The sequence below is a fragment of the Hypanus sabinus genome, chromosome 3 (genome assembly GCF_030144855.1).
Source record: "Hypanus sabinus isolate sHypSab1 chromosome 3, sHypSab1.hap1, whole genome shotgun sequence".
Lineage (NCBI taxonomy): Eukaryota > Metazoa > Chordata > Chondrichthyes > Myliobatiformes > Dasyatidae > Hypanus > Hypanus sabinus.
This window is the reverse complement of record NC_082708.1, coordinates 2,520,921-2,726,483: the sequence shown is the minus strand read 5'-3', so window position 1 is coordinate 2,726,483 and position 205,563 is coordinate 2,520,921. Positions and strand designations below refer to the sequence as shown.

The 205,563-nt window shown below is 50.1% G+C and overlaps 2 protein-coding genes across 8 annotated transcripts; one reads left to right on the top strand and one right to left on the bottom strand.

Annotated features, from left to right (window-relative positions):
- The first annotated feature begins 7,097 nt into the window (after positions 1 to 7,097).
- On the top strand, positions 7,098 to 121,748 carry apbb1 (amyloid beta (A4) precursor protein-binding, family B, member 1 (Fe65)). 6 transcript variants are annotated; one of them, XM_059963531.1, is made up of 16 exons: positions 7,194 to 7,240; positions 8,523 to 8,702; positions 11,394 to 12,108; positions 19,491 to 19,696; positions 34,866 to 34,922; positions 42,522 to 42,607; positions 43,780 to 43,837; positions 45,807 to 45,953; positions 90,244 to 90,371; positions 101,575 to 101,689; positions 102,025 to 102,109; positions 105,091 to 105,174; positions 111,147 to 111,209; positions 117,067 to 117,182; positions 120,726 to 120,902; positions 121,391 to 121,748. In XM_059963531.1, exons 3-16 carry the CDS (start codon positions 11,421 to 11,423, stop codon positions 121,556 to 121,558), a joined length of 2,178 nt encoding a protein of 725 aa, XP_059819514.1. In that variant the 5' UTR covers positions 7,194 to 7,240; positions 8,523 to 8,702; positions 11,394 to 11,420; the 3' UTR covers positions 121,559 to 121,748. The 6 variants fall into 6 exon arrangements, with proteins under 6 accessions (XP_059819513.1, XP_059819514.1, XP_059819515.1 ...); XM_059963530.1 differs by lacking the exon at positions 8,523 to 8,702 and having other exon boundaries at positions 7,098 to 7,240; XM_059963532.1 differs by lacking the exons at positions 7,194 to 7,240; positions 8,523 to 8,702 and adding an exon at positions 7,392 to 8,239.
- A 137-nt stretch (positions 121,749 to 121,885) lies between these two features.
- Positions 121,886 to 194,419, bottom strand: smpd1 (sphingomyelin phosphodiesterase 1). Of its 2 annotated transcripts, none has more exons than XM_059963534.1 (6): positions 194,255 to 194,419; positions 176,090 to 176,859; positions 171,190 to 171,361; positions 167,464 to 167,540; positions 167,211 to 167,356; positions 121,886 to 123,027 (listed from the first exon to the last, which is right to left on the bottom strand). In XM_059963534.1, exons 1-6 carry the CDS (start codon positions 194,399 to 194,401, stop codon positions 122,951 to 122,953), a joined length of 1,389 nt encoding a protein of 462 aa, XP_059819517.1. In that variant the 5' UTR covers positions 194,402 to 194,419; the 3' UTR covers positions 121,886 to 122,950. The 2 variants fall into 2 exon arrangements, with proteins under 2 accessions (XP_059819517.1, XP_059819516.1); XM_059963533.1 differs by lacking the exon at positions 121,886 to 123,027 and adding an exon at positions 156,107 to 159,222.
- Between the last annotated feature and the right edge of the window lie 11,144 nt (positions 194,420 to 205,563).

Here is a 205,563-nt window from a genome sequence, read left to right as displayed (position 1 = left end):
AGAATCTTGACAGGCCCCGTCTCATCCTCAGGCTGCACTCTGAAGACCGTTAAGTTGGGCAACTGACTCTCCACCACATAGGGCGTGCCTGACCAGCAATCAACCAGATTGTGCTTCCCAGGCAATCCCAAATTCCTTATGAGGACTCAGTCTCCCGGCAGGAGTTGGGAGAACTTCACTTTCTGGTCATACTTCTTCTTCTTTCCCCAATTCGGCTTGGCGGGCACCTCCCTAGCCAACTCATAAGCCCTTTGCAGCTCCTTCTTCATATCAGCCACATACTTCAAGTAGGGCTTCGGCGATACTTCACCCACGGTCGTCCCGAAACAGAGGTCAATGGGCAACCTTGCCTCGTGCCCAAATATCAAATAACAGGGCAAGTACCCAGCAGCATCATTGCGTGTACAGTTGTAACAGTGAACCAGATGTCCAATATGTTGACTCCATTGACTCTTTTTGCTGATCTCCAGCATCCCGAGCATGTCTAGCAAGGTCCAATTAAACCTCCCCAGCTGGGGGTCGCACTGCGGGTGATAGGGCGCGGTCCTCGATTTCTCAATTCCCAGCATATCCAGTAACTCATGGATGAGCTTACTGTCGAAGTCTCATCCCTGGTCACTATGTATCTGCCGGGGAAGGCCATAATGCACAAAATACTTCTCCAATAGCACTCGTGCCACTGTGTCTCCCTCTGATCCTTGGCGGGGAACACTTGAGCATACCTGGTGTAATGGTCTGTGATGTCTCAGGCATTCGCTGTGTTGCTGCTATCGGGTTCTATGGCCGGGAAATCCATACACAGCAGATCCAAAGGCCCCGCACTCTGCGAGTGCAACAACAGAGTGGTCTACACAGGCAGCATCTTCCAGCGTATGTAATGTATGCAGGACTTGTAGTACTCATCGACCTTCAACCTCATGCAGGGCCAATAAAACCGGTCCTTGAGCAACCCATAGGTCTTCCCCACCCCCAGGTGCCCAGAGTCATCGTGCAGTGACTTCATCACAACCCTCCGAATCTTCTCAGGCTGAGAATGCTGAGGTCGGTCCAGGGGTGACGTTACCAGGTATAACATTTGGTTCTTCAACCTCAACCGAGGCCACTCTCTCAGTAACAGAGACACTGAGCCGTGTTGTGTCTTCTCCACCCGAGCCACGTCCCCCTTCTCAACCGCAGCCCAAATAGTGCCAATGCCAGGGTCATCTCGCCGAGCAGCTGCAATTTCCCCAGGACTCAACTCTGGCAGCTGCAGGGTCTTCAGAGCCATCAGGTCACAGTAAACTAGGGGTAGGACGTCATCAGACACCCCCAATGGGTCCACCGCGTGATCCGGCCTCTCCTTTCCTTCAGCCTTCAAAAACAATAGGACCCGCTCTCAAAAATCTCCACCCCCAGCTGCTGGCAACTCCTCTGGTGTCCCATCAAACCCTATCTCTGTGACAATGTGCACGCCCCATGGCCCCACATCACTGAGGTCACCGAGAGACGGTGGCAGTCCCACCACCGAGACGTCAGCACCAATCCGCACTAACACAAAGTCTAAATCCCCCATTTTACCGATCTTTCTGCCGACGATTTTGACCTTACCGATAGCTCTGACCGTACTCAAACATCGAATTAACACTCGTCCAAGGTACGCATGTCCACCCCACTTAATATGCAGGCCTGCGTAACGGGTACATCCTCGATCTCACAGCAGAATTCAATCTTATCTGAATCCATCTCCCCTCATTTAAACTGGGGTGAATTACCCTGTATGTGACAAATTCAAACCCGGATGAGAAACCCCACAAATGTAGCCTCTGTGCCCCTAGTTGGCCCCCATTCGCCTAGGGTGAACCGCCCCCCCCCCCCGCCAATAGTGCAATTCTTTGATGTAAATACGGAGTAATGCCCCCCTCCCCCAATACACGCTCACAATGACTCCAGCAGCACTTACATCCACACTGACCAAGTGTTTTGATAGGTTGGTGATGAAACATATCAACTCCTGGCTTAGAAGCAATTTAGATCCACTCCAATTTGCCTACTTGAGCAACAGATCCACAGCAGATGACATCTCATTGGCTCTTCACTCAACCCTGGTACATTTGGACAGCAAAGATACATACATAAGGTCGAGTACAGTTCAGCATTCAATACCATCATCCCCTCAAAACTTATCAATAGTGAAATTTAAGAGACTACTAGACAGGTATATGGAGGAATTTAAGGTGGGGGGTTATATGGGAGGCAGGGTTTAAGAGTCGGCACAACATTGTGGGCTGGAGGGCCTGTACTATGCTGTACTGTACTATGCTATGTTCTATAAGCTCCAAGACCTTGGCCTCAATACCTCCTTGTGCAATTGAATCCTTGATTTCCTCACCTGCAGATCCCAGTCAGCATCAATATCTCCTCCACAATCTCCATCAGCACAGGTGCACCACAAGGCTGTGTGCTTCGCCCCCTGCTCTACTCACTTATGACTGAGGCTAAGCATAGCCCAGATGCCAGTTTCAAGTTTGCTGATGAGAGCACTGACATAGGGCAAATCAAAGGTGGTGATGGATCAGCATATAGGAGGTCTGGCTGAATGGTGTCATAACAACAACCTCTTACTCAATGTCAGCAAGTCCAAAGACCTGATTATTGACTTCAGGTGAGGAAACCGAAGGTCCATGAGCCAATCCTCATCAGGGGATCAGAGGTGGAGAGGGTCAGCAACTTTAAATTCCTCAGTTTTGTGATTTCAGCATGTAAGTGCGATTATGAAGAAAGCACAGCAGCTTCTCTGCTTCCTTAAGAATTTGCAGAGATTCGGCCTGACATCTAAGACTTTGACAAACTTCTATAGATGTACAGTGGAGAGTAGTGGACAGGTTACATCATGGCCTGCTATGGAAACACCAATGCCCTTGAATGGAAAACTAGAGAAAGTAGAGGAGCCCAGTCCATCACAGGTAAAACCATCCAACCATTGAGCACATTCGCATGAAATGATGTTGCAGGAAAACATCATCCACCAGCAAGGATCCCATCACCAGAACATGCTCTGTTCTCACTGCTGCCATCAGGAGGAAGCTACAGGAAGCTCAGGACACTCACCTCCAGGTTCTGAGACTCAACCATCAGGCTCTTAAACCAAAGGGAATAACTTCACTTGCCCCATCACTGAACTGTTCCCACAACCTATGGAGTCACTTACAAGGACTCTTCACCTCATCTTTTAGATATATTTTTAAATTTTATTTATTATTATCATTTCTTCTTTTTGTATTTGCACAGTTTGTTATCTTCTGCACTCTGGCTGAACTCCCTAGTTGGACAGCCTTTCATTGATTTGGTTATGGTTATCACTCTATAATTTATTGAGTATGCTTGCAAGAAAATGAATCTCAGGTTGGACATGATGACATAAATTTGCTTTGAACTTTAAACAGACTATGCTTCTCCAAATGCCTACTTACTTACTTAAGGCCATCACCCCAGAGTCCTCAGTCCTGGGCCAGTCTTTCAAATTGTCACCACCAGGGATGGGGTCTTTGGAGCTTTGGTTGGCTTTTCTGTAGCTCTGGGTTTTTACAAGATGGGATTACTAGCCTCATGCAAAACCCTCCTCCTTTCACAGCTGGGCTTGGAACCATCCATGGCGAAATTTTCAAATGCCTAAAGGAAATGAAAAGATGGAAATGGAATTTAATGCGTGGAAGTGTGAGCTAATGCAGGAGAAATGCAGAAAGGGAGGGAAACATGGCGTATGTGACAGGATATAAAACATAGACCAGTACAGCACAGGAACAAGCCATTCAGCCCAGTGTTGTGCTAAACCAATTAAATTAGTCATCAAATGGACAACTAAATTAATCTCTTCTGTCTATACAATATCCATATCCTTCAATTTTCCTCACATTCACGTGCCTATCTGATTGTCTCTGGAAAGTCTCTAATGTATCTGTCTCTACCACCACCCCAAGCAGCACATTCCAGGCACCCACCACTCTGTGTAAAAATCTTTGAAATCTCCTTTGAAATTACCCCCTCTGATCTTAAATGCACACCCTCTGGTATTACACATTTCAACCTGGGGAATAAGACACTATCTGTCTGTGCCTCTCATAATCTTATAAACCTCTGTCAGACCTCCCCTCAGCCTCCGCCGCTTCAGAGAAAACAACCCAGATTTGTCCAACCTCTCATGATAGCACATACCCTCTAATGTAAGCAGCATCCTCTTCTGCACCCCCTCCAAAATGAGGAGAATGAGAGAGGGGCTCCAGGGACTGCGTGAACGAGACACAGGGAGGATGTTCCTGACAACAGAACTGGGAATCACTCCCTCAGGATATTGAGAATGCTGTTTAGAGCCAGGAACAGGGGAAAGTACTTCACCCAGAGAGGAGAACCTGTGGAATTCTCCCCCACACAAGGTGGAGGAGGCCAACTCTCTGAATGTTGAGGAAGAAGTTACTTACGTTGCCAAGGGGATTAAGGGAGATGGTGAAGTGGAAGTCAGCCTGACTGTGAGAAATGTCATCTTCCTGTGTCTGTGAAATGAGTATTTAGCTGTAGTCAGCCTTTATCCCATCCCAATTATTTCTTACTGGAGACACCTCTCTAAAATATTTCACATCTTGACAACAGGGTTCAAATTCAAATTTAATTGTTATTCAACTATATCCATGAATACAGCCAAAAGACATAGGAGTAGAATTAGGCTATTCACGTCTACTCCACCATTCCGTTGTGGCTGATTCCAGATCCCATACACCTGCCTTCTCTCCATATCCTTTGACACCTGACCAAACAGGAAATGGTCAGCTTCCACCTTAAATATACCCACAGACTTGGCCTCCACCACAGTCCAGAGCATTCCACAGATTTAATGCTCTCTGGCTAAAATAAAATTCCTCCTTACTTCTGTTCTAAAGGATCGCCCCTCAAATTTGAGGCTATGCTCTCTAGATCTGGATACCCCCACCACAGAGAACATTCTCTCCACCCGACCTAGTCCTTTCAACATTCGATAGGTTTCAATGAGATCCCCACACATTCTTCTAAATTCCAGTGAGTACAGGCCCAAAGCTGCCAAATGCTCCTCATATGTTAACCCCTTCATTCCTGGAATCATCCTTGTGAACCTCCTCTGGACCCTTTCAAATGACAATACATCCTTTCTGAGATAGGGGCCCAAAACTGTTGACAATGTTTCAAGTGTGGCTGACTAGTGCCTCATAAAGCCTCAGCCTTACCTCCTTGCTTTTATATTTGATTCCCCTTGATTCCTCTAGGGTCAAAGTGCAAATCACAGTACAGACAGACAGAATAACGAATAACATATAGTTACCTCAGCAGAAAAACAAAGCACAAAAAATAATATGGCCCATTGCCTGGCGATTGATGGTGTATAGGAGGCCCTTATCCAGCTTGTCTTCCAACAAGGGAACACTGGACCCAACTGAGCAAGGACTCAGGCACAGCTGCTGTGCCTCTGCTCTTTTCCACACCACCTCAGCGTCTTCTCTCCTGGGTGGCTGCATCAGGTGACCCGGCACCTGCAGCACGAGGGCCTGGTCCACACAACCCAGGAGATGCAGCAGGGAGAATAAGTAAAGCAAGCCCCTTTCCTCCCTCCAGTCCCCTGTCCCATCTCTGGCCTACACACATACACAGTCCCCTAAGCAGTGATAAAGCAAGCCCCTTTCCTCCCTCCAGTCCCCTGTCCCATCTCTGGCCTACACACATACACAGTCCCCTAAGCAGTGATAAAGCAAGCCCCTTTCCTCCCTCCAGTCCCCTGTCCCATCTCTGGCCTACACACATACACAGTCCCCTAAGCAGTGATAAAGCAAGCCCCTTTCCTCCCTCCAGTCCCCTGTCCCATCTCTGGCCTACACACATACACAGTCCCCTAAGCAGCGATAAAACAAGTCCCTTTCCTCCCTCCAGTCCCCTGTCCCATCTCCGGCCTACACACAATGATAATGAAACAAGTCCCTTTCCTCCCCCATCTTCTCTTCACCTACCATTCTGGTTAGCCTGGCGGAATTAAATCCAGCTCCCCAATTCTGAATTTATTTTGCACTTCACAACTGTCTGCGTTTGAAACACTGATTGTCATGTAGCACCAGGTTCATCCTTTGCTGTCTACACTCGATTTAACTCGCTGCCATTCCTCAGTGCACCTCTCCTTGTCCCATTCCTCCCTTCCCACTTCTAATTTCTCCTCTAAAATTTCCCTCATCTCTCCCTCCCATTACCTCCCTCACTCACCCACTTCCTCTGCATCCTCCCCTTCCCTATCTCCATGGAGGAGCACATAAGCAGCTCCACTGTAGAGGGCTAGGAGCACCGAGTTTCTGGGAGGGCTCATAACGGACAATCTCACCTAATACCACAATACCATCCCTCCACGGGAGATTGAGGTGAGCAAGGCCCCCCCACCCAACCCATTCTAACCATTGTCAAATACAGGAATTGCAAGGCATCTTACCAGGAAACCCAGCTGACTGATCAGGGTCTCTTCCACCCACTAGATATTTATCTAGAGTGCTGGCTACTCTGGGCCCTTAACATCATCAATGATCTCTCCCACCCATCCAACAATCTCTTCACCACCAAGCAGGAGGTACCATAGTGTTAAGACAAGAACTGTTAAGATGGGAAACAGCTTCTTCCCCCAGTGAGGCACTGAACTTCCTGCCTGCCACCGCCCAGGCCTCCTCACGTACCAACTGCATACTGTTTACTTTGTAAGTCGCGCCCCAAATGCACCTCATGCTAAACGTTAACCTTCTGGGATATGTTATTTGCGTGTGTAAGTTATATGCATGGTGATATTGAGTGACTGACTGAGACTCAATGCGGAACAGGCTGGCGCGGCCTAACAACCCGGCCTAATCACCCGACAATTTGCAATGGCCACAGCGTGTCCTTGAACTATGGGAGGACAAGAAGACCCCTACGCATTACATCGGGAAGAGTTGTTTCATTTGGTGGTATACATGTTTGAATGACAATGAACTTGAACTCCCTCCCTCCGACCCCACCCCCACCATTCCCCCCCTCCCCGCCGCCGCGCTCTCCCGCTCCCCTTTCTCTCACTGCGCAGGCGCGCCCTCACCAACATGGTGTCCTGCTGTTCCCGAATTCCCGAAAAACGGAAACACGCTTCCTGTACCCCGGAAACGCTCTGACGTCAGGCGAGTCCGTCCGGAGATGGACCGAAGATAAACACAGAGGAAGAGAGGTGGAGGGAGAGGTAAAGGGGGAGGGAGAGGGGATGGGGAAGAGGAGGAGGCCGGTGGGGAGAGTCGTCTCCCCCTCCACAGACTCCAACCCATCATGTCATTCCCCATCCCCAGACTCACTAACCCCTTTGCTTCATCGCTCCGACACCCTCCCCTCATCTACTTCCCCCTCAACTTCGCCTTGCCCCTCCTCCTGTCACTCTCCCCTTATTTCCTCCCTCTCATCCTCCGATTCTTTTACCCCCTCACCCTGTCCTTCTGTCCTTTCCCCTCCTGTCTCCCCTCACCCCTCCTCTCACCACCTCCCCTCCCGTCCCATCCTCCTCCCCGTCTCCCCTCACCCACTCCGTTATCCTCCCCCTCATACCCCCTTCCCCTCCCCCTTGTATCCCCTTCCCCACCCATCCACCATAACTCCCCACCCTTCAACCCGTCATACCCCACCCTCTCCCTTTCTTCTGTTTCTCCCCCTCCAGTTCTCTCATTGCTTCTCTTCAGGCTATCACCACTCTCACCTCTGCCCTCGCCCCATCCTCAAACCCCTGTCCAATTTTCCCATCTTTCCACTGCAGACCCTTCCCCTACTCCTCTCTCACTCAGGACCCAGTCTCCAGCCTCATCTCATTCCTCTAAATCTCCAGCCCCATCCAACTGTCCATTCTGACCCCACACAACCTTCCCCATCTTCCTCCCCCACATTTCCCATTTTCAACCCAGCACTGACTGTAACCCTGCCCTGCAGTGCAATCCACTCCCCTCCCTCGGACCCCTGGCACCTATCGCTCCCACAGCCTGCCCCAGCACCCACACATCTCTATCCCCCAAACCTCACCTGAATGCGTTCTGAGCAGTTAGGTGTTGATCGATTTGGAGGGGAAGGAATTAACTGCAACACAGGGAGGGGTGGGCTTGGATTTTCCTATTGCTCCAGTCCGGAGCGAATGAGGAGGAGTAAGATCCCGTGAGCAGCATCGCAGCCCTCAGTCCCCGCAAACGCGAGCAGTGAGCAGGTGCAGGCAGCTGACGCCTCTGATCTGGAGGGATGGGGTGTCTGCGAACGTGTTTGTGTGTGAGCAACTGGAGCTTCCTATCCGGAGCGGGGATCCGGGCTGATGTGAGGGGTCGGAGAGGGAGAGATGGAGCGGAGACCCGTCCCTGGAGCCAGGGGGCTGAGGAGCAGGTCTGTTTGCTATTGCTGATGCAGAGCGTGGCAGCTGGTGGGGAGAGGATGGTGTCGCGCCTGTGTTGCCAAATTCAGTGTCTGACTAAAGTCTAATTGTCACATTCTGACAGGCGGCACTTGTGTAAGAACAAACTGTGTATCTGTCGAACAGCAGCACGTTTAGAATAATGTGTCTACCTTCTTCAAAAATGAATTTCAAACCGTGGCTTCTGTCAGGATGTGAACTTTGGGGCAGCCATTTTAACAAATCAAGCATCAGCCAAGATTAAAGCCAACTGGAGATATGGAGGGTAAATCCCAGTAACTGATTTTAATGTTCTGTAACACTTTGAGAAAGTGTTTGTGGGGTTGAATCACTTCGGCTGAGATAGAGATAGAGGATGGCGCCTCCTTTAATGTTTCACCCAGATTGGGTGATCAGTTGAGTAAACCAGGCAGTTTCCAATCTCATTTTTGGTGCTTTATTTTAGAGAAAATAAAGTTTCCCCTACACTCTCCTGTCACACAATCCCAGCACAGGGATAGAATGGGTTAAGCATTGTAACACTTCCCCTAAACTCTCCTGCCACTCCCAGCACAGGGACGGAAGGGGTTAAGCACTGTAACACCTCCCATCATCTCTCCTGTCACTCCCAACACAGGGACGGAAGGGGTTAAGCACTGTAACACCTCCCCTCATCTCTTCGGTCACTCCCAGCACAGGGACCGAAGGGGTTAAGCACTGTAACACCTCCCCTCATCTCTCCTGTCACTCCCAGCACAGGGACGGAAGGGGTTAAGCACTGTAACACCTCCCCTCATCTCTCCTGTCACTCCCAGCACAGGGACGGAAGGGGTTAAGCACTGTAACACCTCCCCTCATCTCTCCTGTCACTCCCAGCACAGGGACGGAAGGGGTTAAGCACTGTAACACCTCCCCTCATCTCTCCTGTCACTCCCAGCACAGGGACGGAAGGGGTTAAGCACTGTAACACCTCCCCTCATCTCTCCTGTCACTCCCAGCACAGGGACTGCACGAGTCAGACACAGAATGCCAATCCACGTACAGGGAATGAGGATTCAAACACTTGTGATCTGGAAATTTGATGTAAAAATTAAACCTGCTGTGAACAGTCAGCAAGTCAGAGAGCATCTGTCCGTTTCAAGCTGGACAACTCAGTACTCCCTCCAAGATGGGGCATTATGGGTTAGTTAGAGAACACATCTCCCGCTACACTATCAGATCAGCTGTTAGTTTTCCAGGTATCCCGATCATTCCAGGTTTTCTCCATCAGACATGATCAGAAGCGAACACCCGCTCCCCCAGGTTAAAAGAAGGTTCGCAAGAATGATTCTGGGAATTAATTTGAGGAGTGTTTGGCTCAGGGCCTGTACTTGCTGGAATTTAGCAGAATGAGGAGAGATCTCATTGAAACCTATCAAACACAGAAAGGTCTAGATGAGTGGGTGTGGAGAGGATGTTTCCTAAATGGAGCAGTCTGGCACCAGAGGGCACAGACTCGGAATAAGAGGGACGTTCATTTAGAACCAAGATGAAGAGGAATTTCTTTAACCAGAGGGTAGTGAATCTGTGGAATTCATTGCCACATACGGCTGTAGAGGTCAAGTCATTGAGTATATTTAAAGCGGAGGTTGATAGTTCTTGATTAATCGGCATCAAAAGTTAAGGGGAGAAGGCAGGAAAATGGGGTTGAGAGGGATAATAAATCAGCCATGAAGGAATGATGCAACAGACTTGATGGGCCAAATGGCCTCATTCTGCTCCTATGTCTTGTGGTCAGTTCCCATACCAAGCTGATGAGATTGTGGGTCGGTGCTCACGCTGACAGAGGGTGTTCCCACGGTTGAGGCTGTAGTATTGACAATGATGGCAGAGTCTTGTGGACACCATAGGAAGTCCACACTGCCATCGAATACCCGCTCATCTTAATCCTTACCTAATTCCACTTTCTGTTCGCAAACAGTAGGTAGAAACTTTATCACATAGCAGAGGCAGAGGGTGAAGCCGGAATATTTAAATGTTGGTTGAAACCTTGTTGTGTACAAAGGCCGTGGTTGCCGCCACTGTTCCGGTTGATTTCCCAGCCGTTTTCCGATCTGGAGATCAGTGAACGCTGTTGATAGTCATTGTATTCAGCTGTGGGCTGGTGGGGCCTGAATGGCCTGTTCCTGCGATGTTTGGTCTCGTGTTCCACTACAGGACATCGTTTTAGGGTAAGGAGGGAAGTTTTATGAGGCAAAGTTTTTACTGCACGGAGAGTAGTAGGTGTGTGGAATGTGCCTCCAGGGAGGTAGTGGAAGGAGATGCAGTGGTGGTGCTGTTAGATAGACGTGTGAACAGGCAGGCAATGGAATCTGAAATTGGTTTATTATTGTCAGGTTTACAGTGAAGAGCTTGTCTTACATACCGTTCATACAGATCAAATGATTACACAGTGTATTGAGGTAGAGTAAGGTAAAGCAATAGCATAATGCAGAATAAGGTGTTACAGAGGAAGTGCAGTGGAGGCAGACAATACAATATAAGGTCAAAACAAGGTAGATTGTGAGGTTAGAGTCCAATTTATTGTACCAGGGGACGTAAGTAGTTTTATAACAGTGTGATAGAAGCTATCTTTGTGACTGGTAGTATGTGCTTTAAGGTTTTATATCTTGTGCCCAATGGGAGAAGAGAGAAAGTGCAGGGTGGGTGGAGATTTTGATTATGAGGCAGTGAGGAGTGTAGACAGAGTCCATTGATGGGAGGCTGGTTTCTGTGATGCGCTGGGCTGTGTCCACATCTCTCTGCAGTTTCCTGCAAGGGATGGGGATTGTACAGGGAGATGTGTAGCTACGATTGGAGGCATGCTCAGTACAGACATGAGGGTCAAAGGGCTTGTTCCTATTCCATTTTCTTCAGTTTTGGGAAATCGCAGGCCGCGTTATCAGAGGGGTGAGCAGCCTTCTGCAACACCGTCCTAACGTTCTCCTCTGTTCCGCAGAGTGATCCAGGGACCTCGTCAGCCGCTATGGCAAACCAGACTGACGTGGTCAACGTGAATGGCTGCATGGCTCCTTCGCTGACCCTTGACCTGCGGTCCTCCCACAATGAGCTGCTCAACGCGGACCTGAGGCGCTGTGGCCAGCCCAAGGGCCGCAAGGTTTACGCGTCAACGGACCTGCAGGCCGCCATGGGGCTGGCTGCGGACGCCAACTCCAAGTGGGTGAAGGATGGGCGGAACCAGATGCGCAAGGCAGCAGAGCATGAGAGACAGGACCAGAACCGCAACATCACCAACAAGGGAGGAGAAGAGGGGGACGAGATGAGCAAGGAACAGGCACCATCTCCGGCCAAGTTTGCTGAGCCTGTCCCCAGCAGGAGCAACGGTTTCCTCAGTTACTACATGGGGCTGGAGTTGTCCCTGGAGGGCACATCCCAGAACCTGGACACTCAGCAGTCCTCGCACCTCAACCAGCATCGAGGGGATGGTGAGAGCTGCCCAGTGCAGGCGGGAGGACAGCTCACTGCGAATGGGGAGCAAACAGCAGCCGATGCTGGCCACAGTAGGTTGGACCTTCCCCTGGAGGGCCCCTCCGATGACAGGAAGGGGTCCTGCCTCTTCTTCGGGATGAGGAATACCGCCGCCAGTGATGAAGACTCCAGCTGGACCAGCCTGTCCCAGGGCAGTGTGTCCTGGAGTTCACCTGACGACATTGGTAAGGAATAGCTCAGGCAGTAATGGGCACAGTAACCTGGGAGGTTGCGGAAGCTACAACCAGCTGATAATGGACTAGACCCATCTCGTCCATGCCAAACCGTTATTCTGCCTAGTCCCATTGACCCACACCTGGACCATAAGCCGTCTTACCCTCCCCATCCAAATTTCTCCAAATTCCTCTTAAGTATTGAAATCGAACCTGCATCCACCGCTTGCTCTGGTAGCTCATTCTACATTCTCACCACCCTCTGAATGAACTACCCTCAAACATTAAACACACTCTCACCCTAACCTATGACCACTCGTTTTGGTCTCACCCAATCTCAGTGGAAATATTAGCTTTAATTGGCACATGTACATCAAAACATACGGTAAAATGTGTCGTTTGCATCAATAACTAAGACAGTGCTGGGGGCAGTCCGCAAGTGTCACCGTGCTTCCAGCACCAACGTAGCATGTCCTCAACTTACTAACCTTACCCGTATGTCTTTGGAATGCGGGAATGTACAAACTGCTTACAGGCAGCAGTGGGAATTGAACCCCATCTTACAGTTGCCACTGTAAAGTGTCATACTACCATGCTTGATTGCACTTAATCCGTATCTAATCCCTCAGTTTGTGGTCCTGTTACCCTGCAACCCTCCTGGCACCCACCTGCACCAAGTACTCCACTGGGTGGGACAGGACCCAGGGTGGAACCCCAGCCAGCGGCTTGCTGCAGCCTCCTTCTTGCCTGTCCATTTCCACATACTCTGTATAAGAGAGGGTTGAAAAGAGGTCCATGAGAATGATTTATGGAATGAAAAGGTTAATGTATGATGAGCATTGGATGGATCTCGATTTACTGGCTGGGGTTTAGAAGAATAAAGGAGGATCTCATTTAATCTGAAAGGTCTAGACAGAGTGAACGAGGACAGGATGTTTCCAATAGTGGGAGAGTCTAGGAGCAGAGGGCACAGACTCAGAATAGAGAGATGTCTGTTTGGAACGGAGATGAGGAAGAATTACTTTAGCTAGATGGTGGTGAATCTATGGAATTCATTGCTACAGGTGGCCGTGGAGGCCAACTCATTGTGTATATTTAAAGCAGAGATTGATAGGTTCATAATCAGGGTATCAAATGTTATAAGAGAAGCAGAAGAATGGGGTTGAGAGGGATAATCAGTCAGCTATGATGAAATGTGGAACAGACTCGATGGGCTAATTGCTAAATTCTGCTCCTATGTCTTAATATCTTTTAGGCTATATCTGTAATCATGCCGCTGGATGTTGATTTAACAACATCCTTCACCATCACTGTGTGGGGAGGCACCCCATTCCCTGTCGATGTAACGATGTCCTGTCCCATCGCTGTGTGGGGAGGCACCCCATTCCCTGTCGATGTAACGATGTCCTGTCCCATCGCTGTGTGGGGAGACACCCCATTCCCTGTCGATGTAACGATGTCCTGTCCCATCACTGTGTGGGGAGACACCCCATTCCCTGTCGATGTAACGATGTCCTGTCCCATCACTGTGTGGGGAGACACCCCATTCCCTGTCGATGTAACGATGTCCTGTCCCATCGCTGTGTGGGGAGACACCCCATTCCCTGTCGATGTAACGATGTCCTGTCCCATCGCTGTGTGGGGAGACACCCCATTCCCTGTCGATGTAACGATGTCCTGTCCCATCACTGTGTGGGGAGACACCCCATTCCCTGTCGATGTAACGATGTCCTGTCCCATCACTGTGTGGGGAGACACCCCATTCCCTGTCGATGTAACGATGTCCTGTCCCATCGCTGTGTGGGGAGACACCCCATTCCCTGTCGATGTAACGATGTCCTGTCCCATCACTGTGTGGGGAGACACCCCATTCCCTGTCGATGTAACGATGTCCTGTCCCATCACTGTGTGGGGAGACACCCCATTCCCTGTCGATGTAACGATGTCCTGTCCCATCGCTGTGTGGGGAGACACCCCATTCCCTGTCGATGTAACGATGTCCTGTCCCATCACTGTGTGGGGAGACACCCCATTCCCTGTCGATGTAACGATGTCCTGTCCCATCACTGTGTGGGGAGACACCCCATTCCCTGTCGATGTAACGATGTCCTGTCCCATCGCTGTGTGGGGAGACACCCCATTCCCTGTCGATGTAACGATGTCCTGTCCCATCACTGTGTGGGGAGACACCCCATTCCCTGTCGATGTAACGATGTCCTGTCCCATCACTGAGTGGGGAGACACCCCATTCCTGGCTGATCTAACCACATCCTTGACCATCAACTGTGTGGGGTGCTGTTCCATTCCCTGTCGATGTAATGATGTGCTATATTATCACAGTGTGGGGAGACACCCCATTCCCTGTCAATGTAACGATGTCCTGTCCCATCACTGTGTGGGGAGACACCCCATTCCCTGTCGATGTAACGATGTCCTGTCCCATCACTGTGTGGGGAGACACCCCATTCCCTGTCGATGTAACGATGTCCTGTCCCATCGCTGTGTGGGGAGACACCCCATTCCCTGTCGATGTAACGATGTCCTGTCCCATCAGTGTGTGGGGAGACAGCCCATTCCCTGTCGATGTAACGATGTCCTGTCCCATCAGTGTGTGGGGAGACAGCCCATTCCCTGTCGATGTAACGATGTCCTGTCCCATCGCTGTGTGGGGAGACAGCCCATTCCCTGTCGATGTAACGATGTCCTGTCCCATCGCTGTGTGGGGAGACACCCCATTCCCTGTCGATGTAACGATGTCCTGTCCCATCACTGTGTGGGGAGACACCCCATTCCCTGTCGATGTAACGATGTCCTGTCCCATCACTGTGTGGGGAGACACCCCATTCCCTGTCGATGTAACGATGTCCTGTCCCATCACTGTGTGGGGAGACACCCCATTCCCTGTCGATGTAACGATGTCCTGTCCCATCGCTGTGTGGGGAGACACCCCATTCCCTGTCGATGTAACGATGTCCTGTCCCATCACTGTGTGGGGAGACACCCCATTCCCTGTCGATGTAACGATGTCCTGTCCCATCACTGAGTGGGGAGACACCCCATTCCTGGCTGATCTAACCACATCCTTGACCATCAACTGTGTGGGGTGCTGTTCCATTCCCTGTCGATGTAATGATGTGCTATATTATCACAGTGTGGGGTGACACCCCATTCTCTGCTGATCTAACATTGTATTGCGCTGTCATTGTGTTCCAGGTAAACACCAGTGATCATGGAATTGTTTATTGAAACTGGAGTTCTCTGATAACCTTCAATTTCATTTTTTTTAAAAGTCCCGGATCACTGGTGTTTACCCAGGGATTTTCATTATGTTGTATGTGGCATTGGTTTATTATTGTAAGTGAAAAGCTTATTGTTCATACTGTTCATACAGATCAGGTCATTACACAGTTCACTGAGGAGAGCATGTAGCAGAGATAGATAGGTTCTTGATTAGCCAGGGCGTCAAAGGGTTATGTGGAGAAGGCAGGGGAGTGGAGATGACTGGAAGAATTGGATCAGCCCATGACTGAATGGCAGAGCAGACTCGATGGGCCGAATGGCCTATTTCTGCTCCTATATCTTATGGGCTATGGATATCCTGGTAGCAGTTCGTGCAGTGCTATTTCAGCTCGGGCTGTCGGATTTCAGAGTTCAATTCCGGTGTCATCTGTAAGATGTGAGCTTGTGGATTTCTTCTAGGTGCTCCAGTTTCCTATCATAGTCCAAAGACATAGCAGTTCGTTGATGAATTGATATTTGTAAATTTCTTGAAATTAGGCTAGGGTTAAAGCAGGGGGTTGCTGGGTGATGTGGCTCATAGAAACATAGATAACCTACAGCACAATACAGGCCCTTCGGCCCACAAAGCTGTGCTGAACACGTCCCTACCTTAGAAATTACTAGGCTTACCCATAGCCCTTTATTTTTCTAAGCTCCGTGTACCTTTCCAGGAGCCTCTTAAAAGACCCTATCGTATCCACCTTCACCACCTTTGCCGGCAGCCCATTCCATGCACTCACCACTTTCTGAGTAAAAAACTTACCCCTCGTATCTCCTCTGTACCTACTCATTAGACTTATGCGCTGACTTTCTAAATAAATAAATATGGATGCAGGATGGAGTGTAACAGCTCAGAGTAAGTGCAGTGCAGTGAACAATAAGGTGAAAGATCATAACGAGGTAGATTGTGAAGTCAAGATCATCTTCTCATTGAAGAAGTGTGTTCAAGACTGCACAGCACGAAAACTGGCCCACCTGTTCCAGGTGGACTCTTGTCTCATTTGACCCATTTCCCTTGAAAACAGGAGTTCCCAACTTTGTTATGCTACCAATAATTGAGGGGTTCCAGGACCACAGGTTGGGAAGCTGTGCAAACCCTTCCTATTAATATACCTGTCCAAGCAACCAGACCAGGGTGCACCAACAAAACATGTATCATACACAGCTCATAAAACAAGATATTACCACAGATATATTAAGAAAATATCATTCAAAATGCATGTAGTGCACAACATCGGTAATGTAGTGTACAGTGTTGTATCCACCTCTGACAATTCCTCTGGCAGCTTGTTCCGTTAACCCACCTCTCTAAGGGTGATAGCCCACCCCTCAACTCCCTTATAGATCTCTCGCATTTCCCCTCACCTTAAACCTGTGCCTTCTAGTTTTAGACTCTCCTACCCTGGGGTAGAAGACTGACCATCCACCTTATCTGTACCTCTCATGATTGTATAAACCTCTGAGGTCAATTATTCTGACACTTGGCCATTCTGGTCCGTGTTAGCCCCCAGCAGAACAATCCACTGGCCTGAATACCTCTCCCCTTATTTCACTCCACCCCTGTAACGTGCCCTTGCCACGGCGACATAGTGGTTAGTGTAATACTTCTGTGCACCAGCAGTCAGTGCCCAGGGTTCAAATCCCGCTACTGTCTGTAAGGAGTTTGTGCCTTCTGTGTAGATTTCCTCCAGGTGCTCTGGTTTCTTCCCACAGTCCAAAGACATCTGGGTTAGGATTAGTAAATTTTAGGCATGCAATGGTGATATTTGTGAGCTGCCCCCAGCACATCCTCAGACTGTGTTGGTTGTTAACATAAATGATGCATTTCACTCTGTTTCAATGTACATGTGACAAATAAATCTAATCTTCAAATCAACTCCCCATTGATGTATTTTGCCTCTTACCCACACTAAGGATAATTTGCAGAAGCTAATTACATCTGAGATGTGGGAAGAAACCAGAGTACCCAAGGGAAACCCAAACAGTTACAGGGGGAACATACAAACTCCACACGGATGGTATCGATCCAGAGTCTCTGGTGCTGTAAGTTATCAGTACTACCTGCTGTGTCACTGAGATGCCCACACCTCAGACCCCTCCCGCACCCCCCCAACACAACCAGGATTGTTTACTAGAAATCTGGGAAGTTTCCCTCCTGAACTTCTGGAAGCTCAAAGTTAAACATTATTCAGCATGACTTTCCGGTTTGGTGATCTGCAATTGAGTTACATAGAACATGAACCAGTACAGACCCTTCAGCCCACAATGTTCTTCCAGCCCTTTAACCTACTTCATTGTCAATCTAGTCCATCCCTTCTACATAATCCTTCATTTTTCTTTGAGTCTCTTAAAATGTCCCTAATATACCTGCCTCTACCACCACCCTGGCACTGTTTTCATGAGATCCTGTCTGGCACCATTCTCCATCGTAAATGCTGGTCTGCTGCAGTATTTCTAGCTGTTTTACAGTTTGATCCCTGCAATTTCATTTTCATTCCCTTACTTACTTTAAGTAATATCACTTTTTGTACATAATAGAACATTAGCATTTCCAAAGCTAAAGAAAGCTATTGGTAGTTCCAGTGCAAATGCTATCTGGTCTGTTCCACCATTCTAATATGGCTGATTTATTGTCCATCTCAACCCCATTCTCCTGCCTTCTCCCTGTAAACTTTGATGCCCCAACAATCAACAACCTATCAGCATCCACTTTAAATATGCCCAATGACTTGACTTCCACAGCCATCTGTAGCAATGGATTCCATGGGGGCTACATCATTTTCGCAAATTGTCTCTACTGTTGCATTTGAAAACGTCAGCGATAATGGCCAAGGTCCCTGCCTGAAACTGGCCTCCCAGTTGAGCTTAATCCTGCTCTCAGTCCTGATGTCCCTTTGCACACCCACAGTCCACACTGCCAGCTTGTTTTGTGTGCATCGCAAACTTGCATATATTACATTTGATCCTTTTATTATTGTGTATTGGGAACTATTTCAACGGTACCTCACTCATTTCCTTCTACCACTCCATTTTCTTTCTGTTAACCAACCACCGTCTCCTGCTTCATTAGCCGGCGATGCAGGTCATTGCATCCTAGGGATTTCTCATTACTTTCTCCATTTCTAATTTTAAATGGACGGCACAATAGCATAGTGGTTAGCATAAGGCTTTACATCACCAGTGACCTGGGTTCAATTCCAGCCGCTGTCTAAGGTGTTTGTCATTCTCCCCACGACTGTAGGTTTCCTCCAAGTGCACCAGTTTCCTCCCATAGTCCAAAGATGTACAGGTTAAGGTTAGTGAGTTGTGGGCAGGCTATTTTTATTTTATTTTTATTTAGCAATACAGTATGAAACAGGGTCTTCAGGTCCAATGAGCCATGCTGACTAACATCCCACCCTTTTAACCCTAGCTTAATCACAGGACAATTTACAATGACCAATTAACCCACTAATCAGTTAGATTTGTTGGCACCGGTACCTGTGAGCTGCCCCCAGCGCAGCCTCATACTGTGTTGGCCATTGACGAGCTTCACTGTGTGTTTCAATGTGCATGTGATAAGTGAAGTGAATCTTTTTCTACCACTAGCTTCTCAGAACATGTTACATACTATATAGCTGTATTTTCTGGGAGTTCTCCATAGCCAAATAGGTAAAGTAGTTGTTTAACTATCATGCCTAGGATGCCACGGTAGTGTAACACTATCACAGCTCAGGTTATTGGAGTTCAGAGTTCAATTCCAGTATCCTCTTTTACCAAGTTTGTATGTTCCTTTCTGAGGAATGCATGTTTTTCCTCCGGCTGCTCCAGTTTCCTCTCACAGTCCAAAGACGTACCTGTTAGTAGATGAATTGGTCCCTTTAAGTTGTCCTGTGATTAGGCTGGCATTAAACCAGAGGGTTGCTGGGTGGTGCAGCTTGTTGGGCCAGAAGGGCCTGTTCCGTGCTGCATCTCCAAATAAATAATAAAAATACAAAAATAAATTTTACCTACAGCTTTGAACATCAGGCAGACTCCATGGAATCTGTTCTCACCCTGATCATCAACCTGCCATCACTGCCACTCCTCGGTATTTCTGGGAGCCACACTGATGGGCTATTTCCACTGTGTTTCAGATCCCATTTGGAATCGGAACTCATTTGAGACAGATGCGGATTTGCCAGCAGGCTGGATGAGGGTGCGCGACACGTCAGGCACCTACTACTGGCACATTCCCACAGGGACCACACAGTGGGAGCCACCAGCTCTCATCGGCGAACAAGATGGCTCCCGAAAACCGTCTGCCATGTCACAGTGCACCACCCCCTCGGAGGAGCCGCAGGTACGGACCACTGTCTCTGGCACCTACGAAGGATGCGCTGGGATTGCAGAGGGCCCGGAGGAGGTTAATGAAAATTATCCCAGGAATAAGAGGGCACAGCCTCAGTATAGATGGATGTCCAATTTAGAGCAGGCCTGAGGAGGAATTACTTTAGTCAGAGTGTGGCGAATCTGTGGAATTTATTGCCACAGGTGACTGTGGAAGCCAAGTCATTGGGTATATTTAATATAGAGGTTGATAGGTTCTTAATTAGTCGGCATCAAATGTTCCAGGGAGAAGGGTGGAGAATGGGGTCAAAAGGGATAATAAGTCAGCAGGCTCAATGGGCTGAATGGCCTAATTCTGTTCCTATGTCTACTGGTCTTGTAGATGCTCGGCTGCGCCTACTTGGTTCTGCTTGTATGTGACCATACCCTTAGCGATGGGTCAGTAAGGCACCAGTGGTCACTATATTAAAGGTTGGCCCATCATAAGAAGGCCCCATTGTGTGAAGGCTTTGGAGAGGCTGCAGAAGAGGTTCACCGGGATCCTGCCTGGATTAGACGGCATGTGCTACAAAGAAGGGTTGGACAAACTCAGGTTTTTTCTCTGGAGCAGGGGAGGCTGAGGGGAGATCTGATAGAGGTTTATAAGATTATGAGAGGCATAGATAGTGTAGACAGACAGTATCTTTCCCCGGCATTGAAAAGTCTGAAATCAGACAGTATACCTTTAAGATAAGAGAAGGTAATTTCATAGAGAGATGATCATACAGTTTGAAGTGTGACTAAGGAGATGGTGCAGGAGGAACGGCTCCAAATTTTTGGATTATTGGGCTCTCTTTCGGAGAAGGTAAGACCTGTACAGAAGGGACAGTTTGCATCTGAACTGGGGGGAGGGGGGAGGTGTGAAAATCCTAGTGGGAAGGTTTTAAGCTGGAGTTACAGGAGGATGGGGACCAGAGCGCCAGAACAAATAGTGGAGTGGTTGTGGAGAAACATCTTGCTAAGCCTACATATAAAGTCAAGAATCAAAAGGTTGAACATGGTGGGAGTCATGTTCTGAGCTGCGAATATTTCAATGCAAGGAGTATTGTAGGAAAGGTGGATGAGCTTAGGGCACGGATCAATACGTGAAATTATGGCATTGTAGCCATAGGTGAGACTGTTGCAGGTGGTTCAATGTTCTGGGGTTCTGTTGTTTTCAAAGAGATAGAGCGAGAGTGATGAAAGGAGGGGTGGCATAACGAATCAGGGAAAGTATCATGGCACTGCTCAGTCAGGCAGACTGGAGAACTGGTCAAGTGACACTATGGGTGGAACTGAGGAATAAGTTATATAACATAATGGTTTTATATATATATATATATCTATATAAAGTTTTTATTTATTTTTATATATATATATTATAGACCATCCATCATCCTCGGGATTTAGAACAGCAGGTTTGTAGAGAGATTGCAGACTGTTGCAAGAAACATAAGGTTGTAATAGTAGGTGATTTTAACTTTCTGGGGCTATCCCATATTGTAAAAGGACTGGATGGGAAAGTGTTTGTCAAATGTGTTCAGGAAAGTTTCCTTAATTGGTGTCCCAACTAGAGAGAGTGCGATACTAGGGAATGCGACAAGGTGTGTGACAATGATTTGTGTAGGGAAACACTGCATCCAGTGATCTTAATGCCATTAGCTTCAAGGTAATTCTGGAAAAGGATGGGTCTGGTCCTCGGGTAGATAGAGATTCTCAGTTGGAGGAAGGATTCAATTTGCTTTGGAATACTGCTGTTGTTACTCATTTCTGTTCTTTGCATTATTTGTTTTCTCTTTTTGTTCTCTGTTTCTGGGCACTGGATTTGGTCCTATTGGGTTCTTTCAGGCTTCTTGCTTTGCAGCTGCCTGTAAGCAAACAAAACTCAAGGTTGGATACAGGCAGTCCCCGGGTTACGTATGAGTTCCGTTCCTGAGTCCGTCTTTAAGTCGGATTTGTACATAAGTTAGAATAGGTACATCCGGTATTATTTAGTGTCAGTTAGTAAAACGTTTGTCTTGGTATATAGTATATGTTTTACCTTTATATGCATATAAAACACATTAGAAATGTACAGTATGTATTTCAATAATTAAACCACTATGTTGCTTAGTAATAATTGCAGCTTTCATCAGGGCAGGGCCTTTCACATACTCCATTATTCTCAGTTTATCCTTTAAAATTGTTCCGATCGTTGACCGACTGTAGCCTAACGCTTTTCCAATGACCGAATGCATCTCACCTCTTTCCAACCGCTTCATTATTTCCACCTTACAGTATTTTCAACCGTGATCGTTTTCCGTCAATGGAACAGATATAGAACAGTACGTACTGTACACCGCGGGTGACGTGACTTGAGCTGCCCTGGGTCCTAAAATCCACCATACTGCGACAGGTTAAATGGAACAAGTGGGGGCGGTGCTGACCCAAATACGTACAATAAAACATCTTAAACATAATAATACAGTAATAATAAAAGTAACTACATATGGTTGCATCGAAGTCTTGCATACCGGAAGGGGCATTCGTGGGGTCACATTATGATGGACCAGGTGCTGGAGAGGGCAGGTTTACTACTGGAGTCCATTTCTTGAAGTAGGCATCAAGGGAGGCTTGTACAGAGCTTTTCTTTTTGTCGTCATAAATGGCCTTGTAGCAGCTGAGGTTCTTGGTAACTGCACAGTAAACTGTGGCGAACCTCTCTGCATTAGCAACTTGCTCCTCTAACTTTGCCATCCCTGCTTCAATGAGACGAAAGGCTTCAGCTAAGTTTTTCGTCACAAACTTTTTTGGTTCCGGTGTTCCTAGGTCACAGTCTTTTTTCTCAAACGCTCTCATCTGCTGCTGTAGTTCCATAAGGTCTTCACTGGTCAGTTCTTTGGCATGGGAGCTGAGCAACTCTACATTATTTTCACTGATGTTAAACTGCAGTTCATTACCAACATCAACCACAGCTTGTCTGGCTTCAGCAATGTCGTCAGCTGTAAATCCCTGAGAAGCATGTGCAAACTGGGTGCACGATTTAAACCACACTGCTTTCATATTTGACTGCTTCACTTCATCCCAAGAATCAGCAATATTTTTGATGGCATCATAGATGTTATAATCCCTCCAGAACTCGCGAGCTCATCACATCATCTTGGGTAGGCCTGACTGCTTGTGAGAAGGTCCGCTGTAAATAATAGACCTTCAAGGAGGCTATGACTCCCTGATCCATGGGCTGAAGTAGCGATGTAGTGTTGGGGGGTAAAAATATGACTGTTACATTGGGGTGATGGTCATCTAAAATGCTTGGATGTCCAGGTGCGTTGTCAAGCAGCAGAAGAATCTGGAAAGGAATTTTCTTGGCCAAGCAATAACATTCAACAGCAGGAACAAAATGGTTCAAGAACCAATCTTCAAAGATGGCAATTGAATTTGCCTTCCAAATAACGGGAAGAGATGCCTTAATGATATGGCAAAGTGCCCTCGGATTTAGGGAGCGATACAGGAGCAAAGGCTTGAGCTTGAAATCCCCGGATGCGTTACCCCCAAGCAATAACGTTAGCCTATCCTTCGATGCCTTATGCCCTGGTGCACTTTTTTCCTCTTTCGAAATAGGTCCTTTCAGGCATTTTTTCCAAAATAAGCCAGTCTTATTACGTTAAATATTTGGTCTGGCAAATAACCTCCCTCAATAACTTTTTTCAACATTTCAGGAAAATCACTCACAGCACTTTCATCAGCACTTGCTGCTTCACCTTGCATTTTAATATTATGTAAATTTGCCCTCACTTTGAAACGGTTGAACCAACCCCTACTCGCAACAAATTCTTCATCACAGGCACCTTCACTTGCTGAACGTGCAGCTTTTAAATTATTGGAAAAGTTTCGAGCCTTTTCTTGCAGTAAAGTAAGGCTAATAGGAATATTACGCTGATTTTGATCGTCTAACCAAATTAACAATACCTTTCCATTTCAATAATCAAACCACTGCGTTGCTTCGTAATAATTGTAGCTTTCATCGGGGCAGGGCCTTTCATATGCTCCATTATCCTCACTTTATCCTTTACAATTGTTCTGATAGTTGACCGACTGTAACCTAACACTTTTCCAATGGCCGATGGCGTCTCACCTGTTTCTGATCGCTTTATTATTTCCACTTTTTTTTCAACCGTGATTGTTTTCCTTTTCTTTGATGCATCACCAACACTTGCTTTGAAGACATGGTTACAAGAGTAATTATGAGAAAAATTTAAGCCAAATACAAAGTCACACACTCAGCACAGTGTCAACGGTAACGTGATCTGACTTAATATGGCGGGACAGCTTTCTACGAGGCAACGAACTGCTGAAGCCGCGCAGTGTTTTCATAAGCGTCTTAACGTAGTGCATGCGTTCGTTACTGCGAACCATTGTACTGTATTTACAGTCACTCAGATTTTGAATATAATAAGCTTTATGGCAGGCCGTTCATAAGTACAAGATGTCCGTAAGTCGGATGTTCGTAACTCCGGGACTGCCTGTAATTTTTTGCATTCATTGATAATAAATGTACATTGAATCTTTGAGTTTTGATGGTATGAGAAATGATCTGGCAAGCGGTGGATTAGAACAGGTTGTATTCTGGCAAAGGTGTACTTGGCGAGTGGGGGGTTTTCATGTCAAATTTTGAGAGTACAGAGTTTGTATGCTCCTGTCAGAATAAAAGGCAAGGATAAATGTAGGGAACCTTGGTTTTCGAGAGATATTGAGGCGCTGATCAAGAAAAGAAAGGAGGTGAATAGCAGGTGTAGGCAGGGAGGAGCAAATGAGGTACTTGAGTATAAGAAAAAAGGGGAAGAGAGCTTTGAACAGCAGCCAATCCGGACAATGAGACTATGGAGAGGGGGGAACTTCAATCAGGTCCACCTCCCGAGGATGAAAGGCAGCAGTGTTATAGAGCTTTGACCAACAACCGTTCAGCAACTGCAATTGATCAGTAAGAGTAAATTAAAGGAAGGAGGGGCAAGCGCAGTAGCCATAATCTGAGTGGTGATCTTTCGGCTTTAGCTGTTCGAGGCTTCACCCAGAGAAAGCAAAGGAAAGAAATGCTCCAATTTTATTTCGTTCTCTTTGTATCTTCTCAGCTAGGGACAGTGGGGTTGACAGGCAGGATAGTGAAATGCTCCTCTTGTGTGATGTGGGTAGACATGGATGCCTCCAGTGTCCCTGACAACTGCATCTGCGAGAAATGTATCCAGCTGCAGCTTCTAACAAATCACGTTAAGGAGTTGGAGCTGGAACTGGATGAACTCCAGATCATTCAGGAGGCTGAGAGAGGACTTATAGAGAGGTAGTTATGCCCAAGCTGCAGGACACAGGAAATGGGGTGACAATCAGGAAGTGGAAAAGGGTTAAGGAGCCTATGCAGAGCCAGTGTGGCCATCCCCCTCAACAGTAGGTATATCACTTTGAATACTCTCAGGGGAGATAACAACAGAAGAGAGTTATAGTGATCGGGTCTCTGGCACTGAGTCTGCCTCTGAGACTCAGAACGGAAGGGAGAGAAGAGGCATGCCATGGTGAATGAGGATTAGTTAACTAGATAAATGGACAGAAGGTTCTATGGGCAAGAACGAGATTCCCAGATGGTATATTGCCTCCCAGGCGCCCAGGAAGCAAGATATCTCCGATTGAGTCCTCAGCATTCTTAAGTGGGACAGTGAACAGCCAGAAGTCGTGGTTCATGTAGGTACCAATGATATTGGTAGGATGAGTGACGAGGTTCTGCATACTGGGGAAGTCAGATTGGTGCTGGATTCCAGGAAGGGGGATTTCTAGAGTGCTTATGAGATGGCCTTTTAGAGCAGCTCAAGGTGAGCCCACCAGAGGATCAGCTATTCTGGATTGGGTGTTGTGCAATGAACCAGAATTGATTAGAGAGCTTAGGAGAAAGTGATCATAATATCGAACTGACCCTGAAGTTTGAGAAGGAGAAGCTACAGAGGCATGAGAGAGGAGAGGACCAGAATTGGTTGGAAAAGAACACTGACAGAAATGATGGCAGAGCAGCAATGGCTGGAATTCCTGGAAGCAATTCGGAAGGCGCAGGATATATACTTTCCAAAAAGGAAGATGACACAACCATGGCTAACAAGAGGAGTCAACGCCAACATATAAACCAAAGAGAAGGGCATATAATAGAGCAAAAATTAGTGGCAAGTTAGAGGATTGGGAACCTTTTAAATACCAATAGTTGGCAACTAAAAAAGTCATAAAGAAGGTAAAGATGGAATTCGAAAGTAAGCCAGCCAATAATATTAAAGAGGATACCAAAAGTTTCTTCAGATATGTAATGTGTAAAGGAGAAGTGAGAGTGGATATCAGACTGCTGGAGAGGTAGTAATGGGGACAAGGAAATGGCAGATGAACTGAAAAAGTATTTTGCATCAGTATTTACTGTGGAACACACTATTAGTATGGTGGAAGTTCCAGTTATCAGGGGCATGAAGTGTGTGAAGTTACCATAACTAGAGAGAAGGTTCTTGGGAAACTGAAAGGTCTGAAGGTAGATAAAACACCCGGACCAGATGGCATACACCCCAGGCTTCTAAAAAAGGTGGCTGAAGAGATTGGGGAGATAACAGTAATGATCTTTCAAGAACCAGTTGATTCTAGATTAGCTCCAGAGGACTGCAAAATTACAAATGGCACTGCACTCTTCAAGAAGGGAGAGAGGCAGATGAAAGGAAATTATAGGCCAGTTAGTTTGAACACTGGCTGGAAAGATGTGGGAGTCAGTTGTTAAGGCTGTGGTCTCAGGGTATTTGCAGGCACATGATAATATGGGCCAAATAGTATAATATAATATAAATGATAATATAGTGGCCAAAGGCACTAGGGTAAAGGATGAACTAGTGATCAAAGGAACTAGAGTAAAGGATGAACTGAAGGAAATTTATATTAGGCAAGAAACAGTGTTGGATAGACTGTTGAGTCTGAAGGCTGATAAGTCCCCGGGACCTGATGGTCTGCATCCCAGGGTACTTAAAGAGGTGGCTCTAGAAATCGTGGATGCATTGATAATCATTTTGTAATGTCCTATAGATTCAGGAACAGTTCCTGCTGATTGGAGGGTGGCTAATGTTGTCCCACTTTTCAAGAAAGGAAGGAGAGAGAAAACAGGGAATTATAGACTGGTTAGCCTGATGTCAGTGGTGGGAAAGATGCTGGAGTCAATTATAAAAGAGGAAATTACAACACATTTGGATAGCAGTAGAAGGATCAGTCCAAGTCAGCATGGATTTATGAAGGGAAAATCGTGCTTGAATAATCTTCTGGAGTTTTTTGAGGATGTAACTATGAAAATGGACAAGGGAGAGCCAGTGGATGTAGTGTACCTGGACTTCCAGAAAGCTTTTGATAAAGTCCCACATAGGAGATTAGTGGGCAAAATTAGGGCACATGGTATTGGGGGCAGAGTACTGACATGGATTGAAAATTGGCTGGCTGACAGGAAACAAAGAGTAGCGATTAACGGGTCCCTTTCAGAATGGCAGGCTGTGACCAGTGGGGTACAGCAAAATTCGGTGCTGGGACCGCAGCTGTTTACAATATATATTAATGATTTAGATGATTTAGTAACATCAGCAAATTTGCTGATGACACAAAGCTGGGTGGCAGTGGGAAATGTCAGGAGGATGTTATGAGAATGCAGGGTGACTTGGACAGATTGGGTGAGTGGGCAAATGTATGGCAGATGCAGTTTAATGTGGATAAATGTGAGGTTATCCACTTTGGTGGCAAGAACAGGAAGGCAGATTACTATCTAAATGGAGTCAAGTTATGAAAAAGGGAAGTACAACAAGATCTAGGTGTTCTTGTACATCAGTCAATGAAAGCAAGCATGCAGGTACAGCAGGCAGTGAAGAAAGCTAATGGTATGCTGGCTTTTATAACAGGAGGAATTGAGTATAGGAGTAAAAAGGTCTTTCTGCAGCTGTACAGGACCCTGGTGAGACCCCACCTGGAGTATTGTGTGCAGTTTTGGTCTCCAAATTTGAGGAAGGACATTCTTGCTATTGAGGGAGTGCAGCGTAGGTTCACAAAGTTAATTCCCGGAATGGCGGGACTGTCATATGTTGAAAGATTGGAGCAACTGGGCTTGTATACACTGGAATTTAGAAGGATGAGAGGGGATCTTATTGAAACATATAAGATTATTAAGGGATTGGACACACTGGAGGCAGGAAGCATGTTCCCGCTGATGGGTGAGTCCAGAACTAGAGGCCACAGTTTAAGAATAAGGGGTAGGCCATTTAGAACAGAGATGCAGAAAAACTTTTTCACCCAGAGAGTTGTGGATATGTGGAATGCTCTGCCCCAGAAGGCAGTGGAGGCCAAGTCTCTGGATGCATTCAAGAGAGAGTTAGATAGAGCTCTTATAGATAGCGGGGTCAAGGGATATGGGGAGAGGGCAGGAATGGGGTACTGATTGTGTATGATCAGCCATGATCACAGTGAATGGTGGTGCTGGCTAGAAGGGCCGAATGGCCTACTCCTGCACCTACTGTCTATTGTCTATTGCCATAGTCAGCACAGTTTCCTGAAAGGAATATCTTGCCTAAAAAATCTGTTGGAATTCTTTGAAGAAAAGGCAAGCAGGATAGTCAAAGGAGAATCAGTGAATGCTATGTCCTTGGATTTTCAGAAGTCCTTTGACAAGATGCTACACATGAGGTTGCTTAATACATTAACAGCCCATGTTATTACAGGAAAAGTACTAGTAAGGATAAAGCATTGGCTGATTGGCAGGAGACAAATAGTGAGAATAAAGGGAGCTTTTTCTGTTTGGCTACTGTAACACCAGTGACTACTGGTGTTTCACAGGAGTCTGTGTTGGGACCACTGTAGAAGGACCTTGACAGGTTAGGAGAATGGGCAAAGAAGTGGCAGATGGAATACAGTGTCTGAAAGTGTATGAAATAAAAGAGTAGACTATTTTCTGAATAGAGAGAATATTCAAAAATCTGAGGCACGAAGTCCCTGTGCAGGATTCCCTAAGGGTTAACTTGCAGGCTGAGTTGTGATGAGGAAGGCAAATGCATTGTCAGCATTCACTTCGAGAGAACTGGAATATAAAAGCAAGGATGCAATGTCGAGACTATAAAGCACTGGTGAGACCTCACTTGGAGTATTGTGAGCAGTTTTGGGCCCCCGATCTAAGAAAGGATGTGCTGACATTGGAGAAAGTTCAGAGGAGTTTCACGGAATTGATTCCAGATTGAAAGGCTTGTTGTATGAGGAGCGTTTAGTGGCACTGGACCTTGATAAAATGGATATGCAGAGGATGTTTCCTGTAGTGGGCGAGTCTAAGGCCAGAGGACACAGCCTCAGAATAGAGGAAGGTCCTTTTAGAACAGAGATGAGTAGGAATATCTTTAGCCAGAGGGTGGTGTATCTGTGGAATTTGTTCCCACAGTTGGCTGTGGAGGCCAAGTCTTTATGTATATTTAAGCCAGAGGTTTATAGATTCTTGATTAGTCAAGGCGTGAAGCAATACTGAAAGAAGACAGGAGACTGTGGCTGAAAGGGTAATGGATCAGCCATGATGAAATGGCAGCGCTGACTCAGTGGTGCAAGTAGTCTAATTCTGCTCCTATGACATATGGTCATATTCTTTGAAGTGTAGGAGAATGAGGGGAGATTTGATAGAGATATACAAAATTTTGAGGGATATGGATAGGGTAAAAACAAGGAGGCTTTTCCATCGAAGCTGGGTGAGACTACGACTAGAGGTCATGGGTCAAGGGTGAAAGGTGAAATGTTTAAACGGAAGCTGCAGGGGAACTTCACTCAGTGGGAGGTGAGAGTATGGAAAGAGCTGCCAGCAGAAGTGCAGAATGTGTGTTTGATTTCAATGTGTAAGAGAAATTTGGGTAAGTACGTGGAAGAGAGGGCTATGGAGTGCTATGGTCTGGATATAGTTTGATGGGACTAGGCAGGTTAAATGGTTCAGCACAGACTAGATGGGCCAAATATGTTGTAGTACTCTATGACTCTATGAGATGTCAGGGGCAAGTTTTTTTACATGGTCAGTAGCGGGTGCCTGGAATGCATTGCTTGGGATGGTGGTGGAGGCAGATGCAATAGAGGCATTTAAGAGACTGCATACTGACTATTCAAAGTGCAGTAAATGGAGGATATGAGCAGAAGGGAGTACTTTATATGTATACAAGCAGAATTAAGCCATTCAACCCACCAAGTCTTCTCTGCCCTTCAGTCATGGCTGATTTATTATCGCTCTTAACCCCATTCTCCTCCCTTTTCTCCCCACTAAATCAAAGACCTATCAGCTTCTACTTTAAATATCCCAAATGACTTGTCCTCCACAGCCATCCATGGAAATGAATTCCACAGACTCACCACCCTCTGGCAAAAGAAATTCCTCCTCATCTCTGTTCTAAAGCGAGGTTCTTTATTCTGAGGCTGTGCCCTCTGGTCCCAGACTCACCCACAACTGGAGACATCCTCTTCACAACTACTCTAGCTAGACTTTTCAATATTCGATAGGTTTCAATGAGATCCCCTCATTCTTCTAAACTCCAGAGCCATCAAACATGAGGTGTTCAATTTGTCTGGTAAAACATTACTGGCTGAAGGGCATATTCCTCTTCTGAACTGTTCTATGTTCTGAAGCAAAATACGAACGGAACCTTCGGGCTGGCTGTGTGGGTGGTGAGAGAGTTGATGCTGGTTAAACTTCTGCAATCATGGATTCATTTTGAGTGCTGACGTTCAGTCAGAGTGGCTGAGAGATGCAGGCTTCCAACCTGAAGTGTTAGACAATTCCTTTCCTCAGATGCTGCGAGATCCACTGACTTGCTCCATCACTTTGTAACTCAGTCTCCTCTGTAATCGTGGTAGGTGTGAACACAACACAGTCCTTTACAAGGTGATCTCTTCCTCCCACCCACACCCCACACCAAGATCTCCCTTCCTCCTGGGAGATGTTGGTGACCCTTGTCAGAGACTGTGTGCGGTTTGGAGGTATCTCAGTACTTTGGTCTTCGCTGCAAAAGGATTGGAGTTCAAAGAAAGACTGAACTCACGGAGTGGTGAGTGAGGTCTTTGATTATGTTGGCTGCCTTCACCCAGGGCAGCAGAAAGTGTTCAGCAGAGGGGAGGCTAGTTTCCGTGATAGATTGACAGAGACGATGCATTTCACAGAATGTTTCAATAGACATGTGACAAAGCTAATGGAGGCATAGAACAGAGAAACAGATCTTCCAGCCCATCTATTCTGTGCCAAACCATTGATCTGCTTAGTCCCATCACCCGGACCGTAGCCCTCCACTCTTCTCCCATCCATGTACCTATCCAAATTTCTCTTAAGTGTTGAAACTGAACTTTCATCTACCACTTCCACTGGCAGCTCATTCCACGTTTTCACCATCCTCTGATTGAAGAAGTTCCCCCTTGTGTTCCTCTTAAATATTTCATCTTTCACCCTTAACCCATGACTTCCAGTTGTAGTCTCACCCAACTTCAGTGGAAGAAGTTTGCTTACATTTACCCTGTCTATGCCCTTCATAATTTTATATGACATGATCAAATCTCCCCTCATTCCCCCACGTGCCAAGGAATAAACTCCTAGCCTATTAAATCTTTCCCTATAACTCAGGTCCCCAAATCCTGGCAACATCTTTGTAAATTTCTTCTGCACTCTTACAATCTTATTGATAACTTTCCTGTAGGTGGGAGATCAAAATAGTACACGATACTCCAAATTAGGCATCACCAATGTCATATACAACTTCAATATAACATAACATCCCAACTCCTGCACTGCCAAAAGCTTTCTTAATGACCCTATCTATCTGTGACGTCACTTTCAAAGAATGGTGGACCTGCATTCGTAGATCCCTTTGTTCTATTATTCACTGTGCAAGACCTGTCCTGGTTGGTCCTACCAAACTGCAACACCTCACACTTGTGCATCAAATTCTGTCTGCCATTTTTCAGCCCATTTTTCCAGTTGGATCCCAGATCCCACTGCAAGCTCTAATAATCTTCCTCATTGTCCACTACAGCCTCTTTTGTGGCATAATCCACAAATCTGCTAATCTAGTTAACCACATTATCATCCAGACCATTGATATAGACCCAGCACCGATCCCTGTGGTACCCCACTAGTAGCAGGGAACTATCTACTACCACTCGCTGGCTTCTCCTGCGAAGCCAATGTGAGCCCCCTCAGCCCACAACTTTCATGCCACTGTCAAATACCCATCTATACCCTGATGATTGGTGTTCATTAAATGCTGTGAGAGTCTCAGCCTCCACAAGTCCCTATGGCTCTGTGTTCAAGATTCCAGCTGCTCTCGGAGGTACATTTTTTGTTGGATCACTGAGATCATTCCATAAACATCATCAATGAGATCCTCCTGCCATGATGAGCCACTATAGGTAGCCTCCAACCCGATGGCATGAATATCGATTCTCTACTGTCTGGTCATTTTTTTCTCTCTTCCTTCCCACTTCTTCAATTATTCATTCCAGCCTCTTACCACTTTGCTTCATATGCCCATCAACTCCCTCTGGTGCTCCTCCTTCCCTTTCTTCCATGATTCACTCTCCTCTCCTATCAGATTCCTTCTTTTCCAGCCCTTTGCCTTTTCCAGTTGTCATTTCCCAGCTTTTTACATCATCCTCTTTCTCATCATTCCCACAATCCTGATTGATAAGTTACAGAACCTGGCCTCTGTCCCTCCATCTGCAATTGGGTCCTTGACTTCCTAACTGGAAGACCACAGTCTGTGTGGATTAGTGATAACACATCCTCCTCACTAGCAGTCAATACTGGTGCACCTCAGGGGTGTGTGCTTAGCCCACCGCTCTACTCTCTATATACACATGAATGTGTGGCTAGGCATAACTCAAATGCCATCTATAAATTTGCTGATGATATACAACCATTGTTGGTAGAAACTCAGATGGAGACAAGAGGGCGTACAGGAGTGAGATATGCCAACTAGTGGAGTGGTGTCGCAGCAACAACCTGGCACTCAACGTCAATAAGATGAAAGAGCTGATTGTGGACTTCAGGAAGGGTAAGATGAAGGAACACATACCCATCCTCATAGAGGGTTTAGAAGTGGAGAGAGTGAATAGCTTCAAGTTCCTAGGTGTCAAGATCTCTGAGGATCTAACCTGGTCCCAACATATCGATGCAGTTATAAAGAAGGCAAGACAGCAGCTATACTTCATTAGGAGTTTGAAGACATTTGGTATGTCAACAAGTACACTCAAAAACTTCTATAGTTGTACCGTGGAGAGCATTCTGACAGACTACATCACTGTCTGGTATGGAGGGGCTACTGCACAGGACCGAAAGAAGCTGCAGAAGGTTGTAAATCTAGTCAGCTTCATCTTGGGTACTAGCCTACAAAGTATCCAGGATATCTTCAAAGAGTGGTGTCTCAGAAAGGCAACGTCCATTATTAAGGACCTCCAGCACCCAGGGCATGCCCTTTTCTCACTGTTTCATCAGGTAGGAGGTACAGAGGCCTGAAGGCACACACTCAGCGATTCAGGAACAGCTTCTTCCCCTCTGCCATCCGATTCCTAAATGGACATTGAACCCTTGGACGTTACCTCACTTCTTTAATATATTTTTTTTCTGTTTTTAATCTATTCAATATACATATACTGTAATAGATTTATTTATTTATGTACTTCTCTGTTATGTATTGTATTGAACTGTTGCTGTTAACAAATTTCACAACACGAGCTGGTGATATAAATCTGTTTCTCATTATCACCCACCTGGCTTCATCTAAACCTCATCGCTTGTTCTCTTCAACCCCCCCCCCACCCAATCTCTGTTCTGGCCTCATCTAAACCTCATCGCTTGTTCTCTTTACCCCCCCCCCCCACCCAATCTCTGTTCTGGCCTCATCTAAACCTCATCGCTTGTTCTCTTTACACCCCCCCCCCCACCCAATCTCTGTTTTGGCTTCATCTAAACCTCATCGCTTGTTCTCTTTACCCCCCCCCCCCACCCAATCTCTGTTTTGGCTTCATCTAAACCTCATCGCTTGTTCTCTTTACCCCCCCCCCCCACCCAATCTCTGTTCTGGCTTCATCTAAACCTCATCGCTTGTTCTCTTTACCCCCCCCCCCCCCCACCCAATCTCTGTTCTGGCTTCATCTAAACCTCATCGCTTGTTCTCTTCACCCCCCCCCACCCAATCTCTGTTTTGGCTTCATCTAAACCTCATCGCTTGTTCTCTTTACCCCCCCCCCCACCCAATCTCTGTTCTGGCTTCATCTAAACCTCATCGCTTGTTCTCTTTACCCCCCCCCCCACCCAATCTCTGTTCTGGCTTCATCTAAACCTCATCGCTTGTTCTCTTTACCCCCCCCCCCCACCCAATCTCTGTTCTGGCTTCATCTAAACCTCATCGCTTGTTCTCTTTACCCCCCCCCCCCACCCAATCTCTGTTCTGGCTTCATCTAAACCTCATCGCTTGTTCTCTTTACCCCCCCCCCCACCACCCAATCTCTGTTCTGGCTTCATCTAAACCTCATCGCTTGTTCTCTTTACCCCCCCCCCCCCCCACCCAATCTCTGTTCTGGCCTCATCTAAACCTCATCGCTTGTTCTCTTTACCTCCCCCCCCACCCAATCTCTGTTCTGGCTTCATCTAAACCTCATCGCTTGTTCTCTTTACCCCCCCCCCCCCCCAATCTCTGTTTTGGCTTCATCTATACCTCATCGCTTGTTCTCTTTACCTCCCCCCCACCCAATCTCTGTTCTGGCTTCATCTAAACCTCATCGCTTGTTCTCTTCAACCCCCCCCCCCCCCCCACCACCCAGCCCATCTCTGTTCTGGCTTCTTCCCCCTCCCCCTTTCTCTCCAGTCCTGACGAAGTGTTTCGGCCAGTAACATGGACTGTTTATTCATTTCCATAGATCTTCCAGCACTTTATGTGTGTTGGATCTTCTGTGCAAAGTGGGAGAAGGAAAGGTTTTGTAGGTAGCATTGAAGATGAGGAGAATCTGAGTGGTAGAGTGGATGAATAGTTATTATCTGGTTAATCCCCAGTATCAACTCCAAAAATGCTCCCCATCTCACTGTTCGTCCCTCCTTGTTGATGTGATCAGTGTTCACATTCTCTGATCCTTGTCATTTGTTGCAGCTGACGTGGACTGGTTTCTCTGCAGGCGATAAGTGTGATGATGCCAACGTTTGGAAGGCAAGTCAGCAGCCATCAGTAAGCGGCACCTGCTGGTGCACAGGGGGACCATGGGGTGCATTGTTGACGCTCCCTGAAAAGAGTGACTTAGGTGGACAGGGTAGTGAAGGAGATAGTTAGCTTGCCAGCCTTTACAGATCGGTACTGAACATAAGGTTCAACACACAACTGTCCTAAGAAATTTCTGGAAATAGTAAATAACCATCTCTGCAGTTTGGACTTTACCAAAGGGATGTTTACCTTTTTGTAACTATTATATAGTCTCTGAGTTACACAACAGGCCCTTTGGCCCAACTGAGCTGGTCCTAAGGGTAGAAACAGCAAGAGTCTTCTCTTCCCTTAGCCAATTGAGGGAGAGTAAAAGTTCAAAGTAAATTTATTATCAAAGTACATATGCGTCACAATATATAACACAGAGATTCATTTCCTTGTGGGTATTCACAATTAAATGCAAAGAAGCACAATAAAATCGGCACACAACAAATACAGGCAAGCAGCCAATGTACAGAAGTTGGAACATGTAACTGTACAAAGATGGAACAGTACAGCACAGTACAGGTGCCTTGGCACATGTTACGCTAACCTCTTAACCTACTCCAAGATCAATTTAACCCTTCGGTCCCACGCAGCTTCCATTTTGCTACCATCCATGTACCTAAGAGTTTCCTAAATGTCTCTAATGTATCTGAGTCTACTACAACCCCTGGCAGCACCTTCCACGCACTCAGCACTCTGTGTAAAACCCTAGCTCTGACGCCACACTCCCCCCTATATTTTCCTGCAATCTCCTTAAAATTATGCCCCCTTGTATTAACCATTTCCACCCACCCCGAGGAAAAAGTATCTGGCTAACCATGCCTCTTATCATCTTACACACGTCTATCAAGTCACCTCTCATCCTCTCACAAACAAGAGAAAATTTACAGATGCTGGAAATTCGGCCAACATTCACAAAAGTGCTGGAGGAACGCAGCAGGCCAGGCAGCATCTATGGAAAAAAGTACAGTCCTTGTTTCGGGCCAAGACCCTTCAGCAGAACTGGAGAAAAAAAGCTGAGGAGTAGATTTAAAAGGTGGGGGGGGGGGGGGGGGGAGAGAAACACAAGGTGATAGGTGAAACCTGAAGGGAGGCAGATGAAGTAAAGAACTGGGAAGTTGATTGGTGAATGAGATACAGGGCTGGAGAAGGGAGAGTCTGATAGAAGAGGACAAAAGGCCATGGCAGAAAGAAAAGGGGGAGGAGCACGAGAGAGAGGTGATGACCAGACAAGGAGATAGGGTGAGAGAGGGAACAGGGGATGGGAAATGGAAAAGATGGGGTATTACCATAAGTTTGAGAAATTGACATTCATGCCATCAAGCTGGAGGCTACCCAGATGGAATGCAAGGTGTTATTCCTCCAAGCTAGGTGGGACCTCAACACGACAGTGGAGGAGGCAATGGATAGACATATCGGAATGGGAATGGGAAGTGGAATTAAGATGGGTGGCCACTGGGAGATCCCGATTTTTCTGGCAGACGGAGCATTGGTGATCAGCGAAGTGGTCTCCTAATCCACCTCGGATCTCACTGATATGCAAGAGGCCACTCTGGGAGCACTGCACAGAGTATATGACAGGTGAAGTGTCACCTAGAAGGACATTCTGGGTCCCTGAATGGTGGTGAGGGAGGAGGTGTAGGAGCAGGTGAAGCACTTGTTCCGCTTGCAAGGATAAATGCCAGGAGGGAGATCTGGGGGAAGGGACGAATGGGCAAGGGTGTCGCTTAGGGAGCGATCCCTGTGGAAAGCAGAAAGCAGGGGGGGTGAGAAAGCTGTACTTGGTGATGGGATCCCTTTGGAGATAGCGGAGGTTTCAGTGAATTATGTGCTAGAAGTGGGAACTGGTGGGTGGTAGGTGAGGACGAGGAACCCTGTCCCTGGCAGGAGGGTGGGTTGCGAGCAGACGTGTGAAATGGAAGAGATGTGGTTGAGGGGAGTGTTAATGGTGGAGAAAGGGAAGCGCCATTTGCCCCTTCCCACTGATCCGCCTCCAGGCACTTACCCTGGCAAGCAGAACAAGTGCTACTCCCGCCCCTATATGTACCTCCTCCCTCACTACCATTCAGGGCCCCAAATAGTCCTTCCAGGTGAGGCATCACTTCACCTGTGAGTCTGTTGGGGTTATATACTGTGTCCGGTGTGGCCTCCTGTACATCGGTGAGACCAATGTAGATTGCTTCACAGAGCACCTACGCTCTGTCAGCCAGAAAAAGCAGGATCTCCTAGTAGTCACCCATTTTAATTCCACTTCCCATCCCCATTTCGATATGTCCATCCATGGCCTCCTCCACTATCGTGATGAAGCCACACTTAGGTTGGAGGAACAACATCTTGCATTCTGCTTGGGTAGCCTGCAATCTGATGGCATGAACATCAATTTCTTGAACTTGCCCATCCTCTTTTCCCTCTCTCACCTCATCTCCGAGTCCACCCATCCTTCTGGTGCTCCACCTTTCTCACCCCCCCCCCCCCGCCTTTTCTTTCTGCCATGGCCTTCTGTCCTCTGCTATTAGACTTTCCCTTCTCTGGCCCTGTATCTCATTCACCAATCAACTTCCCAGCTCTTTACTTCACCCTCCCCCTTCAGGTTTCACCTACCACCTTGTGTTCCTCTCTCCCCTTCCCCCCACCTTTTATATCTTCTCCTCAGCTTTTTTTCTCCAGTCTTGCTGAAGAGTCTCAACCCGGAACTTTGTACTCTTATCCACAGATGCTGCCTGCCTTGCTGATATCCTCCAGCAATTTGTGTGTGTTGCCTCTCATCCTCGTTTGCTCCAAAGAGAAAACCCCTAGCTCATTGAACTTTTCCTTGTAAGACATGCTTTCTAAACCTGGCAGTATCCTGGCAAAACACCTCTACACCCTCTCTAAAAGTTCAACATACTTCCTATAATGAAGTGACCAGACCAAAAACAATATGCCAGGTGTGTTCTAACCAGAGTTTTATAGAGCTGCAATGTTATCTCACAGTAATCCCCAACCAACACATAATATGCCATCTTAACCACCTTATTAAGGGTTCAGCACGGACTAGGAGGGCCAAGATGGCCTGTTTCCGTGCTGTGATTGTTATATGGTTATCAACTTGCATGATAACTTTGAGGGATCCAGGGACATGATCCCCAAGATCTCTTGTTCTTCCACACTGCCAAGACTCTTGTCATTAACCCTGTATTCTGCCTTCAAATTTCACCTTTCAAAGTTAACCACTTAACATTTTTCCAGATGAAACTCCATCTGCCACTTCTCAGCGCAGTTTTTGCATCCTCTCAATGTCCCATTGTAGCCTAAACATCCATCTACACTATCCACAACTCCACCAACCTTACGAGCATACTAACCCACTTCCTCATCTAAGTCATCTCTAAAAGTCACTAATAGCAAGGGTCCCAGAACAGCTCCCTGCAGATCACTGGTCACCGACCTCCAGGCAGAATACACTCCTCTGCCCTCTGTGGGCAAGCCAATTCTGAATCCACACAGCCAGGTTTCCCTGGATGCCATGTCTCCTGACTTTCTGAATGAACTTATCGTGGGGAACACCTTACTAAAATCCATGTCCCCACATCCACTGCTCTACCTTCATCAATTAGTTTGTCACTTACTCAAAAAAACCGATCAGGCTCTTGTGGCATCACCTACCCCTCACAAAGCCACGTTGACTATTTCTAATCTGACTATGTTTCTTCAAATGCTCGTAGATCCTGTCTCGAAGAATCCACCACAGACCAAAGGCTCACTGGTTTATAATTCCCAGTTATCCCTACTCCCTTTCTTGAACAAAGGAATAACATTTGCCACCCTCCAATCATCCAGTGAGGACATAAAAAATCATCACCAAATATGCAGCAATCTCTTCCCGTAATAATCTGGGGTATATCCAATCTAGCCCCGGGGGCTTATCTATCGCAACTTTTTCAGAAGTTCCAGCACATCATCTTCCTTAACATCGATATGTTTTACCAAATTAGTGTGTTCTCTGCTGTCCTCACAATCGTCAAGGTGCCTCTGACTGGTGAATACTGAAGTAAAGTATTCATTAATGACCTCCCTACCTCCTCCAGGCATGGGTTCCCCTTCTATCCCTGGTCACTCGTACATTCACTCTAGACCTCACCTGGTTCTTCTCAAACCTGTGGAACACTTTTGGGGTTTTCCATAATCCAGTGCACCGAGGCCTTCTCATGCCTGCCACCATCTCCCAACTCTCCTACGTCCATTCTTGAGCTCTGTCCATGTAACCCTCTGGATCCCTGCTTCCTAAACCATAAGTAGGCTTCTTACTTTCTCTTGACTAAATGTTCCACATCTCTTGTCACCCATGGTTCCTTCACCCAACCACCCTTTCCCTGGAACAAACCTATCTAGAACCCCCTGCAAGTATTCCCTAAACAACCTCCACATTTCCGTTTTGCTTTTCCCTGGAAGCATTTGTTCCTAATTTATGCTCCCAAATTCCTGCCTGGTAGCATTATAATTCCCCCCATCTCCCAATGAAATTCTTTCAAAGGTACATTTAATGTCAGAGAAATGTATATGATATACATTCTGAAATTCTTTTTCTTCGCAACTATCCATGAAACCAGAGGAGTGCCCCAAAGAATGAATGATAGTTAAATGCTAGAACCCCAAAGCCCCCCCAGCTCCCCCTTCCCATGTGTAAGCATCAGCAAAGCAATGATCCCCCCCCCACCAGCTAAAAAAGCATCGGCACCCCCTCCCACCGAGCACTCAAGCATGCAACAAAGCATCAATAAAGACACAGACTTGCAGTACCCCAAAGCTACTCATTCACCCAATAATTCAACATGCCACAGTTTCTCTGTCTCTCACCAATAAGGGAAAAAGAGGTATCTCCATTTCACAGAAAAAGGGGAGATATAAACAACTTGCTGATTTATGACGTTAAAAGTCTTGCATTACGTTTTCCAAGCTTTGTGCCCAAAGAACTGGGGTCTCTGGGCACACAGCCAACAGCCAGCTCGCTGCTTTCGATCTTCCCTGTACTCCCATGACACTCCAGGTCGCACCGGCTTCAGGTCCGCCTGCCTCCAGAGCCACGAAGTCCCAAAACGCTGAAGGCATGCCAGTCTTCTAGGCCGGGTCCCATTCCTGCCTGTTCCTATCCCTGTCCAAGACAATGAACCAGAATTAGACCATTTGACCCATTGAGTCTGCTCTGCCATTTCGTCATGGCTGATCCATTTTCCCTCTCAGCCCCATTCTTGAGCCTTCATCCAGTAACCTTTCACATCCTGATTAATCAAGAATCTATCAACATACGCCTTAAATGTGCCTATTGATCTGGCTTCCCCAGCTGCCTGTGCCAATGAATTCCACAGTTTCTCCACCACCTGGCTACAGAAATTCTTCCTCATCTCCTTTCTAAAAGTAAGTCACTCTATTCTGAGGCTGTGGAATTCCCCACCGTAGGAAACATCCACATCCACTCTGTCTAGGCCTTTCAGCATTAATAAGTTTCAATGAGATCGCCCCTGATTCTTCTAAATTCTGGTGAGTACACACCCAGAGCCATCTAAAAACCCCTCGTATGATAAACCTTCCATTCCTGGAATCATTTTTGGGAACTTCCTTTGAACCATCTCCAATGTCAGCATTTCCTTTTTTAGTTAGAGTCACAAAACTGCTCACAATACTCCGAATAGGGCCCCACTGGTGCCCTATAAAGCCTCAGCTTTACATCCTTGTTTTTGTATTCTAGTCCTTTCAAAATGAATACTAACATTGTATTTGCCTTCCTCACCACCATCTCAACCTGCAAGCTAGCTTTTAGGCAATTCTGCATGAGGGCTGTCCTATCGCATTGTCACCTCTGATTTTTGAATTTTTACCCTGTTTAGAAACTAGTCTACACTTTCATTCCTTCTACCAAAGTGCATGACCATGCATTTACCCAAAATGTAGTCCATCTGCCATATTTTTGCCCATTCTCCTTATCTAAGTCTTTCTGTAGTCTCCCTGCTTCCTCAGCTCTTCCTGCCCCCCTCAATACTTTTTGCCCCTCCACCTATCTTCATATCATCCACAAAAGCCATCAATTCCATCATCCAATAATTGACAATAACATAAAAAGAGGTCTCAGCACAGCCCCTGTGGAACACCAGTAGTCACCAGCAGCCAACCAGATAAGGCTTCCACTGTTTATTCCCACTATTTGCTTCCTACCAATCAGCCAATGCTCTATCCATGCTAGTATCTTCCAGGGACTCTTCTTAAGCAACCTCATGTGCGGCACTTTATCAGAGGCCTCTAAATATCCAAGTACTGTACACAACATCTAACGACTCTCCTTTGTCTATCTTGCTTGTACAAAGAATTCCAAAATACTTGTCAGGCAAGATTTTCTTTAAGGAATTTTTTTAACAATTGACTCCCAACATCTTCCCAACCACTGAGGTCAGGCTTACTGGCCTATGATCAATCCTAATAATTCTGCAATTTCTTCAGCCACCTCTTTCAGAACCCTGTGTGTAAACCATCAAGTCCAGGTGACTTATCTACCTTCAGACCTTTCAGTTTCCCAACCACTTCTCCTTAGTAAAAACAACTGCACTCACTTCTGCACCTGGCATTCTTGAACTTCTGGCATACTGCTGGTGTCATCCACAGATAAGACTGACGCAAAATACTTATTCAGTTTATCTACCATTTCCTTGTCCCCTATTACTACCTCTGCAGCATCATTTTCCAGTGATTTGATATCTACTGTCGCCTCACTTTTACCCTTTATGAATTTGATATCCTCTTTGACTATTGGCTAGCCTGCCTTCATGTTTTATCTTTTCCCTCCTTGTGGCTTTTTAGTTGCCTTCTGTTGTTTTTTTAATAGCTTCCCAGTCCTCTAACTAATTTTTGCTCTATTATATGACGTCTCTTAAACTTTTATATTGGCTTGACTTCCCTTGTCAGCCACAGCTATGTCATCCTGACTTTAGAATACTTCCTTTTGAGATGTATCTCTCCTGCATCTTTGGAATTGCTCTCAAAAAGTTCAGCCATTGCTGCTCTGCCATCATCCCTGTTAGTGTCCCCTTTCCAGTTTGGCCAGTTTCTCTCTCATGCCTTTGCAATTCCATTTACTCCACTGTAATACTTCTTCTCAAATTGCAGGGTGAATTCTGTCATTCTATGATCACAGCCTCCTAGGGGTTCCTATACTATAAACTCCCTAATCAAATCTGGTTCATTGCACAACACCCAATCCAGAATAGCTGATCTTCTCATAGGCTCAACCGTAAGCTGCTCCAAGAAGCCATCTCATAGGCATTTTCCAAGTTCTCTCTCTTGGGATCCAGTATCAGCACCAACTTGATTTTCCCAATCTACCTGCATATTTGTAAACCACCCCCCCCCCCCAGGACTATGATAACATTCTCCCTTTGACATGCATTTTCTATCTCCCTATGGTAAAGGTTGGGGAGTTGTGGTCACAAAGGGTGGGCAGTTGAGTAAAGTCCGTGACCGATTTAAGCGTTCCTAATATAGTGTTACTACTCTGCTGTTTAAGATTTTCATATTTGGGAATTCTTTCTCCCTCAGGAGGTGCCAACCCCAGCCGAGACCACAGATACCAGCCTGAAGGACTTTGAGGGGGCAACATTACGATACGCATCATTAAATCTTCGGTACGTGGAAGAACTTCTGATCTTGCTGAGAATGGGTCAGGGGTATGGGAAATCATCACTGAACTTTTGCATTTTAACTCTAACCAAACCCTGAAGAAGATATTTCCATCATCTTCCCTTCATCTCTTGTCCACTCCAATTCTTACCCAACCCTGGAGAAGGTATCTCCATCACCTCCTCTTCATTTCTTCTTCACTGCAACTGTAAACCAACTCTGGAGAAGGTATAAGATCGTAAGAGATAGGAGCTGAGTTAGGCCACTTAGCCCAGCGAGTGCCTGGCCATTTCCTCATGACTTGTTCATTTTCCCTCTCAGCCCCTATTTCCTGCCTTCCCCCGTATCCCTTCATGCTCTGACCAATCAAGAATTTATCAATCTGTGCCTTAAATGTACATAAAGACTTGGTCTCCATAGATTCACCACTCTGGCTAAGGAAATTCTTCCTCATCTCTGTTCTTAAAAGGAAGCCCCTCTATTTTGAGGCTGTGTCCTCGATTCCTTGATTCCCCCTGTACTGATCCTAATCGTATCTCCCTACAACTTCTGTTCCTTCACCTCCCTTTCACCCAAACTCGGACATCACAGTTATGTGTCCCCACCCCAGTATGACCAACATTATTACCAACTTCCTCTTTCTCTTTCTCTTTCTCCTTCCCTCTCACTGTCACTGTCTCGCTCTGTTCATGCCCAGACAAACCAGCACAGTAGTGTAGTGATTAGCGAAGCACATTCCAGCACCAATTGTAAGATTGGGGTTCAGTTCCTGCCGCTGTCTGCAGGGAGTCTGTACATTCTTCCTGTGAGCACGTGAGTTTCCTCCGGCTGCTCTGGTTTCCTTGCACAGTGAGGGTTGGTAAGTTGGTGGTTTGCTATATTGATGCCATTAACGGTCTGCCTCCAGCACATCCTCAGATTTTGTTGGTTCTTGACATCGACAACACAAGTTTTCTTGTACATGTGACAAATAAAGCTAACCTTTAGCTTTAATCGTACCTCTACCACCTGTTCCCTTCCTCTCCCTCTCACTTGTCCCTTTTTCACACCTATTGTCCCCTTCCCTGCTGAGATCATCCTGGTTGCTAGCTCCCAACCCCCCAGCTCCAACTCTTAACAGGCAATATGTTAATTAAATGTTTCAAACTAATTCAGATCTGATCTTTGCTTCTTTCAGAGGCCCAGAAGATGAGGAAAATGCCAAAAGGGTCATCAATATTGAGGATGAGTCAAAGGTGAGTCCGGAGGAGTTTGATAATTCTACCCCAGCCGGGGAAATCCCTGACCAGGTGTATGTGGAATGTTTGGATCCAGTGCCTCACTGTATTTCATAAACGCTAGAGATTCTGCAGTTGCTGGAAATCCAGAGTAAGACACACAAATACTGGACGAATTCAGCATCTATGGAGAGGAATAAACAGTTCTGATGATAAGCCTTGGTTCTAAACATTGACTGTTTATTCCTCTACATAGATGCTGCCTGACCTGCTAAGTTCCTTCAGCATTTTGTGGTGTTGCACTCACTGTATCTGGGGGTGGGGGGGCCTTGCTAGTTTCACTTCATCTGGGACTGGCAGGAGCAAAGAGAGATGGGCTCACACACAGCCATTCAGGAACAGCTTTTTCACCTCTGACATCCAATTTCTAAATAGACATTGAACCCATGAACACTACCTCACCACTTTTTATCTCAGTTTTATTTTTCCACTATTTATTTTAACTTAGCTATTAATAGACATTTATATATAATTTTTTTTTAATCAATATTTATTTATCATGTATTTAATTGTACTGCTGCCATTAAGTTAACAGATTTCACGATGTATGCTGGTTCTGATTATAGTTCTATGTGGTCAGTTCCTGTTCAGGTGTTTGGGGCTTTAACTTTGCCGGCTTCCCACACTCCGGATCTGTGCCAGGAGTTCCGGGAGCGAGAGCGTGCTCTTCCCACTGGCTCACTGCAGGTTTGCAGCACAGCTAGATGGGAGTACCATCTCCAGACCACCCTCTTAAGGCTCCATGCGTCCTCACACTCTCTCCTGACTGCTTGTTCAGCTGCGTCCTCCCTGCCTTGTCCTACCCAGCTCTCTTTCTATCGTTTGTCATGGACATCCAGCGCTGTTATGTACCCGTAACTGGGTTTACAGACCAGCAGAAATAGAAGAATCCGTTGGAGTCTGGTGGTACCAAAAACTAAAGGTGTTTATTAGTAAACTACACAATACAGTATCAAAAATGCAAATATACATATAAAACAGATTAGCAATAATAAACATAGAAGTGTAGGAATAATAATCAATAATAATAAACAAGCTCTATCAATGTCTAGAGGTAAACGAATTGTCATAAGAGAATATAGAGTTCAGTTCGGTTCGTGTGTGCTGAGGTAGTTGTGGTTGTTGTATTGTAATTTGTTGGAGAGAGAGAGAGATTGAGCAGCTGCAGCCAGCAAACCTTCTGTTGTATTCTGATTCCGTTGTACTATTGTGGTCATTCAGTTATGACCCCTCCGTTCTCCAGCGAGACCATTCTTCTGTGGTGGACTCGTCACTCTGGCATGAGTGGACACACACACAAGTCCCTACCGGCCCTGCTGTCACACTGTGAGCTTTGTTGACCAATCTCCTGATTCGGTCCTTGAAGCCCCCACCTTCCAGTGAGTTCACAACACTCAGTCAGTGTCCACTGGTGTGTCTGAGGGGTGTCTCCCCACACCTGTCTTTATCCCCATTGATGGGGTATCAGCCATCCATCAACTCAAAATGACCATGTCCATCAAATCAGGCCACTCCTGCTGTCTTCTTAGGAATGTTAACGAGCAAAGTAACGTCCTTGTAGCGAAAGGTAAACAATCCAGGAAGAAGCCATAATACATAAATCAAATGTCTCTCTTTCTCTTATCTGTAGCAGATGTTCCTGCCTCTGTGCTTCATCTCTCTCTCTCTCTCATTAGCAGCATAGCAATAGTAATAGTTCATAGTTCTCAAAGGGAGGGGAAATGGTTAACTCTGCATCCCATCAGGTCTGTTCAGCACTCATAACAGCGCTGACCCCAGCAATGAACCCCCCATACTTGACATGCACTCTCAATCCTTCCCCACTGACCTCTCTCCAAACTGATGCTGCCCTTGACTCTCTACTGACCTGACCTTTGACTGACACTCCCTCAATCCCCTCGCTGACGGTGGTGGTGTTGCTTGGCAGTGCTTTGCGGTCCAGTCGCTGGGCTGGGTGGAGATGCTGGAGGAGGACCTGGCTCCGGGGAAGAGCAGCGTCGCTGTCAACAACTGCATCCGCCAACTCTCCTACCACAGGAGCAACTTGCACGACGGAGCGGGCACCTGGGGTGAGGTAGGTGGGAACATATTGATAAGCAGAAATCGGGTTCCTGGATGTTGTGCTGACATCTTACTTGTCTGAATTAAACTCCTACTATTTCACTCTCCACGTTTCCACCTGATCTGTATCGGATTACAAACAAGAGAAAATCTGCAGATGCTGGAAATCCAAAGCAACACACGTAGAATGCTGGAGGAACTCAGCAGGCCAGGCAGCATCAATGGAAAAAGCACTGTCGACGTTTCAGGCCGAGACCCTTCACCTGGACTCTTTTCCAAGGATGCTACCTGGCCTGCTGAGTGCCTCTGCCACTTTGTGTGTGTTAGAAAGTAAGATTAGCTTGATATGTCAAAACATACAGTGAAATGCATTTTTGCAGCAAATGGAATCAGGAAGAATTATGCTTGGTCCCAGCCTGGAGGTCAAAGTTATCTCTGGCTCAGCAAGGGCCTGGAGAAGCGTAAGGGAGAATGTGGTGCTGAGGACTGAGAGTTCCTCCACCCGATATCAGGGGTATGAAAAGGAGGAAGCACACACCCTCCGAATCTGTAGATAGGGAACAGCAAGGGGGAAGACTTCTCCCCACAAAAGGCTGCATGCCCAGGGTACGTCTCGGCGAAATGCGGAAAAGGTCAGAGCTGCACTCGCTGAGCTTCTAGTTTGATGAGCAGGAGGTGTCCAGTGGGGATGGTTTGTGCTCAGGTGGAGTCAAGTCCACTAGGGAGGGGATTGACTCTGGTGAACAAGGGTCACTTGTGCCAGAGGGGTTGCAGTGGGGACACTCCTTCATTTGTAGCCTCCATAGAAGCAAAGCTCCCTTCTAGAGGTCAACAGGCCTCAGGGTCTGATGAGATCTGGAGTACGCCTGGGCACCATCCTCACCAAAGGAGAGGAGTGCCAGGGTACCGATAAGTGGGGAAATCATGACTCCTTCACGTAACCCCAGGGGTGGAAGACAGAGGCAACCTGGGTGTGGAGACAGTTGAGGGAATGGTGGCTTGAGCCCTTCTTTCGGACCGAGGAGGCTGCAGGGATGTCCAGCTGGGGACGGAGGCAAGGTGGAGAGCAAGATGAGTAGGTCCAGCACTACCTTGCAACAGGAACAGGCTGTGGGCCCTGTTGCCCAACGGACGGAGCGAAGTCTCCACCGCACGAGTCCTGACACCGGTGTCATGCCTGAAGAAAGGCCACTCAGCGAAGCTCTTTCCAGTAGTGGGTGAGCAAGTGGGAACGGGACGGTGAGGGTGAGGACTGGGGTGAGTGTGGGAACGGGACGGTGAGGTTGAGGACGAGGGTGAGTGTGGGAACGGGACAGTGAGGGTGAGGACTGGGGTGAGTGTGGGAACGGGACGGTGAGGGTGAGGACCGGGGTGAGTGTGGGAACGGGACAGTGAGGGTGAGGACCGGGGTGAGTGTGGGAATGGGACAGTGAGGGTGAGGACTGGGGAGGGTGTGGGAACGGGACGGTGAGGGTGAGGATGAGGGTGAGTGTGGGAACGGGACAGTGAGGGTGAGGACTGGGGAGGGTGTGGGAACGGGACGGGGTGAGTGTGGGAATGGGATAGTGAGGGTGAGGACTGGGGTGAGTGTGGGAATGGGACAGTGAGGGTGAGGACTGGGGTGAGTGTGGGAACGGGACAGTGAGGGTGAGGACTGGGCTGAGTGTGGGAACGGGACAGTGAGGGTGAGGACTGGGGTGAGTGTGGGAACGGGACGGTGAGGGTGAGGACCGGGGTGACTGTGGGAATGGGACGGTGAGGGTGAGGTCGGGGTTGAGTGTGGGAACGGGACAGTGAGGGTGAGGACTGGGGTGAGTGTGGGATTGGGACAGTGAGGGTGAGGACTGGGTTGAGTGTGGGAATTGGATAGTGAGGGTGAGGACGGGGGTGAGTGAGGGAACGGGACGGTGAGTGTGAGGACCGGGGTGAGTGTGGGAATGGGACGGTGAGGGTGAGGACAGGGGTGAGAGTGGGAACGGGACAGTGAGGGTGAGGACCGGGGTGAGTGTGGGAACGGGACAGTGACGTTGAGCACTGGGGAGGGTGTGGGAACGGGACAGTGACCCTGAGGACTGGGGTGAGTGTGGGGGATTGGGACAGTGAAGGTGAGGACCAGGGTGAGTGTGGGAACGGGACGGTGAGGGTGAGGACTGGGCTGAGTGTGGGAACGGGACAGTGAGGGTGAGGACTGGGGTGAGTGTGGGAACGGGACAGTGAGGGTGTGGACTGGGGTGAGTCTGGTAACAGGACAGTGAGTGTGAGGACCGGGGTGAGTGTGGGATTGGGACAGTGAGGGTGAGGACTGGGGTGTGTGTGGGAATGGGACAGTGACGGTGAGAACCGGGGTGAGTGTAGGAATGGGGTGGTGAGGGTGAGGACTGGGGTGAGTGTGGGAATGGGACAGTGACGGTGAGGACTGGGGTGAGCAAGTGGGAACAGGTCAGTGAGAGTGAGGACTGGGGTGAGTGTGGGAACGGGACAGTGAGGGTGAGGACGGGGGAGATTGTGGGAACGGGACAGTGAGGGTGAGGACTGTGGTGAGTGTGGGAACGGGACAGTGAGGGTGAGGACGGGGTTGAGTGTGGGAACGGGACAGTGAGGGTGAGGACTGGGGTGAGTGTGGGAACTGGACATTGAGGGTGAGGATTGGGGAGGGTGTGGGAATGGGACGGTGAGGGTGAGGACTGGGGTGAGTGTGGGAACGGGACGGTGAGGGTGAGGACCGGGGTGACTGTGGGAATGGGACGGTGAGGGTGAGGTCGGGGTTGAGTGTGGGAACTGGACAGTGAGGGTGAGGACTGGGGTGAGTGTGGGATTGGGACAGTGAGGGTGAGGACTGGGTTGAGTGTGGGAACTGGATAGTGAGGGTGAGGACGGGGGTGAGTGAGGGAACGGGACGGTGAGTGTGAGGACCGGGGTGAGTGTGGGAATGGGACGGTGAGGGTGAGGACCGGGATGAGTGTGGGAACGGGACAGTGAGGGTGAGGACAGGGGTGAGAGTGGGAACGGGACAGTGACCCTGAGGACTGGGGTGAGTGTGGGGGATTGGGACAGTGAAGGTGAGGACCAGGGTGAGTGTGGGAACGGGACGGTGAGGGTGAGGACTGGGCTGAGTGTGGGAACGGGACAGTGAGGGTGAGGACTGGGGTGAGTGTGGGAACGGGACAGTGAGGGTGTGGACTGGGGTGAGTCTGGTAACAGGACAGTGAGTGTGAGGACCGGGGTGAGTGTGGGATTGGGACAGTGAGGGTGAGGACTGGGGTGAGTGTGGGAACGGGACAGTGAGTGCGAGGACTGGGGTGAGTGTGGGGATGGGACAGTGAGGGTGAGGACTAGGGTGAGTGTGGGAACGGGGCAGTGAGGGTGAGGTCTGGGGTGAGTGTGTGGGAACGGGACAGTGAGGGTGAGGACCGGGGTGAGTGTGGGAACGGGACAGTGAGGGTGAGCACTGGGGAGGGTGTGGGAACAGGACAGTGAGGGTGAGGACTGGGGAGGGTGTTGGAATGGGACGGTGAGTGTGAGGGCTGGGGTGAGTGTGGGAACGGGACAGTGAGGGTGAGGACCGGGGTGAGTGTGAGATTGGGACAGTGAGGGTGAGGACTGGGGTGAGTGTGGGAACGGGACAGTGAGGGTGAGGACTCTGGAGGGTGTGTGAATGGGACGGTGAGTGTGAGGACTGGGGTGAGTGTGTGGGAACGGGATGGTGAGGGTGAGGACTGGGGTGTGTGTGGGAATGGGACAGTGACGATGAGAACCGGGGTGAGTGTAGGAATGGGGTGGTGAGGGTGAGGACTGGGGTGAGTGTGGGAATGGGACAGTGACGGTGAGGACTGGGGTGAGCAAGTGGGAACAGGTCAGTGAGAGTGAGGACTGGGGTGAGTGTGGGAACGGGACAGTGAGGGTGAGGACGGGGGAGATTGTGGGAACGGACAGTGAGGGTGAGGACTGTGGTGAGTGTGGGAACGGGACAGTGAGGGTGAGGACGGGGGTGAGTGTGGGAACGGGACAGTGAGGGTGAGGACTGGGGTGAGTGTGGGAACTGGACATTGAGGGTGAGGATTGGGGAGGGTGTGGGAATGGGACGGTGAGGGTGAGGACTGGGGTGAGTGTGGGAACGGGACGGTGAGGGTGAGGACCGGGGTGACTGTGGGAATGGGACGGTGAGGGTGAGGTCGGGGTTGAGTGTGGGAACGGGACAGTGAGGGTGAGGACTGGGGTGAGTGTGGGATTGGGACAGTGAGGGTGAGGACTGGGTTGAGTGTGGGAATTGGATAGTGAGGGTGAGGACCGGGGTGAGTGTGGGAATGGGACGGTGAGGGTGAGGACCGGGATGAGTGTGGGAACGGGACAGTGAGGGTGAGGACAGGGGTGAGAGTGGGAACGGGACAGTGAGGGTGAGGACCGGGGTGAGTGTGGGAACGGGACAGTGAGGTTGAGCACTGGGGAGGGTGTGGGAACGGGACAGTGACCCTGAGGACTGGGGTGAGTGTGGGGGATTGGGACAGTGAAGGTGAGGACCAGGGTGAGTGTGGGAACGGGACGGTGAGGGTGAGGACTGGGCTGAGTGTGGGAACGGGACAGTGAGGGTGAGGACTGGGGTGAGTGTGGGAACGGGACAGTGAGGGTGAGGACGGGGGTGATTGTGGGAACGGGACAGTGAGGATGAGGACTGGGGTGAGTGTGGGAACAGGACAGTGAGGGTGAGGACTGGGGTGAGTGTCGGAACGGGACAGTGAGGGTGAGGACTGGGGAGGGTGTGGGAACGGGACAGTGAGGTTGAGGACTGGGATGAGTGTGGGAACGGGACAGTGAGGGTGAGGACTGGGGAGGGTGTGGAAACGGGACAGTGAGGGTGAGGACTGGGGTGAGTGTGGGAACGGGACAGTGAGGGTGAGGATTGGGGTGAGTGTGGGAACGGGACGGTGAGGGTGAGGACTGGGGTGAGTGTGGGAACGGGACGGTGAGGGTGAGGACCGGGGTGAGTGTGGGAACGGGACGGTGAGGGTGAGGACTGGGGTGAGTCTGGTAACAGGACAGTGAGGGTGAGGACCGGGGTGAGTGTGGGATTGGGACAGTGAGGGTGAGGACTGGGGTGAATGTGGGAACGGGACCGTGAGGGTGAGGACTGGACTGAGTGTGGGATTGGGACAGTGAGGGTGAGGACTGGGGTGAGTGTGGGAACGGGACAGTGAGGGTGAGGACTGGGCTGAGTGTGGGATTGGGACAGTGAGGGTGAGGACTGGGGTGAGTGTGGGAACGGGACAGTGAGTGTGAGGACCTGGGTGAGTGTGGGATTGGGACAGTGAGGGTGAGGACTTGGGTGAGTGTGGGAACGGGACAGTGAGTGTGAGGACTGGGGTGAGTGTGGGAATGGGACAGTGAGGGTGAGGACTGGGGTGAGTGTGGGAACGGGACGGTGAGGGTGAGGACAGGGGTGAGTGTGGGAACGGGACGGTGAGGGTGAGGACTGGGGTGAGTGTGGGAACGGGACAGTGAGGGTGTGGACTGGGGTGAGTCTGGTAACAGGACAGTGAGTGTGAGGACCGGGGTGAGTGTGGGATTGGGACAGTGAGGGTGAGGACTGGGGTGAGTGTGGGAACGGGACAGTGAGTGCGAGGACTGGGGTGAGTGTGGGGATGGGACAGTGAGGGTGAGGACTAGGGTGAGTGTGGGAACGGGGCAGTGAGGGTGAGGACCGGGGTGAGTGTGGGAACGGGACAGTGAGGGTGAGGACTGGGGTGAGTGTGGGAATGGGACAGTGATGGTGAGGTCTGGGGTGAGTGTGTGGGAACGGGACAGTGAGGGTGAGGACCGGGGTGAGTGTGGGAACGGGACAGTGAGGGTGAGCACTGGGGAGGGTGTGGGAACAGGACAGTGAGGGTGAGGACTGGGGAGGGTGTTGGAATGGGACGGTGAGTGTGAGGGCTGGGGTGAGTGTGGGAACGGGACAGTGAGGGTGAGGACCGGGGTGAGTGTGAGATTGGGACAGTGAGGGTGAGGACTGGGGTGAGTGTGGGAACGGGACAGTGAGGGTGAGGACTCTGGAGGGTGTGTGAATGGGACGGTGAGTGTGAGGACTGGGGTGAGTGTGTGGGAACGGGATGGTGAGGGTGAGGACTGGGGTGTGTGTGGGAATGGGACAGTGACGATGAGAACCGGGGTGAGTGTAGGAATGGGGTGGTGAGGGTGAGGACTGGGGTGAGTGTGGGAATGGGACAGTGACGGTGAGGACTGGGGTGAGCAAGTGGGAACAGGTCAGTGAGAGTGAGGACTGGGGTGAGTGTGGGAACGGGACAGTGAGGGTGAGGACGGGGGAGATTGTGGGAACGGACAGTGAGGGTGAGGACTGTGGTGAGTGTGGGAACGGGACAGTGAGGGTGAGGACGGGGGTGAGTGTGGGAACGGGACAGTGAGGGTGAGGACTGGGGTGAGTGTGGGAACTGGACATTGAGGGTGAGGATTGGGGAGGGTGTGGGAATGGGACGGTGAGGGTGAGGACTGGGGTGAGTGTGGGAACGGGACGGTGAGGGTGAGGACCGGGGTGACTGTGGGAATGGGACGGTGAGGGTGAGGTCGGGGTTGAGTGTGGGAACGGGACAGTGAGGGTGAGGACTGGGGTGAGTGTGGGATTGGGACAGTGAGGGTGAGGACTGGGTTGAGTGTGGGAATTGGATAGTGAGGGTGAGGACCGGGGTGAGTGTGGGAATGGGACGGTGAGGGTGAGGACCGGGATGAGTGTGGGAACGGGACAGTGAGGGTGAGGACAGGGGTGAGAGTGGGAACGGGACAGTGAGGGTGAGGACCGGGGTGAGTGTGGGAACGGGACAGTGAGGTTGAGCACTGGGGAGGGTGTGGGAACGGGACAGTGACCCTGAGGACTGGGGTGAGTGTGGGGGATTGGGACAGTGAAGGTGAGGACCAGGGTGAGTGTGGGAACGGGACGGTGAGGGTGAGGACTGGGCTGAGTGTGGGAACGGGACAGTGAGGGTGAGGACTGGGGTGAGTGTGGGAACGGGACAGTGAGGGTGAGGACGGGGGTGATTGTGGGAACGGGACAGTGAGGATGAGGACTGGGGTGAGTGTGGGAACAGGACAGTGAGGGTGAGGACTGGGGTGAGTGTCGGAACGGGACAGTGAGGGTGAGGACTGGGGAGGGTGTGGGAACGGGACAGTGAGGTTGAGGACTGGGATGAGTGTGGGAACGGGACAGTGAGGGTGAGGACTGGGGAGGGTGTGGAAACGGGACAGTGAGGGTGAGGACTGGGGTGAGTGTGGGAACGGGACAGTGAGGGTGAGGATTGGGGTGAGTGTGGGAACGGGACGGTGAGGGTGAGGACTGGGGTGAGTGTGGGAACGGGACGGTGAGGGTGAGGACCGGGGTGAGTGTGGGAACGGGACGGTGAGGGTGAGGACTGGGGTGAGTCTGGTAACAGGACAGTGAGGGTGAGGACCGGGGTGAGTGTGGGATTGGGACAGTGAGGGTGAGGACTGGGGTGAATGTGGGAACGGGACCGTGAGGGTGAGGACTGGGCTGAGTGTGGGATTGGGACAGTGAGGGTGAGGACTGGGGTGAGTGTGGGAACGGGACAGTGAGGGTGAGGACTGGGCTGAGTGTGGGATTGGGACAGTGAGGGTGAGGACTGGGGTGAGTGTGGGAACGGGACAGTGAGTGTGAGGACCTGGGTGAGTGTGGGATTGGGACAGTGAGGGTGAGGACTTGGGTGAGTGTGGGAACGGGACAGTGAGTGTGAGGACTGGGGTGAGTGTGGGAATGGGACAGTGAGGGTGAGGACTGGGGTGAGTGAGGGAACGGGACGGTGAGGGTGAGGACAGGGGTGAGTGTGGGAACGGGACGGTGAGGGTGAGGACCGGGGTGAGTGTGGGAACGGGACAGTGAGGGTGAGGACAGGGGTGAGTGTGGGAATGGGACGGTGAGGGAGAGGACGGGGGTGACTGTGGAAACAGGACGGTGAGGGTGAGTGAGGGAACGGGATGGTGAGGGTGAGGACCAGGGTGAGTGTGGGAACGGGACAGTGAGGGTGAGGACTGGGCTGAGTGTGGGATTGGGACAGTGAGGGTGAGGACTGGGGTGAGTGTGGGAACGGGACAGTGAGGGTGAGGACTCGGCTGAGTGTGGGATTGGGACAGTGAGGGTGAGGACTGGGGTGAGTGTGGGAACGGGACAGTGAGTGTGAGGACCTCGGTTAGTGTGGGATTGGGACAGTGAGGGTGAGGACTTGGGTGAGTGTGGGAACGGGACAGTGAGTGTGAGGACTGGGGTGAGTGTGGGAATGGGACAGTGAGGGTGAGGACTGGGGTGAGTGAGGGAACGGGACGGTGAGTGTGAGGACCGGGGTGAGTGTGGGAACGGGACGGTGAGGGTGAGGACCGGGGTGAGTGTGGGAACGGGACAGTGAGTGCGAGGACTGGGGTGAGTGTGGGGATGGGACAGTGAGGGTGAGGACTGGGATGAGTGTGGGAACGGGACAGTGAGGGTGAGGACTGGGGTGAGTGTGGGAATGGGACAGTGAGGGTGAGGACTGGGGTGAGTGTGGGAACAGGACAGTGAGGGTGAGGACCGGGGTGAGTGTGGGAACGGGGCAGTGAGGGTGAGGACCGGGGTGAGTGTGGGATTGGGACAGTGAGGGTGAGGACTGGGGTGAGTGTGGGAACAGGACAGTGAGGGTGAGGACCGGGGTGAGTGTGGGAACGGGACAGTGAGGGTGAGGACTGGGGTGAGTGTGGGAATGGGACAGTGATGGTGAGGACTGGGGTGAGTGTGTGGGAACGGGACAGTGAGGGTGAGGACCGGGGTGAGTGTGGGAACGGGACAGTGAGGGTGAGCACTGGGGAGGGTGTGGGAACAGGACAGTGAGGGTGAGGACTGGGGAGGGTGTTGGAATGGGACGGTGAGTGTGAGGACTGGGGTGAGTGTGTGGGAACGGGACAGTGAGGGTGAGGACCGGGGTGAGTGTGAGATGGGGACAGTGAGGGTGAGGACTCTGGAGGGTGTGTGAATGGGACGGTGAGTGTGAGGACTGGGGTGAGTGTGTGGGAACGGGATGGTGAGGGTGAGGACTGGGGTGTGTGTGGGAATGGGACAGTGACGGTGAGAACCGGGGTGAGTGTAGGAATGGGGTGGTGAGGGTGAGGACTGGGGTGAGTGTGGGAATGGGACAGTGACGGTGAGGACTGGGGTGAGCAAGTGGGAACAGGTCAGTGAGAGTGAGGACTGGGGTGAGTGTGGGAACGGGACAGTGAGGGTGAGGACTGTGGTGAGTGTGGGAACGGGACAGTGAGGGTGAGGACGGGGGTGATTGTGGGAACGGGACAGTGAGGGTGAGGACTGTGGTGAGTGTGGGAACGGGACAGTGAGTGCGAGGACTGGGGTGAGTGTGGGGATGGGACAGTGAGGGTGAGGACTAGGGTGAGTGTGGGAACGGGGCAGTCAGGGTGAGGACCGGGGTGATTGTGGGAACGGGACAGTGAGGATGAGGACTGGGGTGAGTGTGGGAACAGGACAGTGAGGGTGAGGACTGGGGTGAGTGTCGGAACGGGACAGTGAGGGTGAGGACTGGGGAGGGTGTGGGAACGGGACAGTGAGGTTGAGGACTGGGATGAGTGTGGGAACGGGACAGTGAGGGTGAGGACTGGGGAGGGTGTGGAAACGGGACAGTGAGGGTGAGGACTGGGGTGAGTGTGGGAACGGGACAGTGAGGGTGAGGATTGGGGTGAGTGTGGGAACGGGACGGTGAGGGTGAGGACTGGGGTGAGTGTGGGAACGGGACGGTGAGGGTGAGGACCGGGGTGAGTGTGGGAACGGGACGGTGAGGGTGAGGACTGGGGTGAGTCTGGTAACAGGACAGTGAGGGTGAGGACCGGGGTGAGTGTGGGATTGGGACAGTGAGGGTGAGGACTGGGGTGAATGTGGGAACGGGACCGTGAGGGTGAGGACTGGGCTGAGTGTGGGATTGGGACAGTGAGGGTGAGGACTGGGGTGAGTGTGGGAACGGGACAGTGAGGGTGAGGACTGGGCTGAGTGTGGGATTGGGACAGTGAGGGTGAGGACTGGGGTGAGTGTGGGAACGGGACAGTGAGTGTGAGGACCTGGGTGAGTGTGGGATTGGGACAGTGAGGGTGAGGACTTGGGTGAGTGTGGGAACGGGACAGTGAGTGTGAGGACTGGGGTGAGTGTGGGAATGGGACAGTGAGGGTGAGGACTGGGGTGAGTGAGGGAACGGGACGGTGAGGGTGAGGACAGGGGTGAGTGTGGGAACGGGACGGTGAGGGTGAGGACCGGGGTGAGTGTGGGAACGGGACAGTGAGGGTGAGGACAGGGGTGAGTGTGGGAATGGGACGGTGAGGGAGAGGACGGGGGTGAGTGTGGAAACAGGACGGTGAGGGTGAGTGAGGGAACGGGATGGTGAGGGTGAGGACCAGGGTGAGTGTGGGAACGGGACAGTGAGGGTGAGGACTGGGCTGAGTGTGGGATTGGGACAGTGAGGGTGAGGACTGGGGTGAGTGTGGGAACGGGACAGTGAGGGTGAGGACTCGGCTGAGTGTGGGATTGGGACAGTGAGGGTGAGGACTGGGGTGAGTGTGGGAACGGGACAGTGAGTGTGAGGACCTCGGTTAGTGTGGGATTGGGACAGTGAGGGTGAGGACTTGGGTGAGTGTGGGAACGGGACAGTGAGTGTGAGGACTGGGGTGAGTGTGGGAATGGGACAGTGAGGGTGAGGACTGGGGTGAGTGAGGGAACGGGACGGTGAGTGTGAGGACCGGGGTGAGTGTGGGAACGGGACGGTGAGGGTGAGGACCGGGGTGAGTGTGGGAACGGGACAGTGAGTGCGAGGACTGGGGTGAGTGTGGGGATGGGACAGTGAGGGTGAGGACTGGGATGAGTGTGGGAACGGGACAGTGAGGGTGAGGACTGGGGTGAGTGTGGGAATGGGACAGTGAGGGTGAGGACTGGGGTGAGTGTGGGAACAGGACAGTGAGGGGGAGGACCGGGGTGAGTGTGGGAACGGGGCAGTGAGGGTGAGGACCGGGGTGAGTGTGGGATTGGGACAGTGAGGGTGAGGACTGGGGTGAGTGTGGGAACAGGACAGTGAGGGTGAGGACCGGGGTGAGTGTGGGAACGGGACAGTGAGGGTGAGGACTGGGGTGAGTGTGGGAATGGGACAGTGATGGTGAGGACTGGGGTGAGTGTGTGGGAACGGGACAGTGAGGGTGAGGACCGGGGTGAGTGTGGGAACGGGACAGTGAGGGTGAGCACTGGGGAGGGTGTGGGAACAGGACAGTGAGGGTGAGGACTGGGGAGGGTGTTGGAATGGGACGGTGAGTGTGAGGACTGGGGTGAGTATGTGGGAACGGGACAGTGAGGGTGAGGACCGGGGTGAGTGTGAGATGGGGACAGTGAGGGTGAGGACTCTGGAGGGTGTGTGAATGGGACGGTGAGTGTGAGGACTGGGGTGAGTGTGTGGGAACGGGATGGTGAGGGTGAGGACTGGGGTGTGTGTGGGAATGGGACAGTGACGGTGAGAACCGGGGTGAGTGTAGGAATGGGGTGGTGAGGGTGAGGACTGGGGTGAGTGTGGGAATGGGACAGTGACGGTGAGGACTGGGGTGAGCAAGTGGGAACAGGTCAGTGAGAGTGAGGACTGGGGTGAGTGTGGGAACGGGACAGTGAGGGTGAGGACTGTGGTGAGTGTGGGAACGGGACAGTGAGGGTGAGGACGGGGGTGATTGTGGGAACGGGACAGTGAGGGTGAGGACTGTGGTGAGTGTGGGAACGGGACAGTGAGTGCGAGGACTGGGGTGAGTGTGGGGATGGGACAGTGAGGGTGAGGACTAGGGTGAGTGTGGGAACGGGGCAGTCAGGGTGAGGACCGGGGTGAGTGTGGGTACGGGACAGTGAGGGTGAGGACTGGGGTGAGTGTGGGAATGGGACAGTGATGGTGAGGACTGGGGTGAGTGTGTGGGAACGGGACAGTGAGGGTGAGGACCGGGGTGAGTGTGGGAACGGGACAGTGAGGGTGAGCACTGGGGAGGGTGTGGGAACAGGACAGTGAGGGTGAGGACTGGGGAGGGTGTTGGAATGGGACGGTGAGTGTGAGGACTGGGGTGAGTGTGTGGGAACGGGACAGTGAGGGTGAGGACTGGGGTGAGTGTGGGAACGGGACAGTGAGGGTGTGGACTGGGGTGAGTCTGGTAACAGGACAGTGAGTGTGAGGACCGGGGTGAGTGTGGGATTGGGACAGTGAGGGTGAGGACTGGGGTGAGTGTGGGAACGGGACAGTGAGTGCGAGGACTGGGGTGAGTGTGGGGATGGGACAGTGAGGGTGAGGACTAGGGTGAGTGTGGGAACGGGGCAGTGATGGTGAGGACCGGGGTGAGTGTGCGAACGGGACAGTGAGGGTGAGGACTGGGGTGAGTGTGGGAATGGGACAGTGATGGTGAGGACTGGGGTGAGTGTGTGGGAACGGGACAGTGAGGGTGAGGACCGGGGTGAGTGTGGGAACGGGACAGTGAGGGTGAGCACTGGGGAGGGTGTGGGAACAGGACAGTGAGGGTGAGGACTGGGGAGGGTGTTGGAATGGGATGGTGAGTGTGAGGACTGGGGTGAGTGTGTGGGAACGGGACAGTGAGGGTGAGGACCGGGGTGAGTGTGGGAACGGGACAGTGAGGGTGAGGACGGGGGAGATTGTGGGAACGGGACAGTGAGGGTGAAGACTGTGGTGAGTGTGGGAACGGGACAGTGAGGGTGAGGACGGGGGTGAGTGTGGGAACGGGACAGTGAGGGTGAGGACTGGGGTGAGTGTGGGAACTGGACATTGAGGGTGAGGATTGGGGAGGGTGTGGGAATGGGACGGTGAGGGTGAGGACTGGGGTGAGTGTGGGAACGGGACGGTGAGGGTGAGGACCGGGGTGACTGTGGGAATGGGACGGTGAGGGTGAGGTCGGGGTTGAGTGTGGGAACGGGACAGTGAGGGTGAGGACTGGGGTGAGTGTGGGATTGGGACAGTGAGGGTGAGGACTGGGTTGAGTGTGGGAATTGGATAGTGAGGGTGAGGACGGGGGTGAGTGAGGGAACGGGACGGTGAGTGTGAGGACCGGGGTGAGTGTGGGAATGGGACGGTGAGGGTGAGGACCGGGATGAGTGTGGGAACGGGACAGTGAGGGTGAGGACAGGGGTGAGAGTGGGAACGGGACAGTGAGGGTGAGGACCGGGGTGAGTGTGGGAACGGGACAGTGAGGTTGAGCACTGGGGAGGGTGTGGGAACGGGACAGTGACCCTGTGGACTGGGGTGAGTGTGGGGGATTGGGACAGTGAAGGTGAGGACCAGGGTGAGTGTGGGAACGGGACGGTGAGGGTGAGGACTGGGCTGAGTGTGGGAACGGGACAGTGAGGGTGAGGACTGGGGTGAGTGTGGGAACGGGACAGTGAGGGTGAGGACGGGGGTGATTGTGGGAACGGGACAGTGTGGATGAGGACTGGGGTGAGTGTGTGAACAGGACAGTGAGGGTGAGGACTGGGGTGAGTGTCGGAACGGGACAGTGAGGTTGAGGACTGGGATGAGTGTGTGGGAACGGGACAGTGAGGGTGAGGATTGGGGAGGGTGTGGGAACGGGACAGTGAGGGTGAGGACTGGGTTGAGTGTGGGAATTGGATAGTGAGGGTGAGGACAGGGGTGAGTGAGGGAACGGGACGGTGAGTGTGAGGACCGGGGTGAGTGTGGGAATGGGACAGTGAGGGTGAGGACAGGGGTGAGTGTGGGAACGGGACAGTGAGGTTGAGGACTGGGGTGAGGGTGTGAACTGGGGTGACTGTGGGAACGGGGCAGTGAGGGTGAGGACTGGGGTGAGTGTGGGAACGGGACGGTGAGGGAGAGGACGGGGGTGAGTGTGGGAACAGGACGGTGAGGGTGAGGACCGGGGTGAGTGTGTGGAAACGGGACGGTGAGGGTGAGGACCGGGGTGAGTAAGGGAACGGGACGGTGAGGGTGAGGACCGGGGTGAGTGTGGGATTGGGACAGTGAGGGTGATGACGGGAGTGACTGTGGGAACGGAACGTTGAGGGTGAGGACTGGGGAGAGTGTGGAAACGGGACAGTGAGGGTGAGGACTGGGGTGAGTGTGGGAACGGGACAGTAAGGGTGAGGATTGGGGTGAGTGTGGGAACGGGACGGTGAGGGTGAGGACTGGGGTGAGTGTGGGAACGGGACGGTGAGGGTGAGGACCGGGGTGAGTGTGGGAACGGGACGGTGAGGGTGAGGACTGGGGTGTGTGTGGGAATGGGACAGTGACGGTGAGAACCGGGGTGAGTGTAGGAATGGGGTGGTGAGGGTGAGGACTGGGGTGAGTGTGGGAATGGGACAGTGACGGTGAGGACTGGGGTGAGCAAGTGGGAACAGGTCAGTGAGAGTGAGGACTGGGGTGAGTGTGGGAACGGGACAGTGAGGGTGAGGACTGTGGTGAGTGTGGGAACGGGACAGTGAGGGTGAGGACGGGGGTGATTGTGGGAACGGGACAGTGAGGGTGAGGACTGTGGTGAGTGTGGGAACGGGACAGTGAGTGCGAGGACTGGGGTGAGTGTGGGGATGGGACAGTGAGGGTGAGGACTAGGGTGAGTGTGGGAACGGGGCAGTCAGGGTGAGGACCGGGGTGAGTGTGGGTACGGGACAGTGAGGGTGAGGACTGGGGTGAGTGTGGGAATGGGACAGTGATGGTGAGGACTGGGGTGAGTGTGTGGGAACGGGACAGTGAGGGTGAGGACCGGGGTGAGTGTGGGAACGGGACAGTGAGGGTGAGCACTGGGGAGGGTGTGGGAACAGGACAGTGAGGGTGAGGACTGGGGAGGGTGTTGGAATGGGATGGTGAGTGTGAGGACTGGGGTGAGTGTGTGGGAACGGGACAGTGAGGGTGAGGACCGGGGTGAGTGTGGGAACGGGACAGTGAGGGTGAGGTCGGGGGAGATTGTGGGAACGGGACAGTGAGGGTGAGGACTGTGGTGAGTGTGGGAACGGGACAGTGAGGGTGAGGACGGGGGTGAGTGTGGGAACGGGACAGTGAGGGTGAGGACAGGGGTGAGAGTGGGAACGGGACAGTGAGGGTGAGGACCGGGGTGAGTGTGGGAACGGGACAGTGAGGTTGAGCACTGGGGAGGGTGTGGGAACGGGACAGTGACCCTGTGGACTGGGGTGAGTGTGGGGGATTGGGACAGTGAAGGTGAGGACCAGGGTGAGTGTGGGAACGGGACGGTGAGGGTGAGGACTGGGCTGAGTGTGGGAACGGGACAGTGAGGGTGAGGACTGGGGTGAGTGTGGGAACGGGACAGTGAGGGTGAGGACGGGGGTGATTGTGGGAACGGGACAGTGTGGATGAGGACTGGGGTGAGTGTGGGAACAGGACAGTGAGGGTGAGGACTGGGGTGAGTGTCGGAACGGGACAGTGAGGTTGAGGACTGGGATGAGTGTGGGAATGGGACAGTGACGGTGAGGACTGGGGTGAGCAAGTGGGAACAGGTCAGTGAGAGTGAGGACTGGGGTGAGTGTGGGAACGGGACAGTGAGGGTGAGGACTGTGGTGAGTGTGGGAACGGGACAGTGAGGGTGAGGACGGGGGTGATTGTGGGAACGGGACAGTGAGGGTGAGGACTGTGGTGAGTGTGGGAACGGGACAGTGAGTGCGAGGACTGGGGTGAGTGTGGGGATGGGACAGTGAGGGTGAGGACTAGGGTGAGTGTGGGAACGGGGCAGTCAGGGTGAGGACCGGGGTGAGTGTGGGTACGGGACAGTGAGGGTGAGGACTGGGGTGAGTGTGGGAATGGGACAGTGATGGTGAGGACTGGGGTGAGTGTGTGGGAACGGGACAGTGAGGGTGAGGACCGGGGTGAGTGTGGGAACGGGACAGTGAGGGTGAGCACTGGGGAGGGTGTGGGAACAGGACAGTGAGGGTGAGGACTGGGGAGGGTGTTGGAATGGGACGGTGAGTGTGAGGACTGGGGTGAGTGTGTGGGAACGGGACAGTGAGGGTGAGGATTGGGGTGAGTGTGGGAACGGGACAGTGAGGGTGTGGACTGGGGTGAGTCTGGTAACAGGACAGTGAGTGTGAGGACCGGGGTGAGTGTGGGATTGGGACAGTGAGGGTGAGGACTGGGGTGAGTGTGGGAACGGGACAGTGAGTGCGAGGACTGGGGTGAGTGTGGGGATGGGACAGTGAGGGTGAGGACTAGGGTGAGTGTGGGAACGGGGCAGTGATGGTGAGGACCGGGGTGAGTGTGCGAACGGGACAGTGAGGGTGAGGACTGGGGTGAGTGTGGGAATGGGACAGTGATGGTGAGGACTGGGGTGAGTGTGTGGGAACGGGACAGTGAGGGTGAGGACCGGGGTGAGTGTGGGAACGGGACAGTGAGGGTGAGCACTGGGGAGGGTGTGGGAACAGGACAGTGAGGGTGAGGACCGGGGTGAGTGTGGGAACGGGACAGTGAGGGTGAGGACGGGGGAGATTGTGGGAACGGGACAGTGAGGGTGAGGACTGTGGTGAGTGTGGGAACGGGACAGTGAGGGTGAGGACGGGGGTGAGTGTGGGAACGGGACAGTGAGGGTGAGGACTGGGGTGAGTGTGGGAACTGGACATTGAGGGTGAGGATTGGGGAGGGTGTGGGAATGGGACGGTGAGGGTGAGGACTGGGGTGAGTGTGGGAACGGGACGGTGAGGGTGAGGACCGGGGTGACTGTGGGAATGGGACGGTGAGGGTGAGGTCGGGGTTGAGTGTGGGAACGGGACAGTGAGGGTGAGGACTGGGGTGAGTGTGGGATTGGGACAGTGAGGGTGAGGACTGGGTTGAGTGTGGGAATTGGATAGTGAGGGTGAGGACGGGGGTGAGTGAGGGAACGGGACGGTGAGTGTGAGGACCGGGGTGAGTGTGGGAATGGGACGGTGAGGGTGAGGACCGGGATGAGTGTGGGAACGGGACAGTGAGGGTGAGGACAGGGGTGAGAGTGGGAACGGGACAGTGAGGGTGAGGACCGGGGTGAGTGTGGGAACGGGACAGTGAGGTTGAGCACTGGGGAGGGTGTGGGAACGGGACAGTGACCCTGTGGACTGGGGTGAGTGTGGGGGATTGGGACAGTGAAGGTGAGGACCAGGGTGAGTGTGGGAACGGGACGGTGAGGGTGAGGACTGGGCTGAGTGTGGGAACGGGACAGTGAGGGTGAGGACTGGGGTGAGTGTGGGAACGGGACAGTGAGGGTGAGGACGGGGGTGATTGTGGGAACGGGACAGTGTGGATGAGGACTGGGGTGAGTGTGGGAACAGGACAGTGAGGGTGAGGACTGGGGTGAGTGTCGGAACGGGACAGTGAGGTTGAGGACTGGGATGAGTGTGTGGGAACGGGACAGTGAGGGTGAGGATTGGGGAGGGTGTGGGAACGGGACAGTGAGGGTGAGGACTGGGTTGAGTGTGGGAATTGGATAGTGAGGGTGAGGACAGGGGTGAGTGAGGGAACGGGACGGTGAGTGTGAGGACCGGGGTGAGTGTGGGAATGGGACAGTGAGGGTGAGGACAGGGGTGAGTGTGGGAACGGGACAGTGAGGTTGAGGACTGGGGTGAGGGTGTGAACTGGGGTGACTGTGGGAACGGGGCAGTGAGGGTGAGGACTGGGGTGAGTGTGGGAACGGGACGGTGAGGGAGAGGACGGGGGTGAGTGTGGGAACAGGACGGTGAGGGTGAGGACCGGGGTGAGTGTGTGGGAACGGGACGGTGAGGGTGAGGACCGGGGTGAGTAAGGGAACGGGACGGTGAGGGTGAGGACCGGGGTGAGTGTGGGATTGGGACAGTGAGGGTGATGACGGGAGTGACTGTGGGAACGGAACGTTGAGGGTGAGGACTGGGGAGAGTGTGGAAACGGGACACTGAGGGTGAGGACTGGGGTGAGTGTGGGAACGGGACAGTAAGGGTGAGGATTGGGGTGAGTGTGGGAACGGGACGGTGAGGGTGAGGACTGGGGTGAGTGTGGGAACGGGACGGTGAGGGTGAGGACCGGGGTGAGTGTGGGAACGGGACGGTGAGGGTGAGGACTGGGGTGTGTGTGGGAATGGGACAGTGACGGTGAGAACCGGGGTGAGTGTAGGAATGGGGTGGTGAGGGTGAGGACTGGGGTGAGTGTGGGAATGGGACAGTGACGGTGAGGACTGGGGTGAGCAAGTGGGAACAGGTCAGTGAGAGTGAGGACTGGGGTGAGTGTGGGAACGGGACAGTGAGGGTGAGGACTGTGGTGAGTGTGGGAACGGGACAGTGAGGGTGAGGACGGGGGTGATTGTAGGAACGGGACAGTGAGGGTGAGGACTGTGGTGAGTGTGGGAACGGGACAGTGAGTGCGAGGACTGGGGTGAGTGTGGGGATGGGACAGTGAGGGTGAGGACTAGGGTGAGTGTGGGAACGGGGCAGTCAGGGTGAGGACCGGGGTGAGTGTGGGTACGGGACAGTGAGGGTGAGGACTGGGGTGAGTGTGGGAATGGGACAGTGATGGTGAGGACTGGGGTGAGTGTGTGGGAACGGGACAGTGAGGGTGAGGACCGGGGTGAGTGTGGGAACGGGACAGTGAGGGTGAGCACTGGGGAGGGTGTGGGAACAGGACAGTGAGGGTGAGGACTGGGGAGGGTGTTGGAATGGGATGGTGAGTGTGAGGACTGGGGTGAGTGTGTGGGAACGGGACAGTGAGGGTGAGGACCGGGGTGAGTGTGGGAACGGGACAGTGAGGGTGAGGACGGGGGAGATTGTGGGAACGGGACAGTGAGGGTGAGGACTGTGGTGAGTGTGGGAACGGGACAGTGAGGGTGAGGACGGGGGTGAGTGTGGGAACGGGACAGTGAGGGTGAGGACAGGGGTGAGAGTGGGAACGGGACAGTGAGGGTGAGGACCGGGGTGAGTGTGGGAACGGGACAGTGAGGTTGAGCACTGGGGAGGGTGTGGGAACGGGACAGTGACCCTGTGGACTGGGGTGAGTGTGGGGGATTGGGACAGTGAAGGTGAGGACCAGGGTGAGTGTGGGAACGGGACGGTGAGGGTGAGGACTGGGCTGAGTGTGGGAACGGGACAGTGAGGGTGAGGACTGGGGTGAGTGTGGGAACGGGACAGTGAGGGTGAGGACGGGGGTGATTGTGGGAACGGGACAGTGTGGATGAGGACTGGGGTGAGTGTGGGAACAGGACAGTGAGGGTGAGGACTGGGGTGAGTGTCGGAACGGGACAGTGAGGTTGAGGACTGGGATGAGTGTGTGGGAACGGGACAGTGAGGGTGAGGATTGGGGAGGGTGTGGGAACGGGACAGTGAGGGTGAGGACTGGGTTGAGTCTGGTAACAGGACAGTGAGGGTGAGGACCGGGGTGAGTGTGGGATTGGGACAGTGAGGGTGAGGACTGGGGTGAATGTGGGAACGGGACCGTGAGGGTGAGGACTGGGCTGAGTGTGGGATTGGGACAGTGAGGGTGAGGACTGGGGTGAGTGTGGGAACGGGACAGTGAGGGTGAGGACTGGGCTGAGTGTGGGATTGGGACAGTGAGGGTGAGGACTGGGGTGAGTGTGGGAACGGGACAGTGAGTGTGAGGACCTGGGTGAGTGTGGGATTGGGACAGTGAGGGTGAGGACTTGGGTGAGTGTGGGAACGGGACAGTGAGTAAGAGGACTGGGGTGAGTGAGGGAACGGGACGGTGAGGGTGAGGACAGGGGTGAGTGTGGGAACGGGACGGTGAGGGTGAGGACCGGGGTGAGTGTGGAAACAGGACGGTGAGGGTGAGTGAGGGAACGGGATGGTGAGGGTGAGGACCAGGGTGAGTGTGGGAACGGGACAGTGAGGGTGAGGACTGGGCTGAGTGTGGGATTGGGACAGTGAGGGTGAGGACTGGGGTGAGTGTGGGAACGGGACAGTGAGTGTGAGGACTTGGCTGAGTGTGGGATTGGGACAGTGAGGGTGAGGACTGGGGTGAGTGTGGGAATGGGACAGTGAGTGTGAGGACTGGGGTGAGTGTGGGAACAGGACAGTGAGGGTGAGGACCGGGGTGAGTGTGGGAATGGGACAGTGAGGGTGAGGACTGGGGTGAGTGTGGGAATGGGACAGTGATGGTGAGGACTGGGGTGAGTGTGTGGGAACGGGACAGTGAGGGTGAGGACCGGGGTGAGTGTGTGGGAACGGGACGGTGAGGGTGAGGACCGGGGTGAGTGAGGGAACGGGACGGTGAGGGTGAGGACCGGGGTGAGTGTGGGATTGGGACAGTGAGGGTGATGACGGGAGTGACTGTGGGAACGGAACGTTGAGGGTGAGGACTGGGGAGAGTGTGGAAACGGGACAGTGAGGGTGAGGACTGGGGTGAGTGTGGGAACGGGACAGTGAGGGTGAGGATTGGGGTGAGTGTGGGAACGGGACGGTGAGGGTGAGGACTGGGGTGAGTGTGGGAACGGGACGGTGTGGGTGAGGACCGGGGTGACTGTGGGAATGGGACGGTGAGGGTGAGGTCGGGGTTGAGTGTGGGAACGGGACAGTGAGGGTGAGGACTGGGGTGAGTGTGGGATTGGGACAGTGAGGGTGAGGACTGGGTTGAGTGTGGGAATTGGATAGTGAGGGTGAGGACTGGGGTGAGTGTCGGAACGGGACAGTGAGGTTGAGGACTGGGATGAGTGTGGGAATGGGACAGTGACGGTGAGGACTGGGGTGAGCAAGTGGGAACAGGTCAGTGAGAGTGAGGACTGGGGTGAGTGTGGGAACGGGACAGTGAGGGTGAGGACTGTGGTGAGTGTGGGAACGGGACAGTGAGGGTGAGGACGGGGGTGATTGTGGGAACGGGACAGTGAGGGTGAGGACTGTGGTGAGTGTGGGAACGGGACAGTGAGTGCGAGGACTGGGGTGAGTGTGGGGATGGGACAGTGAGGGTGAGGACTAGGGTGAGTGTGGGAACGGGGCAGTCAGGGTGAGGACCGGGGTGAGTGTGGGTACGGGACAGTGAGGGTGAGGACTGGGGTGAGTGTGGGAATGGGACAGTGATGGTGAGGACTGGGGTGAGTGTGTGGGAACGGGACAGTGAGGGTGAGGACCGGGGTGAGTGTGGGAACGGGACAGTGAGGGTGAGCACTGGGGAGGGTGTGGGAACAGGACAGTGAGGGTGAGGACTGGGGAGGGTGTTGGAATGGGACGGTGAGTGTGAGGACTGGGGTGAGTGTGTGGGAACGGGACAGTGAGGGTGAGGACTGGGGTGAGTGTGGGAACGGGACAGTGAGGGTGTGGACTGGGGTGAGTCTGGTAACAGGACAGTGAGTGTGAGGACCGGGGTGAGTGTGGGATTGGGACAGTGAGGGTGAGGACTGGGGTGAGTGTGGGAACGGGACAGTGAGTGCGAGGACTGGGGTGAGTGTGGGGATGGGACAGTGAGGGTGAGGACTAGGGTGAGTGTGGGAACGGGGCAGTGATGGTGAGGACCGGGGTGAGTGTGCGAACGGGACAGTGAGGGTGAGGACTGGGGTGAGTGTGGGAATGGGACAGTGATGGTGAGGACTGGGGTGAGTGTGTGGGAACGGGACAGTGAGGGTGAGGACCGGGGTGAGTGTGGGAACGGGACAGTGAGGGTGAGCACTGGGGAGGGTGTGGGAACAGGACAGTGAGGGTGAGGACCGGGGTGAGTGTGGGAACGGGACAGTGAGGGTGAGGACGGGGGAGATTGTGGGAACGGGACAGTGAGGGTGAGGACTGTGGTGAGTGTGGGAACGGGACAGTGAGGGTGAGGACGGGGGTGAGTGTGGGAACGGGACAGTGAGGGTGAGGACTGGGGTGAGTGTGGGAACTGGACATTGAGGGTGAGGATTGGGGAGGGTGTGGGAATGGGACGGTGAGGGTGAGGACTGGGGTGAGTGTGGGAACGGGACGGTGAGGGTGAGGACCGGGGTGACTGTGGGAATGGGACGGTGAGGGTGAGGTCGGGGTTGAGTGTGGGAACGGGACAGTGAGGGTGAGGACTGGGGTGAGTGTGGGATTGGGACAGTGAGGGTGAGGACTGGGTTGAGTGTGGGAATTGGATAGTGAGGGTGAGGACGGGGGTGAGTGAGGGAACGGGACGGTGAGTGTGAGGACCGGGGTGAGTGTGGGAATGGGACGGTGAGGGTGAGGACCGGGATGAGTGTGGGAACGGGACAGTGAGGGTGAGGACAGGGGTGAGAGTGGGAACGGGACAGTGAGGGTGAGGACCGGGGTGAGTGTGGGAACGGGACAGTGAGGTTGAGCACTGGGGAGGGTGTGGGAACGGGACAGTGACCCTGTGGACTGGGGTGAGTGTGGGGGATTGGGACAGTGAAGGTGAGGACCAGGGTGAGTGTGGGAACGGGACGGTGAGGGTGAGGACTGGGCTGAGTGTGGGAACGGGACAGTGAGGGTGAGGACTGGGGTGAGTGTGGGAACGGGACAGTGAGGGTGAGGACGGGGGTGATTGTGGGAACGGGACAGTGTGGATGAGGACTGGGGTGTGTGGGAACAGGACAGTGAGGGTGAGGACTGGGGTGAGTGTCGGAACGGGACAGTGAGGTTGAGGACTGGGATGAGTGTGTGGGAACGGGACAGTGAGGGTGAGGATTGGGGAGGGTGTGGGAACGGGACAGTGAGGGTGAGGACTGGGTTGAGTGTGGGAATTGGATAGTGAGGGTGAGGACAGGGGTGAGTGAGGGAACGGGACGGTGAGTGTGAGGACCGGGGTGAGTGTGGGAATGGGACAGTGAGGGTGAGGACAGGGGTGAGTGTGGGAACGGGACAGTGAGGTTGAGGACTGGGGTGAGGGTGTGAACTGGGGTGACTGTGGGAACGGGGCAGTGAGGGTGAGGACTGGGGTGAGTGTGGGAACGGGACGGTGAGGGAGAGGACGGGGGTGAGTGTGGGAACAGGACGGTGAGGGTGAGGACCGGGGTGAGTGTGTGGGAACGGGACGGTGAGGGTGAGGACCGGGGTGAGTAAGGGAACGGGACGGTGAGGGTGAGGACCGGGGTGAGTGTGGGATTGGGACAGTGAGGGTGATGACGGGAGTGACTGTGGGAACGGAACGTTGAGGGTGAGGACTGGGGAGAGTGTTGAAACGGGACAGTGAGGGTGAGGACTGGGGTGAGTGTGGGAACGGGACAGTAAGGGTGAGGATTGGGGTGAGTGTGGGAACGGGACGGTGAGGGTGAGGACCGGGGTGAGTGTGGGAACGGGACGGTGAGGGTGAGGACTGGGGTGTGTGTGGGAATGGGACAGTGACGGTGAGAACCGGGGTGAGTGTAGGAATGGGGTGGTGAGGGTGAGGACTGGGGTGAGTGTGGGAATGGGACAGTGACGGTGAGGACTGGGGTGAGCAAGTGGGAACAGGTCAGTGAGAGTGAGGACTGGGGTGAGTGTGGGAACGGGACAGTGAGGGTGAGGACTGTGGTGAGTGTGGGAACGGGACAGTGAGGGTGAGGACGGGGGTGATTGTGGGAACGGGACAGTGAGGGTGAGGACTGTGGTGAGTGTGGGAACGGGACAGTGAGTGCGAGGACTGGGGTGAGTGTGGGGATGGGACAGTGAGGGTGAGGACTAGGGTGAGTGTGGGAACGGGGCAGTCAGGGTGAGGACCGGGGTGAGTGTGGGTACGGGACAGTGAGGGTGAGGACTGGGGTGAGTGTGGGAATGGGACAGTGATGGTGAGGACTGGGGTGAGTGTGTGGGAACGGGACAGTGAGGGTGAGGACCGGGGTGAGTGTGGGAACGGGACAGTGAGGGTGAGCACTGGGGAGGGTGTGGGAACAGGACAGTGAGGGTGAGGACTGGGGAGGGTGTTGGAATGGGATGGTGAGTGTGAGGACTGGGGTGAGTGTGTGGGAACGGGACAGTGAGGGTGAGGACCGGGGTGAGTGTGGGAACGGGACAGTGAGGGTGAGGACGGGGGAGATTGTGGGAACGGGACAGTGAGGGTGAGGACTGTGGTGAGTGTGGGAACGGGACAGTGAGGGTGAGGACGGGGGTGAGTGTGGGAACGGGACAGTGAGGGTGAGGACAGGGGTGAGAGTGGGAACGGGACAGTGAGGGTGAGGACCGGGGTGAGTGTGGGAACGGGACAGTGAGGTTGAGCACTGGGGAGGGTGTGGGAACGGGACAGTGACCCTGTGGACTGGGGTGAGTGTGGGGGATTGGGACAGTGAAGGTGAGGACCAGGGTGAGTGTGGGAACGGGACGGTGAGGGTGAGGACTGGGCTGAGTGTGGGAACGGGACAGTGAGGGTGAGGACTGGGGTGAGTGTGGGAACGGGACAGTGAGGGTGAGGACGGGGGTGATTGTGGGAACGGGACAGTGTGGATGAGGACTGGGGTGAGTGTGGGAACAGGACAGTGAGGGTGAGGACTGGGGTGAGTGTCGGAACGGGACAGTGAGGTTGAGGACTGGGATGAGTGTGTGGGAACGGGACAGTGAGGGTGAGGATTGGGGAGGGTGTGGGAACGGGACAGTGAGGGTGAGGACTGGGTTGAGTCTGGTAACAGGACAGTGAGGGTGAGGACCGGGGTGAGTGTGGGATTGGGACAGTGAGGGTGAGGACTGGGGTGAATGTGGGAACGGGACCGTGAGGGTGAGGACTGGGCTGAGTGTGGGATTGGGACAGTGAGGGTGAGGACTGGGGTGAGTGTGGGAACGGGACAGTGAGGGTGAGGACTGGGCTGAGTGTGGGATTGGGACAGTGAGGGTGAGGACTGGGGTGAGTGTGGGAACGGGACAGTGAGTGTGAGGACCTGGGTGAGTGTGGGATTGGGACAGTGAGGGTGAGGACTTGGGTGAGTGTGGGAACGAGACAGTGAGTAAGAGGACTGGGGTGAGTGAGGGAACGGGACGGTGAGGGTGAGGACAGGGGTGAGTGTGGGAACGGGACGGTGAGGGTGAGGACCGGGGTGAGTGTGGAAACAGGACGGTGAGGGTGAGTGAGGGAACGGGATGGTGAGGGTGAGGACCAGGGTGAGTGTGGGAACGGGACAGTGAGGGTGAGGACTGGGCTGAGTGTGGGATTGGGACAGTGAGGGTGAGGACTGGGGTGAGTGTGGGAACGGGACAGTGAGTGTGAGGACTTGGCTGAGTGTGGGATTGGGACAGTGAGGGTGAGGACTGGGGTGAGTGTGGGAATGGGACAGTGAGTGTGAGGACTGGGGTGAGTGTGGGAACAGGACAGTGAGGGTGAGGACCGGGGTGAGTGTGGGAATGGGACAGTGAGGGTGAGGACTGGGGTGAGTGTGGGAATGGGACAGTGATGGTGAGGACTGGGGTGAGTGTGTGGGAACGGGACAGTGAGGGTGAGGACCGGGGTGAGTGTGTGGGAACGGGACGGTGAGGGTGAGGACCGGGGTGAGTGAGGGAACGGGACGGTGAGGGTGAGGACCGGGGTGAGTGTGGGATTGGGACAGTGAGGGTGATGACGGGAGTGACTGTGGGAACGGAACGTTGAGGGTGAGGACTGGGGAGAGTGTGGAAACGGGACAGTGAGGGTGAGGACTGGGGTGAGTGTGGGAACGGGACAGTGAGGGTGAGGATTGGGGTGAGTGTGGGAACGGGACGGTGAGGGTGAGGACTGGGGTGAGTGTGGGAACGGGACGGTGAGGGTGAGGACCGGGGTGACTGTGGGAATGGGACGGTGAGGGTGAGGTCGGGGTTGAGTGTGGGAACGGGACAGTGAGGGTGAGGACTGGGGTGAGTGTGGGATTGGGACAGTGAGGGTGAGGACTGGGTTGAGTGTGGGAATTGGATAGTGAGGGTGAGGACGGGGGTGAGTGAGGGAACGGGACGGTGAGTGTGAGGACCGGGGTGAGTGTGGGAATGGGACGGTGAGGGTGAGGACCGGGATGAGTGTGGGAACGGGACAGTGAGGGTGAGGACAGGGGTGAGAGTGGGAACGGGACAGTGAGGGTGAGGACCGGGGTGAGTGTGGGAACGGGACAGTGAGGTTGAGCACTGGGGAGGGTGTGGGAACGGGACAGTGACCCTGTGGACTGGGGTGAGTGTGGGGGATTGGGACAGTGAAGGTGAGGACCAGGGTGAGTGTGGGAACGGGACGGTGAGGGTGAGGACTGGGCTGAGTGTGGGAACGGGACAGTGAGGGTGAGGACTGGGGTGAGTGTGGGAACGGGACAGTGAGGGTGAGGACGGGGGTGATTGTGGGAACGGGACAGTGAGGATGAGGACTGGGGTGAGTGTGGGAACAGGACAGTGAGGGTGAGGACTGGGGTGAGTGTCGGAACGGGACAGTGAGGTTGAGGACTGGGATGAGTGTGTGGGAACGGGACAGTGAGGGTGAGGATTGGGGAGGGTGTGGGAACGGGACAGTGAGGGTGAGGACTGGGTTGAGTGTGGGAATTGGATAGTGAGGGTGAGGACAGGGGTGAGTGAGGGAACGGGACGGTGAGTGTGAGCACCGGGGTGAGTGTGGGAATGGGACAGTGAGGGTGAGGACAGGGGTGAGTGTGGGAACGGGACAGTGAGGTTGAGGACTGGGGTGAGGGTGTGAACTGGGGTGACTGTGGGAACGGGGCAGTGAGGGTGAGGACTGGGGTGAGTGTGGGAACGGGACGGTGAGGGAGAGGACGGGGGTGAGTGTGGGAACAGGACGGTGAGGGTGAGGACCGGGGTGAGTGTGTGGGAACGGGACGGTGAGGGTGAGGACCGGGGTGAGTAAGGGAACGGGACGGTGAGGGTGAGGACCGGGGTGAGTGTGGGATTGGGACAGTGAGGGTGATGACGGGAGTGACTGTGGGAACGGAACGTTGAGGGTGAGGACTGGGGAGAGTGTGGAAACGGGACAGTGAGGGTGAGGACTGGGGTGAGTGTGGGAACGGGACAGTGAGGGTGAGGATTGGGGTGAGTGTGGGAACGGGACGGTGAGGGTGAGGACTGGGGTGAGTGTGGGAACGGGACGGTGAGGGTGAGGACTGGGGTGAGTCTGGTAACAGGACAGTGAGGGTGAGGACCGGGGTGAGTGTGGGATTGGGACAGTGAGGGTGAGGACTGGGGTGAATGTGGGAACGGGACCGTGAGGGTGAGGACTGGGCTGAGTGTGGGATTGGGACAGTGAGGGTGAGGACTGGGGTGAGTGTGGGAACGGGACAGTGAGGGTGAGGACTGGGCTGAGTGTGGGATTGGGACAGTGAGGGTGAGGACTGGGGTGAGTGTGGGAACGGGACAGTGAGTGTGAGGACCTGGGTGAGTGTGGGATTGGGACAGTGAGGGTGAGGACTTGGGTGAGTGTGGGAACGGGACAGTGAGTGAGAGGACTTGGGTGAGTGTGGGAATGGGACAGTGAGGGTGAGGACTGGGGTGAGTGAGGGAACGGGACGGTGAGGGTGAGGACAGGGGTGAGTGTGGGAACGGGACGGTGAGGGTGAGGACCGGGGTGAGTGTGGAAACAGGACGGTGAGGGTGAGTGAGGGAACGGGATGGTGAGGGTGAGGACCAGGGTGAGTGTGGGAACGGGACAGTGAGGGTGAGGACTGGGCTGAGTGTGGGATTGGGACAGTGAGGGTGAGGACTGGGGTGAGTGTGGGAACGGGACAGTGAGTGTGAGGACTGGGCTGAGTGTGGGATTGGGACAGTGAGGGTGAGGACTGGGGTGAGTGTGGGAATGGGACAGTGAGTGTGAGGACTGGGGTGAGTGTGGGAACAGGACAGTGAGGGTGAGGACCGGGGTGAGTGTGGGAATGGGACAGTGAGGGTGAGGACTGGGGTGAGTGTGGGAATGGGACAGTGATGGTGAGGACTGGGGTGAGTGTGTGGGAACGGGACAGTGAGGGTGAGGACCGGGGTGAGTGTGTGGGAACGGGACGGTGAGGGTGAGGACCGGGGTGAGTGAGGGAACGGGACGGTGAGGGTGAGGACCGGGGTGAGTGTGGGATTGGGACAGTGAGGGTGATGACGGGAGTGACTGTGGGAACGGAACGTTGAGGGTGAGGACTGGGGAGAGTGTGGAAACGGGACAGTGAGGGTGAGGACTGGGGTGAGTGTGGGAACGGGACAGTGAGGGTGAGGATTGGGGTGAGTGTGGGAACGGGACGGTGAGGGTGAGGACTGGGGTGAGTGTGGGAACGGGACGGTGAGGGTGAGGACCGGGGTGACTGTGGGAATGGGACGGTGAGGGTGAGGTCGGGGTTGAGTGTGGGAACGGGACAGTGAGGGTGAGGACTGGGGTGAGTGTGGGATTGGGACAGTGAGGGTGAGGACTGGGTTGAGTGTGGGAATTGGATAGTGAGGGTGAGGACGGGGGTGAGTGAGGGAACGGGACGGTGAGTGTGAGGACCGGGGTGAGTGTGGGAATGGGACGGTGAGGGTGAGGACCGGGATGAGTGTGGGAACGGGACAGTGAGGGTGAGGACAGGGGTGAGAGTGGGAACGGGACAGTGAGGGTGAGGACCGGGGTGAGTGTGGGAACGGGACAGTGAGGTTGAGCACTGGGGAGGGTGTGGGAACGGGACAGTGATCCTGTGGACTGGGGTGAGTGTGGGGGATTGGGACAGTGAAGGTGAGGACCAGGGTGAGTGTGGGAACGGGACGGTGAGGGTGAGGACTGGGCTGAGTGTGGGAACGGGACAGTGAGGGTGAGGACTGGGGTGAGTGTGGGATTGGGACAGTGAGGGTGAGGACGGGGGTGATTGTGGGAACGGGACAGTGAGGATGAGGACTGGGGTGAGTGTGGGAACAGGACAGTGAGGGTGAGGACTGGGGTGAGTGTCGGAACGGGACAGTGAGGTTGAGGACTGGGATGAGTGTGTGGGAACGGGACAGTGAGGGTGAGGATTGGGGAGGGTGTGGGAACGGGACAGTGAGGGTGAGGACTGGGTTGAGTGTGGGAATTGGATAGTGAGGGTGAGGACAGGGGTGAGTGAGGGAACGGGACGGTGAGTGTGAGGACCGGGGTGAGTGTGGGAATGGGACAGTGAGGGTGAGGACAGGGGTGAGTGTGGGAACGGGACAGTGAGGTTGAGGACTGGGGTGAGGGTGTGAACTGGGGTGACTGTGGGAACGGGGCAGTGAGGGTGAGGACTGGGGTGAGTGTGGGTACGGGACGGTGAGGGAGAGGACGGGGGTGAGTGTGGGAACAGGACGGTGAGGGTGAGGACCGGGGTGAGTGTGGGATTGGGACAGTCAGGGTGATGACGGGAGTGACTGTGGGAACGGAACGTTGAGGGTGAGGACTGGGGAGAGTGTGGAAACGGGACAGTGAGGGTGAGGACTGGGGTGAGTGTGGGAACGGGACAGTGAGGGTGAGGATTGGGGTGAGTGTGGGAACGGGACGGTGAGGGTGAGGACTGGGGTGAGTGTGGGAACGGGACGGTGAGGGTGAGGACCGGGGTGAGTGTGGGAACGGGACGGTGAGGGTGAGGACTGGGGTGAGTCTGGTAACAGGACAGTGAGGGTGAGGACCGGGGTGAGTGTGGGATTGGGACAGTGAGGGTGAGGACTGGGGTGAATGTGGGAACGGGACCGTGAGGGTGAGGACTGGGCTGAGTGTGGGATTGGGACAGTGAGGGTGAGGACTGGGGTGAGTGTGGGAACTGGACAGTGAGGGTGAGGACTGGGCTGAGTGTGGGATTGGGACAGTGAGGGTGAGGACTGGGGTGAGTGTGGGAACGGGACAGTGAGTGTGAGGACCTGGGTGAGTGTGGGATTGGGACAGTGAGGGTGAGGACTTGGGTGAGTGTGGGAACGGGACAGTGAGTGTGAGGACTGGGGTGAGTGTGGGAATGGGACAGTGAGGGTGAGGACTGGGGTGAGTGAGGGAACGGGACGGTGAGGGTGAGGACAGGGGTGAGTGTGGGAACGGGACGGTGAGGGTGAGGACCGGGGTGAGTGTGGGAACGGGACAGTGAGGGTGAGGACAGGCTGAGTGTGGGAACGGGACGGTGAGGGAGAGGACGGGGGTGAGTGTGGAAACAGGACGGTGAGGGTGAGTGAGGGAACGGGATGGTGAGGGTGAGGACCAGGGTGAGTGTGGGAACGGGACGGTGAGGGTGAGGACTGGGCTGAGTGTGGGAACGGGACATTGAGGGTGAGGACTGGGGTGAGTGTGGGAACGGGACAGTGAGGGTGAGGACGGGGGTGATTGTGGGAACGGGACAGTGAGGATGAGGACTGGGGTGAGTGTGGGAACAGGACAGTGAGGGTGAGGACTGGGGTGAGTGTCGGAACGGGACAGTGAGGTTGAGGACTGGGATGAGTGTGTGGGAACGGGACAGTGAGGGTGAGGATTGGGGAGGGTGTGGGAACGGGACAGTGAGGGTGAGGACTGGGTTGAGTGTGGGAATTGGATAGTGAGGGTGAGGACAGGGGTGAGTGAGGGAACGGGACGGTGAGTGTGAGGACCGGGGTGAGTGTGGGAATGGGACAGTGAGGGTGAGGACAGGGGTGAGTGTGGGAACGGGACAGTGAGGTTGAGGACTGGGGTGAGGGTGTGAACTGGGGTGACTGTGGGAACGGGGCAGTGAGGGTGAGGACTGGGGTGAGTGTGGGAATGGGACGGTGAGGGAGAGGACGGGGGTGAGTGTGGGAACAGGACGGTGAGGGTGAGGACCGGGGTGAGTGTGTGGGAACGGGACGGTGAGGGTGAGGACCGGGGTGAGTAAGGGAACGGGACGGTGAGGGTGAGGACCGGGGTGAGTGTGGGATTGGGACAGTGAGGGTGATGACGGGAGTGACTGTGGGAACGGAACGTTGAGGGTGAGGACTGGGGAGAGTGTGGAAACGGGACAGTGAGGGTGAGGATTGGGGAGGGTGTGGGAACGGGACAGTGAGGGTGAGGACTGGGTTGAGTGTGGGAATTGGATAGTGAGGGTGAGGACAGGGGTGAGTGAGGGAACGGGACGGTGAGTGTGAGGACCGGGGTGAGTGTGGGAATGGGACAGTGAGGGTGAGGACAGGGGTGAGTGTGGGAACGGGACAGTGAGGTTGAGGACTGGGGTGAGGGTGTGAACTGGGGTGACTGTGGGAACGGGGCAGTGAGGGTGAGGACTGGGGTGAGTGTGGGAATGGGACGGTGAGGGAGAGGACGGGGGTGAGTGTGGGAACAGGACGGTGAGGGTGAGGACCGGGGTGAGTGTGTGGGAACGGGACGGTGAGGGTGAGGACCGGGGTGAGTAAAGGAACGGGACGGTGAGGGTGAGGACCGGGGTGAGTGTGGGATTGGGACAGTGAGGGTGATGACGGGAGTGACTGTGGGAACGGAACGTTGAGGGTGAGGACTGGGGAGAGTGTGGAAACGGGACAGTGAGGGTGAGGACTGGGGTGAGTGTGGGAATGGGACGGTGAGGGTGAGGACTGGGGTGAGTGTGGGAACGGGACGGTGAGGGTGAGGACCGGGGTGAGTGTGGGAACGGGACGGTGAGGGTGAGGACTGGGGTGAGTCTGGTAACAGGTCAGTGAGAGTGAGGACTGGGGTGAGTGTGGGAACGGGACAGTGAGGGTGAGGACGGGGGAGATTGTGGGAACGGGACAGTGAGGGTGAGGACTGTGGTGAGTGTGGGAACGGGACAGTGAGGGTGAGGACGGGGGTGAGTGTGGGAACGGGACAGTGAGGGTGAGGACTGGGGTGAGTGTGGGATTGGGACAGTGAGGGTGAGGACTGGGTTGAGTGTGGGAATTGGATAGTGAGGGTGAGGACGGGGGTGAGTGAGGGAACGGGACGGTGAGTGTGAGGACCGGGGTGAGTGTGGGAATGGGACGGTGAGGGTGAGGACCGGGATGAGTGTGGGAACAGGACAGTGAGGGTGAGGACAGGGGTGAGAGTGGGAACGGGACAGTGAGGGTGAGGACCGGGGTGAGTGTGGGAACGGGACAGTGAGTGTGAGGACTGGGGTGAGTGTGGGAACAGGACAGTGAGGGTGAGGACCGGGGTGAGTGTGGGAATGGGACAGTGAGGGTGAGGACTGGGGTGAGTGTGGGAATGGGACAGTGATGGTGAGGACTCGGGTGAGTGTGTGGGAACGGGACAGTGAGGGTGAGGACCGGGGTGAGTGTGGGAACGGGACAGTGAGGGTGAGCACTGGGGAGGGTGTGGGAACAGGACAGTGAGGGTGAGGACTGGGGAGGGTGTTGGAATGGGACGGTGAGTGTGAGGACTGGGGTGAGTGTGTGGGAACGGGACAGTGAGGGTGAGGACCGGGGTGAGTGTGAGATTGGGACAGTGAGGGTGAGGACTGGGGTGAGTGTGGGAACGGGACAGTGAGGGTGAGGACTCTGGAGGGTGTGTGAATGGGACGGTGAGTGTGAGGACTGGGGTGAGTGTGTGGGAACGGGATGGTGAGGGTGAGGACTGGGGTGTGTGTGGGAATGGGACAGTGACGGTGAGAACCGGGGTGAGTGTAGGAATGGGGTGGTGAGGGTGAGGACTGGGGTGAGTGTGGGAATGGGACAGTGACGGTGAGGACTGGGGTGAGCAAGTGGGAACAGGTCAGTGAGAGTGAGGACTGGGGTGAGTGTGGGAACGGGACAGTGAGGGTGAGGACGGGGGAGATTGTGGGAACGGGACAGTGAGGGTGAGGACTGTGGTGAGTGTGGGAACGGGACAGTGAGGGTGAGGACGGGGGTGAGTGTGGGAACGGGACAGTGAGGGTGAGGACTGGGGTGAGTGTGGGAACTGGACATTGAGGGTGAGGATTGGGGAGGGTGTGGGAATGGGACGGTGAGGGTGAGGACTGGGGTGAGTGTGGGAACGGGACGGTGAGGGTGAGGACCGGGGTGACTGTGGGAATGTGACGGTGAGGGTGAGGTCGGGGTTGAGTGTGGGAACGGGACAGTGAGGGTGAGGACTGGGGTGAGTGTGGGAACGGGACAGTGAGGGTGAGGATTGGGGTGAGTGTGGGAACGGGACGGTGAGGGTGAGGACTGGGGTGAGTGTGGGAACGGGACGGTGAGGGTGAGGACCGGGGTGACTGTGGGAATGGGACGGTGAGGGTGAGGTCGGGGTTGAGTGTGGGAACGGGCCAGTGAGGGTGAGGACTGGGGTGAGTGTGGGATTGGGACAGTGAGGGTGAGGACTGGGTTGAGTGTGGGAATTGGATAGTGAGGGTGAGGACGGGGGTGAGTGAGGGAACGGGACGGTGAGTGTGAGGACCGGGGTGAGTGTGGGAATGGGACGGTGAGGGTGAGGACCGGGATGAGTGTGGGAACGGGACAGTGAGGGTGAGGACAGGGGTGAGAGTGGGAACGGGACAGTGAGGGTGAGGACCGGGGTGAGTGTGGGAACAGGACAGTGAGGTTGAGCACTGGGGAGGGTGTGGGAACGGGACAGTGACCCTGTGGACTGGGGTGAGTGTGGGGGATTGGGACAGTGAAGTTGAGGACCAGGGTGAGTGTGGGAACGGGACGGTGAGGGTGAGGACTGGGCTGAGTGTGGGAACGGGACAGTGAGGGTGAGGACTGGGGTGAGTGTGGGAACGGGACAGTGAGGGTGAGGACGGGGGTGATTGTGGGAACGGGACAGTGAGGATGAGGACTGGGGTGAGTGTGGGAACAGGACAGTGAGGGTGAGGACTGGGGTGAGTGTCGGAACGGGACAGTGAGGTTGAGGACTGGGATGAGTGTGTGGGAACGGGACAGTGAGGCTGAGGATTGGGGAGGGTGTGGGAACGGGACAGTGAGGGTGAGGACTGGGTTGAGTGTGGGAATTGGATAGTGAGGGTGAGGACAGGGGTGAGTGAGGGAACGGGACGGTGAGTGTGAGGACCGGGGTGAGTGTGGGAATGGGACAGTGAGGGTGAGGACAGGGGTGAGTGTGGGAACGGGACAGTGAGGTTGAGGACTGGGGTGAGGGTGTGAACTGGGGTGACTGTGGGAACGGGGCAGTGAGGGTGAGGACTGGGGTGAGTGTGGGAACGGGACGGTGAGGGAGAGGACGGGGGTGAGTGTGGGAACAGGACGGTGAGGGTGAGGACCGGGGTGAGTGTGGGATTGGGACAGTCAGGGTGATGACGGGAGTGACTGTGGGAACGGAACGTTGAGGGTGAGGACTGGGGAGAGTGTGGAAACGGGACAGTGAGGGTGAGGACTGGGGTGAGTGTGGGAACGGGACAGTGAGGGTGAGGATTGGGGTGAGTGTGGGAACGGGACGGTGAGGGTGAGGACTGGGGTGAGTGTGGGAACGGGACGGTGAGGGTGAGGACCGGGGTGAGTGTGGGAACGGGACGGTGAGGGTGAGGACTGGGGTGAGTCTGGTAACAGGACAGTGAGGGTGAGGACCGGGGTGAGTGTGGGATTGGGACAGTGAGGGTGAGGACTGGGGTGAATGTGGGAACGGGACCGTGAGGGTGAGGACTGGGCTGAGTGTGGGATTGGGACAGTGAGGGTGAGGACTGGGGTGAGTGTGGGAACGGGACAGTGAGGGTGAGGACTGGGCTGAGTGTGGGATTGGGACAGTGAGGGTGAGGACTGGGGTGAGTGTGGGAACGGGACAGTGAGTGTGAGGACCTGGGTGAGTGTGGGATTGGGACAGTGAGGGTGAGGACTTGGGTGAGTGTGGGAACGGGACAGTGAGTGTGAGGACTGGGGTGAGTGTGGGAATGGGACAGTGAGGGTGAGGACTGGGGTGAGTGAGGGAACGGGACGGTGAGGGTGAGGACAGGGGTGAGTGTGGGAACGGGACGGTGAGGGTGAGGACCGGGGTGAGTGTGGGAACGGGACAGTGAGGGTGAGGACAGGGGTGAGTGTGGGAACGGGACGGTGAGGGAGAGGACGGGGGTGAGTGTGGAAACAGGACGGTGAGGGTGAGTGAGGGAACGGGATGGTGAGGGTGAGGACCAGGGTGAGTGTGGGAACGGGACAGTGAGGGTGAGGACTGGGCTGAGTGTGGGATTGGGACAGTGAGGGTGAGGACTGGGTTGAGTGTGGGAATTGGATAGTGAGGGTGAGGACGGGGGTGAGTGAGGGAACGGGACGGTGAGTGTGAGGACCGGGGTGAGTGTGGGAATGGGACGGTGAGGGTGAGGACCGGGATGAGTGTGGGAACGGGACAGTGAGGGTGAGGACAGGGGTGAGAGTGGGAACGGGACAGTGAGGGTGAGGACCGGGGTGAGTGTGAGATTGGGACAGTGAGGGTGAGGACTCTGGAGTGTGTGTGAATGGGACGGTGAGTATGAGGACCGGGGTGAGTGTAGGAATGGGGTGGTGAGGGTGAGGACTGGGGTGAGTGTGGGAATGGGACAGTGACGGTGAGGACAGGGGTGAGCAAGTGGGAACAGGTCAGTGAGAGTGAGGACTGGGGTGAGTGTGGGAACCGGACAGTCAGGGTGAGGACTGGGGTGAGTGTGGGAACGGGACGGTGAGGGTGAGGACCGGGGTGAGTGTGGGAACGGGACGGTGAGGGTGAGGACTGCGGTGAGTGTGGGAACGGGAAAGTGAGGGTGAGGATTGGGGTGATCGTGGGAACGGGACAGTGAGGGTGAGCACTGGGGAGGGTGTGGGAATGGGACGGTGAGGTTGAGGACTGTGGTGAGTGTGGGAACGGGACAGTGAAGGTGAGGACTGGGGTGTGTGTTTGGGAACGGGGCAGTGAGGGTGAGGACTTGGGTGAGTGTGTGGGAACGGGACAGTGAGGGTGAGGACTGGGGTGAGTGTGTTGGAACGGGACAGTGAGGGTGAGGACCGGGGTGAGTGTGTGGTAATGGGACAGTCAGGGTGAGGACTGGGGACGGTGTGGGAACGGGACGGTGAGGGTGAGGACCGGGGTGAGTGTGGGAACGGGACAGTGAGGGTGAGGACAGGGGTGAGTCTGCGAACGGGAGAGTGAGGGTGAGGATCGGGGTGAGCGTGGGATTGGGACAGTAAGGGTGAGGACCGGGGTGAGTGTGGGAACGGGACAGTGAGGGTGAGCACTGTGGTGAGTGTGGGAATGAGATAGTGAGGGTGAGGACTGGGGAGGGTGTGGGAACGGGACGGTGAGGTTGAGGATTGGGGTGAGTGTGTGGGAACGGGACAGTGAGGGTGAGGATTGGGGTGAGTGTGTGGGAACGGGACAGTGAGGGTGAGGACCGGGGTGAGTGTTGGAACGGGACAGTGAGAGTGAAGACCAGGGTGAGTGTGGGAACGGGACAGTGAGGGTGAGGACCGTGGTGAATGTGGGAACGGGACAGTGCGGGTGAAGATGGGGGTGATTGTGGGAACGGGACAGTGAGAGTGAGGACTGATGAGAGTGTGGGAACGGGACAGTGAGGGTGAGGCCTGGGGAGAGTGTGGGAACGGGACAGTGAGGGTGAGGACGGGGGTGAATGTGGGAATGGGACAGTGAGAGTGAGGACCATGGTGAGTGTGGGAATGGGACAGTGAGGGTGAAGACTGGGGCGAGTGTGAGAACGGGTCAGTGAGAGTGAGGACTTGGGTGATTGTGGGAACGGGACGGTGAGGGTGAGGACTGCGGTGACTGTGGGAATGGGGTAGTGAGGGTGAGGACTGGGGTGATTGTGGGAACGGGACGGTGAGGTTGAGGTCTGGGGTGAGTGTGGGAATGGGATAATGAGGGTGAGGACGGGGGAGGGTGTGGGAACGGGACAGTGAAGGTGAGGACTGGGGTGAGTGTTTGGGAACGGGACAGTGAGAGTGAGGACCAGGGTGAGTGTGGGAATGGGACAGTGAGGGTGAGGACCGGGGTGAGTGTGGGAACGGGACAGTGAGGGTGAGTACTGGGGTGAGTGTGGGAAAGGGACGGTGAGGGTGAGGACGGGGGTGAGTGTGGGAACGGGACGGTGAGGGTGAGGACGGGGGTGAGTGTGGGAACGGGACAGTGAGGGTGAGGACGGGGGTGAGTGTGGGAATGGGAAAGTGAGGGTGAGGACGGGGGTGATTGTGGGAACGGGACAGTGAGGGTGAGGACTGGGGTGAGTGTGGGAACGGGACGGTGAGGGTGAGGACTGGGGTGAGTGTGGGAACGGGACGGTGAGGGTGAGGACTGGGGTGAGTGTGGGAACGGGACAGTGAGGGTGAGGACTGGGGTGAGTGTGGGAACGGGACGGTGAGGGTGAGGACTGTGGTGAGTGTGGGAACGGGAAAGTGAGGGTGAGGATTGGGGTGTTCGTGGGAACGGGACAGTGAGGGTGAGGACCGGGGTGAGTATGGGAACGGGAAAGTGAGGGTGAGGACGGGGGTGATTGTGGGAACGGGACAGTGAGAGTGAGGACCAGGGTGAGTGTGGGAATGGGACAGTGAGGGTGAGGACCGGGGTGAGTGTGGGAACGGGTCAGTGAGAGTGAGGACTGGGGTGATTGTTGGAACGGGACAGTGAGAGTGATGTCCAGGGTGAGTGTGGGAATGGGACAGTCAGGCTGAAGACTGTGGTGAGTGTGGGAATGGGGTAGTGAGGGTGAGGACTGGGGTGAGTGTGGGAACGGGACAGTGAGGGTGAGGACTGGGCTGAGTGTGGGATTGGGACAGTGAGGGTGAGGACTGGGGTGAGTGTGGGAACGGGACAGTGAGTGTGAGGACCTGGGTGAGTGTGGGAACTGGACAGTGAGGGTGAGGATTGGGGTGAGTGTGGGAACGGGACGGTGAGGGTGAGGACTGGGGTGAGTGTGGGAACGGGACGGTGAGGGTGAGGACTGGGGTGAGTGTGGGAACGGGAAAGTGAGGGTGAGGATTGGGGTGTTCGTGGGCACGGGACAGTGAGGGTGAGGACCGGGGTGAGTATGGGAACGGGAAAGTGAGGGTGAGGACGGGGGTGATTGTGGGAACGGGACAGTGAGAGTGAGGACCAGGGTGAGTGTGGGAATGGGACATTGAGGGTGAGGACCGGGGTGAGTGTGGGAACGGGTCAGTGAGAGTGAGGACTGGGGTGATTGTTGGAACGGGACAGTGAGGGTGATGACGGGGGTGACTGTGGGAACTGGACAGTGAGGGTGAGGACTGGGGTGAGTGTGGGAACGGGACGGTGAGGTTGAGGACTCGGGTGAGTGTGGGAATGGGGTAGTGAGGGTGAGGGCCGGGGTGAGTGTGGGAACGGGTCAGTGAGAGTGAGGACTGGGGTGATTGTGGGAACGGGACAGTGAGGGTGATGACGGGGGTGACTGTGGGAACTGGACAGTGAGGGTGAGGACTGGGGTGAGTGTGGGAACGGGACGGTGAGGTTGAGGACTCGGGTGAGTGTGGGAATGGGATAATGAGGGTGAGGACGGGGGAGGGTGTGGGAACGGGACAGTGAAGGTGAGGACTGGGGTGAGTGTTTCGGAACGGGACAGTGAGGGTGATGACGGGGGTGACTGTGGGAACTGGACAGTGAGGGTGAGGACTGGGGTGAGTGTGGGAACGGGACAGTGAGGTTGAGGACTCGGGTGAGTGTGGGAATGGGATAATGAGGGTGAGGACGGGGGAGGGTGTGGGAACGGGACAGTGAAGCTGAGGACTGGGGTGAGTGTTTCGGAACGGGGCAGTGAGGGTGAGGCCCGGTGTGAGTATGGGAACGGGAAGGTGACGGTGAGGACTGGGTTGAGTGTGGGAACGGGACGGTGAGGGTGAGGACCGGGGTGAGTGTGTGGTAATGGGACAGTCAGGGTGAGGACTGGGGACGGTGTGGGAACGGGACCGTGAGGGTGAGGACCGGGGTGAGTGAGTGAACGGGACGGTGAGGGTGAGGACCGTGGTGAGTGTGGGAACAGGACGGTGAAGGTGAGGACCGGGGTGAGTGAGGGAACGGGACAGTGAGGGTGAGGACCAGGGTGAGTGTGGAAACGGAACAGTGAGGGTGAGGACTGAGGTGAGTGTGGGAACGGAACGGTGTGGGTGAGGACTGGGGTTAGTGTGGGAACAAGACAGTGAGATTGAGGACTGGGGTGAGTGTGTGAATGGGACAGTGAGGGTGAGGACCGGGGTGAGTGTGTGGGAACGGGACAGTGAGGGTGAGGACTGGGGTGAGTGTGGGAACGGGGCAGTGAGGGTGAGGACTGGGGTGAGTGAGTGGGTGAGGACCGGGGTGAGTGTGGTAATGGGACAGTGAGGGTGAGGACTGGGGTGAGTGTGTGGGAACGGGACAGTGACGGTGAGGACAGGGGTGAGTGTTGGAATGCGGCGGTGAGGGTGAGGACTGGGGTGAGTGTGGGAACGGGACGGTGAGAGTGAGGACTGGGGAGGGTGTGGGAACGGGACATTGACGGTGAGGACCGGGGTGAGTGTAGGAATAGGGCGGTGAGGGTGAGGACTGGGGTGACTGTGGGAACGGGGAAGTGAGGTTCAGGACTGGGGTGAGTGTGGGAATGAGCTAGTGAGGGTGAGGACTGGGGTGAGTGTGTGGGAACGGGACAGTGAGGGTGAGGATTGGGGTGAGTGTGTGGGAACGGGACAGTGAGGGTGAGGACCGGGGTGAGTGTGGGATTGGGACAGTGAGGGTGAGGACTGGGGAGAGTGTGGGAACGGAACAGTGAGGGTGAGGACTGGGGAGAGTGTGGGAACGGGTCGGTGAGGGTGAGTACCGGGGTGAGTGTGGGATTGGGACAGTGAGGGTGAGTACTGGGGTGAGTGTGGGGGATTGGGACAGTGAGGGTGAGTACTGGGGTGAGTCTGGGAACAGGACAGTGAGGGTGAGGACTGGGGTGAGTGTGGGAACGGGACAGTGAGGGTGAGGACTGGGGTGAGTGTGGGAATGAGATAGTGAGGGTGAGGACTGGGGAGGGTGTGGGAACGGGACAGTGAGGGTGAGGACCGGGGTGAGTGTGGGAACGGGAAAATGAGAGTGAGGACTGGGGTGATTGTGGGAACGGGACAGTGAGGGTGATGACGGGGGTGACTGTGGGAACTGGACAGTGAGGGTGAGGACTGGGGTGAGTGTGGGGACGGGACGGTGAGGTTGAGGACTCGGGTGAGTGTGGGAATGGGATAATGAGGGTGAGGACTGGGGAGGGTGTGGGAACGGGACAGTGAAGTTGAGGACTGGGGTGAGTGTTTCGGAACGGGGCAGTGAGGGTGAGGACCGGTGTGAGTATGGGAACGGGAAGGTGACGGTGAGGACTGGGTTGAGTGTGGGAACGGGACGGTGAGGGTGAGGACCGGGGTGAGTGTGTGGTAATGGGACAGTCAGGGTGAGGACTGGGGACGGTGTGGGAACGGGACGGTGAGGGTGAGGACTGGGGTGAGTATGGGAACGGGAAAGTGAGGGTGAGGACGGGGGTGATTGTGGGAACGGGACAGTGAGGGTGAGGACCAGGGTGAGTGTGGGAATAGGACAGTCAGGCTGAAGACTGGGGTGAGTGTGGGAACGGGTCAGTGAGAGTGAGGACTGGGGTGATTGTGGGAACGGGACAGTGAGTGTGAGGACTGGGGTGAGTGTGGGAACGGGACGGTGAGGTTGAGGACTCGGGTGAGTGTGGGAATGGGATAATGAGGGTGAGGACGGGGGAGGGTGTGGGAACGGGACAGTGAAGGTGAGGACTGGGGTGAGTGTTTCGGAACGGGGCAGTGAGGGTGAGGACCGGGGTGAGTGTGGGAACGGGACGGTGAGGGTGAGGTCCGGGGTGAGTGAGTGAACGGGACGGTGAGGGTGAGGACCGTGGTGAGTGTGGGAACAGGACGGTGAGGGTGAGGACCGGGGTGAGTGAGGGAACGGGACGGTGAGGGTAAGGACCGGGGTGAGTGTGGGATTGGGACATTGAGGGTGAGGACCAGTGTGAGTGTGGGAACGGGACAGTGAGGGTGAGGACTGGGGTGAGTGTGGGAACGGAACGGTGTGGGTGAGGACTGGGGTTAGTGTGGGAACAAGACAGTGAGGGTGAGGACGGGGGTGAGTGTGGGAACGGGACAGTGAGGGTGAGGACCGGGGTGAGTGTGGGATTGGGACAGTGAGGGTGAGGACCGGGGTGAGTGTGGGAACGGGACAGTGAGGGTGAGGACCGGGGTGAGTGTGTGGGAACGGGACAGTGAGGGTGAGGACTGGGGTGAGTGTGGGAACGGGGCAGTGAGGGTGAGGACTGGGGTGAGTGTGTGGGTGAGGACCGGGGTGAGTGTGGGAATGTGATGGTGAGGGTGAGGACTGGGGAGGGTGTGGGAACGGGACAGTGACGGTGAGGACCGGGGTGAGTGTAGGAATGGGGCGGTGAGGGTGAGGACTGGGGTGAGTGTGGGAACGGGACAGTGAGCGTGAGGACTGGGGTGAGTATGGGAATGGGGTAGTGAGGTTGAGGACTGGGGTGAGTGTGGGAACGGGGCAGTGAGTTTGAGGACTGGGGTGAGTGTGGGAATGAGCTAGTGAGGGTGAGGACTGGGGTGAGTGTGTGGGAACGGGACAGTGAGGGTGAGGATTGGGATGAGTGTGTGGGAACGGGACAGTGAGGGTGAGGACCGGGGTGAGTGTGGGATTGGGACAGTGAGGGTGAGGACTGGGGAGAGTGTGGGAACGGAACAGTGAGGGTGAGGACTGGGGAGAGTGTGGGAACGAGACAGTGAGAGTGAGGACTGGGGTGAGTGTGGGAACGGGACAGTGAGGGTGAGTACTGGGGTGTGTCTTGGAACGGGACGGTGAGGGTGAGGATTGGGGTGAGTGTGTGGGAACGGGACAGTGATGGTGAGGACGGGGTTGAGTGTGGGAACGGGACAGTGAGGGTGAGGACTCAGGTGAGTGTGGGAACGGGACAGTGAGGGTGAGGATTGGGGTGACTGTGGGAATGGGACAGTGAGGGTGAGGACTGGCGTAAGTATGGGAATTGGACAGTGAGGGTGAGGACTGGGGAGGGTGTGGGAACGGGACGGTGAGGGTGAGGACGGGGTTGAGGAGTGTACGGGGTCTGGTCTCATCCAGACAGGGTGCTCCCGTGCTGGTGGGGCTCGGTACTCCAGCTGCGAGAGGGAACTGGAGGGTACGGGGCCTGGTCTCATCCAGACAGGGTGCTCCCGTGCCGGTGGGGCTCGGTACTCTAGCTTCGAGAGGGAACTGGAGGGTACGGGGCCTAGTCTCATCCAGACAGGGTGCTCCCGTGCAGGTGGGGCTCGGTACTCTAGCTGTGAGAGGGAACTGGAGGATACAGGGCTTAGTCTCATCCAGACAGGGTGCTCCCGTGCCGGTGGGGCTCGGTACTCTAGCTGGGAGAGGGAACTGGAGGGTACGGGGCCTTGTCTCATCCAGACAGGGTGCTCCCGTGCCGGTGGGGCTCGGTAGTCTAGGTGTGAGAGGGAACTGGAGGGTACGGGGCCTGGTCTCATCCAGACAGGGTGCTCCCGTGCCGGTGGGGCTCGGTACTCTAGCTGCGAGAGGGAACTGGATGGTACGGGGCCTAGTCTCATCCAGACAGGGTGCTCCCGTGCAGGTGGGGCTCGGTACTCTAGCTGGGAGAGGGAACTGGAGGGTCCGGGGCCTGGTCTCATCCAGACAGGGTGCTCCCGTGCTGGTGGGGCTCGGTACTCCAGCTGCGAGAGGGAACTGGACGGTACGGGGCCTGGTCTCATCCAGACAGGGTGCTCCCATGCCGGTGGGGCTCGGTACTCCAGCTGCGAGAGGGACCTGGAGGGTACGGGGCCTGGTCTCATCCAGACAGGGTGCTCCCATGCCGGTGGGGCTCGGTACTCCAGCTGCGAGAGGGACCTGGAGGGTACGGGGCCTGGTCTCATCCAGACAGGGTGCTCCCGTGCCGGTGGGGCTCGGTACTCCAGCTGGGAGAGGGAACTGGAGGGTACGGGGCCTGGTCTCATCCAGACAGGGTGCTCCCGTGCCGGTGGGGCTCGGTACTCCAGCTGGGAGAGGGAACTGGAGGGTACGGGGCCTGGTCTCATCCAGACAGGGTGCTCCCGTGCCGGTGGGGCTCGGTACTCCGGCTGCGAGAGGGAACTGGAGGGTACGGGGCCTAGTCTCATCCAGACAGGGTGCTCCCGTGCCGGTGGGGCTCGGTACTCCAGCTGCGAGAGGGAACTGGAGGGTACGGGGCCTGGTCTCATCCAGACAGGGTGCTCCCGTGCCGGTGGGGCTCAGTACTCCAGCTGCGAGAGGGAACTGGAGGGTACGGGGCCTAGTCTCATCCAGACAGGGTGCTCCCGTGCCGGTGGGGCTCGGTACTCTAGCTGTTAGAGGGAACTGGAGGGTACGGGGCCTGGTCTCATCCAGACAGGGTGCTCCCGTGCCGGTGGGGCTCGGTACTCTAGCTGCGAGAGGGAACTGGAGGGTATGGGACCTGGTCTCATCCAGACAGGGTGCTCCCGTGCCGGTGGGGCTCGGTACTCCAGCTGCGAGAGGGAACTGGAGGGTACGGGACCTGGTCTCATCCAGACAGGGTGCTCCCGTGCCGGTGGGGCTCGGTACTCTAGCTGTGAGAGGGAACTGGAGGGTACGGGACTTGGTCTCATCCAGACAGGGTGCTCCCGTGCCGGTGGGGCTCGGTACTCCAGCTGCGAGAGGGAACTGGTCCATTGCTATCATGGTGGGTGTTGAGGAGGCTTGTGGGGTTCCGGCTGCACCACCACCTGATGGGCCGGAAGTGCTTGTCGGACGCAGGCCTCGGGATACCAGGTGGGAGTGGGTCCCACACAACGTGAGCCGTCTCACGGGGATGCCCACGATGTCTTTCAGTGACGTTCTGAAGCGTCTCTTGTGCGGGCTGCCCCTGCTCACCTTTCACTTCCTCGCCTTCGTCTGCCGACCGGACTCACCCTGGCGATCCACGTTACCATCAGGCAGCAGAGGAGGTCCCCGGTCGAAATCTCTTTATGCAGGGGTGCTTCCCCGTACACTGGGGACCTGGGGTGGAAGGTGTTGCATTGGGCAGTCCCGTACAACAGGTTCACTGACACCCCGTCCACCTGTCCGTTCTGTGGCCGGGAGGCGTCGGTGTGCCATGCGTACACGGAATGTGAGAGGTTTCAGCCCCTGTCTGAGTTTCTCAGGGTGCTGCCGCCGAAGTTCTGGCTGCACTTTAGTCCCACGTTCCTCATATACCTGCACCCGGTACAGAAGGGTCAGGTCATGGGGAGAATCTCCCGGTGGGCTTGCTCCTGGGCCTGGCCAAGATGACCATTGACGGGTCTGGGTGGTGGAAAGTGAAGGCTCTGCCCAGGCCGACTGCCTGCTCCTTGGGGAGGGCGCGCGTGGTCGCAATGGGCTCATTGGGGACTTCTGGCCCCCCCACCCCCAGGGTATTAACTGTTTTATGATCGGTAGTAACCCATATTTTAATCTGGGTGTACTTACTGTCTTGTAAATACTGTACATCTGTACCTGGTGTGATTGCTATGTAAATTAACTTTTATAGTTTTGTTAAAATAAAGGTTTGCTTGTGCTGCTCTCCACCTGACTGGGAGACAACCCGGCCTTGCTCACACTGTGACTCTTTCTCTTCTGCAGGGGAAGGAGATGCTGCTGCTGTTGGAGAACGATACTTTGAACCTGGTCGACCCTGGCAGCCACAATTTGCTGCACACGCAGCCCATCGTCAACATACGTGTGTGGGGTGTCGGCCGTGACAATGGGCGGTATGTACATCTGCACCCCTTGCCGACCCATAGGACACACACACACTGAGAAACCGAGTTCCCCCACAAGTAACCTAAGATACCCCCACAGAAACCCCATCATCCCAGCAGAAATCGTCACTAACCCAGCATCCTGAAATATCCGATCGCCCTGTTGGGCTGTACCCTCGCTCTGGTCCTTATCAAAGAAAAATGTGCTGGCATTGAAGAGGGTCCAAAGGAGGTTCACAAATATGATTCTAGTATAAAAGGATTAACATATGAGGAGCGTTTGATGGTTCTGGCCCTGTACTCAGAATGTATATGGAGAAAATGTTTCAAACAATGAGTGAGTCTAGGACCAGAGGACAGAGTCTCAGATAGAGGAACACCCCTCTCACACAGAGCTGAGGAATTTGCCCAGAGAGTGGGGAATATGTGGAATTCATTGCTATGGAGGTCAAGTCATATTGTCAGGATGTCAAAGGTTATTGGCAGGAGAATAGAGTTGAAAGGGGTAATAAATTAGATATGATGGAATAGCAGAGCAGATACAATGGGCCAAATGGCCTAATTCTGTTCCTACGTCTTGTGGTCATATGGTCCCATTACACAGGGCCCATGGGAGTCCTGGGTTACCTCTGCACTCTGACCTTTACAGAGACCTAGGGTTAAAAGGGTGATTGTAGTTAAGTTAAATAGTTAAGGTATCATGCGAAGCCTGGTGAACTCGCTCCCTGTCTAGGCAGCATCAAACCATGGCTGGTCCCTCCTCCAGAGTGCCTCCGTGCATTGGTGCCCCTCCACTTGTCTTTGTATTGTCCACAAACTTGGGCACAAAGCCATCACTTCTTTATTCCAAGTTATTGATATACAACATGAAAGGAAGCAGTCGCACCACCAATCCCTGTGACACACCACTAGTCACCAGCAGCCAACCAGGAAAGGGCCCCTTTATTCCCACTCTTTGCCTTTTGCCAGTCAGCCAATCTTCTATCTATGCTAATAACTTGCCCATAATACCATGGGCTCTTAACTTGTTTAGCACTCATGTGGCACCTTTTCCGAAAATCCAAATGAACAACATCCACTAACTCTCCTTTGTCTATCCTCCCTGTTATTTCCTCAAACATTTCCATGCTGACTACAGCTTTTTTTTATCAGGTGCCTCCAAGTACCCGAAATCTCATCCTTAACAGCTCCCAGCATCTTCCCAACCACCGAGCTCAGACTAAAAGATTTCATCTTTTCTCTATGGCTTTTTAGTTGCCTTCTGCTGGTTTTTAAAAGTTTCCTGAATTCTCTACTATACCACTAATTTTTGCTATAGTATTTGCCCTCTCTTTTGCTTTTATGTTGACTTACACTTCCCTTGTCAGCAATGGCTACCTCATCCTGCTGTTAGAATACTTCTTCACTGGGAGGTATCTTTCCTGTGCCTTCTGAATTTCCCCCATAAACACCAGCCTTTGGTGTTTTGTCATCATCCCTGCTGGTGTCTCCTTCCAATCAATTTTGGTCTACTCCTTTCTCTTATCTCTGTAATTCCCTGTACTCCTCAGTTATACTGATACCTTTGATTTTACCTTCGCCTTCTCAAACTGCAGGGTGAACTCTTATCATATTACGATCACTGCCTTCTCAAGGTTCCTTTACCTTGTGCTTCCTGATCAAATCTGGATCATTACATAGCACACAACCCAGAAATGCTGTTCAACAGCAATCTGCTCTAAAAAGCCACATCATAAAAAACTACAGGAGAAACAGGCCCTTCAACTCATCTCTTCTGTACCTAGTCCCATCGACCTGCAGCTGGACCATACCCCTCCCATCCACATACCATAAAATATAAGGGTAAAATTAGGCCATTTCATCTTGACTGATCCATTTCCCCCGATCTCCTGCCTTCGTGCTCTGACTAAGCAAGAATCTATCAACCATTGCATTAAATATAACCAGCAGTATGCCTGATGTTGTGTGTGAAGGAAGAGAGCACTAGAATACTACAGCACAGTACAGGCCCTTCAGCCCTCGATGTTGTGCCGACCCATATATTCCTTGAAAGAAAAAGTACTAAACCCATACTATCCCATAACCCTCTATTTTTCTTTCATCCATGTGCCTGTCCAAGAGGCTCTTAAATACTTCTAATGTTTTAGTTTCCACCACCCACAACCCTCTCTGTAAAAAAAAACTTAACCCTGATGTCTCCCCCTAAACTTCCCTCCCTTAACTTTGTACCTATGCCCTCTGGTGTTTGCTATTCGTGCCCTGGGAAACAGCTACTGGCTATCCACCCTATCTATGCCTCTCATAATCTTGTAGATCTCTATCGTCCCCTCTCATTCTTCTACACTCCAAAGAGAAAAGTCCCAGCTCTGCTAACCTTGCCTCATAAGACTTGTTTTCCAATCCAGGCAACATCCTGGTTAATCTCCTCTGCACCCTCTCCATAGATTCCACATCCTTCCTATAATGAGGTGACCAGAACTGAAAACAATACTCCAAGTGTGGTCTCACCAGAGATTTGTAGAATTGCAACATGACCTCTCCACTCTTGAACTCAATCCCCCTATTAATGAAGCCTAGCATCCCATAGGCCTTCTTAACTACCCTATCAACCTGTGCAGCGACCTTGAGGGATGTATGGATTTGAACCCCAAGGTCCCTCTGTTCATCCACACTCTTAAGTAACCAACCATTAATCCTGTACTCAGTCTTCTGGTTTGTCCTTCCAAAATGTATCAGCTCACACTTGTCCATCTGCCATTTTTGTACCCAACTCTGCATCCTGTCTATATCCTCTTGTAACTTTCGACAACCTGCAGCTCCATCCACAACTCCTCCAATCTTCGTGTCATCCACAAACTTACTCACCCATGCTTCTGCCTCTTTATCCAGGTCATTTATTAAAATCACAGAGCTGGGGTCCCAGGACAGATCCTTGCGCACTCCTCTAGTCACCAACCTCCATGCAGAATACTTTCCTTCCACTACTACCCTCTGCTTTCTTCCTGTAAGCCAATTTTTTATCCAAACAGCTAAGGTTCCACTGATCCCATGCCTCATGACTTTCTGGATGAGTCTCTCATGGGGGACCTTATCAAATGCCTTGCTAAAATCCATGTAGACCACATCTACCGCCCTACCCTCATCAATTTCTTTTGTTACCTCTTCAAAAAACTCAATTAGACTCGTGAGACACAACCTTCCCTTCACAAAGCCACATTGACTATCCTTGAGTAGACTGTACTTCTCCAAATGCTTGTAGATCCTATTCTTAAGAATCCTTTCCAATGGTTTGCAGACCACCGGTCTATAGTTCCCAGGATTCTCCCTGTTAACTTTTTTAAACAAGGGAACTACATTTGCCATTCTACAGAACTCCGGCACCTCCCCTGCAGCCAAAGAGGATTCAAAGATCATAGCTACTGCTCCAGCGACCTGAAGTGGGTGCAGTTACTATTACATGAGAAGGTGCTCAAAAAGCTGAAAGACTTAAAGGTACCTAAGTCACCCGGACCAGATGAACTGCACCCTGGGGTTCTGAAAGAGGTAGCATTAGAGATTGCGGTGGCATTAGAAATTATCTTTCAAAAGTCATGGACTCTAGCATGATGCCAGAGGTCTGGAAAATTGCAAATGTTACTCTACTCTTTAAGAAAGGAGGAAAGCAGCGTAAAGGAAATTATAGACCAGTTAGCCTGACCTCAGTGGTTGGGAAGATGTTGGAGTCAATTGTTAAGGATGAGGTGAATGGAGTATTTTGTGACACAGGAAAAGATAGGACAAAGTCAGCATGGCTTCCTTCAGAAAAATCCTGCCTGACAAACCTATTGGAATTTTTTGAGGAGATTACGAGTAGGATAGATAAAGGGGATGCAGTCGTCGTTGTATATTTGGACTTTCAGAAGGCATGTTGGCTTCATAACAAGGGGAGTTGAGTATAGGAGGAAAGAGGTCCTTCTGCAGTTGTACAGGGCCCTGGTGAGACCACACCTGGTATATTGTGTTCAGTTTTGGTCTCCAGATTTGAGGAAGGACATTCTTGCTATTGAGGGAGTGCAGCGTAGGTTCACGAGGTTAATTCCCGGGATGGCGGGACTGTCATATGTTGAAAGATTGGAGTGACTGGGCTTGAATACACTGGAATTTAGAAGGATGAGAGGGGATCTTATTGAAACATATAAGATTATTAAGGGATTGGACACGCTAGAGGCAGGAAACATGTTCCCGATGTTGGGGGGAGTCCAGAACCAGAGGCCACAGTTTAAGAATAAGGGGTAAGCCATTTAGAACAGAGATGCAGAAAAACTTTTTCACCCAGAGAGTTGTGGATCTGTGGAATGCTCTACATCAGAAGGCAGTGGAGGCCAATTCTCTGGATGCTTTCAAGAAAGAGTAGATAGAGCTCTTAAAGATAGTGGAGTCAAGGGATATGGGGAAAAGGCAGGAATGGGGTACTGATTGTGGATGATCAGCCATGATCACATTGAATGGCGGTGCTGGCTCGAAGGGCCGAATGGCCTACTCCTGCACCTATTGTCTATTGCCTTTGACAAGGTCCCACACATGAGGCTGCTTACCAAGTTAAGAGCCCATGGTATTACAAGAAAGTTACAAACATAGTTAGAGCATTGGCTGATTGGTAGGAGGCAGTGAGTGGGAATAAAAGGATCCTTTTCTGGTTGGCTCAGTGACTAGTGGTGTTCCACGGGGGTCAGTCTTGGGACCACTTCCTTTTATGCTGTATTTAAATGATTTAGATGATGGAATAAATGGTTTTGTTGCCAGGTTTGCAGATGATACAAAGATTTGTGGAGGGACAGTTAGTGTTGAGGAAATGGATAGGATGCAGAAGGACTTAGACAGATTAGAGAATGGACAAGAAAGTGGCAAATGAAATATAATGTTGGTCATGGTCACGTACTTTGATAGCAGAAATAAGTGTGCAGATTATTTTCTAAACAGGGAGAAAATCCAGGAATCTGAGATGCAGAGGGATTTGGGTGTCCTTGTGCAGAACACCCTGCGGGTCAAGTTGATGGTGAGGGAGGCAAATGCCATGTTAGCATTAATTTCAATATGTCGAGAATACAGGAGCAAAGATATGATGCTGTGGCTTTATAAGGCACTGGTAAGGCCTCACCTTGAGTGTCGTGAGCAGTTTTGGGCCCCTCGTCTTAGAAAAAACGTGTTGGCATTGGAGAAGGTCCAGAGGAAGTTCACAAGGATGATTCTGGGAATGAAAGGGTTATCATACAAGGAACGTTTGATGGCTTTAGGTCAGTACTAGATGGAATTCAGAAGGATGAGGATGAGATCTCATCGAAACCTTTCAAATGTTGAAAGGCCTACAGAGTAGGAGGGTGGTGAATTTGTGAAATTTGCTGCCACATGCCAGGTTGTCAGGTGTATTTAAGGCAGAGATTGGTAGGTTCTTGATTGGATGTGGCACCAGAGGCCGGGAACTGGGGTTGAGGAGAAGAAAAAAGAATCATCCATGATTGAATTGCGGAGCGGACTCGATAGGCCAGATGGCCTAATTCTGCTCCTTTGTCTTATGGTCTTGTATACCCAATGACTTGACCTCCACAGTTGTCTGTGGCAATGAATTCCACAGATTCTCCACCCTCTGGCTAAAGAAATTCCTCATCTCGATTCTAAATGAATGTCCCTCTATTGTGAGGTTGTGTCCTCTGGTCTTAAACTCCCCACCATAGGAAGCATCCTCTCCACATCTACTCTATCGAGGTCTTTTAACATTCAATAAATGTCTATGAGATTCACCCTCATTTTTCTGAGTTCCAGTGAGTACAATCCCAGAGCTATTAAACATTTGATAACATTTGATTTCCTGATGAAGGGTCTCAGCCCGAATCGTTGGCTACTCTTTTCTCACGGATGCTGCCTGACCTGCTGAGTTCTTCCAGCGTTGTGTACGTAAACATTTGATAAGCCTTTCAATTCCAGAGTCATTTTGCAAACCTCCTTTGAACCCTCTCCAATTTCAGCACATTCTTTCCTATGTAAGGGGCCCAAAACTGCTCACAATACTCTGTGAGGCTTCACCAGTGCTTTCTAAAGCCTCAAAGTTACATCTTTGCTTTTGCTTTTATCTTTGTTACTCAATAGACAGTAGGTGCAGGAGTAGGCCATTCGGCCCTTCTAGCCAGCACCGCCATTCACTGTGATCATGGCTGATCATACACAATCAGTACCCCGTTCCTGCCCTCTCCCCATATCCCTTGACCCCGCTATCTATAAGAGTTCTATCTAACTCCTAGCCAAACTTCTCTCAAATGTTAAAATTGAAGTCACATCCACCACTAGCATTGGCAGGTCATTCCATAATCCTACACCTCCCCGCCCGATGAGGAAGTTTCCCTCATGGTTCTTTAAATCATTTCAGCTTTCACCCTTAACCCATGACCTCCAGTTGTAGTTTCAGCCAACCTCAATGGAAAAAGCCTGCTTATATTTATCCTTTGTTTACCACTCATGATTTTGTATACCTTTATCAAAACTTCCCTGAATCTTGTACGTTCTAGGAAGTAAAGTTTTAACATATTCAATCTTTCCCTATAACCCAGGTCCTTGAGTTCCAGCAACATCCTTGTAAATTTCCTCTGGAGCTTTTCAATCTTATTTATATTTTTCCTGTAGGTTGGTGACCAAAGCTGCACACAATACTCCAAATTAGACCTCACCAACATCTTGTACAACTTCAACGTAACATCCCATTTTCTAACCTGTACTCAGTACTTTGATTTATGAAGGTAAATGTGCCAAAAGCTTTCTTTACAACCCCGTCTACCTGTGACACCACTTTTAATAAATTGTGGACTATTCCCAAATCCCTATGTTCTTATCGTTCACTGTGTAAGATCTACCCTGGTTGGTTCTCCCAAAGTGCAACACCTCAAACTTGTCTATGTTAAATTCCATCTGCCATTTTGCAGCCCATTTTTCCTGCCGGTCCAGATCTTGCTGCAAGCTGTGATAGTCTTCATCGCTGTCTTCTGCACCACCAATCCTGGTATCATCTGCAAACTTGCCTACCCAGTTAACCGCATTATCATCCAGATCATTGACGTAGACAACAAACAGCACCAAACCCAGCACCAATCCCTACGGCACTAAACTAGTCAGTGGCCTCCAGTCAGAGAGGCAACCATCTGCTACCATTCTCTGGCTTCTCCCACAAAACCAATTTACTAATTTATCTTTAATGACAAGCAACTGAACCTTCTTCACCAACCTCCCATGCGGACCCTTGTCAAATGCATTTGTGAAGTCCACATAGACATCTACTGCTTTGCCTTCATCAACTTTCCTGGTAACTTCCTCGAAAAACTATATTGGTTAGACACGACCTACCATGCACTAATCTATGCTGACTATCACTAATCAGTCCCTTTCTATCCAAATATATCCAGTCCCTTAGAATATTTTTCAATAACTTTCCCACTGCTGAAGTCAGTCTTGCCAGCCTGAATGCTAGAGGAACTAAGCAGGCCAGGCAGCATCTATGGAAAATGTACCGTTGAAGTTTTGGGCTGAAATCTTTGGCAGGACTGGAGAGAAAAAGCTGAGAAGTAGATTTAAAAGGTGGGGGAAGGGGAGAGAGAACCACCAGGTGATAGGTGAATCCTGGACAGGGAGGGATGAAGTAAAGAGCTGGGAAGTTGATTGGTGAAAAAGACAGAAGGCCATGGAAGAAAGAAAAAAGGGAAAGGAGCACCAGAGGGAGGTGATGGGCAGGCAAGGAGGTAAGGTGAGAGAGGCAAAAGAGGATGGGTAAAGGTGAAGGAGACAGGGTGGGAGGCATTCCCGGAAGTGAGAATTCAATGTTCATGCCATCAGGTTGGAGGCTACACAAATGGAATATAAGGTGTCTTTTCCCTCCATCCGATGTGTGGTCTTATCCTGACAGTGGAGGAGGCCATGGATTGTCATATCGAAATGGGATTAGGAAGTAGAATTAAAATGGGTGGCCACTGGGAGATCCGCTTGTCCTGGCCTGCTGAGTTCCTTCAGCATCTTGTGTTTGTTGCTTGAATTTCCAGCATGGGCAGATTTTCTCTTATTTATAATTTCCTGGTTTATTTTTAACAGCAGAAGAGCATTAGCTATCCTTCAATTCTCCGTAACCTCCCCTGTCTTTAAATATTTTTTTAAATATATGATTCAAATATGTCTGCTAGGGCCCCTGCAGTTTCTGCACTTTCCTCCCATAGGGTCCAAGAGAACACCTTGTCAGGCCCTGGGTACTTGTTAATCTGCCTCAAGACCTCCTCTTCTGTAATCTGTATATGGTCCATGACCATGCTGCTGCTCTGTCTCACTTCTGTAGACTCTGTCCATCTCCCGAGTAAAACAGAGGCAAAAATGCTATTTAAGATTTCCCATTCTGATCTTCCAGAGGACCAATTTTATTCCTTTCTTTCCTTTTGCTCTTAAAATATCTGTAGAAGCCCTTAGGATTCTCCTTCACCTTGTCTGCTGAGTAACCTCATGCCTTCTTTTAACCCTCCTGATCTCTTCCTTAAATTGTATCCATTCTATAAATACTCTCTCGTGATCCAGCACCAACCTGATTTTCCCAATCTACCTGCATATTGAAATCCCCCATGATTATTGTAACATTACCCTTTTGAAATACCTTTTCTATCTCCCATTGTAATTTGTAGCCCACATCCTGGCTACTGTTTGGAGGCCTGTATATAACTCCCATTAAGGTCTTTTTACTCTACCAGCAAGGATTCTACATCTTCCATTTGATTTCATTTCTTACCAATCCAGCCACCCATCCCCTCTGCTTACCTGCCTGTCCTTTCAATACAATGTGTATCCTTGGATGTTAAGCTCCCAACTATAATCTTACAGCCCAAACCTACCAATCTCTAAATGCACGACAAGACCATCTGCTTTATTCCATGCAATGAGTTCATTCAAATGTAACATCTTCAGTCCTGTATTTATCACCCTTTCTGATTTGGTACCGCTACAGTGCAGTTCATCTCAGTGACTGCAATTTTGTCCTATCATCTGCCTGTCCGTCCTTACAGTCTCACTACAGACTGACTCTGCTTGTATACCATCTGGTCCATCCTCAGTCCTATTACTCAATTTCCCATTCCCCTGCCAAATTAGTTTAAACCCTCTGCAACAGCTCTAGTAAACCTGCCCACAAGGATATTGGGCCCCTAGAAGAGATCCCAAATAATCCAGAAATCTGAAACCCTGTCCCTACACCATTTCCTCAGCCACACATTCATCTGCCAAATCATCCTATTCTTACCTTACTGGCGCATGGCATAGTCAGCAGTCCAGAGGTTACTACCCTAGAAAGCTTTTCAGCTTTCTATATCTCTAAATTCTTTCTTCAGAACGTCCTTCCTTTTCCTCCTATCTCATTGGTTTCCATGACTTCTGGCTGCTCACACTCCCCCTTTAGAATGCCGTAGACCTGATTCAAGACATCCCTGTCCCTGGCACCTGGCAGGCAACATACCATCCTGAGGTCTCTATCATGTCCATTGTGCCTGCTCCTATAACTATGGAAATCCGCTATCACTACTGCAGTACTCTTCTCTTCCTTTCCCTTCTAAACCACAATGTCGGACTCAGTGCCAGAGATTGGTCACTGCAGCGATTTCCCCCGAACAGTATACTTACTATTGAGGGACTTCCTTTCCCTGTCATGAATATCACCCACTCCCCTGTCTCCTGCAACTTAGGAGTGACTGCTTCCCTGTAGTCCCTATCTGTCATCTCCCTATTTCCCTTATGAACTGAAGGCTATTCAGTGGCATCTCCAGTTCCTTAATACGGTCTCTAAGGAGCTGCAGCTCAATACACTTTGCAGATGTAGTCATCAGGGAGACTGGAGAACTCCCAAATTTCCCACTTCTCGCACAGTCTCCGGATCCACTCTCAGCAGAATAGCTATGCACGCCAACAGAAAAAAAACTTGCTAGAGACTTGCTTAATCACTTAGAACTTCCTCCTGTGCTTGCCCACACCTGTTGAAATGAAGCTGGGCCACTCTAACATTGGCCCACTCCAACAAAGGGCACTCCAATTTGAGAGAGACAAAAGCCAGTGTATAGATATCCTCATAAGAGAGAGAGACTGAGAGACACAGGTCAGTGTGGAGATCTCTCCATGACTGTTGTTAACTGGGTAATTATGACATGTGTGGTACGTTTTTGGGTAGTGTTATGATCAGATGGTTTTTCTCTCCTATTTTGCTGGCGGTGATGCAGTGAGAGGTACAGTATTGCAACTTGCCTTCCTCCATCGCAGTGTGCGTGCCCTCCTGATGTGTTGTCCATATTCTGTGCCTTTATATCTTGACCCCTATTAGATCCATCACATTTCACTCACTCACTGTGTGTCTGTTCAGCTGGTGAATGAATCCTTTTCCCTGGCCCTTTTCCACTCCCTGTGACTCAGTCTAGCTCTCCCCATGGTGTCTGTCTGTGTGTGTTGTCACCCAGACCCATTCATTCCTGCCTCACCGGCTCAGCTTTCTAACTAGAGCAGCGGTACCGAAAGCGGGTCGTACTGTGGGAGGGGCAGTACTAAGAGAGGGTTGCACCTTGGGAACAGGGGTGTAACTAAAAGAGCGTCATACTGAGAGGGGTGGTACTTGGGGAGGGTCACACTTTGGGAGGAAGTGGTACTGTTGGAGGGGCTCATTGAGAAAGGGGTGGTTCTGACGAAGGGTCTCTGGGGGAGGTGGTTCTGAGGGAGGGGTGGTATTGAGGGAGCATCACACAAGGGGGAGTTGATAAGGGAGGATCACATTTTGGGAGGGATGATGAAGGTGGGCATTGAGCCCTAAGGGAGACAGATATGTGCAGCTCAACAGCAGCTGGAGCACAAAGACCATTTGATGTTTGCACCACCTCTGCCCCTGGCTTTTGACACGTGTGGCTGCCACACCTCGCCCCGAATGTGAGTCACTGTGAACCCATCAGGATGTAGCCACCTGTACTCACAGCAGCTCTCCAGTAATGCATCCTGTCCTTCAGCTGATGGTTTGTGGATGACCTGGTGATCTGAGCAGAGAGATGAGCTTTTCTGCTGCCCATTACTGTACCTTGTCTGAGGCTTTACTGCAGCTGTAAACGCTGAGCCAGGATGTTTTCACTCCCCTGGGTTTGTCTGTCGACCTGCTCCACAGTGAATGCCCCCCATGTTGTATTTCCCACAGGGACTTCGCCTATGTGGCGAGGGACCGTTTGACCCGAGTGCTTAAGTGTCACGTGTTTCGCTGTGATAGCCCGGCCAAGGCCATTGCCACTCGGCTCCATGAGGTCTGCTCCAAGGTACGGCATGTCACTCCCCCAGCCTCTCACCCACCTCCCCCTCCCCACTCCCTCTCACCCCCTCCCCCTATACCTTCATCCTCCCCTCCACATCTCTCTCCGCCCTCCGTCTAATCCACCTGTCCCTCCTCTCCCTATACCTTCACCCTCCCCTCCCTCTATTCTCTCAGCATGTCCATCTCCCTCTTCCCTCACTCTCCCTTCCTCTTCTTCCTTCACTCTTCCCTCCCCTCCTGTATGCCCTCATTCTCCCATCTCCTCATCCCTCATCCTCCCTTTCCTTATTCCTTCAGCTTTCTTTCCTCCCCCACTCACTGCTCTGTCTCTCACCACAGATTATGGCGGATAGGAAGGATACCAAGTCCTCGATGAATGGATTGCTCTTTGACCATTCCAAACTTGTCGACGTCCCCTTCCAAGGTAGGATGCCTGTCCAGACTCTGAGCCACAGGCAGTGAGACACCATCAGTGCTGGTCTGGCGAGGTGTCCCAGGATGTGGATTTGGCCCCGGCCCCTCCACTCGAGTGAATGGTAGAGGCTGGGGTTGGGGTGCCGTGGACTTCGGGTCCACCCGGCTGAGTTGTGTGTCTGTCTGTGTAGGCCACAGGAGTACTGTGAAGAAACCTTAGGCACATGTGAAACAAATTCTGTAAAGTGAAGTTGCTTTCAAAATAATGAAAAGTTTCTAAATATCAAAAAAATTACTAAATCAGATCAATAGTTTGGCATGCCCAGCCCTTGCCTTTAAAGCTGCATCAATTCTCTTACATACACAGTCGTGCTGTCTTAATAGAAAATCAGCTGATAGGTTGTTCCAACCATCTTGGAGAACTTGCCACAGTTCTTCGGCAGACGGTGTCCGTCTCACTTGCTTCTGATTCTCCTGGTAATCCCACACAGCCTCAATGATTTTTGAGATAAGGCCATACCAGGTAAAACATCTAGGGTGCCGAAGAGTTACAGTGCTGTACGCCCTCCTTGTTGACCTCAGTAAAGGTTGCTGCTGAAACCGTTCAGAGCACAGTCGGCCCTCCTCATATGCGGATTCAGCCAACCACGGATCAGGAAAACCCAGAAGTTCTCTCTCCAGCACTCGTTGTTTCAGCATGGACAGACTATTTTTTCTTGTCATTTTCCCTAAACAACTATTTACATAGCATTTACATTGTATTAGGTATTATCAGTAATCTAGAGATGGTTTAAAAGTACAGGCAGTCCCCGGGTTATGAACAAGTTCCGCTCCTGAGTCCGTCTTTAAGTCGGATGTGAAGTCGGAACAGGTCCACCTGGTATTATGTAGCTTCAGTTAGTAAAACGTTTGTCTTAGTATATATTTTACCTTTCTATGCATATAAAACACTTAAGAAACATACGTATTTCAATAATTAAACCACTGCCTTGCTTCTTAATAATTGTCGCTTTCATCGGGGCAAGGCCTTTCAAATGCTCCACTAAAATTGTTCCGATTGTTGACCGACTGCAGTCTAATGCTTTTCCAATGACCGATGGCATTTCACCTCTTTCGAATCGCTTCATTACTTTCACTTTATTTTCAATTGTGATTGTGATTATTTTCATGAACAGAAACACTGCTGATTCAGAGCTGCGCTGGGTCCTAAAGTCCACCGCACTGATACAGGTTAAGTAAGGTCTGGGGCCCCACTGGGTCCTAAAGACCACTATATTGAGACAGTTTAAATAAGGGACTTGAGCATCCGCGTTTTTTGGTATCCACGGCGGGTCCTGGTACCAATCCCCTGCGGATAATGAGGGCCAACTGTAAATGTGTATTCAAATAGGCACTGCCAACATAGCTTGCCCACAGCTTGCTAACCCGGGCATCTTTGGAATGTGGGAGGAAACTGGGCTACCTGGAGAAGACTCATAGCCACAGGGAGAAATGAACGAACTCCTTACAGACATTGAACCTGGTTTGCTGGCGCTGTAAAGTGTAACATCAACTGCTACATCACCACGCCACGCGTGCCGTACCGTGACTTCCTGATTGCATCTAAGCCACTCCCAGCCGTACAAGGCAGCCACTCACTGCATCCAAGCCATAGGAGTTCCTCACCTTTATATCCGAGCCCGGGGCAAGGAGGGGGGGCCTCACCTTTATATCCGAGCCCGGGGCAAGGAGGGGGGGCCTCACCTTTATATCCGAGCCCGGGGCAAGGAGGGGGGGCCTCACCTTTATATCCGAGCCCGGGGCAAGGAGGGGGGGCCTCACCTTTATATCCGAGCCCGGGGCAAGGAGGGGGGGGCCTCACCTTTGCATCCGAGCCCGGGGCAAGGAGGGGGGGCCTCACCTTTATATCCGAGCCCGGGGCAAGGAGGGGGGGCCTCACCTTTATATCCGAGCCCGGGGCAAGGGGGGGGGGCCTCACCTTTATATCCGAGCCCGGGGCAAGGAGGGGGGGGCCTCACCTTTGCATCCGAGCCCGGGGCAAGGGGGGGGGGCCTCACCTTTGCATCCGAGCCCGGGGCAAGGGGGGGGGGCCTCACCTTTACATCCGAGCCTGGGGCAAGGGGGGGGGGCCTCACCTTTACATCCGAGCCCGGGGCAAGGGGGGGGGCCTCACCTTTGCATATGAACTGGGCGGGGTTGGGGGTAACAGATGCTCTGCGCACAACATCAATGTCCTCCGTTGGTCGGGTGGACCATGGAGGTTACATCCTATATGTGTGGAAGCCAGGGCAGTACGATATGGAGGGCAAGCAGGCTCCCCCTCTCCATGCAGCTGATGTTTCCAAGGGAATAGCAAAGACCGCTACTATTTGGCACCAGCGGCATCACAGGAGATGCCAGTCAGCGTTGAACTCAATGTAGGACTGCCTTAGGGACTCCAGCTCCGGATTTTTCCCTCGGGGTTTACTCCCAAAGCCTTTCCCATGAGTGGGTGTAGCCACAGTGCAGCCGAGGTTTGAGATCAGAGTTTTCCTTCTCCTCGGTGAGCTGCCAGTCATGGCTGATGAGCCCCATCTGCCTGCAACGATTGGTTTTCAGGCACCAGTAACCCACCTTGGCCCCTTCTGTCAGTGGAAACAGTTTTAGTAGCTAAGCCACACTTGAAGACCAGGAGCCAGACTTGGTTGCCAGAGGCTTTTGAGACCCATGCCATTAGGAGCATTTAATAGGTAGTGGGAGCTACACCACTGCCCGCCCCCGGCTATGACAACCTTAAGGAACCTCTGGCTCAGAACAGGAACATTAACTCCGAGGGCTGATGGTCCAGGAGATGGGCGGTCCCTCTGGCCTGTACCAATACCCTGTCTCAGGCAGTCACTTGCCACTGGGCATCCTGCTCCTGGCCCTTGGGAGCCCGGACTCTCTTCCGTGACACCCCAAGATGATGGGTTCCTGTGGAGTGTAACCTCTCCTCTGTTGTTCTCTCTCCAGTGGAGTTCCCGGTGCCCAAGAATGAATTGGTCCAGAGGTTCCAGGTGCTGTATTTGGGGAATATCCCGGTGACCAAACCTGTCGGTAAGGAGCTTGCTCACAAGTGCTTTTTTCCTCATCTCTAACCCTCATCACAGCTCATTTAGAAATGCCCAAGAAATAAGGCCAGCCTCTACAGAGATGTCATTAACCCGGTGCCTGCTGATGCTCAGACTGTGCTTAGTGGGTTCTTTCCATCCACAGTTCCTAATAATATTTCATCCTTAATCTCTCTTCACTGAGTGCTTCTTTCCCTTTGCCCAAGGCTGAGGCTTTATTGATCAGACTGCACTTGGAGTATTGTGAGCAGTTTTTGGTCCCTTATCTAAGAAAGGATGTGCTGAGATTAGGGAGGGTCCAGAGGATGTTCACAAAAACGATTCCAGGAGTGAAAGAGTTAATGTGAATTGCATTTGCTGGCTCTGGGCCTGTACTCACTGGAGTTTAAAAGAGTGGGGGGGGGGGGGAATCTCTTTGAAACGTATTGAATGTTGAAAGGCCTAGATCGAGTGGATGTGAAGAGAATGCTTCCTATGGTGGGGGAGTCTAGAACCAGAGAGCACAGCCTCAGAATTGAGGGATGTCCATTTAGAACAGAGATTAAGAGGAATTTCTTTAGCCAGAGGGTGGTGAATCTGTGCAATTTGTTACCACAGCCAGCTCTGCAAGCCAGTTCATTGGTGAAGTTGGTAGAACATCACTGTTCTTTGGGGATATTTAAGGCAGAGTTGGTGGAACATACAGCAGTACATCACAGTTCATTGGGGACATTGAAGGTGGAGGTTGATTCCAGAGGCCCAATCAGTGGAAGGAGCAGAGCACTGCAACAAGATCACTTGCAGGTTGGCAAAGCTTGTATGAAAGGAGAGCTTCACAGGCGTTCGAAAATTCCAGTGGCCCTATCCGCATTGGGAGCAGAGCACTGTGAATTAACTGAAGCTACTTCAGGGACAAGAGGGGGGGCCATTGTTGGGAGTAGGCCAGCTGTGAGAGTAGGATTGTCAGGCTTTGACCCAAGAGGCTTCAACAGGAGGAGGCTGAGGCCAAGGATACAGGCCAGAAGATTTGGTCTTGGTTGCCCATTGTACAGTGCGGACAGGATGGCAGTGGACTGCTCCTCCTGTAGGATGTGTAATTCATGGAACCTGATGATAACTACACCTGCAGTAAGTGCAGCCAACCCCAGTTCCCGAAAGACTGCATTAAGGAGCTGGAGCTGGAGTTGGATGAACCAAGGCTGATCCAGGAGGCAGAGCAATTGACAGATGTGACTTTTGAGCAGGTGGTTACACCCAGAGTACAGAATTCAGAGAGTGATGTACTACTCTATTCTACCAACCTCTGCCTTAAATATCTCCAAGAGAGGTAAAGGAAGGAAGAAGACACTGCAGGGTTCCTCTGTGGCCATTCCCCTCAGCAACAGATATACCCCTTTGGAACCTGCTGAGGGGGATGACCTATCTGAACAAGGCAGCATTGTGGTGGGCTCTGAGCCTCAGAACGGTAGGGTAAAGTCAGGCGGAGCAATAGTCATGGGGGACTTAATAGTTAGGGGGAAAGACAGGAGATTCTATGGCTGCAAAAGAGGTGCCAGGATAGTGTGTAGCCTCCCGGGTGCCAGGGTCCAGGATGTCTCTGAGCATTTGCAGAATATTCTTGAAGGGAAAGGTGAGCAGCCGGAGTTTGTGGTACATGTTGGTACCAGTGACATAGGCAGGAGATGGGTAGAGGTCCTGCGCATTAACTTTAGGGAGTTGGGAAGGAGGCTGAAGAGCAGGACCTCCAAGGTGGTAATCTCCGGATTGCTCCTGGTGCCACGAGCAGGGAAGGGCAGAACAGGAAGATAGCGCAGGTGAATGAGTGACTGAGGAGACAGTGCAGGGGGCAGGGCTTCACGTTCTTGGATCATTGGAAAGTTGTCTGGGGAGGGGGTGACCTGTACAATTGGGACAGGTTGCACATGAACTGGAGGGGAACCAATATCCTGGGAGGGAGGTTTGCTAATGCTATTGGGGAGGGTTTAAACTAGATTTATAGGGGGTGGGAACCAAAGTGAAGAGGCAGAGGATGGGACAGTTGGCGCACAAGTAGTGACAGCTTTTAGGGAGCTTGTGAGGAAGGATAGGCAGATGATGATTCACTCAGCCTGATGGTTTGAGATGTGTCTATTTTAATGTGAGGAGTATCATAAACAAGGCGGGTGAACAGAGCATGGATCAATACGTGGAACAATGAAGTTGTGGCCATTACAGAGACTTGGATGTCTCGTGGGGCAGGAATGGCTGCTGAATGTTTCAGAAAGGACAGGGAGGGAGGCGAAAGAGGTGAAGGAGTGGCATTGCTAATCAGGAATAGTATCACAGCTGCAGAAAAGGAGGAAGTAATGGAAGGATTGTCTAATGAGTCATTGTAGGTGGAAGTCAGAAATAGGAAGGGGACAATAACTCCACTGGGTGTTTTTTTTTTATAGACCTCCACCTTCCCCCCACCCCCCAACAGTAACAGAGACATCAAGGAGCAGATAAGGAGGCTGATTCTGGAACAGTGCAATAATAATAGGATTGTTGTGATGGGGTGGAGTTTGTTAGGTGTGTTCAGGAAGGTTTCCTGACACAATATGTAGATACGCCTGCAAGAGGAGAGGCTGTACTTGATCTGGTATTGGGAAATGAACCTGGTCAGGTGTCAGATCTCTTGGTGGAGAGCATTTTGCAAGTCACCTCTCATCCTCCTTTGCTCTAAAGAGAAAAGTCCTGGCTTGCTCAGCCTTTTAATAAGTTGAATAGGTTAGAAGTTTATTCTTTGAAGCAAAGGAGAATCAGAGGAGATTTGATAGGGTATATTTTGAAGGGTAAATTATGAGGGGTATAGATAGGGCAAATACAAGCAGGCATTTTCCACTGAGGTTAGGTGAGATTAGAGCTAGAGGTTAAGGATGAAAGATGAAATGTTTAGGGGAACTTCTTCACTCAGAGGGTGGTGAAAGTGTGGAATGAGCTGTCAGTGGAAGTGGTGGATGCAGGTTCAATATCAACATGTAAGAAATTTGGTTAGGTACATGGATGGGAGGAGTATGGATGCAAACTGATGGGATTAAGTACAGACTAGATGGGCTGAAGGGCCTGTTGCCCTGATGGTGCTCTCTAATCCAGGTAGAGAGTCTCCTCTGCATCCTCTCTAAAGCTTCCATATCCTGAGGTGACCCGAAATGAACACAAAGTTACCCTAATTAGACCATAAGACAGAATTAGACCATTCAGCTATTGCGTCATGACTGATTCATTATTCCTCTCAACCCCATTCTTCTACCTTCTCCCTGTATTCTTTGATGCCCTGACTAATCAATAGCCTATCAAACTCTGCTTTAAATATATCCAGTGACTTGGCCTTCACAGCCATCAGTGGCAATGAATTCTGCAGATTCACTACCCTGTGACTAAAGGAAATCCTTCTCATCTCTGTTCTAAATGGAAGTCCCTCTATACTGAGGCTGTGCCCTCTAGTCCCCTACTGTTGGAAACAACCTCTCCACTTCACTCTATCCAGGTCTTTCAATATTCAGTAGGTTTCAGTGAGATTCCCCCCTCCCCATTCTTCTAAAGTCCAGAGAGTACAGGCCCAAAGCATCAAATGCTCCTCATACATTAAGACTTTTATTCCTAGAATCATTCTTGTGAACCCCCCTCTAAACCCTCTACAATGCCAGCACAGCTTTTCTTTGATCGGGGGCACAAAACTGTTAACCGTACTCAGAGTGAGGCCTCACAGTGTCTTATAAAACCTCAGCATCACATCCCTGCTTTTATATTCTAGTCCTCTCCAAATAAATGGAAACATTAAATTTCCCTTCCTTAGCACTGTTGACCAACTTGCAAGTTAACCTTTAAGGAATCCTGCAAGAGGACTCCCAAGTCCCTTTGCATCTCCACTTAGAAAATATGCCTTTATTCTCTCTATCAAGGTGCATGACCATATACTTCACAACACTGTATTTGACACTTATTTGCCTGTTTTCCTAATCTGTCTAAGTCCTTCTGTAGCCTCTCTTCTTCCTCAACACCTCTGCCTATCTTATCGTCCATAAACTTGGCCATAAAGCCATCAATTCCATCATCCAAATCATTAACATACAAAAAAAATCATTCCCAACGCAGACCTCTGTGGAACACCAATAGTCACCCAGCAGCCAACCAGAAAGGCTCCCTTTATTCCCACTCTTTGCCTCCTGCCAATAAGCCAATGCTTCAACCATGCTAATATTTTTCCTTAATGCCATGAGCTCTGTTGTTTATTCTGCTTGTTATTTCCTCAAAGAATTCCAACAGATTTGACAAGCAAGGTTTTCCCTTAAACAAACCATGCTGATTTTGTCGTGTGCCTCCAAGTACCTCAAAAACTCGTGCTATACAATCAATTCCGACATCTTCCCAACCACTAGCCTATCTTTTGCCTCCCTTCGTTCTTGAAGAGTGAAGTGACATTTGCAATTCACACAAGATGCTGGAGGAACTCAGTAGGCCAGGCAGCATCTATGGAAAAAGTACAGTCGACATTTCGGGCTGAAACCTCGACTACTTTTTTCCATGGATGTTGCCTGGCCTGCTGAGTTCCTCCAGCATTTTGTGTATGCTCCTCAGGATCATTACTACTACCTCCACAATCTCTTCAGCTACCTCTTTCAGAACCTGACGTAGTCCATCTGGTCCAGGGGACTTGACTACCTTCAGATCTTTCAGCTTCCCAAGCACTTTCTCCTTAGTATTAGCAACTTCACTTACTTCGGCCCCTGACACTCTTGAACTTCCAGCATACTGCTGGTGTCTTCCATAACGTAGACTGATGCCAAATAGTTAGTTCATCCACCATTTCCTTGTTCCCCATTACCGCCTCTGCAGTGTTATTCTCCAATGTCAAATATCTACTCTCTTCTTTATATATCTGAAAAATCGTTTGGTATCCACTTTGATGTTATTGGCTAGCTTACCTTCATATTTCATCTTTCCCTGGCTTTTTTAATGACAATGATGGTTAGATCCCTCCCCCGGCCCATTCAGGGACTGTTTATTAGACTGTCTCTGGTTGTGAACTGCCGTGGACTAGACAGCCCAGTGCGGTGATCGTTGCTATCAGACTAACAGCGTGTCGCTCTGCTCCATGATGCCATCTCTCTAACCCTGGCACAGTCTGTCTGTGTGTCTGAGGTGTTTCTGTGGGAGAGAGCCTGTGTATGAGAGTGTGTAGGTGTGTGGTTTATGTGTGTATGAATGAGTGTGCAGGGGTGTGTGTGAGTGTCTGTGTGATTGTATGTATAGGTGTCTCTGAGTGTATGCATGGGTTGTGTGTGTGAATGTCTGTGTGTATGTATAGGTTGTGTATATGGGTGTGTGTATGTGTACGTATGGGTTATGTGTGTGTGTGTGTGTATGTATGGGTTGTGTATGTATAGGTTGTGTGTGTGTGTGTGGGGTGTGAGTGTGTATATGTATGGGTTGTGTGTGAGTGTGTATGTTTGGGTTGTGTATGTATGGGGTGTGTGTGTATATGTTTGGGTTGTGTGTGAGTGTGTATGTATGGGTTGTGTGTATGTGTGTATGGGGTGTGAGTGTGTATGTATGGGGTGTGAGTGGGTTGTGTGTGAGTGTATATGTTTGGGTTGTGTGTGTGTGAGAGTGTGCATGTTGGGTTGTGTGTGTTTAAGTGTGTATGTTTGGGTTGTGTGTGTGTATGGGGTGTGAGTGTTTGGGTTGTGTGTGTGAGTGTGTATGTTGGGTTGTGTGTGTAAGTGTGTATGTTTGGGTTGTGTGTGGGTATGTTTGGGTTGTGTGTGGGTTTGGGGTGTGAGTGTTTGGGTTGTGTGTGAGTGTGTATGTTGGGTTGTGTGTGTGAGTGTGTATGTTGGGTTGTGTGTGTATGTTTGGGTTGTGTGTGGGTATGTTTGGGTTGTGTGTATATATCTGAGAGACTGAGTGTATGCATATGGGAGCAATGCGATCGCTGACCCTGCTTCCTCCCATCAGACAGGAGGAGCGTCTGGAGGGTAGGGCTGGGAGCCAGGCCAGACTCAGTGCTGCACAGATCAGGTATGGACCCACATGGACCCTCCCCCGGTCAGATCCCAGGGGTTTGCCCCCACCCACCAGCCAGAGAGAGTGTGTGGACTGGGGCTATTCCCTCCTCACAGATGAGAAAGTGCAGAGGGGGTACCTAACTGTCCCTCCCTAGATGAGCTGCTGGGCCAGATCTGAGGAACTGCAGACAGTCTGGGAGAGAACGGTGACTGGGCCTGAGGTGGGGGGAAATGGGGTGGGAGTGGTGAGGAGGTTTCTGGTCTCTGACTGTCCATGGGACGACACCAGTTCCTGGAGTTCTCGGCTATCTGTGGTCTCTGGGAGAAGTGGGGAGAGGAGGGTGGAGTAGGTTTGTGATGGGGATGGGAGGTGATACCATGTATTTATCAGTGTTGGTTTGTGGTAAACGTCGGGGATGTTCCCCAAAGCCCTGCACGTTATGTCTGTGGGAGTGGGAGCGGGATAACGTGACCAACAGACCTACAGTCCTCGCCTTGTGATGCCCTTTCTTGAGCTCACTCACCACAGAGTGAGTGCACCCTCATATCTCTGACACCCTCCCTCTATGAACCTTCATTCTTCCACCACTGATTCCTTCCCCAACCAACACCCTACCACTCCTGCACCAATCCCCACTGCCCACCACACAAGCCCTCTCCAGTGCACATTCCTCCTTCCATAATGCAGGCACCCAGAACTGCACTAAGTCCTAGTTGTGGCCTAACTAATGTGTTAATATCCTTCCTGTTTCAATATTTGATGTCCTGTGTGCTGAATCCCATATCCTGTATCCCATTGCCTAAATCCCAGCATGAATGCTGATTTAAAGCAGCTTGTGCTGAATCTACTCAGGGGAAAGCCTATCTCAGATTGAGTGTTGTGTAATAACCCAGATCCTATCAGTGACCTTAATGTAAGGGAACACTTAGGAGCCAGTAATCGTAGTATGATTGAATTCATACTGCAATTTCAGAAGGAGGAGCATAAGTCACATATATCAGTATCGCAATAGAATGAAGGGAATTACAGAGGCATGAGCGAGGAGCTTGCCCAGGTGGATTGGAGGAGGATACTGGCGGGGATGACGGCAGAACAGAGATGGCTGAAGTTTCTGGGAATAATTCACAAGGTGCAGGATAGATATGTCCCACAAAGGAAGTAATTATCAAATAGCAGGGGTAAGCAACCATGGCTGACAAGGGAAGTTAAGGATTGCATAAAAGCCAAGGAAAGAGCTTATAAGGTAGCAGAATTGAGTGGGAAATTGAATGATGAGGAAGCTTTTAAAATCTATCAAAAGGCAACTAAAACAGCAAAAAGAATGGAAAAGATGAAATATGAGGGCAAACTAGCCAATAATATAAAGCAGGATATTAAAAGCTTTTTCTGTTATATAAAGAGTAAAAGAGAGGTGAGATTTGATTTGGACCACTGGAAAATGATGCTAGTGAGGTGGTAATGATGGAACAAAGAAATGGCAGATGAACTTAATGGGTACATTGCATCTGCCTGCACTGTGGCAGACGCTAGCAGTGTGCCAGGGGTCTGTGAGTATCAGGGAGCAGGAATGAGTGCCATTGCTATTACAAAGGAAAAAGTGCTAGGCAAACTGAAAAGTCTTAGGTGGATAAGTCACCTGGACGAGAAGGAGTATATCCCAGAGTCCTGAGAGAGGTTGCTGAAGACATAATGGGTCTTTCAAGAATCACTTGATTCTGGCATGGTCCCAGAGGACTAGAAGATTGCAAATGTTGCTCCACATTCTAAGAAGGGAGGAAGGCAAAAGAAAGGAAATTATAGCCAGTTAGCCGAACCTCAGTGGTTGGGAAAGTGTTGGAGTCTATTATTAAGGATGAGGTTTCAGGGTACTTGAAGACTATTGATAAAATAAGTCAAAGTCAGCATGGTTTTTGGAAAGGGCAATCTTGCTTGAAAAATCTAGAGTTCTTCGAGGAAGTACAAGCAGGATGGACAAAAGAGAGGCTATTACTACATCGACTCAGGCCTAGGGGGCCGGCGTCGGGCACAATGACAGACTCTCCAATCCTCTCCCTCATCGGTATGTTCAGTTCATCTACATTAGCCGTGCTGCTAACTTCTAAGAGTGTGTTGACCATAGTCTTGGGAGGGTGCCCAGGGTTCATCCTCCCATGTGATGACTAGGCTGGCAGGTAGCTCAGGGTGGCGTAGACAGTGCCCCGCTAGTTGCAGTCTTCTCGCCTCGATTTTAGTAGTGAGCATCGGTATGTCGTCATAGAGCTCAACATTCATCCTGTGCTGTTGTCAACTCACGTCAAGAGCCATCCGGAGCATTCGTGTATAGCAACCATCCAGTGACTTTCGCATGGTCTTGGTGAGTCTCCACGTCTCGCATCCGTATGTGAGAATGGACTCTATGACTGCAATGAAGATCCTCTTTTTGAGCCCTCTGGTCCGGTTCGACCTCCAGATTTCCTTCATGTCGTTCACAGCCCTCCACACCAGCCCCTTCCATATCTTTGTGTCCTTCTCCAAACTCATCATTCTTGACCCAAGGTACTTGAAGTCTAAGACTTTCTTAATGGTATCATTCTTTACACTCTTGAGAGTACCTTCGTCACAGTTGAACGCCATGTACTCTGTCTTTTTAGCGTTTAGGTGAAGTCCAACTTTATTGCCCTCAATTTCCACTTTTGTCAGTGGCTGCTGTGCTTCCTTCATCTGGTCAGACAGCAGGACAATGTCATCTGCAAAATCGAGATCTGTGAGCGTAACTGGTCTGACCCTTTTGGTTCGTACTGGTTTTATGGTAAAACCAGGCTTATCATGATCTTTGGTAGCTTGATGTAGAGTGTAATCTAGGCCAATTATAAAGATGTAGGGTGCCAGAGTGTCACCTTGCAGCACACCAGCTAGAAGCTCGAACACTGCTGTTTCTCCATCTGGTGATACAACTTTCGCCATGGTCTTGGTATAGCTGTCTCTATTGCTGTCAGTAGACGGTCTGGTACTCCGTGAATTTTCAGGGTCTTCAGCATTTTACCTCGGTGAATGGAGTCAAAAGCTTTGTGAAAATAGATGAAAGTAAGCACGGCTGGTAGGTTGTTCTTCTTGACTTCCTCGACCTGGATGACATCATGCTGGTAATATGTAATACGGCACTGATGAAATGTGACAAACGAGAACAGTGGTCACTCTCAAACATTATCCCTGTCCCCAAGTCTGGATCCCTCACAAAGACAGATAACTACCGCAGTATCAGCTTGACCTCCATCTTAGCAAAGCTATACAATCGGGTGATCTTGAACAGGATTCGCACCGCCATTGACCCTAAGCTAAGATTCAATCAGGATGGCTTTCAGCAGAAGTGCACAACAGTAATGCAAACAAAAAAGGAGAGGCAGTGGATATCATTTACTTGGATTTTCAGAGGGCATTTGATAAGGTGCTACACATGAGGCTGCTTAACAAGATAAAATCCTATGGTGTTCATGGATAGAGGAGTGGCTGACAGTCAGGAGGCAGCAAGTGGGAATAAAGGGGCCTTTTCTGATTAGCTGCCAGTGACTAGTGGTGTTCTTCAGTGGCGGATTGGAAGACAACAAATGTCACACCACTTTTTAAAAAAGGATGTAGGCAAAAGACGGGGAACTATAGGCCAGTTAGCTTAACATCTGTTTCTCCGGATGGCAGTCTGTGGTGAGTGGGGTGCCACAGGAGTCGGTGCGGGGCCCGCTGCTGTTTACCATTTACATTGATGATTTGGAAGAGGGGACTGAGTGTAGCGTAGCAAAATTTGCTGATGACACTAAACTGAATGGAAAAGCAAATCGTACAGAGGATGTGGAGAGTCTGCAGAGGGACATAGATAGGTTAAGTGAGTGGGCCAAGGTCTGGCAGATGGAATACAACGTTGGTAAATGCGAGATCATCCACTTTGGAAGGAATAATAGAAGAGCAGATTATTATTTAAATGGTGAAAGATTGCAGCATGCCGTTGTGCAGAGGGACTTAGGAATACTTGTGGATGAGTTTACGGACAGATCAGCCATGATCTTATTGAATGGCAGGGCAGGCTCGATGGGCCAGATGGCCTACTCCTGCTCCTATTTCTTATGTTCTTACGTTCAGGGATCAGTATTGAGACTGCTACTTTTCACATTGTCAATGATTTGGATAATGGATTTGATGGCTTTGTGGCAAACTTTGTGGATGATATGAAGATAGGTGGAGGGTAGGTAGTGCTGAGAAAGTAGTGTGATTGCAGCAGGACTTAGACAAATTGGAAAAATGGGCAAAATAGTGGCAGATGGAATACAGTGTTGTGAAATGTTTGATAATGCATTTTGATAAAAGAACAAAAGTGCGGACTGTTATCCAAATGGGGAGAAGGTTCAAACATCAGAGGGACTTGGGTGTCCTTGTGCCAGACTCCCAGAAGCTTCATTTGCAGGTTGAGTCTGTGGTAAAGAAGGTAAATGCATTGTTGGCATTTATTTCAAGGGGAATAAAATATAAAAGCAAGGAGGTAATACTGAGGCTTTATAAGACACTAGACAGGCCACGTGGAATATTGTCAACAGTTTTGAGCCCATATCTCAGAAAGAATGTGTTGTCATTGGAGAGAGTCCAGAGGTTTGCCAGGATGATTCCATGAGTGAAAGGGTTAACATATGAGGAGCGTTTGGCAGCTTCGGGCCTGTACCCACTGGAATTGAGAAGAATGCAGGGATTTCATTGAAACCTACCAAATGTTGAAAGATGGGGTGGATATGGAGAGGGTGTTTCCTATTGGGGGAGGGGGTGTCCAGAACTAGAGGTCACAGCCTCAAAATTGAGGGGCAACCTTATGGAATGGAAGTAAGGTGGAATTTTTTTGGCCAGAGGATAATGAATCTGTGGAAGGCAGTGCCACAGAGGCGAAGTTCATGCATATATTTAAAGTGGAAGTTGATTGTTTCCCAATCGGTCAGGGCATCAAACATATGGTGAGAAGGCAGGTGAGCGAGAGCGAGGATCAACCATGATGAATTGGTTGAGCAGACGTGATGGACTGAATGGCCTAATTCTGCTCATGGGGAGAAAGTAGAAACACCTTACAGAAGAAGCTGGGGTTGGACTCCAAACTCTGAAGCCCTGAACTGTAATAGCTTTGCACTAACTTCTACACTACCGTGCTGCCTATTGACACCCAACACTCCAAATTTTTTGCCTCTCCAACCCATCCCCCATGCCTTCCTGCCACCTCATTCTTCTGTTCACCTCATCCCCAAGGCCCACGGTCCTCTCCTGTCAGATTTCATCTTCTTCAGCCCTTCGTCACCTCCCAGCGTCTGACATCATTCTTACTTTCCCACTCTCCGTCTGCCTGTCACCTCCCGCCCCGCCCCCCCCCCCCCATCTGGATCCACCCATCACATTCCCAGTACAGCACAGGAACGGGCCCTCAGCCCACACTCTTGTGCTGAACCAATTAAGTTGGTAATCAAATGGCCATCTAAATCAATCCCTTCTTCCCACACAATGTCCATGTCCTTCAGTTTCCCCCACATCCACGTGCCGTCTAAACATCTCTTAAAAGTCTCTAATGTATCTGCCGCCACCCCAGGCAGCATATTCCAGGCACCCACCACTGTGTGTAAATAAACTTGCCCCTCACATCTCCTTTGCAATTTCCCCCTCTCATCTTAAATGCCTGCCCCCTGGTATCAGACATTTTATCCCTGGGAAAGAGATACTGTCCATCTATGTCTCTCATAATCTTATAAACTTCCCTCAGATCTCCACTCAGCCTCCATCACTCCGGAGAAAGCAACCCAACCAACCTATATATATATACGTAGCAAATCCCAGTGCCACTCTGAACGAGTCTTGTGCTCTCCCTGAACAGGTATGGATGTAATTAACAGTGCTCTGGAGAGTACAACAGTGAATACTAGCAGAGAGAGCTGGACTCCTGTTGTTGTCAACGTGGCATCTGCAACAGTCACTATCGTCAGTGAGGAGGTGAGCTGGGGCAGGCTGTTTACGTCCGTACGCGGAGCGGCAACACGTTTATTGTTACGTACACGGGACACACTGACAGGTGTCACAGTCCCTCAGGGGAGTATCTGTACACTGACCTGTGTAGAATACATGAAACCTGCAGCACAATACAGGCCCTTCGGCCCGCAATACTGTGCCGAATATGTTCTTACTTTAGAAATTACCTAGGGTTACCCATAGCCCTCTGTTTTTCTATCCAGGAGTCTCTTAAAAGACCCTATCGTATCTGCCTCCACCACCATCACCAGCAGCCCATTCCATGCACTCACCACTCTCTGCATGAAAAAACATACCCCTGACATCTCTTCTGTACCTACTTCCAAGCACCTTAAAACTGTGCCCTCTCGTGCTAGTCATTTCAGCCCTGGGAAAAAGCCTCTGACTATTCACACAATTAATGCCTGTCATCATCTTGTACACCTCTATCAGGTCACCTCTCATCCTCCGTCACTCTAAAGAGAAAAGGCTGAGTTCACTCAACCTATTCTCATAAGGCATGCTCCCCAATCCAGGCAACATCCTTGTAAATCTCCTCCGCACCCTTTCTATGGCTTCCACATCCTTCCTGTAGTGAGGTGACCAAAACTGAGCACAGTACTCCGTGGGGTCTGATCAGGGTCCTATATAGCTGTAACATTACCTCTCGGCTCTTAAACTCAATCCCACGGTTGATGGAGGCCAATGCACCGTATACCTTCTTAACCTCAGAGTCAACCTGTGCAGCAGCTTTGAGTGTCCTATGGACTCGGACCCCAAGATCCCTCTGATCCTCCACAATACCAAGCATCTTACCATTAATACTATATTCTGCCATCGTATTTAAACTTCCAAAATGAACCACCTCACACTTATCTGGGTTGAACTCCATTTGCCACTTCTCAGCCCAGTTTTGCATCCTATCAATGTCCCGTTGTAAACTCTGACAGTCCTCCACACTATCCACAACACCTCCAACCTTTGTGTCATCAGCAAATTTACTAACCCATCCCTCCACTTCCTCATCCAAGTGTCAGTCCCTTTTTCTCAGGGGGAGTATCTGTACACTGACCGGTATCTCTCATTACCTCTCTCTCGGGGGGGGGGGGGGTAACTGTACACTGACCAGTGTCTCTCAAGGGGTATCTGTACACTGACCGGTGTCTCTCTCAAGGGGTATCTGTACACTGGCCGGTGTCTTTAAGGGGGTATCTGTACACTAACTGGTGTCTCTCGGGGGGGGGGGGGGTATCTGTACACTGAACGGGGTCTCTCAAGGGGTATCTGTACACTGACCGGTGTCTCTAAGGGGGTATCTGTACACTGACCGGTGTCTCTCGGGAGTATCTGTACACTGACTGGTGTCTCTCGGGCGGGGTATCTGTACACTGACTGGTGTCTCTCGGGGAGTATCTGTACACTGACCGGTGTCTCTCGGGGGTATCTGTACACTGACTGGTGTCTCTCGGGGGTATCTGTACACTGACCGGTGTCTCTCGGGGTGGTATCTGTACACTGACCGGTGTCTCTCGGGAGTATCTGTACACTGACCGGTGTCTCTCGGGGAGTATCTGTACACTGACCGGTGTCTCTCTGGCGGGGTATCTGTACACTGACCGGTGTCTCTCAGGAGTATCTGTACACTGACTGGTGTCTCTCGGGGGGTATCTGTACACTGACCGGTGTCTCTCGGGGAGTATCTGTACACTGACTGGTGTCTCTCGGGGGGTATCTGTACACTGACCGGTGTCTCTCGGTGGGGTATCTGTACACTGACTGGTGTCTCTCGGCGGGGTATCTGTACACTGACTGGTGTCTCTCAGGGGGGTATCTGTACACTGACCGGTGTCTCTCGGGGAGTATCTGTACACTGACCGGTGTCTCTCGGGGGGTAACTGTACACTGACCGGTGTCTCTCGGCGGGGTATCTGTACACTGACTGGTGTCTCTCAGGGAGCATCTGTACACTGACCGGTGTCTCTCGGGGGGGGGGGGGGGGTATCTGTACACTGACCGGTGTCTCTCGGGGGGTATCTGTACACTGACCGGTGTCTCTCGGGGGGTATCTGTACACTGACCGGTGTCTCTCGGGGAGTATCTGTACACTGACCGGTGTCTCTCGGGGAGTATCTGTACACTGACCGGTGTCTCTCGGGGGGGGGGGGTATCTGTACACTGACTGGTGTCTCTCAGGGGGTATCTGTACACTGACCAGTGTCTCTCGGGGGGGGGTATCTGTACACTGACCGGTGTCTCTCGGGGGGTATCTGTACACTGACCGGTGTCTCTCGGGGGGGGGGTATCTGTACACTGACCGGTGTCTCTCGGGGGGGGGGGGGTATCTGTACACTGACCGGTGTCTCGGGGGGTATCTGTACACTGACCGGTGTCTCTCGGGGGGTATCTGTACACTGACCGGTGTCTCTCGGGGGGTATCTGTACACTGACCGGTGTCTCGGGGGGTATCTGTACACTGACCGGTGTCTCTCGGGGGGTATCTGTACACTGACCGGTGTCTCTCGGGGAGTATCCATATGACCAGAGTCAGGATTGCACTTCACTGGAAGCCACGATCATTCCTGCATCCGTTGGTGTTTGCCTTCTGTGCTTATCATTTTGATGATAATGTGGTAAACTAGATCAGCAGATTTGAGCATGACACAAAGATTGGGGACAGTGGACAGTGGGGAAGACTATCAGAGCTTGCAGCAGGATCTGGACCAGCTGGAAAAGTGGGCTGAAAAATGACAGATGGAGTTTAATACAGGCAAGTGTGAGGTGTTGCACTGGGGTGGTTCTTACATGGTGAAGAGGTAGGGCACTGAGGAGTGTGGTAGAACAGAGAGATTTGGGAATATTAACCCATAATTCCTTGAAAATATCACAGGTAAATCAGGTCATAAAAGAGATCCTTTGGAACATTGGCCTTCATGAACCTGAATACTGATTACAGGAGTTGGGATGTCATGTTGAAGTTGTAAAAGACACTGATGAGGCCTGATTTGGAGTATTGTGGGTAGTTTTGGTCACCAACCTACAGGAAAGATATCAACTGATAGAGTGTGGAGAATATTTACGAGGATGTTGCCAGGACTCGAGGACCTGAGCTACAGAGGAAGATTGAATAGGTCCCCTAGAGGGTAGAGGACTGAGGGGAGATTTGATGAAGGTATACAAAATTATGAGACTTTTTCCACTGAGGGTGGGTGAGACTAGAACTAGAGGTCATGGGTTAAGGGTGAAAGGTGAAATGTTTAATGGGAACATCTTCACTGATAGGGTGTGTGAGTGTGGAACGAGTTGCCAGCACAAGTGATGGGTTTGGGTTTGATTTCAACAGTTAAGAGAAAGCTGGATAGATGTGTGGATGGGTGGACTATGGAGAGCTATGGGCCGGGTGCAGGTCGATGGAACAAGGCATGAGATCGATGGGTCGAAGGATCTCTTTCTATGCTGTGGTACTCTGTGACTCTGATACTAATTACAGCTGTCTCCCTAACCGGACAATGTCGCTATGATCTCCCTCAGGCCGGTGAGGTTCTGTCCGAGTGTCGAGTGCGTTTCCTCTCATTCATGGGGGTAGGACGAGACGTCCACTCCTTTGCCTTCATTATGGCGTCTGGCCCCGACCAGTTCGATTGCCACATGTTCTGGTGCGAGCCCAACGCTGCGGGGCTGTCCGAGGCTGTACAGGCTGCCTGCATGGTAAGAGTGTGCAGCTGGGAGGGGCAGCGGTACGGAGAGGGAGGGGCAGAAGGGTACGGGGAGCATGGGGAAAGGGGAATGAGTGGTACAGAGGGTAGGGCAGCGAAAGGGGAATGGGAAGGGGGACAGGAGTGGAGGGGTAAGAGGGGGAGTGAGGGATGCCAGAGGGAAAGGTAAGAGAGGGGAGGGCGGGGAAAGGTGATTGAGAGGATGCCAAGGTGGTGCGGGACGTTGAGGAGTAATTTGTGGATGCGAGGGATGGAGGAGCTGTTCTGAGGGAAAGGGAGGGGAAGGAGGAGCAGACTTGCCTGTAAGCGGAGCTGTCGGATGTGAGCAATGGGCTATGCTTATGCAGGGAGGCATGCATGAGTGAGTATGTGGGATGGAAGGTGTCAGAGCTGTGGAAGGGGTAAATATGTCAGGATGGATGTTGCCCCCCTCATTAAACACCCCACCCTTCTCTCTCTCTCTCCCCCCCTCCCCCACAGCTACGTTACCAGAAGTGTCTAGACGCTCGTCCCCCTGGGCCAGGCTCTCCCCCCACCGTGCCGTGTGCAGACTCTGTCGCCAGGAGGGTCGGCTCCAGTGTCAGGAAGGGAGTGCAGTCCCTGCTGGGCTCACTCCGACCCAAACGCTCCGGCTCTCAGACCCCCTGAGAACACGTCCACCTCGGATCGAGCGAGTCACAGTCTCCCAGCCAACCCCTCTGTTCAGCACTGTCATTGTCCCAACCCCTCAGCCCTACTGACCCCCAGCCACACAGACTGGAACGTGCCTTTCCCTGGTTAGTGTGACAACAACCTGCAACCTGTAACCTCAGCTTTCCCTTCCCTCCCTACCCCACCCTCAGCAGTGACAGCCCTTTCACTGCTGCCCTCACCCTGTCTTCATTCTCCGTCTATAACCATCTGGGTCCCAGCCATGTACACACCCTACCCCCCCATTTCACATACCCTCCGTCTGACCCTCTGATCTTGCCCCACCCTCCTTACCCCAGGGTCTCTCCCTCCCCCATGGACTCTGTCCTAGGTGCAGGGTGGGCCATTCAGCCCATCGAGAATGCTCTGCCGTTCCATCTCATTGGCATTCTACACGGGTGATGCTGGTTCTGGGGTGGCGAGGACCCAGGAAGGGGCACAGCAGTGTTGGCAGGGCAGTGGCTTTGTGGGGGTGGCGAGGGTTCGGGTCCTGGAGCCCGGCCTTCCTCTCATTATCCCCACCAGCACCAATTGAAATGCCCCTACCGTCATCGGAATAAACATCAGTGTTACCTCGCCCAGTGTCAGTGTCTCACTAGACCATCACTCTCCCCTAACCCCCCTTGTGTCCCTCCCCCCTTCCCCTTCCTCTCTCTCTCTTCCTACCCGTCCCCTATCAATAGGTGGGTGGGAATGCGTGGCCCAGTGCTTTGGGATATCCAGTGGAACTCACTCCTGCTGCCTGTCACTTACCTGGCCAGAGCAGGCGCTGATGGATGGGGTGAGGGGTCACATTGTGGGAGCCGCAGGCCTTTGACTGTCAGTTCCAGCAGAAGTCAACCATCCAGTCTCAGGGAGTTCCTCAAGGTGTGACCCATGTATATTTAATTTTATTTATTTTAGAGATACAGCTTGGAATAGGCCTTCCAGCCCTTCAAGCCATGCCACGTAGCAACCCACGACACCCCCCGATTTAACCCTAACAATTTACAAAGAGCAATTAACCCATCTTTGGACTGTGAGAGACAGAGGGAACACTAGGAGAACACACAGAGACTCTTACAGACAGTGTTGAGATTGAACTCTGAACTCCAGAACAAGCCAAGCTGTAATACTGCCACACTACCCTGGTGCTTACAGACACTTTATTAAATGTTACCAGAACAAACAACGAAAAACAGAAAAATCAAAGAGAAGGAAGTTCTGATCATCTCATATTCATCAAATCATCAGATACCAGTATTTCAATTACCCTATGAGATAGTCAGATTGAACTAGCGTGGCAACTGCTACTGTACATTGCATGGGTTTCTTGCAGCGCTCTCCATCCTCAGCGTACCGGGCAGTAGGTTAATTGGTTATTGTAACTTGTCCTGTCATTGGGTTCGGGTTAAATCGGGTCGCTGGGCTGGCTCCACACTGTATCCCTAAATTAATAAAATAAATAACAACTGAGAAGCTTCTTGGAAAAAACAGAATCAGTTATGCTGTAATTACTAGAAAATTCACTCAACAACTGCCACAGATACACACTCAGTGGCCACCTCCTGAACCTAATAAAGTGACCATTGAGTGTGTGTTTGTGGTCTGCTGTAGCCCGTCCACTGTGTTATGCATTCAGAGATTCTCCTCTGGGCACCACTCTTGTCATGCGTGGTTACTGTCGCTTTCTTGTCGGCTTAAACCAGGCACTTTCGTCCAAAGAACTACCATTCACTGGGCGTTTCACACCATACTCTGTAAACTAGTGACTGTTGTGCATGAAAATCCCAGGAGATTACAGCTTCTGAGATACCCCGTCTGGCACCAACAATCATTCCATGGTCAGTGTCACTTGGATCACATTTCTTCTGCACTCTTGACGTTTAGTCTAAACAATGGCCCTCATAAGTTAAACAGGATATGTTCACAGGATAATTTTCATGAACCTCCCCTTGACCCTCTCTGATGACAACATATCCGAGCTGGGATCTCAGCTACCCACTCGCAGAGGGCAAAGTGAGACAAATATCTGTGTCAGTTCTGGGAATAGTGCCATGCACCATACCAATGGGCAAAATGGAATTCTGGAGAGAATCGGGCCAGCCAACAATAGCAGAGCAGGAACGTGCTGAGGAATGCTGGCTGAGAAGAAGCAATACCCTACATCACCAAGTAGAGCCAAAGATTCAGAACCATTTCTTGCACGTAAAATGGAGACGCAAAACACTTGGCAACGTCCAATAGAACAGAGTTAGTTTTTAGTGGAGCGGCCATTGTTTGAGTGGTCCAGTGTTAGAGTGGGGAGTTGAGGTTTTAGCGAGCAGAGGCCAAAGGTAGGTTTTCTTTGTCATTTAATCTTTCTTTCTTATTGTACATTTGGAGCAGTTGGGATGCCAGGAATGCTCCTCATTTGGGAGGTGGGAAGGCAGTGTCCCTGATGACTATACCTGCAAAAAGTGCATCCAACTGCAGTTTCTAAAAGTTTGTGTTAAGCAGTTGGAGGTGGAACTGGATGTACTCCAGATCATTCAGGAGGCTGAGGGGTTGATAGCAGCCCAGGTAATTACACCTAAGGTGCAGGTCATAAGTAATTGGGTAACTGTCAGGAGGGTGAAAGGATATCCCTGTGGCCGTTTCCCTCAACAGCTTTGGTGGGGTGACCTAGCAGAGGAAAGCCACGGCAGTCCTCTGTGCCTGAGAAAGGAAGGAGGTGGGGAATCAGGGATTCTTTAGCTCAGGGAAGAGAAAGTATGTTCTGTGGATGAGAACTAGATTCCTTCTGGGTGCCAGGGAAAGGGACATCTCAGATTGAGTCCTCAGAAATCTTCAGTCAGATTGTGATCAGCCAGAGGTCATGGTCCATGTAGGTACCAATGACATGGGTAGGAGGAGTGACAAGGTTCTGCAAAGTGAATTCATGGTGCTAAGTTAAAGGACAGGCCCTCCAAGGTTGTGATCTCAGGATTGCAAACCATGCCACATGCTACGAGACCAGAAGTTGGTGTAGGAGGGAAGGCTCAGATTTTTGGATCATTGGGATCTCTTCCAGGGAAGGTGGAACTTGAAATGGAAGGGGACTAATATCCTAGTGGACTTGGGCAGGAGTGGGGATTAAACTAGAGCTGCAGGCTGATAGGAACCAGAGTGCCAGAGCCAGAGAGATGTTGAGATCTCAGACAAAGTCAGGAATCAAAAGGTTGAATGTGATGCACCAGAACCCTAAGTAGTGCATATATCAATGCAGGAAGTATTGTAGGAAAGGCAGAGGAGCTTATGGCATTGGTTAACACCTGGAATTATGATATTGTAGCCATTAGTGAGACTTGGTAGCAGGACTGGCAGCTCAATGTTCCAGGGTTCTGTTTTAGATGCGGGAGGGAGGCATTATTAGTTAGGGAAAATGTCATTGCAGTGCTCAGTCAGGAAAGACTGGTGAAATCATCTACTGAGGCTTTATGGGTAGAATGAGGAATATGAAGAATTCCTTTATGAGGAATAAGAAAGATATGACCACGTTAATAGAGTTATGTTTTAGACCACACAACAGTTCATGGGTTTCAGAGGAGCAAATTTGTAGAGATCATAGATTTTTGCAAGAAACATAAGGTTGTGATAGTAGATGATTTTAACTTTCCACATATTGACTGGGATTCCTATAGTGTAAAAGGGATAGAGCTGTTAAATGTATTCAGGAAAGCTTCCTTAATCAATACAGTAGACCGAAGTCCCAACTAGAGAGAGTGTGACACTGTTGGGGAAATGAGACAGGGTAGATGACCCTTTGTGTAGGTGGCCACTGCATCTTGTGATCATAATGTGATGAGCTTCAGGATAATAATGGCAAAGGATGGGTCTGGACCTCGAGCTGAGATTCTAAATTGGAGAAAGACGAATTTTGATAGTATCAGAAAGGAGCTGATGGGTGTAAAATAAATGTAAGGAAGGACAAGCCAATGATTGTGCACAAATGCAGACACAGCACAGAGCAAATTGTATCACTGAGGCAAAATTCAAAAGGGCAAAGAATCCTGGACTGGAGGTGCTGTCTTTAAATGCACATAGCATTCAGAATAGGGTGGACAAACTTGTGGTGCAATTAGAGATTGGTCAGTATGACATTGAGAGCATCATAGAGTCATGGCTGAAAGAAGATCATAGGCCTCTGTTAGTAAAGAAATGGAATTACTATTCTCTTGAAAAGAAGGTGGCATTGGGTCAGAGAATGTTGAATCTTTGTGGGTGGAGTTAAGAAACTGCAAAGGGAGAAAAACCATTAAGAGGATCATATATAGGCCTCCAAATAGTAGCCAAGATGTGGGGTTGAGATTGCAAAGGGACTTGGAAGAGGCATGTCATAAGGGTAATGACACAATTGTAATGGGTGATTTCAAATTACAAGGGAATTGGGAAATCAGGTTGGTGTCAGATCACAAGAAGTGGAATTTGTTGAATGCCTATGAGATGGCTTTTTAGGTCAGTTTATGCTAAAGGCTACCTTAGATTGGGTGTTGTGTTAAAATAAATCTTATTAGAGAGCTTAATGTAAAGGAACCCCTAGAAGTCAGTGACCATAATATGATTGAATTCATACTGCAGTTTGAGAGGGAGCAGCATAACTTTCAAGCATCGGTATCGCAATGGAATAAAGGGAATTACAAAGGCATGAGAAAAGAACTTGTCTAGGAGGATACTGGCAGGGATGATGGCAAAGCAGAGGTGGCTGAAGTTTCTGGGAATAGTTCACAAGGCGTAGGATAAGTCCCACAGAAGAAGTTTTTCTCAAATGGCAGGGGTAGGCAACAGTGGTTGACAAAGGAAGTGAAAGGAGAGAGCATATAAGGTAGCAAAAATGAGTAGGAATTTGGATGATGATGAAGGAAGCTTTTAAAATCCATCAAAAGGCAACTGAAAAAAAACTATAAGGGAAAAGATGAAATATGAGGGCAAACTAGCCAATATTATAAAGCAGGATATTAAAATATTTTTCAGTTATATAAAGAGTAAAAGGGAGGTGAGAGTTGATATTGGGCCACTAGGAAATGATACTGGTGGGATACTAACGAGGGACATAGAAACAGCAGATGAACTTAACGGGTACTGTACTTTGCAACTGTCTTCACTCTGGAACACACTAGCAGTGCCAGAGGTCTGTGAGTGTCAGGGAAAAGGAGTGAGTGCCATTGTTATTACAAAGGTACAAGTGCTAGGCAAATTGAAAGGTCTTAAGGTGGATAAGTCATCTGGGCTAGTTGGACTACATCCCAGAGTCATCTAGTTGCAGGAGGTTGCTGAAGAGGTAATGGGTGCATTGGTCATGATCGTTCAAGAATCACTCAGTTCTGGCATGGTCCCAGAGGACTGGAAGATTGCAAAAGAGAGGAAATTATAGGCCAGTTAGCCGAACCTCAGTGTTTGGGAAAGTGTTGGAGTCTATTATTAAGGATGAGGTTTCAGGGTACTTGAAGACTAATGATAAAATAAGTCAAAGTCAGCATGGTTTCTGTTAGAGTTCTTTGAGGAAGTAACAAGCAGGGTGGACAAAGGAGAGGCAGTGGATGTCATTTACTTGGATTTTCAGACGACGTTTGATGAGGTGCCAAACATGAGACTGCTTAACAAGATAGGATCCTATGGTGTTACAAGAAAGATACTGACATGGATAGAGGAATGGTGAACAGACAGGAAGCAGTGAGTGGGAACAAAGGGGGCCTTTTCTGTTTGCCTGCCAGTGATTAGTGGTGTTCCTTGAGGATCACCATTGAGATTGCTACTTTTCACCTTGTTTGTCAATGATTTAGATAATGGAATTGATTGCTTTGTGGTAAAGTTTGCAGATAATACGAAGATAGGTGGAGGGGTAGGTAGTGCTGAGGAAGCAGTGCGATTGTAGCAGGACTTAGACAAATTGGAAGAATAGGCAAAAAAGTGGAAATGTATGATAATGCATTTTGGTAAAATGAACAATAATGCAGGCTGTTATCTAAATGGGGAAGTGGTTCAAACATCAGAGGTGCGGGGGACTTGGGAGTCCTCGTGCAAGACTCCCAGAAGGTTAATTTACAGGTTGAGTCGGTGGTAAAGAAGGCAAATACAATGTTGACATTTATTTCAAGGGGAACAGAATACAAAAGATAATGCTGAGCCTTTATAAGACACTAGTCAGGCTGCACTTAGAGTATTCCCAACCGTTTGAGCTGCGTATCTCAGAAAGCCTGTGTTGTCATTGGAGAAAGTTCACGAGGATGGTTCTGGGAATGAAGGGGTTAACTTATGAGGAACTTTTGGCAGTTTCGGGCCTGTACTCACTGGAATTTCAAAGAATGCGTGGGGGGTGGGGATCTCATTGAAACCTACTGAATGTTGAAAGGATGGGTGGGTGTGGAGAGGATGTTCCTTTAGAACAGAGGTAAGGAGGAAATTTTATGAAAAAGGCCGTGTATAGTAGGTGAAGGCGGGCAGGAACAAAGAGGCACTTGAGGAATATGAGAAATGCATCTGATTAAAGATAGTCAGCATGGCTTTGTGTGTGGGAAGTCATGGATAACCAATCTTAGGTTTTTTTTTGAGAAAGCTATCAAGAAGGTTGATGAGGCCAAGACAGTGGATGTTGTCTATGTGGACTTTGATTCAGGAAGTTCCAGTCATTTGGTAGTCAGGATGAAGTAATAAATGGTTTGCTATTGGTTTTGTGGGAGAAGCCAGAGAGTGGTAGTAACTGGTTGCCCCTCTGACTGGAGGCCTGTGACTAGTGGAGTGCTGTAGGGATTCAAGATAAAGATTCAAGATTCAAAAACTTTGTCATTCCAACCATACATCAGCTCTGCAGGGCAGAATGAGAGCGTTTCCCAGGGGCAAGTGCAATCATAACATAACAAATGCAACAAATTGTAAACACAACAATAAATAGTAGAACACAACAGCCACATGCCTGTTAAAATCAAGTTGTAAGTGTCCAAAGCAGAGTCAGGTAGAGCAGCTATTTAGCCGTCTGACTGCCTGTGGGAGGAAGCTGTTTAGTAGCCTTTTGGTTTTAGTTTTGATGCTCCTGTAACGTTTGCCTGATGGCAGAAGAACAAAAAGTACATGGAGAGGGTGTGAGGGGTCATAATGATGTACCATGTCTTCTGGAGGCATCGACTCTGAAAGAGGTCTTGGACAGAAGGTAAGGAGACCCCAGTAACCTTCTCTGCTCCCCTAACCACCCTCTGCAAGGCTTTTTTGTTGGCAGCACTGCAGCTGGAGTACCAAGTTGTGATGCAAAATGTCAGCACACGCTCAACTGTAGAATATAGTTAAGGTGCTAGTGGGGAGTGGTGCTTGTTTGTTTCCTCAGAAAGTGCAATTTCTGCTGGGCCCGTTTCACAATCCCAGTGGCATTCCTGGACCAGGTGAGATTGGTGCTGATTTTTGCTTATCATGTATATCAGTAATTTGAAGATATTGGTGAACTGGATCAGCAAATTTGCAGGTGACACCATGATTGGGAGCGTAGTAGACAGAGAAAAAGACTCATGGTTTGCAGCAGGATCTGAACCAGCAAGAAAAAGGGGCTGAAAAATGGCAGATGGAATTTAATCAGACAAGTGTGAGGTGTTGCACTTTGGTAGGACTGGCCTAATGCAGTGTTCTATAACTCTGTGATTTAACAAGAGGAGGGAACAGGTCTGAAAGGAAGACGAAAATGAGAAATTGAATCTATGCATAACCAAGGGGCTGGTGGGCAATGTGTGAATGAACACCATTTACAGCTAATGCTCTATAAAACCCTGGTTAGACTACGCTTGAAATATTGTGTTCAGTTCTGGTCACTTTGTTACAGGAAGAATGTGGAACTTTAGAGGGTGCAGAGGAGATTTACATGTCATGGGAAAGGTTGAATGATCAGGGGCTTTTGTCTCTGGAGTGAAGGAGGACGAGAGGTGACTTGATAGATTGTGTGGACAGGGTGGAAATGGCTAATACAAAAGGGCATAATTTTATAGTGATTGGAGGGGTGTCAGAGGTAGTTTTTTTACGAAGAGAGTGGAGGATGTGTGGAACCACGGTAGGTGGTAGAGGCACAGAGAGGGATGGGTGTGTGAAATCTGGGGTGATGGTAGAGGCAGTTCCATTTGACAAGATTCCCATGGAAAGATACTAGCGTGGATGGGGCAAACATGAGGAAATCTGCAGATGCTGGAAATACAAACAACACACACAAAATGCTGGTGGAACACAGCAGGCCAGGCAGCATCTATGAGAAGCACTATCGACGTTTCGGGCCGAGACCCTTTGTCAGGACTGATGAAGGGTCTCGGCCCGAAACATCGACAGTGCTTCTTCCTATAGATGCTGCCAGGCCTGCTGTGTTCTGTTACGTACCCCATAACTGGGTGTATAACCAGCAAAGATTGAAGAATCCGTTGGAGTCTGGTGGTACTATTTTCAAACAGTGTTTATTAGTAAAATACCCAAATCAATATCAACAATGTGAATATATAGATAATACACGTTAGCAATACTAAACCTAAAAGTGTGGGTATAATAATAATCAATAATAAACAAGCTCTATCGATGTCTAGGGGATAATGAATTGTCATATGTGAATATAAAGTTCAGTTCATACGTGCTGAGGTAGTTGTTGGTTGTTGTAATTGTTGGAGAGAGAGAGAGTGAGCGAACAGTGACAGCTATAGTCAGTCAAACCTTCTTTTACGTTCTTGATCCATCGATGTGTTGTGGCCATTCAGGTATGACCCCTCTGTCCTTCAGCTAGACTGTTCTTCTGTGGTGGACTCGTCACTCTGGCATGAGTGGACACACACACAAGCCCCCACCGGCCCTGCTATAACACTGTGAGTTAAACTGACCGATCATTTGTTCAGTCCCCGATGCCCCACACCTTCCCGTGGGTTCCAACACTCAATCAGTGCTCAATGGTGTGTCTCCTGGTGTGTCTGAGGGGCGTCTCCCCGGACCTCACCTTTATCCCTACTCACGGAGTCTCAGGTGTCAATCAATTTTGAATGGCTGTGTCCATCAAACCAGCCCACTCCGGCTGTCCACGGAGGAATTTTAATGAACAGAATAGTATAAGGTAAACAATCCTCTCAGAAGCCATAAGTCTTTCAGAAGTCATAATATGGTGAGTCAACAAGCCTCTCTCCCTGCTTTATCTCTCTCTTATCTGTAGCAGATGTTCCAATTCCAGCATGTTTTTCCCTCACATCTCTCTCTCTCATTAGCAGCATAGCAACAGTAACGGTTTGCGAATCTCCCGAGGGCGGGGGGGTATGGGCAACTCTGCACCCTTCTGCCCATCAGAGCTGTTCATCCTTCGTAACAGTTCCACCAGCATTTTGTGTGTGTAGCATGGATGGGGCATTGGCTGATTGTCAGGAGGCAGCGAGTGGGAATAAAAGGATCCTTTTCTGGTTGGCTGCCAGTGACTAGTGGTGTTCCACTGGGGTTTGTGTTGGAACCACTCCTTTTTATGTTATACGTCAATGACTTGGATGACAGAATTGATGACTTTGTTGCAAAGTTTGCAGATGATATGAAGATAGGTGGAGGGGCAGGTAGTTCTGAGGAAGTAGAGAGGGTGCAGAAGGACTTAGATTAGGAGAATGGACAAAGAAGTGGCAGATGGAATACAGTAACAGGAAGTGTGTGGTCATGCACTTTTTTAGAAGGAATAAAAAGATGATCTATTTTCTAAATTGAGAGAACATTTAAAAACCTGAGGTACAAAGGGACTTGGGAGTCCTTGCGCAGGATTCGCTAAAGGTTAATTTGCAGGTTGAGTCTGGTGAGGAAGGCAAATGAGATGTTAGCATTCATTTCAAGAGGACTAGAATGTAAATACTAGAGTGTAATGTTGAGAGTTTAAAACCACTGGGGAGGCCTCATTTGGAGTTTTATCTCAGAAAGGATGTGCTGAAACTGGAGACTGTTTAAAGGAGGTTCACAGAAATAATTCCAGGATTGAATGACTTGTCATATGAGGAGCGTTTTATGGTTTTGAGCCTGTGTTCACTAGAATTCAGAATGAGGGGTGACCCGATTGAAAAGCTTTGTTGAAGTGGATGTGGAGGGGATGTTTCCAGTGGTGGAAGAGTCAAGGACCAGAGAGGACACAGTCTCAGAAAAGAGGAGCATGCTTTTAGAATGGAGAAGGGGAGGAATTCCTTCAGCCAGACGGTGGTGAATCTGTGGAATTCATTGCCACAGCGGCTGTGGAGGCCAAGTCGTTAGGTGTATTTAAGGCAGAGGTTGATATTCTTGATTAGTCAGGGCGTGAAAGGTTACAGGGAGAAGCCAGGAGACTGGGGCTGAGAAAATGATCAGCCATGATGAAATGGCGAAGCAGTCTCAATGTGCCAAATGGCCTAATTCTGCTCCTCTATCTTATGGTTTTGTTACACCGAGCGTGGTGGATGTCAGGGACCAGGGGTGGTGGTAGAGGCAGATATATTCGATTCAAGATTGTTGAATGTCATTTTGGTACACACGTATAAAAGAGAATGAAGTCATTGTTACTCCAGACCCAATGCAGCACAAAAAAAAACACAATAAAGAAAATAATATATATAAATACATAAGATGGCTTATATACACAGATTGATTGTACGTCCATAAAGTGACACTAGGCACAGGAGTGTCTGTACACAAGGCGATTCTGACAGGAAATGATAAAGTAGGGGTGGTTGGGGGTGTGGAGGGGTGGGTTAGTGGGTGGAGGTGTTGATGAGCCTCACTGCTTGGGGAAAGTAACTGTTTTTGAGTCTGGTGTAGATGCTGCATGGCCTCCTCCCTGATGGGAGTGGGACAAACAGTCCATGAGCAGGGAGGGTGGGCTGCTTCACGGTGTTACTGGCCCTTTTCCAGCATCCCTCTGCACCATCAAGGACATCTATACATAGGAACATTCAAAAGAGTCTTAGATAGGCACATGGATGATGGAAAAATTGAGGGCTAAGTGGGAGGGAAGGGCTAAAGTCGGTTACAACATTGGCACATTGTGGGCTGAAGGGGTTGTACTGTGCTGAAATATTCTTTGTTCTTGAGTCAGCTTTAGGAGTGGCTGCTGAATGTGCCAGGTTTTAGATGTTTCAGAAAGGACAGGGAGGGAGGCCAAAGAGGAGGGAGTGTGGCACTGTTGATCAGAGATAGTGTCACAGCTGCAGAAAAGGAGGAAGTCATGGAGGGATTGTATACCGAGTCTCTGTGGCTGAAAGTTAAGAACAGGAAGGGGTCAATAACTCTTGAGTGTTTTTATAGACCACCCAATAGTAACAGTGACATCGAGGAGTAGATAAGGATAGAATAAATACCATAGGATTGGAAGGTTGCAAATGTCATTCCCTTGTTCAAGAAAAGGAGAAGAGATATCCCTGGAAATTATAGACTAGTGAGTCTTCCTTCAGTGGTGGGCAAGTTGTTGGAGAAGAGCCTGAGCAGCAGGATTTATGAGCATTTGGAGACACTAATCTGATTAAGGATAGTCAACATGGCTTTGTCAAGGGCCTTATGAGCCTGATTGAGTTCTTTGAGGATGTAGCAAAGCACATCGATGAAGGTAGAGCAGTGGATGTAGTGTATATGGATTTCAGTAAGGCATTTGATAAGGTTCCTCATGCACGACTCATTCAGGAAGTAAGGAGGCTTGGGATCCAAAGAGACCTTGCTTTGTGGATCCAGAACTGGCAAAGGGTGGTTGTGGATGGTTTGTATTCTACATGGAGGATGGTGACCAGTGGTGGTCCAGGGGGATCTGTTCCGGACTCTTCCTCTTTGTGATTTTTATAAATGACCTGAATGAGGAAGTAGAAGGATGGGTTAGTAAGTTTGCTGATGATACAAAAATTGGGGGTGTTGTGTATAGTGTGGAGGGTTGTCAGAGGTTACAGTGGGACATTGATAGGATGCAGAACTGGGCTGAGAAGTGGCAGATGGAGTTCAACCCAGATTAGTGTGAGGTGGTTCGTTTCAGTAGGTCAAATTTGAAGACAGAATATGATATTAATGGTAAAACTCTTGGCAGTGTGGAAGACATGGGATCCATGTCCATAGGACACTCAAAGCTGCTGCTGTGTGGTTAAGAAGGTGTTTGGTGTGTTGACCTTCATCAACCATGGGATTGATTCAAGAGCCACAATGTAATGTTACAGCTATATAAGACCTTGGTCAGACCCCTCTTGGAGTACTGTGTTCAGTTCTGGTCACCTCACTACAGGAAGGATGTGAATGCTATAGAGAGAGTGCTGAGGAGATTTACAAGGAATTTGCCTGAATTGGAGAGCATGCCTTATAAGAATAGGTTGAGTGAATTTGGCCTTTTTCCTTGGAGCGAAGGAGGATGAGAGGTGACCTGATAGAGGTGTACAAGATGATGAGAGGCATTGATTGTGTGGATAGTCAGAGGCTTTTTCCCAGGGCTGAAATGGCTAAAATGAGGGGGCATACTTTTAAGGTGCTTGGAAGTAGTTATAAGGATGTGAGGGGTAAGTTTTTCACACACAGAGTGGTGGGAGCGTGGACTGCACTGCTGGTGATGGTGGTGGAGGCGAATACAATAAGGTCTTTTAAGAGACTCCTGGATAGGTACATGGAGCTTAGAAAATTAGCCATGTGGCAGGAAAATTCTAAGCAGTTTCTTGAGTAGATTACATGGTCAGCGCAACTTTGTGGGCTGATGGGCATGTAATGCACTGTAAATTTTCTATGTTCTAATAAATATGAAGAGTCCTTGAGAGTCAGTCCACAGGTTGTGGGAACGGTTCAGTGACGGGGCGAGTGAAGACGAGTTATGAAACAGGCCTTGCAGCTGTTCCAACCACATTGCCCAGTAATCCCTAATCACAGGACAATTTACAATGACCAATTAACCTACATATTGGTATGTCTTTGGACCATAGGAGGGAACTAGAGCACCCAGAGGAAAGCCACACAGTCACAGGGAGAACACACAAACTCCTTACAGGCAGCTGTGGGAATTGAACCTGTGTCTCCTATACTGCCCTAAGTTTAAGAGCCTGATGGCTGAGACCTGAGGCTCCTGTACCTTCTTCCTGATGGCAGCAGTGAGAAGAGAGCACGGCCTGGGTGGTGGAGGTCCCTGATGATGAATGCTGCTTTCCTGTGACAGTGCTCCATGTCAAGGGGGGTTTTACCCATGATGGGTTGGGCTATGTCCACTATCACAAAATTTATACTTCCCATTCCAAAACAACTAATATAACGTTCTGCTACCAACATTTCCTTGGATAAGAAACATTGACCACCCCCCCCCCCCCAGGGGAATCACTTCTGTACGTCGACACTTCCTTGCTGAGTCGAGAACACCCCCTTACCTCATGGCAACACCTCCACCAGATGCAGTTCGGTCCCAACCCACACAACACGTTTATTAAAAGCAACGCAGATTAACACCACACCAGATTGGAATCTTCACAGCTAGTTGAACAAACTGCTTTCTCATCTACAACAGCATCAAATGATGGAGCATTACTTCAGCAACATGACCAATGCGCTTGCAGCTGTCACCACCGTCAGTCCCCTCTAGTGGACAGTGTTCCAGGTTACAGCAGGCAGAAGAATGGCAAATGGAGTTTAACTCAGAGAAGGAGTGTTATTATTTAGTTAAACCGCGAGGGACAGGCCCATCCAGTCCAACGTGCCACACCGCCAGCAACCCACCAATTTAGCCCCAGGACAATTTACAATGATCAATTGATCTACTAACTGGTGCATCTTTGGACTGTGGAAAGAAACCCATGCATTGAATAGGGAGGACGTACAAACTCCTTACATTGGATTGAACTGTGAACTCCAACCCCATGAACTGTAACAGCTATGCTACCTTGGTGGCCTGTCGGCGGCCTGAAGGTGAGGATTTTCCCAAGCCCTGACTGACTGCACTCTCAGCTCTTGGGAAACAATGGGGAGGCCCTTGTAAAGACTTTGCTTCAGCTCTGGCCACAGTGAGGCTCTGAGGGACTAGAGAGTGACTAATGTGACATTATTTAGTCAAAAACTGGAACTCCACAGAGTTTGGAGTTCAGTTCCAGCACCATCTGTACTTTCTCCCCTTTACTGATTGTTTCTTCCAGGCGTTCGCCTCTCCTCGCACAGTCCAAAAATCACCCATTAGTCATTGGTTGAGTAATTGTCCCGTGATTAGACTAGGGGCGGGTAGGTGGGGTGCTGGGTGGTGAAGCTCATTGGACCAGAAGAGCCTGTTCCATGTTGTGTCTCTGAATAATAAATAGTAAGTATAAAAGTAGGAAAATCAATCTAAGAAATGATTGGCTAGTGAGTCTGATATCAATGTGGATGGGTAATTTGCTAGCAGGGATTCTGAGGGACAGGATCTGATTTGGGATAATCAGCACGGCTTTGTGTGTGGGAAGTTGTGTCTGATAACTCTCATGGATTTCGAAAAGGAGGTAACCAAGAGGGTAGAGCAGTAGATGTCATCTAAATGGACTTTTGCAAGGTGGTCTGGAAGGTTATATCATATGGGAGCGAGGAGGAGGTGGTCAGTGACTGGAAGCAGAAGCTGACTGTCGAGGCACGTTGCTCAGAGTAGAGCCTGTCCAGTGGTGTTCCACAGGGGTCTGTGCTGTCTGACATTAATGTAAAGGATTTGGAAGTGAATGTAAAACGAGGTACTACAGACTCTGAAAATCCAGAGTAACACATAGACGAGGAACAGGTCAGGCAGCATCCAAGATGCAAGTCCAGACCCTTCATCAGCAACTGGGAAAGAAGAGATTAGAAGTCAGAGTAAGAAGGTGGGGGAGAAAGAACGAGATGGCAGGTGAAACCGGGGAAAGGGGGAAGGGGGAATCTGATAGGAGAGGTCAGAAGGCCATGGAAGAAAGGGGAAGGGGTAGAGCACCAGAGGGGGATGGACCGGTAAGGAGATAAGGTGAAAGCAGACATCAGGAAGTTGAGAAGCAGGACTGCAAAGGCAGTAATCTTGGAATTACTGCCTGTGCCACGCGACAGTGAGAATAGGAGGTGGAGGATAAATGCGTGGCTGAGGGATTGGAGCAGGGAGCAGGGATTCAAATTTCTGGATCATTGGGTCCTCTTCTGGGGCAGGTGACCTATACAAAGAGGACGGGTTGCACTTGAATCCCAGGGGGACCAATATCCTGGTGGGGACGTTTGCTCAGGCTATTGGGGAAAGTTTAAACTGGAATTGCTGGGGGGTGGGAACTGAACTGAAGTGATGGAGGAAAGGGAGGTCAGCTCACAAATAGAGAAAGCTTGGAGACAGTGCGAGAGGGAGGATAGGCAGGTGATAGAAAAAGGATACGCTCAATCCGATGGTTTGAGATATGTCTATTTTAATGCAAGGAGTATTATGAATAAAGCAGATGAGCTTAGAGTGTGGATCAGCACTTGGAGCTATGATGTTGTGGCCATTACAGAGACGTGGATGGCTCAGGGACAGGAATGGTTTCTTCAAGTGCCAGGCTTTAGATGTTTCAGAAAGGACAGGGAGGGAGGTAAAAGAGGTGGGGGTGTGGCACTGCTGATCAGAGATAGTGTCATGGCTGCAGAAAAGGAGGAGATCATGGAGGGTTGTCTACAGAGTCTCTGTGGGGGGGAATTAGAAACAGGAAGGGGTCAATAACTACTGGGTGTTTTTTATAGACCACCCAGTAGTAACAGGGACATGGAGGAGCAGATAGGGAGACAGATCCTGGAAAGGAGTAATAATAACAGGTTTGTTGTGGTGGGAGATTTTAATTTCCCAAGTATTGATTGGCATTGGCATTAGAGTGAGGGGTATAGTTGGGGTAAAGTTTATTAGGTGTGTTCAGGAAGGTTTCTTGACACAATATGTAGATAAGCCTTCAAGAGGAGAGGTTGTACTTGAAATGAACCTGGTCGGGTGTCAGGTCTCTCAGTGGGAGAGCATCTTGGAGATAGTGATCACAGTTCTACCACCTTTATCACAGCATTGCAGAAGGATAGGAACAGACGAGTTAGGAAACATTTAGTGGAGTAAGGGGAAATATGAGGCTAACAGGCAGGAACTTGGAAGTATAGATTGGAAACCAATGTTCTCAGAAACGTACGGAAGAAATGTGTCAAATGTTAGGGGGATATTTGTGTGGGGTTCTGAGTAGGTACATTCCAATGAGACTTAGAAAGGATGGTAGGGTACAAGATCCATGATGCACAAAGACTGTTGTAAATCTAGTCAAGAAGAAAAGAAGAGCTTACAAAAGGTTCAAAAAACTGGGTAATGATAGAAATCCAGAAGATTATAAGGTGAGCAGGAAGGAGCTTATGAATGAAATTAGGAGAGCCAGAAGGGGCCATGAGAAGGCCTTGGCAAGCAGGATTAAGGAAGATCCTAAGGCATTCTATAAGTATGTGAAGAGCAAGAGGATAAGCATCGAGAGAATAGGACCAATCAAGTGTGACAGTGGAAAAGTGTGTATGGAACCAGAGGAAATAGCAGAGGTACTTAATGAATACTTTGCTTCAGTATTCACTATGGAAAAGGATCTTGGTGATTGTAGGGATGACTTGCAGCAGACTGAAAAGCTTGAGCATGTTGATATTAAGAAAGAGGATGTGCTGGAGCTTTTGGAAAGCATCAAGTTGGTTTAATCATCGGGACTGGATGAGATGTACCCCAGGCTACTGTGGGAGGTGAGGGAGGAGATTGCTGAGCCTCTGGTGATGATCTTTGCATCATCGATGGGGACGGGAGAGGTTCCAGAGGATTGGAGGGTTGCAGATGTTGTTCCTTTATTCAAGAAAGGGAGTAGAAATAGCCCAAGAAATTATAGACCAGTGAGTCTTAGTTCAGTGGTTGGTAAGTTGATGGAGAAGATCCTGAGAGGCAGGATTTATGAACATTTGGAGAGGCATAATTTGATTAGGAATAGTCAGCAAGGCTTTGTCAAAGGCAGATCATGCCTTACAAGCCTGATTGAATTTTTTGATGATGTGACTAAACGCATTGATCAAAGTAGAGCCGTAGAAGTAGTGTATATGGATTTCAGCAAGGCATTTGATAAGATACCCCATGCAAGGCTTATTGAGAAAGTAAGGAGGCATGGGATCCAAGGGGACATTGCTTTGTGGATCCAGAACTGACTTGCCCACAGAAGGCAAAGAGTAGTTGTAGACGGGTCATATTCTGCATGGAGGTCAGTGACCAGTGGTGTGCCTCAGGGATCTGCTCTGGGACCCTTCCTCGTTGTGATTTTTATAAATGATCTGGATGAGGAAGTAGAGGGATGGGTTAGTAAATTTGCTGATGACACAAAGGTTGGGGGTGTTGTGGATAGAGTGGAGGGCTGTCAGAGGTTACAGTGGGACATTAACCGGATGCAAAACTGGGCTGAGAAGTGGCAGATGAGTTCAACCCAGATAAGTGTGAGGTGGTTCATTTTGGTAGGTCAAATATGTTGGCAGAATATAGTATTAATGGTAAGACTCTTGGCAGTGTGGAGGGTCAGAGGGATCCTGGGGTCCGAGTCCTTTGGACACTCAAAGCTGTTGTGCAGGTTGATTCTGTGGTTAAGGCGGCTTACAGTGCATTGGCCTCCATCAATCGTGGGATTGAGTTTAAGAGCCGAGAGGTAACATTGCAGCTACAGTGGCATGCAAAAGTTTGGGCACCCCGGTCAAAATTTCTGTTACTGTGAATAGCTAATTGAGTAAAAGATGAACTGATTTCCAAAAGGCATAAAGTTACAGATGACACATTTCTGTAATAAGCAAGAAAACTTTTTTTATTTCCAACTTTCAGTTTCCAAATAACAAAAAAGGAAAAGGGCCCAAAGCAAAAGTTTCAGCACCCTGCACGGTCAGCACTTAGTAACACCCTCTTTGGCAAGTATCACAGCTTTCAATTCTTGTTGGGGTATTTTCACCCATTCTTCCTGGCAAAAGGCTTCTAGTTCTGTGAGAGTCTTGGGCCCTCTTGCATGCACTGCTCTTTTGAAGTCTATCCACAGATTTTCGATGATGTTTAGGTCGGAGGACTGTGAGGGCCATGGCAAAACCTTCAGCTTGTGCCTCTTGAGGTAGTCCATTGGGGATTTTGAGGTGTGTTTAGGATCATTATCCTGTTGTAGAAGCCATCCTCTTTTCATCTACAGTTTTTTTACAGACAGTGTGATGTTTGCTTCCAGAATTTGCTGGCATTTAATTGAATTCATTCTTCCCTCTACCAGTGAAATGTTCCCCGTGCCACTGGCTGCAACACAAGCCCAAAGCATGATCGATCCACCCCTGTGCTTAACAGTTGGAGAGGGGTTCTTTTCATGAAATTCTACACTTTTTTTCTCCAAACAACTTTTTGCTCATTGCAGCCAAAAAGTTCTATTCAAAGTGGATTCTCATATTCCTGGATTTCAGTGCTTTAAAAGGGATAGAGAGGGGGGGAAGGGGAGGAGGGGTGACATTACTGGTCAGGGATATAATTACAGCTACAGGAAGGGTGGGTTATGTAGTAGGATCCTCTTTTGAGTCAGTATGGGTGGAAGTCAGGAACAGGAATGGAGCAGTTACTCTATTGGGGGTATTCTATAGGCCCCCTAGTAGCAGCAGAGATACCGAGGAGCAGATTGGGAGGCAGATTTTGGAAAGGTGCAAAAATAACAGGGTTGTTATCATGGGTGACTTTAACTTCCCTAATATTGATTGGCACCTGATTAGTTCCAAGGGTTTGGATGGGGCAGAGTTTGTTAAGTGCGTCCAGGACCGATTCCTGTCACAGTATGTTGACAGGCCGACTAGGGGGAATGCCATATTAGATCTAGTATTTGGTAACGAACCGGGTCAGGTCACAGATCTCTCAGTGGGTGAGCATCTGGGGGACAGTGATCACTGTTCCCTGGCCTTTAGCATTATCATGGAAAAGGATAGAATCACAGAGGATAGGAAAATTTTTAATTGGGGAAGGGCAAATTATGAGGCTATAAGGCTAGAACTTGCGGGTGTGAATTGGGATGATGTTTTTGCAGGGAAAACATGATGAGTACATGTGGTCGATGTTTAAGGATCTTTTGCAGGATGTTAGGGATAAATTTGTCCTGGTGAGGAAGATAAAGAATGGTAGGGTGAAGGAACCATGGGTGACAAGTGAAGTGGAAAATCTAGTCAGGTGGAAGAAGGCAGCATACATGAGATTTAGGAAGCAAGGATCAGATGGGTCTATTGAGGAATATAGGGTAGCAAGAAAGAAGCTTAAGAAGGGGCTGAGAAGAGCAAGAAGGGGGCATGAGAAGGCCTTGGCAAGTAGGGTAAAGGAAAACCCCAAGGTATTCTTCAATTATGTGAAGAACAAAAGGATGACAGGAGTGAAGGTAGGACCGATTAGAGATAAAAGTGGGAAGATGTGCCTGGAGGGTGTGGAAGCGAGCGAGGTCCTCAATGAATACTTCTCTTCGGTATTCACCACTGAGAGGGAACTTGATGACGGTGAGGACAACATGAGTGAGGTTGATGTTCTGGAGCGTGTTGATATTAATGGAGAGGAGGTGTTGGAGTTGTTAAAATACATTAGGACGGTTAAGTCCCCAGGGTCTGACGGAATATTCCCCAGGCTGCTCCACGAGGTGAGGGAAGAGATTGCTAAGCCTCTGGCTGGGATCTTTATGTCCTCGTTGTCCATGGGAATGGTACCGGAGGATTGGACGGAGGCAAATGTTGACCCCTTGTTCAAAAAAGGTAGTAGGGATAGTCCAGGTAATTATAGACCAGTGAGCCTTACGCCTGTGGTGGGAAAGCTGTTGGAAAAGATTCTTAGAGATAGGATCTCTGGGTATTTAGGGAATCATGGTCTGATCAGGGACAGTCAACATGGCTTTGTGAAGGGCAGTTTGTGCCTAACAAGCCTGATAGAGTTCTTTGAGGAGGTGACCAGGCATATAGATGAGGGTAATGTAGTGGATGTGATCTATATGTATTTTAGTAAGGCATTTGACAAGGTTCCACATGGTAGGCTTATTCAGAAAGTCAGAAGGCATGGGATCCAGGTAAGTTTGGCCAGGTGGATTCAGAATTGGCTTGCCTGCAGAAGGCAGAGGGTCGTGGTGGAGGGAGTACATTCAGATTGGAGGGTTGTGACTAGTGGTGTCCAACAAGGATCTGTTCTGGGACCTCTACTTTTCGTGATTTTTATTAACAACCTGGATGTGGGGGTAGAAGGGTGGGTTGGCAAGTTTGCAGACAACACAAAGGTTAGTGGTGTTGTAGATAGTGTAGGGGATTGTCAAAGATTGCAGAGAGACATTGATAGGATGCAGAAGTGGGCTGAGAAGTGGCAGATGGAGTTCAACCTGGAGAAGTGTGAGGTGGTACACTTTGGAAGGACAAACTCCAAGGCAGAGTACAAAGTAAATGGCAGGATACTTGGTAGTGTGGAGGAGCAGAGGGATCCGGGGGTACATGTCAACAGATCCCTGAAAGTTGCCTCACAGGTAGATAGGGTGGTTAAGAAAGCTTATGGGGTGTTAGCGTTCATAAGTCGAAGGATAAAGTTAAAGAGTCGTGATGTAATGATGCAGCTCTATAAAACTCTAGTTAGGCCACACTTGGAGTACTGTGTCCAGTTCTGGTTGCCTCACTATAGGAAGAATGTGGAAGCATTGGAAAGAGTACAGAGGAGATTTACCAGGATGCTGCCTGGTTTAGAGAGTATGGATTATAATCATTAAAGATTAAGGGAGCTAGGGCTTTACTCTTTGGAGAGAAGGAGGATGAGAGGAGACATGATAGAGGTGTACAAGATATTAAGAGGAATAGACAGAGTGGACAGCCAGCACCTCTTCCCCAGGGCACCACTGCTCAGTACAAGAGGACATGGCTTTAAGGTAAGGGGAGGGAGTTCAAGGGGGATATTAGAGGAAGGTTTTTCACTCGGAGAGTGGTTGGTGCGTGGAATGCACGGCCTGAGTCAGTGGTGGAGGCAGCTACACTAGTGAAGTTTAAGAGACTACTAGACAGGTATATGGAGGAATTTAAGGTGGGGGTTTATATGGGAGGGAGGGTTTGAGGGTCTGCACAACATTGTGGGCTGAAGGGCCTGTAATGTGCTGTAGTATTCTATGTTCTACAAAGTTCAAAGGAGCATCTAAACAAGCCTGATGCATTTTGGAAACAAGTCCCATGGACTGAAATGGCATAGTTTTAAGGTGCTTGGAAGTAGGTACAGAGGAGATGTCAGGGGTAAGTTTTTTTATGCAGAGAGTGGTGAGTGTGTGGAATGGGCTGCCGGTGGCAGTGACAGAGGATACGATAGGGTCTTTTAAGAGACTCCTGGATGGCTACGTGGAGCTTAGAAAAATAAAGGGCTATGGGTAAATCCTAGATAGTTCTAAGGTAGGGACAAGTTCGGCACAACTTTGTGGGCCGAAGGGCCTGTATTGTGCTGCAGGTTTTCTGTGTTTCTGTGTGTGAGAGGGAGACAAGATTGGGGAATGAAGGGAAATTACTGAATTTCAAGAAATTGATGATCGTGCCATCCGTCTGGAGGGTACCCAGACGGAATACAAGGTGCTGTGGCCTCATCGGGCGGTAGAGCAGGCCACACACTGACATCGGAATGAGAATGCGACGTGGAATTAAAATGTGTGTCCACTTGTTCTGGTGGACAGAGCATAGGTGCTCGGTGGAGCAGCCTCTGAATCTACCTCGGGCCCACACTGGGAGCACTGAACACAGTATATCACCCCAACAGACTCACTCGTGAAGTGTCACCTCACTGGCAAGGACAGTTTGGGGCTCTGAACGGTAGTAAGGAAGGAAGTGTAGGGGCAGGTGTTACTTGTAAGGGTAAGTGCCAGGGGGGAGAACTGTGGGGAGGGACAGATGGACAAGAGAGTTGTATAGGGAGTGATCCCTGTGGAAAGCAGAAAGGTGGGGGAGGGAGGGAGGGCAGGGTGGAAAGATATCTCTATAGATGCTGCCTGATCTGCTGAGTTCCTCCAGCATTTTATGTGTGAACGTACAAGGCATGGTTAGTAATTTTTCCAGTAATACTAAAATATGCTGGTGTTGTAGACAGTGTAGGTTATGAAACATAACGGGGGATCTTGAGCAGCTGGATCTGTGGGCTGCAGATTGGCAAATGGCTTCCAATCCAAAAAGTGTTTGGGGAGATTAAGCCAGACTAGAATTTACATAGTGAGCAGAACACAGGAACTGAGGAGTTCACAGTTCCCTGAAAGAGGCACACTGTCTGCTTTCCTGGATAGTAGACAGGGTGGCGAAGGTGATGTTTGGCATGCTGGCCTTCACTACTCAGAGATAAGGGGGAATTTGTTCAGCCAGACAATGATGAATCTGTAGGATTCATTGCCACATTCGGCTGTGGAGGCAAAGTCATTGGGTATATTTAAAGTGGAGGTTGGTAGTTTCTTGATTAATCAGGGTGTCAATAAGTGCAGACTGTTATCTTAAAGGGGAGAAGATTCAAACATCAGAGATGCAGAGGGACTTCAGAGTCATGCAAAACTCCCAGAGGGTTAATTTACAGGTGGAGTCTGTAGTAAAGGACGCAAATGCGATGTTGGCATTTATTTCCAGGGGAATAGAATATAAAAGCAAGGATATAATGCTGAGGCTTTATAAGACACTAGTCAGGCTGCACTTGGAGTATTGTCAACAGTTTTGGGCCCCATATCTCAGAAAGGATGTGTTGTCATTGGAGAGAGTCCAGAGGAGGTTCATGAAGATGATTCTGGGAATGAAGGGGTTAACATGTGAGGACTATTTGGCAGCTTTGGGCCTGTACCCACTGGAATTGAGAAGAATGCAAGGGGATGTCATTGAAACCTACCGAATGTTGAAAGGACAAGATAGGGTGGATGTGGAGAGGATGTTTCCTATGGTGGGGGTATCCAGAACTAGAGGGCACAGCCTCAAAATTGAGGGGCAACCTTTCAGAACAGAGGTAAGGAGGAATTTTTTTAGCCAGAGAGTGGTGAATCTGTGGAATGCTCTGCCACAGACAGCAGTGGAGGCCAAGTCCATGAGTATATTTAAAGCAGAAGTTGATAGTTTCCTGATCAGTCAGGGCATTAAATGATATGGTGATAGGGCAGGTGTATGGGGTTGAGAAGGTAATAAATCAGCCAGGATAGAAGGGTGGAGCAGACTCAATTGGCTGAATGGCCTAATTCTGACCCAATGCCTTTTGGTTACGATCACGGCAAGCCCACCCTGTAAAGCGCCTCACCTTGCCTTTGGGTTGGCACAATATTGTGGGCTGAAGGGTCTGACCCCAGGCTGTACTGCTCTGTCTAAATTCTACAATTTGACCATTCGACCTGTTGAGCCTGCTCTGCCATTCAATAAGATCATGGCTGATCTGGCCATGGCCTCATCTCCACCTACCTGCCTTTCCCCCAGTAACCCTAATTCCCCTACTATGCAAGAATCTTTCCAACCTTGCCAAAAATATATTTACTTAGGTAACCCTCACACCTTCAATGGGCAGAAAATTCCACAGATTCACCACTCTTTGAGAAAAGCAGATCTTCCTCATCTCCATCCCAAATTTACTCCCCCTGAATCTTGAGGCCATGTCCCCTAGTTCTAGTCTCACCTACCAGTGGAAACAATTTTTCTGCCTCTATTCCTTTCATAATTTTGTGTTTCCATAAGATCTTCTCTCAGCCTTCTGAATTCCAGTGAGTACAGTCCTAGACAACTCAATCTCTCCTCATAGACTAGCCCCCCCCCCCCCCATCTCTGGAACTGGCAAGGCAAGGCATCCTGTTGACTACACCTTTACCCCATCATCAACCTCTCCTTGCTGGCAGTCTCACTACATACTGCCTGTTTGTGAAGCCTCAGCCCCATCACTCCAGTTCCCAGCCCCCTACCAAATCAGTTTAAACCCTCCCAAACAGCTCCAGTAAACCTGCCCACAAGGATTTTGGTCTTCTTTGGGGTCAGGTGTGACTTGTCCCTTTTGTACAGGTCATGCCTTCCCCAGAAATCCCAATGATCCATAAATCTGAACCCTTGTTGCCTGCACCAGTTCTCAGCCACACATTTATTTGCCAAATCATCCTATTCTCACCCTCAGTGGCGTATGGCACAAGCAGCAATCCAGAGTTACTAGTCCTGTTTCTATCCAGCTCCCTAAAATCTCTCTTCGGGACCTCCTCACCATTCCTACGCATGCCATTGGTGCCAATCTACACCAAGTCTTCTGGCTGATCATCCTCCCCCTTTAGAATGTCATGGAACCAATCCAAGACATCCCTGACCTTGGCACCCAGGAGGCAGCATACACCCGGGGGTCTCCATCGCGTCCACAGAATGCAGTCTCTGTTCCTCTGGCTATGGAACCTCCTATCAACACTGCAGTCTTCATCACCTCTCTTCTCTCCTGAACCACAGCTCCAGACTCAGTGTCTTCCCCGGTAGGTCGCCCCCCCCACCACCCAAACATTATCCAAAGCATTATGCCTATTATTGAGGGGAACAGCCACAGGGGAATTCTGTACTGTCTGTCCATTTCCCTTTCTTCTCCTGACAGTCACCAAGTTACTTGCGTCCTGCAACCTGGGGTTGACATCTATCACTTCCTCATAGGAGCCAAAAGTCGTACAGCTACAGTTACAGTTCCTTAAACAAATTCTCTCAGGAGATGCAGCTTGGGACACCGCAAGTCCAGAGGCTCCACATCTCTCACACTGAGCCATTCTCAGCACACTAACACAACAGATTAAAGGAATAAAGAAGGTTACCAGATACTTGCCTCGCCCAAGCCTGATGAGCCAAAGCCACTCCAACACTCACACAACGGCTGCTCCACTACCCCTGCCTTATTTTTATTTGCCCTTTCTGTTCCCTGATTGGGCACAGACCAACTCTGTAAACTACCACAAAGTGCAACCTTTTTAAATCTTCAGCCACAGACCCAAGTTAAATCTTTGCTGCTTCTCGTCTTCCCACTCACTGTCTTGGCACATTCCAACTCCCAGTACTCCAAAAGCATGCCAGACTATTGCTTCCTGAAAGATCATCACTCATGCCTTCACAATCCTTACAGCTACCTCTTTCAGAATCATGGGGTGTAGACCATGGACTCCAGATGACTAATTTACCTTCTGACCTTAAACCAAAGACCATAAGATATAGGAGCAGAATTAAGTCATTTTGTCCATCGAATCTGTTCTGCCATTTCATCATGGCTGATCCAATTTCCCTCTCAGCCGCAATCTCCTGCCTTCTCCACGTGTCCCTTCATGCCCTGACCAATCAAGAATCTATCAACCCTTGCCTTAAATGTTCCCAATGATTTGGCATCCGTAGCAAATTCCACAGATTCACCCCTCTCTGGCTAAAGAAATTCCTCCTCATTACTGTACTAAAATTACTATTCTATTCTGAGGCTGTGCCCTCTGGTCCCTGACTCCCCTACTAAAGAAATATCCACTGCACATCCATTCTATCAAGGCCTTTCAACATTTGACAGATTGCTATGAATTCCTCTGCAGTCTTCTGAATACCAATGTGTTCACACGATCAATGCCTCTCATCATCTTATACATCTCTATCAGATCATCTCTCATCCTCCATCACTACAAGTAGAAAAGGCCAAGTTCACTCAACCTGTTCTCAGAAGACATGCTCTCCAATCTAGGCAACATTCTTGTAAATCTCCTCTGTACTCTTTTTATAATTTCCACATCATTCCTGTAGTGAGGTGACCAGAACTGAGCACAGTACTCCAAGTGGGCTCAGACCAGGGTCCTATATAGCTGTAACATTACCTCTCAGCTCTTAAAAATCCCACAGTTGATGAAAGCCAATACACCGTATGCCTTCTTAACCACACAGTCAACCAGTGCAAAAGCTTTGAGTGTCCTATGGACTCGGACCCCAAGATCCCTCTGATCCTCCACACTGCCAGGAGTCTTACCATTAATACTATATTCTGCCATCTTATTTGACCTACCAAAATGAACCACTTCACACTTATCTGGGTTGAACTCCATCTGCCACTTCTCAGCCCAGTTTTGCATCCTATCAATGTCCCACTGTAACCTCTGACAACACTCCACACTATCCACAACATCTCCAACCTTTGTGTCATCAGCAAATTTACTAACCCATCCCTCCACTTCCTCATCCAGGTCTTTTATAAAAATCACAAAGAGAAGAGGTCCCAGAACAGATCCCTGAGGCACACCACTGGTGACCGACCTCCTTGCAGAATATGACCCATCTACACCACTCTTTGCCTTCTGTGCAAAAGCCAATTCTGGATCCACAAAGCAATGTCCCCATGGATCCCATGTCTCCTTACTTTCTCAAAAAGCCTTGAAAGGGGTACCATATCAAATGCCTTGCTGAAAACCATATATGCTACATCTACTGCTTTACCTATATTACGAATGTGCCACAACTCTGAGGGGCCGAAGGGTACAAAGTCGCCCCCTCCTTTGTGAGAATCGCAAGATCGCTATTAATTCGGGTCTGGGACCCAGGAAATGAGAGAGAGACATGCAGGATCCACAAGGGTTTGGAATGTGGGTCCTGGCCTCAGCGATACAAAGCCACGGATAACGGCCATTGTCTCTGGGAGACGGAATTGTGTATTGAGTACTGTCCCATTCATTGAAGCCCTCAGGAGATGACCAGAGTGGGCTGGTTGAGGGATGGCACCATCCCAACCTGATTGACATCTGAGACCCCGTGAGTAAGGATAAAAGAGGGTCTGGGGAACAACCCCTTCAGACGCACCAGGAGACCGGTGGGGACTCGTGTGTGAGTCCATCCTTGCCCGGATGACAAGTCTTCCACGGAACAGCCTCGCTAAAGGACGAATACGGATCAAGAGCGGATAAAGGAAAGCTGGCAAGTTTCTAAAACCCCTCTCTCTCTCCAACAATTGAAAACCCAGCGGTCCCCAAAGGCTGAAGCCTTTATGAACTGAGTGACTTTTATATTTCCATCGGACAATACATTATCCCCTAGACAACGATAGAGCCATTTCTTATTGATTATTATTATACCCGTGCTTTTAGATTTAGTATTGACGACATATATTATCTGTATGTTTGCATTGATATTATTTTTGTGTATTTTTACTAATAAATACTGTTAAAAAATAGTACCATCAGACTTCAACGGACCCCTCTATCTTTGCTGGTAAGTGACCCAGTTACGGGGTTCGTAACAAAGTGGGGATCTCGTCTAGAGATTTGATACCAAATTGGAGGGCCAGTGAATCGGGCTTAAGTCCAAACGTGGGTCTGGTTGTGCGGGTAGCCAGATGGGAAACCAGCAAAGATGGACGTGGATGAATTTATAGAAAACCCGACTCTAGAGGCAGCCATAAAATGTCGGAATTGATAAATATTGTGAAAGGACTAAACCTCACAGAGGTGAGGTTGTCAATGAAAAAGCGGGAGGTGCGGAGGGTCATAACTCAGTATTATATTGTGAAGAATGCGTTTTCAGCTGAGGCATTGGAAAATATCCCTGACAAGGTACCAACCAGTGGGACGGCTCAGTTAGAGTTGGAAAGGTTAAGGTTGGAACATGAAATTAAGTTAAAGCAGCTGGAAGCAGCTGAAAAGGAAAACGAGCAGCAAAGAGCCGAAAAGCAATGGGAGCATGAAGAGGGAGCAGGAAAGAGCTGAGAAACAAAGGGAGCATGAAATTCAGTTAAAACAGCTGGAAGCAGCTGAAAAAGAGAAACAGAGGCAACATGACTTGGACATGGAGAAGTTAAGGCAAGAGCAAAGAGCTCAAGGGTCAGACCGAGAGGAGCGGTTTAATGTTAGTCGGGAGTTGAGGTTAGTACCTCCGTTCGAGAAGACGGATGTTGATAGTTATTTCTTGCATTTTGAAAAGGTGTCAGTGAATCAGAAGTGGCCCAAAGAGCAGTGGGTGGCGCTGTTACAAAGTGTGTTAAAAGGGAAGGCACAACAGGCATATGTGGCGTTGTCCATGGAGGAGGAAGAGTCTGAGAATTATGAAAAAGTAAAGGAGGCCATTCTTCGGATGTACGAATTGGTACCTGAAGCCTATAGACAAAAGTTCAGAAATTTAAAGAAAGGGTGGAATCAGACGTATACCGAATTTGCCTATGAGAAGGGTGTGCTCTTGGATCGTTGGTGTGCAGCAGAAATAGTGGAAGAAGATTTTAACGTCTCAGGGAGTTAATTCTGATTGAGGAATTTAAAGGTTGTGTTTCGGAGGATATCCGGATGTATTTGAATGAGAAGCCGAATAATTCCATCTCCGAATTTGCTAGGTTCGCAGATGAATATGCCCTAACCCACAAGACAACTCGAATAGAAGTTACCAGAGAGACCGTGGGAATGGTAGAGAAAGCCCACCAGCTGAGGCAGAGGTCCTGCCGGGAGCTAATGGTAAGATTGAGGAGGAGAGGCAAGATGGCAGGAGAGTTCCTGGCTTGACCTGTTTTAATTATGGAAAGGGGGGACATATTGCATCTAGGTGCCTTGCTCCGAGAAAGGAGACAGAAAAATGGAAAGCAGCAGTTCCTATAGGATGTGCTGTGGTAATCAGAAAATTGACAAGAGAGCCCCAGGTAGACAGAGTACAAGAAGGGTCTGAGACATGTCTGTCAAAAGGAACCGTGTCTGTGAAAGAGGGAGACACACCAGTTCCAGTACGGATCTGGAGAGACACGGGAGCTGAACTGACATTGATTAGCAGTAAGGTACTGGATTTTGGTCGCAAGACGGGAATGGTAGCTTTGAAAGGAATAGGAAAAGGGACGGAAACGGTGCCCTTGCATAGGATCATTATAAATTGTGAGCTGGTATCTGGACCAGTTGAAATGGGGGTGCGATCAGAATTCCCGAGAACTTACGTGGACGTCCTTCTTGGTAATGATTTAGCCGGTGGTAAGGTTTGGTCGGCCATGGAGCTGACGAGACAGCCGGTGAGTGTTGAGGTCCCACCCCTAGATTCCAAGATCTATCCCGCATGAGCATCACTCGCAGCATGTTGAAAAAGGCAGCTGAGAATGAGAGCAGTTTAAATAAGGCCAGTATCGATTTGGCCGAGACGTTTTTACCAACCCTGTACCATGAGGGTTTAAAGAGTGGTAAAACAGAGAGTAGTAAAGTGAAAGAGAGTAAGGGAGACGGGGTAGACCTGCCCTTAGCGAGGAGAAAAGTTCTAGAGGCACGAAATGAAGATGAGAAACAGCTAGAGCTGTTAAAAGGTCCAGAGTTGGACATGGATGATCTGTCTGGTTTGGCAGAACTGTTTGAAGAAGTTGAAAATTCTAAAGGTGTTCCCGATAATGAAATGAGGACAGCCCTAGATGAAAAGGATACCATTACCTTGAAGAAGTCTCCTGAGTTGGCAGATGAGGTTGTTTCAGCCCGCGGGGTTGAGTTTACTCCGGAAGGGAGTTGCCCAGAGAGTAACTGGGAGAATCAGGGGAAATTAGAATTTGAAAAGGGTACGGGTATTGAAAGCCTGGAAGAGGCAAATGTCCCGTTTGAGTGTGTCCAAGATGGGGATGCACGTGGTACTGAACCTAGTAATGGAGCTCAGAAAAAGGCTGAGGTATTTGATTCAGTTGAAAAGGAATGCAGTCCTTGTGGGTCAGATGGACTTGGTTCAGTGAAGAAAGGGTTAACCTTGGTAACCTTGGAAGTGAGAGTTCCCAGTTGTTTGTGCTCAAAGGTGTGTTAAAAGTTAGTGAGGAGATAAAAGGTGGTGAGGTGAATATTATTATTGAAGGAAAAGGGAAAAGTGTACTTCCCAAGTTGAATGAAGAAAATTTTAAGTCTGGATTGATGTCAGAAGTAGCCACCAGGCTACAGAGACAATGGCTTGGTAACGCGGTGCCTGTGAATCACTTACAGGTTGAGTTGGAATGTAAAGGTGCCCCACACACTATTGTTATTCAAGAGTGTGGTGTGAAAAAGCAGAATTCGAAATGCTGTTTGAACAAAGGGGGATCGCTTTCAGATCTTAAATTGAGAACTAATAGCCTGAAGGGTCCTGAAGAGAAAACTAGCAACTTGCTTAAACTTAAAGAATTGTGTGGATCTTCGGAAAATGGTCTAAGTTTGGAACGCATTGTTGATAAAATAACTCCTATGAAAGGAGCAGGCGGAAGCCTATTTCGCCAGGGTGCACAAGCTCACCACGTGGGAGTTAACTGGAAAGGGGGCGAGGGTTGACGGGATGCCGTTTTAAATAACAGGATCCGGTTTTAAGGGATTTCGGCAAAGCATGTGAATAATAAAGACAACCCCCATTGAAGATTGACTGTTAAGTTTGGAAGTAACAATGAAGATTAGTATTTGCATGAACTTTTGTAGTATACACGTAAGCTAAGATCACAACTCTTTAGTTTTTGTTTGCTGAAGGGAAAAAAAAGATGGTTATTAAATTGAAGTCTGATGCTACAAGACTTTAGTAAGGTACAAGATGTTAAGATATTAAAGGAAGTGACAATGTAATCATTAACTGTTTAGATGCTGAATTGAAAGTATAACTGTATTACTCTGTAGTGGGAAAAAAAACACTTTTGTATTGTGTTAGATTATAAAATCCTGTAAGACTCTGTATTACTTCGTTTTTACCGATGGTAAAAACACTTTGAAGGAAGGGGGTGTTACGAATGTGCCACAACGCTGAGGGGCCGAAGGGTACAAAGTAGCCCCCTCCTTTGTGAGAATCACAAGATCGCTATTAATTTGGGTCTGGGACTCAGGGAATGAGAGACAGAGAGACATGCAGGATCCACAAGGGTTTGGAATGTGGGTCCTGGCCTCAGCGATACAAAGCCACGGATAACGGCCATTGTCTCTGGGAGACGGAATTGTGTATTGAGTACTGTCCCATTCATTGAAGCCCTCAGGGGATGACCAGAGTGGGCTGGTTGAGGGATTGCATCATCCCAACCTGATTGACATCTGAGACCCCGTGAGTAAGGATAAAAGAGGGTCTGGGGAACAACCCCTTCAGACGCACCAGGAGACCGGTGGGGACTCGTGTGTGAGTCCATCCTTGCCCGGATGACAAGTCTTCCACGGAACAGCCTCGCTAAAGGACGAATACGGATCAAGAGCGGATAAAGGAAAGCTGGCAAGTTTCTAAAACCCCTCTCTCTCTCCAACAATTGAAAACCCAGCGGTCCCCAAAGGCTGAAGCCTTTATGAACTGAGTGACTTTTATATTTCCATCGGACAATACATTATCCCCTAGACAACGATAGAGCTATTTCTTATTGATTATTATTATACCCGTGCTTTTAGATTTAGTATTGACGACGTATATTATCTGTATGTTTGCATTGATATTATTTTTGTGTATTTTTACTAATAAATACTGTTAAAAAATAGTACCATCAGACTTCAACGGACCCCTCTATCTTTGCTGGTAAGTGACCCAGTTACGGGGTTTTTAACACCTTCAACAATGTGTTTAGTCACATCCTCAAAAAATTCAATCAGGCTCGTAAGACACGACCTGCCCTTGACAAAGCCATGCTGATTATTCCTGACCATATTATGCCTCTCAGGATCTTCTCCATCAACTTAACACTGAATTAAAACTCGCTGGTCGATAATTTCCTGGGCTACCTCTGCTCTCTCTCTTGAATAAGAGAACAACATCCGCAACCCTCCAATCCTCTGGAACCTCTCCCGTCCCCATTGATGATGCAAAGATCATCACCAGAGGCTCAGCAATCTCCTCTCTCGCCTCCCACAGTAGCCTGGGGTACATCCCATCCGGTTCTGGTGACTTATCCAACTTGATGTTTTCCAAAAGCTACAACACATCCTCTTTCTTAATGTCTACATGCTCAAGCTTTTTAATCTGCAGTAAATCATCCCTACAATTGCCAAGATCCTTTTCCGTAGTGAACGCTGAAGCAAAGTATTCATTAAATACCTCTGCTATCTCCTCCGGTTCCATACACACTTTTCCACTGTCACACTTGATTGGTCCTATTCTGTCACGTCTTATCCTCTTGCTCTTCACATACTTGTAGAATGCCTGAGGGTTTTCATTAATCCTGCTCGCAAGGCCTTCTCATGGCCCCTTCTGGCTCTCCTAATTTCATCCTTAAGCTCCTTCCTGCTAGTCTTATAATTTTCTAGATCTCTATTATTATCTAGATTTTTGAACCTTTCATAAGCTTTTCTTTTATTCTTGACTAGATTTTCAACAGCCTTTGTACACCATGGTTCCTGTACCCTACCATCCTTTCCGTCTCATTGGAATGTACCAATGCAGAACACCACGCAAATATCCCCTGAACATTTGCCACATTTCTACCATACGTTTCCCAGAGAACATCAGGTCCCAATTTATGCTTCCAAGTTCCTGTCTGATAGCTTCATATTTCCCCTTAGTCCAATTAAACGCTTTCCTAATTTGTCTGTTCCTATCCCTCTCCAAAGATATGGTAAAGGAGATAGAATTGGGATCGCTTTCTCCAAAATGCTCTCCCACTGAGAGATCTGACACCTGACCAGGTTCATTCCCCAATATGAGATCAAGTACAGCCTCTCCTCTTATAGGCTTATCTACATATTGTGTCAGGAAACCTTCCTGAACACACCTAATAAACTCCACCCCATCTCTACCCCTCGCTCTAGGGAGATGCCAATCATTATTGAGGAAATTAAATTCTCCCACCACAACAACCCTGTTACTATTACACTTTTCCAGAATCTGTCTCCCTATCTGCTCCTCGATGTCCGTTACTATTGGGTGGTCTATAAAAAACACCCAGTAGAGTTATTGACCTCTCTCCATTTCTAACTACCATCTACAGAGACTCCGGAGACAATCCCGCCATGACTTCCTCCTTTTCTGCTGCCGTGACACTATCTCTGATCAGCAGTGCCACGCCCTCACCTCTTTTCCTTCCTTCCCTGTCCTTTCTGAAACATCTAAAGCCTGGTACTCAAAGTAACCAATCCTGTCCCTGAGCCATCCAAGTCTCTGCCACGTCATAGCTCCAAGTGCTGATCCACACTCTAAGCTCATCTGCTTTATTCATAATACTCCTCACATTAAAACAGACAAATTTCAAACCATCAGTCTGAGTATATCCCTTCTCTATCACCTGCCTACCCTCCCTCTCGCACTGTCTCCAAGCTTCCTCTATTTGTGAGCCAACCGCCTCTTCCCGTCTCTTTATATTCTTGTGGGCAGATTTACTAGAACTGTTGGGAGTGGTTTAAACTAATATGGCAGGGGAATGGGAAACGGTATGATAGAGCTGAGGATGAGGCAGCAGGTTTAAAAGCAAATGATGGCCGTAACAGGAATGTAAGGAAGGAAAAGCCAATGACTGGGTACAAAGAGTTAAATTGTACCAGGGAGGCAAAATTCAGAAGGGCAAAGAATGCAAGACTGTAAGTGCTGTATTTAAATGCGCATAGCGTTTGGAATAAGGTGGATGAACTCACGGCACAATTAGACATTGGTCGGTGTGACGCTGTGGGCATCACTGAATTGTGCTTGGCGAATCTTTGAATTTTTGATGCAACAAAAAAAATAGATGAGGGTAGGGCTGTGAATGTTGTCTATGTAAACTTTTGCAAGGACATTGATGAGGTTCCCACATGTTAAGTTGGTCAAGAAGGTTAGGTCCCATGAAATCCTGGAAGAGCAAGTGAGGCAGATTGAAAATTGGCTCAGAGGGGTGTTCCTCAGACTGAAGGCTGGTGACTAGCGGTAAGCCAGTGTTGGGATCTTGTTATTTGTAGTTTATATAAAAGAGTTGGATGCAAATGAACAAGGCTCAATCAGTTATCCTAGATCACCAGGAGGTCTTGATCAGTCAGGGCAGTGTGTCAAAGAATGGCAAATTGATTTCAATATGGATAAGCGAGAGGTGATGCAGTTTGGAGAGTCAAACCAACATATGACATGTACTATGAATGGTAGGCCACTCGGGAGTATTAAGTGCATCATAAGTAGACAGGGTGGTGAAGAAGGCATTTGGCAAATTGGCCTTCAGCAGTCAAGGAACTGGCACGATACTGCAGTTGTACAAGTCATTGCTGAGGCCACATTTGGGAGATGGGTACAGGTTTTGTTGTCCTGTTATTGGAAAAGTGTAGCTAAACTGGAAACAGTGCAGAGAAAATTTACAAGGACGAGAGGGCTTGGGTCATTGGGGGAAGTTGGCCAGGCGACAGCTTTATTTGTTGGAACGTTGGAGAATGAGGAGCGATCTTAAAATTATGAGAGGCAGAGATTCAGTGGATGGAAAGTCTTCTCCCCAGTGTCGGGAGTCAAAAACTAGGGGACGAGGTTGTAAGAGAGAGGAGAAAGATTTAGGAAGGAGCTGTTCAAACTACCTTCCTGAGCATGGGCAAGTTGGGCCAAAGGGCCTATATGAATCTGGTATCCCACAAAGACAAGTTCCTTGCAGACTGCTGGCCTTCTCGAGTGTAGGGTTACTGCCTTGGGGAAGGGCTTTTTGCTGTCCGTCACTCTGAAAGTCCATTTCCCGTAACAGGCTGTAATCAATCGACAAGATGTGTCAATCATTCACTGAGGGTCAGCAGGAAACAGAGGTAATGAGTGTTTATTGCATCTGTCTGGAACACACACCATTTGATCAGTATAATCATCACTGCACTCGATTTCATCAGATTATCACTCAAACATTCATAATTACGGTTCAAGGCTTCAATCTAGAAGTATTGGCACGAATTCAAGTTCATTAAAGTGAATTACGTTAGTGCAGGTAGAACAGAGTTATCACACACATTTAACGAAGGAACACATAGCAGCACAGGAACCACACAGGTCAGAGAGAGAGAATCTCGCTCCACACCGTCCCATCACACTCTCCCGGGGTCAGACACAGAGAGAATCTCTCTCTACACTGTTCCGTCCCACACTCCTGGGGACAGACACAGAGAGAATCTCTCTCTACACTGTTCCGTCCCACCCTCCCGGGGTCAGACACAGAGTGAATCGCCCTGCACACCGTCCAATCACACACTCAGAGTCAGACACAGAGGGAATCTCCCTCCACACCATCCCATCACACACTCACAAAGTGAAGCTCATTCCACACTGTCCCATCACACACTCCCAGGGTCAGACACAGACTGTGTACCACATGTACATGGAGTGCGTATGGCTGCAACCCCTTTTTGCGTATCTGGGTGGGCTGCTTCTCACCTTCTGGTTGCATTTTAGCCCCACCCTATTTATATATGGTCATACAGTAAGGAGGGGTCACGGAGGGATGAGAATGTCCTTGTTAACCTGTTCCTGGGGCTGGCGAAATCAGCCATCCGTGGGTCTTGGAAACGGGTGGCGGGAGGATCTGCCCGGGAAGACTGCCTGGCGAAATTTAGGGGGTACGTTCGTGTCTGGGTAAATATGGAGAAGGGACACACACAGTCCACGGCGACCTTAGAGGTGTTCTGGGACCGCTGGGCTCCGCGGGGTGTAAATGCCATCATTGATAGAGATGGAAACATTTTGGTTTAATGTGTATTCTCTATTTATAGTGAAGTAATTGTGTTAGTCACTGTTTTGTATATGTAACACTGAATTGGTAATAAAGATATTTTGTATGGAAAGAAAAAGAGGTCAGACACAGAGTGAACCTCCCTCCACACCGTCCCATCACACACTCCCAGGGTCAGACACAGAGTGAATCTCTCTCTACACTGTTCCGTCCCACCCTCCCGGGGTCAAACACAGAGTGAATCGCCCTCCACACCATCCCATCACACACTCCCGGGGTCAGACACAGAGTGAAGCTCCCTCCACACCGTCCCATCACACACTCCCGGGGTCAGACACAGAGTGAAGCTCCCTCCACACCGTTCCGGGGTCAGACACAGAGTGAAGCTCCCTCCACACCGTCCCATCACACACTCACAGAGTCAGACACAGAGTGAATCTCCCTCCACACCATCCCATCACATACTCACAGAGTGAAACTCCCTCCACACCATCCCATCACACACTCCTGGGGTCAGACACAGAGTGAATCGCCCTCCACACCGTCCCATCACACACTCCTGGGGTCAGACACAGAGTGAATCTCCCTCCACACTGTCCCATCACACACAGCTCCACTCTCGGAAGCTCTGCAGGTTCTGCACTGAAAGATGTCACTGTCAGGACAGTTCAGCTATTCTAATCTTCACACCCACACACAAGAGGAGTGAAAATCAGCAACTGTCTCGTGTAAAAAAGTTCCCTCTGGCCTGCAGAGCTCGGGACAGATCAGCAGACTGATCCTGATGAAGACGATGTGAGGAAATGAACACCTCCACCCTTTCCAACTGTCCCTGAGCCTGGGACCAATGCACGGACAATCACCGCACGGGAATCCCATGGAACTGGTCCCTTCAATGGAGGGAGGCTGAGGCAAGAGAGGTGAGCTGGGTGAAGAGGGAGATGAAGAGTGGGTAGCAGGAAGAGGCTGGTCTGGATATAGGGGGTAAGAAAGGGAGACGGGGGAAAGAGAGACTGGTCTGGTGCAGGGGGTAAGAAAGGGAGACGGGGTAAGAGAGACTGGTCTGGGTGCAGGGGGTAAGAGAGACTGGTCTGGGTGCAGGGGGTAAGAGAGACTGGTCTGGGTGCAGGGGGTAAGAGAGATGTCTGGTGCAGGGGGTAAGAGAGACGTCTGGTGCAGGGGGTAAGAGAGACGTCTGGTGCAGGGGATAAGAGAGACGTCTGGTGCAGGGGATAAGAGAGACGTCTGGTGCAGGGGGTAAGAGAGACGTCTGGTGCAGGGGGTAAGAGAGACGTCTGGTGCAGGGGGTAAGAGAGACGTCTGGTGCAGGGGGTAAGAGAGACGTCTGGTGCAGGGGGTAAGAGAGACGTCTGGTGCAGGGGGTAAGAGAGACGTCTGGTGCAGGGGGTAAGAGAGACGTCTGGTGCAGGGGGTAAGAGAGACGTCTGGTGCAGGGGGTAAGAGAGACTGGTCAGGGTGCAGGGGGTAAGAAAGGGAGATGGGGGTAAGAGAGACTGGTCTGGGTGCAGGAAGGGACAGAGGAGGCTAGTTGGGTGCAGGGGGATGTGGGTGTGGGTGGGGTGAATGGACTTCAGGATGCTTTGTCTCATCACCACACTGGTGTTTCAAAGACATTAGGTATCGGTTCATCCCCCATTTTGCACCATCACTACCCCCGGAACTGCAAGGCCTTGGAACCCAGTGCCTGGGTGCCTGCTGCCTCTCCCCTCACTCCTGCCCGCTATCGTACAAATGGTTGGAGGTTGACTGGTCCTGAGATTCACTGGTTAGTCTGACACGGTTCAGCACATTCTCCGAAGTTTCCAGGCCCTCTGAATCTGTCCATAATCCAGCTCCTCAAGCAGATCCCGGCAAAGTTCAGGGTCGTCTGAACGGCCGGTGCGGAGGGCACAAATGGTGGCCGTCTTGCAGGCGTCCTTGCACAGCTCTGCAGTGTGGCCTTTGTGATACAGGAACCAGTACAACTGGAAGAGACGCTCCTCCTTCTGGAAGCGAGTGATGAGGTGATTAAAGTCAGCAGGGAAGGCCCAGTCCATGCCGTAGGCTTCCCGCAGTCGATATAGGAGAGTCCAGCTGGGGCGCCCACTCGCATAGGCCTGGGTCAGATTCAGGATGTAAGTCTCATGATCCAGCACCGATCGCGAGCTCCCCAGGTAATTGCCATCAACCTGATAAATCCGATACCCTGCAACACAGCACAAGGACAGGACTGAGAACGACAGTCAAGGGCACAAGCTCACATTGCTAAGGGTCAACATGGCTCAATATAGTCCTGCTCACCCCATTGTAACAGGGATGTTATGCTTTGGAGTGGGCACGGAAGAGGTTTACCGGGATGTGCCCAGATTGGGGTGGGGGAGGGGGGCATGTGCTGTTGGAGGTTGTTTTCCCTGGAGCAGCAGAGGTTGGGGGGAGATCTGACAGATGTTTATAAGATCATGGCAGGTTTAGATAGGGTAGATGGACCGTATCTTCTTCCCGGAGTTGAATACAAGACCATCAGATATAGGAACAGAATTTGGCCTCCCAACTCCCTTTGTGCCTCAGTTTTTTGTATTTTCTCTCCATTTACAAAACAGTCAACCCTTTCATTTCCTCTACCAAAATGCTTGACCATACACTTCCCAACACCGTATTCCATCTGCAATTTCTTTTGCCCAGTGTCCTAATCTCTCTAGGTCCTTCTGTAGCCTCTCAACTTCCTCAAAACTACCTGCCCCTCCACTTATCTTTGTATCATCTGCAAACTTTGCAACAAAGGCATCAATTTCATTATCCAAATCACTGACATATAACATAAAAAGAACCAGTCCCAACATAGACCCCTGTGAAACTCCACTAGTCACTGGCAGCCATCCAGAAAAGGCTCCCTTTGTAAGGCAGGCATTTAATTGAAAGGGGCTAATTTTAAAAGAGATGTGAGGGGAAGTATTTTTTTTAAAAACACAGAGAGTGGTGGGTTCCTGAAATGTGCTGCCCAGCTGCTGGTAAAGGCAGATACATTAGGGGCTTTTAAAAACATTTAGATGGCGTCTAATGACAACTCCTTTGCTTGCATCTTCAGAAACAGCTCCATTTCTGTATTTAATATCTCTTTTTTCCCTTTTTAGGGTTCTTTTGAGGACCCTGATCTGGAGTTGCACACCGACTTCAGTTCTTTGTGGAAATGGGACCCCCTCTGGAGGCCACATGACCGCCTGCTTTTCGATCTGCCAAGGAAGCGGCCTGGACGACGAGCGAGCCTTCACGGTGCCAGGAGGTGGGCGGATTCAGGGCCGCTGCCGCCTGACACGTCGTGGGAGACGGAAGATTGTAAGCAGCGAGCGGGCTGCTGGTCGTGTGCCCTCAGGCCCGAGTTCTTCGGGCACAGAGCTCAGAAGCAATTTTTAACACCATAAGTCAGCGAGTTTCTTTGTTGTGTCTCCCCTGTCGCTGTGAATCAGGGACACCTCTTTTCCCTTATAAGGAAGAGAGACAGAGCCTGTGGTATGTTGAACACCGGGTGAACGAGTAGTTTCTGGGGAACTGCAAGTCTGTGTCTTTACTGATGCTTGCTGCACGCCTGAGTGCTTGGTGGGGGCGCCGATGCTTTTTGTCGGGGTGGGGGGGGGTTGTTGCTTTGCTGCTTATGCATGGGTGGGGGACCTGGGGGGGCTTTGGGGTTCTAACATTTAACCGTTACTCATTCTTTGGGGAACTCCTTTGTTTTTGTGGATGTTTGCGAAGAAGAAGAATTTCAGGATGTATATTGTATACATTCCTCTGACATTAAATGTACCTTTGAAACCTATTGATAAGCACACAACTGTGAGGAAAATGGAAGGACATGGACGTTGTGTAGGCAGAGATCAGTTCAATTGGCCATTTGATTACTAATTCAATTGGTTCAGTAACAGTATGTGCTGAAAGGCCAGTTCCTGTCTGTACTAGAAACATAGAAAACCTACAGCACAATACAGGCCCTTCGGCCCACAAAGCTGTGCCGAACATGTCCTTACTTTAGAAATTACTAGGTTTACCCACAGCTCTCTATTTTTCTAAGCTCCATGTACCTATCCAAAAGTCTCTTAAAAGACCCTATTGTATCTGCCACCACCGTTGCCGTCAGTCCATTCCACGCACTCACCACTCTCTGCGTAAAAAACTTACCCCTGACATCTCCTCTGTACCTACTTCCAAGCACCTTAAACCTGCGCTCGCTCGTGTTAGCCATAAAACTGTGCCCTCTCATGTACTGTTCCATGTTCTTAGAAAACTCAAAACTCAAACCCTCAGCTGAGCTGGACACATCTGTTCTCCCACACCCTCATCCCGACCCGTTACAGGGTGAACCCATTTGCCTTGAGAGCGTATCTGGCTGGCGAGTGCCTGCATTGTACACTACCAGTAACACTGACTCACGTCCAAGACAAATACAGACCCCCATCTTGGAGTACTTGGAGTATTGTGTTCACTTCTCGTCATCTACTATAGGAGGGATGTGCAAGGCTTAAGAGAGGGTGCGGAGGAAATTTACCAGCAGGCTGCCCGGATTAGAGAGAGTGTCTCATGAAGATCAGTTGAGGAAGCGACAGCTTTTCTTTTTTGAGCAAAAGACAGTGAGAGGTGACTTGAAGATGACAAGAGACACAGATGGAGTGGACAGCCGGAGACTTTTCCAGGGTGGAAATGGCTCAAACAAGAGGCATAATTGTAAGGTCCACTTTTTAAGAAGGGAGGGAGACAGAAGACCACAAGATAGGAGCAGAATTAGGCCATTCGGCCCATCTAGTCTGCTCCGCCATTCCATCGTGGCTGATCCCGGATCCCACTCAACTCCATACACCTGCCCTATCACCCTATCATCTGATGCCTGACCAAACAGGAAACTATCAATTTTCACTTTAAATAAACCCACAGACTTGGCTTCCACAGCTGTGGCAGAGCATTCCATACATTCACTACTCTCTGGTTAAAAAAATTCCTCCTTCCCCTCAATTTTGAGGCTATGCCCTCTAGTTCTGGATACCCCCACCATAGGCAACATCCTATCCATATCCACCCTATCTAGTCTTTTCAACATTCAGCAGGTTTCAATAAGTTCCCCATTCCAGTGAGTACAGGCCCAAAGTTGTCAAGTAATCTTGTGTTATCCCCTTCATTGCTGGAATCATCCTTGTGAACCTCCTCTGGACTCTCTCCAATGACAACACATCCTTTCTGAGATACAAAACTGTTAGCAATACTCCAAGTGTGGCCTGACTAGTGTCTTATAAAGGCTCAACATTATCTCCTTGCTTTTATATTCTATTTCCCTTGAAATAAATGCCAACATTGCATTTGCCTTCTTTACCACAGACTCAACCTGTGAATTAATCTTCTGGGAGTCTTGCATGAGGACTCCCAATCCCTCTGTACCTCTGATGTTTGAATTTTCTCCCCATTTAGATAATAGTCCACACTAATGTTCCTTTTACCAAAATGCATTATCATACAAGATATCCTGAAGTGGGAGGGTGAGGAGCCAGAGGTCGTGGTACATGTAGGTACTAATGACATAGGTAGGAAAGGGGAAGAGGTTCTGAAACGAGAGTATAGGGAGTTAGGAAGGCAGTTAAGAAGAAGGACCGCAAAGGTAGTAATCTCGGGATTACCGTCTGTGCCACGCGACAGTGAGAGTAGGAATAGAATTAGGTGGAGGATGAATGCGTGGCTGTGGGATTGGAGCACGGGGCAGGGATTCAAGTTTCTGGATCATTGGGACCTCTTCTGGGGCAGGCGTGACCTGTTACACTTGAATCCTGGGGGGACCAATATCCTAGCGGGGTTTGCTAGGGCTACAGGGCAGACTTTAAACTAGTAAGATGGGGGGGGGGGGGGGCGGGAATCAATTTGAGGAAACTATGGGAGAGGAGGTTAGTTCACCAGTAGAGCAAGCAAATAGATAGTGTGTGAGGGAGGAAAGGCAGGTGATGGAGAAGGGATGCGCTCAGCCTGAAGATGTAGGGGAGAAGAAAGAAAAGGATAATAAATTTGAATGCATTGTTAGGGATGAAAAGAGAGGAGGGGGTGGAGAGTATCTTAAATGTATCTATTTTAATGCTAGGAGCATTGTAAGAAAGGTGGATGAGCTTAAAGCGTGGATTGATACCTGGAATTATGATGTTGTAGCTATTAGTGAAACATGGTTGCAGGAAGGGTGTGATTGGCAACTAAATATTCCTGGATTTAGTTGCTTCAGGTGTGATAGAGTAGGAGGGGCCAGAGGAGGAGGTGTTGCATTGCTTGTCCGAGAAAATCTTATGGCGGTGCTTTGGAAGGATAGGTTAGAGAGCTCCTCTAGGGAGGCTACTTGGGTGGAATTGAGGAATGGGAAAGGTGTAGTAACACTGATAGGAGTGTATTATAGGCCACCTAATGGGGAGCGTGAGTTGGAAGAGCAAATGTGTAAGGAGATAGCAGATATTTGTAGTAAACACAAGGTGGTGATTGTGGGAGATTTTAATTTTCCACACGTAGACTGGGAAGCTCATTCTGTAAAAGGGCTGGATGGTTTAGAGTTTGTGAAATGTGTGCAGGATAGTTTTTTGCAACAATACATAGAAGTACCGACTAGAGATGGGGCAGTGTTGGATCTCCTGTTAGGGAGTGCGATAGGTCAGCTGACAGATGTATGTTTTGGGGAGCACTTCGGGTCCAGTGATCACAATAGGATTAGCTTCAATATCGTTATGGAGAAGGACAGGACAGGACCTAGAGTTGAGATTTTTGATTGGAGAAAGGCTAACTTTGAGGAGATGCGAAAGGATTTAGAGAGAGTGGATTGGGTCAAGTTGTTTTATGGGAAGGATGTAATAGAGAAATGGAGGTCATTTAAGGGTGAAATTATGAGGGTACAGAATCTTTATGTTCCTGTTAGGTTGAAAGGAAAGGTTAAAGGTTTGAAAGCACCATGGTTTTCAAGGGATATTAGAAATTTGGTTCGGAAAAAGAGGATGTCTACAATAGATATAGGCAGCATGGAGTAAGGGAATTGCTCGAGGAATATAAAGAATGTAAAAGGAATCTTAAGAAAGAGATTAGAAAAGCTAAAAGAAGATACGAGGTTGGTTTGGCAAATAAGGTGAAAGTAAATCCGAAAGGTTTCTACAGTTATATTAAAAGCAAGAGGATAGTGAGGGATAAAATTGGCCCCTTAGAGAATCAGAGTGGTCAGCTATGTGTGGAGCCGAAGGAGATGGGAGAGATTTTGAATGATTTCTTCTCTTCGGTATTCACTAAGGAGAAGGATATTGAATTGTCTAAGGTGTGGGAAACAAGTAAGGAAGTTATGGAACCTATGACAATTAAAGAGGTGGAAGTACTGGCGCTTTTAAGAAATTTAAAAGTGGATAAATCTCCGGGTCCTGACAGGATATTCCCCAGGACCTTGAGGGAAGTTTGTGTAGAAATAGCAGGAGCTCTGACGGAGATCTTTAAGATGTCATTAGAAACGGGGATTGTGCCGGAGGGTTGGCTTATTGCTCATGTGGTTCCATTGTTTAAAAAGGGTTCTAGAAGTAAGCCTAGCAATTATAGACCTGTCAGTTTGACATCAGTGGTGGGTAAATTAATGGAAAGTATTCTTAGAGATAGTATTAATAATTATCTGGATAGACAGGATCTGATTAGGAGCAGCCAGCATGGATTTGTGCGTGGAAGGTCATGTTTGACAAACCTTATTGAATTTTTTTAAGAAGTTACGAGGAATGTTGATGAGTGTAAGGCAGTGGATGTAGTCTATATGGACTTCAGCAAAGCCTTTGACAAAGTTCCACATGGAAGGTTAGTTAAGAAGGTTCAGTTGTTAGGTATTAATGCTGGAGTAATAAAATGGATTCAACAGTGGCTAGATGGGAGATGCCAGAGAGTAGTGGTGGATAACTGTTTGTCAGGTTGGAGGCCGGTGACTAGCGGGGTGCCTCAGGGATCTGCTTTGGGCCCAATGTTGTTTGTAATATACATAAATGATCTGGATGATGGGGTGGTAAATTGGATTAGTAAGTATGCCGATGATACTAAGGTAGGAGGTGTTGTGGATATTGAGGTGGGTTTTCAAAGCTTGCAGGGAGATTTATGCCGGTTAGAAGAATGGGCTGAACGTTGGCAGATGGAGTTTAATGCTGAGAAGTGTGAGGTTCTACATTTTGGCAGGAATAATCCAAATAGAACATACAGGGTAAATGGTAGGGCATTGAGGAATGCAGAGGAACAGAGAGATCTAGGAATAACAGTGCAGAGTTCCCTGAAGGTGGAGTCTCATGTAGATAGGGTGGTGAAGAAGGCTTTTGGAATGCTGGCCTTTATAAATCAAAGCATTAAGTACAGAAGTTAGGATGTAATGTTAAAATTGTACAAGGCATTGGTAAGGCCAAATTTGCAATATTGTGTACAGTTCTGGTCACCGAATTATAGGAAAGATATCAATAAACTAGAGAGAGTGCAGAGACGATTTACTAGGATGTTACCTGGGTTTCAGCACTTAAGTTACAGAGAAAGGTTGAACAAGTTAGGTCTCTATTCATTGGAGCGTAGAAGGTTGAGGGGGGATTTGATCGAGGTATTTAAAATTTTGAGAGGGATAGATAGAGTTGACGTGAATAGGCTGTTTCCATTGAGAGTATGGGAGATTCAAACGAGGGGACATGATTTGAGAGTTAGGGGGCAGAAGTTTAAGGGAAACACGAGGGAGTATTTCTTTACTCAGAGAGTGATAGCTGTGTGGAATGAGCTTCCTGTAGAAGTAGTAGAGGCCAGTTCAGTTGTGTCATTTAAGGTAAAATTGGATAGGTATATGGACAGGAAAGGAGTGGAGGGTTATGGGCTGAGTGCGGGTAGGTGGGACTAGGTGAGATTAAGAGTTCGGCACGGACTAGGAGGGCCGAGATGGCCTGTTTCTGTGCTGTGATTGTTATATGGTTATACATTTCACAATCTGCCACTTTTTTGCCCGTTCTTGCAATTTGTCTAAGTCCTTCTGCAATCACATTACTTTCTCAGCAATACCTACCCCTCCACCTATCTTTGTATCATCTGCAAACTTTTGACACAAAGCCATCAATTCCATTATCTAAATAACTGACAAACAATATGAACAGCAGTGGTCCCAACACGGACCCCTGAAGAAATAGTCACTGGCAGCCAACCAGAAAAGCCCCCTTTTATTCCCACTGGCTGCCTCCTGCCTGTCAGCCATTCCGCTATCCATGCCAGTATCTCTCCTGGAATTCCATGGGAATTTATCTTGTTAAGCAGCCTCATATGTGGCACCTTATCAAAAGCCTTCTGAAAATCCAACTAAATGACATCCACTGCCTCTCCTTTGTCCACCCTGCTTGTTACTTCCTTGAAGAATTATAACAGATTTGTCAGGCAAGATTTTTCTCTACAGAAACCATGATGACTTTGACTTACCATTAGACTCCAACTATCCTGAAACCTCATCCTTAATAATGGACTCCAACCACTGAGGTTAGGTTAACTGGCCTATAATTCCCTTTCTTCTTATTGGAACATAGAACACTTTAGTGCCATCCAGGCCCTTTTGGCCTACAATGTTATCTTAGACCACGATACAGCAGCAGAATTAGGCCATTTGGCCCAGGAAAGCAAATGCAATGTTAGCATCCATTTCAAGAGGATTAGAATATAAAAGCAAGGATGTAATGTTGAGACTTTATAAAGCACTGGTGAAGTCTCACTTGGAGTATTATGAGCAGGTTTGGGTCCCTTATCTCAGAAAAGATGTGCTGAAACTGGAGAGGGTTCAAAGGAGGTTCACAAAAATGATTCCAGGATTGAACGGCTTGTCATATGAAGAGTGTCTGATGGTTCTGGGCTTGTATTCACTAGAATTCAGAAGAATGAAGAACCATACAGGGCTGAAGTGGGTCCGTGGGTAGGGGGTCATTTCTACCCATGCAGCCACTTCACCAAGATGATCCTGGCAATGAAAGGGTTGCCCTACAAGGGAAAGTTAACCAGGTTGGAAACCTACCCACTGGGGAGGAATGAGGCATAATTCTATAACAATACAAAATCATTCGCGAGTAAGACGAATTAAATGCTTAAAACCTTACACACCAATTGTGGACCAGGAGGGCCCCGGGACCCAGAGACAGGGGGGAGGGGGTTGCAGCCCCTCTGGTTACCTACCAGGGTTGAGGTTGATGTAGGTGGTGACACTTGGGGCGATGAACGCTACAGAAAGCGGACGGCTCAATGTCTCCTCATCGTAAAACACCTCAAACTCATCAACGTGGGTGTGGCCGAAAAACTGGGCGGCAATGGTCCCCTCGTACCTGTGTGGTGGGATGGGGGGGGGGGGGGAGAGAGAAGGGTGAATTGGCAGGAATCACAGTGGCAGAGGGGTCAATGACAGGCTGATCACACTCCTTACCACACTCACCTGTTAACAATGCGATAGTAATTCCAACTCCAGACCTTCATGCAGAGGCCGGGGGGGATGTGGCCGATGATGTGGACCTGAGGGAGAGACACACAGCACAGCATGGATACAAGAGGGAGGGGCAGCACTCTCCCTCACCAACACTCCCCTGGCACAGCACACCCGACATCTCACCCCAGGTGCCCAGCCAGTCTATACCCACCACAGTGCCCACCCAGCTGTTTCATGCATGGAGCCCACATCCTATGCTGCACATTACTTGTATTTGGAATTATATTTAATTAGCTTATTTGTGGTAATATGTGAGATTTATGTTTTGTGGGTGCACTGTGGTCCGGAGGAACGTTGTTTCATTTGGTTGTACTATATATATATATATATAGATATATATATATATATATACAGTCAGGTGATGACAAATTTGAACTGTGTGTATGGAAGCTGTACCCACCGGTGACCACGGAGGGGATGTGGAATGATCATCGGCAAAAGGACCAACAATGGAATGCAAATTTCTTTCATAGGTACAGCAGAGTGAGAGAGCAAACGGCCAATGGAGAAGCGGAGTACAGCAGGTTCACAGAGGAGTTAGCATCTGAAGTGGTTTGCTGGGCCCTAGGGAGAGAGTTCTTCCTAGGGGTTAGCACAGACTGAATGGGTGAATGGTAGTAACTGTTACCATAGAACTATAGAACACTACAGCACAGTACAGGCCCTTCAGCCCTCCATGTTCTGCTGACCCAAATAATCCTTTAAAAAAAAGTACTAAACCCACACTACCCCATAACCCTCCATTGTCCTTTCGTCCATATGCCTGTCCAAGAGGCTCTTAAATACCCCTAATATTTTAGCCTCCACCACTATCCCTGGCAAGTCATTCCAGGCACTCACAACCCTGTGTAAAAAAACTTACCCCTGATGTCTCCCCTAAACTTAACCCTTAATTTTGTACATATATAACCCTCTGGTGTTTGCTATTTGTGCCCTGGGAAACAGGTACTGACTATCCACCCTATCTATGCCTCTCATAATCTTGTAGACCTCTATCAAGTCCCCTCTCATTCTTCTACGCTCCAAAGAGAAAAATCCCAGCTCTGCTAACCTTGCTTCATATGACTTGTTCTCCAAACCAGGCAACATCCTGGTAAATCTCCTCTGCACCCTTTCCATAGCTTCCACATCCTTCCTATAATGAGGTGACCAGAACTGAACACAATACTCTAAGTGCGGTCTCACCAGAGATTTGTAGAGTTGCAACATGACCTCTCTACTCTTGAACTCAGTCCCCCTGTTAATGAAGCCCAGCATCCCATAGGCCTTCTTAACTACCCTATCAACCTGTGCAGCGACCTTGAGGGATGTATGGATTTGAACCCCAAGGTCTCTTTGTTCATCCACACTCTTAAATAACTGACCATTAATCCTGTACTCAGTCTTCTGGTTTGTCCTTCCAAAATGCATCAGCTCACACTTGTCCGGATTGAACTCCATTTTTCTGTCCAACTCTGCAGCCTGTCTATATCCTCTTGTAACCTTTGACAACCTACAGCTCCATCCACAACTCCTCCAATCTTCGTGTCATCTGCAAACTTACTCACCCATCCTTCCGCCTCTACATCCAGGTCATTTATAAAAATCACAAATAGCAGAGGTCCCAGGACAGATCCCTGCGGCACTCCACTAGTCACCGACCTCCAGGCAGAATACTTTCCTTCTACAATTACCCTCTGCTTTCTTCCTTTAAGCCAATTTTTTATCCAAACAGCCAAGGTTCCACTTATCCCTTGCCTCATGACTTTCTGGATGAGTCTCTCATGAGGGACCTTGTCAAATGCTTTGCTAAAATTCATGTAGACCATATCCACTGCCCTACCCTCATCAATTTTTTTTGTTACCTCTTCAAAAAACTCAATCAGGCTCATGAGGCACAATCTTCCCTTCACAAAGCCATGTTGACTATCCATGAGTAGACTGTACTTCCCTAAATGCTCACAGATCCTATCCTTAAGAATCCTTTCCAGTAGTTTGCATACCACTGACGTAAGACTCACCGGTCTATAGTTCCCAGGTTTCTCCCTATCACCTTTTTTTAAACAAGGGAACTACATTTGCCATTCTCCAGTCCTCCGGCACTTCCCCTGCAGCCAAAGAGGATTCAAAGATCATGGCTAATGCTCCTGTGATCTTTTCTCTCAATTCCCACAACAACCTGGGGTGTATCATATCCGGCCCTGGGGATTTATCAATCTTAATATTTTTTTTAGAAGATCCAGCACTACTTCTTCCTTAATCTCCACACTGTCCAGCACACAGGCCCGCTCCACTTCGACCTCATCCTGATCAAGATCCTTTTCACTTGTGAATACTGAAGCAAAGTATTCATTTAGGACCTCCCCAACCTCCTCCGCCTCCAGGCACACGTTGCCCTCTTTATCCTTTAGCGGTTCCACCTTCATTATCATCATCCTCCTATTCTTCACACATGCATAGAATGCCTTGGGGTTCTCCTTAAGCCTACATGCCAAGGCCTTCTCATGCCCCCTTCGAGCTCTCCTAAGTCCTTGGGGAGACATGGGAGGAAACTGGTGCGGATTTGACTGTGGATGTCTGTGATGCTACTGCAAATCCGTTTTCATTGCTCCACAGGTGCACAGCCTGGTGTTTGACAAACTTTATTCAGCCTGTCCACCAGAGCTCAGATAGTATCTCAACAGTCCACAGGGGTGGCTCCACATTCATCACCCTTCCAGCACAGCAGGCGGTGAGAGGGAGAACCTGCTCTCTTCTGCCACGATGAGGCCACTCTCAAGTTGGAGGAGCAACACCTCATATTCCATCTGGGTAGCTTCCAGTCTGATGGTATGAACACTAATTTCTCCAACTTCCAGTAATTTCCCCATCTTCCCTCCTCCCTCTTCCCAGTCCCCATTCTGGTCCCCCTCTCACTCGTCTTTTCCTCAGCTGCCCATCACCTCCCCTGGTTCTCCTCTTCTTTCCCCTCCTCCCATGGTCCATTCTCCTCTCCTACCAGATTCCTTTTTCTTCAACCCTTTACCTTTTCCACAGATCACCTCCCAGCTTCTCACTTCATCCCCCATCTACCCAACTTCCACCTCACCTGGTCCCACCCATCATGTGCCATCTTGTATTAATTTCCCTGTATTCCTCCCTATTCTTCCCCCTTCCTTTCCAAACCTGATAAAGGGTCTCAGCCCAAAACGGCAACTGTTTATTCTTTTCCATTGGTGGTGTCTGACTGCTGAGTTCCTCCAATAATTAGTGTCTGAATCTCTGTAAACATATTTCCTCTTCCCCCCCACTGGTGGCTTCACCTCAGGCCCTGACCACTGCAACCTCCAAGCTCTTTTCCTCTGGTTCCATACGGGGAACACGGATCCACTCCTGAGGGAGAGGCCCTCTGTGAACTGCGGAGGGGCAGTGGCTGGGAACGGACTCATCTCCCACCTCACCAGCAGATTGAGATAATGACAATGAGATCATGTGGTCGTCACTGCCACTCACTCCGCACTGCCCCAGCACCACTCCCACGAGTGAGTGTGTAACGCTGAGGAGGAGAGTCCATGGCTCTGTGTTGGAGGACCACAGTGTGAAGCCTGACCCCTCCCCTGTGAAAGTCTAGGGCGTGGGGCCAAGGTGGAGGTCAGAGGCTGATGGATGTCTGACCTCTCCCCAGGTGGAGGTCACCACCGCCCAAGGCTCACATACCTTCTCGCCACATTCTTCTGCTTCCTGCAGGATGTTGACCAACCAGTGCAGCTGATCAGCCGGATCTGTTGAGTTCACCAGCAGCCAGAAGTTCTCATGAGAGCAGTAGTTCATGTTGAGGGAGACGAGCCGGAGTCCTGGCTGCACCTTTGCTGTGTAAAAGCCTCCGCGCCTTTCAGCGAGAAACACATGTCAGCACCAGGGGCCACATCAGACAGAATGTAAAATTTTTCATTTACCATATAACCATATAACAATCACAGCACGGAAACAGGCCATCTTGGCCCTCCTAGTCCGTGCCGAACCCTTAATCTCACCTAGTCCCACCTACCCGCACTCAGCCCATAACCCTCCACTCCTTTCCTGTCCATATCCCTATCCAATTTTACCTTAAATGACCCAACTGAACTGGCCTCTACTACTTCTACAGGAAGCTCATTCCACACAGCTATCACTCTTTGAGTAAAGAAATACCCCCTCGTGTTTCCCTTAAACTTCTGCCCCCTAACTCTCAAATCATGTCCTCTAGTTTGAATCTCCCCTACCCTCAATGGAAACAGCCTGTTCACGTCAACTCTATCTATCCCTCTCAAAATTTTAAATACCTCGATCAAATCCCCCCTCAACCTTCTACACTCCAATGAATAGAGACCTAACTTGTTCAACCTTTCTCTGTAACTTAATTGCTGAAACCCAGGTAACATCCTAGTAAATCGTCTCTGCACTCTCTCTAATTTATTGATATCTTTCCTATAATTCGGTGACCAGAACTGCACACAATATTCCAAATTTGGCCTTACCAATGCCTTGTACAACTTTAGCATTACATCCCAACTTCTGTACTCAATGCTTTGATTTATAAAGGCCAGCGTTCCAAAAGCCCTCTTCACCACCCTATCTACATGAGACTCCACTTTCAGGGAACTATGCACAGTTATTCCTAGATCTCTCTGTTCCTCTGCATTCCTCAATGCCCTACCATTTACTCTGTATGTTCTATTTGGATTATTCCTGCCAAAATGTAGAACCTCACACTTCTCAGCATTAAACTCCATCTGCCAACGTTCAGCCCATTCTTCTAACCGGCATAAATCTCCCTGCAAGCTTTGAAAATCCACCTCATTATCCACAACACCTCCTACCTTAGTATCATCGGCATACTTACTAATCCAATTTACCACCCCATCATCCAGATCATTTATGTATATTACAAACAACATTGGGCCCAAAACAGATCCCTGAGGCACCCCGCTAGTCACCAGCCTCCATCCCGATAAACAATTATCCACCACTACTCTCTGGCAACTCCCATCTAGCCACTGTTGAATCCATTTTATTACTCCAGCATTAATACCTAACAACTGAACCTTCTTAACTAACCTTCCATGTGGAACTTTGTCAAAGGCTTTGCTGAAGTCCATATAGACTACATCCACTGCCTTACCCTTGTCAACATTCCTCGTAACTTCTTCAAAAAATTCAATAAGGTTTGTCAAACATGACCTTCCACGCACAAATCCATGCTGGCTACTTCTAATCAGATCCCGTCTATCCAGATAATTATAAATACTATCTCTAAGAATACTTTCCATTAATTTACCCACCACTGATGTCAAACTGACAGGTCTATAATTGCTAGGCTTCCTTCTAGAACCCTTTTTAAACAATGGAACCACATGAGCAATATGCCAATCCTCCGGCACAATCCCCGTTTCTAATGACATCTTAAAGATCTCCGTCAGAGCTCCTGCTATTTCTACACAAACTTCCCTCAAGGTCCTGGGGAATATCCTGTCAGGACCCGGAGATTTATCCACTTTTAAATTTCTTAAAAGTGCCAGTACCTCCACCTCTTTAGGTTCCATAACTTCCTTACTTGTTTCCCACACCTTAGACAATTCAATATCCTTCTCCTTAGTGAATACCAAAGAGAAGAAATCATTCAAAATCTCTCCCATCTCCTTCGGTTCCACACATAGCTGACCACTCTGATTCTCTAAGGGGCCAATTTTATCCTTCACTATCCTCTTGCTTTTAATATAACTGTAGAAGCCTTTCGGATTTACTTTCACCTTATTTGCCAAACCAACCTCGTATCTTCTTTTAGCTTTTCTAATCTCTTTCTTAAGATTCCTTTTACATTCTTTATATTCCTCGAGCAATTCCTTTACTCCATGCTGCCTATATCTATTGTAGACATCCCTCTTTTTCTGAACCAAATTTCTAATATCCCTTGAAAACCATGGTGCTCTCAAACCTTTAACCTTTCCTTTCACCCTGACAGGAACATAAAGATTCTGTACCCTCATAATTTCACCCTTAAATGACCTCCATTTCTCTATTACATCCTTCCCATAAAACAACTTGACCCAATCCACTCTCTCTAAATCCCTTCACATCCCCTCAAAGTTAGCCTTTCTCCAATCAAAAATCTCAACTCTAGGTCCAGTCCTGTCCTTCTCCATAATTATATTGAAGCTAATGCTATTGTGATCACTGGACCTGAAGTGCTCCCCAACACATACATCTGTCAGCTGACCTATCGCATTCCCTAACAGGAGATCCAACACTGCCCCATCTCTAGTCGGTACTTCTATGTATTGTTGCAAAAAACTATCCTGCACACATTTCACAAACTCTAAACCATCCAGCCCTTTTACAGAATGAGCTTCCCAGTCTACGTGTGGAAAATTAAAATCTCCCACAATCACCACCTTGTGTTTACTACAAATATCTGCTATCTCGTTACACATTTGCTCTTCCAACTCACGCTCCCCATTAGGAGGCCTATAATACACTCCTATCAGTGTTACTACACCTTTCCCATTCCTCAATTCCACCCAAATGGCCTCCCTAGAGGAGCTCTCTAATCTATCCTTCCAAAGCACCGCCATAAGATTTTCTCGGACAAGCAATGCAACACCTCCTCCTCTGGCCCCTCCTACTCTATCACACCTGCAAGACTTGGCCTCCACAGATGTGGCAATAAATTCCACAAATTCACCAATCTGGCTGAAAGAATTCCTCAGCTCTGTGCTAAATGGACACCCCTCTATTGAGGCCGTACCCTCTGGTCCTAGACTCCCCCACCATGGGAGCATCCTCTCCACATCCACTCTTTCTGTGCCCTTTGGTACCAGACTCCCCCACTACAGGAAACATCCTCTCCACATCCACTCTATCTGTGTCCTCTGGTCCTAGACTCCCCCACTATAGGAAACATCCTCTCCACATCCACTCTATCTGTGCCCTCTGGTCCTAGACTCCCCCACTATAGGAAACATCCTCTCCACATCCACTCTATCAGTGCCCTCTGGTCCTAGACTCCCCCACTATAGGAAACATCCCCTCCACATCCACTCTATCTGTGTCCTCTGGTCCTAGACTCCCCCACTATCGGAAAGATCCTCTCCACATCCACTCTATCTGTGTCCTCTGGTCCTAGACTCTCCCACTATAGGAAACATCCTCTCCACATCCACTCTATCTGTGTCCTCTGGTCCTAGACTCCCCCACTATCGGAAAGATCCTCTCCACATCCACTCTATCTGTATCCTCTGGTCCTAGACTCCCCCACTATCGGAAAGATCCTCTCCACATCCACTCTATCTGTGCCCTCTGGTCCTAGACTCCCCCACTCTAGGAAACATCCTCTCCACATCCACTCTATCAGTGCCCTCTGGTCCTAGACTCCCCCACTATAGGAAACATCCTCTCCACATCCACTCTATCTGTATCCTCTGGTCCTAGACTCTCCCACTATAGGAAACATCCTCTCCACATCCACTCTATCTGTGTCCTCTGGTCCTAGACTCCCCCACTATAGGAAACATCCTCTCCACATCCACTCTATCTGTGTCCTCTGGTCCTAGACTCCCCCACTATAGGAAACATCCTCTCCACATCCACTCTATCAGTGCCCTCTGGTCCTAGACTCCCCCACTATAGGAAACATCCTCTCCACATCCACTCTATCTGTGCCCTCTGGTCCTCGACTCCCCCACTATAGGAAACATCCTCTCCACATCCACTCTATCAGTGCCCTCTGGTCCTAGACTCCCCCACTATAGGAAACATCCTCTCCACATCCACTCTATCAGTGCCCTCTGGTCCTAGACTCCCTCACCATGGGAAACACCCTCTCCACATCCACTCTATCAGTGCCCTCTGGTCCTAGACTCCCCCACTATAGGAAACATCCTCTCCACATCCACTCTATCAGTGCCCTCTGGTCCTAGACTCCCTCACCATGGGAAACATCCTCTCCACATCCACTCTATCTGTGTCCTCTGGTCCTAGACTCCCCCACTATAGGAAACATCCTCTCCACATCCACTCTATCTGTGTCCTCTGGTCCTAGACTCCCCCACTATAGGAAACATCCTCTCCACATCCACTCTATCAGTGCCCTCTGGTCCTAGACTCCCTCACCATGGGAAACACCCTCTCCACATCCACTCTATCAGTGCCCTCTGGTCCTAGACTCCCCCACTACAGGAAACATCCTCTCCACATCCACTCTATCTGTGTCCTCTGGTCCTAGACTCCCCCACTATAGGAAACATCCTCTCCACATCCACTCTATCAGTGCCCTCTGGTCCTAGACTCCCCCACTATAGGAAACATCCTCTCCACATCCACTCTATCTGTGTCCTCTGGTCCTAGACTCCCCCACTATAGGAAACATCCTCTCCACATCCACTCTATCAGTGCCCTCTGGTCCTAGACTCCCTCACCATGGGAAACACCCCTTCCATATTCACTCTATATAGACCTTTCAATATTCCCACCCACCCCCCAATTTTGTAAATACCAGCAGGTACCTGCCTAGAGCCATCAAATACTCTTCATATGTTAACCCTTTCATTCTCACAAACTCAATGCAAGTCCCCCCCATTACCTGAGGGTGTCCAAGGCACTCTGGCATAGCCAGGGCTTCCAGGCCTGGACCATGGCACTGTAGAGCCAGGCAGATGACTCGTTGCCGTGGATGAAGGGCGGGGGGAAACTGTTGACTGGTGTGCTCTCGTGGTTGCCGACGGATGGGTAGACTGTAGTGTTGCCCAGGTAATGACGGATGAGCCGAGTAATGGTATTAAGGGCAAGGATCTGGTCTCCCCGGGTCTGATGCCAGACGTTGTGGGCTGGGATGTCACCAGTCCAGTACACCACGTCGTAGTGCTCAGACTGCAGGTGCTGCAGGAGGTTCTCGATGGTGCGCAGGGGGAGGTCACACTTACTGTACTCCCCCCACCTGCCGGCACCACGCTGGTGTGAGTGGGGCGTTCCTGATCCGGTCCGGCAGCACAGAGGGTCTCGGCAGTCCGGATTACTTCCCACAGTGTAATCCCTGTCCCAGTGAACATCGGTGAGGAACAGCACCCTGGTGACCGGCACTCCTGGGCCAGGCGGTTTCGGAGGGACAACTGGAGGCTTCGGAGTGCTGGGGAGAGCCACACTCCAGTTGGAGTAGATATCCCAGTGGCCACAATCACGGCCCACCAGCAGTCCACAGATCTCGGACGGCTTCAGGATGGAATTGACCCAAGCACTAATCACATCGTGTTCAAAGAGTTTGATGGCTTGGGAACAGATGTTCTGAGGTGCGAGCTTCAGATGGATGCACAACTCCATAGCCACAAGCCCCACCTCATCTGCACCGGTCTTCAGCTGCAGGACACACCAATAAAATCAACTTTTAGTAGCAGCCTCTCCACCATTGAGCACATCTGCACGGACCACAATCACAGGAAAATCTACCAAGAATGGAAAATCTTACAAAAAGTAGTGGATATGGTCAAGTCTTTCACAGGTAAATCCCTCCTAACCACTAAGCACATCTACATGAAGCGTTTTAATAGGAAAGCAGCAACCATCATCAGGGAACCCCACCACCCAGGTCATGCTCTCTTCTCGTTGTCATCAGGGAGGTGTACAGGAGCCTCAGGACTCACACCAACAGGTTCAGGAACAGTTATTACCCCTCAACCATCAGGTTCTTGAACAAAAGGAGATAACTTCACTCACCCCAACACTGAACTGTTCTCACAACCTATAGACTCACTTTGCCTTATGTTTCCAATATTTATTATTATTTTGCTTATTTTTCCAGTTTCTCTTTGTACTTATTGTGAATGACTACAAGGAAATGAACATCGGGGTTGTACTGTACATGGTGACATCCATGTACTGCGATTTTAAAAATTACTTTGAATTTTGTATTGCAGAGTTTTGAATGGTCAGAAGACTGTGTAGATTAGACATCGCATGTGGGTTCTGTGGGGACGGGGCCCGTCTGCAAAACCACCCACCTCCCATCACCTGGACTTCCTTCCCACTGGACTAAGAGTTGGAACTGCCACCCCACACTCACAGCTGTACACAGGTATCTCTGCCAACGACTTTTTAACAATTTATTTCACAATCAGTTTCCTTAGTCTCAGTGAAAGTGCAGGGTTTGGGTTTGAGTTTCCAAATTTAACTGAACGAGGAAGAAGTCAAATTTCATTTGTACACCAATATGCTACAAGTGTTTAGAGCAGCAGAAAAATTCCTCAAATTTAAAAGTGTATGGTGCATATCATCTCCATTATGGAACAATAATCATTTTCTATCTGGGGGGAAACCATTCACTAACAGAACTTGGGAGGATAAAGGTATTGCTACTCTTCAAGATATTTATGGGGCAAGTACAATCCTTAGCTTTCAAGAACTGATATCTCGATATAATATTGATAAACGCTCTCTTTTCTTCTACTTTAGAGTAAGATCAGCTTGTAAAGCCTACGGGGTTCCCTGGGGGTCAGATTTAAAGGACAAATCCCATTTTAAGTTAGATACAGAGTGCTCCAAGACAGATAGTGTCATATATCAATGATAAATTAAACTCCCAGAAATGCATGCCCACATCAGGAATGAAAGCCTGGGATAGGGACATACCTGAATTGGGACAAGACTCAGACTGGGATGTGATTTGGGATAATGCTGCTGGTGCTTTGAAAAACACAAATCATCGGTATATACACTTAAAATTTTGTCATAGAGCACCGAGAATTAGACATCAAATGGGACTGGTTCCTGACCCATATTGCTCATTTTGCCTCCACAGAACCATTATACATGTTGTATGGGAATATCCAGGGGTTTTTGGTTTGTGGGGGAAGGTTATCAGTATATATAGTTATACAGAACTAATGGGGGTACAATTACCAATGGACCCGCTATACATCTTCTAATTGATGACTCCCACCTTTCCCTTATGGAAAAAACACACAAGATCTGGCTGGCAGGCCTGACTGCAGCTAAGAAGACTGTAGTCCAGTGTTGGAAACCTCTCCCATGATATTTCAAGTACTCATTGGTTTTGGAGCTTTTTGGATATTTCTTACCTGGAATTATCATCATCAAGAGTAAATGCTGCACAACCAAACACAATCTTAATGTGCACAAATGTGATATCTAACTTAAAAGATCTACTGTTAAAATAGGAATGCTCTGTCTGTGTTGGTGGAGGGGACAGGGGTGGGGATGAGGGTTGGGGAGTGGCTGGGTTAAACAATCAAAATGTAATTTGTTGGTGTTGCAATAAAAATTAGTGATTAAAAAAAAATTCATTTGTACAACACACAAAATGTTGGAAGAACTCAGGGTGGCCCGTCACAAAACAGAGTACAGCACTGGACAGGGTATTGAACCCGGGATGGCCCGTCTCAAAACAGAGTACAGCACTGGACAGGGTATTGAACCCGGTATGGCCCGTCTCAAAACAGAGTACAGCACTGGACAGGGTATTGAACCCGGGATGGCCCGTCTCAAAACAGAGTACAGCACTGGACAGGGTATTGAACCCGGGGTGGCCCGTCACAAAACAGAGTACAGCACTGGACAGGGTATTGAACCCGGGGTGGCCCGTCACAAAACAGAGTACAGCACTGGACAGGGTATTGAACCCGGTACGGCCCGTCACAGAACAGAGTACAGCACTGGACAGGGTATTGAACCCGGTACGGCCCGTCACAAAACAGAGTACAGCACTGGACAGGGTATTGAACCCGGTACGGCCCGTCACAGAACAGAGTACAGCACTGGACAGGGTATTGAACCCGGTACGGCCCGTCACAAAACAGAGTACAGCACTGGACAGGGTATTGAACCCGGTACGGCCCGTCACAAAACAGAGTACAGCACTGGACAGGGTATTGAACCCGGTACGGCCCGTCACAGAACAGAGTACAGCACTGGACAGGGTATTGAACACTGTACGGCCCGTCTCAAAACAGAGTACAGCACTGGACAGGGTATTGAACCCGGTACGGCCCGTCACAAAACAGAGTACAGCACTGGACAGGGTATTGAACCCGGGGTGGCCCGTCACAAAACAGAGTACAGCACTGGACAGGGTATTGAACCCGGTACGGCCCGTCACAAAACAGAGTACAGCACTGGACAGGGTATTGAACCCGGTACGGCCCGTCACAAAACAGAGTACAGCACTGGACAGGGTATTGAACCCGGTACGGCCCGTCACAGAACAGAGTACAGCACTGGACAGGGTATTGAACCCGGGATGGCCCGTCACAAAACAGAGTACAGCACTGGACAGGGTATTGAACCCGGTACGGCCCGTCACAAAACAGAGTACAGCACTGGACAGGGTATTGAACCCGGTACGGCCCGTCACAGAACAGAGTACAGCACTGGACAGGGTATTGAACCCGGGGTGGCCCGTCACAAAACAGAGTACAGCACTGGACAGGGTATTGAACCCGGGATGGCCCGTCACAAAACAGAGTACAGCACTGGACAGGGTATTGAACCCGGGGTGGCCCGTCACAAAACAGAGTACAGCACTGGACAGGGTATTGAACACGGGATGTCCCGTCACAAAACAGAGTACAGCACTGGACAGGGTATTGAACCCGGGATGTCCCGTCACAAAACAGAGTACAGCACTGGACAGGGTATTGAACCCGGTACGGCCCGTCACAGAACAGAGTACAGCACTGGACAGGGTATTGAACCCGGTACGGCCCGTCACAGAACAGAGTACAGCACTGGACAGGGTATTGAACCCGGTACGGCCCGTCACAGAACAGAGTACAGCACTGGACAGGGTATTGAACCCGGGATGGCCCATCACAAAACAGAGTACAGCACTGGACAGGGTATTGAACCCGGTACGGCCCGTCTCAAAACAGAGTACAGCACTGGACAGGGTATTGAACCCGGTACGGCCCTTCACAAAACAGAGTACAGCACTGGACAGGGTATTGAACCCGGGATGGCCCGTCACAAAACAGAGTACAGCACTGGACAGGGTATTGAACCCGGTACGGCCCGTCTCAAAACAGAGTACAGCACTGGACAGGGTATTGAACCCGGTACGGCCCGTCACAAAACAGAGTACAGCACTGGACAGGGTATTGAACCCGGGATGGCCCGTCTCAAAACAGAGTACAGCACTGGACAGGGTATTGAACACTGTACGGCCCGTCACAAAACAGAGTACAGCACTGGACAGGGTATTGAACCCGGGGTGGCCCGTCACAAAACAGAGTACAGCACTGGACAGGGTATTGAACCCGGTACGGCCCGTCACAAAACAGAGTACAGCACTGGACAGGGTATTGAACCCGGTACGGCCCGTCACAGAACAGAGTACAGCACTGGACAGGGTATTGAGCCCGGGATGGCCCGTCACAAAACAGAGTACAGCACTGGACAGGGTATTGAACACTGTACAGCCCGTCACAGAACAGAGTACAGCACTGGACAGGGTATTGAACCCGGTACGGCCCGTCACAGAACAGAGTACAGCACTGGACAGGGTATTGAACCCGGTACGGCCCGTCACAGAACAGAGTACAGCACTGGACAGGGTATTGAACCCGGGATGGCCCGTCTCAAAACAGAGTACAGCACTGGACAGGGTATTGAACCCGGGATGTCCCGTCACAAAACAGAGTACAGCACTGGACAGGGTATTGAACACTGTACGGCCCGTCTCAAAACAGAGTACAGCACTGGACAGGGTATTGAACCCAGGATGGCCCGTCTCAAAACAGAGTACAGCACTGGACAGGGTATTGAACCCGGGATGTCCCGTCACAAAACAGAGTACAGCACTGGACAGGGTATTGAACCCAGGATGGCCCGTCTCAAAACAGAGTACAGCACTGGACAGGGTATTGAACACTGTACGGCCCGTATCAAAACAGAGTACAGCACTGGACAGGGTATTGAACCCGGGATGTCCCGTCACAAAACAGAGTACAGCACTGGACAGGGTATTGAACACTGTACGGCCCGTCTCAAAACAGAGTACAGCACTGGACAGGGTATTGATCCCAGGATGGCCCGTCTCAAAACAGAGTACAGCACTGGACAGTGTATTGAACCCGGGATGGCCCGTCTCAAAACAGAGTACAGCACTGGACAGGGTATTGAACACTGTACGGCCCGTCTCAAAACAGAGTACAGCACTGGACAGGGTATTCAACACTGTACGGCCCGTCTCAAAACAGAGTACAGCACTGGACAGGGTATTGAACCCGGGATGGCCCGTCACAAAACAGAGTACAGCACTGGACAGGGTATTGAACCCGGGGTGGCCCGTCACAAAACAGAGTACAGCACTGGACAGGGTATTGAACCCGGGATGTCCCGTCACAAAACAGAGTACAGCACTGGACAGGGTATTGAACCCGGTACGGCCCGTCACAAAACAGAGTACAGCACTGGACAGGGTATTGAACCCAGGATGGCCCGTCTCAAAACAGAGTACAGCACTGGACAGGGTATTGAACACTGTACGGCCCATCACAAAACAGGGTACAGCACTGGACAGTGTATTGAACCCGGGATGGCCCGTCTCAAAACAGAGTACAGCACTGGACAGGGTATTGAACCCGGGATGGCCCGTCTCAAAACAGAGTACAGCACTGGACAGGGTATTGAACACTGTACGGCCCGTCTCAAAACAGAGTACAGCACTGGACAGGGTATTCAACACTGTACGGCCCGTCTCAAAACAGAGTACAGCACTGGACAGGGTATTGAACCCGGGGTGGCCCGTCTCAAAACAGAGTACAGCACTGGACAGGGTATTGAACCCGGGATGGCCCGTCACAAAACAGAGTACAGCACTGGACAGGGTACTGAACCCGGTACGGCCCGTCACAGAACAGAGTACAGCACTGGACAGGGTATTGAACCCGGTACGGCCCGTCTCAAAACAGAGTACAGCACTGGACAGGGTATTGAACCCGGTACGGCCCGTCTCAAAACAGAGTACAGCACTGGACAGGGTATTGAACCCGGTACGGCCCGTCTCAAAACAGAGTACAGCACTGGACAGGGTATTGAACCCGGTACGGCCCGTCACAAAACAGAGTACAGCACTGGACAGGGTATTGAACCCGGGGTGGCCCGTCACAAAACAGAGTACAGCACTGGACAGGGTATTGAACCCGGGGTGGCCCGTCACAAAACAGAGTACAGCACTGGACAGGGTATTGAACCCGGTACAGCCCGTCTCAAAACAGAGTACAGCACTGGACAGGGTATTGAACCCGGGGTGGCCCGTCACAAAACAGAGTACAGCACTGGTGTGTCCATTCAGCCAGCGATGCCATACCAATCTTGATGTCAATTTCTTTTATTTATTTCATTTTTAAAGAGACAGCGTGAAACAAGCCCTTCCAGTTCAAAGAGCCACTGCGCTCTGTCACACTTGCTTAAAGCCAACATATTTACAGGACAATATACAATCACCAATTCACCTTCTAACCAGCATACTTTTGGACTGTGGGAGGCAAACGGACCACCTAGCTCACCGGGAGAATGATCACACTGCCCACAGAACGAGCTGGAAGTGAACTTTGAACTGCAGAAGTCCCGGGCTGTAACTGCGCCGCGACAGAACCGCTACGCTACTGTGGCAGCACTGACATTTAACGTCCACCTTGTGTGTGTCATCCACATACCTTCTTTCACATCTTATTGAGACCATAAGACATTGGAGCAGAATTAGACCATTCAGCCCATCAAGTCTGCTCCACCATTCCATCATGTCTTTTTTTTTGTCACTTAACCCTTTCCTGCCCTCACCCTGAAACCTTTGACACCCTAACCAATCAAGAACCTATCAACCTCCACTTTAAATATATAGTACCCACTGACTTGGCCTCCACAGACGTCTGTGGCAATGAATTCCACAGATTCACCACCCTCTAGCTAAAGAAATTCCTCCTCATCTCTGTTCTAAAAGGATATCCATCTATTCTGAGGCTGTGCTCTCTGCTCCTAGACTCCCCTGCCTCGTGTCAATCAGCCAATGCTCTATCCGTGCTGGAATCTTTCCTGTCATACTATGGGCTCTTATCTTGTTAAACAGCCTCATGTGTGGCACCTTGTCTAAGGCTTCTGAGAATACAAGTACACAACATCCACCAATTCTCCTTTGTCTATCCCACTTGTTATTTCTTCAAATAATTTTAACAGATCTATCAGGCAAGGTTTTCCCTTGAGAAAACCACACTGACTACAGCTTATTTTATCATGTGCCTTCAAGTACCTCGAAACCTCATCTTTAACAATTGACTTCAGCATTTCCCAACCTCTGAGGTCAGACTAACTGGCCTATAATTTCCTTTCTTCTGCCTCCCTCCCTTCTTAAAGAGCAGTCTGATATCTACTCGCCCCTATTACTCTTTATATATTGAAAAATCTACCACCCACCACTCTACCATGAGGTGACACGATGGACTAGGGGTTAGCATAATGCTTTACAGCATGGCAGCACAGGTTCAATTCCCACTACCGTCTGTAAGGAGTTTGCACGTGAGTGTGTGGGTTTCCTCCCGCAGTCCAAAGAAGAACAAGTCAGCAGGTTAATTGGTCACGTGAGTGTAATTGCGTGGTGTGGGCTCGTTGGGCAGAAGGGCCTGTTACTGTGCCGTATCTCTACATAAATAAACCTTAAAGCATGCCATGTGGTATCAGACATTTCAACCCCGGGAAAAAGATACGGTCTGTCTATTCTGTCTTTGCCTCTCAATCTGATAAATTTCCATCAGATCTTTCCTCAGCTTCCAATACTCTAGGAGAGAAACCCAACTTTGTCCGACCTCTTGTTATAGCTCATACCCTCTAATCCAAGGTGAACTTCTGCACCCTTGACATCCTATAATACGGTGACCAGAGCTGCAGCAATATTCCACTTGTGCTCTACTAACTCTACCAATGATCATGCCAACTTCTCCATTTGTGCAGTCACGAGACCTGGACCTCAGTACTATCAAGGGTCTACTTTCTCCCAAAAAGCAACACTTCACACGTGTCCAGATTAAAATCCATCGCCACTTCTCTGCGCTTATCTGTAACTCATCAGAATCCTTTGATTGTCAAGTAGGCAGAGAGGATGGGATGGCTCTGCTGGTAAAAAATAAATTCAAATCCTGACAAGGAGGTGACATAGGATCGGAAAATATAAAATCCCTGTGGGTAGAGCTAAGAAACTGCAAGGGTAAGAAGACCCTGATGAAAGATATATACAGGCCCTGAATAGTAGCAGGATGTGGCATACAAAATACAACAGGCATGTTGAAAGGACAATGTTACAATAGTCACTGGGAATTTCAACATGCAGGTAGGTTGGGAAATTCAGGTTGGTGCTGGATCCCAAGAGAGGGAATTTGTGGAATGCCTACGAGATGTCTTTTTAGAGGAGCCTGTGTTTGAGACCACTACGGGATCAGCTATTCTGGATTGGATGCCGTGTAATGAACCAGATTTGATTAGGGAGTTTAAGTTAAAGGAGCCCTCAGGAGCCAATCACGTCAGAATTCACCCTGCAATTGGAGAAGGGGAAGCTCGTCAGATGAATCAGTATTACAGTGGAGTAAAGGAAATTACAGTGGCATGAGAGAAGAACTGACCAAGGTTGATTGAAGGGGACACTAGCAGGTCTTGGTGGTACAGCAGCAATGGCTGAAGTTTTGGGGAGCAACTGCACAGGACAGACACATCCTGAAGTAGCAGTATTCTAAAGGCAGAATAACGCAACAGCGGTTGACAAGGGAAGTCAAAGTCAACATAAATGCAAGGAGAGAAGGTATACAGCAGAGCAAAAATAGCAGAGGCTAGCGGAATGGGAAGCTTTTAAAAACCAACAGAAGGCACCTAAAAATGTCATCAGGAAAAGATGGAATATAGTTAGCCTATAATATCAAAAAGGATACCAAAATTTCTTTTTACAGACATATATATCTGTAAGGGCGCAAGGAAATGGCGGACGGACTGAATAAGTATTTATTCACTTTCCCAACTACTGAGGTAAGGCTAACTGGCCTATAATTTTCTTTCTTCTGCCTCCCTCCCTTCTTAAAGAGCGGAGTGACATTTGTAATTTTCCAGTCCTCTGGAGCTATTCCGGAAGCTATTGATTCTTTAAAGATCATTACTAATCCCTCCACAATCTTTTCAGCCACCTCTTTCAGAATCCTGGGGTGTAATCCCAGTGGAGCAGGTGACCTGTCTCCGTTCAGACTTTTCAGCTTGCCAAGCACCTTTTCCCTCGTAAGACCAACTGTACTCAACTCTGTCCCCTGACTCTCTTAAGCTTCACTGATACACTGTGGCCCCTTTATCAGGTACACCCGCTTGCTAATATAAATATCAAATCAGCCAATCATGTGGCAGCAATTCAATGCAGAAACGCATGCAGACACGGTCTGGAGTTCAGTTATTGTTCAGAACAAACATCAGAATGGGGATCTAAGTAACTGATCAACCATGGGAATGACCGTCAGTGACAGACAGGTTTCAGTATCTCAGAAACTGCTGATCTCCTGGGATTTTCACACACAACAGTCTCCAAAGTTTACAGAGAATGGTGCAAAAAACAAAAACACATCCAGTGAGCAGCAGTTCCGTTGGCGAAACTGCTTTGCTAATGAGAGATGAGAGCAGACTGGTTCAAACTGACAGTAACCACACATTACAACAGTGGTGTGCAGAAGAGCATCTCTGAGTGCACAACAAGCTGAACCTTGACGTGGATGGGCTACAGCAGTAAAGAACATAGTCTCCGTGGCCACTGAGTGCATATGGAGGTCTTGGAGTAGATGAGTGTGAAGGGACAGAGGTGCTGCTAAACTGACTGAAAGCTGCTGTGCCTTGCCTTGGCTGTTGTTTAGACACACCAGGAGATCAAAACAAGCAGAACCAAGAGTATGCCTGGGCTCTAAAGCTACAGAATTGAAGGCAGTAGACAAGAATGGATATCACAGAGGCAGTAATGGGCAGAGTAATAGCAAATGGAGTTTAACCTGCCAAATGTGAAGTGAGTCAAATGCAAAGATGAGCAGAGAACCCTGTCCGAGTTCATGCCTCCCTGAAAGTGGCCACACAGGTTGATCGGGTGGTTAAGAAGGCATATGGCATCTTTGCCTTTATTAGTCAAGGCATTGAGTTCAAAAGTCAGGAAGTTGTGTTGCAGCTTTATAAAACTCCAGTTTGGCTGTATCTGGAGTATTGCGTATGGTTTTGGCCACCCCGTTAAAGGAAGGCTGTTGAAGCTTTGGAGAGGGTGCTGAAGAGATCTACCAGGATGCTGCTTGGATCAGAGGGCGTGTGTTACAACGTGAGATTGGGCAAACTTGGGTTGTTTTCTCTGCAACGCCAGAAGCCAAGGTGAGATCTGATAGAGGTTTAGAAGATAATGAGAGGCACAGATAGAGCGGACAGATAATATCTTTTCCCCAGGGTTAAAAACTCTAACACCGGAGACGTATTTAAAATGGAAGAGTGTAATTTCAAAGCAGATATGAGGGGCAAGTTTGGGTTAGGGTTAGGGTTTCTTTCAACGGATGCTGCCCGACCTGCTGAGTTCATCCAGCCTTTTTGTACGTCTAAGTTTGCTTGTTTGTTAGTTTGTTTTTTTAAAAATACACAGCAAGTTGTGGGTGCCTGGAATGCGCTGCCTGGGGCGGGGGTAGAGGCAGATACATTGTGGTCTTTTAAGAGACGTTTAAATAGGAACATGAATGTGGGGAATATGAAAGGATGTGGACATTTTGTAGGCAGAAGAGATTAGCTTAGTTAGTCGTTTGATTACTAATTAAATTGGAATGGACGGTTGCTGTGCTGTACTGGTCTATGTTCTATGTTACTGACAGAATGCTGATCACGAGAGGTTAGCAGAACTGACAATGACACACAAACCCAGAGAAAGACCACAGTGTGACCACAGGGTGGAACGTTACTTTTGCATACTAGGGCCTCTGAGCGAAACAGATCATCACAAATTCACACCCAGTGCAAGCCTGGACTGCAACATGTACCTCCTCCGTTGTATGATACTCAGCCCAAAACCTCTATTCTGCTGTTGCTAATCTCACTGTGGAAGGTAAACAGTCAATATAAAAATGGGGAAATTGTGCAGGTTGAATTGATGGTAAGGAAGGCATGTGCAACATTAGCATTCATCTCGAGAGGATTAGAATACAAATGCAAGGGTGTGATGCTGAGTCTTTATAAAGCATGGTGAGGCCTCACAAAGTATCATGAGCAGTTTTGGGCGCTTATCTAAAAAGGGATGTGCTGAAACTGGAGAGATACCAGAGCAGATTCATGAGAATGATTCTGGGAATGAAAATGTTAATGTACAAGAAGCATTTGATGGCTCTGGGTCTATATTTGCTGGAGTTTAGAACAATGCGGTGGGGGGGGGGGGTGTTAGATCTCATTGAAACCTGTCGAATGTTGGACAAGTAGGTAGAGTGGATGTGAAGTGGATGTTTCCTGTAGTGGGGGAGTCTAGGACCACAGATAGAGTGGATGTGGAGAGGATGTTTCCTATAGTGGGGGTCTAGGACCAGGGGACACAGATAGAGTGGATGTGGAGAGGATGTTTCCTATTGTGGGGGGAGTCTAGGACCAGAGGACACAGATAGAGTGGATGTGGAGAGGATGTTTCCTATTGTGGGGGGAGTCTAGGACCAGAGGACACAGATAGAGTGGATGCGGAGAGGGTGTTTCCTATTGTGGGGGGAGTCTAGGACCAGAGGACACAGATAGAGTGGATGCGGAGAGGATGTTTCCTATAGTGGGGGAGTCTAGGACCAGAGGACACAGATAGAGTGGATGTGGAGAGGATGTTTCCTATTGTGGGGGGAGTCTAGGACCAGAGGACACAGATAGAGTGGATGCGGAGAGGATGTTTCCTATAGTGGGGGAGTCTAGGACCAGAGGACACAGATAGAGTGGATGTGGAGAGGATGTTTCCTATTGTGGGGGGAGTCTAGGACCAGAGGACACAGATAGAGTGGATGTGGAGAGGATGTTTCCTATTGTGGGGGGAGTCTAGGACCAGAGGACACAGATAGAGTGGATGTGAAGAGGATGTTTCCTATAGTGGGGAAGTCTAGGACAAGAGGACAGACTCAAAATAGTGTGACGTCCATTAAGAACAGAGATGAGGAGGAATTTCTTTAGCCAGAGGTTGATGAATCTGTGGAATTCACTGCCACAGACGGCTGTGGAGGCCAAGTCATTGGGTATATTTAAAGCAGAGGTTGATGGGTTCTTGATTACTCAGGGTAAAAGGTTACAGGAAGGAGGCAGGAGAATGGAATTAAGAGGGATAATGACAGAGCTGATTGATAGGCCAAAAGGCCCAGTCATGCTCCCATCTTATGTTCTAAAATCGGGAACTTTTTTTATCAATTGTTATATGTAGAGAGGGATGTGTGCAACGTAAACAGACTGGAGATAAAACAAGACAAAAAGACAGAACCAGATAGTGACCATTACAGAAATGGGCTGTTATCTTGTGTGAGAATTATCTCTGAGATGTGGCAGTGTTTGAGTGGTCAGCCTGACTTTTCCCCAGAATGAGAATTGTTAATGAGGGGCATAATTTATTTACTTATTATAGCGTCATAGAAACAGGCCCTTCAGCCCATCTAGTCCATGCCAAACTATTTATCTGCCTCGTCCCACTGACCTGCACCTGGAACATACCCCTCCCATCCATGTACCTATCCAAACTTCTCTTAAATGTCGAGATCAAGCTTACATGCACCACTTGTGCTGGCAGCTCATTCCACACTCACCACCCTCTGAGTGAAGTTCCCCCTCATGTTTCCCTTAACCATTTCAACGTTTCACCCTTAATCCATGACCCACCCAACCTCAGTGGAAAAAGCCTGCTTGCATTTACCTGATCTATACCGCTCATAATTTTATATACCTCTATCAACACCTCCTCTCAATCTTCTATGCTCCAGGGAATAAAGTCCTGACTGATTCAACCGTTCCCTGTAACTCAGGCCCTCAAGTCCCTGGAACATCCTTGTAAATTTTCTCTGCACTCTTTCAGTCGTATTGACACCTGCACAACTTGTCTTCTTTTGCACATTGGTTGTTAGTCTTTGCATGTAGTTTTGTATTTCTTTGTTCTACTATGAATGTCTGCAAGAGAATGAATTGCAGGGTAGTGTATGGTGACATAATGTATACGTACTTTGATAATAAATTTACTTTGAACCCTAACCTTAAGGAGGTTGGAGAAATGAATACGTACGCAACGCTGGAAGAACTCAGCAGGTCAGGCAGCATCCGTGAGAAAAGAGTAGCCAATGTTTCGGGCCGAGACCCTTCATCAGGAATGGAGGGGAAGAGAGGGCCGAAGCCCAGTAATACTCAGTAAGACCAGTTTACTGGGCTTCAGCCCTCTCTTCCCCCCCATTCCTGATGAAGGGTCTCGGCCCGAAACGTTGGCTACTCTTTTCTCACGGATGCTGCCTGACCTGCTGAGTTCTTCCAGCGTTGTGTCCGTATTCTTTGATCCACATCATCTGCAGTTGTATTTTTGTGTTTTGGAGAAATGAATAGTGGGGATGTCAGATGTTCACCCTGAGAGTAGTAGGTGCATGGAACATGTAGGTGGTGGTAGAGGGAGATACATTAGGGGCATATAAGAGACTCTTAATGATAGATGGATGATAGAAATAGATTGATCTTAAGAGTAGGTTAAAAGGTCAACACAACATCTGTACTGTGCTATAATGTTCTATGAGTCAAGAAGCAGGTTTCATCAAAAAGGCTCCACAAAGATAAAAGAACCTAGAGCTTCATCGGATTGATTGCTTTCTCTTCTCCATAGTTGCTGCCTGACTTGCTCAGTTCCTCCGGTTGTGTGCACTCCAATGGGACACAGAAGTTTCCCACAGTCACCAAATTACAGGAAGGATATTAATAAGGTTGAAAGAGTGCAGGGAAGGTTTAAAAGGATGTTGCCGGGACTTGAGAAACTGAGTTACCGAGAAAGGTTGAATAGGTTAGGACTTTATTCCCTGGAGCGTAGGAGAATGAGGGGAGATTTGAGAGGTGTATAAAATTATGATGGGTATAGATAGAGTGAATGCAAGCAGGCTTTTTCCACTGAGGCCAGGGGAGAAAAAAAACCAGAGGACATGGGTTAAGGGTGAAGGGGGAAAAGTTTAAAGGGAACATGGGGGGAGGGGGCTTCTTCACACAGAGAGTGGTGGGAGTGTGGAATGAGCTACCAGATGAAGTGGTAAATGCAGGCTCACTTTTAACATTTAAGAAAAACTTGGACAGGTATATGGATGAGAGGGGTTTGGAGGGATATGGTCCAGGTGCAGGTCAGTGGGACTAGGCAGAAAAATGGTTCAGCACAGCCAAGAAGGGCCAAAAGGCCTGTTACTGCGCTGTAATGTTCTATGGTTCTATTTCCTGACACTGTATTCCATCTGTCATTTCTTTATAGATGGAGGGGCAAGTAGTGTTGAGGAAGTAAGGAAGCTCCACAATGATTCAACACCTTCCAACCTACGTCACCTCTTCCTAATGATTTGATTTCATTTTTACCAACAGAGCAATGCCACCCCCTCCACCTTCCTGCCTATCCTTTCCATACATTGTCTATCCTTGGACATTAAGCTCCAACTATAATCTTCTTTCAGCCATGGTTCAGTAATAACTACAACATCATACCTGCCAATCAGCAACAATGATGCAAGTTCATTTACCTTATTCTATATACTGTGCACATTTAGATACAACACCTTCAGTCCCGTATTCACTGTTTTCAATTCTGTCACACGATGCTGTTTTCTGATTCCTAACATTATCTGACCAACATGTTAAGTAAATTTCACAATTGTACATGATGCGGATGGTGTTGACGACACGAAGTTTGCGATGATTGGCCTGCAGATTTTAGAACTGGCTTATTTATACCGTTTTTATTGAAGTTATGTGGAATTGCAAAGAAGCAAAGGGCATAAAGCACAAAAGAACTGCCAGTTCATTTAAAGCGGAATGGCTTAATGAAACGGTAGAAACTGCTACACCGAAAGCACATGAGGTCAGGAATGTGCAGCTTCAAGAAATATTTATGCACAATACAGAAACTGGCGTTACCCGTGTGTATTGTTGTAATGCAAAAGTTGCTGAAGAATTCACAAGTGAGAAGAAGTGGAGTGATATTTGGAAACTTGGCATTTTACAGCATCATTCAGCAAGCAAATCACATATGGATGGTGTGCAAAAGCTCAGGTGAGAAAATCCTTCATCACCCACTACAGGTGCAGATGAACAAGAGCAAAAATGATCAAACTAAGAGAAGATCAAAGTTCTTATTGACAGTGTTTTGCTAGCTGTTAAAATTAATACTTCTATATATCAAATTCAATGCGCACAGATTGTCGTCACTGGACAAAAAATTGCACAGCACAAGATTTTTATGCACACTGGTCATTACCAATTAGAGGGAACATTGGTCTCACGGTAGGAGAGGCAGGAATTCTCCCCACATTTAATAATAACAATAATAATTTATTTATGGAGCATTTTCACACAAACTATGTAATTCAAAGTGCTTACAATGGGATAAAGTGAAAACATAAAAAGACAACAATGTTAGTTAAGAGCAAGGTTAAATAAATAGGTTTTTTGAGCTGGCATTTAAAATTGTCGACTGTGTCTGCATCTGTTTTATAGATTTAGGTATTGAATTCCACAGGAGGTGGTACTGATCCTGATACATGGTCATGACTGGCCAGATGGCTGCCTTCTGTCATAAACTCCTCACACTTCCTCTGATCAGGATGTGTGGTTCCAGAACCCTGTGGCTGATGTACACCATTCACAACGCAGGATACTCTCCCACCCCACTCTGAGGTCACCATCACCCCCTTCGTCCCTGATCTAAACCCCACCTCAAACTCACACTCCCCTCCAATCCCGGTCCAGCCAAGATCTTCCCATCAACTCCGAGACCACCAGGTCATCCACAACTCTACCCTGATACCAGCTCAACCCCCTCTCACACACACCCATCTGTCTCCACCAAACCCAGCGCACTTTTCCCTACCTTAAACCACATCACTACACTCCCACACTCTCACTCTTCCCTCTCCCTATCCTCATCCCCCACCCCCAGATTATTCCCCACCTACCCCAGGATCCCATCCGGCACAGCCTTCATCCCATTTCCCTGGAACCCAACCCTGCCCCCCACCCCCAGATTATTCCCCACCTACCCCAGGATCCCATCCGGCACAGCCTTCATCCCATTTCCCTGGAACCCAACCCTGCCCCCCACCCCCAGATTATTCCCCACCTACCCCAGGATCCCATCCGGCACAGCCTTCATCCCATTTCCCTGGAACCCAACCCTGCCCCCCACCCCCAGATTATTCCCCACCTACCCCAGGATCCCATCCGGCACAGCCTTCATCCCATTTCCCTGGAACCCAACCCTGCCCCCCACCCCCAGATTATTCCCCACCTACCCCAGGATCCCATCCGGCACAGCCTTCATCCCATTTCCCTGGAACCCAACCCTGCCCCCCACCCCCAGATTATTCCCCACCTACCCCAGGATCCCATCCGGCACAGCCTTCATCCCATTTCCCTGGAACCCAACCCTGCCCCCCACCCCCAGATTATTCCCCACCTACCCCAGGATCCCATCCGGCACAGCCTTCATCCCATTTCCCTGGAACCCAACCCTGCCCCCCACCCCCAGATTATTCCCCACCTACCCCAGGATCCCATCCGGCACAGCCTTCATCCCATTTCCCTGGAACCCAACCCTGCCCCCCACCCCCAGATTATTCCCCACCTACCCCAGGATCCCATCCGGCACAGCCTTCATCCCATTTCCCTGGAACCCAACCCTGCCCCCCACCCCCAGATTATTCCCCACCTACCCCAGGATCCCATCCGGCACAGCCTTCATCCCATTTCCCTGGAACCCAACCCTGCCCCCCACCCCCAGATTATTCCCCACCTACCCCAGGATCCCATCCGGCACAGCCTTCATCCCATTTCCCTGGAACCCAACCCTGCCCCCCACCCCCAGATTATTCCCCACCTACCCCAGGATCCCATCCGGCACAGCCTTCATCCCATTTCCCTGGAACCCAACCCTGCCCCCCACCCCCAAATTATTCCCCACCTACCCCAGGATCCCATCCGGCACAGCCTTCATCCCATTTCCCTGGAACCCAACCCTGCCCCCCACCCCCAGATTATTCCCCACCTACCCCAGGATCCCATCCGGCACAGCCTTCATCCCATTTCCCTGGAACCCAACCCTGCCCCCCACCCCCAGATTATTCCCCACCTACCCCAGGATCCCATCCGGCACAGCCTTCATCCCATTTCCCTGGAACCCAACCCTGCCCCCCACCCCCAGATTATTCCCCACCTACCCCAGGATCCCATCCGGCACAGCCTTCATCCCATTTCCCTGGAACCCAACCCTGCCCCCCACCCCCAGATTATTCCCCACCTACCCCAGGATCCCATCCGGCACAGCCTTCATCCCATTTCCCTGGAACCCAACCCTGCCCCCCACCCCCAGATTATTCCCCACCTACCCCAGGATCCCATCCGGCACAGCCTTCATCCCATTTCCCTGGAACCCAACCCTGCCCCCCACCCCCAGATTATTCCCCACCTACCCCAGGATCCCATCCGGCACAGCCTTCATCCCTGCCCTCTATCCTCCCCTCTCCCTCACTCTCACCTGCAAAGCGAAGTCCAGGGCGGTGAAGAGCGCTCTGCAAGTCCAGCAGCTGATGTTGGCCCGGGCGGGAGCAGCGTCCAGGGGACACAGGCCGAGGCTGAGGAAACCCAACCCGACACACCAAACGAACAGCCGTCGCAGCGCCATAGTACCGGCTACACATCACGTGAGCTGTGAGCAGGAGGGGCGGGGTCTGGGCGCCGGTTCTGATTGACAGGCCGGAGGGGCGGGGACTGGGCGCCGGCTCTGATTGACAGGCCGGAGGGGCGGGGACTGGGCGCCGGCTCTGATTGACAGGCCGGAGGGGCGGGGTCTGGGCGCCGGCTCTGATTGACAGGCCGGAGGGGCGGGGACTGGGCGCCGGCTCTGATTGACAGGCCGGAGGGGCGGGGTCTGGGCGCCAGCTCTGATTGACAGGCCGGAGGGGCGGGGTCTGGGCGCCGGCTCTGATTGACAGGCCGGAGGGGCGGGGTCTGGGCCCGGCTCTGATTGACAGGCCGGAGGGGCGGGGTCTGGGCGCCGGCTCTGATTGACAGGCCGGAGGGGCGGGGTCTGAGCGTAGTGGAGATTTGGAGTCTGATTGACAGGCCGGAGGGGCGGGGTCTGGGCGCCGGCTCTGATTGACAGGCCGGAGGGGCGGGGTCTGAGCGTAGTGGAGATTTGGAGTCTGATTGACAGGCCGGAGGGGCGGGGTCTGAGCGTAGTGGAGATTTGGAGTCTGATTGACAGGCCGGAGGGGCGGGGTCTGGGCGCCGGCTCTGATTGACAGGCCGGAGGGGCGGGGTCTGAGCGTAGTGGAGATTTGGAGTCTGATTGACAGGCCGGAGGGGCGGGGTCTGGGCGCCGGCTCTGATTGACAGGCCGGAGGGGCGGGGTCAGCGTAGTGGAGATTTGGAGTCTGATTGACAGGCCGGAGGGGCGGGGTCAGCGTAGTGGAGATTTGGAGTCTGATTGACATTGCCACGGTCTGACAAACAGATGCTGGAAATCCAACCAACACACAAAATGCAGGAGGAACTCAGCAGCATCTGTGGAAAAGAGTAAAATGTCGACGTTTCAAGCCGAGACCCTTCAGCCCCTCCGAGCGTCCTCACCCCATCTCCCCATTGGGGCAGAGGCTGCCAACAGAAGCTCACCCGAGTCCTGTCCCTGGCCGGTGGGATGTTTGGCGGCCCTGGGGCTTCCGTTTTACAAGTATTCTTGGGGATGACCCTTCCTCTCCAAGGGTGAGGTCTTTGGGGCTTCTGTCGGCCTTTCTGGAGCTCTGGGTTTTAACGGTTGCTAGCTCCATATCCAACTTTCCTCTTGCCGCTGACCGTCCGTGGCGGGGTTTTACTAACCAAGTCGCAAAGAGCCCTCAGCCCTGGGGAAACCCACCAGTCACAGCTTCGAAAAACTCCAATAAACTGTCAAATGCGACTTCCTTTTCACAGACTTTGCCCAAGTGCTCAGATCCTGTAGAATAATTTCTACCATTCCCCCATCACGGATGTTAGATCCAATGGACCTGCAGTTATAACATTCGGTCCAAAGTACTGGAATTTATTGCAGTTCCCCATCCAGGCTGTCAGACTCTTTGCCTCGTCGCCTTGGGCAGCAGATGCAAAGGTTTTTCGTCACACCATGCTGACTTGGAAATAGACCATCGCCCTCTTATCTTCACTGGGTCCTTGTGAGTTGGTGAGTCAGAAACGGGCTTTTCTTGCTGGTGTGCCATCATTCCGCCAAGCATTGAGCACATGAGGGGCAACAGGTGCGGGCTGCCCCCAGCACACAAGCACCTTCCACTTGCTTGATCACAAACGGTGGTGTGATATTCGGCTGAACAGCAAATGAATCTGAATGTGAAACCCAGCATCTTGGCAGAGCAGGCAAATAGGTAGTATGGTAAGCAGGAACACGAGAGATCCCGCAGATGCTGGAAATCCGAGCAACACGCACACAATGCTGGAGGAACTCAGCAGGCCAGGCAGCATCTATGGAAAGGAATAAACAGTCAATATTTCAGGTCAAGACCCTCTTTAGGGACTGGGAAGGAAAGGGGAAGGGTGCGGGAGGGGAAGAAGGATAGCTGGAAGGTGATAGGTGAAGCCAGGTGGATGAGAAAGGGAAAGGGGAGAGGAAGAAGGAATCTGACAGGAGAGGAGAGTGGACCATAGGAATGGGGGGGGCAAATAGGCAGTTGAGGAGAGTTAAGAGGCATGAGTGGGGAAAGAAGAGATGAGGGGGAGGGATTTTTTTTCGCCAAAAGAAATCGATATTCAGGCCATCAGGTCGGAGGCTACCCAGACAGTATATAAGGTGTTGCTCCAACACTTTGGGATGGCCTCATCGGGGCACAAGAGGAGACCATGGAACAGGAATGGGTATTGGAATTAAAATGCTTGCCTCCAGAAAGTTCCACTTTTGGCGGATAGAGCGGAGATGCTTGATGAAGTGGTCACCCAATTGATGGCAGGTCTCACCAATACAGAGGAGCCACATCAGGAGCAGCAGACCAAGCAGCTTCACAGAAGTGCTGCCTCATCTGGAAGGAGCAGCAATTAGGCTGCTTGCAAGGATAAGTTGCAGGAGGGGGGTCAGTGGTGAGGGATCAATGAACAAGGGGATTATGGAAGGAGCGCTCCCTGCAGAAAGTGGAGAGAAGGTGGGATGTAAAGATATGTTTGGTGGTAGGATCCCTTTGGGTATGACGAGTTGTGGAGAATGCAGAGTATGGGCAAATGGGCCTCATATCTAAAACTGGATGTGCTGGCATTGCAGAGGTCCAGAGGCAAATAAAAGGAATAACATATGAGGAGTGTTTGATGGATCTGGGCCTGAACTCACTGGAGTTCAGAAGAATGAGGGGAGTTCTCATTGAAACCTATCAAATATTGAAAATCCTCGATAGAGTGGATGTGGAGAGGATGTTTCCTATAGTGGGGGAGTCTAGGACCAGAGGACACAGATAGAGTGGATGTGGAGAGGATGTTTCCTATAGTGGGGGAGTCTAGGATCAGAGAGTACAGATAGAGTGGATGTGGAGAGGATGTTTCCTATAGTGGGGGAGTCTAGGACCAGAGGACACAGATAGAGTGGATGTGGAGAGGATGTTTCCTGTAGTGGGGGAGTCTGGGACCAGAGAGTACAGATAGAGTGGATGTGGAGAGGATGTTTCCTATAGTGCAAGAGTCTAGAATCAGAGAGTACAGTCTCAGAATAAAGGGACATCCATTTAGAGCAGAGATGAGGAAGTATTTCCTCAGTCTTACACACTGTAAGACTGACTCAGTCTTACTTCAGTGGTTGGTAAGTTGATGGAGAAGATTCTGAGAGGCAGGATTTATGAACATCTGGAGAGGCATAATATTATTAGGAATAGTCAGCATGGCTTTGTCAAAGGCAGGTCATGCCTTACGAGCCTGATTGAATTTTTTAAGGCTGTGATGAAGGTAGAACAGTAGATGTAGTGTATATGGATTTCAGTAAGGCATTTGACAAGGTACCCCATGCAAGGCTTATTGAGAAAGGCATGGGATCCAAGGGGACTTTGCTTTGTGGATCCAGAACTGGCTTGCCCACAGAAGGCAAAGAGTGATTGTAGATGGGCCATATTCTGCATGGAGGTCAGTGACTAGTGGTGTGACTCAGGGATCTGTTCTGGGACCCTTACTCTTCATGATTTTTATAAGTGACCTGGATGAGGAAGTGGTCGGATGGGTTAGTAAGTTTGCTGATGACACAAAGGTTGGGGTGTTGTGGATAGTGTGGAGGGCTGTCAGAGGTTACAGCGGGACATTGATAGGATGCAAAATTGGGCTGAGAAGTGGCAGATGGCGTTCAACCCAGGTAAATGTGAGGTGGTTCATTTTGGTAGGTCAAATATGATGTGTTAAGACTCTTGGCAGTGTGAAAGATCAGAGGGATCTTGGGGTCTGAGTCCATAGGACGCTCAAAGCAACTGCACAGGTTGACTCTGTGGTTAAGAAGGCGTATGGTGTATTGGCCTTCATCAATCGTGGGATTGAGTTTAAGAGCCAAGAGGTAATGTTGCAGCTATACAGGACCATGGTCAGACCTCACTTGGAGTACTGTGCTCAGTTCTGGTTGCCTCACTACAGGAAGGATGTGGAAACCCTAGAAAGGGTGCAGAGGAGATTTACAAGGATGTTGCCTGGATTGGGGAGCATGCCTTATGAGAATAGGTTGAGTGAACTCGGCCTTTTCTCCTTGGAGCAATGGAGGCTGAGAGGTGACCTGATAGAGGTGAATAAGATGATGAGAGGCATTGATTGTGTGGATAGTCAGAGGCTTTTTCCCAGGGCTGAAATGGTTGCCACAAGAGGACACAGGTTTAAGGTGCTGGGGTGTAGGTACAGAGGAGATGTCAGGGGTAAGTTTTTTACTCAGAGAGTGGTGAGTGCGTGGAATGGGCTGCTGGCAACGGTGGTGGAGCTGGATACGATAGAGTCTTTTAAGAGGCTTTTAGATAGGTACATGGAGCTTAGAATAGACGGCTATAGGTAAGCCTAGTCATTTCTAAGGTAGGAACATGTTCGGCACAGACTTGTGGGCTGAAGGGCCTGTGTTGTCCTGTAGGGTTTCTGTGTTTATTTCTTTAATCAGAATGGTGAAATTGTGGAATTCATTGCCACAGACAGTTGTGGAGACTGAGTAATTAAGGTGGATTTTGATAGGTTCTTAGTTAGTCAGGGTTTCAAAGGTTGTAGTCAGAAGGCAGGAGAATGAATAGGATAGTAGGGATATGGCAGGACAATGGTCCCAGTGCAGGTCAATGCGTGTCGGCAGTTTAACTGGAATTGGCATAAACTAGATGGACTGAAGGTCTATTTCTGTGCTGTATTTTCCATTGAGGTTGAGAGGGATAATAAATCAGCCATGATGGAATGGCAGAGCAGACGCAGAGGGTTGAATGGCCGATATCTGAGAACCAGCCAGACTCCCACCACCATGGCTCATCACGGGCCCACGCCTGCGACTCGTTCAACATTTTTCAAAAATGGGGATCTTCCTTCTGTGGTGGGAGAGAGAGATTAAAAATCTAGCTGAGCAAAGCCACAACTACCTCTCACCTCAACGTCAGCAAAACCAAAGAGCTGATTATTGACTGCAAAAGGAAATTAGAAACATAGAAACACAGAAAACCTACAGCACAACACAGGCCCTTCAGCCCACAAAGCTGTGCCGAACATGTCCCTACCTTAGAACTACCTAGGCTTACCCATAGCCCTCTATTTTTCTAAGCTCCAGGAGTCTCTTAAAAGGCTGTTTCGTTTCTGCCTCAATCACTGTTGCCAGCAGCCCATTCCACACACTCACCACTCTCTGCGTAAAAAAACTTACCCGACATCTCTGTACCTACTCCCCAGCACCTTAAACCTGTGTCCTCTTGTGGTGGCTATTTCAGCCCTGGGAAAAAGCCTCTGACTATCCACACAATCAATGCCTCTCATCATCTTGTACACTTCTATCAGGTCACCTCTCATCCTCCGTCACTTCAAGGAGAAAAGGCCGAGTTCACTCAACCTATTCTCATAAGGCATGCTCCCCAATCCAGGCAACATCCCTGTAAATTTCCTCTGCACCCTTTCTACGGCTTCCACATCCTTCCTGTAGTGAGGCGACCAGAACTGAGCACAGTACTCCAAGTGGGGTCTGCCCAGGGTCCTATATCGCTGCAACATTACCTCTTGGCCCTTGATCAAGATGGTAGCAGCAGCCTCTCCGGCTCCAATCAATGGTAAAATTTTTGTCTTTTTTGTCTTTCCTCTGATCGAAAACACTGCTTATCATAAAGATCATTTAAATCTCGCACCACATGCACTTTCAGTTATCAGCCAGAAATATATAAACAGACAGGAAAAGTTTCTGTGAATTATGTAAAACATTTACAAAGTAATGATTAGACACAGAACAGATCCAGGGAATTATTAATGGAAAACAAGGAAATGCTGGCTGAACTAAATGGATAATTTGTATCAGTCCTCAGCACAGATGAGATCTGCACCCCCATCGAGAGGATCACCAGGGCCTCCCTTCCCCCTCTTTGTGACACTTAGATCATAAGACAAAGGAGCAGAAGTTGGACATTCGGCCCATCGAGTCTGCTCTGCCTTTTTATCATGAGCTGATCCAATCTCCCCTTTAGTCCCATTCCCCTCCCTTCTCACCATAACCTTTGATGCCCTGACTACTCAGATACCTATCAATCTCTGCCTTAAATACACCCAATGACTTGACCTCCGCTGCTGCCCGTGGCAACAAATTCCACAGATTTACCACCCTCTGGCTAAAAGAATCTCTTCGCATTTCTGTTCTGAATGGGCGCCCTGCAATCCTTAAGTCATGCCTTCTCGTACTAGACTCCCCCACCATGGGAAACAACTTTGCCACATCCACTCTGTCCATGCCTTTCAACATTCAAAATGTTTCTATGAGGTCCTCCCTCATTCTTCTAAACTCCAAGGAGCACAGTCCAACAAGAGTGGTCAAACGTTCCTCATATGTTAACCCTCTCATTCCTGGAATCATTCTAGTGAATCCTCTCTGAACCCTCTCCAACGTCAACACATCCTTTCTTAAATAAGGAGCCCAAAACTGCACACAGTATTCCACAAGAGGTCTTACCAGTGCCTTATAGAGCCTCAACGTCACATCCCTGCTCCTATACTCTATACCTCTAGAAATGAATTCCAACATTGCATTCGCCTTCTTCACCACTGACTCAACCTGGAGATTAACCTTAAGAGTATCCTGTATGAGGACTCCCGAGTCCCGTTGCATCTCAGCACTTTGAATTCTCTCCCCATTTAAATAATAGTTTGCCCTTTTATTTCTTCTACCAAAGTGCATGACCATACACTTTCCAACATTGTATTTAATTTGCCACTTCTTTGCCCATTCTCCCAATCTATCCAAGTCTCTCTGTAGACTCTCTGTTTCTCCCTATAGATGATTGCTGGCCTGCTGCGTTCCACCAGCATTTTGTGCGTGTTGATTGAATTTCCAGCATCTGCAGATTTCCTCGTGAGGACATACATGGTAAATGGTAGGGCATTGAAGAATGCAGTAGAACAGAGAGATCTAGGAATAATGGTGCATAGTTCCCTGAAGGTGGAATCCCATGTGGATAGGATGGTGAAGAAAGCTTTTGGTATGCTGGCCTTTATAAATCAGAGCATTGAGTATAGGAGTTGGGATGTAATGTTAAAATTGTACAAGGCATTGGTAAGGCCAAATTTGGAATATTGTGTACAGTTCTGGTCACCGAATTATAGGAAAGATATCAACAAAATAGAGAGAGTACAGGGAAGATTTACTAGAATGTTACCTGGGTTTCCGCATCTAAGTTACAGAGAAAGGTTGAACAAGTTAGTTCTTTATTCTTTGGAGCGTAGAAGGTTGAGGGGGGACTTGATAGAGGTATTTAAAATTATGAGTGGGATAGATAGAGTTGACGTGGATAGGCTTTTTCCATTGAGAGTAGGGGAGATTCAAACAAGAGGACATGAGCTGAGTTAGGGGGGAATGAGCTTCCAGTAGAAGCGGTAGATGCAGGTTCGATATTGTCATTTAAAGTCAAATTGGATAGGTATATGGACAGGAAAGGAATGGAGGGATATGAGCTGAGTGCAGGTCGATGGGACTAGGTGAGAGTAAGCATTCAGCACGGACTAGAATGGCCAAGATGGCCTGTTTCAGTGCTGTAATTGTTATATGGTTATATATTTTGTGGGTGCACCATGGTCCAGAGGAACGTTGTTTCATTTGGAGGTATATATGTACAGACAGAAGATAATAAACTTGAATTTTAGACTTCAGAAGAAACCGGAGTCCAATGAACCAGTTTTCATTAGGGGGTCAGTAGCTTTAAATTGCTCGGCATTATTATATCAGAGAATCTGTCCTGGGACCATCATGTAAGTGCCATCACAAAGAAAGCATGACAGCACACCTACTTTCCTAGAAGATTGAGTAGATTTGGCATGTCACCTAAAACTCTAACAGACTTCTAGAGAAGCATGGTGGAGAGTGTACTGAATGAATAAAATGCCCAGGAGAAGGAATTCTACAGAAAGTGGTGGGGGTCATCACAGGCAAAGCTCTCTTCACCACTGAACACATCCACAAGAAAGCAGCATCCATCATCAAGGACTTCCACCATCCAGATGACGGTCTCTTCTCATTAGCAAATAGCTACTGAACCATCAGGTCCCACACCACCAGGTTCAGGAACAGTTATTACCCCTCAACCATCAGGTCCCACACCACCAGGTTCAGGAACAGTTATCACCCCTCAACCATCAGGTCCCACAATACCAGGTTCAGGAACAGTTATTACCCCTCAACCGTCAGGTCCCACACCACCAGGTTCAGGAACAGTTATTACCCCTCAACCATCAGGTCCCACACCACCAGGTTCAGGAACAGTTATTACCCCTCAACCATCAGGTCCCACACCACCAGGTTCAGGAACAGTTATTACTCCTCAACCATCAGGTCCCACACCACCAGGTTCAGGAACAGTTATTACCCCTCAACCATCAGGTCCCACACCACCAGGTTCAGGAACAGTTATTACCCCTCAACCATCAGGTCCCACACCACCAGGTTCAGGAACAGTTATTACCCCTCAACCATCAGGTCCCACACCACCAGGTTCAGGAACAGTTATTACCCCTCAACCATCAGGTCCCACACCACCAGGTTCAGGAACAGTTATTACCCCTCAACCATCAGGTCCCACACCACCAGGTTCAGGAACAGTTATTACCCCTCAACCATCAGGTCCCACACCACCAGGTTCAGGAACAGTTATTACCCCTCAACCATCAGGTCCCACACCACCAGGTTCAGGAACAGTTATTACCCCTCAACCATCAGGTCCCACACCACCAGGTTCAGGAACAGTTATTACCCCTCAACCATCAGGTCCCACACCACCAGGTTCAGGAACAGTTATTACCCCTCAACCATCAGGTCCCACACCACCAGGTTCAGGAACAGTTATTACCCCTCAACCATCAGGTCCCACACCACCAGGTTCAGGAACAGTTATTACCCGTCAACCATCAGGTCCCACACCACCAGGTTCAGGAACAGTTATTACCCCTCACCCATCAGGTCCCACACCTCCAGGTTCAGGAACAATTATTACCCCTCAACCATCAGGTCCCACACCACCAGGTTCAGGAACAGTTATTACCCCTCAACCATCAGGTCCCACACCACCAGGTTCAGGAACAGTTATTACCCCTCAACCATCAGGTCCCACACCACCAGGTTCAGGAACAGTTATTACCCCTCAACCATCAGGTCCCACACCACCAGGTTCAGGAACAGTTATTACCCCTCAACCATCAGGTCCTACACCACCAGGTTCAGGAACAGTTATTACCCCTCAACCATCAGGTCCCACACCACCAGGTTCAGGAACAGTTATTACCCCTCACCCATCAGGTCCCACACCACCAGGTTCAGGAACAGTTATCACCCCTCAACCATCAGGTCCCACACCACCAGGTTCAGGAACAGTTATTACCCCTCAACCATCAGGTCCCACACCACCAGGTTCAGGAACAGTTATTACCCCTCAACCATCAGGTCCCACACCACCAGGTTCAGGAACAGTTATTACCCCTCAACCATCAGGTCCCACACCACCAGGTTCAGGAACAGTTATTACCCCTCAACCATCAGGTCCAACACCACCAGGTTTAGGAACAGTTATTACCCCTCAACCATCAGGTCCCACACCACCAGGTTTAGGAACAGTTATTACACCTCAAGCTTCAGGTCCCACACCACCAGGTTCAGGAGCAGTTATTACCCCTCAACCATCAGGTCCCACACCACCAGGTTCAGGAACAGTTATTACCCCTCAACCATCAGGTCCCACACCACCAGGTTCAGGAGCAGTTATTACCCCTCAACCATCAGGTCCCACACCACCAGGTTCAGGAACAGTTATTACCCCTCAAGCATCAGGTCCCACACCACCAGGTTCAGGAACAGTTATTACCCATCAGCCATCAGGTCCCACACCACCAGGTTCAGGAACAGTTATCACCCCTCAACCATCAGGTCCCACACCACCAGGTTCAGGAACAGTTATTACCCCTCAACCATCAGGTCCCACACCACCAGGTTCAGGAACAGTTATTACCCCTCAACCATCAGGTCCCACACCACCAGGTTTAGGAACAGTTATTACCCATCAGCCATCAGGTCCCACACCACCAGGTTCAGGAACAGTTATTACCCCTCAACCATCAGGTCCCACACCACCAGGTTCAGGAACAGTTATTACCCCTCAACCATCAGGTCCCACACCACCAGGTTCAGGAACAGTTATTACCCCTCAACCATCAGGTCCCACACCACCAGGTTCAGGAACAGTTATTACCCATCAGCCATCAGGTCCCACACCACCAGGTTCAGGAACAGTTATTACCCCTCAACCATCAGGTCCCACACCACCAGGTTCAGGAACAGTTATTACCCCTCAACCATCAGGTCCCACACCACCAGGTTCAGGAACAGTTATTACCCATCAGCCATCAGGTCCCACACCACCAGGTTCAGGAACAGTTATTACCCCTCAACCATCAGGTCCCACACCACCAGGTTTAGGAACAGTTATTACCCCTCAACCATCAGGTCCCACACCACTGGGTTCAGGAACAGTTATTACCCCTCAACCATCAGGCTCTTGAACCTGCATGGATAACTCTACTCACCTCAACACTGAATTGATACCTACAGAATCACTTTCAGGGACTCTTTATAACATGTTCTGATTATGCATGCATATATGTATTTAATGTATTTTATTTCCACAATTTGTCTTCTTTCGCACATTGGTTGTTTGTCTTTTCTTTATGCATAGTTTTTCATAAACTCTACTGATTTTTAAAATTTTCCTGTAAAAGCCTGAAAAAAAAAGAAAATCAAGTACATGTATGTATCTCAGTAATAGATTTACTTTGGTTTCCCTGGAGAGCTGGTGAGTGGAACCCTGTTAACCATTCATCAACCGAACTAGGTTGGGAAACTAACTATGCAACTGATAATTAATTGATGCTGACATTTATTGTCTCTGCACAAACAACAACGTAAACATGTTGGCAGCTTAGAACATGAACTCTTCTGTTTCCTTGGTACCAAAACTCACTCAGACCACTTGTCCAATTTATAACACTGAACTAGGGGATCTCCATTGGCCAGACGCATTCTTCACCTAGTGTGGTGAACTATGTCCCTGCTGACAGCTCCTGTGGCTCCTCCCACAGGCCCCTGTGGACACG

Coding starts and splice junctions, on each gene's coding strand:
- apbb1 (XM_059963526.1), top strand. CDS start 8,272: ATGGGGTGTCTGCGAACGTGTTTGTGTGTGAGCAACTGGAGCTTCCTA. Junction 102,110..105,090: donor TGTCGACGTCCCCTTCCAAG/GTAGGATGCCTG, acceptor TTCTCTCTCCAG/TGGAGTTCCCGGTGCCCAAG. Junction 120,903..121,390: donor CTGTACAGGCTGCCTGCATG/GTAAGAGTGTGC, acceptor CCTCCCCCACAG/CTACGTTACCAGAAGTGTCT.
- smpd1 (XM_059963533.1), bottom strand. CDS start 194,401: ATGGCGCTGCGACGGCTGTTCGTTTGGTGTGTCGGGTTGGGTTTCCTC. Junction 171,362..176,089: donor AGTGCCTTGGACACCCTCAG/GTAATGGGGGGG, acceptor TCTCGCTGAAAG/GCGCGGAGGCTTTTACACAG. Junction 167,541..171,189: donor CAGAAGAATGTGGCGAGAAG/GTATGTGAGCCT, acceptor TCTCTCCCTCAG/GTCCACATCATCGGCCACAT.